Source organism: Colossoma macropomum, unplaced genomic scaffold, assembly GCF_904425465.1.
Source record: "Colossoma macropomum unplaced genomic scaffold, Colossoma_macropomum, whole genome shotgun sequence".
In the NCBI taxonomy this organism is placed as follows: Eukaryota; Metazoa; Chordata; class Actinopteri; order Characiformes; family Serrasalmidae; genus Colossoma; species Colossoma macropomum.
Genome location: NW_023494790.1, coordinates 28,181,212 through 28,406,205, shown reverse-complemented (window position 1 = coordinate 28,406,205; position 224,994 = coordinate 28,181,212). Strand labels below are relative to the sequence as shown.

Sequence of the window (224,994 nt, the reverse complement as noted above, 5' to 3'; positions counted from 1 at the left end):
AACCATATACAACACATTCTCCATCGATCGGAAGAATCTATTTCACCATGCAAAGAACCGTTTAAGCATGAAATGCTTCTGTATAGAACTCATGGCTCTAAATAGAGCTACTGGTTTTACTCAGTAGTGTCTCCTTATTACATCTGTTCTGTTTCAGGCCAAATCCTATACAAGTGTATTTACAAAAAAAGAAGACAAAGTGAAATGTGTTTTCAAGTAAATATGGACTTGATGCTGGTTTTTGTTTTTACATCCTTAGGGCTACAGAGGAAGAGGTCTTCTTTCTTTTATCTTTTTTTTTTTGTGGGGGGGAGGGTAGTAGCGTGTGTAGAGATAAAGCTTGACTTAATAGACAGGCAGAGACTCGTACACAGAGATGATATGACAAAGTTTAAAAAAGAGCATTCAATAAAGATATCCTTTGTTGACTATTTGGTGTGGGCAGAAACTAACCCAGCCTTACCCCATTCAAACAGGGGAACATGACTGAGAAAAATATCTCACAACAGTTAACTCTTCCAGGAAGAGTCTTCACTTTAAAGGGGAGTTTCCACTGTTTTTTCTCTGGTGTAGAGAAACTTACCAGGCCAGAATGTTTCACAGTGCTAGTGATAAGAACCAGACATCTGAAGCATTTATATAGGGATTCTGCTGGGTTTCCCAAATCATTGGGATGTAAACAAAATCATTCAGAGTGGTTTGATGTGAAATTGTTTATTGTAGAGAAAAATATACCAACCCAGATTTCTTTACAGTGGTGGTGATAGGAACCAGGGCTCACAATCTCCACCCTGTAAAAAATGGTATCTTGGCAAGTGAATTTATCTTAATTCTAGTCAATATATCTAATATTTCTCATCTTGAGGTTGTTGTACGTATTATATGATTGCTTAACTTACTGCTTGAGATTTTACAGCACAAAATATTTGAACTAGTGTGAAAAAATCCCTCGACCAGATTCTGCATGCCATAAACTCATGGTGAAATGTAAGTAAGCAAGCTGTATCTAGAGCTCAGAACTGGACATGAGTACACTGGACATCTAAGCAGTCCTGAACGAAGCTGAATGTTGATATGGTGTCAGACTTACAGCTCCAGTTTGCAATTTTTTAAGCGTGTCTTTGTGTGTAAACATTGAAATCTACATTATTATTATAATCTCACCCATTTATTTCACACAGCTGGTCAGATCTAAACAGAAGCATCAGAGATTTAACAACTACAAATAAACTACTTAAAATTTTGTGAAACTTATCATTAAATGTGTATGTTCAAATCAGGAAGCCTGCCACAAATATTAACTGGCTGAAATTATTTGGGCTGATCGCACTAATTTAAACCTACACTATGTAAGGTTTGGAAATGTAATTGCATCAAATGTGGACACACTATAACGTTGATTATGCTTCAAACCCCTTTGAGTGGATGATTGTGAATGTGACTGAAAGAGTATTCAAAGAGAACAAGTTAAAACTCGGTGAAGGACGTGTCTTCCGAGGATGTGAGTGAATTACTACTATCATATCATTATCAGTATAATGTTGATTTTGCATTTTAGACCTAGACGTTGGGACCTTCTTTTTGAGCCTGTGAGCCTGACGTTAATGCACAAAGATGCATGGCATGGCAAATATTTTCCAGCTTTTCACTTACAACCTCCTATGTTTATGTCACCACAAACCAGTTTCCGATTTCCCCGACCAGCTGGCCTCCGAGTCTAGAGACCTGCCTGTAGTCCCTATGTCTCCTGTTCCTGCTCCCAGGGCCTCTCCTGTTCCTGCTCCAGTGCCGCCCACTCTTGCTCCTGCTCCCAGGGTCACTCCTGTTCCTGTGCCGGCCCCTCAGCGCCCTGCTCCAGCGCCCTGCTCCCGCTTCAACTTCACGTTATGTTCCATGGTCTCCTCCACGTCTTGTTCCAGTCCCAGCTCAGCCACCTTTTCAGTTCCCAACTCAGCTTATCACCCAGCAACCATGGCAGTTCCCTGCCAGACCACACTTCCAGTTCTCTGTCCAGCCTAACCTCAATTCTGTGTTTCCTTCTTCGTCTGCCCAATCTCTACTCCATAGTTTTGGTTCTGTCCCTGTTACTGTGTATCTGCCCATACCTATCACAATCACTGTTCCTGTATCTCTGGTCTTTTTGTATCTGTTCCTGTCAATGTCTCCATCCCTCTCCCAGTAACCCTGTCTGTTCTTGTACCCATGTCTATGTTAAATCCCTCTCCTGTTCTGCCATTTGTCCAGCCTCCTACCCAGTCTTTTGTCCAGTCACCTGTCTGTTCCCCTGTCCAGTCTCCAGCTCAGTCTCCTGTCTTATCTGCTGTCCTGTCTCAGGTCCAGTTTTCTCTCTGTTCTCCAATCCAATCTTCAGTTCTCCCTCCTGTCTCATCTCCAGTCCAGTCTCCTGTTCTCGTTCCACTTCCATCTAAAGTTGCGTCCCCAGTCTTGTCTATTGTTTCCTCTTCTGTCCAGCCCGTAGTCCCGCCTCATGTTTTGTTTCCCGTCCAGCCTCATAATCAATGTCTTGTCCTGTCCTTTGTCTCCTGCCCAGTCCCATGTTCAGTCCACAGTCCAGTCTCCCATCTAGCACTTTGTCTAGTCTCATGTCCAGTCTTTTGACTAGTTTCCTGTCCATTCCCCTGTGCATTCCTGTCTAGTTTCTTGTCTGTTTCTTAGGTCAGTCTCTTGTCCAGCTCTTGTTTTCAGCCTCCCCCTCTGTACCAGCTCCCTTGGTGTGTTCCTTTCCGTGCCTCGGGAGCTGCGCATTAGAGGGGGGCCTCCAATGTTACAGTTGCAATGTCTACAACACAAATATAGCCATTGTATTTACCATCCAAAATCAGCAGTGAACCTACATGTGTCTTCAGTTTTTATATGTAATGTTTATGATAGCAACATAGTAGTACATCTGTGAAAAATAAACTTTTCTTTGGGTTCAATATTGACCATATTAACATCCTGCATATACCTGTCTGCTATGAACAGATTTTTTTTAAAGTGCATTTTAAGCTAAAAGCTTATCGCTATAAGAGCTTAAAACTATTGTAAAACAGCGTTTCAGGCATCAGGCAGCATTTTCTTAACTATTTCGTTTAATAACTGTCTGTGAGGGAGGTTGCGACGCATTAAACTCTTCAGACGTCTGGTTCCTATCACCACCACAGTTTCTAGGGAAACTGACAATTCTGTCAGTTTCCCTAGAACATCTCACATTAAATCACTCTGAATGGCTGTCTGCATCTTAACCATTTAATTATGCACGAATTTGGTTCCCTTTAATGAGTCCAACTTGACCAGAAACAACCAGAGCTTTCAAAGTATGATAAAAGATCATAATAAACCACAGTGATTTACTGTAATATAATCTTTTGTGACAGTTCACTTACCATGTGCTTGTGCTAACCATACCCCCTTCCACTAATTATAATATCTACATTTGATTGCCTCTCATCGCTCAAAAACAAGCACTTTACCTGAACTCACCATACATTCTGTGAAAATATTTATTAACACTCAACCATTTAGACAACATACTTCTACAATGTACTGTTCCTTACATTCCATTAAAATGGGGCTTTTTATATCATTCAGTAATTGCACATGCTCAGATTTATTCCCTTTCCACCCATATATGTATAAAAATATACATTTGTAAAATATTTTGCTGCACATTTTTATGCACATATAAAGATGGTAAATATATTAATTCATTTTCACAGCAAAGGGTTTGACAGCATAGGACCACAGTATTTTGCACTAAAATATAAATAATAAATAATGTTTGGCATATTCCCCACATCATAGAAATATATATCTTTAGTATATTTTCTTAGTTATGCACTCTTTATTATAATAATTTATGAGAGCACCTTATCGATACATCAGCACCCTGTCAGATGTCCTTCCTCTTCCTCTGAGGACCATTTTGTCATCATATACATACACAGTCCCAAAAGCATTACTCTCTGGAGGGGTCTCAATAACCCCCTCCAGTGTGAGGTGATGAACACCATATTCATCTCTGCAGTAGCCCCCGTCATGATCATGTCCAGCCATGTAACACACCACACTCTTATGAGAGTTCAGAATAGACAGGATCTTGTCATAGTTCCATGCAAGGCAAATAGAGTCAGTAGAGAAGGGATGAACAGGTAGGTGACCTGAAAAAATGGGAAAAGGAGAAAGAAATGAAGGCATCAATCCCAAATTGCTTTAACTAGCATTTTTTTTTGCAACTTAATTTTTTGTCAGTGTTTTTCCATTTTTTACTGAGTACACATTTACTATATAATGCAGAAACAATAGAAACATGCTCCACAGAGAAGGCCAATAAAGAGAATGATCAAGAGAATTAAAGAAAAAAAATGTTATTCATAATAACAATACCAAAATCACAATAATAATACGAACAAAATATAGCTGCAAGTGGCAATACGTGGGGTCCAAGCATGAAACAGCACAATGAGGTCTGTGGTGTGGGGATTACGTACACGATCGTTATGAACATGACCATACATACAAACATACCTGGCAAACAGTTCAAAGATAAGATCTGCAGAAAATTATGGCAATATGTTTATTAACTATTCTTATGCCTCTTTGTGTGCCATAGCACCCCCTAATTAAGTCAGAAACACCAAGGCTGCAATCATGATCAATTTTTTTGAAATTTAACAGAGTGAATTGCCAACATGTTTTTGATAATTATTGAGGCTCACAGTCTTGTGGATATTTTGATACTAGTTACGTGATGGGTGGAAAAACCTATGGCTAGTTTATAAAAATAGATTTTGCATAATATGCAAATTAGCAAAAAAAAATGCAAGTGGGCAGAGCTTAATGTTTCTTAAGGCTTTTTTTGCTTAAATTAGCAGAAAAAAAAGATTCTTGAGTTGCAAGCCTAAACATATTTGCAGAGTGGCACCCCCTTTAGGCTGATTGGGCTCTCACTTGCCTGAGTAATGGGAACAACATAACTAAGCCTGTACTACTTTGAGTTTGGTCTGCGAAGAAGAAGAAGAAGAAGAAGAAGAAGAAGAAGAAGAAGATTTACAGTTTGTTCTGCAAAAATTATTTTAGTAAAGAAAAAATAAGGAAAACAGAAGAAGAAAAAGGTGCTGTGGTTTTATAAATTTCATCGTTATCTACTTGCATCAGTACAATCCTTGAGCAAACAAGTTATACACAATTTAATTCCTTGCCATTCAGTTCTCTAAGCACTGACCATCTTTCATAAAAATCCTCCATTTATAGTTTAAAAAGGAATGTAATATTTTCCACTAGATCTGTGTAGCCAGGCTTTCTTTCCACACTCAACTGTCTGGTTCAAATTTATGTTCATTATAATCTGTGAGTTCTAAAGAAAATGGACACTATCTACTTTTGAAACTCTTTCCAAAATGGAGTTAGTGACTGTAAGCCTCAGATCTTACTCCAGTCTTCATTACTAATTTGGTGTTGTAAGTCTTGTTCCTATTTTTCTTTGACACAACAGGTTGGGGCCTTGGTCAGTAAAGACAGAGCCACATAAATGGATAACTTGCAGGCTTGTAGTAGTCTCAGCCTCAGTCGCTCCGCCCCCACAAATAGACAGAGCATCTGATATCTTTGACACTGTAAACTGGTCACTATCTGGATTTCGTCAACTGCATTTTGTTTGGCTAACACGAGATAATAGCTAGACAGTACAAAAGATTTGTGATGGTCATGGCATTACATCTTTAAAAAGTTATTCAGAAGTTTTCTATGAAACATTTACTAGCTTTTAAGCGTTTTTTTTACATTTGCAAGTTTGCCAATGCATTTGTTTCCTGCAGGTTCTTTTGGTTGCAGCACTGCTTTAAAAAACCACCCCTACATTTTCTACTAAAGCTGTGGTTAGTTATTTTGTATGGCACTGGGATGCTGTTTCCTGTCATAGTATGTGGTTCTCAGACACATTTAACGGAAAACTGCACCAGGCTTTCCAAGGACAGGCAGAACTGTAACTTGTGAGACTGAATTTTAGTAACCTATATAAGGAATGTGAGTTTTGTTCATGAAATAAAGAATTTTACTGAGAAAATTAATAGCTAGTTGACAATCATACTGTTCATTCTAGATGCTGGTATTTCTCTAGTCCTTGTACTCAGTTGTATACAGCTGGGTTGGATGCTGGTTACATATATTAAAATTTGTGGAACATGAGATATATGGCATTACTGTGACTGTTAGTAAGAGAAATAATCTAGCTACTCTTGGATCCTATGTTTTGGCCAAAGCCTATTAGGGGTAATGTGGTAAAAGGTTACATGTTACAGTAATGTGATTACATTTTCCTGTAACAAAGTCATGTAATACATTACAGTTTAAATTCTTGTAATAACATTAATTACATAAAGTTATATAAGAGGACAATTAATCACATGTAACATACTTTCACATACTTTCCCCTATATAGATTATTTGCCTGTCCTTGTGCATAATGTGTGAGCTGACTGCGTGACTTTGACTGATTACTTGACTTTGAGCGGCATAAACTCTGTAAACAATGTTTCAAAGCATCTGATCATGCTAATATGAAACTAATGAAGAAAGAATGCTGTTCTTAAGTAAAGAGAGACCCAACCTCACCTAAACAGAGCAGACTCTGTTTTCATTCAGGAACACCACTAAGCTTTAGATTTTATTCATAAAAACTTTATTTTGTGGCAGCTGTTCTTGGACCACTTCTGGAAGCTAGTTTCTAAGTTTTCAAACAGCATCAGTGAAATTTGTTATTTTAATAGAGCAGAACTGGCTGAGCTCACAGGCAGGGACTGTGACAGGCCTTTTAAATGATGCTTACTATAATAAAAAGAGGGAGCTTAACAACTGTGATTTATAGAGCATTTATTATTATTATTATTATTCATAATAATAATAATAATATTTTATGATTTGTCAGCTGTGTTACTGGTGTTTGAAGCAAAATAGTTTCTCAAAAGATATATATATATTTTAAAGTATACATTCTAACAATATATGATTTTTCACTGACCAAAAAAAACTTTTTATAACAATTTATATATTTCACAAACCTGAGAAGAAAAACCTTCACACTTTGAAGCTTATAGGAGAAGTTTATAATTGATATGGGAGGATATTGGTGAAGCTGAAGCTGATGGAGGATGGGAGTGATGTGTGCAGTGCGCTTGGTAAGGGTGAGGACTGACTGCTGAGTTTGGAATGAACTAAAGCTGGTTGAGCAAATTAACAGGGAGAACATTGAAAAGGGAGTTGCAATAATCAATGGGGCAGAAAATTAAGGTATTAAGCTGAGGGTGGAGGTGTGCACTGTAACACAAATGGTAGAATGCAGTCTCAGTAAGAGACTCAATATGGGGCTCAAATAAAAAGTGAAGAATTAAAAATGAATCCAAGGATTTTACTGACTTGAACTGATTTAATAAGAATACCATCTACATTCACAGTGAGACTGAAAAAGATGTAAACCAGTGTTTTAGGACCAACTAACAAGACTTCAGTTTTGTCTGCATTTAGTTTAAAAAAATGATTGTCCAACCAGTGTTTTAAATCTGTAATGCATATGACTGAGCTAAGACTGTAGGGGAAGCAGTGCTTATGTAGATCTGGATATCACCAGCATAACAGTGGAACTTAAGCCCATGATTTCGAAAGATCAGAGTGGTGAGATGTATAATATGAAAAGAATGGGTCCAAGGACAGAACCTTGGGGCACTCCCTGAGTAACTGGAGCAGTGGATGACTTGTGTGAACCTAGAGATAAACCATTGCCTGTTAGTAAGATAGGATCAGAACTAAGCAAGAGCTAAGCCTGAAATGCCTATGGATGAAAGTCTGGAATTAAGTATATCATGATCACAGTGTCAAAGGCTGCAGTGAGATCAAGGATGATGAAAATATTAAGACAACCACCATTAAAAGATCACCAACAAATCTTAACAGGGCAGGCTCAGTACTGTGCAGGTTGCGGAAGCCAGATTGGAAAAGCTCATATAGATTATTTCTGCTGAGAAAATCCTGAAGCTGGAAGGCCACAACTCTTTCCACCACTTTGGCTAAAGAAAGGAGATTGGAGATGGGTCTGTGATTGGAAAGTAATGAAGTATCTAATCCAGATTTCTTAAGAATGGGAGTCACAGCAGCTATTTTGAGAGAAGTGGGGAGAGAACACGAGGAGAACCAATGATTAATAAGGTGAGCTATAAGATAAGAAATGACAAAAAAACAGGATTTCGAAAATGCGGTAGGGGAAGTGTTGAAAAGAAGACTTAGAAATAATATCTGAAACTGGAGATGAATCAACAGAGGTGAAAGCAGATAGACTGTCAACATTCTGAGCTTGAGTAATTTGGGAGAAAGAGGACTGTGCTACAGTGGGAAACTGCTGATGGTGTTAATTTTATCCCTAAAGTAATCAAGAAAAGCCTGGCAATGAACAGGGGAACAGACAGTAGATGACGTGGGGGGTTGAAGAAATTTGTGTATGGTCCTAAACAGAGTATATCATTGCTCTGAGCTCAGGGGTGAACCACGGGGAGGTACGAGAAGCAGGAACCAGTTTAGTTTTGAGAAGAGCAAGAAAGTGAATATGTTAGAAATAGTGTCATTGTAAAGTGAAACCATGACATCAGGACAGGAGAGATCGGAAAGGTCTGAAAGAAGTGAAGTCTGAAGAGATCTGGAAAACAGATGAAGGTCAACAGAATTAAGGTAACAGAAAGGGATAGTGGTTTTCATAAGAGGTTTAGTAGTTGGGGTCCTGAGATAACTTTTAATGGGCTTATGGTCAGTAAAACCAACAAAGGAACCAGTAACAGAAATATTTTTGAGACCAGTGCAACATAACAAGTGTAGTATATGACCACAACCATGACTATGAGTAGGGAAATCAACATGCTGGGTAAAACCAAAACATTCAAGGTCTGTCAGGAGCTCAGTGGAAAGTGAACAGTTTGTGTCAACATGAATATTAAATTCACCCAGTAATATAATAGCAGAACAGATGGATAAGGCCATTCATTGTAAGCAGTTCACTTAGATCAGACAGAAATTGAGACGCAGATTTGGGTATTCAGTATTAAACAGTATTTAGTACTAAAATATAAATAAAAAACAAATAAATAAATAAATATATTAATAAAACATGCACATGCTCAGATTTATTCCCTTTAAACCCATATATATGTATGTGTGTGTGTATATATATATATATATATACACACACACACACATAAACATTTGGAAAATATTTTACTGCACATATTTTTATGCACATGATATAAATCAGCAAAGGATCACAGTATTTTGCACCAAAATACAAAATAATCAAAGCCAATGTTTGGTGTGTTCCCATCACCACGTAAAAATATATATCTGTAGTATATTTTCTTGTTATACCCTTTGTATTCATAAAGCATGACAGCACATGGGCAACATGACCAACATGTGCCTTATCGATACATCAGCACCCTGTCAGATGTCCTTCCACATCCTCTGAGGACCATTTTGTCTTCATATACATATACAGTCCCAAAAGCATTACTCTCTGGAGGGGTCTCAATAACCCCCTCCAGTGTGAGGTGATGAACACCATATTCATCTCTGTAGTAGCCTCCGTCATGATCATGTCCAGCCATGAAACACACCACACTCTTATGAGAGTTCACAATAGACAGGATCTTGTCATAGTTCCATGCAAGGCAAAGAGAGCAGGTAGAGTAAGGATGAATACAAATGTGACCTGAAAAAAAGGGGGAGAGAAATGAGGTCTCAGTCCCAAACTGCTGTAACTGGCAGGCCTCTTTTGCACATTAAGCCAGCCACAACTATCAGGATTTTGTCAGCTGCATTCTGACTGGCTAACCGCATACCTGTGTTCACACACTTCCAGGCAGCGGATTGTATCTCTCTGATGGGAAACATACCATCACAGGCAGTTGCCTGCTCTTTTGGAGTGAGACTGCTGGATTGTACATAAGATTTAGTTTCAAGATCGCATGGTATGCAGAAATATTTAAATACTGCATTTATGTTGTTACTCAATGCTTCAATTCATTTTGCACGACCACTGAAATTGTTGCGGCACATACATTTGTGAGTATTTTAGTTACATTGTAAAAATTTTACAATATGTGAATTGCTAATTAAAACAGAAAGCAGTGGTTAGTGAACTCTATTTTGCAATCTCTGATTATGCAGCCATGCTGTTGTAAGACATGCAGAGTGTTTCTTGCTGTTGTCATGTCGAAATAAGCATGGACATCCTTGAAAAAGACGTCGTCCAGAAGGCAGCATATCATCGGTGTCCAAAGAAAAATAAGTATCTACAAAATAGTAACATTACAGGAAAAGGCAAAAACGCCTTTACTTTATGTGCAAGTGATTTTATTCCAAGCAATTTTCACACAATGTAAAGGACAGCTGCTGTGTTCAAATGATGTAGAAAAATAAAAATCTACAAAAATGGAGAAACATGTTGTATTCACAGATGCACAAATTACCCAGGTCATGGGCACTAATACAGTTGGGAATGGTGTCATTGATAACAGGTTGAAAAAGTATTCCTGAGCATGTGTGGTGATATCCATCACAGATATCGATTTTTAATAGGGTGCCATCTGAGGGACTCAGGCATTCAGTTGTAGTTTTTGGCCTTGCCCATTACACACAGAGGTTTCACCAGATTCTTCACCTTGAATCTTTTAATGTTGTGGAATGTTGTGTTATGTGTTTTTTTTTGGCAAAGTGGCAAAACTCAACCCATCCTTGCTCCTAAAGGACTACATTTTCCCTAGATGCTACGTTTACACATAAGCATGACAATCATCTGTTTAATTTCACAACATTTATAGCCCTTGTCCCAACTTTTTCAGAACTTACAAGCATTCACTTCAGAATGGGTGTATATTCACAAAAAAATGAGCTGACATTAAATAGCTTTGCACTGCTCTTGCTTAAATACAGCCTAAAATGGACAAATTATGGCTGTCTGTTTTTATTAGCATTTCACATACCTGGCCTGGCTTTTTTTTACAATCCATGTTTGAAGCTGGGTGGCTACCAATATACTCAGGGGGTTCAGCTTAAGTATAGACCCAAGTATGGACAGACAATAATTTAATATAAGCATGTTTTAAATTTAAGCCTTGCTATGTACAACTCGAGGTATCACTAATATAAATAAATATCCAAAAAGAAAGCTTATTTAATTAAAGATATAGACGGGGCTAGTGCAGTGGTCACCAACCCTGGCCCTAAAGGTCTACTTTCCTGCAGAGTGTAGTCCCAAACACAATCTGTCACACCTGCTCCAGCTAATTAACATCTTCAGAAACCGTTCCCTGGCTGGATCGGATACATGAGTGTTAGATAATAAGGAAACCACACTTTAGACGCAGGAGGCGAGTCGGTGACCACTGGGTTAGTGTTAACGTGCTGTGTCTGGATGATGATCCAGTCACCAGAATACTTACACACAAGTGTGACTTTTTCCTCATTCTCATCCGCACTGACTAAAACCCTGTCCAACCAGTCGAGCTGTTCTTGGCTGAATCCTCCATTGAACTTCACAAACCTTCCTTCCAGCATAGAAAAGGCTGAAACTGAAGCACATTCATTCACAAACAGATTATCTATTTTTAAGTCATCATTTTAAGGAGAATTCGATATAATGCAGTGGTTCAGATATAAATAAAGTCATTGAGGATGGTTTGATGTAAAATGGTCAGTGTAGATAAACCTACCGACCGATTTCTACAAAGTCTACAATGCAAATACAGCCATTTTATTTACTTTCCAAAACCACCAGTGAACATACACGTGTCCTCTGACTTTTTTTATGTAATGTTGATGGTTAAAATGGTCAATCTGACAAAATAAGTTTTCTTTGGGGCCTATTTTACCTTAAAACCCCCCTTATGTATCCCTCCACCATGAATGGATTAAAATGAATTGGTTAAACTAAGTTTTAGACCAAAACTTTATCACAAAACTACGGGGAGCATTTCCCCTTTTCTGTATTTTAATATTCTATACTAATGATAAAACATTATTCTCTGTTCATTTTGCTCTTGTGTTACTGTTCGCTATCCTGTGTCAACCAGAGGAGGATGGGTTCCCCTTTCGAGTCTTGGCTCCTCTCAAGGTTTCTTCCTCTTCTTGCTCTTAGGGAGTTTTTCCTTGCCACTGTCACCACTGAAGAAGCTCGTTGTGGTTTGGACCCGGATTTTTCTGTAAAGCTGCTTTGTGACAACGCCTGCTGTAAAAAGCGCTACATAAATAAACTTTGACTTGACTTAATGGCCGTTAACGAGTTCAGACGTCTGGTTCCTTTTACCACCACTATGAACAATTCAGACAAGTTTCTCTAGAACAGAGCATTTCACACCAAACCACGCTGAATCACTTTGTTGACATTAACATTTAATTATGCGGAAATTCTGAAAAATCGGTGGAGTTCCCCTCCAAGCCAATCATTTCTAAAGCTGCATGTTCATGTACCTGATGGCTCATTCAGCTCCTCGTTGCAGTTGTGCTCTCGGATGATCTTCATCGACTGCTTGTACTTCTCACTCGATTCATCTCTCCCTAAAATGCTCAGGTCGTAGGCATCTAGCACGACGAAGCGGAATTTGGGAGCAGGGCTGAAGTGGTAAGCGTACACCTCCTCCATACTGCCCTCGCCTTTATCCCGGCTGTTGAGGACGGACTTGAACAGCTCGTCTCTGCTGAAGTTATAAAACTCGTGGTTGCCCCACACGTGATGCACTTCGGCCGTGCAGTTGCTGAACTCGTCTAGGACGGTCTGCAACGCTCTCTTAGACGCGTAGCGTCGCCTGTTAAAGCCGTCGATGATGTCCCCGAGCTGGAGGATGAAGCCGGGCCTCCGCTCCGGCTCCTCTCCCTCTTCCCACCACCTGACCGCGTCGCTCAGGATTCGCAGGCTGTTCCGATAGTAGCGTTTCCTCGTGCCGTGGTAGTTATAGCCGTCGTCCATGTCGGCATACTGAATGTCAGCGATCACGCCGAACGTAAACAGCGGAGCCGCTCCGTCCCCCATGAGCGCGTCTCTAAGTTCAGCGCGGCTCTAGTAGCGAGCGGGACATGCGGAAATGACAAACTGGCCGAGGAGGGCCGCGCTCCAAACCGCGTGATAGTGCACTAGCGTTCCGGCCAATGGGCTTCCAGAATGCTGCGCACTACTTAAGCACTCCAAGTTCGTATTGCTGTAGGTTGGATCAACTCGGGCGGTTTTTCAAAATGTCTGTATGATTAAAGGGTTCGCATGTAAACAAACTCATTCAGAGTGGTTCAGTGTGACACGCTCCATTCTAGAGGTGATAGGAACCAGACGTCTGAAGAGTTTAATGCGTCTGAAAGCTCCTTCACAGAAAGTTGTTGCATGGAAATGGCTATGAATACGCTGCCTGATGCCTGAGACATTGTTTTGAGATAAGACTTTGGCCTAAAATGTACATTTTTTTAATCCTTTTATGGCAGAGAGGTACCACTATTTAGCCATCAATGCTACATTTTCAAGTGAGAAGACACGTGTATGTTCAGTGGGGGTTTGGGATATTAAATAAAATGGCTGTATTTATAGTGTTGGACATTATACCCCCTTGGTTCCCATCACCTTCACTGTAAAGAAATCAGAATTGCTAAGTTTCTCTACAATGAACCACCCGGAATGACTCTGTTTACATCTCAATGACTGACTTATGCAGAAAATTTGAAAAATCAGTGGAGTTCTCCTTAAACTGAATGGGTTTGTGTTCTATTAAATGCTTCATTATTGCTCTAATACAAATGTATGTGAATCAGATTTACTCTAGGGGGTCCAGTATGCTTTACAACATTTTGTGCTTTACCTTTTATCTCAATGCTATGAAATATTTTAGATTTTACATTACTAAAAAAAATCAGATGGACATCACAATCTGCTCATGCTTTGATCGCACACAAGATTTTTCATTTAATTAGCAGGATAATTCTGTTCTGCCAGCAGGAACATGGAACCCAGTATCACAGAAAACCCACCAGACTTCTCAACAGCCAATAGTTTAAAGCTACGGTCCACCCATAGTTGCACCTCTCCCATCTGGAGGTTTCCCACCATGCAGTCATACACAGACTCAGGCATTTTGCAGGCAGATTCGCAAAACCTCATGGAGGTTACTAACAACTGGTGTTGTAAAGGCCTTAGGACCCTCTTAACCTAACACCACTCTGTGACCGGCTAGCGCCTTTTCTGTGCCTCATTCCCAAAAGAAGAACAGAAAATGCTTAGGTAGTCGTGATGGAAGCCAATGGGAGGAATGTGAGGAAGCCCACAGAGTAGGTCACTGGCCTTGGGGTTAGTGTAATTAATTGTGAGAACTTTATTTATTTAGAATGTTTGTTATTTTTCATGTTTTAAATTACATTACATTGTTATACTTTACATTATTTTTATTACATTACATTATTATTCATGTTTTATATAGGTCAGTCACAAAGTGGGCCTAGGTTACAAGGGTCATAGGACCATTAGGACAGCCATTAGTAACCTCCATGAAGCCCCTAGATCACAAGCACGCACATTATAGTGTACTAGAACACTAGTACTAGTGTACAGTCCACATGCAGTTCTACACACTAGCTGGGCGTTCTAGAAATAACAAGTACGGATAACAAGACTGCATGTCACATTGTTCACTTTCTTAACCCCATATTTTTAATTTCCATTAAAAAGCCTAAAATTTCCTTTGCTCCATATGTTCCCTGAGCTCTCCGAGCACAAACCTGAAGAAATTTTTCAACTGGATCAAAGTATACAGACTTCTGCAATGCTTGCATTTGTGTCTTCCTTGTAAAAACTGTGAAAAGTATTTTGATTGAGGAGCAACCTTGTGAGAACAGATTCTGACCTAAACTGCCCATCACTTAATTATGTGTATTCATTATGTGGAAATACAGATACAGATTGTTTTAAGTGATGCGTGCCACCAGCCAAATGCTACTATATTTACTAGGCATGATGAGAAAATTGTCCTACCTCACATTGCGCATGTTGCAATAAGGCTAATTACCCAACGAAGACAACAATAACAAACGTATAGCTGTCAAGTCTCGCGGTTTAGTTAAGTACTGCTGGTTTAACACAAGACTCACGTCTTTTGTTTTCGCTCAGGTCTCACGGCAGTGAATGTAAATCTCATGGTTTAAAAACTTGTTTTGCTGGACTGTGTTATTGCAGAAACATCATGACTGGACTCAGCTATGTCCTTCCAGAGTACTGCCTAGTGTTATTAGCTAATACAGCACAATCAAATTAAAGCTAAGAATGTTGATTTTGCTCACTGGCATTTAAATAGACTACCAAAATGGATGCTAAGCAATACAGAGTTTAATTTGACTGCACTGAGAAGTTAAAACTAGGGGGAAATGCGTTTTGTAAAGTTCGTAAGCATGCTGTAAACACTGCAGCGTTAGGACTGTTTGAAATTAAAATGCAGTGGAAAGCAGCTTGCACACTTGCACAGCTTGTGATGGCCATTATGGCTCTTTTCATTTAGTTGGATCAACACAAAAACCGACTCCTTTGGCTCAAACTCTTCGTTTAGTAGCGCTTACAGCAAACAGGCTTTCAGGCTAAACTAACAAGATCTCTGGGTACAAAATCAGAACCCTGGTAATATGGCTAAAAGGTTTTACCACTACAGAGATATTAAAATGTACTACTAAATTTTAACAATCTGATTCTGAGTAAAACAAAACAAAAAAGTAAAACAAAATATTTAATGTGCACATGCTACATTTTAGATTTTATTTTTTTCCAATATGTTAAACTCAACAAATAAACAGTAATTGTGCATTAAAATGTGCAGAAGTATGTTCTCTGTAGAAGATGTGTGCTTATTTTCTCTTAGACAAACAATGTCATTGGACCAAGGGTGCCCAAACTTTTGCAAATCACTAGATTAAAAATACTATTCACTATACAAATGATTCTAATACATGATTTAAAAAAACATCTTAACGTATCACGGTCCATGTTTAAAAATTGCATTTCTTTAAATTAATGACTACAGAGCCAATATACACAACTTTAGTCATGGTGGGGCTGGTTGTCATGCTTAGGGAAGGTGTTGTCAAAGTCACATTTAACGTTGTTGTTGTTTTGTTGTTCTTGTCAACAAAACGGAGAACTATGCTTATATTGATGTCGATGAACATTTTTTATACTTTAATCATTCATTCATACAATTTGTTCAAGCATGGCAGTACAACCACAATTACAGATTAGAAAATCAGCATCAGAATTCATTGATGAATTCAATTCATCTAATGTAACACCTTCGTAAAAACAGACGTACTGTAAACTATGTGTAATATACAGGAAAACTGTGGGCATGCGAACCTCTTTCAATGAAAAAGCCTCTAGGGAAGTAACCATTCTGATAACAATATGAAATTATTCTACAGTTAGGTCTTCCCAGCATGTGTGGAAAAACAGCTGAAAAGGGCAACTAAAACAGCTTAGTCCTTAGAAGCCTAGTTACTGGTGTTTCTTTGCTGTACTATTTAAATTTAATTACACAATTAATCACACAGTTATGTAATCAACTGCATTAACATTTTTACATTCTATCTGCAACAGTTCAATTTCCGCACATCCGGTAGATAAGAATAAGCCTGGAGGTATAACAATAACCTTCATCAAATTTAAATTACATCTCCTGTTATGCAAATACAAATACAATTGTGGCATCAGTTGAAAGTTTAGAATCCACATTTTCCACAGAATTTCTTTGGATGATTTAATGAGCGACAATTGAGAAATATTAAATATGAATACACCTTTGTTATCGCAGCACTGTAAAACCTAAATGCACATCTTAGTGAAAGAATTAAGTTAATACAACTTAAATACTACACAAAGTTGGAGTCACTTAAACAGAAAACAAAACTATTTTCAAAACTATTTAAAAATTGAATTGTTGAGATAAGTTAAACATTTTGAGTGTGATCATTTTTTAGCATAGTTTGAGTTAAGGTGACTTAGTTCAAATGTTATGTAGACACACACACCTTCTAAGCTGCTTATCCTTCTGGGTCGTGGGGGAGCTGGAGCCTATCCCAGCGGTCAATGAGCAGAAGGCCAAATGTTTTATGTTCACCATTTTTCTTTAAGTTACTTTTCAGGCAAATACAAACAGGCCAATAAGTTAGTGTGGCTGTATCGATTTCCCCTCTTCTAACTATATGTGGGACAACAGACTGTTTAGTCCATAGACTACTCTTAGTTTTAGCCTGTTCAGAATTACCCATGTTAAGTGATGGCAGTGAAGTGTGTGAAATAATTTTGATGCCTATCAGGAGTCACAGGCTGCCTCAGCACAATAGGGGTTATCAGTTAATTCAGTAGTTGAGCTGAGAAATATGAGACTGCATAAATGTTTAATTTAAATGTTTTGGACTTTGAACTTTTAGTATGTTGTATGTAAGACTTCTCGGCTTTACTTTTTGGTCAATGTAACCTTCTTGAATAAAACTCACACCATTCCCATTGGCTTTTGGGACCATAAATTTGCATACTGGGCACATCTTTCCACCTTGTTTAACCTACCATGTGCATACTGTCATTCTCCCCAGCCTACGTCCCCTTTGGGTGTCTGTTCTATTTTTGGGCAACTCATCTAGTCTTAGTTTACACTGATTTTGGTTTATTAAAATCAACGTTGAGTGAGCCATGATGAGTTGCCATGTCCAATCCTGTTGAGTGTGGGTCTGTGGTGGTTGAACACTGCAGTGACCACTGTTGCACTCTGGGTAAAAATGTCAGCATTTAGTAATGATGATGGTCCAGAGTAGTATCAAGTTTAACGGTTTAAGGGATTGTTTTCAATAGGTTTCTGCAATACAGTATGAATTTGTTACAATTATAGCCAAGCTTTTTTAACTGAGTTAGTTCAACGTAACTCAAGATTTGTGTAAAGGCAGTGAATTTAAGTTACTGTGACAACTCCTATATGTTCTATAAGTTACATATAAGTCTGAAATACTCAATCATATTAACAGAATGAACGGAGTTAGTACAGTTCACTCAATGTACTTAAGTGCATACAATGACAAAATGTGTGTTGTTCATACTCAGTTTATGGTCAAATGATTTGAGTTACTTAAATAGTTTAAGGCAGTTGGTTTCCTCAAACCATTTGAGCTTACTGAACTTATCAGGTTTTACAGTGAGGTGATAACTGTGATTGTTTAAGTTTATTCCGAGTCAGAATCAAATGATCCACAGTTGTGGCAGAGTATAACGCGATACTCCGATGTGCAAGCTTCATGGGACAAATTTTGGCATCTGCAGCACCTAACCCACGGCTGACTGGTCCCACCGCTCGAGAACGGTCCAAGGCATACCAGACAAAAGCATTCGGCTTCATCTGATAGCTCATCAAACCTAACTTCTTTCTTTCCCACAGCCCTCTTTGTCTTTTGTCCTGGGAGAATTTTCTCCTCTGTTCTTTGCGAAGACTTTGCCCTGTCTTGCTCCAACTCTTCCTTCACCCGTGTGTCAGTCAAGATTGCATATTTTCTCACTATACGTTTAACAGTTTTCCTTGCCCCAGATTTGGGTAATGACCTCAGATGTTCTAGGGATGGAAAAACTGGCATGGATCTGGTGCTTGGCACAGAAACACTTTTATTCCCAGATGGAGCTTTGCTGCTGCTTTCAGTGGTGGACGCTGGGCTGGTATTGGCTGGAGCTGCACTGCTGTTTTCAGTGGTGGACACTGGGTTGGCACTGCCTGGAGCTTCAGTGCTGGATTCATTGGTGGACACTGGGCTGGTACTGAATGGAACTTCACTACTGTTTTTGATGGTGGACACTGGTCTACTACTGTCACATGAAAGGCTTGTTGCTTCCGCCGTTCTTACTGTATTTGTTGTGTGCCTTTTTAAGAACCCCGTGAACCACTCGGCAGATGCTTGTTCGTTATCAGACCACACCTTTGGCACCTTGATATTGTGAGCAACTGCAAACTGGTAAGCAAGTTTTCGTGTTTCTTTCGGTGAAAGGCCATAATATACATCTGATTCTTTGGATATATATTTTACCAGGTTCTCTTCCAGCTCGAGAGGTAGGATTAGTTTGTTTTTAATGTAACCCACTGTTGTGGTTGGCTCCATCTGTCTCCCTTCAATCTCTTCCACAGTGAACTTCCTGCAGTATCGACATAACGTGCGGTAGTGTATTCCAAACTCCTTTGCTGTGCTTCTTATCGTTCTGTTCTGCAGTTTCACCTGCCTCACTGCTCTCAGCATAATATCTGGAGGTGTACTGCCTCTCTCTGTCTTGCGTATGTAATTGCGCACCATCTTCCTACCTGCAAAAATGAAAAAAAAGTAGTTTTGTAATCTTTTTTTTTTTTTAATACTAAGTAAGAAAAGTTGCCACGTCACAACAAATCAATTTCCAATCAAAACGGACACTAAGTACAAGTTAATTTTGCAGTGTCAGGAAAAACAGAAAACATTTAACAGAAAATTACACTAAACATGATTTAAAAAAAAATCAGTGTTTAGTGTGTCCACACTTTGTCTTTATTACGCCTTACATTCTTTTCAGGAGACTTGCTTTCAGGCCTGCAATATATTGTGAAGGCAAAAAAATCTATGTAAAAGCTGAGAAAATGTTTTCTAGAACACAAATTGGCCAGAATTCTGAGCCTTAGCTAAACATTCCAGCCTCCTGAGACACTGTGCCCTCAATCACATTTCAGCTTCCCTGTGTCCTACATAATCACAAGCAAATGTTTCAAATTCCATGTTTTGTTGATTTTTTAAGTGAAATATATTAACACATCCACAACAAGGAACAAAAAAGGAAAACGGATAATATTTTATAAAAATGTTTTATTTATTCCAATATGTTAAATTCAGCAAATAAACAGTAATTGTGTATTAAAATGTACAGAAGTGTGTTCTCTATCAAGTATCAAGGATGGGTTCACTTATTGTAATCTTACTATAATACACATACAGTCTATGTACCCAAATAGTACCTGCTCTGTGAGGGTCCATGGGGTTCCTGTCCACATAAAATGAACAAGGTCATAATGTTATGCCTGATCGATGTGTATGTATGTATGTATGTATGTATGTATGTGTGTATGTATGTGTGTATATGTGTATATATATATACACACACACACACACACGTTTCCTGTTGCTTTCTATGCATTACCATAGCACAGAAAACCAACAGTAGCTTAATATACCACCTAAATGGAATCACACAATCATAAATAACAAACTGCGCCCACTTCAACCATGTTGTTAATACTTTGACATAGTTAGCAGGTGCTAATACTGCAGATATCAAGGAGAAATTAAAAATGCACTTAACAACGTTGCTCGGGTCTCAGGAGGCTAGAACAGAGGAATTACGCAAGGAAATTCTACACGATAGTTAACGGTGAGTTTCTAGAACACAAACAAGTACGCATAGAATTGCACGCACTAGATAAGCGTTCTAGATCAAGTCATGGTGCTACAACAATTAAAAACACCAGCAAAGTGTTCTGGCCAAAGGTCTCATGAAATTCTACGCACTTGCTATGCGTTCTACAACGCAGTTGGGGCGGCAGGTTTTCTATATCCTCGCTAAGCTGTCTAGAACAGAAGAGCGGCTTTTGGAACGCAGCCCGAGTGCTAATGTTATGTTACTTACATGCGGCTGAAGCTCAGTGTCTGAGTTCAGAAAGGCAGCGCTGTTTGGTCGAACTTGTCAGCACATGACGACCTATGAGACCACAGCGAGGTTAAGCCATTGTTCAGATAAGAAAACGCGCCGCGTTTTTGCGCCCTTTATTCCTCCTGTTTGGAGGGTTTTTATTGCCTTTTTGTGGCCATTCAGAGCGGCAACTCTACACAACTTCTTTTTCCACTTGGAGTTATCGGTGGAGCATGAACAACAAGGCGCATTACCGCCACCTACTGTTAGGAGGAGGCAGTGTATTAAGAAAAAAAGTGAAGTGATTCAGTCCTGTAGACCACCTGCATCGAAGTTTATCTATGCTTATCTATGAGTATTCATTTATTCATCAGTGTATTCATATGGTTAATGATTTACTGTAATACATCATTAATAATTTAGTATAATACTTCATTAGGAATAATCGTTTTAGGCCTGAATCAATCATTTTTTGCATTACGCTTTTTTCCCTGATGTATTTTTTATAACATTTGTGTGAGTTTGTATACTAAAACCAGTTGTTATTCATTTTTAAATGACCATTTTTCACAGTATCTTTAACAGGCTGTTTCTGTCACTGTGCCTTTGTGACTGATAAATATAAATAAGCTCTGCTCTGTTTGGCTGTCCTGTTTTCATGCCTCATTCAAAAAGCAGTCCAGGCTGAATTCCCCTGGCCCCCATTTCATACTGCATATCTTTACTCATTGTATCTTCTTGTAATTGTACATAAAAAAATACTGTTTATTTGCTGAATTTAACAGATTGGAAAAAAATAAAAAAAAACATAAATTGTGGCCTGTGCAAAAGTTACAGCACATTCTATTTTATGTTTTTTTTTTTTTGTTTCCAACATGTTAAACTAAGCAAATAAATAGAAATTATGCACTAAAATCTGCAGAAAATGAATCAAATGTGCCATATGAATCATCCATCCATCATCTAAACCGCTTATCCTTCTGGGTCACGGTGGGGTGCTGGAGCCTATCCCAGCTGTCATTGGGCGGAAGGCAGGATACACCCTGGACAGGTCACCAGTCCATCGCAGGGCAGACAGACAGACATATACATTCACACTCACACCTAGGGGCGATTCAGCATGTCCAATTGGCCTGACTGCATGTCTTTGGACTGTGGGAGGAAACCGGAGTACCCGGAGGAAACCCACACAGACACGGGGAGAACAGGCAAACTCCACACAGAAATGACCCTGGTCGCTCGGCCGGGAATCGAACCCAGGCCATTCTTGCTGTGAGGCGACAGCGCTACCCACTGCGCCACTGTGCCGCCCGCAATATGAATCAATGTATTATTATTATTATTATTATTATTATTATTATTATTATTATTATTATTATTATTATTATTATTATTATTATTATTGCTAGTAGTAGCCATAAATACATTGTATTTTAACACTGCTGTTGTTAATTTACAGAAATAGAATGTAAATTCACAAAAACAAATGATCACTTTTATTTCACAGACATTTGTGTTTATTTTAATGGTTGTTAATATTATTATGGTGAAATGAATGTCAGAATAACTAGTTGAACTTGTAAAAAGTGTTCAATTACAGTGTTAAGTGTTCAATTTCTAAGAAGTTACATGACTATAAATTTACAGATTTTTGCCATCAGTGAGAAAACCTACTTTTATGATTAAATAACAGCTTTTGTCTGGCACCCCTGCAGCAAGACTTTTTTACAGTGTAGTAATAATATTGTAGTATTTTACAAATAAATTTACAAACCAAATGCGTTCAGCCGATTTGCATTGTTTTACACGTAGATACTGAGTAATAAGCTTTAGGATGTAACAAGCTTGGGATTTTAAGGGAAGAGAAGACCAGAGAGAAGGTGATGGTGTAACGGAACAACAGCATCCTGAATCTGTAATTACCTGCAACAATCATAAAATATTCCAAAACCAACAACGGCAGCTTTCAAACTGTTAAATGGTGAGACAAACGTGTTTAGATTTCTGATCTTGCTTTGCTTAACTTTATGAACACTGAACTTCACACTGTAGGTTATTAGCCAGTGGAACGTCTATTGTTTGAATTGTTTGAAAGCTAGGTAAGTAATAAGGATTACAGGAGTAGCTGTACTGATTTAATTACTCCACCAGCAATACGTTATCACACACAACCCACACCGTTTCTCAAAGATATTTCTAGGTGGCTTGTAGCTAATTCTTCTGACTGTTTAGCTCTGCTTTATTTAGGCAACCCGAGTTTGGCATTTGACTTGACATTAGCCCATAAGCCATGAGCTCTTTGCATCTGTTGCAGAAAAGATTAACAGACAGTGATGTGAATCTGTCTCATGTTTTATTATTTTGTTCTTGTAGCTTCTTGACCTTTCTATGAGGGCAATCATTTGCTAGTATGGAAATACATGTATGTGCTGTTTGTTTATGCTGGTAGGTTTGATAGCATAGTCTTCAAATATTATAGTGTTATATAAGCACAAACAGATTGTTATGTTTGATAGACAGAGTGCCCAGTCTCATTACGAACCTGGGAGAAGACACAACTGGATTATGCTTTCCTCATAGTTGCTGATCTTTTCTTGCCTCATCTGGCTCAGGTTTCTAATAATAGAGATAAATTGTTCCACCAAGAAATAGAGTTCCTTTAGAATATGTGATCAACCAACCATAGACCACTGAAAGAGAACAAGAACGTTCAGATTGCCGTCGTTTCATGAACTTTTAAACTTTTTTGTCATATAACAAAGATCATGTCATAATATAGCACGCTTTAATTCAAAATACTTTTGCTCACCAAATTACCAATGTGAATTTCTGTTAGCACTTCTGTGTGATTTACAGTCTTATTAATACAAAACTATGTGTGCATCCCTTTTCCCATGGTGCGGCTGAATCTTATACATTGTGCACTACATAGGAATGTAAATACTGGCTCCTGCACCCAAACAGTGTTGTGATTTGGGATTTAGTCACGTCCATGCTGGACAAATAGTGCACTGGCAGATCTGACTAAGAGACGGACATTTGAAACATATAAGACATTCAAGTGACACATCCTTTAGTCTTTAATGTTGCACTTTTACAGCAAATCATATAGTAAGTACTTTAATTTAAAGTCTGTGATAGTAGTGGAGCAGATGTTTAGCCTGCTAGCTATCTTTTAACCTGTTGGCTAGCTGATCAGCTTAGTTTTAGCTAAGAAAATGAGTTATCAGCTCCTCATTTCAGACAAAAGATAATCTTACTTCTTCACACTCTTGGTCCTTGCAAGCAGCGTTACGGTTAAAGATCGTTCCATTAACAGCACAGGGAAGTTTTTTACTTATATTGTGTACTGTACCCAAATATTTACGACACGGCTCAGACAATCGGATTTTAAGATAGGGACTATCCATTTTATAATAGAAAATTTAGCCTCTACTTCTGGCACCTGTCCTCTTTCATGATGCCTTTTCTAAATCCTTTCAAACTTTCAAACTCAAGAACACTCACAGACACTGAGAGCTAAAGCTTTTGAAGGTTGATTCATAGACATGCTGTCACATCTCTACGGCTTCATAAGAGAGCCACTGGAATTCCAATTGAACCCATGGTCGGTTAGGCTTGTTAATGTATTCTGAGAGATTAAGCAATTATCAGCCATAGAAGACTTCAAGGAGCTAAAGCAAACTGTGCCATTGAACGATGCCATTAATGTCATGTCATAAGTGGTAAAACATGGTGAAACTCTGGTGAAAATGAATGAATAAATGCTGATGGAGTATAGCTGTACCAGCAGCAAAGATCAAAACTGTTCTAACAGTTCTTTGTATGCATGTATGTACATACCTATGTGCTTCATAACATGGATAACACTACAGTGCGGCCTCCCCATGCTAATGAATGCCAACTGTTACTGAAGTGTCGATTGAGTGTAAATTTGGATGCAGAGATATATATAGTCTAAGATCTATGGTGCTTAGTGTTGGACACAGCATCAAAGAAAGGCCCAAGGGCATGTCTCTAGGATGGATCATTCTTCCCTGGCAAGACAGAGACATTGTTTATGGGGCATACCACCCCACCCTATCAGAGGAAAATTTCATCCAAATATAGGTATTCAGTTTTAACAGGAGCCAAAAGGATCTTTATAAAAGAGGCCAGTCGGTGTCACCAGTACCAGTCCTCTGCTGAGCCTCGGTCTTTGAGTTACTTGTACATGATTTAGCCGTTTATCACTTGAGTTTTCATATTGTCTTCCTTAATGGGCTTAATGAATCCTACTAAATCATTTTAAAACCATTCTTTTACAGCAAATTGAAGCTGAATCATTGGACGGAAGAGATATTAGAGGGAGGAGAGGTGAGCTTTTTAACCCGTTGAATCCTAATCTTATTACTTAATTGTTCAGTTTATTTATTGTTTCGTAACCACTATCAATTATAAGGTTATCTACTCTTTTAAAAGTACCACAAAGAGTTCTTTGAGTGATGCCATAGAGGAGCTGCTTGTTTTGAAAAGAGATTTGTGGCTGCAAAGTCCATTTTGAAAGCTTGACCAGGAGTAATTCAGAGTGGTTTAATGTGAAGTGGTTCAGTGTAGAGAAACGTATTGACTCTGATTTGTGTATTGTTATTATTTTATATATATTATCCAAAATATGTTTCTTTTTTTGTAATGTTCCTATCACCACCACTGTGAACAATTCTCACTTTTAAGTTTTTCTAAAACAGAGTTTCACATCAAACCACTCTGAGTGACTTTGTATACAGCTTAATCATTTAATTATAGATGAATTTAAAAAAAATTGGTGGAATTCCCCTTAAAGGAACCGTGACATGATATAAAGGTTCTATACCAGTTTAATTGTTCTTTCTGCAACTTTTACATTACATAGACAAAAAATTGGCTTGATTCAAATATGTACATCAGTTCCATATAAATATAATATATTACATGTACGGTGGCCGAGAAGACCCAATAAACTGCAAATAAAAACGAGCTGCAAAACACAGAAAACACTTCCATCAAAATGACGCCACGCACGCTTTGTTTCATAAACGTGCTGTAAATACAGAAACACATGAAACTTCAGAAACGCTGCAAAGCCAGTCACAACACAACGGAAATGTCTCAGGAAGACTCAAAAGGGCTCAAATGGGATGGAATATCTGTGACAGAGAATCACGGTCAGAAGTAGAGAAGACCGTGGACACTTACATCCCAAGTTCATGGTTAACCTGGCTGGCTAGTTTGCTGTCTGACATGTCACAGCTGTACTGTGGTAGTCATTTGGTATTACTAGGTAAACATTTACAGTTAAGTTACACTCTACAGCTAATAACCATTACGATACTGTAATAGCAGTAATCTACTCAAATACAAGTCAGCTTTTACCGGTGAAGTCTAAAAGTCTCTGAGTGTCCTCCAGAAAAACTTCTATTGTGTAGTGACTGGCTTATCAGCGTTTCTGAAGTTGTATGTGTTTCTGTATTTGCAGCGCGCTTAGGAAATGCAGCGCCCACGTTGTCATTTTGATGAAAGTGCTTTCTGAGTTTTGCAGCTCGTTTTTTATTTTATGTTGGGTCCTCTAGGCCACCATATACATCAACTCAATTCTTGCCAAAATTGAGTGAAGTGAAAGAAAAAATTGTGTTGATGTATATTTTATTCATATGGAACTGATGTACATTTTTTAATCAAGTGTAGTCAGAGCTCTTTTTCAGTGTATGGAAAGATTCATAACAATGTAAAAAGGTTCTTCACATTCTTGCATTGTTTGCAAAAACTGTTATCTAAAGAATCATTCACTTACATTTTTTTAGGTAACCAAAAGTGGTTCTTTTACAGCATCACACAAGGAACTCTTTCTGGTACCCTTATTTTTGAACTGAAGTGTTTTTATAAGGGGTTTAACTTTAGTATAGTATTAATTTAGTTAATACTAATAGTTACGGTACATTAACTATTAAGCCATGAGCTCCACTAAATAACGGCTTCTCTAAAGCATTTCAGAAAATGTCCTAAAAGGTGTTGTTGTCTTGTGTTCTCTCTACAGAACACTGCAGCCATGAGTACCGATGCTGAAATGGCTGTGTTCGGGGAGGCAGCACCATATCTGCGAAAGCCATAGAGGGAAAGTGTTGAGGTTCAGAACAAGACTTTTGATGCCAAAACAGCTGTGTTAGTGGCTGATCCAAAAGAGCTGTATGTCAAAGGCATGTTCCAGAGCAAAGACGGTGGCAAGGCCACTGTAAAGACTGAGTCAGGCCAGGTAAGAGCACTGATTGGTATTAAAGAGTGCTTATGGCCTTTGTATGTACATGAACATGTTCACTAATGTTCACCAGTTTGGAATGTCTGTTTTCAATAATATGAAGCCAATTTTGATGTGGATGAACATTTAAAATGATGCTAACTTGATGCTAGTAACTTTGTTGGCAGTTTGCCATTGCCACAGCCATCCGTGGCTATACCAATAGGATTCCTTGGGCAAGACTCCTAACACTGCCTTCGCCTACCAATGTAAAAATGATCAAATTATAAGACACTCTGGATAAGAGACTCTGTCAAATGCCATAAATGTCAATGTAAATGTGACTAGGAGTCTGAGAGAATAAAATTGGCCTTGCTGTCTCTGGGTGGGTGGAATGACCTTCCCACAGTCTTGAATATTTGATGTTAGCTAACACATGTGTCTGTTATCTGACATTACAGAATTGGCAGTTAGCGCTGTACCCTGAAATGTGTTGAGCTGTTCTGTTAGTGGCAGTTTGAAAACATTACAGTAGGCCTGTGTTGTTCATCATTTAAAAATAACCTCTAGTTTCTAGTTTGTAATATTTCAACTGACACTGTATATAATTATTAAATAAAACAATGAATATTATGAATATAATATGTTCAGTGATTCTCAACTATACTGTGCAAACATTAACCGCTCCAGTGTTGTTCTCTCCGTTAGACCGTCACTGTGAAGGATGACCAGGTGTTCCCAATGAACCCACCAAAGTTTTATAAGATTGAAGATATGGCCATGATGACTCACCTCAATGAAGCGTCTGTGCTGTACAACCTCAAAGAGCGTTATGCAGCATGGATGATTTATGTAAGACCATTGAAGTAGACTTGTTTTATTTACAAGACATTTATCAGTATTATTATCTGAAATAAGATTGAGGAATGACAGCTGAAAGTTGAATGTATGTTACAGACCTACTCTGGCTCATTCGGCGTCACTGTAAACCCCCACAAGTGGCTTCCAGTGTACAATCAAGAGGTGGTAGTTGCCTACAGAGGCAAGGAGCGCCAGGAGGCACCACCCCACATTTTCTCCCTCTCTGATAATGCCTATCAGTTTATGCTCACTGGTAAATTCCTTTACACTTTCAGAGAAACTATCACTCTGACCCAATCCAGTTTTGAAATTATATGTTCAGCTTTTCAGTTAGGCCTGTCATGATCTAAGCTCACAAATTATGTCTCACATAATCTGTCTCACACTTGTTTGTTGTATGCAACAATTGAAGTACAAGACTAAATTGGCCAAATTGGCTGATTAGCTGTCATGCATCCTAGCTAGGGCCAGAGTGGGACTTGCTTTTAGATCGGGAGTTACATGATACAGACTAGCCCACCCCAAACTCTAACTCTAACTACACACACGCAGCATTGCCTTCATGCAACATAACTTTTTCTAAAACCTGTGCATTTCCATCTTCTTTATTTCTTACTCTTATATGTTATTTATGTGCTACACTTAGATAACCAAGGTGGCTAGATAGTGATCAAATGAAAACTAGTGAATGCTTTTGTCTTAAATGTGACATAATCATGGCAGTCAGTGTGCAGCAAACTAATGATAGATAAGTACGTTAAGGTCCTGTCAGATCCACACCATTGCTCATATTTTACACTAATGTCTCAAGGCTGATGTTAGCCCCTTATTCAAACCTCCACTTCACCTTTAATAGTGCAGCAGTTACGTGCTAGCACCCATACAGGTGTCTGAGTGTAACTGATACATCTTTTAAGCTGGAATGGGAAATGACAATAAGCTAACTTTAGCTTCATCTTATCTCATTTGCAATCTGTAACGTGGGCTGTAGCACTTGAGGTGGAGCCTGCTGTTTTAACCCCTAAATTACTACAGATATACACTTGGATGTAACATTTATAGTTCGTCTGAGCGTTCCTGTGCTTATGTGCATGAGTTTATACACAAGCCCACAGTAGCTGGACCAAAGCACCACCAGCCCACTGGAAACTCTCCCAATTCTCTGGATTCCCCACTCCGGCATTGATCCCAGTTGTCAGTACTCAGTAACTGATGAAAGACAGAGCTAAATATGAAATGAACAAATATTTCTGTCTGCTGTTTGTTGCAACAATAACACATGATTGTGGAAGCAAACAACAATAATTGTGGTCAGCTTATGTAATTGCGACCAGGTGATAATTATGACAGCCCTTTTCATAATATCTGAAAATAAAAGTATGATTTGTATTTAAAGGACTCAATCACCTTATTAAAATAAACTAATTTCAATGAACTTTTAGTTTTCCATACAGATAGGGAAAACCAGTCAATTTTGATCACGTATGTAAAGAGCGCCAAATTGACGACAAACTGTAGAGGCATTCTCTATTAATGTATGCTTAATAAAGCCTTAATAAAATACATGTATTTTGTCACTGTCATAACAAAAATTCCAAAATGGTGAAGGAAAACTACTTTAATATATGTAACAAGATTTGATTCCTAAACACTAGGACCATTTTGTTGGTCCATGACCGATAAATAGAATTTGAAATGTTCTCACAATGTAAAGGAAGGAGGTTTTGATACATTCTTAAAAATAAAGGTGCAAAAAATGGTGCTGGAGTAATGCATTTAAGAACCAGTTTTGGTTGAGATGAGATGTGCGAGCAACCAGTTTATAGTTTAAAGAATCTCCACATAATGTAAAGGTTCTATCCCAATTAAGGACTTTTGGGTTTTTTTGTAGAACCATGGATTCACTCTGAGAACCTTTGGAAACCTTTATTTTCAAGAGTGACAGTGATGATATACAATGTGGATACCTCATTAAGGAGAGATCATTCTAATGTTACTTTGATTTATGTTGCTTTAAGTGGAGAATCTGGGGCAGGAAAGACTGTGGACACAAAATGTGTCATCCAGTACTTTGCAACAATTGCAGTATCAGGAGACAAGAAGAAAGAGCCTTCCACTTCTGGAAAAATGCAGGTCAGAGCATCAAAAACAGCAGACTTCATATTCAGATTTATTCATGAGAGATGAGTTTCTGGACTCATGTCTTCTGCAGGGTACGCTGGAGGATCGGATCATCTCCGCTAACCATCTGCTAGAGGCCTTTGGTAATGCCAAGACTGTCAGGAATGACAACTCCTCTCGCTTTGTGAGCTGGTTTGACACCTATCAGAGGATAAGTTGGAGTCTACAAGGCTCTGATATATTGTTCTCTCAGCATAGCTATTCAACCTCTTCTTAATCATATCAAATCTTTTCCAGGGGAAATTCATCAGAATTCACTTTGGAACCACAGGACAACTGGCTTCCACTGATATTGAGACTTGTACGTTGTTGGTTTTCTTTCTTTCTTCAAATTTTCTGAGTATATAATGATCTTTCAGTATGACTCAGTGCTGTTTCATTTCCCAGACTTGCTGGAAAAGTCAAGAGTCACATTCCAACTGTCTGCAGAAAGAAGTTATCACATCTTTTATCAGATCATGTCCAATAAGAAATAAGAAGGTAAATGATTCCACTAACATCTGTTGCATTGACTGTTTTCATTCTATTGATTAAGGATGTAGCACAAGATCTTTCTGGTATCTCCTAGGACTGGGTGGTATGGTAATACATACATCATCTAAACCGCTTATCCTTCTGGGTCGCAGTGGGGTGCTGGAGCCTATCCCAGCTGTCATTGGGCGGAAAGCAGGATACACCCTGGACAGGTCGCCAGTCCATCGCAGGGCAGACAGACAGACACACACATTCACACCTAGGAGCAATTTTAGCATGCCCAATCAGCCTGACTGCATGTCTTTGGACTGTGGGAGGAAACCGGAGTACCTGGAGGAAACCCAAACAGACACGGGGAGAACGTGCAAACTCCACACAGAAATGGCCCTGGTCACCCGACCGGGAATCGAACCCAGGCCATTATTGCTGTGAGGCGACAGCGCTACCCACTGCGCCACCATGCCGGTATGGCTATAATCCAAAATCATAATACTTGAGCATACTTTTGAGATACACAATATCACAATATTTAGTTTTTCTGAGGATAAATAAGTTGGAATAGACAGAAAGCATCAGCAGTGCAACATGTAAGATATATTATCAAACCTTGACTACAATGATTTTATTCAGTGTATCTAAATCCACTTAAAGAGGATAAATTATACTCTGTTTTTATGGCACATGTGTTTGCTCAGTAATGATGCACTGAAATGAAAATTCTTGGCCAAACCTGAAATTCAGGACATACTTGGCTGGTAACCAAAAAAAAGGCCAAAATATCAGCTGACAGTAAATAAAAGCAATTAAAATAACACAAGCTTGCCTGTGAAGTCCAGCATCCTCCACAACAGTCAACAATTGGTCATCCAAGGGAATTCTATTTTTTTGGTCATACTTTGGATTTTGGCATTTGTGCGCTAGCAAGGCTTCTGTTATTTTGCTGTATTCGGCATATAGCATGCATATAGAATGTCAAGTTTTCAAGTGGCATATCAGATCTGTAGTGGAGAAATCTTTGAGTGTTGTATCAGGCCTGCACAAAGACATGGCTGGGTCCCTGAAAAGTTCTGTTGGCTGGACCCCATACCTCTACCAAAAGACCCAAATTACAGTTCTTTGTCAGTATCTGTAGATACTGAATCTGATCCGATATTTGTGGTTTTGTAGATAATATAGACACACAGTAGATGTTTCAAGTACATTAAGATTAACACTGCAAAAAGTGGAATCTTGCAAAGTAAAATTGTATTAAATTGATTTGATAAATCTGATATTTCTCACATTGAGAATGTTGTAAGCTTTTTATAAGGTTATCTCTTATTTCTTGATATTTTTCACTTGTTTTATGCAATTTTAGTAAGTCAAATTATCTTACTTTGTTAGCAGACTTCCTAAAATATATATGTGTATATAAAGAAGGTAAAGTATAAAGAAGGTTTTTGCCTTCTCTTGTTGCCATTTTGGAGGTGGAAGTGGCAAAACCCTTGAAAACTTTCTTATTGCCCCCCCATGCCGGCCCTGCTCGGCATGAACAGTGACTACAAATCGCTTATCTAGTGTCTTTCATAGAAACCAAATAGTTTACATGATCAACATTTTCACTGTTGATCTGTTGCTGCTCAAACCGTTTGAACGTACGAGCGCTGACCTGTGAATGGGGAGTGAGTACATGATATGCAAGTTTGATAAGGTGGAATAGACAGAAAGCACCAATAGCGTTTTTCTTTTTTATTATAATTAATGTTGTTTGTTAAGTGTTAGGTTTTGGCACTGGGTTGTAGGCCAATTTAATCTTTTGTTTATTTTTTAAGCCATATCCTTTGGCCTTTTTTCTCTTTGAGTTAAAAATCTAAAGTGCCACTTTTTGTGGCAGTGGCTGAAATATTAGTGCATACCTATTCGAGTGTGGTTTAAGTACTGACTATATCCACTATTTGCTCAGAAAAAAAACATATCTTTGCATAATTTATTACTCTGAAAATATATTGCCATGTTGCCCACCCCTAATATCTTCTAACAAATGGTACGTTTGTTTGTCCTAGAGACACTTCTCATCACAACCAATCCTTTTGACTATCCATTCGTAAGTCAAGGGGAGATGAGTGTTGCCAGCATTAATGACAGTGAAGAACTTCTGGCCACAGATGTGAGCAGACGTCTTTCTATGAATTAATCATATTAACCTGCCCTAAGAAATTTTGCCCTAATTATTTTTTCTGTTTCTTCATTCACATTCACCTAGAGTGCTGTGGACATCCTTGGTTTCACAGCAGAAGAGAAAATCGGCATGTATAAACTGACCGGTGCTGTGCCGCATTATGGCAACATGAAGTTTAAGCAGAAGCAGAGAGAGGAGCAGGCTGAGCCTGATGGCTCAGAGGGTAAAAAAATCTTTGAAGTTTGTAGAAGAAACACTGGAGGATTCCAGACACTGACCTGCACGGTGTCTGTTATATCACAGATGCTGATAAAAGCAGCTTACCTCATGGGTCTAAACTCTGCAGACCTGCTGAAAGCTCCGTGTTATCCCAGACTGAAGGTTAGAAATGAGTATGTCATCAAGGGACATACAGTCCAGCGGTATAATCTTGAACGTATTGAGGTCAAATATTAATGCAGTTAATTATGTATAAGACTAGGATTACTAGGATTATTTGTTGAAAAATATCAGTAACAGCCACAAAATTGATAGAATAAATGCCTTGTAAGCCACGGCAAGAGTAAATGTCACACTGATGTGGCATCTGCCACACTAAGAAAATGGTATGTGACAGTATTTTGCTTTTTGAATTCCCTACACTGTGTAACTTATACTGTGACTTCACAACCACCTGGACCACAAGATTTCTGCGAATCATCTGTATTCTGTGCACTTTTACATAACAAGTGTAAAAGTAATGCTCAGTAGCTAGTCATGTATAATAAAGACTTTTAATTTTACCAGACCTATAAATATGTTAATAGAACAACAGTGCTGTGTATGCACAGAAATATTTTCTCAAATGTACATTTTTAAAATGCAAATACACATTGTTCAGAGATTTTAACTTGCTTATAATTTCGAACAAACATGACTAAAATCTTACATCTGCCAGTACCAATTAACAATAACATTTTTGTCAGTATCTCAGTATTCTAGAAAAAAATAAAGCAAAAAAACTATAAAAATCTTTAAATCATCAAAATCTAAACTGTCAGAAAAAAAACATTCAGCAGTTGAACATCAATTAAAGTAATTTTCTGTGTTAATACAGAACATGTCTTATGATGAGTTGATTTGACAATAAAGTGACAAATGCAGTATTTTACTGTGAAAAAATAGTGTTATGTATTTTAAAATTCTGGCAGTAATTGTTTTTATTCTCCTTCTCTGTTTCCATTAGCAAAATATCGGCCTACTGTGTCAAACAAATATCAAACAAATAACCTATTTTCTTGAGATTTAAGTTGAAACAAAGTCATTTGTCTATTAGTCATTATTTTTTTTTAAAAAAAGGCATTATTTTGAGATATTACGCCAAAATTTTGTAAAAAAAAATAAGTCTTTGATTTAAGATATTTATTTAAAAAATGTAAGAAAATAAGTCATCATCTTGACATAGTAAGTCAAAATTTTGCCTTACTGCTGCCAGAAACAGATGAAGAGAAAAATGAAGAAAAAATAGATACAATTTTTCTCCTGTGCCTGACGGGAATGTTTAGTCGTCCTGCTTAATGCTTTGTCACCTCCACTGGCGCAACTGGAAACAGTCCTAGATATATTGATTTTAAATTAAAAAAAAAAAAAAACTATATTTTTTGAATAATTGTGTCCTGATATATAATGTTTTCAAAAGTATTAATTGTCCCAGCCACAATCATGAACACAGTACATTGTCACAGCTGGAGCAAATCTCCATTGTGGTAACTTTTCAGGGCATTCCTAACTTCTAATGTAACTAGTTTTAACAAGATTTTGCTACAATTCTGGACTGTTTCTATTGGTTCATTCATCATAATTTTTCAAACAATATAAAGGGCAGCTAATGTTTGCAAATAGTAAAGGTATAGATTTTGATATAAAACGAATGAAATGCAAATGTCTTTTTGAAGGTTTATAACTCAACTGGAGCTCTGGCAAAGTCAGTCTATGAGAAGATGTTCCTGTGGATGGTCCTTCAGATCAATCGGATGTTGGACACAAAGCAACCAAGCAGTTCTTCATTGGTGTCCTTGACATCTCTGGATTTGCAATATTTGACATAAGTGTTATTACCATGGTCTAACGAAGCTGAACATAACAGAGTGCTACACATATCCATAAATATGACTACTGACCTTGATTACTTGTGAATTTTTTGGAAATAATATTACCTACAGTTCAACAGTCTGGAGCAGCTTTGCATCAACTTCACCAATGAAAAACTGCAACAACAACTGTTTTTCAACCACCACATGTTTGTGCTTGAGCAAGAAGAATATAAAAAAGATGGAATCGAGTGGGAGTTCATTGACTTTGGAATGGATCTGGCTGCATGCATTGAGCTTATTGAGAAGGTAAGAACTGTTTAGGCTGCTGAGTGAAAAGATGAAAAAAAAGATGAAAAGATAAAAAATCTGATACCATCAAAGCACACTACTCAATGTTTTCGTGTAAAAGCATCATGTATCAATTTGCAGCCAATGGGTATCTTCTCCATTTTTGAGGAGGAGTGCATGTTCCCTAAGGCATCTGATACTACCTTTAAGAACAAGCTCTACGATCAGCATCTTAGCAAGTCAAGCATTTTTCAGAAGCCTTAGCTTGTTAAAGTCAAGGCCGAGGCTCACTTCTCCCTAGTCCACTATGCTGGCACTGTAGACTACAATATCAGAAGAATAAAGATCCTCTGAATGAAACTGTGGTGCAGCTCTATCAAAAGTCTGCTTTGAAATTGCTGGCTTTCCTTTACTCCAGTTATGCCTCTGCAGAAGGTACGCTCGTCTACGCAATTTGCAACCTTTATATCTATATCAGTCCTTCTTAAAAGCCTTCTTGTCTTCATGCATGGATAACCGTTGCTGCTTTGTAGAGAGTAGTACTGGAGGAGGTGGTGGACCTGGTGGAAAGAAAGCAGCGAAGAAGAAATGCTCTTCTTTCAGTGTCAGCTCTCTTCAGGGTGATTAGTGAAGCTCAAAGTTTTTGTGCTTATTTTATATAAGCTTTTTAGTTTTGGAAATGATCACACAAGCCAGTCTGCTCTTCAGGAAAACCTTGGGAAGCTGATGACCAGCTTGAGAAGCACTCATCCACATTCTGTAAGATGCATTATCCCTAGTGAGACTAAAACAGGTAAATGCAGTTTAATAGCTCTGCCTTTGTTGAATTTCGTGTGAATTGTTCATAATGCCATTGTAATACCACAGGTGTTATGGAGAATCATCTGGTCATCCATCAGTTGAGGTGCAACGGTGTGTTAGAGGCAATCAGAATCTGCAGGAAGGGTTTCCCAAGCAGGATTCTGTATGGAGACTTTACACAAAGGTAACATTCTGATTACTTGTTTAAATCTTGACAGTACAGAATTAATATCATATATGATAGATGAACACAGTCAATAATGCAGTCATGACAGCTTATGTTGCATGTTAAGTGTACTGTAGCTTGCCATCAGGACATCAAACACTGTGGCATCTGTCAGTACAATCGCCAGTAATGGTAACATGACATTGACTACTCAGTCTTTAGCAGAGTTCACTAGCACTGAGACTGATAACTGGTCATCACATTGATTTATCAGTCTACTCAGGCTTTAGCAGAGCTCAGTAACACTAAGAGTAATAACTGATCATCACATTAATTTATCAGTCTGCTCAGGCTTTAGCAGAGCTCAGTAACACTAAGATTAATAACTGATCATCACATTGATTTATCAGTCTACTCAGGCTTTAGCAGAGCTCAGTAACACTAAGATTAATAACTGATCATCACATTAATTGATTTATCAGTCTACTCAGGCTTTAGCAGAGCTCAGTAACACTAAGATTAATACCTGACTCATTACAGCGAATTATCAGTCTACTCAGGCTTTAGCATGAACGTCAGGGTTTGTAAAGAAGCTGTTTACCGAGTTCTTCTTTAGAGTACGTCTTCACATGCCATGTGCTGTTTTATTTAAAGTAGTGAATAAACTAGAATTGATTGTATTTTTTATTTTTTCAGCGTAGTGATTAAGCAGTCCTATAATGTTCTCCTTATCCAGATGCTTAATTTCTGTATTAGGAATGTATTTTCAGTATTTGTATTCTGTTACATGCCATAACAACTCATGACAGCATATGACATCTGCCATGACATATTTATGGCATGGTTATTTCTAGCAGGATTTGACTGAGATCATTTTATAACAGATAATGATGCACCTAGCTAATTACTGCACAGTTACACCTCAAACTTTCAACTTGTTCACAGGTACAAAGTACTGAATGCAAGTGTCATCCCTGGATCATACCCAGTATAAATTTGGGCACACCAAGGCAAGTAATTTTCTATGCTTGTAAATGATGGAGCTGAGATTCTCAGGCAAGAAATCCTGATGAGAGTCCAGAATGTATTTTTAACATGTTACACCCCCTAACAACTCTGTAGAATGTCAATAAGTATGTATATATACACATCACTAATGTCGGAACCAAAAAAAAGCATACTTTACTTTTAATGTAAGTCAATGGAACCAGAATTTATTTCCAAGTAATTTTGGGCTGTTTCTTTTGGTCCATTCCTCATGAAATTTATGCACAATATAAAGGACAAGAGGCATTTTCAAATTATGTCAAAAACTGAGAAACGACAAAAATAGAGGTTTTGGTCCGACAGCAGTGATATATATATTTTCTACATGATTTATTCATATTATTGATAATGCAAGACAGTATGTTTTTAATGAATTTGGAGTCATAGTTGAATAGTGGAAAAAGACGTGCTCTAATACCGTTGATGTTTTCCTCAATGATGAATACATTCCAACTTCCTCGGAAGAAAAAGACTGAAGCACCAATAAATCCAAACTGAGCTGAAATGAAATGATGTAACTGAAAATCTATAACTGCTGGGTTTTATTTTCATACACAGGTAGCGGAGAACCTGTCTGATGCTGAGGAGAGGCCTGATCAAAAATAAGATCCAGATGGAGGCCAAAGTGAAAGAGCTAAATGAGAGGTTGGAAGATGAAGAGGAGATGAATACTGAGCTCACTGCTAAGAAAAGGAAACTAGAGGATGAGTGCCCTGAGCTGAAGAAAGATATCAACAATCTGGAGCTCACATTAGCTAAAATGGAAAAGGAGAAGCATGCTACTGAAAACAAGGCAGTTACTTTGATCCGGGGGTTGATTGAGCTTTTTTAATTTGAATAGTGACATTACAGGGTTTCAGAATTGTGTGTGTCTCATATCATTTAGGTGAAGAATCTAACTGAGGAAATGGCCAACTTAGATGAAAACATTGCCAAATTATCAAAGGAGAAGAAAGCGGAGGCCCATCAGCAAACACTTTATGATCTCCAGGCAGAAGAAGACAAAGTCAACACGTTGACAAAAGCCAAGAGCAAACTTGAACAACAAGTGGATGAAGTGAGTTTTAAAGAAGGTCCATCTCATACACAGTTCCTTCCTAGACTAATTTTGCTAGAATATGTATTAGATCTAAAAATAAAAATACATTTCTGTGTATCAACAGCTGGAAGGTTCCCTGGAGCAAGAGAAAAAGGTCTGTATGGATCTTGAGAGAGCAAAGAGAAAGCTTGAGGGTGACCTGAACTTGAACTAAGTCAAGTTCCATTATCCATTATGGACCTGGAAAATGCAAAAACAAGCAACAAATAGAGGAGAGACTGAAAAAGTAAGCAAATAGATAGCAGTGTGTCTACATAGCTATGTAAGAACACATATTTCAGTGCAGTGCTACTGACACAGAAGTCGCAGACCACCCTTCATTTATTTAACCCTTTAAAATCCCAGGCTTATAACAAACTAGTTGAGCTATTCTTAGGTTATAGAAATATATATACTGAAGCAAAAATGGAGCTTGGTTTTCTCCTCTCTCTCAAAGATGAAAGCTTTAAGTGCTGTTTATCTGTTTATGACAGTTTTGGTGGTCTACCTGGTCACAGGTGTTAGGAGTCTCATTTTCTTCTCAGAAATATCAACTAAAAAAATCAATAACTTGTGCCTACTGGCTGTTTTGCCTGGGAATTACATAAGTTAAGGGAGGTCTCTGACTTTTGCACAGGACTGTATATGCATACACCAATCAGGCATATCATTATGACCACCTCCTTGTTTCTTTGCTCATTGTCCATTTTATCAGCTCCACTTACTAAAACTCCAGCAGCACTGCTGTGTCTGATCCACTCATACCAGCAAAACACACACTAACACACCACCACCACGTCAGTGAGATACTGGTGTATACTAATAATGACTAATATTGAAACAGTGACAAAACATTGCAAAAAATGTTTGTGCTTTACAGGCTAATTATGAGAAAATGTGTCGTGCTCTAGAAGACCAACTCAGTGAGTACAAGGCCAAGCATGAAGAGAACACTCATCAGCTAAATGATATAAGTGCTCAAAGAGCAAGACTTCAAACTGAGAACAGTACATTTTGAGTCAGTTTCTCATATTATTCATTCATGGGTACATTTCAAAACCATGTCACTCCACTCATGGTCCTTCCACAGGAGAATTTTCTCAGCAGTTGGAAGAGAGAGATGGCTTGATCACTCAGATGTCCAGGGCCAAACTGCCTTTTACTCAGCAGATTGAAGACCTTAAAAGACAGGTGGAGGAAGAAATAAAGGTACTCTTTGAATTAGGCTTCAACAGCAAGTTGAAAATCAGAATCAAGGGTGCAACCACCTAGTGTTTAGTGATTGCCCAAAAGTTTGTTCCCCAGCAAAGCCTCAGCCTTTCTTGGCCAGGAGTCCAAAAGAACATAATTGTCCTTGATATGGCCTTTCCTCTTCCCCTGTGACATCGCACTGCTACCCAATAACCAATATACCAAATACCCATAACAACTGTGCATTGGGTTAGCAGTAGTAGTAGACCTAGTAGTAGTAGATCTAGTATCTAAAGCTTAGTAACAACTTTACTTTAAAATATAAATACAACCCCATTTCCAAAAAAGTTATATGTTATCTTTGTACTATTTTCAATTAAATATAGGGGATAAATGTTTTGCACATCATTGCATTTTGTTTTTTGTTTACATTTTGCACAGCGGCCCAACTTTTTTGGAAATGGGGTTATACAACAAAGATAGAATTTTAATTAAAAGCTAAGTTTAAGAGATGCATTTTTACATGTCATGAAAACTGTGTATTGAGCTTGACTATCCAATAATGGAAGGAATTGAGTTCCACAGTTTAGAAGCATAAAAACAAAAAAACTCTACATCTTTTCTGTAATTTACACTGGGTATTTGCAGAAGAGCAGTACTTGTTTTTTAAGAAGCCCAATAAAAAAGAGCCTTACAATATTCAATTTTACTAATAATCTCATCTCTACTAAAAAATGTGTAAACAAGTTTTCTTGATAAAAAGTTATTTTTTGCAAGATAAAACAGCTTAGAATCTAAAATGACACCCAGGTTTCGGACATTCATTTCATTTTGACACATCCACTGAGAAATATCTGACACACAACTGGTTAACTGGTTAGAGCCCTAATTTTCAGAAGGAAAGGAAATATATAATCATGTATCATAGCTATGAGAATTGGTCTCATGTTTCCTGATAACATTACTGAAAGGTTACATACAAAGATGCACACAAAGGCCCTAAAGTTGAACCTAGTGGGACTCCACAGTAGATGTTTTTCCTTACGTGCTATGTAAACCTTTTAAAATTATTATTATTATTTTATTGTATGTTGTTCTTCAAGACTAAAAATGATCTGGCACATGCCCTGCAATCCGCTCGCCATGACGCTGAGCTGCTCCGAGAGCAGTTTGATGAGGAGCAGGAGACCAAATCTGAAATTCAGAGAGGAATGTCAAAGGCCAACAGTGAAGTGGCTCAGTGGAGAACCAAATATGAGACTGATGCCATTCAGCACACTGAGGAGCTTGAGGAGGCCAAGTACAGAACTGCCTCTCTGGAAAAGTCCATTCTTGGTATACAGTAAGATGTGCATCACCATACTTAAAATGCTGATATTTACTTTGCTAATAGGAGAAAACTTGCCCAGCGCTTGCAAGATGCAGAGGAATCAATTGAGGCTGTGAACGCAAAGTGTTCCTCTCTTGAGAAGACCAAGCAGAGACTGCAAGGTGAGGAAGAGGACTTAATGGCTGATGTGGAGAGGGCAAACGCACAAGCAGTAACCCTTGATAAAAAGCATTGGAACGTTGACAAGGTGAGAATTTGAACCCTGAAAATAATTTTCAAAGAGTACAACAAAAGTAATGGACTGGCTTCAAGTCATTTCAGGTTTTAGCGGAGTGGAAGCAAAAGTATGAAGAGAGTCAAGCGGAGTTAGAAGGAGCTCTGAAAGAGTCTTATTCACTCAGTATAGAGGTTTTCAAAATGAAAAACGAGGAGGCTCTGGACCATTTCGAGACTCTCAGGCAAGAGAACAAGAACCTGCAGCGTAAGTTCAGCTGATTTAATGATTCACATGTCCAGTCTTGGGGCGGCACAGTGGCGCAGTGGGTAGCGCTGTCGCCTCACAGCAAGAATGGTCTGGGTTCGATTCCCGGCCGGGCGACCAGGGTCATGTCTGTGTGGAGTTTGCATGTTCTCCCCGTGTCTGCGTGGGTTTCCTCCGGGTACTCCGGTTTCCTCCCACAGTCCAAAGACATGCAGTCAGGCCGATTGGACATGCTAAATTGCCCCTAGGTGTGAGTGTGTGTGTGAATGTGTATGTCTGTCTGTCTGCCCTGCGATGGACTGGCGACCTGTCCAGGGTGTATCCTGCCTTCCGCCCAATGACAGCTGGGATAGGCTCCAGCACCCCACCGCGACCCAGAAGGATAAGCGGTTTAGATGATGGATGGATGGATGGATGGATGGATGTCCAGTCTTATTTTTCAGTCTGTAATACATGTATGCATATTCCTAGAGGAAATAACCGAGCTCACCAAGCTGACCTCGCCGAAAATGGGAAAGTCATCCATGAGCTTGAGAAAGCCAAAAAGCAAGTGGACATGGAAAAGATGGGAATTCAGACTGCTCTAGAGGAAGCCGAGGTGAGACATATAAATGCTAATGCATTGTGTACAAAATACTATGTGACTGTATCAGTGGTTGCCCTGCGATGGACTGGCGACCTGTCCAGGGCGTATCCTGCCTTCTGCCCAATGACAGCTGGGATAGGCCTCAGCACCCCACCGCAACCCAGAGGGATAAGCGGTTTAGATGATGTGTGTGTGTGTGTGTGTGTGTGTGTGTGTGTGTGTATCAGTGGTTCATGTTTTGCGCTCCCCTTTTTCCTCACATATTCAGCTCGAGCTAACCCAAGTAAGATCTGATGTGGGCAAGAAGCTTGCTGAGAAGGACGAGGAGATGGAACAGATCAAACGCGGCAGCCAGTGCACGATCGAATCCATGCAGCCCACGCTGGATGCTGAGATCAGAAGCAGGAATGATGCCCTGAGAATTAAGAAGAAGATGGAGATCTCAACAAAATGGAAGTCTAGCTGAGTCACGCGAACCGGCAGGCTGCTGAGGCCCAGAAACAACTGAGAAACATTCAAGGCCAACTGAAGGTAGAGCTAACAGATCCATTAAAGAGGTCATAAAAGGTCATAAAGCCTTATACAGTAAACAGCATGTAGGGAATACAGGTGGTTATCAAAGGAGGAAAATGAGACAATAATCAAAAAGGAAAGTCTTTTTCAATATCCAGAGCAAAAACTATATTTACCTGTGTGATGCTTTTGTCTAGGATACAACCATTCACCTAGATGAGGCCATCAGGACTCAGGAGGACCTGAAGGAACAGGTGGTGATGGTGGAGAGGAAGAACGCTTTGATGCAGGCTGAAATCGAGGAGCTGAGAGCTGCTTGGAACAGACAGAGAGAAGCCGCAAAATGGCTGAGCAGGAGCTGGTGGACACTAGTGAGGGAGTGGGCCTCCTGCACTCTCAGGTCAAGAACATTTACTTTTTCTAATTCAAATGAGCCTGATATACAGTAGCCCCAAAAGTATGGACTTTTGTGTCATATTTAAAAATGTATTTAGTTCATTGTGTGAGGAAACAGACTATTCTGAGGCTGTAATTCTTTTGCTAATATATTCCTTCAAAATGGAGGTAGAATGGTTCAAATCATTATTGCTTGAGCAGTTTCATTGCAAAATATTTCATGATCCCATCAATGAACACAAGCTCATGAATGCCACTGGCTGGCTTTACACAATGAAATGTTCATGCAACTTTGCTTGCTTGAAACTAAATTGCACTTGAGTTGCGTAATGTTAATCCTCCTGCAACTTTTGAAACTTACAAAATTCTCTACAAAGTTCATTAAACAAATTTTATCAAACAGCCAATCAAAATGGCAATAGTACATCACATGATCAGGTGAACAGATTAAATAACAAACTTTACAACTATTGTGTTTTTCATTTTGTTACTTACCAGAGTCAAAACTACAGACATGAGTTTCTTGAAGCTAATGCTTTGGTAATCAGCTGCGTTAACTACTGCTAACAGCTGTTAGAACTGTTGCTTGCAACACTATTTATACTGTCTTTAGCCTGCTGTTATTGTGATTTATCATGAGACAAAACAAATAAAAAACAAAGTTGCATGCAACACATTGCTGTTCTTTTATTCTGTATCTACATCTGATATTTATTTATTTATCTAGGGTTCTTTAATGTATGTATTTAAGTTTTTTTATCTGTTTTGTTTATGTTCAGCCTTTGAAAATGAATGTGTAAGTAGCTGTTATAGTTATAGCCTACTCAATGCCTCACTCATCATGTCCTTGAAGCGTACGTTCATCGCAGACTGATTCTGTCTCCCCTTGTGTAATGTACTTTGGATGATTAATGAATCTGAGGCATGTATAAAATATATAATATCAGTGTCTCCTTTTCAACAACTCAATAAACCATCATAAACCAACTGTTTGTTTTTTTTTTCTCATCCATTGAAAGTTTGAAAGTATGTCCTTGGTTACATGAAGTTTCAAGTGAGTTGCAGGAAGCATTACATCATGCACTTCAAGTGCAATTTACTTATGTAGGTTTCAAGCAACTAAAGTTGCATGAAAGTTTCACTGTGTAAAGCCCGTCTTAAAAAAAAATTATGAAGTAAGTAGAACTTTGTTTACCTACATTTATATGGTTCCATGTATTTTGTGGCTACTGTACTTAAATATTGCACACATGCAGATAAACAAACAAACACATAAACATACAACACAAATTCTACCCCTGCACCATATAATTAAGATGTACTAGGAGCATTTTCCTCTGGACTGACACCCTCTGAGCAGAGTTCAGAGCGCTGTACAAGTCTTGAGTCAGTATTAATAGTCAAGATCATTTGCTTTATCTTCTTACCTTCACCTTTGAGGACAGCATTGTATGACTAATCACTTCACACAGCTGTTTTTTATTCTTTTTTAATAAAAATGATCACCGCAATTCAGAACACCAGCCTGCTCAATGCCAAAAAGAAGCTGAAGTCCAAGGAGAGGTAGAGGAAGCCATCCAGGAGGCGAGAAATGCGGAGGAAAAGGAAAAGAAAGCCATCACTGACGCAAGTTCCTATAAATTATCCTTAAGCAACCCAACGTCCTTAAATTACTCAACTACAAGGTTTGACGTTCTGTGCTGTTAGAGGCTTAACACAACAAATGTGTTGCTTGGGAATCAGATTGCATAAAGGAACTGCCAAAAAAAGCACTCACTAGAGAGAAGAAAAAGCATTACAAACAGATCCAACTCCAAACGAACAAAAACAGGGAAGAGGATTAAATCCTTTTTGTATATATTCATCATTAATTTTAAACTATTAAAACGTCTTGTTCTCTTGACTTGTTTTATCTTGTGTGGTTTTTTCATCCGTATCAGAGTATATGTGTCCACTTCTTCCTTCCAAGACTTTCAATCTTTTTGATTGTTTTCTCTCAAAGACCCTTGTTTTACATTCTCTCTCTTTTTCTTGCACTCATTTTTTATTCTGCACTCATTTTAATACCATTAAAATTAAATGCACTTTTTAGTTACTGTGCATGTGAGAGAGCTACAGAACATGGCTCTATCTCTTGGCCAAATGAACAGCAGGACTGGAGGCATTATGAAAGCTGGCTAATCATTTCAAAGCAAAGCCCAATAAGTCTGCTCGCCCTAATGACTAACTCCCATGGTTACTGCTGTTCAAATACTCTGGCAAACCAACAGCTTGGAGACGGAAAGAGCTACCGACTGGTTAAATTATCCCCCAGATTCCAGGAAGAATGCTCTGAAGAATGCTTACGAGCAAACAACAAAGTTACCAACCGAAGCCATTCAAGTACTTTGACAGCATTACTTTATTCTACACCTGCATGATATGGACAACTTTCTATAGTGATTACACTCCTTGGTACCGTGATCGCAATAAACACTCTTATTAACAAAGGTGCCAAAAAGGGTCCCTCGAAGCGACGCTGTAGAAGAACTGCTTATGGTTCCTTAAAGGGCCCATATTCTACATTTTTATTGTATGTTATTTGCAACATTTGTGTGATTTTATGGACCAAAAAGCAGTCATACTTCATGTTTACATGACCATTTTCCAACGTCTCTGTATCCCTTAGAATTAAGCAGGCTGGTTTTGTTAATGTTCATTTTCGTGCTTTTTAGAAAGATATACTTAACCTCTGTTTTGATTGGCTGCCCTGTAGTGTGCCTCATTAAAAAACAATCCAGGCTAAGACACTCCTTAAACCTCAACATGAATTGGTGTGGCTAAACTGCTGTAGGCTAAACAGACAGATGATCTATATAGGCAGATATGTAAATGAGTTAGTTTTTGTGACGTCACAAAAACAGTGAATTCAAAACAGGCTGTTTTTGCAACTTAGTTTCCATATATGGACTATTTGTGCTGGGGAGGAAACAGTACGCTTTGATGTTCACACTTTAGCACACAAACTACATCAAACTCTTCATAAAAACAGTTTTCCATTATATTAGGCCTTTAATGTGACCAGGGACATGAACTAACAGGGAGTAAAGTTTGACTTTAATGAAGTACTTTTGTAAATGTGACGTGTAAAGTTTCAAACACCTTCACATAAAGTAACAGTATCATTTAAAGATTTTTCCTACAAGCATAGGTCCAAGCCAATAACATTTATTTTAAGAGTGTACCTTACAGTATATCAAAACACACTGGTGAGGCCTTGATGTCACATGGTTGACAAATCAGCCTCCACTATTTTTGACCAAAATTATTTGCATTTGTTAGATCATGTGAATGTCTTGATCATCTATGAGTGGTCAGGATGTTCACAGCACACAGTAAAACATTTGTGATCTGCATTTTGCAGCCTTCTGTGATATGAGTACTGCAAAAGTCAATTACAGCTTGATGAATAACAAACAATACATTCTATAGCCTTGTTGCTATTCACTCATAGATTCAAGATTCAAGCGTTTTATCGTCATATGCACAGCAGAAACAGGCAGTTGCACTGTACAATGACATTCTTACTTTGCTGTTCCTCCATTCACCAAATATAATCTTAATATAATCTTAGAAAAAAAAATAGAAAAAAAATAGAAGATATAAGAATAACACTAAAAACAATAGTAAAAAAGTAAAAAAGTTATATGTTATTTTCAAATGTAAATCCAGGCTGCTATGATGGCAGAGGAGCTGAAGAAAGAGCAGGACACCAGTGGTCACCTGGAGAGGATGAAGAAGAACCTGGAGGCATCGGTTAAGGCACTATCTGGATGAAGCTGAAAACCTGGCCATGAAGGGAGGAAAGAAACAGCTCCAGAAACTAGAGGCCAGGGTACGAACTGCTGGACACAGGAGAGCTACAGAACTGTGCAAATGTCACTCTTCATTTAGTTAATTCCCACTCAAAATGACCATTAAGTTAAGCTCTTCACAATCCAAGTAGTCTCAGCTTTATTGTTCTGAGAACACCAGCAGCTTCTTTGTTTGATTTGCAGATTTTCTTCTTTTGACTATTTTCTTACCTCAGTCAGAGCTTCTTGACAGATGCACATCCTTTCAGACCCAAAGTGTTGAGTTTTCATCTCACAACTTTCAGATCTGAAGCAAGAGTGGGACTTGAGTTTCTTCTCAGTTTCTTCTCTGATGTTACACTTCTTTTCTTTGACTTTCTCTTCCTTACGCAGGTGAATAATTTAAATATCTCCTGAAAAGTGAATAACTTGTACTTAATGGATGTTTTGACTGGAAATAAATCAAATGATGGGTGGAAAATTTTTCACACTACTGTAGGTGTTTTTAGACTAATACGAGAACATGCTGGATCAGTTACAGAAGGCTTCCTGTGTTTCCTCTCTTTGTTTGCAGGTCTGTGAACTGGAGAATGAGCTTGATGCTGAACAGAGGCGTGGCACAGATGCTGTTAAAAGTGTCAGAAATACGAGAAAAGAGTTAAGGAGCTCATCTATCAGGTTGGTTCAGAATTTACCTCACATTCTGTCATATATAAACAGTTCTTAGTTTGAACGTTTTGTTCTAGAAACATTAATTACCATAGAACCTTTACATTATGTGGAGGTTTTTTAATATTTACAGTTCTTCACACTCACATAAATCATTTAAACAGATGATTTTTAAAGAACTATTCATTGGAAGGATCATTTGGGAAATAGAAGTTGTCTAAAATGTCTCCAAATCGCATTTTTGAAACCTTTATTTTTAACCGAGCTTCTTAATACAATTATAAGTAGTGTTAATATGATTATTATTTTTTATTTCGGCTGATTAAATGGAAATGTACATCATATTTGAGTAATATTTTTATCAACAGACTGAGGAGGACAGAAAGAATGCCTTAAGGCTCCAAGATCTGGTCGATAAACTTGAACTAAAAGTGGGGGCCTACAAGCAACAGGCAGAAGAAGCTGTAAGTGTCTTTGAGAAATAAATATAAAATCAGTAAGCAGATAAATAAGCACTAAAAACATTATGTAAATACAGCACGATGCACAAATGTGAATGTAATTCATCTGTTTTGTGCACTTCCACAGGAAGAGCAGGCCAACACTCACCTGTCCAAACTGAAGAAGGTGCAGCACGAGCTGGAGAATGCTGAGGAGTGGGCTGACATTGCCGAGACACTTGTCAGCAAGCTGAGAGCCAAGAACCGTGATGTTGGATAGGTAAGGTTTTGTTGATTTAAATGCAAAATCTCGTAAAGCCTGATAAACACAGACATGGTAATATGGTTCCTTTTAAATTTATTTCACAGGCTGCTGAATCTGAGTAGAAGACTGTGAAGTGGATAATCACTTCCGCCCTGTGCATGAATAGCTGAGGTAGATCAGTAAATCAGTAATCCATTAAAATGTAAGCCAAGCATAAACCACCTGTGAGGTCTTTTTTTCCCACAAAGAACACATGCCACAAGGCAAAAAATAATAAAATGAATGATGTAATCCTCTACACAAAGTACTGAAAGTGCTCGTAACTCATTATGGGGTTGCGTCTTTGAGACTGATGTAACATCTGGGGATTCTATTTAATAGCAAAATACCAAACCTGTCATGTAGTACCAAACCTTCAACAGGCACGGCTGAACAGGAAGTGCTTGTATACGAACAGAAGGATTTTGGTTAACCACCTCTGAACTCGTAGACTCACAGATTTTCATATTATACTTCTGAACTGCTAATAATTGTCCTCTGTGGAGACTCAGAAGCCAGGCAATTGGGAATTGAGCTTTGATTCTATACAATGATATTCAAAGCTGCCACATCTACATGCTCACAGAGCGTATGATATTCTGCTATCACTCTCCAGTCACAACACACGCATCAATAGATTGATTGTATTTTACCTACCTAAATGTTCAATTAGTAACAAAAAAGTTGCTTACAATCCAACATCTCTGCCAGTGCTGAAACACCAAGAAGTTGGCATGGGGGAATCAGGAAACGTAACAGTTTAGCTATCAGTTAGTTAAGTTAATTTTGCTAGAATTAGATCCCCAAATTGTCTTGCTAATATCTAATAAGCCATTCAGCTTCACATCTCACTACAGGCCAAGTCGTGTTTGATTTACAATGAAGCAATGTCTACTCTCTCAAAGTAGTTGACAGACCTTGCTAAGATCTAATAGGTCAATTAATTAAAATGACATTCTGTGTCCCTGAGGAACAACTGAGGTAGTAGCACATGAAATTAATATGTTGAGACCCTTTGTCATTCATAACATAAATAGTAATGGCGTATTATAAATGTAATTAATGTTGCGCTTCTTATTTTGCCAGATATCCTTCCCTATGTCTTCGTTTCTGGAATAGAACTGATTGATTCTTGGAATCAACTCCATCCAGTATCCAGACACTCCCGTATTTCTGGAATTGAACTACCCTAAAGCCATGTCACCTCACCTGAGGGTTCCCACTTCAGCCTTGTACAATTCTGGATATTTGATTAGTTCCTTGATTTTCACTAAATTCAGTGGATGAATTTATGCAGTCTAAGGTAGGTAGATGTCAGGTGAACCCAGTCTTCTTAGAGTGTTGAAGTCCTGCCTAGTGCCTAAACATGTCACCAGCAGTGCACCTTTCACAAACACTTATCCCTCCATTAACAGTAATCTGAGCAAATCAAACCCATTCTTTGTATACAATGGCTCCGCTGGATGAAAATAATTAATTTAAACTTCATAAGAAATGCTAACGTACAGTCGTATAAAATAGTTTGAACACCCCCTGTTAAATAACATGTTTTCCTGATTGAAGTGAAAATGATTTAACATGTCCTCTGCAGGAAACAAATATGGCATTTGCCTGATAATTATAATACAGAATTTCTGTGTATTTGCTCAGTTTAATACCTTGGGGAAAAAAACATAAAATATAAAATGTGCCATAACTTTTGCACAGGCCACATGTTATGTTTTAATTTTTCCCCAACATGTTTAATTCAGCAAATAAACAGTAATTAGATATTAAAATGTGCAGAAGAGAGTTCTCTGTAGTGAATGTGTTTAATTTACTTATTCTCACTGTTATTTGACCAGAAGCACCCAAACCTTTGCATTCGGCTGTATAAAAATGCTTGGATTCTGGGAGATTTTGTGTCCAGGAATGGAAACAATTTGCACACTTAAAAAGAAGGTTCTTCAAGTGTTCTTTAGCAAATGCAATGGTTCTTTTTAGAACAAGGAACTCTATATAGAACCATGCTTAAATGATTCTTTGCGTGGTGAAATGATTCTTCAGATTGATGGAGAATGTGTTGTATATGCTTCTGTATGGAACCTTTTTGAAAGTGGTTTTATATAGCACCAGAGAGGGTTCTGCTATTGTCACGATGTCAAGCATTTTCGAAAAGGTTCTATACAGAACCATATACAACACATTCTCCATCAATCTGAAGAACCATTTCACCACGCAAAGAACCATTTAAGCATGGAATGGTTCTATATGGAGCTCATGGTTCTAAATAGAACTATTGCCTTTACTAAAGAATCCTTAAAGAACCATCTTAAATGTTTGGACGGGTGGCAGCTTCACTTCACAGCAGCTGCATCAGTTGGCCTAAAACCGGAGAGTGATGAACCACTGCCATCTAGTGGCCCAAGCACATTTTCTTTAAGTCCTGTGTAATTGAGATTTACGCACATATACATGTAAATAAATTTTGATTATATAAAATAATGTTTTGAAAAGGTGAATAAACCATAATATTTTTAATTGCTAAAAATCACACATACCCAACAATAATGAAAAAGTATGTAAATCTGATGTTTGTTGGGTATAATAGGGAGCCTGCTCATTATTATTATAGTTTTACTACATTAAAGACTTTTCTAAACATACCAAGGGGGTATTTCACAAAGCAGGATTTCCCAATAAGCTGGATAACCTAAGACAGGAGTTGAAGATTGTCCAAAAGGAATGTTCTTTAGTTCTTCTCCCACTGGATATGCTATTTATTTATTTATTTATTTATTTGCCAATGTTATCAGGCTAACTGAGAAATACCTCCCACCCTTCAATGTGATGAACAAACGGGACAGGCAGCAGTGCTAGCTAGAGCAGCAACACGTACTAAGCCTACGAAAGGGGCGTGTGCGCGTTATTTTGTTTCCTACCCGTATTCCGTCATCCTGTGTTGTGTTTGGCTGCCTGTTCCCGCCCTCTCGATGAGTGAACCGCGAGCGAGTCTGAGTTGCTGTCCAATCCGGTGGCAGACGGGGCGGGGCTTGTCTGAATGCGGGCGGAGAAATTAACAGGGAAAGTCTCTTCTGCCTGTGCCATGCATGTAGAGTCGTTGGGTCACTACCGTGTTGTGCCACAGAGAGCGAAGTAAAGCCGTTGGGCTGGTCGTCTGTTTTTTCCACCGAGGTGTGGGCAGAGGAGCACGTTTAAACGAGGCGTCTCCACACCGTCACTGGACTTGTGGGAATACGGCGAGGTTTAAAGTGATAAATGCTACCGTGTGTCATTACCAAGAAACCGAGTTTGAGTGTTTTTCTGGGGAGAAACGGTCTAACCTGTTGTCACTGAGCGCCTGGAAAAGTTGGCCATGTCTGGATCTTTCTGTAAAAGTTTGTACGCCTTCAGCGGGGAGCAGCATCAGCAGGGCTTGAAGTTCGAGGCTGGAGAAATGATCAAAATAATCCAGGCTTTGCCAGGTGGATGGTGGGAAGGAGAGAAGGATGGAGTGAGAGGATGGTTTCCCTCGAGTTACGTTCAGGTCGTGGAGGTAGGTGTTTGAATAGCGGCCGTGTGTACATATGAGACATATGAGCTTGTGGGCAGGACTGGGATGTAACGGGACACAGAATTCAGAATACAGAAATTAAGCATCTGTATTCAGTCCAAGTTATATTTAATAAAGGCAGTGTTCAGAATACAGTTACCTTTTACATTTTTGGAGAATACTTTGAGAATTTAAAAACTATATACAGTCTTTAAAAGAAACAGTGCTTGTTTATTAACTGTTTTAAAATAAATATTTGTAAAGTGACGGAAGAACTTATTCTTTGCAAACAGAGAAGTTCCTGCTAAAGCCTGAGTAGACTGATGAATCAGTGTGATGATCAGTTATTAATCTCAGTGTTACTGAACTCTACTAAAGCCTGAGAAGAATGATAAATCAATGTGATAAGTCAGGTATTAACTCCTTTGAGGGATGACTGAGCTGAACAGTCTCCTCAGCAGTGAACATGTTCACCCGTGATAAACTTAGCATTGGTGTTGTACTTGACCTGTGTACATTTCTTGGCAGGTTGCATACATGCCATTGATTGAAAATCACATGTCTAACCACTTTATAGTCAAATTTTGTCATTGGGATATGGCAAATTGCTGGATTAGTCCAGGAGATTGCAATAGGGTTATGGGGGGCAGCAGCGGACTGAAGCAGGCGACTGGGGGCAATAATGTTGAATTTAGTATTCAGCCATCACTACTTTTTCAAAGTATTCTGCCCAACTCTGCTTGCTCTTTATTGACATGGTTGGATTAGTAGTAAAACTGAACACGTCTGCTTGACAGTTCTCCTCAGATTCAACAGTCTGCTACCTCTGACAGTGTGGAATGTATGAGCCTCAGGAAGCGAATCATTTACAGCTGTTTTTATTCAGGCTTTCTCATTTGTAGTTTATTGCAGCCTAGAGAGAAGGACACAAGTGGCTAAGGAGAGACACTTTGGCTTAAACTTACCCAACAACGGTCTCCAAACCCATCAGACTCTCCAGAAATGATCAGAGGGCAGTTAGGAAGGGGGCCCAGACGAATTCTCTTGTGGATTTGTATGTCCTATCTGATAAGCCCAACCTGTCTCCACACTCTGTCAAGACTTCCACATTCCACAGCTATCCTGTCTGCCAGGTCGGGTTCCCTGTCTGCCGTGTTGCATGATAGATTACTCATAAACCACCAAATTTGTCCACTTTTTTCATTAAAGAGGAATCCCACCAGTTTTTCAAAATTTTATTCAGTCATTCAGAAGGGTTTGATGTGAAATGGTTTATTGTAGAGAAACTTACAGACTGATTTCTTTACAGTGATGGTGATAGGAACCAGACATCACAATGTCTACAACACAGATAAAGCCATTTTATTTACTATCCAAAACCACCAGTGAACCTACATGTGCCTTTTGAGTTTTTATATGTAACGCTGATGATGATAAAATAGTCATGAATTTGAAAAAATAAGTTTTCATTCGGGACTATTTTGCCTGACAATGCCCTGCATGTATCCCTCCACCATAAATGGATTAAATACATTTTAAGCATTAAAAGAATTAACAGAAATCTATCATTAAACAATGTATCAGATGTCAGGCAGTATATTCATAACTATTTCATGTAATAACTTTCTGTCAGGGAGATTTCAGAGGCATTAAAATCTGTAGACGTCTGGTTCCTATCACCACCTTTGTGAACTGTTCTGATTTGGCAAGTTTGAAAGACATTTGCTTATACTTTTTGAAAAACCCCTTTAAGGTTGAGGCATTTATAGTAAATAGGCTGGGTTGCTGGACCAATCAGGTCTTCAAGACAGACTGTGGCACTGATGTTATTGTTAGACACAGCGTTGATGTGTTATGTGCCCTTGCTTCTAAGAAGGCATGCTAAAATGTTGGGACATTTGCTACAGTATTTGGCTCAAGGTCTTAGAAAGCCACAGTGTTGACTGTATGCTGGAAACTATGCAGCTAGGAGCGAAAAATTCATAGCTCAACTGGTCTACTGACACTCTGAAATTTCCCAAAGTTGTGTAATTAGAGTACTTTGCAACAAACTGCACATTAATTACGTCGCTGTATGTCACAATGTGCTTTTCTTAGCATATTGTAGATATTACTTAGAGAAAACTAACCAACTACATGTTTTATTACAAAGAGGTCCTAATTCGGCCTGTTTAACTGGATGTAATGCAGTGTAGTGTAAATATCATTGTACACAAGGGATGCACTATGATATCAGAATCCATAAAGGCAGGTGATTGCTTTAAAAATATCGGTATCGGATGGTTGTTTAGATTTGACATTATTTTGTAACTTAACAGAAATAAATACAGTCATTGTACAATACAAGTCAATGTAGTCTCAATTTCTACATCGTACAGATATTATATATCGGCAGCAGATATACATGAAAAATATCAGATATCGGCATTGGCCCACAATCCTCATATTGGTGCCTCATTATTATACATAGTTTTTGATAGTATTTTTTAAATGTGGTGCCATGTGTTTCTTGTTGTCTGTTCCAACTTGTCAGACTTTATACAACTTAACATTTATGAAACATTTACTAAACAAATATGGATTGTGCATCAGAAAAAACTCCAAGTATTGTGAAATTATATTTCTACCATATTGTCCACACCTAACAGACAGTATCAATGAAATAGTGTTGTCAGAAGGGCCTGAAGAACCTTGCTGAATCACTTATGGTTCAGAGAGTTTGGGTGATTTACATAGAAGAAGCGCTCCATTCATAGTCTTTTCAGCACGTACACTGAACACTGTAATGCAAATTAGAAAAGGAACCAAAAGAGAAACACTAAGCAATACTTCTCTGAGTGACTCAATCCTTGAGTTTTCAGTTGATGAAGCAATGTTCCACTTTGTGCTCCCAGCATCATATCCTGTCTTTGACGAAGAAAGCCAGAGATTCATGGAGTAATCATGGAGGATGCGTGGCACAGTATTCAGAGAATTCATTGTCTTCATGGTAAAAACACGCAGTGCACCAGCTTGCTGTGTTTCTTCTGTATTGTAGGTTCATTGCTCTCACCACAGCTAGGCCTTGTGGTTTTTTTGAATCAGGTTAACCAGTAGAGATAGGAAGAAGACCACACATATACCTCTGATTTGAAGTGGCACCGTGAAGCAGTTCAGTGACCAAGCCTGTTCAACTGAGTCACTCCTGTGGCCTCAATTAATCTGACAAGAACCTAGGAAATATTCTGGAGGCCATACAAATGAAAATGACAAACTTGATATGGCCATGATGCTAAGCAGCTAATTATCTCTGTTAGCAAACAGAGCTGGGGAGCTTTGCTTGGCAACTACAGTTGCAGGGGCGCTAGGAATTTCCATTTGGTGGTGTGAACTATAAGTCAGACTGTTCAAAGAGTGGAAACTAAAGGTCTGTCTTTGGTTATCACAGTAGATTCAAGAAAGAAGTCCAGTCCAGTCATTTGTCAATTAAAATAGGCGATATGATGATATGTTATGATTATGGTAATATACACCATTCATTAATCTAATTTTGACTTAATTTGCTGGAGATATCTGGGAACATCAGATATAAGATATTCCACTTGCATAAGTCAAATGGGAATAAGTGGAAAAAAGGAGTTTCCAAGAGCTTTGAATATTGGTATTGGTGTTTAATAAATTAGTAAAAGATAGAGGGAAAATGGGATGCTAACAACCATGCAAGACAAGTCACCACTTAGACAAGCACTACTTAAAGGATTCACCTTTGAGAGATAGGAGAAAATCAAGCTCCACTCTTGCTTCAGATCTGAAAACAAGTCCGTAGCTGTCCATCAACTGTGAGGAGACAACTCAATACTGTGAGTCTGAAAGGATGTGTCGCTGTCAAAAAGCCCTAACTGAGAAAAAGTAATAGATGACAAAGCTGGACAAAAAATTCAGACAAAGAAGCTGCTCAGAGCAATGGACTGGCCTCAACTCGTCTCATCACTGAATGTATTTGTAATTACTTGGATTGTGAGAAGCAGAAAATACAACCTATTTGACTAAACTGTGGAGGTGTGGAAAAATATCCCTGCAGATTTCTTAAAAAACTGAAAACAAGTCGCCAACAAAGAGTGGAAGCTGTAATAAAGGCAAAGGCAAATTATATTATATCTAATTATTAAGACATATCTAATTTTCTGTTAAATATATATTTTACATAAATATATAAATAAATAACTTACACCTAATGGCCATTTTGACTGGAAATTAAATAAATGAAGGGTTGTCACTGACTTTTTACCAATGGGTATCCTCAGTACTTCCAGTACATATACCATAAAAAGCCAATTTTTTACTAATTATAGAGTATTTATAACCAACAAACTGTAACTGTGTAAACTGAATAGTGACAAGTAACTGACTATTATGTCATTTTTCATAGCCTTTTATATGTGGCACTCTTCTTTTCAAATCTCAGAAAAATTATGTATTGTGATGCATATCATATAAATCACAAGATACAGGGTTATATTTTTGCCATTTTTGCCCACTCTTAATGTCAGTGAAATGATCTTGTTATGTTTTGTTATTGAGGTTATTGATGAGATCAACACCACAGTGAACTGTAGGCTGCAACAGGAATATTGTGATGGATTTGGATGAAGAAAAATGGGGGAACATTTCACATGTGTTGTCTGTCAGGATGAGCTAACTTCTCAGCATCTGGAAGTCAGCTTCACATGTGGTGACATTCAAACAGCGTCACCAAGTTAAGCTATTCAGTGTGACGTTGGCACATTTTTTAGGCTGCTGATTTACTTTGGTGTGTGTTTTTGGGCCTGGCTTGGAAATTTGCACTTCTCAGTCTCTCCATTACCCTGAAAGTGAGTCGTGGGTGCTGTGGTAATTAAATCTCTATCATGTATGAGAAAGTTCCCCCTGTCCCCCACGCTCACAGCCAGTCAGTCCACAAGCACGGACTGATTGCAAGAAGCTGGTAATTGACTCCTCACTGCTCTGAATCTGCCGGGCTAGTCTTTAACGTGGTCCTGTGAGTAGTGGCAGCCTGTGGAAATTCTGTTTTTAGCTCAGCGCTCTAGCAGCATCAGAGGGCCAAACCACACTAACTTCTTTCTGCCAGCTACACATGATATCACAGAAGGGGAACTTTATGAGGTTGTGGTTAAAGAATTGTACAGGTGGTTCCACAACCACAGAAACGCTACTGAATTTAGTCAGAGTGTGAATTGGAAATATCTTGAGTGTAGGCCATAGAGGTGTTTTCCTGTGCTATTCCAATGTAATTACATAATTCTATTACAAAATCTTAGTGATAGATTATAAATAGATTATAAAGTGAGTTACATTTACATTTGATTAACATGTATGAACGAGTTGGGCTCTTGTACTTGTGACCTTTTTTGTTTGTTTTAGTATAAAGAAATGACAAAATGAGGTGAGAAAATACAGGATGTTTTCTGCAAAACAAGACTGTATACACAACAATAGCTTCCCATCACATTGCAATTATAATAAAACATCTCTTTTACTTACAAACACAAATGTGGTATTGATTGAAATCTTAGAATTCCCACTTTAAACAGAATAGGTATTCTTGTTTTAGTCAGCAACAAACAAAATTGTATTAAAATCAAATTACAAGGTTTTTTTTTTTATTTCTGGTGATGACTGCGCTTCTAAAGGTTAAAGTGAGAAAGCTGATAAAATGCAGTACCATCCAAAAGTCAGAGACCACTCTTCATAATCCATTAGCATAAGGGGACAGTCAAAGAAAAATGAGTGAAAAAAGCAAGAGTTTTCAAATCTAGAGTTCAGATAATTATTAAAAGATACATAGAAAATGGGACTCGTAACAACCGTGCAAGACCTGGACTTTCACCATCAGATAAACAGTACTTAAATATTTCATCACTGAGAGACAATTAAGCTCCACTTCTGCTTCCGATCTGAAAAAATCCACCAGTGTTTCTGTCCATCCTTCCCTCTGAGAAGATAACTCTGTGCTATGAAAGGATGTGTAGCTGTCAAAAAGTCAAATAGAAAATAGACAAAAAATGAGAAAATTTGCAAATCAAAGAAGTGACTGGTGTTCTCAAAACAATGGATGGTCCACCACAGAGTCCAGATCCTCAACATCACTAAATGTTTTTGAGATAACTGGAATAATCAACTACAAAGCCTGAACTGTGGAGGTGTGGAAAAATATCCCTGCAGATTTCTTTGAAAAACTGAAAGCAGGGCCCGATCCTATTTCACCCCTCACCCCTACTGCTTAGCCCTTAGCCCTCCATTTTGCACGTTCATGCCTAGGGGTAGGGTGTCCCGATTTTAGCTGAGATAGAGAGGTAGGGCGAAGTGTTAGGGCTACATGGCCCTCCAGATGTTTTTTCAGAGACACACTCCAAACAGAGTGTTATGAGAAAAAAACGGCAACATGGCTGCGCAAACGACCAAAGAAACCCACAAATGTATTTTATCCATTTAAAAATTACGATAACCATGGTATTGTCTTAATGTCGTTTCAATGTATTATGGTCCTTTTCTTCATAACAAGCATAAAAAGTGCTAATAGTAAGCTAGTGTCTCGGTAGCTAGCTAGCTAAATTCCCCTTTCCACCTTAAATAGACTAGCAGTATTGATGCCTAAAGCCAGAATGTAACTGTTGCTCCATTTAAGGTGGAGCGGGAAAATTCAAATGAGAAGCTGGCAAACAGCTGACTTCAGCTTCGTATCACCAAAGAATTAGGGGTGGGCGATAATAAATAATTGTCGCTTCCCCCCTCTTTGAGAGCATATGATGCCCTAAAGTTAACTAAAGAACAGCAGTGAGGCTGCTGAACTGTACCGCTCCTCAGCCATCACTGCAGACTAGCAGGGTCGCCTACAGATGACCACTAGTAGACTTTAAATGAAGTAATGTTCTTTTTTATTTAGGGTTGTCCCATTTCATAGGGGAAGATTTCAACCACTAACTCTTGTAACTCAGTTACTCAAAAACAAGACGTAGGGGTAAAAATAAGAAATGGGACTGGGTCCAAGTAAAGAATACAAGCTGTAATAAATGCAAAGAGTGGGCACACTAATGAATAACTTAATGGCTATTTCGACTGGAAATTAAATAAATGAAAGGGTGGTCTCTGACTTTTACATCATACTGTACGTATTAGAAGGCAGGCACTTACCCTGGTGTATCCCTGCTGACCCGAATCTTCTGAATAGGATAGCTGCTAATGAAGTCCTGAGAGTGGGGTTTCCCAAAAGCTGACCTCCATTTCCAGGCAATTGTGTAAATGACAGCTGGAAGTACTTTACATAAGTGATTGTACAACAGGACTGCTGAGACTCTTTAACTGAAGAAAGTGTTTCTCAGTACGACATTCTTCATACTGAACGTATTCTGTCTTTTGCATACATTTTTTTGACTTTCGATTATTCTTTATTGTCGTAGTCCTGATGATTGTTAACGAAATAACAAAGGCAAGATAGAATTATAGAATTACAAATAGAATTACAAGTATATAAATAGAATTATTTCTGAGTCATATCTCAATGGAGAAAGTGGAAACAGTGTAGTCAGAAGTGTGGATTCTAAACCTTCAGCTGATTCCACTTTCATGTTTATAGGTAAAAGAGATGTTTGTAAGTAGAAGAGATGTTTTATTTGATTTGAATTTAGTGAAATATAAAAGAGAGTCTTGTATTGCAGGAAGAAGCCATCATTTACATTTTTGCCATATTTGTTATTTCATTACAAGTTCAATCTTCTCTTACATATTTAGCCTTGTACAGCATGCTGCTGAGACCTTGTTCAGGTGGACACTGGCCAGCTTTCTGTCCAGATGTTGGGGTCAGGGTCATGGGAGTTCATGTGTGTATGGACCACTTTTTTCCCGAGTCTTGTGTGGCTCAGGAAAGATTGACTCACACATGCATGAGCAAGGCTAGCACCCTGGATAAGGAGCTTTTGCATAATTGTCTTGTGAAACTTAGGTTTATGGTTTAATGCAGCTCTGGATTACAGAGACAAAAAGTGACTCATAGTCACGTCTAGACAAAGTAACGTTTTCTAATGAGAGATAATGAAAGATATTCTTCATAGAAATAATCTTGTAATGGGATTGAATGGACCCCTGGCTATTATTTGTTATTATTTGTACTATTATTTGTTATTTTGCTGTGAAATTTTAACACACTTAAATGAAAAAGTGGATTACAAGAAGAAGCTGGATTGTAATATTTGATGGGACTACATTTGCATGCCAAACAAACAAAAGACAAACATCCAGTGGTGTAAATGCACTCAGAACAAACATGAAACACCTGAGAGTAATAACAAGAGGGTGGGACTATAGACTAGAGACAGGTAAGGGGCATGATAAAGGGGTGGAGAGGGGTGGAGAAAGGGTGGAGCAGGAAAACAAAAACAGAAGCACATGGCAGAGTCACAAGAGAGAATGTAAATAAGGAGAGAAAAGAGACAACAACAAGGGCAGGCGGAGCTGTGTTGCAATGTGTTTATTTGTGTAGTTGTTCTTGTGGGTGTAGTAGAGTGTTTGAGTAGATTGAGCATGATGCCTAGATGCTGTTTTTAAGTGAAGTGCTTCAATTAAGCATAACTCATAGGCCAATACTTAAGGTTCAGTATCGGTATCAGTATTGGAAAATACTCAAGATGGTAAAAAATGGTATTGTGCAATCTTTAAATCAAAGGGAATACATCTAATTTATGTTATTGCTTTATACATACACCTTGATTGTGTTATTAAGCAGGTTGTTCTGACTGTTAGACGTCACTGTAACAGTTACGGTATGGAAACTGTTGATGTTTTCTGTTTAATCACAGTGACCACAACCACTTCTCTCTCAGTGGTTGCTGAGATAATGTCTTTTGTTTCATTGGAACTGTTAGAATTCCAGTGTAACCATACCCAAGATACCAAGAGAGACCAAGGCTTAGAATATAGGGCATATTTAAAAACTTGATGGACCTCCTCCACATGTTCAGGTATTTGAAGCATTCTGTCTTTGGGAGTTTGACCGGGTATTGCTGATTTTCCAGGCAGAATGCCAGTGGCATACAAGGAAAGCAGTGAACTTTTCTTTTCCTCTCTGACTAGGCTTGTGTATGGGAACCATGTGTCCTTTTGAGTAGATAATAAATAGAAACACTCAGGTCTGGCATGTCCACCCTGCACCCTTGAGTAAAAGACATTTTGTAACATAAAGCTTTGTTTTTGTCTCTTCATCTCAAGTGCCCATCTGATTTAATCTGATGGATTAAATCTGTTTTGGATGGCCCCGCCAGATTTAAAAGATTTAGATCAGTATCAAGTGTTGGCAGGAAGACTCACTGAGACAGCTGACTAAATGGCTAAACATGCTCCTGAATGTCAGTGACTGATGTTTAATGGAGGTGACTAAAGTGGCTTTGTGAGGTCTGCAGAGTCTGTGCTTTAAACATAGGTAAGCAGCCAGAGACAGATCTGAAATCCACAGTATGAACCATCTAAAGGCAGTCAAGTTGTAAGTTAGCCATCTGGAGCTATGCATTATTGAAAGTTACATATGCCAGCACAAGCTGGCAAAGTGACTTTTGGCCAGTTTGTGTGATCTCATGCTTATAAACAATGAAGATTCTGAGTGATGGCTTTATGAGTACGAAACATGACAAAATGCATGAGTGATGTTACTCCAGCATAAGGAAATTAATGGTTTGGAGAAATCCATTAGCAATGTTGCTCACTCCAACATAAAGCAGCCTCTCTACCTGGAGGAATCCTTTAGTCATGTCACTCCAGCAAAAGACAACAAATGGTTTCGAGAAAACCATTAGTAATGTTTCTTTAACATAAAACAGTGAATAGTTTTGAGAAAACTATTAATGAAGTTACTCCAACATAAGTCAGTGAGTGCGTTTACATACACTTAATAATCCAACAACTGCAGAAAATCAGATTTGATCAGTAATCCGATCAACACGTTTACATGCACTTGAGTAATCAGATAATGGGGAAACTCCAGGTCTGCATGAGTCAGGCAGTAATCTGATTTCTACTTAGCAACCAGCCAATAAACTCAGAAGAAGATGTGACGTAAATGTAACGTAAGACTCAAACATCGTGATGTGGCTTTTTTTAAAACTTCGCACCACTTTACCTGAAAATATGAACATATATCATCTAGAAGATGAAGAATATTTAACTCCGTCCTTTTGTGTTTGGTTTCAGCACCGCTCCAAAAGTGTTTTGCTGCCCTCTTGCGACATCCGCCATCTGTTCTTGTGCATGTGCAGACTGAGAAATCCGATAGAAATCGGAGTTTACATGCACTGAGAAATCTGATTACTGAGCTAAAATCCAGCTCTCTTTATCGGATTTCTTAATCAGATTTCTAGACTGGAGTAATCGGATAACTGCAGAAATAATTTTTTTCGGATTATTGAGTGCATGTATACGCACTCAATGACTGCTTTGGAGAAATCTTTTAGTTGTGTTTCTCCAGCATAAAGCTGCCTCTTTACCTAGAAAAATACTTCACTGATGTCACTCCAGCATATGGCAACAAATGGTTTGAAGTAGAGTTATTCCAACATAAGGCAACCTTTTTTACCTGGAGAAATCCATTGGTGATGTTACTCCAACATAAAGTAATGAACGGTTTGGAGAAAACCGTTAACATTATTCCAGCTTAAACCAACAAATAAACCAACAAGTAGTTTGGAGAAAACCTTTAGTGATTTTACTCCAACATAAGACAACAGATGGTTTGGAGAAACCATTAATAAAGTCACTCCAGCTTTAGACAACAGATGGATTGGAGACAACCATTAGTGATGTTGCTCCAACATAAGGCAACCTCTTAACTTAACTAAAAAACAATATTATTAAGGCTACAAATGTTTTTGGAGAGAACCGTGAGTGGTGTTGCTCCAGTATAAAGCTGTAACTACTGATTTATCAGCAGGTATGGTGCAAGGCTTACATTATGACAAACAGAATTCAGTCACTGGCTGAGCAGCTGGAACATTCTTCTTTACAGGGGAGTATTGAACCATCTTATCTACGTGCTACTGTTTACAAAGGAAACTCAAGGGAAATGTGCTTGTGTTAAGCCACTGTGACTTTGACCTTTGTGCCATTGTTATTCCTGTGTTCTCTAACAAAAAAAAGGTAGTTATCATGAAACTGAATTGTTTAAAGTTCCGTAATCCAGAAAGGTAGAACATTCTGATTATGTTATGGAAAATGATATTTGGCGCTGATATACAATGTCTCTGCTGAATACTCCAGGTCTCATTATGTGCTCCTGTACTGTATAGACGCTAGATGTATAATTTAGTGTCTTGGAAAGGAGAGCAAAGGCTTCTGGCATTCCTGAGACATTTTCAGCATTCTCAACTGGAGCAAATTATGGATGGGAAACCTTTATAAGTTAAGCTTTGGAAAAACGTTGCCAACAACCACAGCTAAAAAGCAGTGAGGTGGGCAGAGTCTAAATCCAGACATCAGATATCTACAGTGAGGAAATTCCAGGCTGATTTTTTTCTATTCTTACAACATAAGTAACATTCTTGTGACATTCTGAAAACTCACATAATGTCACATGATGGAGAGATCAAGTGTTCTATGGGTGTAGCATGGCTGTATTAACCCTTTGAAGTTGAGTTATTACTTTAATTTTGCTATAATATTCAAATGTAGTTCTACAAATATGTAAAACAATGAGTTGCACAGTGAAATAAATTTATCTTCAATTTTAAAAATATGGCAAAATGTGAAGGATGGGGGTTTTCCCATCTGTATGCACAACTACAGTCTTAAGCAAACGTTTGAAAACATTACGTTTTGTTGATTTTCTAAGTGAAAATAAGTGAACATCCTTTTCAGAGAAAGACCTTAAATATGGCACATTATATGTGGCATTGACATGCATCTTAATGCACAATTTTAATTTTTCTTGCTAAGTTGGAAAAAAATAAAATACAAAATATGCCATAACTTTTGCACAGTCCACATTTCGCCCAGTATGTTAAATTCGGCAAATAAACAGTAATTGCGCATTACAATGTTCAGCAGTGTGTTCTCTGTAGAGGATGTGCTAACTGAGAAAAAAATTGATCAGCAAAACATGTAACTTGGCCAGGGGTGCTCACACTTTTGTATACAACTGTGTAAATTTTCATCAAATCAGTTCATACTAAAATATTTATTCTTCTACTTACAAACACAAATTGGGCATCAACTGAAAGTTTGTAATGCAAACTTTTGACAGAATTGTTCTGCTTGTTTCAGTGAGCTACGAGCAAGAATGAATTAATATCTAATTACACCATGCTTGTGTTATTGCTGCTGATAGAAGGATAAGCTTTGCATTCTCTGTTAATCCAGAAGTCTGTCTCCATGAATGTGTTGCCCGGTGAGGAGCCGAGCCAAAGCCCCCTGCCCAAAGACTGGAAGAGCTACATGTCACCACAGGGACGGAGATACTATGTCAACACTGTAAGCAATGGTGAGCACATCTGAATATCTTTTCCACAATGCCACTGTACAAACAAGTAAAAGATTAAATAATGAAAAAAATAAGAAGTGCTGAGGTTTCCTTGGAGATCTCTGCACAAGAAAATTCTTTATGCTTCCTCTACATCCTTTTTAATTAACATTAAGATTATTATATCTTGTTTTTTGTTGGTTTGTCATGTTATTTTAATGCTATTTTTATCTTGGTTTTAGTCATTTTTTATTTATTTGACTTTTTATTCTTGTTTTTGGCTTTTCATTCTTTTTTTTTAGTTAGCTACTAGTGCATTAGTTAGCTTTTAATCATTTGAATGCTTTATCTTTTCTGTGTTTCTTATTAATCACTTTTAAAGACATAGGAGACCTAAATCTGTGTTGTTTTTCTAAGTGGTCTGATGGACACACAATACATGCACAATGTATGTCCTATGAATAACATTCTTATGTCCGATAAATGGCCAGTGTATTTCCCCAAAATTCTCCTTTTTTGATGTGTACTGTGGGTGTTTCTAAACTTTGGTACTGCTTATGTAAGCAGTCCCCTCATCAATCACAAGGCTGATGTAACTTGTCCTGCCCATACAGCTTTAACAAGACTGTGTACAGTTTCTAACAAACTAAGCAAATGGTAACATAGGCCTAATTGAGCTATAAAGCTAGCTCATCTGTCTGTCTGTTGTCCGCTTGTTTGTTCATCCTTCCATCTGTCCGTTTGTCCGTTTGTTTGTTCATCCTTTCATCTGTCCGTTCGCTCATTCGTTCAACCGGTACCTTTTCCTAGAGGGGCATCCAGCAGTAAAGTAAAGAGGAACCTTACATCATTGTCCTTACATTAACTTACATTAAAAGTAAAGCACATTTTTGTCTTCTCCAGTAAAGTAATTATTTTGGAGATACATGTTTTTCTTTGGACAGCAAGAATATGTTGATCCTGTTTAACTCCTTTCTTACTGCCTGCACTGTTCTTCTTCTACATCAGTGGCAAAGCAGGCTGAGATTGTTTGATTAAGAAATATCAATTATGTGTGCTGATCAGAACATTAGGACCAGAACATTGTTGTTATCAAGGAAGCGAATGTTAGAAAGACATATGGAAGGAAAAGCCGGTCTCTTGGGGTAACAACAGCTTTTAGCCTTGTTTTTTGGCTTTTTGCATAACAGTCTATTAACACTGCCTACAGTGCACCTCTGTGGGTCAGCTGCATCACAGTGCAGCGTGGTCTTGTGGCCTGTTGCTTCAACCTAGCTGAGAAATACACAGAAAAATGCTGCTACAGAAGGTGTAAAATATCTTTAATATTTACTGAACTCCAGCGGAGTTCCGCGATGAAGTGAAAGTGTATGGGATACAAAAATGCGACTTATGACTTAGGAAGTTCGGATGTGATAAATAGTAAATAGTTAGCACTGTTTTGCCAAGCCAGAGAAGCTGCTGCATGCTTATTTTGTACAATACAAATATTTTACATTAAGTTTAGTTGTTAAATATGTTTACTAATTATATATAGAATGTACAGTAGGTATATATATTTATAGATAGTAAATATACAAAAATAGCTGAATAAGTAGTCTTAAGCGCCTGAAATTGTTATTTCTTAGAAATGCCATTCATTCAAGCCTTTTTCAGCTTTACCAAACTTAAATATTTAAAAAGAGGAATTGTATAAAAATCAGGACTAGTTAGGTTAGATAAACTTAGTATTGGAACTCTATATTGGCCGGATCAGGTAGCGGAAGTTTCACTGCATCCCTAATTTTTAAGGCACGTCCCTTCTGTGTTCCAACATGGTTTTTTAGGGTTAGGCAGAATGCAGAACACATAGTTAACAATAGGCCTGCTCCTATTGCCAGTGCCCATCATGTAGTGCAGAATGAGCGAGTTTGGCTGGTACAGCATGGCCTCAGTGGATCAGAGGCTTGCTGCAGATATCTCCTGCTCTCCTCGCATTGTCTCTAAACAATTAGCGTTGTGTCTAGCCAAAGCTCCTTCTCAGTGTGCTGTGCTATGTACTCTTTCTCTGTCCACCCACAAGACGTCCATCTGTGCATTCTCTAGATGACTGAATGAGGACCTGAGCTGGAAAAATAAAAGTACTGAGGCTATAATTTCATTTATGCTTTTCTATTTTCTAGTTTCTACTGTATTCTGTAAAACTGTAGAAACAGTTTTGAGTCATTCTCTTAAAAATCAAAGCAAGATTTGGAGATACCTCGAAGGCAGTTTATTTAGAAATGACATAATGGATGTTAATGGAAGTTTTTTGGCTTATGAGCAAGTCATAAACTCTTGTAGCCTGTGTTGGGTAAAAATATAGCATTAAGAGTTTGGTAACTATGAGACATTCGAATACACAAGTCAATGGGACAAATGAACCTATGCAGCTACCATAAATAGTTGCCATAATAACAGCTCATGAGGATTTATGGACTGGTTGTTATGACTCAGGACTCCTAGTAATGAACGCCTCCCACAGCAGTAGCACTCAGCTTATGAAAGTTAAAGACTTTTTGGTTCCTATTACTTTGACCTGGCTTTGGTTTCAGTGGTCCTGACAGCTAAAAACAGCCATACTCCACCTTCACATCTGCCAGTAATAGAGGCAGCTGTTCCTTTTAAAGATAATTCCATGGAGCTTGGAGGAGCTGTTAATGTGAAAACAAGAAAACATATGAATGCTCCGACCAGTCACTTACTCTAATCCTTCACAGTGACTCATGCATGGAATGCACCCACTGTAAATTGTCTAGTCTGTTTAGTCTAAGGTGTTCCATAAGCACCTTAAGTGATGACTGTTAAAGGGATTTTGATTGGGGTTAGATTCCCAATTAAGACACATTCAGAACACCCTGAAGCTGGCCTTTGCAGGGTGATCTGCACCAAACAGTTCTTGTTCTTTTTCTGAAGAACTTGTTCTTTGGGAGTTTTGTGATATCAAAAGGCTTCTTGACAGTTGTGCGAAGATGTCTCTGATTATGGTGTTGTGTTGTTTGATTGCCATGGTGACATGATGATCCTGGTGTGTATGTGTGTAGTGGTGGTAGTGGGGGGGAAGGGGGGGTTGTGTGGTTTCCTTCCTGTTCTGTGTTGCAACCTTGTGGTTTAGAGGCTCTCTGCCATGCTGGTCTGCTGGTTCTACCTACCATACCTTAAACAAATGTCTGTAGGACAAGCTTCATGTTGCCCACAGAGAGAGAAACTCCAGTGGAAAACAAACTCTGGTGTAATCTGGCATCAATAAAATTGAAAGGATTACAGGATGCTTTGGAGTGATGCTGTAGAAGAACCACTTTGGGTTCCTTAAATAGCTTCATAATACCTTGGGTCCCATATTTTTTGAAATGTTGATTTAGTTTGCAAACTAGGATTGTAAATGATTAACCAATCAACAGTTAACCAACAAATAAACAATTGTTTGACCAATGCTATCGGAAAAAAAGGTAATTTAATTTAATTTCATTTTCAATAAACAACATGTGATTTGATCAGGCTGGTTTATTACTCAAGTTGAGGAACATTTTTGAATTGTACACATGAGGGTACAACAGTTGTTCCTCTTGATAGACCTAGTAAAAAATGAAATGGAGACCTAAAGTAGGGGTGTTCAGGACCACTTTTCAAGAGGACGATAGCAAAACTATAGCAGTGTATCACATTGAAAGCAAACATCTGCAAGTGGTAAGCCAGACAATGATTTCACTCTTGTTCTCTGACACAAAGTGTGAAGTACAGCAATGTGAGCAAATCAGTCAGAGAAGGTCGTAGTGGACGGCGATGGCTTACATAAGAATATAGATCATTGTATATTCAGGAATTGGTGAAACTTTTCAGTTTTTGGTCATATACTCATGAACGTATTGTAATTGTCAGGTTCTTACAGGTATATTTAATACTGTTTCAGGCCATTGCTTCATGCCTATGCACAGCCCCACCTATCAGTATTCTGCTTCATGGAGCATACAAGGAACATTTTTCAGTATCTCAGTGCATTAATACAGAATTCATTTGATAACTGTGTGTATAGCAAGTATTTTGCAATGGCTTCAAAAAGGTTTCAGAGTCGTTTTGTAGCTGATATTTTAATAGGTTGCATCCTTGAATTTAGGCTTGCCAGTTAATGATTAATCATGGTGGTCAGTTATTGGTAAAAAAGGCAAAATTTGGATCCCTTATGTAAATGTATTTTAAAAGTTTCAAAACATTCCATTCACATCTTTGTCTGTATGGTCAGTATATCACTGCTGTCAGAACAAAACCTTGTATCTCCATTTTTTTGTTTTTCAATGTTTGTCATAATTTGAAAATGCCTGTTGCTCTTTACATTGTGTGCGAATTTTATGACGAATGGACCAAAAGAAAGAACCCAAAATCATTTGGAAAAAAGTCTGATTACACTGACTTATTTAAAAAGTAAGCATGTTTTTTCCTTCTTCTATAAAGTTATCATTTTGGAGATCTGAGGATCTTAGCGATATGTAAACTAAACCTCTCAAACAGCAGTTTTGAATTAATTGCTTTTGTGAAAACCAACACATTTATGTATATCCACCTGTCTGACCTACAGCAGATTAGCCCAGCCTATTCACTCTGAAGTTATAAGGAGTCTTTCAGCTTGTATGAGGTATAATACAAGGTGGCCAATCAGAACAGAGGTCATTTCTATATGTTGAATTTGGAAAGCCACAGTAACCAACACACTGTTCAATTTTAAAATATAAAGAGGTTGGAAAAATGGTCATATTAAAATCAACCATGGTTGTTTGAGGTCCATAAAACAGCACAAAAGCCTCATGGTAATGAAAGGATATGGCCCCTTTAAAAACTCATTTGAAACCGCTGGCTTGAAAGTTTATTTAGGGAACCAAAAGACGTGTGAGTGAGAGAAAAAAAAAAATTAACAGGAAGGTGAGGATGTTCATCAGAATGTGCCTAAACAAAGCAAGTCAACAGCCCACAGTACATTTATCCATTAAAGAAATCTCCCTGGCAGAGACAGGTTGATGAAACATGGTGAAGAAATGTGTCTTCTAGGGCACTCCAGTATGTAGGCAGTCCTTTTCATCCTTTAAACATCAGAAACTGTCACAGCAAGTGACAGCACACAGCAGAACAGAGAGCTTATAGGCAAAAGACTTCAGTTCACTGTAAGCACAGACAACTAAATTACATAGGTCCATGAAGAGTACAGAGACACTCTGATGTTATTAAACAGACGTAATAAATGTAATTTTTTGGAAATGTTAGGTGGTGAAATTGCTTGCAATGAAAAAAAATAAAGTTTGTAATGGTTTGACTTTGCGCAAATTGTCATGCAGGAACAGCAGGCGCCGCAGCGGATGCCATTACAGATGGTGATAAATAAAAGATGGACTTCATGAGACATAACTAGGCCAATATTCATTACTTACAGGGCGGCAGTCCTCATATTCATTACAGATCAGAAGCACATGATATCCTTGATGTGTTTTCACAGAAAAATCAATCTCTAGTAAACACAAAATGGGACAATAGCGAGGATGTGAAAACTCGGCCCTGCCGTCCTTTTGCTGACGTTGGTCTGAATGCGATAATTAGACTAATATGTTCGCTCAGGTGCTTGTTGCTTGGTAACCATCTGTTCCAGTTCAGAGTTGCAGCTTCATAAAAGATCCACAGGCTTTTTTTTTTATTTTACTCTTTCATTACGTATCCAAAGACACTGACGGATTCTGTATGGGCTTTCATCTTTCACATTGATATGCCTGGCCTTTCTGAGGATGAATACTCACAGTATGTAAAGTGGCCCATCGATATTCACGTCAGATGTAGGAGAGTGACAGGAGGGATGAGGAGGGACCGGTTCTGCATTAGAAAATAGAATAAACCTAATCAGAACTGCATCAGTGACATACTAATTACACTTACATAGCATTATTGACATTTATGAGAAGAAAACATATCTACCCTGCTTAGCAGACTGAGCGCAATTATGTCATCGTCACCAGTTTAGTGGATTTCTTTTATAGTATTGATTGCCTCATTAGAAACTAACTCAAAGAACCGGAGAGGAAGAGTCTGGTAATGAATGGCCTTTGATGGCACTGTAGATCACTGCTGAAAGGATCCTGATCGCTTGCTGCCAAATCTCTTCTCCATGAATGTCACTGGAGCTGAACTGATGGTTCGGGCTGTGCTTCCTCCACTGGTAAGCACTGAGAGACATCTGAGCCAAAGGTTTGCACAAAAAATAATACAGGCTTGTGTCACAGTGGCTACGGTTTGGGTCTCTATAGAAATATGACACATAGTCGCATGGAATAAAGTGAAAACGATCCCTGTGGATAATGTTATCAGTGCTGTTTTAGTCCTGCTATTCATTTATTCCGGCTTTATAACTCCCATATCGTGTTTTGGAGAAATATGATTCACTCTTAGAGAGCCAGCTTCTTGGCCAGACACTGGGAGATTTCATCTGATGGCTAGCTCTTAGTGCAGGGCTGACCCGAAGGGCCCAACAGATACACTAAATGGCCAAAGGTGTGTGGACAGTCCTTCTAATTATTGAGGTTGGGTATTTCTGCTACACCCATTGCTAACAGGTGGATAAAATCAAGCACATAGCCTTGCAATCTCCATAGACAAATACTCACAGTATAACGGGTCATACTAAAGAGCTCAGTGACTTTAAATGTGAGATTTTCATAAGATGACACTTGTAAAGAATGAACAGGCCCTTAATATGAGGATAGCAAAACAAAAAAAAGAACAGGTGAAAAATAAGAAAAAGAAGAGCTAATGATCCGAACCCCACAAAACTGTAAGGATTCTGGGAAGCTCCACCCCCTAGTTTTAATGATGTGAGTGAAATGGGACAACTGTGAATTGATAATGATCATATTAGACAATCCACAGTTGACAGCTGTCAGTCTAAGAGGTGGGCGATATAGCAAAAATATAACATCAGGATACTTGAAGACAGTGTTCATTACTTGGTTGGAACAAGTGTAAATAGGTATATGTTGGAATTTGCTGGAATAACGCTCTCCAGAACCAGGGATGGATTAGTGCATGCAGCACAACTCCCTCAGTTGAGTTGTGCAATCTACTTTTATGAGTGTATATATCAGCCATGGTGCTTTCACTGCATCTTATCATTCCAAGCCTATAACTGAGCACTGCTTAGATGATGTAATTCACTGGTAATGGTTTGACGTGGCCTTCTGTTGCAGAGACTACATGGGAGAGACCATCCAGTGTCCCTGGGACCCCCAAAACATCACTGCGACACAAGAACTCTTTACCTGCGGGTAAGCCTGCTTTTCTAACCAAATGCTTCTTTTCATATTTTAGACTTTAGTTCCCAAATGGCTTAAATCCCCACAGTGACTAGTTGGACATTCATTTTAATTCCTGCATTAAAAGAAGTTGCATCATGAAGGCGTATGGCTGCAGCTTATTGAAATTCATACAGATAACTGCATAACTTGCCCGAAAAGTGTTCATTGCTAAGAAACACAGTTTTCCCACCAGACACAATACGGTTAAGAGAAGTAGGCCTGAATGATACTGGGGAAAATTCACATTGCAGTATCTTAGGTGATAAAAATTTGACAAAAACAAAAAGGAATGAAAAATTTATCCAGACAAACTGTTCCCAAGTGGAGCAATGGAAAGGAAAAGTAATGAGAAGGAATTATGGTAGTAGTTCATTATGCCTTTTATTCCAGTATTCATGATAGAGGCAAAATACCAGATTGCAGCATTATCAGAGTGTGCCTTACACACCAATATGTGTAGATAATGTGACAAACAAGCAGTGCAACCTATGCTAACATTATCCTATTTAGCTGAGTGCCTTAGTCATGAACATTTCAGTCACATTTCAAATGAAAATGAAAACGCAGCAGACCCTCGATCACCTCCCACTGTCCCGTCTGTTGAATATGTAGTAGTCCACTTTGTTTTTGAGGCAGGAATGGCTAGTCTTTTGGGGTTAGCCTAAGCCTAGCATGCACACCAGAATGACTGCTGTGTTTCTATTTCCTCTCATGCTTCCCGAGAGGCTGGCTGACTCTGATGACACTGTGGCTGAGGTCCTGTGCACAAAATAAGCTGTGGACCAAATGTGAATGACTAATATTTTCCAGCACTGTCTGGTGGTTGGAGGCACGGGTGAATGGGGATCGCATGCATGAGACAAATAACATACTGAAGTTGGCTGCTCCATTTAAGGTGGAATACAAAGAAACAACTTCAGCCTTGTGGACATTTAGACGTGAAACATTTAGCACCGGTTTTGCCGGATTTGTAGGGCTAGTGTTTAGCCAGTGATATTCTACAAAAATATGTTTTGATTTAAACAGCTGCAGTGTTTTTTTAATATATATATATATATATATATATATATAATATATATATATATAAATGGAAACTATCAGAAACTTTAATTATATACTGATATACATTTTTGGCATAGGCCATTACTATTTTGCACATGAAAATCGCATAATTTACATAGGGTTTTCTAATTTTCATCACCAGCAGTGCAACAGTGGCTGCGTCTTTCAACCAATGAGTGTATATACTGATGAGTGATAAAGGAAAAACCTGTATGAGAAGAGACACAGAACAAGAGTGAATGCTTCCAGACAGGTGAACTGCATTATACAACTAAGCTATTAACATCCTGCCACACTCTATGACATGTATAAAAATTTAGATCAGGCCCATTTAACCTCAATTTTGAATCATGATGGCATGAGGTAAAGATCTAAGTGACTTTGAAAGAAGTTCATTATTGGGGCACAGATGGCAGGAGCTTCAGTCACAAAGACTGCTCAACTAGCTAGTATTTCAATAGGAACAGTGACTAAAGAAACATCTGCATTGTGATTTCAGATCTATGGGAAAGACTTAAGTAAACAGACATGGAAATTGTGGTTGAACATGCACATTCAGTGTCCATGATGCTCATGCGTTGGTGTGATATAAGAAGAAACAGAAGAGCAACTGTTCTTTAGGTGCTGAGTATGTCAGTGCAGGACATGATTAGATGGTGTCAGTAAGAACAGTCCATCCACAACTACACAGAGAGATATTATCGTAGGGTTGCAGTGCAACTCCTCGTTACAAAGATCACTGCAAATTTAGATGTATTCTCTACAAATGGGTGAGTGCATGTGCAGCATACACAGAGAGGGAATGGAACCCGTCTGAATGCTTGACCCTTACAGTCAAGAGGTCCAGTGGCTCTATCTGTTACTCAGATTAAACTCAGATTAAAACACATTAAAGAATGTGACATGGTTAAGGATGGGCCTGCATTATTTTTGACCAAAATTATATATGTTTGTTTGATGTGATTCATTGAAACCTCTAAGGAACATCTGAGATTGGTCAGAATGCTCACGCAGAAGCATTCAGTGGTTGGTTAAAGACATGCTTGCGTATTGCACACATGGAGTGATATGTAGCCCTAGACTGGTTATTTGAAGGGAATGAAAAGCATTCAGTTGGAGCATGCTGCACACTGGAGTCTCTCTATCTTTGCTGCAGGGTGCTGTGTATTCCACAGAGGCCCTCTGATTACAGATTTCCTGTGTTTTAATTTTATCTGTGGTTCGGAACACTGGAGCCACTTGTGCGGTGCGTGTGAATCCCTCACAGTCAAGATTACCAAGACATCAACAACCTGAACAACAACAGCAATGAAGTCTTGACTTCTGCAGTGTGATCTGCTGGATATGAAACAAAGCCTTTTTAAAATGAGTGCTGAACATCGTTTAAAGAATTTTGAAATTCTAATTTTGATTTTTTTTTTTTCATGCTTAGATCATTTCCTGGCAAATCGGACATTATATAGAAGTTATTCATTTTTCAGGAGATATTTCTGAGGAGATTAGATATAAGATTATACACTTGTATGAGGAAGGGGAAAGTGAAAGAAAAATAAGTCAAAACAAACAGGAGTTACCAAAACTGGAGTTCAACCAATGATTAAAAGCTATAGAGAAAATGTGACTCCCAACAACCATGTAAGACCTGGTAGACCACCAAAACTGTCACCATCAGATAAAGCTCTGCGCTTTAAGGTTAAATTTTCCCTCTTAAAATGTGTTGAATAATGTGGGGTAGAAAGAAAATAGCAGTTCTTGCAGTTTGAAAATTGCACTTGTTCAAATTGCAATTCTAATATTAAAACAATTAATTGCTTAGCACCATTTAAGAGATAAAATCAAAGGAAAATCAAGCTCCTGCTTCAGATCTGAAAAATCCACAGGTGTTTCTGTTCAGAGTGAGTTCTTATTAGATGTGTTTGAGATTACTTGGTGAGAAGAACAGAGTGTAACCAGCTTGCAAGACTGAACTTTAGAGTTGTGGAAAAATATCTCTGCAGATCTCTGTAAGCAAGTCTTCCGAAAAGAATGCTGTGATAAAGGCAAAGAGTGTGCACACTAAATACTGAAAAAAATGATGCTATAATTTGGTATTGATTTTTGGTATTGATTTTCTGTTAAATATATGTTGTCTGCTGTTTTCCTTGATGCTGGTAAATGAATAACTTGTACCTAATGGCCGTTTTGACTCGAACGGTGTTCTGACTTTTGTGCAATTTCTACATAATGTCATATGATAATAGTCTGTTTACTGGTCTGAATGTGGTATATTGTAAAACCTCTTTCCACCCTTACATAACATTCAGCCACCCCCTCATATACACGCTCATCCACGCCCAGAAGCTAATTGTGTTCGCATTATTGTTCTCACATTTGAGCTTGTGAGGTGATGACCTGAAGGCCAGTTTTTAGACTTCCAACAGATGCCATAAATGCTTCTTTAACCATCAAAAGGAACATCAGGTAAAACAAAATAAAAAAAAGAAAAAAAAATACTTATTTTCATTTTCATTTCTACTTCTGCAGAGTCAGCACACACACCTAATGTTTCAGTGCTCATCATTCTCAAGGGTATAGTAAGCAGAAACAATCTGCTATAGTTTGAATGTGGTCAAAATAATCTTCCTCCGCTGTTTCTTAACAACATTCTTCAGGGAGTAATCTTTCTAATAATCTTTCCATCCCTACTCCCATTTTCAGCCACCTGCAGCACACAGAGTGAACAATGTCCAATGTGCTTTAGATGTGGGAGGACTACTGAAAATCCCTAGTTAAGTAAGAGCACTGCTACCGTTGTAATAATTCACTTGATTACAAGTAAAAGTAATAATAAAGAAAAGAACTCAAGTAAGAGTAAATAAGCTCTCTGTTCAAAAACTCATCCAGTGCTTATTTTAGATGAATAATCAGCTTACGGAAAGAAGGTGCAAAGCTCCCTAGGATTCATGGCTCCCTAGGCTAAATTACTAGCTTACCTTAAACATTAGGTGTCACATTGAGTTGGAGGCGAGTGGGTGCCCTTAGTTTCATTTAATTGGTAGAGAGTTAGCAACGTAGGGCCCTATGATTTCTATGATGCAGAAAACATTAAAATGTGCAGAAGTGTGTTCAATGTAGGGGATGTGTTATCTTATTTTCACCAAGAAGATGAACAAACTTAATTTGACCAGGGTGCCCAAACTTTTGCATATTATTATACAACCCCATTTCCAAAAAAGTTGGGATGGTGTGCCGATTGTAAATAAAAATAGAATGCAATGCAAATCATATAAACCACATAAAGGAAAACACTTCAAAGACAACATACCAAATGTTGCAACTGAGAAATTTTATTGTTTTTTGAAAAATATATGCCCATTTTGAATTTGATGCCAACAACATGTTCCAAAAAAGTTGGGACGGGGCATGTTTACTACTGTGTTTCAACACCTCTTATTTTATCAACACTCTGTAAGCATTTAGGAACTGTGGAGACCAACTGCTGTACCTCAGTCCATTTTAAATGAGCTTGGGCCCAGAGAAAGTGGCAGCATTTCTGGATCCTGTTTATGTGTGGTTTCTTCTTTGCACTTTAGAGTTTTAACTTGCATATGTGGATGCAGCGCCGAACTGTGTTCACAGACAGTGGTTTTCAGAAGTGTTCCTGAGCCCATGCAGTGATTTCCACTACAGAATCATGTATCATTTTAATGCAGTGCCACCTGAGGGCCCAAAGAGCATTGCCAGCAAATACTGGTTTTTGGCCTTGTCCCTTGCATATAGAAATTTCTCCAAATTCTGCTGATTAACCTGTTGCTAATCACCCACCAGGTGTTTTTAGCATTACAAGCTTTACCAGTCTTTTGTTGCCCCTGTACCAACTTTTTTGCAACATGTTGTTGGCATCAAATTCAAAATGGGCATATATTTTTTAAAAAACAAGATTTCTCAGTTTCAACATTTGATATGTTGTCTTTGTACTATTTTCAATTAACTATAGGGTTTAAATGATTTGCACATCATTGCATTTTGTTTTTATTTACATTTTGCACAGCGTCTCAACTTTTTTGTAAATGGGGTTGTATATACACAGAGAAATGTGTGCAATGTGGAGATTTGGAGGATGTTGTTACAGTTTTGGTCATATTAAATGTTTTGTCTCCATTCAGACACTATACAGATGTTCACATTTCTGTCCAGGCACGCTACAGTTTCCCGAAATCCTCTTGTGCTTCTGTGCATATCATGGTGTGCATGCGTCTAGTCTCTGCATGTCAATAATATCAGTCCTCCGATCAAGTACACATTTCCCTTATCAGAGAATATAGTCTGTGTTTGTGTACTTACCTGGGCTGTTTTTCAGGTCTCTTACTTCAGACACTCTCGAATTGAAACTGACTGAAAATACATGCAATTTGTGATATGCTGCTGGTGTGGGATGCCAATCTTTCTGTGATGAGCACAAAAATATTTGAGTGGTTTCAGCAACCCCTTATGGAAAACCTTTAGTCTGTGAGATGTGAAGGAGTGAGTTATGAATGAATTCTCTCATTTATAAATTTCATTTTAGCAATTTCAGCTTTAACATAGTGTGCTTTTTCAGTAGGTTCAGTAAAAAGAAGGCAAAGCACATTTTCTCTGTTGTTGTCTTTATAGGTGTTGCACACCCTCTACAGTGTAAAAAAATTAAAAGCCATTTTTTTCTTAGGGCACTGAAGTGGGGAAAACAAACTAAACTGAGAAAAAAAGTATAATTAAACAGAAACTGGACAAACACCCTGAAAACAAGACCAGGAACTAACTAAGCAACATAAGTGAAATACAAGAAAATGCAATATGGCAGAAAGCTCATTCACAAAAAACAAACACAACCTGACAGAGACACAAGGACACATGAGGGCTGCTTGTACATGCAGAGGAACAAGACACAGGTGGACACACTACTGAGGAAAGCAGGAAACACAAAATGGACTAGAACTGTTTGGGAGTGGAATTAGGGAAAACATAGGAGATACAGATACTGAGAGAGGCAGAGCTTGACCAGAGAAACCTTTTAATATTAGCTAAATCAGCTAGCTAGAAATCCCTCACTATGGAACATCTAAGTAAAGGTTTTAGGTTTCAGGATCTGTCACACTTATTCTGAAATCGACAAAATGAAAAGAAAATAATAAAAGAACGTAGAAACTATTTAGCTAAGACAAGTTAGCCAGTCAGCTAGCTGCTTTCTCAGGTTGGAAGTTTTCACTAGTTATCAGAAATAATACTGGCAAGGTAAAAGTAAAATTACTATGATTTAATAATGCTAAAAAGTAACATTACAGGAAAATTTGTACATGACATCACTGCTCAAACAAGAAGAAAATTCTTTACAGTAACTTATATTAAAAGGTAAGAACATTTTGTCTTCTCCTTTAAAGTTACTGTTTTGCATCTCTGTTTGGACAGAGATGATATGTTTCAAGAGTAGTTAAGATGGCTTGAAAATCCCAACACCTTAGGGACCACCTGGGATAGGGTGACCAGACGTCCCCATTTTCACAGCATACTGCTGCGATGGAAGCGCTAAGTGTTTGACCATTTTCTTTATTGAGTGTTCCATAGTTTATTGTATCTTCACTCAGCATGGTAGGTTACTGTATGATTTTCTGACATGGTTTACTAAGTTATTTAGTTAGTACCCAGTGTTATCAGCCAGCCTTCACCGTAGTTTATTACAGTACAATAGTTACCATGGTTAAAACACATGAAACTGGGACTGACCCTCATTTTTATTTCATGGGAAAAAAACATTGGATATTTTAATGATATATTTACTGCCAAACTGGAAATATCCTAAGTGTTCATTTCAGAAATCTGGTCACCTTAACCTAGGCTAGCATAGCAATCGCCTAGAAACACCTTAGCAACCACATAAGATACCATAGCAATGACCTAGCAACACTTTGGCAACTGCCTGGGATAGCACAGCAATAGCCTAGCAACACCTTTGCAACCACAAATGGTACCATAGCAATGACTTAGCAACACCTTGGCACCTAGCTGGGATGGAACAGCAGTGGCCTAGCAACACCTTAGCAACCACCAAGCAATGCCCCAACAACAAGCTGAAAGCTTGTTTTGTGAAACCTCATAGTAACTATCAGGAATTGCTGTATAACTAAGTTATTAAAAACATTCAACAGTGAAACTGCTTTAACGTTTGAATTGTTGCCAGCTGGCTTTGTCAAGCCAACTTAGAATTTGTTCATCGTCCATGTCTGGTCTAGTGAGCTGACCTGAGCACTGGTTTACTTACTCATATAAGAACACATAGCAAACAAGTACAGGAGAGTCCCTTGATGCAGTGGAGAGATAATGGAATTTAGAGCTAATTCAGAATGTTGAAACTGCTCCGTTAAAAAACAAATGAAATTAGAGAGAGATCAGTGTCATCGGATATAAATGGAGGAAGGAAACTGCGAATGTGTTCAGGATAAGGACTTCTCGACTTAGATACGTCTCACCAGGGGCTTCAAAACTCATGACCATGTATTTGTTGAGATCATGCACACATGAGGTCATGAGGTGAACTGCCTCCTTTGCACACTGGACCTTAGCCCAGCAGCTGACAATGGAAAAATGAGCACCAACCCAAAGACACTGTGGTGTGGTAAATTGTTTTGACTGACAGTTAAAATTATTCTGTTTGATCAAAAGCCTACTCTCTTTCTAGTTCATTATTCAGAGCTGAATTATTCAATGTGTTTACATTGTTCTCTATGGAGGTTTTAAAGTTTAAATAAAGCCCTCATAGGGGTGGCTTTTGTGCTTGCCTGCCCTGTGTTAGAATAGAATAGAGCAGCATGTTATCATGCGTAGACGATCAGAACATGCTCTTTTCTTACAACCCTAAAAATACAGGCAAGGAGATTAAAATTAGACTCTATATTTAGGAGGTGCCATGTACATGCTGAGGAAGAAAGAAATATGATAGCAAGAAAAAAAAAAACTAGAGAAGTGCCTCACAAAACACTTCCTTTGGTTTGTTAGCTTGCTTTTTTTGCTGCGGTTGTTCTGCAGTTGTCATTTCTTAGATTTCAAATGTGCAGCTTGAGTATTGCACACATAGGACCATTGAGGAAATGGAAGACGTTCATCAACAATTTCTATCTGTCAGCATTTTGTTTTTCCTGTGAACATGACTTTGTAATATCGTTAAGGTTAGATTAGATCTGGTTCCAAGTTTCAGAGAAAATCCTAAACTGACTCTCTCCCACTATCTTCCTTCTGTCTTCACAGTGAATGGATTTCATGGCAGTGGTAGCCCGTTGCATCAGACGGAGCAGTCCCATGTGCTCCAGCGGAAGCCTAGCACAGATCAACAGGTACGACTGATCTGCAAAAGTGTCCGCCTCAGTTCATTTAACTGAGAACACAGTGTGCATGAGTCAACTCAGGCTATAATTAATCTGGACCTTACGCAACTGGTCTTTCATGAGTCCTCAGAACTTTTAGTAAGCAATGTTTTCATTAGAGCTTATATATACATACAAGCCAAAGGTTTGGAAGAAAAACATGAAAACATATTTTTTCAAGAGATAGTGGACAGTGCTAATGTTTTTTCATGTAAAAAAATCTCTTGAAAATTTGCGGAAAAGCATTCTTTGAGCAGTGCTGTGGATGAGTCTCTTTAAAGAATCTATTGAATCATGTTTGAAAAAGAGATTTATGAGTGTGAAGATTAGGAGTGGGTGAAGTGGCAGAAATATCACAATACTTAAAAAACATTTTCCTGATACAAGCTACACTACATGGCCAAAAGTATTGGGACCCCTGACCATCCCATCACTCCTATATGAGCTTGTTGGACATCCCATTCCGAAACCATGGGCACTAACAGCCAGCCTCCACTCTTCTGGGAAAGATGTTGGAGTGTATATGTGGGATTTTTTGCCCATTAAGGCAAAAGTGCATTTGTAAGGTCAGGAACTGATGTTAAATGAGAAGACCTGGCTCGCAATCAACATTCCAGTTCACCCCAAATATGTTCAGTGGGCTTGAGGTCAGGGCTCTGTGCAGGCCACTGGAGTTCCTCCCCACCAATTTAAACTATGTCTTTATGGACCTCTGTTTGTACAAAGGGGCACAGTCATGGTGGAACAGGAAAGGGCCTTCCCCAAAACGTTGCCACAAAATTAGAAGCATAAAATGTCTAAAGTGGCTTTGTATACTGAAGCATTAACGTCACCCTTCACTAGAACGAAGTGGCCAGCTCCAGACCACTATCCCTCTTCCCCCAGATTTTACTGTGGGCACTGTGTGTTCCAGCAGGTAGCATTGTCTTATGCTAAACCCAGATTCATCCATCAGATTGCCAGATAGTGAAGCATAATTCATTACTCTAGACAACACATCTCCACTGCTCCGGTGTCCAGTGGCAGGGTGCTTTACACCCCTCCAGCTAATGCCTGGCCGTGCACATTTTAAGCTTGTGTGCAGCTGCTTGGCCATGGAAACCCATTTCATTAAGCTCCTGGCAGTTCTTGTGCTAATGTTACTTCCAAGAGGCAGTTTGCATGTTCTACCACTTCATAGCTGAGCTGTTGTCACTCCATTTTACTACTAATCGTAATAATAATAGCTTGCAGTTGACCAGGGCAGATCTAGCAGGGCAGGGACATAGGTGGCATCCTATGACAGTGCCATGTTTAAAGTCACTGAGCTCTTCAGTCTGACCCATTCTACTGCCAGTGTTTGTGTATGGAGATTGCATGGCTGTGTGCTTGATTTTATACATCTGTTAGCAATGGGTTTGGCTAAAACACCTGAACTCAATAATTAGGCAGGATGTTCACATACCTTTGACCATATAGTGTATATATCAGAATATTCTATTTTTCTGAAGTTTGATAAGTTGACAAAACAGACAAAAAGGACCAGTAATGCCACATTTAAGTACATTGATTTTAATTCAACATTTCACACACTGTGCTGAACTAAATCCAGTTAACCTCTTAAAATCCCAGGCTTATTACATCCTTAGGCTTATTGTTTAGTGACTACATGGACCACATTGCAAACTAGCTTGCCTAGTTATTCATAAGTCTTGTTGTTCAGTAAAACGTTGGACCTGCCAGTGAGTTGTGGCCAGTTAAGGGGTTAACCAAATTATGCTCTCTTTGTAATGTGTTGTAATGGGTTGTGAAATTATCACGATAACGATATATATTGTCAGATTGCCCACTCCTAAGGAAGAACCTCATATACATGATATAATTCTTTCTCCCCACGTTTAGTCTTGGCCAGTTCCCACGGGTTAGATTCTACCTATATTTAGTTGCTATCAAGCTGGAAGAGTGAAGGCTAGCAAGTGCGAGAAACGTGAAGCACCACCATATCTTTTCGAACTGCTGCTAACGCAACATCATTGGACAGCTTAACACACTTGGAGGAGAATGCTAACTGCCAGTTCTGTTACATCAGCTAACAGATGCCCGCGTTGACTAGCACTGTGCTGAGTGAGGGAGGACCATCCTACCCACTCAGGCAGAGCGAGGCCAGTTATGCACTCCTGGCCACAAATGACTATGGCATCATTGGGGATCGAACTTACAATCTCCTGGCAATAGGACTTACACTTATAATGTTGTTATCCATACCAATTTAAAGGTTCCTGCTAACACCTTTACATTATGTGAAAGTTGACTTTAAAAACATTTTTAAAAATGGTTCTCTAAGGAACACATCCATGGAAAGGTTCTTTTGTTGGGGGGGGGGTTCTTCAGTGGTTCTTCAATGGTATTGTGCAAAGAAGCATCTTAGTGTGTAGATTTTTTAGAATGTAGATTAAGAGGATTTGACTACAGTTCGGCTGCAATATTCTGCAGTTAATTGATTCTTACTTTGTTTTGCTTCTGGTGATCATCCTGTAGAGTTTTATTGCAGCTCTAATTATATCTAACTGCTTCAGATGCTGCTGAATGTTGAATTCATTAAATCAAGTGTGTTTGTAAATAATTTAAAACTGGCCAGTGTAAGGCCTTTTTTCAGTGAAGACTTTTCACATAGAATATACTACAGTAAGAATATATCAACTGCAAACCAGTGGAATATTCTGGTTAAATCTTCTTTGGTTGAACTAGATGTCAGTAAATGTGTTAATTGTTGACAAATTGATCACTGCTTGCCTCCATGCATTTGGCCTTCAGTGTACATTTTGTACTAGGCAACAAGCAGTCAAAGCACTGGGAAACTTATTAAAGAGTAAAATGAACTGCCTACCTTTTCCACCCACTCAGTCTTTGTTTAGAATTAGCACAGCGGCCATGAACAACCTGTAAATCTGTATTGCACTTTATTTAAAGTGCAGCTTGCATCATGCTTTGTACAGTGTAGAGGCTGGATATGAGGGTGATGGAGGTTCTTCTAGCTCCTTCTGTCCTCCCCTCACCGTTGTCCCTTCCCTTGCTCCCTCCTTCCTAATTACCTCAGGATGCAAGTGACAGTTTTGTGATCATAGCAACTTTATGACTTTACAGTTCACACCTCCTCCCATCACTGTCACTTCCTCTGAAACCATAGCAGCACTGACAACAAGACCATAACAATAAGAGCAGCAGTGAAGAGCCAGCTGTGATAAGGGTTCCTTGCTTTGCAAGTGTTCAGTGTTTGATGTAGTAAGCAGCAAAAACAGCTCGTTTTGAATTCACCGTGGTTGTGATTTCATGCGAACAAAATGTGGAATGATGTCCATGGCAAAAGGGAGTTTTGATTAATTATATGTTACGTCCTCCTCCAGAGCCCTGTGTCCACTACGCCAAGGAAGCAGGAGCGCGAGACCTCAGTTACTGTGAGTACTCCAAAACCACACAGCAGTAACAGCTGGATCACTGCAGCACTCTACCACACCCCACACAACACAGGCAAGCACAGCAGCAGACTGACTTGAGTTACACTGAGTGAGCACATATGTTTGTTGAGATGTATTTTAGGCTGAGATCACTTTGTGCGAGGCTGCAGAGCACGCTGCCTGTGAGTCATTGAAAACTTACTTCTTCTTCATGGAATTTACCGATGTTAAAGCTATACTATGTAAGTTTTGGGGATAGATGAGAGCAAGCATATGTCACCTCCCTTTCATCCGAACAACCATGCCTCCTTTTGGGTGAAAACAAACCATTCGGAGTGCCAGCGCCAAGTTGGAAATATCAGTGCCCCTAAAGGCTGCAGTGGCACATTTTGCTCACCCAACAATAAAAAAAACCTAGTTTATGATTTTCTTTACTACTCAGAATAGCGAAGGACAGCAAAAGATCTGTGGCTTCAGGCCATCCACAGAGAGGATAAAAATGGTAAACTGTGGGACCCGGGCAGTCAGTACGTGTACATCTATGGCAGACGCTTAATCGCAGGCAAATGAATGATGTTGAGATCAACAGTGTAATGTTTAAAGTCAAAGTAATGAATGTAATGTTAAAAGTGGAAGTAGTGAATGTTGATGCTGTATTGAAAGGGCGGTACATAGAACACAGGGCAGTACATAAAACACAGTGAAAAGCCAATTTAATGTTATCCTGTAACAAAACAGATTCTGATTCTGATTCTGAACGGTTAGGTTAACTAACAGTAGGCTCACTAGCACTGACTGCAGCCAGCTGGCTTTTCCCCTGGTGTGTTGATAGGCACTAAGTAAAACAGCGTCACCTGCCTGTTTCCTGAAGTCATTTTTGTGTCATGATTATTGTCAAAATCCAAATTTTGCCTTAATGCCATGATAATAAAACTATAGGAAATCGAATTGTAAATATGACTCCTCTGGCCACTGGGTAGGGTCTACTGCAGACTGAAAGGACACCCATCAACCCCTATTTCGTTGATTATGCCAGGGCAGAGTACCCGGATGTGATGCTCGCATTTATTTGGGAGCCTCTCTGGTGGAAATGTGTAATTCTGGTCATCGTGCTTCGGACAATGAATCTGACAATTGCAAGCTCGTTGAAAGACAACTTGTGCGGTATTTTTTTTCTTCTGCTACTTCTTTCAGTTTTACCAAAAAATGTACGTAGTGCAGCTTTACTCTTCATGATCTTCCTAATTCTGTGATCTTTGTAGCAGTTTTCCAGTGTGAGCATTTGGCTATCTGGTGAAACGAATCGACCTGTCCAAGCTTGGCCCACGAATGTGTTCCTTGGTGGACAACTGTTGGACAAACTTTACAGAACATTATTGATTGATTAGTATACTTAGCTGGTTAGCTAAGTAACTTACCATAACTTACATACATTACATACATTTGCAGGTGTAACACAATAGCGTAGCTAAAATACTCTGCCGTTTTATTTGAAGTCTCAATTTTCTGAAACGTCCGTGTGTTTATGTTTCGACTAGACACACACACTTGACGTTTCCCGTGTGGACTTCCTAAAGGCTTTGTGACATAATGAGATACTACATTCAAACGTCGCTTGCTGTTAGGACATGGTGTAGGGAATTTTCCTCATCGTTCTTCCCACAAATTACAGCAAAATCGGAAGGTGTGACAATATGTTGCCTATAACATTACTTCGCTAGGGTTAGAGCGAGTGTTAAGTGGAAGGTTAGGAAAAAGTTTTGGTGAATTTAATAGATATGTATTTTAATGTCAGTAAAAGATAAGGTGAGCATCTACAAAGCATCTACAGTGGGCCATCACGATGAAATGTTAGTATTGTGTACTAGCTGCATGGTACATCTAAAGGTCTGTTGTTGTACAGCCATACTATAGATCTGTTCTGCAGTGTCACACTGTTGGAGGAAGGAAGGGTCTGAGTGGTCTGGCCTTCTGACCTGTCTGAAAGGAGCTTTGTGCAGAATAATCAGTGCTGTTCAGCGCTCTATCACTTACATGCCTGGTGTGAAGGAGAAGCACAGGACACTGGGCCAGGGGAGTTGACAGGGCACTACATCTGCTGTTGTCATGGGAACGTAGGACAACACTGTTGATTGAAAGCACAGGGATAGGAAGCGCTCACTGAGAGTGAAACTTAGCTAATTTCATGCATGACAGCACACCATCGCAGGGGTCACCGGGGTTGTTAGGGGAGCAGGCTAATTAAATTGTAACGTGGTGTTTAAAGATTTTAGATAGATGACCTAGTGCATTCATCTGTACTATTCTAACATGGATTAATTCCTTTCCCCAAGTGGATTTTTAAGAAGTAAAAAAGAGGTCTGCACATTTACAGCGATGTCATTCAAGTCTTTGAAAAGAAAAGGCAGCTAATAGTCTCCCTTGAGTACCATTTAGTTACATACACTAGATTGTCAGCAACAGATCAGTGGCAAGCTTTCAGTCGTTGAGTGCTTAACAGAGTATATTGCTGTGAGTGACCCAGTTTTCTCTCAAAACAGCTATAAAAAAGGAACAGATTCCCACAGTGGAGCCATGTAAAGCTTCATACACTGGAGCTCTCATAAACAGAGTAGGGTTTATTGAGTAGGCAAACTGTGAAGGATGGAAAAAGATCACTTTTGTATCTTCCAGTATGAGAGGTCAGAATCGCTGCAGCTTCTGATATTTTGGTGAAAATGTGGCAGAATCTAGTATGGAGCAACATTCAGCACATGATTCAAGTGCTGTTCTTTCTAATACTGAATATAGATAAAGAACAGCATTCGAATTATGGGGGAGCCAGCAGGAGCTTAGCACTCCAGAATGAGGCTTGAGCTCTCTTAAAAACAGTAAAATCAATGAATAAAAGTAAATATAATATATAAAATAAAATAAATAAAAAAATGAAACAAAACTACTAAGAGTGTATCTCTGCGTCTTTCTGTTTTGCTGTTTTCCAAGAAGTGTCGCTATGCAAACATGAAATAAAAGTGCACGATTTGAAGTTCTCCTGCGAGAGCTCATTTGTTTCTGTCCTGTGGTTTTATCTGTGTAAATATAGGGAGATGGTAGCCTTTCTCATGCTCATTTGTGATAGTTGATTCATTATATTGTTTATTATTGCTCAACAATCAGCCATATTGTTAAGCTTTGTTGTTGCCTTTGAAATTTCAGAACAAATGTGTGTGTGAGGCTCTGCATTCATGTGTTAGGATTCAAATGTGCGAGTTCAGTATCGCTGTATACAAGAGCTGTATTTTATCTCAAAGTATATTACAATTGATTTTATGTAGTAGAGCTGTGGGGCAATCTGGTATTGTAGCCTGTTGAATTGTTTTGTTGTCGGACCACCTAGCAGGCCATCCTAGAAGAGGCAGTTTCGCTCACTGACTGATTAACTGACTGATAACTTTGTTGAAACGCGCATGCGTTTAGTGTAGGTAGCCCTTGGTGGACAATGGTAATTCACCATAAGTTAGCCTGCCTAGTGCCACCCATCCAAGGTAAGCTAAGGCCAAGGCTGTTGCGTTTCATACAGGTGTGTGTCCTTACTTGAAAGGACAGAAGTTTAGCGCAAGCTAAAAGAGCTCTAGTGGCTCCTTGTCAGCTCTTGTTTTGGCCGATTGAGCATGTTAAATTGGCATCAACCGAAAGTGAGCTGCAGGAAATGAAATATAATAAGAACACATAGTGTTGGTGACGTTAAGTGTTAAGTAGCAGAGGTGTATTACTAGGGATGGGCATTTGTTATTCTTATGTTTAAATTTGTAAATGCAAAGTATTTGAATATCAGTGGGAAAACTATTTCTTTTTAACTTTTTATCTTAAACGGTGCATGAAAAGTTAATTAAACTAAACAATGCAGAAGTAAACAGGTAGACTAGCCCATTATTTGCTATATAAGTGAACTTTTAACAAATGGTATTTAGTACTGCATTCCCTTTTATTAAGTTATTAAGTAGCTTTAAGTAGCTTTTTTTCCAGCTAACGTTGTTTCACTTTAACTTCTCACACTGGATTTAGCTTATGAGATGGTGAGATGCCTTTAAATGCTGTGAGATCAGCTATTTAAGATTGGTATAGATTTGTTTGAGGTTGAGAAAGTAATGTAGATGTAAAGTCATGAGAATATGTGAGATTACTTTTTCTTGAAAGTAATAAGTAAAGTGATCCCATTAGAGTTTTGAGTAGTAGTAATTTGTATTGGAGTATTTTTTGAGTAACTACCCCACCACTGATCAGTGATGGGTCAGCTTCTTATTTTGGAGCATAAGCATAGTTTTGTGCTTTTGGAGCAGATTGTGTGTTTAGCAAAAAATTTTAAAAGGCTAATTTTGGACCATGTGATTATGAGCTGGTTTACCCCTGTAGGATATGTTACTGCCCCAGGCACTCTAATAGGCTTGATCGTAAAAATGCACATACTGCTACAGGCTTTATAACAGTAATACTGAACCTACAAGTGTGGGGTGTGTGGTTTGAGGGGTGTCATGTACTGACAACAGTGTGCCCTTCACTTTTAAAATGACTGCTTCGCCCCTTGAGTTTTCTACCCAAGGTTGCAGAGGAGAGAGCGTGCAGCCCAGAGGTCCTGCAAAACTAGGCTTGCCTAGTCTTGCTTTATCTGTAGGCTTTACATGATTACATGATTGCTGTGTTTAATCAGATTGGCTGTTTTAAGCAGGCTCATCTTGCAAGGAGTTGGAGTTGACCGGTGCAAGAGTGCACACAGACACCGTATAGCTCAGAGCAGTGCATGCAGCAAACTAAACATATCTATAGGTACTCATACATATTAAACAAATGTTCAATATGTTTCTAGAGTTAAAACTTCAAAACAGTGCCAGAATTTGTGTCAACTTTTACTATCCTTTAATATGATCCAATACAGTAAAAAATTTAGAAAGAGTGCTGATATTACACAAATTAACATCATTTTGTTTTAATTTTTTTTTTTATTTGTTCATTTTTTTATACTGAATTTGGATCAAGATTTTGTTTGTTGTAATACTGCTGCAGACAATAATCACTTGTCTAAATATACATTATTGCTCTTAGCCATCACCAATTGATGATACTGTCTATTCATGATACTATGTGGTAACCCCACACTTCCTGCCATACTGGAGAAAATAAACATGCTTTCTGGTCAGAAACTTGGTTCTTTGTTAAAAGCTGACCTTCTTTGTGATGTGGTCTGGTAGTCTTAATAATTTGTATGTTTACTGACTATACATTTTTTCTTATTGAAATTGCTTCTTGTTGAAATAATACAACAGCTAAAGCTTAACCATGTATCTATGCATTGTCTTTTTTCTTTCGACAACTGATGCAATCAGTTTGGAAAAAGGTTTTAGGCCCCTGTTGATGTTTTGTGAGGGAAGACATTCCGTGTGTGGAGGGCTGCTGCACGGTTTTATCAGGTTAGAAAGCGTGACCACAGGTGGGGAAAAAGATCTACCTTGCGCTTCTATAGAATGTACTAAAGCCAGATAGCATATCAGGGCTGATTCAGAACATGGACTAATGTTACACAATAACAGAAAGCTTGTTAAGTGAAAACAGATTGCGAGACAAAAATGACTCGCTGTGGATGGCCTGGTTTTGGATATTTAACTGATAACTGACAATGGTGATAGATAGAAACTAGCAGCGATTGACGATACTAAAGTCAGTCAGCTCAAGCCTGATTACCGTCCAAGCTTACCACATTATAATGTAAAGCTATGTGTATGTGTGTTTGTATATTACAACATGCTTTGAAGAAGACAAGCTTTGAAGAGACCCCCTGAAAGACAAAATATAATTTGAACACTGGATAAAAACTCAGCTCTTCAGAACTGAGAAGTGTGTGTCTTTCTTGAAAACCAGTGGGCCTTTCCAAGGACATACAATCCTCAATTAACTGATCACCGGTCTATGTTATCAGGCTAGTAGCTGCTGGGAAATGTAGTAGTTGCTAACTCTGTGCAAAGCATCTGTTCTCACTTAAGATGTTTTTGTACAATGTTCCCTATTAAAATAAACATAACTAATGAATCTATGGCAATGTAAGTAGATGTCAGTGGTCAGGCAATGTTCAGCTTACTCAGCTGCAGCTATACATATTGTTAGAGAAATACAGACTGTAAAAATAGGTTCTGCTGTTTCAGAGATCTGGTCTTTCAAAACCAAATAGAAGTTGCTGGATTGAAGCCTGACTATAAATGGACTAAAACATACCTGAAAACTCAATAACATACTACTCAAATGCACTAATCTGCATTTTTTTTGTTAAGAAAAGACATTCGCATAGTTGTAAGCAACTCATTTAGTCAATGACGGTCTGAGCGTCCGCTCTCCAGGACTGCATGGCTTGGGGTCTTGAACTTGATAAAAACTTTCCTCATTTACTGCAGAGAGCAGCGCCATTGTCCTCCTCCACACAGCCGCAGTGGATTACCACTTGCTCTTTGCTTTATCTTCTCTTTTCACTATCACATTCCTCTCCAGGAGGACCGAGTGCTGGACAAAAGAGGGCTTTAAGAGACCCGTGCCAAGTGTCCAATCCCGCTGTACAAGGCCAGAAAGTTAGAGGTGGAGTTCTTCTAAGCTCGAAGAACACAGTGAGGGCTTTGATGAGGAGTTAAAAGCTTGGCAGACAATTCGCTTTGGAGTGACCATGTTTACCAGCTGGACTCAATGAAGTTTTGCAGAGTGAATTTAAGTTTGTTTTACTTCTTTCTACAGACAAGAGCTTAACATCACAGCTCAGAGAGGAAAAGATACCATCACACTGTCTTTCTCTCTGGCTCTTGCACCCCCCTACTCACTCTTTCTCTTTCTTTTCTCGTTCTCTCATTTTGCTCTCCCCTTTCCCTCTCTCTCCCTTCACTCTTTTCTCATTCTCTCTTCCTCACTCTCTTTTCTCTCTCTCTCTCTCTTTCTCACCCTCTCTTCTTTAATCTTTTCTCTCTCATCTTTCTCACTCACTCTTGCTCTTCTTTTCTCTTTTGGCCTCTCTCTTCTGTCTCTCTAACTCTTGCTCTCCCATTCTTTTCTCACTCTTTTTCCTCTTTCTCTCTCCTGTCTTTCTCTCTCTCTTTTCTCTTTCCCTTTCTCTTATCTTTCTCGCTTTTGTGCTCCCTTCTCTCTCTCTTTCTTACTCTCTTTTCTTTCTCTCTTTCTTTCACGGTTTCTCTTTTTACTGTGTATCTCACTCTTTGTTTTCTTTCACTTTCTCTCAGCCTCCCCTTTAACTCAGTCAAACTCTCTTTCACTTTCTCTCTCCTTCTTCTCTTTCTTGCTCTCTTCTCTCCTCTTTCTCTTACTCTTTTCTTTATCTCTTCTGTCTTTCTCTTCCACTCTTGCTTTTGTTGCTCTTTCTATCTCTTAATCTGACTCTTTCTGTCCTTCATTCTTCTTTCCTCTCTTCTCTTTTTCTTGCATTCTCTCCTTACCTTTCTCTACTCTCTCACTCTCTCTCACCTCTTTTTCATCAATCTCTCTTTCTCTCATTCTCTTCTCCCCTTTCTCTCTCTCCTTCTCTTCTCCCCCCACTCTCTTCTCTCCCCCTTTCTCTCTCTGTCTTCTCCCCCTCACCCCTCTTTCTCCCACCCTTCTCAAAGTTGATTACAGTTCATGTGAAAGTAGATAAAGCTCTTATTGTAAGGCTGCAGATCTCCAGGCCTCAGTCTTCAGGGACTGATGCTGACAGAGTGTCGTCTCTAAAGCTAGCAGGCTGGAAGCTGGCAGTGCAGTCTGGCAGGATTAAACAACCATTACCAAACCTCTCTGCTCTCCTGGAGGAAACGACAAGAGGACAGTGACCACAAACCAGTCTCTAATTACCTCCCACATTACCTCTTCTGATAAACACTCTTATTTACAGCGTTTCAGAGCACAAAAATTACAATTCAGATTCTTTAGTGTTATACAACCAAGCTGGTGGTGTACGTTTCTAGCTCTTACCAAGCCTGTTCCAGCATTAAACATCAGTGCAGCAGTGGAATAAATACAATACAGACATACAGTACAAGTCAGACACATAAGTATTATTACACAATAAATAACTTTGAAATCACATCACAGACAGACAACCAACATGGGAGTATGATATAAATATACATAGTACATCAAAGGTTTCTAGATTACAGATCATCCAACGTTTCTTCTCAAATCAAGTGTATTAATAGTGAGTTTGGCACCCTTTACTGCAGTACCAACCTCTGCTCATCAGAGAAGACTAGAACATAGCTGTGAGGATTTGACTGTATTCATACATTCATGATGATGTTGGTGCTCTGTCACTCCAGAGAACACAGTTCCACTGCTCCATAGCCCAATGTTGGGGGGCTTTTTACCCCTTTAGCCCACACTTGGCAATGGGCATAGTGAACACTCATGTGCAGCTGCTCCAGAGCTTCCTGTTGGCAATGCTTTTAATGGAGATTATACAACATGGGGAAGCAGTGCAAGGTATAATAGATTCCAATAGAAATCAGTTCAGGAGCACTAGGCTTGGTGGCAGCTAAGCTGCTACCAAACTGTAGATGTTCATTTTATGCCTGTGTTATAGGGGATATCAGTGAAAAACAAAATTTTCCTTGCTTTTATGTGACGTACGCTATTAAAACCTAGTTTCTAAATACAGTCCGCATAAAATATAAGCTGCAAAATCAGCCTATTTTGAAAATCGTGATGAATGAGGTATAACACAGGGCAGCCATTCAAAGCAGAGGTCATTTACATATATCAGTCTTAAAGGCACAGTAACAAAAACAGCCTGTTGAATTCTAAAGGGATAAAGAAATGATCATGTAAAGTTATCTGTGACCGTTTCTGATACACAAACCCGCACAAACATTTACCTGAAAGTGGTTCAGGTAAAAAAAAAAATGAAATACAAGAACAATGTGGCATAAAGCCTCGTTAACAAACCGTGTAAAGAGCTTTGTGTATTTTGCGACTTGCAGAAAGTGTTATGATGCACGGCTCACAACAAGCCTTGATAGATGATCTGTTATCACACCTAAACCAAGTTTTGACAGCTACCAAACAGAAAGAGCTTTTTAGCGAAGCCCCTGTTCCAGCGCTTATGCTTCATTTCTGTTTGCATAGGAAGTCTGAAAGAATCTATTCAGTTTTATTTGTGTAGTGCTTTTACAGTAAACATGGACACAGAAGACGTCTTGCATCTTGTATTCGGAAGTACAAAATGCTATAGGACTTCTTCATTTGTTGTTAGTTGGTTTGTTTGTTTTTACAGAGTAGCATAAAAAGTGCATGTGGAATTGTAACTTTCTCATTTAAAACATTTTTTTACCAACCTTAGCCTGAAGAAAAATAACCCCACAGCAGAATAACACTCTCCCTGGGCTTATTTCATGTTTTGTGCGTGAGGGACATTAAATATGTAGGCAGTCCAGATGTTTGCAGGACTGTGCACATGTTCTGGCTCTGCTGTGAGTTCTGCTGAGATGAGGAGCTCAGAGGTGCGTCAGAATGGCAGTGAGACAGATCTGTCATCATTCAGTTTAACTGTGACAGCACTGCCAGCACAGAGAGCTCAGTGGCTCAGGATGTGGGATGAACACAGCATATTTGGCCTGATTGGAATAAAGATGAGCTACAGTGAAATGTGTTGATTAATGACACTGTGAATAACTGATGTATGTAGGTATGCAGAAATGATCAGCAGATGGCATTCAGATGTAAAAATTGGACCTGTACTTGTGTTGAAGTAATAATATGAGAATTGTTGTTAATAATAGTTCTATTTGTAATAGTATTAGTGGTAATAGTATTAGTATTAAAAGTAGTGATAGTATTAGTATTAGTATAACAGTCGTAAAAGTAGTAGTAGTAATAGTATTCGTAGTAGCAATTGTAGTAGTAGTGGAAGAATTAATATCAGTAATAGTAGTAGTATCAGTAGTAATAGTGGTAATAGTACTAATAATAGTATTGGTAGTAATAGTAATAGTGTTAGTATCAATAATAGTAGTGAAAGTAGTAGCAGTTACAGTATTAGTATCAATAAAAGTAGTAAAAGTAGTAGCAGTTGTAGTAGTAGCAATATTAGTAGTGTCAGTAGTAGTGGTATTAGTGTCAGTAACAGTACATTAGTAGTGACAGTATTAGTATTATTAGTAGTGATGGTATTAAAAGTAGTAGCAGTATTAGTGTCAGTAGCAATACATTAGGAGTAACTATTACTATCTGTAGTAGTATTAGTAGTAATAGTATTAATAGAAATAGTGTTAGTATTAGTAGTAATAGTTTCAGTATCAGTAGGAATAGTAGTATTAGTATTAAAAGTAGTAGTAAAAGTGTTACAAATAGAAATAGTGGTTATTGTAGCATGTATAGTATTAATAGTAATAGTAGTAATTCTAATAATAGTAGTAGTAAAAGTAGTGGTTGCAGTATTAATAAGACAAGTTAAGGTATTAGTAGTAAAAGTGTTGTAAAAATGATGGTAGTAGTACTAGAGGTAGTAGTAGTATTAGTAGTAATAGCATAAGTGGTAGCAATAGTAGTAGTGAACTGTAGACTGGAGTAAAACTGTCAGCAGAAGATCATTCTATAGCCTTAAAGATGGATGATAATAAGTTGGGAGTAGCTGTATTACTGTATGCTTTTGCATTGTGTTTGTGAAAGAAAAGACGGAAAGATGGAAATTACTGAAAGCTGGAAACTTCATGTGTATTTTGTGGTCTAGTGCAGGGGTGGTCTGTGCGCATGTAGGCAGAGCTTGATTGTTTGATTTGTGCGGAGATGCAAAAACAAAAGACAACACCACCCCCCCCACCAACAACCACATGTAAAACTGCGGTCCCCACTGTATGTCCTCTTTAGATTGATTGTTATATCACCTAATGTATATATCTGCATATGTCTACTATTGGTTCTAATATTGTTTTTTTTCTTTTCCTTTTTTTATTAAGAAGATTATTTTCTTGGAGATATAATATATAAAGTTCTTAACAACTACCTCTCTTTTTACAACTTAACCACTGCATGTAGCTGTCTGTGTGGCTGTAAATGTGCTCAGTGTGCAGTGCTCACTTACAAAAAGACGGTGAACAACCAGTGTGAACAAAGCAAGCAGGAGGAAATACATCAGGCTGTCACTGAGCACCAGTGCACGTAAAAGTAATTCTAAACGACTGATCCTGCTGATCAAGTCCTGAAAAAACAAACAATGTCACGAGATACTGTAAGAAAAAGCCCAACAGAGTGTTTAAATTACCAACCACATGTGCCCATGTTCTTCCTCTCTCCAGTCTCCTTACAGCTGCTTCTTGTACAGATTTCACAAGAGCTGTCACTGCTCACTTACATTTACAGAACAGGAACATTTGCAGAAAAAGGAGAAATAGCACATGCAGCTGTTCTATAGCTATAGTTTCCCAATGTGACTGTTAATCCTTGTACTTGAACCAGCAATGTGTTTTGAACCATAGCTGGAAAATTAAGTATTGTGGACAGTAGCGGTCCATTGTTTGCACCAGCGGGGAGTTAAATGAAGTTCAATAGTCCTATTATATCACAGGGGCTTTGGTCTGATGGCTGTTGCATTGGTTTATTAACTGATGGATATAATAAGTGGCAGTCTAAGGTACAAAGCCTCTCTTTGGAGCCTTTAAATGCATATAGGAACTTCTCGGTTGGAGCTGTGGAAAGAAATGCCCAAGGTCTAACAGTACAAGAGAACAGACAGCTACAGCAGCACTGCACTTGCTCAGGGGTTAACCTGGGTCTGAAGGGTTCTGGCACCATTCCTTTCACCTTTGTGGAACAGTAATTGGACCTTAAAAGTTTGTGAAAATGTAAACGTCTGCTGTTTAATGATGTTCCAACATGCTACATAAATGAGTTTATTACTTCGCAACTAGAGATGGTGCCGATCCGATACTGGGTATCAGTACTGGGCCGATATTAGAGCTGGATCAGATATTGGAGTGAAAAAAAAGAAAGAATACGATCCAATCCTGCATCAAATCCAGCCAGAAATAGGACTCACTCACACTGCATGATGTGATGTTGTTAGCTGTGTATTTTAAGTTCGAGTGTAATAGTTTATGTATAGATGCATATTTTAAGTGATGTGCTTCATTAAAAATAGGTTATTGTAATATTATTACAAGTAATTCCAAAGACTTCTGTCGCATATGTAGCTAGTCTAGTTTGCACAGTCAGATAAAATCATCACTTTTGAGAAGGCTATATCAAACAAGTCTTCACACAGTAGGCCCAGGGTTTTTGGCACCTTTGATTTTTAGGAGCAGCAGATCTCTAGCACTGTAATTTGGTGGAAATGTAAGTTGTTTTCAGTACAGTCTTTGTGTATTTCAACATCTGAAATGATAAACCATGCTGGTGATGTGTATTTCAAATGCGGATGCAGGAGAGATGGAGGTGCATACGCATGAATCTTTGGCACTCTTCTCGAATTCCAGCAATTCAGTCACTCTGGATTTGACATCTCCAAATGTGGTTTGGATCTGGTTTGCAAAAATCATATTTCTTTTGTATTTTTTCTGTTCAGAGTTTAAAAAATCGGTCTGCATGCAATCTGGATATGCCAAGAATTGGATTTGGGCTGGCAGTCTGAACAAGGACAAAGTGGCTCAGATCTGATTTAAAAAGATCAGATATGGGTGTCCATGCAGCTCTTAGAACATCAGATCAGTGTCACATTAAGTCACAAATTTGATTTGTGCCACTTAAGCATGGTAATGTGGACATGGCCAAAGGTACAGACTTGCACATAGCTAGCTAGTTAACAGCGTTTGTGATTTCATGTTACTTATAGGAGTTAAATTGTTCAGTTTTGTAAGGTATACAGGCTCGAGTTTACAGTAGTTTTAGAAGAACATTTCCAAATCTGATTGGATGACATTGAAAACTGGGCAGTAAAGTGCTGCACAGAGGTGAACGATTTCACAGGTTTTCTGGATAAACTCTACTGTATCTACCAGCGTTCCTATAAAAACAGGCGGCAGCTCCTCCAAGAGTTATTAAGGGAACAGTTCTGGATGTCATTTGGGTGGCATCATCCTTTGTAACAGTTCATTTGGCTGCACGTAAGGCTTTCGTGTGATTTTCAAAAGAATCATACTTTGATGTTGATGCCAAAACTAACAAAGAACATTAAGCAAGCTAAGTAAATTAATTGACTTAATTAAGCCATTAAACAGAAACAGAAAGGCCTTTAGCTTTAATCACATTTTCATGATATTGGTGCTGAGAACACCATATAATTATTTCCTCATTGGAAACGACCATAGAAAAACAGGGCTCCCCCACTTCCAAAGTCCCCCTTTAACCCCTGAGTAGGCCTATTTTATATGAATAGATTTTTATTAACCTTGATAGAGCTTGCTCGATACCACTTTTTCTTATAAAATGTACTATTTTGCTAACTGATTATTGCTTAATGCGCTCATAAAGCACACTTGCATCTAGCTAGCTAGATACAGATATACCTAGATTAAAAAACAAGTATTTTTAATTTTCCTTCCATAATTTATGTTGAATCCTCCATATAATAATACATTCATTGATGGTACTCACATGAGCAGTAGAGCTCCAGCTCTTAAATTTCAGTTTAACACCTGCTATCACTGTAATATCTGAACGTGATGTCCCTTCTTTTGCAGATCAATTGCATAACGTTTCCCCTACCGCTGCACATGGCTGAGCAGCAGTTGCTCAAACCGGACGAATGGAGCTACTGCGATTTTTTTTGGGTAAGGGAACACCATATGCAAAAAGTCAGAGTTACGTCACCTTCACGTACGTTTGCATGTACGTAACACATCAAACTTCTGTCTATACATGTTATAGGAGCTACACAAGGCTAATCACGGATGTTCACGATGACCTACTACATGGGTTATAATGGTTATTTTTGATTCACACTTTTGTCTTGCACAAAAGAAGAAAGTCATGTTATCCTTAGAACTATGATTGTTACCTTGGAGAGTTGCACAATGACAGTTTCCAGGGAATGAACAGTCACTTCCTAGCACTCATTTTATAAACCACTGCACTAATAGCATTTTTAAATAAGATTTTAAGATTGTAGTTAATATACTGTATCTTATCAGGGTAAAGTGGGCACTTTTGTTATTCATGCATCCAGTTTCAAATGACTGACCTAGTGGGTGTGGTTTTTATGGCTGATTTTGAGGGCAGAGTATTGAAAAAGTTTAGTATGAGAGCTTTTATCTATTTGAACCAAACTAGTCCCTGTAGTATTGAATTAGAGCTGATTTCTAAACTACAAAAAGTATCAAAAATCGAATTGAATGTTGACCTCAAAATAGAAAATTGAATCATACCTTAAAAATTTGGGTCAAGTTAAACTCTGAGTGTACAAACATGTAAGCTTTTGCATAATAGCATTAACATATGAACACAGTGCACATGCACGTCATGTTGTTTTGTTGTCCAAAAACAAACCAGTATCTCCAAAATGATAACTTTACAGGACAAAGCAAAGTGTTCTTAATATTTAAGTCAAGTAACTGTGAAGCATTTTCTATTGGTCCGTTTATCATGCAGTTTTGACTATGTATGCGTGTATGTATATATACTACTGATATCGCTGAAAGCTTAATTGTGTGCAGTAATGATTTCATGAGTTTGTGTGAGGATGAATCAAGGCATCAGGCATCTGTGCATTTCTAATATATTCCAAGGCGCTTCATAATCATAGTAGTGTCACTACAATCACAGCGCTGGTATTTTGTCCATGTTATGCAGCCATGTTGAATACTATGTTCTAGTTGTGTTTCACATACTGCATGGCTCTGAGTGCTGTTTTGAACACCCTCGCCACTTGGCTTTGGCATAGCTCCATAAACTTCCTCCACAGAGAGAGCCCTGTTAGAATCGTCAGAATCCAGGAGGCAAAAAACGTATTTAAATTGCCGCATCCTGAACCTTCACTTGCATCAAGAACCTGTGAAGAAACTGAGTGCCAAGTGGGGGAAAAACATTGCCTCTGTCACAGCTTTTCCTGCAAATTTGCATCTGACAGCATGATTCTCGGCGTGTTTACCGGTGCTCGTGTTTTGTCTCCTGTTCCAGGCAGACAGAAAGGACCCGCAGGGGAACACCTCCATCACAGGCTTTGAGGTGTTACTGCAGAAGCAGCTGAAGGGGAAACAGATGCAGAAGGAGATGGCTGAGTTTATGAGGGAAAGGTAGAGCTCATGTCACAACACTGCTTCAGCTCTGTCTTTGTACACAATGTGTTTTAACCAGACCTTTTTATAGGCATATATTTCTAAATTAACTATTATTGAATTCCATATTTTTTGTCAGTGACACCACTTTTTGATATGTCAAAATGTTTCTGCTGGTGCATGCAGCAACTTCTGCCCCTCAGCAGGATTCTCAGTAAAAGTGAAGTTGCATAACACTTTTATAGTTCTGCTCTTTAGTTGCCATGAAAACCACACAGCAACAACTCGTCATATCTCTGGGCTAGTTTCCTCTATTTCATTAATGGTGGACTTTCAAGTTGTGCATACTTATTACAGAAAACAAGTCATTTCCTAGGGCAGAATTTTCTGCTTTTCAGAAATGCGAAACCTTCCTGCTGAGTGGACGGAATTACGTATGTCATTTATTAACTCGTGCTCTCCGCTTTTGCGTCTTTTTTTTTTTCTGCTAGCTGTGACAGCAAAGTCTATTCAAACTGAGCATCCATCGACTTAAGCAGATTTGGGCTGGAAAATTAAACATATTCAGCAGTTCCTTGATAACTTTTACATAGTTGCTGTTAGTTATTCATTGTATAGTGATAACTGTTTTACAGTCAGGCCATCAGGCTGGACTCCAAGGGCTAAGAGAAAGCTCATTTCCTTTATCTGAGAGTTTATTTAACCCTTTCTCGGTTTTCCCATCCACTGTTCAGGACTGCAGCTGACACAAAGGGTCTGGGAAAGAGTTCTCAAAGTTCCTTAGTAGGAATGTGATGTAAGAGGTCAAGCATAGTACCATTTTCCCTTGGGCAGTTTGAGGGGGGGAGGGTGTTAGAATACAGGCAGAGCAGGAAATGACCTTAGCATGTGAATTTCTGGACACAGCAGATGTGCTTCATCCCATCAGTGAGAGAACTTTAGCTGAATGTCAGTCACACGATGACTGGATCTACAGTGCAGTTACATGTTCAGTGAAGTGCACTGAAGCTACAAGGCTAATGTAGCGAATGAGTAATAGAAGATTATACCCAACCAAATAGCATCACATAAACTGAATGCCTAAATCATCAAGTTTTTAAATAATCTTAAATAGATTAGCTTATATGTCAATTTTGTAGATGTCATACAGTGCCAGAAACCACCTAAACAAGTCTATTGGAGATTACTTAACAACACTGCATGTTGGTGATGATTTATAATTAGTGTTAAATAAGCAGTGGGGAACTCTTTTCAGAAGGCCTAATGATTTCTGTGAAATATATGTCTAATTTTGTTCATTTTTATTTAATAGATTCATCATGCTTGTTGTATTTAAACTCTGCAAGTATTGTGGAACTGCTTGTATTTCATTTTTTTTAGTTTTGGTTGGAATCAAAGGAGATTAATTCTTGACACATCTAACAGAAAATTATCCAATTATGATTTTTTTTTCTCCATGGTATCCATAGATACGGCCAGGTGAGCTCTACTATTGGTTAGGACTAATGCATCAGATTAACCACTTACATAAATAGAAACTTGCAGTGGAATCAACCTTGTTTGATTTTCAGTGGGTGGGACCACATTTTCATTGCCAATGGGTGAGACCCATTTCATGAGAAAAAATGTCTGGAAGTCCTACGTACATCACTGAGTGAGAGTATTCACGAGAGTCCAGCCCAGATTTCAGTCAGTTGTTAGAAAGGAGTTGCTGTAAAACTGCTACAAGGTAAAATATATGTTAATATGTCTGTTAGAAGTCAATAAGTTCTAGATTGTTTCTTTTACAATCTTCAAATGTCTGTGTTTAGCATAGAATGGCCAAAAAATTTTCACATGAACCACTGTTAGCTAAGCGCTAACATAAGTACATAACATAAGCGCTAGCAAAAATTAGCATTATCGTCTTTTCTCGTGAATGGCCTAAACTGAAGGTCTAGCTCTCACAGTCATGGTTCACCACTGAGTAAAAGCATCCATTACTTGGTAACTACATTAGCATAGTAACTCAAGTGCACAAATATAGAAGCAAATTTCAGACATCTTGGCTGATCAGCAATATTTGGGCTACGCCATTTGGGCTGTTTACGTTGATTTTTTACCAACCTGGTGCTTTAAAAAAGTGTTGTTTTATCCCCTTAGAATCAAGATTGAGGAAGAGTATGCCAAGAACCTCTTGAAGCTCTCACAGATCCCTCTTGCATCTCAGGAGGAAGGGTAAGTGTTCAGTTACAGCAGGTTTTGGGGGTAAGTGTGAATGTTTTTCTTCATGCTGGCTCCTCACCAAGGTTTCTTATCATGCTTGCAGTCTGACACACAGGAACCTCAGGAGGATGTGCTATAACATCTTACCTCAGAATGGAACCTAAGAAAACTACTTTTTTAAAGGGGCTAGTGCCTAATTCTACACTCAAGTGTTCAGGGCTTCTTCTTTTTAGCCAGTTGTATGAAGGACATATTCAAACATCAGAGGTGTCTCACAGTATTCTGAAAGCATCTAAGTGTAGTTTTTCCTGCACCTACACATTTTCTGAATGCATTATATTTAAGATTCCTGAGGGCCTAATTATAGTTTTCTCTTTGCCTACACATTTCAAATTACATTCTATACTGCATACATACCAAACATGCATCTGAACTATATGTTGTTTGACAGTATAATGGCAGTGTGGCATTACAACACCTGTCCACATATAATGAAACCATGCATTACCTGCACTTTGACCAAAGACTCTTGAATCATGGCGAATGTGAATGGCTCTTCTTAGATACACAGTAATGCATTTACTGTTTAAACCGCAGCACGAATATCTTGGACATGATGGACTCATTTTGGAATAAATCAGTTTCTAATGTTGGAAATGTAAAATTAGAATTAGGCTTATTGTTTGCAGTATTTGGTCATGATATGTTTGACGTCAAAATTGCCTCCTGGTGGACTCGCCAGAATAATTGCAAATGGATTGATACAGCTAGGCTGCTAGAGAACATGGGCCTTTTTTCCCCCAAAAAATGACAAGCACAGGGTAGGTCAGTCTTTGACCTGATGCTACAATTACAATATTAACTGCAGGAAACAGGCAGGCCTGCTTTCCCCCGCACCCTCATCCAACTCTCCCGCCATTCACTACATAATTTACAGTGTCCATGTTTTAAGAGTATCTCAAGATAAACATAACAAAATGAATGGACAGAAGGAACTCACTGAATTATATTTACTTCTATTTAAATTACACTGCAGCAACAAAGTAAAATGTGTTACTTTAACAAAGTCTACTCACAGACAGTGTTACTCCAAAAAAGGTAACCATTACAAGTTACTAATTACTTCTTTTAAAATGTAAAAGGATTACTTTACTTATTACTTTCTGGGAAAAGTGACCTCAACACTCATTACTTTACTTCTGCATTAAAACCAACTTTTACCAGTGAACCTTTTTTACGAGGGAAATCCATTCATCCTTTTCAAGAATTTATTCAGAAACTAATAGCCAATCACAGTAAAAATCAGTTAAGAGTCAAAAGTGTTTAAACTTGTCAGTATCCCTGCCTTTAACAAGACACAGCCAACTGATTCAAAAAATGAGTGGCTGGTGCTGTTCAAAGACCAAGAAACTAGCCAGTAGAAATGGTCCAAAAGCAGCTGCCTTAGTAAAGTAAATTACAGAAAATATGTTTTCATTAGTGATTTTCCTCATGTTACACACTGATTTTTAGACTTTGGGAAACATTTACATCAAAACAATGGGAACTGCTCATAAAATGGCTATGAGCGGCAGGGATATGGTCTCACTTACTGCTCTAAGATGCAGGGGGGTGGCTAAAATAAGGCTTCACCTATGGACTAAAACTCTTTAGATAAAACTCATGATAAATCTAAATATTTTAATTTCACTTTAAAAGACATTAAAAAAACATTGGAAAAAATACAAAAATGTATTATTTTCTTAAGTTGTAATTTGGGAGTTAGTTTTTGGGACAGACACCTCCCGATAAAAAATACCCTATACATCATAATTTTCTATATATTTGGCTTATTACTGTCTCTGTTAATGCCTTCGGTTGAAATAGATGAGTGGTCACCAACTGTCCTCCTGGAGATCTACCTTCCAGCAGGATTCATCTCCAACCCAAATATAACACACCTCATTCAGCGAATTAAGGACTTCTGAACAAAAGTTAAAGTTTGCAGGAAGGTAGATCTCCAGGAGGACAGTTGGTGACCCCTTCAGTAGATCAAAATATAATCCTTGTAAATGTCTACGGTCTGAATACTTTTTTTTACTGTGGGACTACAGTCTAAACTAATTTGGTAGAATAGTCCATATATATCAATGTTAAATGATTTTATGTATGTCCCTTGGTGTGTTAATAGTGGTTAGACAGAGCCCCAAGAGTCTAGTCATTTCAGAGTACTTTACTGCTTACTTAACACAATGATCCCTGAGAATTTCCTCCATGTCACCTGCTTTTTCAGTGCAGTCATCTTTGGCCTTGTTACCAAATACTAAGTTGCCATTCGGCACATCTGCAACTTGCTCTTTCAGCTGCCACACCAGTCTGATAAAGAGGCCTAATTGTTTTATGCAGAATGTAGATCATGCTGTAGAGGTCCGCCCACCCTCTCTTACAGACAGGCGCCACAATGCTCTCATTATTCTGCCTCTCAACCCGGGTTTTGTTGTGACTTGTGATGGCCATTGTTCTGCTTGCTGGCTCCTGTAGCCATGCTCAGAACCTCTTGTTTTTCCTGAATGTGCTATTTGTGCATTTGTGATGTAGAAAGCATTGTTGCAGGAGTGCAGGCTGTGACCTTTTGCCACCTCTTTGACCAATCATGTGCTGGCTTTGAAATAGAGCACATGAATATTTTCAAAACATGCTGTCGACAGACGTAGACCCACGTTAACGGTCACAACCGAGGTGATTTCTTCATAGTTGTTTTTTCCTACTTACCCATTAATGTCTGTAGCTGAAATTTGATATGATATGACCAATATGATTTCTGAGCTTGCTTGAAGAAATGTTTGAAATCAATCAAACCATATGGCTAAAAAAAGTGTTTTTATCACTAGAGTTGGGTATCAAAATTTAGTACTCTTAGGCTGGCTTTACATGGTGAAACTTTCGTGCAACCTTATTTTCACATCTGGCTCTGCTCTTCTGTAAGAATTTTTATCATCTGCACTCTGTTTAAAAAAATAGAGGATGTCAGAAGAGGTGAAAATGAATAATTTAGCTAGATGATAAAAGCAGCAGGATAATAAAGAAGAATAAACTGTGGCATTAGCAGCCATTAGCTGGCTAGGTAAATCAGGATTTCACTGATTATTCAAAAGTTCTGTATAATTCAGTCTTTGATATTCAGATTGGATTGATGTGAAGTCGTTAATTGCAGAGAAACTGTTTTGCCTAACCGCACCCTGCATGTATCTCTCCACCATGAATGGATTAAAACATATGTAGGTCAAAAGTTTCTCTCAGAACTACTATAAAGCAATATCTCAGGCATCAGGCAGAGTATTCATCACCACTTTATGTAAGAACTTTCTGTAAGGGAGCTTTTAGATGCATTGAACTCTTCTTCTTTTTAACCATTTAATTATGCAGAAAAATCACTGATCTTGAAAAATTAGTGGAAATCCACTTTAAGGCAGCTAGATAGAGAAATATTAGCTTCGAGAAACTTGTTTGTGGTCATGACTCAGGAAACTGAAAAAATGAAAAAGTTAATCAGGAACATATAATTTTCAACCGTCTAATAAACCATGTTCTGTTTTATTTTGCCACCCATTGATCTGATGAAATTCATTTTTTAACATTAAATTTAAAATAAAATGAACATTTTATATCATGCAACTCAAGTGAAATTTTGCATAGTAGTACTGACTGAAACACTTTAGTTCAGCCAAATATTTAAAAATTCCATTGCCATTCAGTACTAAATAAAATGTGTAATAAAGCATTCAAATGGATACTGTTAGGTGTTCTTCCAAGGTATAACTAATCAAAATTTCACAACTTTCAACAAATCCGAACAAGTTCTGTGTCATTTTTCCAGTGTAGTTGTTGGACATGACAGGGTTAAGCATATCTGATGTCTGATAGGGCAGCTGATAGTTGACCTTTCTGTAGCAGTGACTTGGCTCTCCTCATGGCCGTGCTTGCTGTGCTGAAGGCCAGGCCTTTGCCGGGTCTGAATAGCAGGCTGAAGGAATGTGTTAGAAAAGTAAATTCCGCGCGTCTCCCATTCAGCTCTCCTTTTGAATCAGTGCGCTGTAGCAAGAGGAACGCTTTCACTGACGCCTTGGGGGTCCTATTGGCTAAGGCTTTGAGAGAAATATTCAACGAATGCCTGGAATGCAGCAGTTAAGGTTTATCCTTGCACATTCTCTGCCTGGTGCTGTTTCACACTTTCCCTGAAGAATGATGGAAATGTTCCACTGCAAAGGACTAAATGTAGAAGTTCTGCATGAAAAAGAATATGTTAAAATGTCTATGATTGCTGTGATTTTTGACTTCTCAATCAGGTTTTGTTGTGACCTGTGATGGTGACTGTTTTAATAGCGAACTTTTGCAGCTGTGAATTTACAAGTTGAACAGTCGTGATACTGCCTAACACTAATTTGTTAATTTGATAGTGTTTTCTAGTGAAATTGGTACTTTTTGTCAGGTGTACATAAACTCTTTGGTGCAGGTCAACGGGTCAGGTAGTACTGAATTCTTATGTGTGGTTGTGAATGGCTCAGATTAATAATAGACTTAAATTTTGTGTTGAATTCATGCCTGTTGCTCATCTGTCCTCAGCACACTGGGAGAGGCCTGGGCCCAGCTGAAGAAAAGCCTGGCTGATGAGGCTGAAGTTCATCTCAAGTTCTCCTCGAAGGTAACTCTGCTAGGGGGACCAAAAAGGACACAAAAATTCATTTTCTTTGCCAGTACATTAGACAGCTACTGACATATAGTGGCCTCCAATTTAGAAAAGAATGCCCATTCTCACGTTTAGCCATTGTCCCTGACCTTTAAATACTTGAATACAATGAATACTTTGGCTGCTTGTTCATATTAAAATGTCAGTGTGAGAACTTCAAAAGCAAACAATGTTCAGAGCTGTTACACTCAATAAGTATGATGTTCTACATATGTAAACATGTAGGTATACTTAATTCTTTAATATGGGAAACTGACACCACATACAGTCAGGCGTAAATATTTAGACATTGACAAAAATGTTATTTTAGCTTTTTTTATTTTTATTTTTTTACTTAAATTTGAAAAAATAGCTTTTTTGTATTTTTCTGTTTACACAGTACAAAAATAGAGTCTGTACTTATTGCACACCCAGTCAGTCACACCCCATTTTGGTGCATCCCTGATTTTAATCAGAAATTATTGCTTCTCATATCACCATTCAAATATACAACAACTTTATTTTCTCGATGTTTTAACAAAACATCACATTTTTGTGCAGCCCTACTACTGAATATTAAATTATAGGCTACTCGCTCAGTGGCTTCTAAATGTATGTGTGGAAGTTTGGGTTGAATGAGGCGAGGGTTCTGGTGCACAGCTGTTTGGATGAGAATGCAGAGTTGTATTTTTGAAGGCTAGGAAATGAATGGTAGAGCAGATGTGTTCATACACTAGCTGCTGAGGACCCTGTTACACAGGATAGTTTTACGCAAGAGGAAGCCCCTAGCCAATACATGTAGGACGGGGCGTTACTGTTAGAGGCACATTGTTTAATGCAAGGTCAGTAACGCTACTGGATGTTATGTCATCCAGCCTGCTAAATATGGATTGTACACAGATGAGCCAACACATTATGACCACTTGCCTAATACGCTGTTGGTCATGATCCAAAACAGCTCTGACACACCAAGCCATGGATGCTACAAGACCTCTGAAGACCTCTGTGGTGTCTCGACCAAGACGTTAGCTGCAGACACTTTAAGTCCTGTAAGTTGTGAGGTGGACACTGTGGATCTGACTTCTTGTTCCGGATCATTTCAAAGATGCTCAAGACCAGGTGACCTTCTTCCATTGTTCCTAGGTCCAGTTCTGACAGTCACATGCCCATCATTGGTGCTTTCGTCTGTGGACAGAGGTTAGCATTGGCACTTTGACCGGTCTGCGGCTATGCAACCACAAACACATCAGGGTTTGATGCACACCTTGTCACCAGTTTGTGGTTTGTCCCTCCTTGGACCACTGTCAGTAGGTACTCACCACTGCTGACCGGGAGCACCCCACAAGCCTTGCCGTTTTGGAGATGATCCAACCAAACCATCTAGCCACTTCTCTCACATCAAACATATCACCAAAGACAACCGACTGTTCGCTTATCGCCTAATATATCCCAGAGCTTGACATTGGCCACTGTTACAAAATAATCAACATTATTTGCTCCATCTTTTGAGTGGTCATTATGTTTTGGCTCATCAGTGTATATGTGCACAATTTCATACAAACCTATACAGTCATGTGCAACAGTTTTGGATACCCCTGCTTAAATTATACATTGATTGATTTGAGCTTCTAAGTTAACCCATCCACTACATGGAACAGACTTATATGTGGAGAGTAACATATTGGAACAAAAGCAAGAAATATTAAATGTATCACCAAAAAAATCAACAAAACATGTCATTTGACCAGGGGTGCCCAAACTTTTGCATATGACTGTAACTTGAGAGTGTACTAAAACCATTACTTACGTAAATCCATAAAAAGTCTCAATACTTGTGTATTTCATCCTTGACCATATAGTTGCTTTTCTGTGTTCCAGCTGCAAAGTGAGGTGGAAAAGCCCCTCCTTGCATTTCGAGAAAACTTCAAGAAGGATATGAAGAAAATTGACCACCACATTGCTGACCTCAGGAAGCAGCTAGCCAGCCGATACGCTGCTGTGGAGAAGGTAGAGTTTTGTTAAGGTGTCAGTACTTTAGTTAGCTTTGCTTCATTATTCAGTCTGATATAATACACGATTGGCCAAAGTATCAACAATGAAAAATTGGCGTCATGCACACTGGATCTGTGAACATGTCTCCTACAGTCCAAGTGGTTGAGTTGAGTCCCTGCTCGTCTAGCTTTTCTAGAATTTCAGGAATTCTTCATACATTATTAAAGCTCCACTTTGCTTCCCAAAGCAGTAGACCATTTCCTGGCCCTGGAGAATTTCCAAGCTCTATAAATAATCACGTGGCCGTGCCCCTCACACATGACCTTGAGACAGAGAACGTAGTTGTCTGGGATTGAAGAGCTGGGGCCGTAAACAAACCAGTAATGACGGACTGATCTAATTTCAGTGCTGTCATTTTAGAAGCAGAGATAGAAAAAGACCTTCACTGTAAAATATAGAAAAGCAATTTAGTTTAAGCATTGTAAAAATCAGTCAATACGGTGAGTTATTTCCGGAGAGGGAGATGTAATTCGAAGAAATACCTATAGGGAACTGGAGATGTGATATATTACTGGGTAAAGAAGATATACTGAACATATCTTTTATCCCTCTTTGTGCCCTTAAAGGCACGTAAAGCCCTTGCAGACCGGCAGAAGGACCTGGAGGTGAAGACACAGCAGCTGGAGATCAAACTGAGCACTAAGATCGAGGAAGACATCAAGAAGGCCCGCAGGAAATCCACACAGGCAGGTCAGTGTCGCTGAAATAGCAGCACTCTCACAAGGCCTGGACTATACTGATAAGTTATAACAAGTAAACCAGGCAACAGTGGGGTGAACACCCGTCCGGCATTTGCAGGATGTTCCTGATGGTTTGTCCTGCATCCCCCACAAACTCAAGGCTCACGGGGAGACGCCTAAAATGTTATGTAGTGTGTTCATTTTTTAGTTTGAAGCGGTGCAGTCATCCAAGTGTTGGCCCTATCGTTTGGAGATACAAAGTTTGGTCTTCTGCGATTTCACAGGAAGAAAGAGTATACCTGGTCTCGCTCTTACTGGGTTGTAGGATGGCCCTGCCTTCTCCGTGTCGCTCAGCACTATACTAATAAATTCAGGTGTCTTTTAGTTGACGTAACAGAATTGAAAGTTTGTTCTCCTTTAACCCTCCTAATATCTTTGGGGTCAATTTGACCCCATTCAATGTTTAACATATCTTAATAAATTATTGACCTCTTTTTGCTTCATATTTACTGATTTTCGTCATGGGGACAACTGGCTAAACATAAAGTGAACATGATGATATGTTTTCAAATGTTTCCTGTACACATTTTGTATGCATCTGTGTTCTTTGGTGTCAGTTTGACCCCAGGTTGTTTTAGTTGTATAAAACAAAACACATTTGTTTTATTTTGGATGATACTGGAGTCACTTTAACATGCATTTTATAATCTTCAAAAAACAGCCCCTTTAGGTCCCTAATCTAACATAACCATACCTGTAGTAGTGCAAGAACCACGGATAGTTCACATGACATTGACATTGGGGAGGGGAAAACATGATTCCCACCAGAACTTTGATATTTGATATTTCCCGTTAAATTGCTGGGGTCAAATAGACCCCAAGGATAGAAGATGTTAGTATATTTGAAGACAGCAGGAGGGCTAAGCACGTTGAGCATGTGTGTTGAAGGAAGCATATGCTAGCCTTCACCCGCTCAGCCTGGTAGCATTATGTGATAGGAGGAGACCTAGATAGCTGGTGAAATTGGCCATGATCAAATGTGGAGAGAAAGTTGCGTAAAAGAAGGTCATTGTTATTTTATTTTTCCGGCTTAAGCTATTACATTACCCAGAAAATACAGAATTACAAACACATGTTAGAGGAAATTCAGAGGAGAGAAATACAAAGAAAGGGAGAAGTGAAAGACATTGAGGAAGAGATTTGTGGTCCAGACTGATCAAGTCACACAAAGGATAGCGACTAGCCTGGCAGAACGTGTCAAACGTGGCATACGGCCTTGTAGAGTAAAGATAATGTGCTAAAACACCAAAAAGCTGAGAAGAGAAAGCTTCTCAGTGTCTGAGTCAAAAACGGGTTAACTGAAGACACAGAAATAATCCGATCCAACACATTTCATTCCGTTTGCTTTCATAAAATAAAGGATTGTGTTTTGGCACCCCCTAGTGGTGGATTGTGCTCATTGGTAGTACAAACGGAAAAAGGGTAATTGCACTGATTTTTCAAAATTTGTGCATAGGTTATGGTCGAAGCATTCAGAGTGATTTGATGTGAAATGGTTAATTGTAGGGAAACGTAATCAGATTTCAGTGGTGCTGATAGGAACCAGGGGTTGTGATGTCCTTACTCAAATGTTGCCTTTTTTCATTGGTTTTAAAAAATGAAAAGTGAACCTACACGTCTTCTGAGTTTTAATGTGTTATGTTGATAATGGTAAAATAGTGCTATAAAAAAAAAAAAAAATGAAAAGTTTTCTTTGATTACTTCTAAAATCTTCCTGTGAAGCAGCTTTTAGAGGAATAATTGCTTCAGATGTCTGGTTCCTATCACTATCACTGACTTAGCAAAAATCTCAAAATCTTAATTTAATTATGCAGAAATGTTAAAAAAATCAGTGGAATCCTCCTTTCATATACAGTAGTGTGATAATGCGTGATAATCAATATTTACTTACTTCTAGTGTTTGCAGTATTTCATGGTGATATAATTTATTTGTTCAGATGACTGTTCACATATACAGTGTATAATAGATGTGTTTTCTTTCTGCAGGTGATGATCTGATGCGATGTGTTGATCTGTATAACCAGTCTCAGTCAAAATGGTTTGAGGAGATGGTCACTACAAGTCTGGTGAGACCATTTGCTTTGGCTGTATTAAAACATATAAGATCTACTAAATATTATCTATAGCTAATGCAACATTAGAGAAGGTGCTCCTTTTGACATTGTATTTGTATGTATTTCAGGAGCTGGAAAGACTGGAGGTGGAACGTGTGGAGATGATTAGAAAACATCTCTGCCAGTACACAACGCTGAGGCATGAGACAGACATGTTTAACCAAAGCGTAAGTCTCCTGCCTTTAGACTGTGGCCTGTATCTAAGTGAATGTGTGATGCGTGCTTGTTTATCGCAAGGACATAAGCAATGCAATGTGGCGCTTCTGTGTTTCATGTCCAGACCATGGAGCCAGTGGACAAACTGCTCCAGATTGTGGACCCTGCGAAAGACAGAGAGCTGTGGGTGAAAGAACACAAGACGGGGGAGGTGAGGCCAGTGGACATGGAGATCTAATGGAGCTTTAATACAGAGACTACGCTGTTGTCTCAATGATGGAGCTGGCCCTGTGGGGCTATGGACAGGTTGTCCATTCAGGTGTGTCAGCTGAATATCAGTCCTGGAACGTGGAGGAACATCACCCTGGAATGTTAACACACTCCTCAAGTGGGGTCCAGTAAAAGGAACTGCTGTGTCTGAGAAGACGGAGCTCTACTGACCAAAGCAGATTGCTATATAGGCTATAATGGAAAGCCAGTGAAGCCTGTGTTTGAGAGCTGACCCAAGAACCCAAGGGTAAAACTGTACATGCACTGCATTGCCAGTTTATTAGGTATAACACTTTAACATGGCACTATTATGTTGATGTCACTGCTATGCTGAGAATGGTTCATCACCCAAATAATACTAGTGGTGGTCCTATGGGGGACCCTTTCCAATGCTGAATGGGATAGAGAGGGGCTAATAAATTGTGCACCTACATGGTAAGTGTTTCTGATAAAAGGGGCAATGAGTGTAGGTACAAGATTGGTGTACCTAATAGTAGGAGTGTCACGATATGTATGTCCTTTTTTTTTATATGGAGGTCCAAGACGATAGTGACACTGGGAAGCTTTGACCTTTGACGGTTAATTAGCCATGCTATTTGAAATAAGAGAGAGCAAACTTGAGTTGTAACAAGCAAAATAATCCACCTCCTGCTTCTGAACGGGCTAAACAAATAACTCACTCCGCAAAGATATTTATTTGCACCACTACTCGGTCATAGACTCTATTGTTTTTTGTGCTTTTGGGACAACAATGACAATTACGAAAACAAACAAAAATATTTTGGAAATTCCAAAAAAAACTTCAAAAATGCAAAAAGTTATGTTAGCCTTTGTTCCCTAATTCTGTATTGAAAATGTATCATGACGCAAAAACGACAATACGTATCATACTGTGAAATTTGCATATTGTAACACCTCCACATAGGGATGCAGAAACTTAAAGCTCATACTATGTGAGCTAAATGAGCACATGAAACATTCACTTTATATTAGTTGCAGCATAAATAACATTATATGCTCTTTAACAGGCCAGACTGGCCTTGAATAACTAGAAATCAGATAAAGTGGTACATCAGAAATGAGAGATGACTGGCAGTTTAGCATAATGAGATAACATGTCGGTATAGTTGTATCAGCAGCACAAGTGCACTAATCTGGCACATGTTATATAAAAGACAGGTCGACCAAAAATGAAGATAATAAACTGGCCATTTGCCTGTTCCAGTCTTGTCCCATTCCAACCATGCACCACTCGTATCTAACAAACTGGCAACTCAGTGTAGATCTTTGTCTCTTTATCTCTTGCTCTCTCTCTCTGTCTCTCCCACACAAACAAGATACCTGGAATTGCAAAGATGCAAAGAATAACAAAATATGTGTTCAATTCTTACTCAGGAGAAGAGATGCAATCTACAGAAGTACTGACTAGATTATTCTAGTTAAAGAATAAATTATGCATATACCTGATGAGAAAGTTTGCACAGATCAATTTTAAAGTGTCCTCAGAATCATATATGGTTGTTGCTGCTATAAAATTAGTGATAAAAGCGTCCTTCTGTTCCAAGTTATTTATTAGGCTATAAAATGACCATGAGACTCTCAGACACAGGCTAAAATAACACAGTCATATAGGAGATCTGCAATTTCATGATGAATGTCTAGAGTGCCACACCCTGACAGGCTGATAATGCAAATTTTGAATTTACAGACAGAATGAAAACACAAGATCAGGTTTTGGGTAAATTAGTGATTTCTGCTGTAACTAACACTCGTTTATTTCATGCATTTTATGCATTTCAGACAATTACTTCTACCTGCCTGTAGAGTTGCACATGATATTTAGAGGCTGGATACACTAAGCTGACTGTGTTGTGATGCAGCAGTTTGGCTTGGCCATTGTTGTCTGATATGAGAAAAAGACCAAAAACCCCAGAGATGTGAATAATATGAAAATTCAAATAACAGGGACCAGAATCAGCACATAAGTTTCATGATAGCCAAAATCAAAACCTTTTTTGTTATTATTGCAGTATATTGCAAGTGACCTGCACGTGTCTGCTGGATCCACTGTGACTATTAATTTTTCATCAGAACCACATAACATGCTGACTTTTATAAGCAGCTGTCACCATCATTATGGTACTTTGCAGGTCTCTTTAGTGTATCCAGTCCCAAAGGTGGTTCCAGACTACATCTTGTGGTCAGGAATCTCAGGGGTTAGGAGTATTTCATAACTATGACAAATAGTTCCATAACTTAATAAATAACAGAGCAGCAGTTCAGCAAACACCAAGACAGTGCTAGCACTTGTTTTCTGTCGTAAAATACATGATTTTGTATTGTTGAAAATCTGGCTTTGGTTACCCCAAATGGTTAAGTGGAGGACAGGAGACACAGATCTATCAGACATGGACAAAGTATGTATATATAATAGAGGTACAGATAATATATTGAAATTATTTTGCACAATGCTTATTTTTTTACCAAATGAAATTAACACTGATTTTGTTTTTTATTGTCTGAAAGACATTTTGACTGGATTTCTTTCTCTTTTTTGCTTCATATTTTATACAGTACTGTGCAAAAGTCAGAGACCACACTTCATTTGTTTAGTTGAGTTGAAATGGCCATTTAGTACAAGTTATTCATTTTTCAGCAGATATTTAACAGAATATTATACAGAAATCTCTGTATTTTTTTCAGTATTTAGTTTGTCCACTCTTTGCCTTTGTTACATCTTCAGTTCTTTTCAGGAGATTTGCTTTCAGTTTTTCAAAGAAATCTGCAGGGATGTTTTTCCACACCTCCAAAGTTCAGTCTTAGAAGTTGGTTGCATTTTCTTCTTCTCACGATCCAGTAATCCCAAACACATTCAGTAATGTTGAGGTCTGGTCTCTTCTGTGATTTGCGAATTTGCTCATCTCAGTAACAGCTTCTTGACAGCTACACATCCTTTCAGACTCATAGTGTTGAGTTGTCTTCTCACAGTGGAAGGATGGACAGAAGCACCTGTGGACTTTTTCAGATCTGAAGCAAGAGTGAAGCTTGATCCTCTCTCTCAAAGATGAAATGCTTTAGTGCCGTTTATCTCATGTTGACAGTTTTGGTGGTCTGCCAGGTCTTGCACGGTTGTTAGGAGTCCCAATTGCTCTTATTTATTTTTTAAGATTTTTTTTAACTCTTCTGTTTTTACCACTTGTTTTCTTCATGTGGAGTTTCTTATGTCTTATCTCCTCTGAAATACAGGAATATCACCTGAGAATGAATAACCTGTACTTTTGACTGGTAATTAAATGAATAAAAAGTGGTCTCTGACTTTTGCACTGCAATCTAGCTACAGTATCATAAGCAAGCAACTTAAGCATAATTTTGAAGATTAGCGATGTATGTGTTCTTATGATCATGTTTCTGTTCAAGTGATGTGCAAATTGTACAAAGTTTACTACGAAATATATGTAGAAGATTCTCTGTGGATAATAACTGATGAATATTTGATGCTTTTCCTTTAATATGTTGCATAAATGTATTAAATTGTAAAAAATGAGAGTATTTCTGACTATGTGTCTTCATCATAACCAAAATACAAGCTTTTTAAAGAAGTAATTGTGGCACGCATTTTCATATTTTTATTGTTAAAAACTCAGAGTACAGTAAATACATATGTTGATACTTTTCTAATAATTCAGCATTTTAATTGATTTATTTCCAGACATTGCAGGAATGGGGCATTCTGTAAAGTTTATTCTTAGTGTAAAACTTGCAAAGTTGGAATGTAAGTAGACAAATGCTCAAAAACTTTAAATAGTATAAGTCTTAATATCTTTAAATATTCATTTGGTGTGTTTTATTATTAAAAACCCTTTAGAGACAAACCAAACATTAATCCTGTTTATTTATAACTATGGTGGAAGTTAAAAAAAGAACATTATTGACAATTTATGATAAAGTTTTGGCAAAGAGAAAAAACTTACAGTGCAGGCTGTAAGTAATTGAACAGTGACATAACTTTGGTTGTTTTGGCTCTGTGCACAGTGGGTTTAACATTAAACACTGTAAAATTAAAGTGCAGAGTATCAACCTGAAAGGAACTGACGTTGTTCATGTCTATGCTCATATTAAGAATGATTCATCATATATCATATGAAAGACAAAATTCTTGTTTTTCTGCAATATTCTGACAAAATGTACTGACTTTTGCTCACTTCTAAAACATCCTCAGAGTTTCGAATACATCACTGTGCATCAGCAGGCAGGGAAAAATAACGTTTACCAATCATTTCATGTTTCACCTCCCCCTCTCATGGCATACCGTCTCAGAAAAGTTTGCAGCATTTTCCGTACAGCTTAAGTGTCTCAGTGGTTCAAGTGAGTTAAACTATGAAAATTATTATATATATATATAATACTACATGCTTTGGGTTCCTCAGTATTTATATTAGCTAATATGTGATCAGAACTGCATTAAAACCATGTTTATGAAAAAGAATACGAACTAAATAAATGAATAAAAAATGGAAAGTAGGTCTAAGCTACAGCGGAACATGTGTACTCCTTTGGTAGGGAGTGTATTTTTTAACAAGAAAATATTGTGCTGATTATTTTTAGATATTGCCCAAGCCTACTTTAAATAACTTTAAACAATAGTCTTAAATATTTATTTTAACGTTATAAATATCTCTGATTGATTTATTTTGTTTCCAGCCTCCTGATAGAATTTAACAACTGCAATAGAATCAAATTGTGCTGTGACTCCTATATGGTTCACCAAATACAGAAGTAAATGCGATCTGCACTTTAACCTTACAGTCTTTTCAAATCCAAAGTGCTTGAGAAGAAAGTCAACAACAAAAGTTGTCACTGTACAGTTAGTCACAGACTGCATTATTTCAAACAAATGCAACAGTGAACTAAACAGAGAGTAATACTGAATATAGATGCTTGTGTTGACCAAAGTTTATGCTATTTTATCATTTGGAATTTTGGAAATCGTAAATCAGAGGTCTGTATTCATTCCAGAGGTCCCAATTTCTGTAAGGCATGTGCTGTTGGGGAAAAATGCTCTAGTCAATCATCAGTTTCTTGAGGGAATTGAGATAGGTGGGAATGAGAGAACTGACAGATTCATCGTCATCAGTGAGGATCTTTTCACCCCTGCCCTCTGACCCAACAGAGCTGGGTGACCTTACCACCCCTGGATACGGAGTGCTATAACCCTGTAGGGAAATAACAATAACAGGATGTCAGCATAAAATAAGTCTAAAAACATATATAGTGTCTGAGACATTTGTAAAGTTATACGCCACAGAAACCTGATCAGACTTACTGAAGAGTAGCCTTTGCCAAAACTGCCTCTGTTCTTGGTCCTAATCTTGGTGAGAGCAGATTCGGCTATGTCGGCTCGCTCCTCTGCGTCATCCAGCTCGTGGACAGTCTTCCTGTACTTGGCCAGGTTCATATTGGCCTGCTCCTCCTGCAAGAACAAGTGTAAAATCACTATAAGAAAACACAGAGTTTCAATTTGACCAAACTAGTTTTAGTGCACTCAGAGTGATCATACCGCCTCCTCCACTTGTCTCTTGTATGTTTTCATTTTGATCTGCAGCCTTTCCACCAACTCCTGCATCCTTTGCTGGTTCTTCTGGTCCTCCTCAGACTGGAAGAGTAGCTCCTTGAGGCGCCGCTCGTTCTTCCGCAGGGTCTTCACTGTCTCAGCGTATTTCTTCTGCTCCGTTTCCAAATCCAGCTCTAACTCCTTCACCTGCACGATCAAGACATTGCAGAGTGTTAGACCACAGCCTGTCGCTGAGGAGGGTTCCTTGAGAATGTCACAGTAACAACTGATAACTCTTACAGAAAATCTCTTTTATTTGCAGATATGATTGGCCAACAGAGAGAACAGCAGCAACTGGTCACAGTGTTGAGCTGCTCTCTCTGAGCTGATGTGAGTTGATTTATACAGTTCTACTCAAAGGCCTTAAAGTGAAATTGTACCATTTTTTTCCAAATGTCTGCATCATTAAGTTATTAACATGTAAACACAGTAATTTGGGTGTTTTGATGTGAAATGCTCTGTTTCAGAGAAACTTGCAGAATCAGAATTGTTAGAATTTTACTATGCCTTTTTCCACATGCCTTATGCGTGGTCAGGGGCAGGTGTAACTTTTGTTCATACTGACGAAACTTGAATGTGGAAATTTACATTAAAAAAGTGTTTTACAATTTATGCAACTTCGTTCTGCTAATGTTTTATAAATGAGGCTCACTGAATCTAAGATCAGCCCAACAGAATAGAATCAGAAGCGTGCAGCTGATAGTGAAGTATCACTTGGATTGAACTGGAATGGCACAGAACACGAGTAGACAGAGAGATGTGTGGTCATCCAGAGAGTGAACTGCAGTGCAGTTCCAAGAGAACCAGTGTCCAATGTGACTGTAGTTTACCTTTCCTTCCAGCTTCTGGATGATCTTTTTGCCTCCTTTCATAGCCAGCTGCTCAGCCTCATCCAGTCTGACGGTCATGTCCTTGAGCTGTGCCTCCAGGCCTTTCTTCACCCGCTCCAGATGCATGGTATGCTCCTGCTCCACCCTCAGCTCCTCAGCCACTCGAGTAGTCTACACAACACCAGATGAGTTCATGAGCTTGTGTAGGTTTTACAGAAGCTCAGATGCCATGACATCATAAAATATCACCTACCTCACATACAGCTTTCTTGGTCTTATCATTGGCCCCCCTCAATTCATTCTGCAGTTCCTCATGCTCCTGGGTCAGTTGCTGAAGGTCCACTTCCAATTTCCGCTTGCCGCTGGAGGCTGACTGTAACTACAGTGACAGATCAAGAGTGGATGGGTTAGAGACAGTTATGAGCAATGAGACATGAATACAGCATTTAGTCACTATTCAGCTGTTCAGGAGCTTAACATATTTATGGCAGGGGTTGGTGCCCAGCGCAATCTGTTAATCACTCAACTAAAACACACCCACTAAACCTGGTAAATAACAGATGAGTTGAATCAGAAGTGTATGAGCAGGAAAATCACCAAACTGTGCTGGACACCAGTCCTCCAGGACTGCAGTTCAATACTCCTGATGTATGACATCTTGTAGACTCTAATTTAGAGCAGTTTACAGCAGTACGTATCCTTAACCCTTTTTCACAGATGCCATAAAAGACTTTTCCCACCTGTTTTGGAGGTCTGTCAGTCGAACTATACATTTTTTCTTCAATAATATTGATGGAATATATTTTGTGTATGATTCACAAAACCAGAAGCAGATTAGATTTTCATCTTTGTAGGTAAACAATTAGGTTTATATTTATAAAAATGTTTTTATAATGTTTAAATGCTATACTTTATTGTACACAATAAGTTGTTTTCAAGTAAGCTGCAGATGGACCTGCAGAAAGACGTTATGCTTGTGGAAATAAAAGATGATTAAAATATTAGGCACAGCTCCAAACATCAGTATGTACATTTACACAGTTGACCTAAGATTAACAATACTTTTCTCTTATGATTTCTCTGATTTTTCTTTTTTATCCTGTTTCATAGTCGCTCTGTATATGTAAAACAGCTCATCACAAAACATTTGAGAAACCATTTTTAATATAAATCTTTAAGAGGTCTAACTTCGGAATTTGTATAAAACAGATTCATGTTTACTTTTTAAATCATTAATGATATACTACATTTAAAAATTATGTATTTTATTTACATAATTCATTTGTCACAGAGATTTTTCTCACACTCATATTACATTTTAACACAGTATTTTCATTTCTATTAAACTGCTTCCTTGCGTCAAGGTTCATCAGAGAGGAAGCATCTTAATGCATAAAAAGGCGAATCCACACTTGCTTACAATATTTCATTAATTTCTTAATAATTTTGTTAATCAGGCAGCACATAACTTCTATGCGTCACTGGTGTTATGTGTTTTAAAAGGCTGGGTAATTTTGTAAAAATAATGCCAAATATCACTTTTATTACAGATTTTAAATAGCAGCACAAGGTCTCCTGATCGCCAACGAGTCAGCCAATTTACAAAATCCTCAATTTTAACCAGAATGTCACTGGAGTCACAGTCACTGGTGTTACACCATATTCATACAACACCAGTGACTAAAATATGTTTGGGATTAAGCTCTCCTTTTTGCATATATGATAATAGGAGATTAATATTATTTAGTTTGGGGATGAAAAAAATTGATTTTTAAAAATGTGTCCACCTGAATTCCCATGGAATTCCAAATGGAGAATGACCCATATAAGATAACTCACTGCATATGGCTCTTTTTCAGCTAAGTTAAAATCATAACTAATCATAGCTAAGAATGCCATCATAGTATGTAAGTCCTTTTAAAATCTGACATCGCGCTTTATTTTATATGTTGACTTACATATCTCCCCTGTACATTTTAACCAAATAAACCATACTAAACTGCATATAAGTGCATGATCTTTGTTCATTTTAATCCTTACTGAAGTGAGACACTGTGTCACAGCAGTACCTGGTTGTTGATATCATTGTATTTCTCTGTGGTCTCTTGGACCTCAGTTTCCAGGGCCTTGCGTGCCCTCTCTGCTGCCTCCAGTCCAGCACGACTTTCCTCTCCTTCGGTGACCAGCAGAGTGCAACGTCGCTCCAACAGAGCGTGCTCCTCTCTCAGCTCCTCCTGCACACGCGTCTCCTCCTCCAACCGCACCTGCAGGTCCTACAGGAGACAGGAAGGGAGACAAGTTACAAGAAAGAGTCTAGGTCAGATTGCTGTCTAGCACTGGCATAAAGCACCAGGCATGGAAGGGTTTACTTGTTTTCTACGGTTCCACATTTTAGAATAGTGAAGACATGAAAACTATGAAATATATATAGAAAGAAATTATGCAGTGACCAAAAAAGGATATACAATTTAAGGTAATATTACAGATTCTTTAAAGTAGCCCCTCTTTGCAATGTTCCCTCAAGTAGCTTCAGGAGGAGCCACCTGGGATGCTTTTCCAACAGGCTTCAAGAATTCCACATATGTTACGCGCTTGTTGGCTGCTGATAGCTGCTCACTATGGGAGCATTTAAAATATATTTTATGTATTTTTTTATTTTGGAAGTAATACACACATGAAGGGTTTCATTCCAAAATTCATGCCAAAAAGAATTCCTATGTACACTGTGCAAATAGTAGTTAAAGAATTTCGTCCTAATATTGGAGAACTTGTAGAGAGGAGAATTACCACTCTGTAATGTCTTCTGTGTTGCTCCTGAGCGAGTCCAAAATGAATGGGTTAATATGGAGCATTTAAGCAAAATCATAGTGTATAAATGCTTAAACATTTTAAGATAAAAGAATACATTCATTTCCTGAACACAGAACAGCATAAAACATTTTAACACTGCTGTTATATTTTTGAGAGCTTTTGAACTCAGTGTACGCTCATGACTTTAGTGAGCACGAACAGCCAATGAGCTGCTCCACTTGCCATCCTATCAGCACTCAGTTGCAGTAATGCTAGCATTGTAGTGCCCAAAACCCATTTGCTGTAGAAAAAAGAAAACATGCAGATGGGTTTTCTTTGCTTTTTTAGTGAAATACATCCTTCTACTCTCTAAAATTAAAGGAAAGTTCTGGGCAAGTGACTAGAAACTATTTTAACTTTTCGTTTTTAGCCGTTTATCTCTATTCACCCCCATTCATTGAGGACTTGCCCTCTGCTGTTTTGCAGTCCTGTTTGTTGATATAATGGGGGAAATAGGAAGTGGCCAGGCTCCTCATAAACTATTGATATTTGTTTTAGAAACAAATTTCAAACATTATCTTAAAGCCTCACTGGGTAAGATTTGGGGATTTGAAGACCTCTCTAGTGGAAACACGTAACTGCATGCAACATGTGGAGGAAATTTTTGCAGAGTCAATATGAGATGTTCATCAATATCTTGGGATGGAATTTGACACAGAAGGATTGTAATACTGTAAACACATATAACACATATAACCTAAATTACTTCATCTCATCAAGGCCCAATGCAAATATCTTTCATTACCAGGTAAAATCTTGAAGCTGAAAATTGAAGGTATTGATGTTATAAATCCGAACATGCATATCAGAAATGCATTAACTGTTGATCAGAGCTCTCCCCCTAATGTAATTCTTATACGGAAAAGGGATTTTCCTTGGCTCCCAATGGATTAAAATCTGGCAAGCTGTTATATATTTTATACACAGTAAGGTAAAGGAAACCCACCTCAAGATACCTCACAGAATTTAACAATGTCCCAGATATCAGGTTGAGTATTCATAACCATTTAATGTAATAACTTTCTGTGATTATTATTAAATCATAGTTTTATTGTTAAAAAGAAAGGAGAGAGGGTTTAACCTTAATCTGCTGTTGCATCTTCTTGACCGTCTTCATCAGCTCTGCGTTGTTCTTGTTGAGCAGGTCCACCTGTAACTCCAGATCATTTATATCACTCTCCATCTTCTTCTTCAGACGGGCTGCCTCTGTTCGGCCCTTCACCTCCACATCCAGGCTGGCCTGCAGTGACTCTATCGCCCTCTGGTGGCTCTTCCTGAGCACACAGGAGAAATCTCAGCTCAGTTCAATACACAACAGCTTTATGAACAGCGTTCCTCATGAAATAGACAGAGGCTCAGAGGAGCACAAGTGGCAAAAGTTAAGGGACACGGTCACTTACTTGTGAGCCTCAGATTTCATTTGTGAGAAGCAAGAAAAGGAAAATTAACAAAGGAGCAATTCAGTGATAAGGAAATGACACACCGTATCTTTTTAGATATTGTTTTATGCTTTTGATAGAATAGTTGAATAAACTGCCTACCTGGCCGCGTCCAGCTCCTCCTCCTTCTCCTGGAGCCTGCGCTCCATGTCTGCTTTAGCCTGAGAGAGCTCCACCTGCAGCCGCAGCACCTTGGTCTCCTCAGCCTGCAGGGGACAAACACAGAATGAGGGATTCCAGATTTCCAAGCCACTTGACAGCCATGGAGTAGTCATTAATTAAAAAAAATATTGGTATAATTATTATTTATATTAATTTTATAATCGTCCCTTTTAGCAAATATGGTAAATGGGTCATTCTACAGAAACGCCCATTTTTTGTGTCCCAAGCGTTTACAGATAAATTACACTTGAAAAACATGTTAGGGTAACAATTTATTTCTATTTTAAAATAAAACAATAAGTTATTTTAACAATTACACCTGCTTGAGCCATCAACTTAGCAACGCTGGTTTATAAAGCATGTAGAATTCCTAGCACCACAGAAGTGCTGGTCCTCACAGTCATGTGTAAAGGGTGAGGCCATGTTTTGAGTTAAAAACATGTTTTTTTTCTGCAATTTTAGCTGCTAATAATCTATACATGACTATGAACTATATGAATTAAATGATATAAAGAAAACAAATGCCATACAAATATTATAAAATATATTATGAAAGTTGTTGTCCCCAGGAGTGTTCACTGTCGTGTCACTGGTGTTACTGTGTAACAAAAAATCTTATTTTGAAATAAAAATCACACTGATGACATCATTTGTCTTCCTTTTACCAATTTCCTGAAGATCTATGAAGAAAACCACATGGTGAGTCCACTGTGTCTTTTCAGTTATCAGAAAGTTTCTCATTTAGCTCATGATTTCATATGAAGCTTTTAGTTGAAGTCACTGGTGTGACCTACTTTATTCTTAAGTAACTGTGAAAAAATAGAATACAAATGGACTGAATGCCATATTTTGGTGGATATTCTATGATTTACAACAAGTGGTTTGATGCTCTGTAGCAGTGATTTAAAATGCATTCTTCATTAAAAATGTCACTGCTGTTACTGTCTTTGGTGGTACCTTTCTTCTGTTTAACAGCAATGACGATCAGTAACACCAGTGACTCCTATGGATAGATAGAAAGTTGATGTTTCTGTAGAATGACTCAATTCAGTCCTCAAGTTTGTAGCCCACCAATAGATTTTTCTCTGCTTTTTGATGCACCAGAAATAACTATAAATAACTAGATAGCGCTTCATTTCTCACAGTATAAAAATATATATATCCACTGATTCGTGAATTTCTACATGCCTTCGTCACGTGACTGATTTGAGGAGTAGCACGTACACTGTATAGAATACAGTTCATGCTTCAGTACACTGTAAACTGTGTGTGTGTATTTGAGAAGGCTGTAACAGCAAGGTAGCGTGGCCGAGCGGTCTAAGGCGCTGGATTTAGGCTCCAGTCTCTCTGGGGGCGTGGGTTCGAATCCCACCGCTGCCAACTGGCTTTTAAACATTCTCTCCCCCCAGAATGCCGCGTTTACGCTGACCACGTCGAAATAAATTGCAGAATGGAGTCACGTGTAGCTGGAGTTCAGCACCAAACACTGACAAATAGGCTTAATGTCTCGCCACGCAGGAGGTCGGTACAGATGCCGTGGAAGGACTGAGTTTTTCTTCATTTTTTGTACTTTAGACCAGGCTCGTCAAACTGGGCCGAAAGTGCAGCGGAGCTTAGCGTTTTCCCTCATCTATCGCTCTGAATTCAGTTAACGACGGTCTTGATAAGTAGCTGATGGGCTGAAACACGGGTATTTGAAGAAGCGACCTGGTGAAAGCTTCAGTGTTTAGGCCCACGAGGACTGGAGCTTGACACGTGCGTTAACAAGGTAGCGTGGCCGAGCGGTCTAAGGCGCTGGATTAAGGCTCCAGTCTCTTCGGGGGCGTGGGTTCGAATCCCACCGCTGCCAAGTTGGTTTTAGTCGTTTGAACTCACCAAAATGCAGCGTGCGTCTAGTAGGAAGGCTAATTCATGAAGCACGTAACTGACAAATACACTCTATTTCATAACTGAGTTGTTTGCAGTTGGAACTGATAACTTGTCCCTGCAAGGAGGTGGGTACAAATGCCATGTAAGGTATCTTGGTCGGTGTGTTTTATACTTCAGATGCATAGAAATTATTCTTAGAAGTAAGTACAAAGTCAGCCTGCAGTACTCCTCTAAATATTTAGAGCATACTGTAACAGATGCAGTTTAGGCAAGGCTTACTCATCGGTAAATGTGATTATGACACTTTTCCATGCCCTCAAACTTTAGAAACTGTATATCCCGCTATTCAATTTCCAACACCATGGAAAGCAAAACAACTCAAAACCTTGCCAAAACCAAGCTACTCAGCAGAACCTAAATAGGTTAGTCATTTAATAATTACAGCCACACAAAACCATGTGTTACTGCATCACTCAGTATGAATGCAAGTACGTTTTCTTTGTTTATGTCATACTCAACTCTGTAACAATTCTTCTAAATAACGATAGATTAGTTATTGTTACTTTTATTGTTCTGGCCCCAATCTGGACAACCATTATCAAGGTGCACGGCAATCAAATGAAGTAAATTCTATTATTCTGTTATCCTGTTATTCATTTAGCCAAATCTATTGATATTGTAGCATTTACTGCTATTAAAAGAGGCACTGCTTTCACACAAGTTGTGGTGACTATTCAATATTGAGGATGCCTTATCACTCTCTAGTCACAAACACTAGTACTTGCTGTTTTAACACCCATAGGTGTACAACACTTAACACAAAGATCAACCTAATCTAAAAAGTGAATAAGATTTTTCTATTTAATGTTATCAGTGTTGATTTTGAAATGTTATGGCTTGTCAATCAAAAACAGTTCCAGTCTGTTTGCCTTTGATTTTGATAAAACACTGCAATTCAGATTTAAGACCAGATCAAATCCCCTCAATCCAATCTGCACGCAGACAATCCTAATTGCTTTTAAAAGTTCTTTAAGGCCTGACTTGCCAGGTTTTGCATCTGATCCATAAAGCAAAGTCCTACCACTGAAAAACTGTAGGCTGTAGCTTTGTCTGCTTGTTCTCAGCATGACATGAAATCAGAGAGACCACCATCCAACCCCTGGGACATCATCCATCACCACAGCCATCAGCCTCACTTATCAGCTCTGTCAGCTCCACAGCCAAGTATCTACATCCATCACCTCCCGTAACAACACGGCCAGAAGGTCAGACAGGGAAGCTCCCACAGCGAGAGCTGTTACTCTCACCATTTTTAAACAACAGCAAACAACCCAGCACCAAATCCCTTTTCACCACCCTCATTACTCGATGAAGGTAATGAAACCGTAAGAAGCCGAAGCCTTTGAAAGCTTTGTGGCTCATGCATCGGAGAAACATGAGCTTGACAGCAGTCTGTCAATTTTTGGACTAAGACTCCACGGCATGTCAGTTGAAGCCCTCCTGATAAAAGCTGACCCCTCTGGTGTTGGGAAAGATTTACTACATAAGCAGATTGCATGTTCTTTCACTCTTTGTGTCAGCACTAGTCAGCCTCAGGACACTCATTTAAGTTAAATACCAGCATTTCCCCAGGACAGGTTTTATCAGTCAGTACAATCTTGAAGTGCAATTGACCCTGTACTAATTCTGCATGTTTCCTCTAAGGACATACAATGCAAGAGTTCTCCCTTTCATACGCCATGGTTATTGAAAGTTGAAAGTCCAACAGTCCAAAACTGAACTTTTTTTTTATAGAAGCCAAAATTGAATAAAGTGCAAAATAGAAAGTCAGTATATCTAATACAGAACTCTTTTCTGGAAACCAAGACTGAATAAACTGTAAAATAGAAAGTTGGTATCTCTAAAACTTTTATTTATTGAAGCCAATACTGGATAAACTGTAAAATAAATGCAGAAACTTGACAATTAAATGGTTTACAATGTTTTAAAATCAGCTGTGGCAGAACAGCATGCACAAGTTAACTCCTTCTGTTGTTTCAGTTCTTGTAAAAACAGTGAATGCATAGAAATATGCAACACTACTATTTTTATGAAAGTCAGGACTGATTATCTTTCCATTTCATACCTCTAACGCTGCCTCAGACTCCTCCAGTGAAGCCTGCAGTTCTTCTTTTTCCATCTCAATCTTCTTTTTCATTTTCTGGAGCTCATGGACACTCTTGCCCCCATCCGAAAGCTGGTCAGTAAGATCAGCAATTTCCTCTGAAATGACATCATTATTCTGTAGAACTACACAATAGCCTCTGCCTGTAGTGCAATAAAACCACTGGACTACATTTCTGTCTGAGTGCAAACCTGGTCCAGGTTTTCACGCCATGCCCTTCATTCATTGAGAAATCTTACAGAGTCAGCTTGTTTCTGATCTTGGCTCCAATCTCTGTACTTCAACTAATTATAGCTTTTTCTTAGAACCGCAGTCATAAAAAGGAAAGATTAAGATTGACATTGTGTGGTCTAAATCCCTCATAATGCTAGCTCAGTTGTATTGTAATTAGTGCTTATGTGGGTGAAGTGAGTCATATGTTTGCATGGATTCAGGCTGTCATTCTGCAGAATAGCTGCATCATGCATCTTTCAGCTGACCAACTGTAACCAGTTTAAAATAAACAAATGCTCTGTGCATGAGAAAAACACTAAAATAATGAACTATTTTGAAATAAACAAATGCACTGTGCATGTGAAATACGGTAAAATAACAAATATGGTGCAGTATATGTGATAATATTTAGACTGCGTGGGTGTTGATAGATACTTCTGCTCTTTCTAATAGTCTAATAGTAGTAATAGCAGTAGCGCTAGTCCACAACAAACACTGACATTAGAATCCATATGTTATATTTGAGGCTTATAACTGACATTATCATTTATTTCAGCTTGTATGTTGCAGCTTTACAGTGACTCCTTCAGAACCCAGACGTAGAACCGCAGCCACTGCTTTCCATTTCTAAAAAATGACTGACACCTGGTTAATTTGCAGCTCCTGTTCTGGGCTTATAGTGAATTATTTTCTTACAAACTTGGTCCCACCCATTGTAAATCAAAATGTGATTGGTTGATTCCACCGTCACTTCCTATTTATGTTGGTGGTTTGTCAAACATGTTAGGCCTTCTGTTCGGTCCTGAAGCCCTAACCAATGGGAGAACATGCTTGACTGTATTTACCTAGGTCCCATGGGGAAAAAGAAATCAAATAGGACAATTTTCCTTTGCTGATTTAATATATTAACTCTTTTGTTTCCAACTAGAACTTAACAATGAAATAAGAGAAGTACTACAACACTTGCAAAGTCTCAATACAACAAACATGATGATTATATTAAATTAAAATTAATTAAAGACATTTTTAGAATTCCTGGAAATCATGAAACCTTCTCTGAAGGCCTAAAAGACACTGAGGGTCCCCCACTAATTTACAGTTATGCTAATGTTGCTACCAGTGAATGAAATCGTATAGCTACCACTTAGCATTATGCCAATGACATCAATTGGTGGTTGCTAACTTCTTTTCAACAACATTAGCATGATGAGCTTTTCATTAAAGGGTTAAAAGACTGTCTATGTGTGTGTGTGTGTGTATTTTACCCTGGAAGGCCTTGTTCTCTCTGCGTAAAGCGTCACTTTGCTCCACAGCCTCTTCATAGGCTGTTTTGAGTTTGAAAAGCTCAGTTGCATGTTGCCTGCTCTCTTTCTGACAGCTCTCCACCTCAGTCACAAGCTCTTCACACTTCTGCCTCCAGTCTCCCAGCTGCTTGTCCAGCATGCGCTGTTTCTTGTCCAGCACCGCCGCTGCATTGTTGGCCTGCAGCATCACAACCCGAAGCATACAATCAGACTAATACAGGCATTAAAAAACTCACTGTTGTTTGCCAGATCCATTAGCTAATTATGACCGAAAGCACATTATCTGATAAAATCATATCAGCACATAGATAATAACACTAAGTATGTAGTAATAAAACTAATAGGTACTCTTTACCTTCTCCAGGTCCACACAGAGCTCCTCCACTTCCCCCTGAAGTCTCTGCTTGGTTTTCTCCAGGCTGGAGCACTTGGCCTGCGTGGCCTCCACTGACTCTTCAGCCTCCTGCAGCCGAGCCAACAGCTTCTTCCTGCAACACATGCCACAGATTCTTAAGTTTGCATAGGCCCCCACATAATGCTTTGACCAGTTACTGTTCGAGAGAGAACCTCGACTGTGTTTGACTGTGCCTGTCAGTTTGATTGAATGTGGCAAATATATTCACTGGCCACTTTATTACACAACTATATTTGTAGGTGTACAGTTAGAGACTACAGCTCACATGTTCTCATGCACTATTTGTATTATCCTCTAATCCTTCATCAGTGATCAGTTTCTGTCCACCAGAGCTGCTCTTGGTTGGATATTTTTGGTTAGTGGACCACTCTCAACATAGTAGTGACATTGAGGTGTGTCAAATTCTGCCACTACCATGTTGGTGTCATTGTTGTGCTGAGAATGGTACCCAACCAAATAAGATCTGGTCAGTGGTGGTACCTTTCCACTGATGGTCAGGGTAGAGGGGGCTGATAAACTGTAAGCAGTGGCTTACTCTAACTTTATGGACGTTTTTTACTTCTTGTCATATAATTATAAATTTGCGATCATGCATTTTATTTCATTGTTTGATGTACAAATGTTGACTTTTAAGTAGACTTTTCACCCAACCAGCGTTGCTAACATTGCAGTTTTACAGTTTTAGATTATTGGCAACTACTACTAGATAGAGTTGCTGGCTTTAACACAGGCGCATTAAGCAGGTGCATGTTGGCTGCCAGCTTTAGTTTTCGCATGTTTGCGTGTAAAGTTTTACAGGAGATGTGAGGCAATGATGTCCTGATTGAAGGAGATCATCAATCAGACATAGTTGGCTTGATATGTCCTGGGATGTAAACCCTGAACCTCATAAGCAAGCAGTTAGTGGGCAGGGCTACACGCAGTTTGCTTGATAAGCTGCAGTCTTAATAAATCGAACATTAATTTCAGATGCGCTGTGTGTGCACACTGAGGTCGCATCAAGGCACATATATCTGGCCCAGTATATTTCACACTTGGGTTTGCACAGTATATCCAGTTATGTGTATGTTATTTAAGCGAGATGTTGTGCGATTCACACTTGGCCTCCTCCAGTTCGTCGCTGTGTTGGATGGCGTCAGCTTCGTGGCGGCTCCTCCAGTGTGTGACATCACTGTTGAGTTTGGAGACGAGGCGCTGCAGCTCCAGTTTGCTCTCCTGCTCCTCCTCCAGCTGCTCCTTCAACACTTCACACTCCTGTCTCGCTGCTGTCAAACTGCTGTTCAGCGCTGCTTTAACCTATCACATAACACAAATACCTTAGTCTTCTGTGATAGGTTACTATGTGCCAACCAGAGCCTTATGTTACTTTGTACTACACTGAGTTTAGAAGACACACAGACAGGCATACAGACAGTGTAATACAGTGCATAACTGTTATACTCCCACATTGTTACATGTGGACTGTTGCTTAATACTTAAAACAGTGATCACCGACCCTCCTTCTGGACATTTACCGTCCTGCAGATATCACCTCTAACTCAAATCTAACAAACCTCATTCAGCTAATCAAAATCTTCTGAAGGCAATAATGTTCATGTGGGGTTCTATCAGGATGGAGTCTCTGCAGGAAGGCAGATTCCCAAGAGAAAGGTTGGTGACCACTGCAAAAATTGAGTACTGTGATATTGTGATATCAAGTACTACAGAGTACTGTGCAAAAGTCAGAGACCACCCTTTATTTGTTCCATGTCAGGTCAAAATAGCCATTTAGTACAGCTGCTTAATTTTTCAGAAGATATTTCTGAGGAGATAAGATATAAGATAATCCACTAGTATAGGGCTGGGAAAAGCTAAAGGACATTAAGTGCAAAAATAGAAGTTTCCAGTAGTGGAGTTAAAAAAAGTTACTAAATGATAAAATTTTTTAGAGAATAGAGAAAATGACACTTCTAACAACCCTACAAGACCTGGTAGACTACCAAAACTGCAGACCACCATCAGACAAACAGTGCTTAAAGCTTTCCTCTTTGAGAGAGAGGAGAACATTAAGTTTTTGCTTCAGATCTGAAAAAATCTTCAAGTGTTTCTTGTCAGTCCTTCCACTGTGAGAGGTTAATGCTCTGTTTCTAGCTGTCAATAAGCCTTTACTGAAAAAAGGAAATTTGCAAATCAGACCTCAGCAACTACCTGGAATAACAGCAACAGCCTAGTAACATCCACCAGAGATACCATAGCAATGGCCTAGCAACGAGTTAGTAACCACATGGGATTCCACAGCAATGGCCTAATAACACCCTAACAAGCAGGAAATTAAGTGCAAAAAAAACAGACGTTTCCAGTAGTGGAATTTTTACTGATAAAAGGAAATTTACAAATCGGACAAAGACGCTGCTGCACTGTCCATGCCAGAGTCCAGACCTCAACATCACTGAACGTAATCAGGATTGTTTGGATTGTGAGAAACAGAAAATGCAACCAGCTTCTAAGACTGAACACAAGCTTTTTTCTGATGCTAAAAAATGAATAACTTGTACTTAAAGGCTGTTGTGACTGGAAAGTAAATATATCAAGAGTGTTCTCTGACTTTTGCGCAGTCCTATATATTTGTGAAAAGATTGACAAAAACAGTTATTAATCTCATTAATTAAGACCACTAGGTTCTTAGTGATGAAATTAAACATATGTTTTTTTGGAAGATACCAACAAGGTGTTGGTCTTATTTTTTCTTATTATTATTGTTATTGCTGTCAGTACCTTTTAGTAGCTTAGTAATGTAGTAGCTTTTTCACATTTAAATATCATTGGTTGAACAAAGCAATGCTTTTTTATTATACTCTCTTAAAAAATATTTCCTGGATAAGTACCAATGCCTAAAACTTCAAGAGGATTAGACACACCTTGACCTCTTCATCAAACTGCTTCTTCAGCTCCTCGTGTTGGGCCAGAAGCAGAGTTTTTGAGCGGCTCATCTGGCTGCACTTATTCTCTGCATCTTCCTGCTGCCTGCTCAGTTCATTATTTTCAGCTGTAGGATGGGAGAGCAATAAGCACCTATTACTAACCATCACTTCTTTGATAAGACAAGGTATTATCTATTAGACTAAATAAACGCTCTCTGTTTTATTGTTTGAGAAAATATTTTTGCAAGATTTTACCTGAAGATACCTACTTGAGGACTTCATAAAATATTTACAACATACACGACTAGCTTGTAAATTCTATACAGACTTTCATTCAAGATGCTTAAGGCTTATGTCAGTGTAACTGCATCTTGTATCTACATAAATGTCTCCATAAAGCATAAATGTCTTTTTATGACAAATGATGTATGTGTTTAAAGAATACTTCCCATACTTATAATAGAAGCCAATGAGCAGCTGCTTCAGCAACTTAAGCTGGCAAATTAAACCACAGTTGTTTACTGTTTAAAATGTCAGGTGAAGATTCCTTTTCCTGCAGTATTTCTCATACCTGTCAGTCTGTTCTTTGCCCCAGTCACTTCAGTAAGGGCTTTCTGCACATCTTCATTCCTGGAGTTGGCCTCAGACAGCAAATCCTCCAGTTTTTTCAGCTGTGCGTCAGTGGATGCCTGGTATTACACATGATCATAAAGCGCAACGTTAGCTTTGATCAATGTGCTTGAAATTCCCTTGCTGGGGCTGCGTGACCTGCTCTTGCCACACAAAGTTAATGAGAGGCTTAGACTGGGATCAGACACAGAACGCTATTGTCCTCCATCACTGCACTGCTGTCTTACACTAAGTAAAAATGTGGACGAAAACCCACAGCAGTGAGTCACAAACCAAGGAGAGAGCGAGAGACGACCTCAAAAACCACCTCAAAACTTAGGAAAGTGCATAAATTTGAAATGAATTAGGCTCAAAAAAGTTAACTTAATGTTATTTCTTTACTTCTTCATATTATTATTCTATGGTCAAAACATATTATTATTATTAATATTCTATGGCAACACTACTCCCCGTATAGCTTTCAAGATAGAACCATGAAGCTTCATCATACAAGTATTCTAGCAACACCTTACCAACCTCCTGGGACAGTATAGCAATGGCTTAGCAACACCTTAGAAACCATCTGGGACACATAGCAAAGGCTAAGCAACACCTTAGCAGAAACCTGGGATACCATAGCAATGGCTTAGCCAAACACCTGTGATACCAAAGCAATGACTTGGCAACACTTTAGCAACCACCAGGAATACCATAGCAATGGCCTAGCAATACCTTAGAAACCACCTGGTATACCATAGCAACTGTCTAGTGACACCTTAATTACACTGAAATGAATCTATATAATATACATCACATTTTGGAAGATTGTTGAGTGATTTACTTTGCTAAGGGACCAAGGCGATTTCTTTTCAGTATTAACATGGCTTTTAAAATCTGACCTTGGCCTTTTGCAGGGTGTCCAGAGAGGCTGCCAGATCGTCCACCTCCAGCAGCAGGTTCTGCTTCTCCTTCTCCAGTTTGGCCCGAGTCCTCTGCAGACCCTCACACTGCTCACTCAGTTCAGCCAGAGTGTCACCGTGACGCTTCCGCAAAGCCGCCGCCATCGTTTCAGCCTGGACTGAGGACTCCTCCAGCTCCCGCCTCAGCCTCTGCAGCTCCGCCTCACGTTTCCTATTCATCTCCATCTACACAGTGTTTAAATCAGTACTAGTACAGCTGTGGTGCAAAGTAGACGTGTAACGGCAACTCTGTGTTTCCCTGTACTTGGAAAAGAAAGATCCAAAAGATGCTGAAGCAGCTGTCCATTAGCTTTTACTGTAAGTGTGCTTTGAGCCAATGAGTTTACAGAGAAAACGTCAAATTGTCTGTGGTAAATGACCATATGCTACAAATACAGTACACAGAGATTAGATTGAAAATGCTGGAGTATTCCTCTACTGCCTAGTGCAAGCAAAGCCTATTAATGTACCTGAGAGGCTGTAGCACCTCCTGCCTCCTCCAGCCGGTCTGTCAGATCGTCCAGTTCTCGGGTCAGGTCAGCCCGCTGCTTCTCCACCTCAGAAAAAAGACAAACACTCAGTGAGCAGAAGCAAACTTCATCAAGAAGCTGTTACTGAGAAAAGGAAACAGACAAAAAGGAAGAAAATATGCAAATCAAACAAAGAAACTGCTGGTGTCCTCAAAACAATGCACTGACCACCCCAGAGTCCAGACCATGGAGGTGTGGAAAAATATCCCTGCAGATTTCTTTGAAAAACTGAAAGCAAGCCTCCTGAAAAGAATGGAAGCTGTAAAAGGCAAAGTGTGGCCACACTAAATATTGTTGAGACTGCTACGTAATTTTCTGTTTAATCTGTTTTCTGATTTTTTCCCCTGATATTGTAAAATAAACTTCAAAGCCGTTTGGCTAGAAATTAAACAAATGAAGAGTGATCTCTGACTCCTGCACAACACTGTATGTTAAAATGATGAAACAAGTACATTTCTGTGTTTGAATGGTTGCGTTTTCTGCTGTATCTCACTGCTCTACAGAGAGTCTCACTATCACAACTGCATGCACAATCAAAGGCTGGACTTGTCAGCAATGGATTAAGTTGAGCATGTGCACATGTGCTTGAGACATTGAGGTGTTTTAGAAGAGTTAGATAAACACCTCATGGAGCCCATCAGACAAGCCAGTGACACCAAGAGAGAGAGAGAGAGATTCCAGGGGGCCAAGATTATGGTTATTGAGGGACACACAGAGGAGATGGTTTGGCTCAGGCAGAGTAAAAGTGCTGCTGGTGACAGATGTGAGGATGTCATTAGGGCCTCACCATAACACGTTGTTTGCTTTGCGGGGAGGTTAAAGCCACAGGAATGCCAGTGCTGTGCTTACTCATGGACAAAGTGCCCTTCATAACACAAGAAGTGCAGTTTGGGGGAAAAATCCGACCTACACTACACTGTGATATAACACACGCAATGCTAGATGATTACCAGAGATGAAAAAGTACAAAGAAACTGTGTATACTGTGAAAGTTTGCTGTGTGAAAACTGTATCATACTATGCTCTGTACAGAGCCAACTTTTATTATATAGTATCTTTTAAATGCTGTTGTCTTTTGAATAGTATCGACAATTAAACACATGCATATAAAAGCAAAAAGCAAATGTTTTAACAAATTAAATGTTTTCTTTGTTGGATGGTGCAGGGACTTTTTGGCATTATTCACACAAAAATAGATGGGCATAGCCATGGACAGTTCTATTTTATACTGATATGAATTTGGTGAGATGTTTTAATTAAAACAAATAATTCAAATGCAAAGCAACTGGTCAAGAAAGAGAGAACAATCTAAATGACAGGTCTAAATGAAAACGTAAGGAGTAAAAAGTATGTTTTTGGATTGTAATGGATTCAAGTACTCAATTTCAATAACACTTTTAAAATAATACTTGAATACAATACTCAAGTACAATTATTTGAGTATTTTCCACCCTTGTTGATTATAAAAACAATGCTCTGCATGGTCATGATCGAACCCATTATGTACGGTGTGGAATTCAGATCCACAGGGAGTTTACAAAATAACGAAAAACACTGTGAAATACTAATTGGCCATTTCATCAGAAACACCTCCCATATAAGTGTAGTTTGTAGGTTTACAGTTACTGACTAAAGCCCATCTGTTGCTTGCACAATTTATTAGCCCCCCTCTACCCCATCCATCAATTGACTGGACCACCATAGGACCAATGTTTCATTATCCATTATTTCATTATTACAAAACTTCTATTAGACTGCTATTATTTAGTCTGTGGTTTCAGTATCCTAATTTATGCATAAGGATTAAGGTTTTTATGTTAATATTTTCAAGCTGCACTATGTAGGATTTGGGGATTTGGAGACCTCTCTGGTGAAAATGTGTAATTGCACAACATGCAGAAGAACAGTTGTAATGTCGGCTGTGCTTTAGACCCCCACAAGCGGATGAATCAGATGTTTGTGAGCACGTTGAGAGAGTATTCAAAGAGAACGTCTTCTGTGGATTTAAGTGAATTATCTACTATTATCATTATATCTTCATTAATATAAAGTGCATGTGATGTTCACACATAAAGATATATGAAGTGAGCTGATAAACTTCTGTGAAATCTGATCTGACACCTCTGACTAATTTCAGGCCTTATAGGGCAACTCGCAGCAGTGCAGGGACATCATATTTTAGTGTTTTTTTCTCTTGACTCAGTAATGCTACTGCAGGGCTGCTTTAACATTTGAGGTATATTGCAACCACAATATGTAGCAATATAATCGCAGGAAACATAACTGATATTAAATTTCATTGAGCTGTTGCAGCACCACCTTCCCAGTCAGATACTCCCCGTATCAAAGACTCTACACCTAAACACGCATGTTAAGGCAATATTTATTTTCTGAGCATGAGGCGAAGCTCTAATTAAGAATGAAGCAACTTTAGCGCTGTGCAGCAGATGGTCATTAAATGAACAAACAAGAAAACAGCTTGCTCTGGAATACATAAAAGCATATCTTAGAAATGAAAAGAGACCACCCTCTTATTTTAAAGCTGTTTAAGAGCCATTGTAAATGCCCACTGAACCGCGTGAGCTAATGGAAAATGGTTGGCAATTAGTTCAGAACAGCACTCAGAGGAGATTGATAAGGTAGAGCAGTGTGGTGTTTCACAGCAGAGCAGTTAAAGAGGAAGACGGTGGCTGGTGCTGTGACCCGCGCGCCCTTTGGGTCTTAAACTGATGCTGATAAAGTGAAAACAGCTTGAGTGAGTTTCAGTTGACACTCAGGAGAGGATTCATCCTGCAGGCTGGGACAAGATCAAATCCTGTTCATGACTTTTGACCTCTGAAGGGTCATAAGTTGACCCCATCACTGGCACAATGCACCAATGCGTCACTGTGTCAACAACTGCTTGAGTTTACTTGTCTGTCAATCAGTTTCTCTTTTGCCAAGTAGTTCAGGTCAAGAAGAAGTGAGATTGCTTATCACCCAAAACCAACAATGGAGTTAAAACTGTTAGGAGTGGACAGTACGGTAAAAATCTAAAATCATGATACATTTTTCACAATACACAACACATATTACATATTAAATGTTTTGTTTTCCTCAGGTTTCATAAATTGGAAAAGACACAATGCACTATTACTGCCACATATCAAAATGCTATTAAAGCTGCACTATGTAAGATCTTTTGTTAAAATTGAAAGGGGTAGCAGAGTCCGAAGTAAAAAACACACTAAAATATGGTGGCCGTGCGCTGCTATGAGTCACCCTGTAAAGCCTGAAATAATAATTTACACAGTTACGTAGATCTCAAATGCAAAATTAACATTCTACTGATGAAGATATAATGACAACAGTAGATGATTCACTTACCTCCACAGATGACAAGTCCTTCACCAAGTTTTGACCCTCTTTCTCTTTGAATACTCTTTCAACATGCTCACAATTATTACATTCATCTGCTCGGGGAATACTTGTGTCCTTCTTCATGTTGCATGCAATTACACATTCCTAAAGAAAAGATCTTCAAATCCCCAAATCTAATTGTTTCTGATTAATAATTGCAATTGTTCATATGGTACTCGTCTTAAATTTAATGCTTGTGACAGCGTTAAAGTTAAAAAAAGCATGTTCTTACTATTCATTTTAAATCATTTAGCTTTTACTTTTACATTCCTGAGTGTGTTTATGTCAATACTTTTTAATTTTCATTCAAGTATACTGTTTGCTCCATACTTCCACTTTTAATTGAGTAAGATCTTGACACAAAACCCATACTTTCATTTTTCAAACCACAGTCAGTGATCTTTAAATACTGATTATGTCCACAATATGCTTAGAAAAGCTTATCATGATGTAATTTATCATCATTACAATGTCATATTGACATATCCCCCCCCAGATAAATAGGTGCACGGTACAAGTATTCAGGTCATAACTAAACATGTAGGTCACAAGATGCATAGATACCTGCCTATATGTCTGAAAAAAATCCTCTTGGAAGATGTTTGGACTATAGTGGTGTCTGCGCCTCAAGATTCTATCTGTGAAGGGAAAACAACGGCAGGACTGTGTGTGTGGCTGAGATGTGCTTGCTTAGGTCCTGAGAGAGTGGAAAGTGTGTGTGTGGAGACAAGGTTAAGGCATGAGAAGATAAAGGTGTGCATGTATGTACATGACTCTTCACCTTCCATTCTGGATTAGCCTCAGTGAAAGGAGGAGCGGTGCTCCATTAAGAATCCCACCCAGCATGGAGACACACTCACTCAGCCCAGAGGCACTAACCAATATAATATACATCAAGCAGCTGTGGAGAGCATCATGTCCCACTTAAAGCTACAAAGACAATTATGTACAGAAACAACCCAATAAAAATGTCATCTCTAAAGTGATGCTAAACCAAATGGACATTTTCATGTTAATTTTCACATACATTAATGCAGTGAAATGACCAAGACAGTGTTGAAGCCATAGCTGTGTTACAATGATGACCCAACTGAAATGAATGCAGCTAAATTCTGTGCTCAGTGCCATCTTCAAAACGAACTGGATGTTTGCGGATATGTGAGAAATGTGGTAAATAGTGAAAACACAATACTGTGCGAAAAATCAAAGACCACCCTTCATTTTTTACTTTTCTGTCAAAATGGCCAATAGGTTATATAATTTACAAGTTATTTCATTTTCAAGAGATATTTCTGAGATATAAGATAATCCACTTGCACAAAGAAGGGGAAAAGCGAGAGGACAACTCAATGCTATGGGTTTAAATGAATGTACAGCTATCAAGAAGCCGTTACTGTGAAAATGAAATTATGTACATTTTTTAATCAATTAAAGAATCTGCTGGTGCTCTCAGAATAATGGACTGACCACCCTATAGTCCAGACATCATCACTGAATGTGTTTGGGATTACATGGATGATGAAAAGCTGAAAATGCAACGAACGTCTAAGACTGAACTTTGGAGATGTGGAAAGATTTCTTTGCAGACTTCTTTAAAAACTGTCTCCAGAAAAGAACATAAACCGTAACAAAGACAAAGGGTGGAGGCGAAAATATATGATATTATATTTATTTGTTGAGGCTTCTGTGTAACGTTCTGTTAAATGTTTTCTGCTGTTTCCCTCTCAGTGTAAAAAACAGTACTTGCCATTAAATTGAAAAAATGAAGGGTATCTGAATTTTTCACAGTATTGTATGTAAATTTGGTAACGCAACATTTTAAAAGTCCTGCTGCATTCCTTTTTAACATCTCCATGTAGTACTTAGAAAATTAACTCAAAGGTTTTGTTAAAAAAAACATAACAAACTATGATCTATATAAAGCAAAAGTAGTTTTTTAGCTGGAAGCATTTCTCTAGCTAAATACTTATATGTGTGGTTTACGATTTTAATCCAAAACACTCTGTCAAATTTAGTGAATATCACCTCATGGTCCACTAGATGTATGTGTGTGCAAACAAAAACAATTCTGTGTTCACACCCAGGGCTGGGTGTGAATGGCTCTGTAAATGGGAAATAAGCAAAGTGGTTCAGGACAAGCCACACAACACTATACCATCCAATCAGTAACAGGGACATTCATGATAAATACACAGGACAGGGGAAGGGTAGGGGCTAACACATGATCAAGAAGGAGAGATGGCAGAGAAACAGCCAAAGAGGAGAAGATCTGAAGAACAAAGACTGAGAAAGAAGTTCTAAGATCACACAAGTGTGTTTCAACAGTGGAGAGACCTCTGAGAGTTGACAAGGTTCAAGTTGGCTTCCTATTTGCATTTTCCCGTTCCACCTTAAACTGTGCAGCAGTTCCATTCTGGCACCAGAGGCACCTAAATGTAACTGCTGCACCATTTGAGGTAGAACAGGAAAATTCAGACAAGAAGCTGAGGCACCTGAATATAGCCTAACTGCTGCACCATTTAAGGTGAAACGGGAAAACTCAAACAAGAAGCTAAGGTGCCGAAATGTAACTGCAGCATTATTTAAGGTGGAACAGGAAAATTTGAACTAGAAAATGAGACACTGGAATGTAACTGCTGCACCATTTAAGGTGGAATGGGAGAATTTGAACAAAAAGCTGAGGCGTCAAAATGTAACTGCTGCATTTTGAAGTAGAACTAGAAAATTCCTTCATCTTCATCTAGAGTTGCAAGGCATGAAAACGGATGAGGTGGTTGTTCTGTTTCTGCTTGAAAGGTAACATTAACTTATTTTTTCATCTCTGTTTCATAGAGCCAGTAGGTCAGTATTGTTTTGTCCAGTTTGATAATGTTTGTAATAGCAACTGATTAGCTTTGCAGCAGCAATTGTTTGCTAACCCACAACCTTGCTAATGTTACTGTGTGTCGCTCTGACCTAACTAATGTTATGTCATGGTATTTATCCATACAATCTTTGCGAAGAGTTTTATGGCAACAAAGGTCTAAAAAACAAGCTTGCTAGCCCAGGGTCATTCACCTTGGCAATGCATGTCAATGAATTTAGGGGCTGGAGCTTCTGAAGGAGCACTGAAGGAAGTTCAAATATCAGCAGTCATTCTACAGAGTCCTATACTGCGCCTTTAAGTTTAATAGGAAAGATACATTAAGGCAAAAACAGATAAATCATGACTTCATCTTTCATCGTTTGCCTCGCTTAACTGCAGTAGTGCCTGGGGCTGAGTGGCACCCAGAATGCTTTGGGGAAAATTCTGATTGACGTGAAGTGGATTTGCTCGAGGATGTCCTGTCCTCTGATGTAAAACACACTGGCTTTATTATTCCAGGTGCAAATCATTAGGAACACTCCCTACTCCTACCCTCCCATCAGAATGCCTACTCCTGCAGTACCTCTGAGTGCGAGCAGAGCCCAAACTCATGCCAGACTTCTTCCACACAGCATCTCACACAACCTGTCCTCCATAGCCACCCTGGTGACACCCGATAGCTCTCAGATCTGCTACGGATTAGGAACCTCAGACAAGCATATATGGAATGGTCTTCTTTTATCAGAGCTGACGTAGAGTTTTCATTTTGTGTTAGATTTTACAGAAAATACTTCTAAAATCCTTCTGTCTTACTTGTCATGCTTTGTCTGCTTTCATTCCTATACAGCTGTTTTGGTGCAGTCCAGAAATGTAACACTCTAAATGATTAAATGATTACTTTGTAATGACTCACATGTACTCTCAAAAATGTACTCATAAGCAATCAATCACTCCTAGGTGAGGTCGAAGGTGACGTTCCAAGAGAGCTGGGTTGTGTTTTTACAGCCTTTGAAAAAAGTCAACAAGACCCACAGTAATGATCGTGTGCAAATGTAATAACCCTACTACACGCCAAATGAAAAGCAAGGGCAAAAAGCTGAAGGAGAGAATAAGAAGTGAAATGTGGAGCCCTGTACAAAAGTCAAAGACCACCCTTTCACTCATTTGATTTCCAGCTAAAATGGCCAGGTACAAAATATTTATTTTTCAGCATCAAGAAAACAACAGAAAATATATATTTAACAGAAATTTACACAAACGCCTCAACAACTAAACACAATCAAATCAAATTATTACAGCTTCCTTCTTTTTAGGGAGCTTCTTTTCAGTTTTTCAAAGAAATTTGTTTCCATATCTGTAAAGTTCAGTCTTAGGAGTTGGTTTTATTTTCTACTTCTCACAATCCATATAATTTCAATTACAAATCTAGACTCATCAATTAAACCTTACACCACACCTCACAAGTCCAGTTTCAGAATTGCATGTTTATTTCTTTTCTCAGCTTCTTGACAGCTACACATCCTTTCAGACTCATAGTGTTGAGTTGTCTTCTCACAGTGGAAGGATGGACAGAAACACCTGTGGATTTTTTTTAGATTTGAAGCAAGTGCATATATCTTATTTACTCAGAAATATCTCCTTTATCCATTTTAGATCAGTCATTTTAGAAATTTGCAAGGCAGCTGAGATGTGTTTGGGTAGTTCTTTGAGTAAATGTTAGTGTGTCTTTGAAGTGGGGCTTAAAGTTATGTGTGTTGGGAAAAGCTTTTGTTGGGAGGACACAGATGTAACTTGTTGGTTTGAAGATTCAAAGGATGGAAGAGTTAGAGCGGCAGTAAGTGTACAAAAGTAAAGAGTGGACTAATGAAATACTGACAGATTTGGGATTATACTTATTGTTGGAGGCTTTTTGTATAGTTTTCTGGTATATACACATTTCCTGCTTTTTTTCTGATACTAAAAATGGCAGTTTTGATTGGAAATTAAATAAATGAAAGGATGGTCTTGGACCTTTACTGTAAATGCATAGGTGTAGAATTGTTGTTACAAAGTAGAGAAAGGTACCTTTGCCCTCATGGCTCTCTCTGCTTCTAGTTCTTCCTCCAGTTCCTCAATGCGGACCTAAAGATTGGAGAAAAAAGCAAATGAACATTAAGGATATCATAAAAATGTATTTTCAGTATCATGGCACCTGAAAGACAACTGATCACTACCACAAGCTAATGCAGTCTGGCATTTACTGTTCCAATTTGTAACTACAAATAAACTTGTGTGAGCATATTAGTCATTTCAAACTACAGCATACTGCACATGCCTCAGCTTGCTCTAATTTAGAATAGAAGTCTGGTAAGGAAGCTATTTTCTGTCTCCAATTCAAACATTTGGCCTATTCTAAAACAAAAACCATTTATCAGCTTTGCCAAACGCAGCAGCATATTGTCTCTGAGAGTGTTTTGAATGGTTTGCTATATAAAGGCAGAACTGCTGTGGTGAACAATTCGCCCTGCTTTTAGTCCTGCATGCCGGTGGCTTTTATCCCAGGTAGCAATTTAGAGTAGGAATTTGTTTGCCCACTGTCATTATCTATACCATGACCCAAACTCAGTATCTCCTCACAGGTCACCATATTAACTATTTTTTTCATTAATTGTACTAAATATTCTCTGGTAATTTAAATAATATGATATTCCATTCATCTTTAAACATATCACCTTAAACAAAACTGATAATTCTGTTTTTATTTTTATGTTTGTGTCTCATCATCACTAAAAATATCCCTGCCATTCCACTTTCAGTTCTCCTTTTTACTCTAAGGGAAAAGAAAAGCTTTCCTTCTGCCTCATTTCCATGGTAATTGTATCCAGTTGTAAGATAAGGTCGCTAGTCTGAATGGCAGCATAATCATACAGTGTATAACCACAGAGGAAGAGAGAGCAGAGCAACCAGATGAAGTTCTTGTGAAAATATCACAAAGTAAATACACAGGTCAAGTCCTTAAAGCTCCTGGCCCAGTTCTATTCATTTAAAGCCAAACCCACATGGCAGACATTGCATTTTGCATCATTCGTCACCATTTTATTGAGCTGATCTTTGTTAAAAGTTTAGCTTTTATGTTATAATTCATCTGAAACTGGCTGCATCAGCTGTGTGTATGTTAAAACTAGTTATATATAACATTAAATGCAAAAATGTGCACTTTCTGTGTATGTGTATCTCCATATTTGCACATCAGATCTATTTGAGCTGCAATGTACATCTGTTTATGGGCAAGTCAATATAATATAAAAGCTATGTTGCATGGTGCAACCTGATTTGATTTAGTATTGTATAGCTTAAAGCTTACAGCTGCACTATGTAAGATTTGGGGATATGGAGACCCCTCTGGTGGAAACGCGTAATTGCATACAATGTGCATAAAAATATTTCGTAACACCAGTTGTTCTGATGATTGCTACCGTGTTAAAAGAGTATTCAAAGAGAACTCAATCAAAACTTGGTAAATGTCATCAGAGGATGTAAGTAAAGTATCTACTATTGTTATCATATCTTCATCCGTATAATGTTGATTTTGCACTTGAGACCTAAATGACACATCTGACCTTCTTTTTCAGTCTGTATATGTGATGTGGATGATGTGATCCAAAATACTTCCGGCAACTAACGCCTCTTACTGTTTTTAAATGACTATTTCAAGCTTTTCAATGTGAATCATAGCAGTGCACAGACACCATATTTTAGCACGTTTTTTTCTTCTGATTCAGTAATGCTGCTTCTTTCAATTTTAACAAAAAAAAACATACATGGTATAGTTTTAACTAAGTAAAAACTTTCATTATAACTAGCACGTGGTTGAATGTAGGCTCTTTCTGCCATAGTGGCCATTCCGCTGGCAGAATGGAAAATAACTTATATACCTTAACCTCTTATAACGTACTAAGGCTTATTATTCAGTAACTACAGGGAATCCAATGCAAAATGGTTGAGATATTTTTAGGCTATAGAAGTGTAATAAAACGTTGGGCCCGACAGCACAACTGTGGCTTTCTTGATATCAAAAATCATGCACAACTGCCACAATAAACATATTTAAATACAATAAAAAAACACTGTTATAAACTTTGACTTGCTAGCTCACCAACAAAGATGATAATGTAAATTTACTTCTGGGTTTGTAAGTCATACACATACATATGTTCCATCAAAGTTATTGAAGAAAAAATTTCAAGTAGTTCAACCGGAGAACCTCCAATACAGGCAGAAATTGCATTTTATGTATACAGTGAAAAGGGTTAAGCAGTCAGGATAGCAGTTGCATAACAAATACTGGAAACATATATAAATACAATAACCCTTTCAGTATTTAAGTTACACTTCCTGAGTAAAAGCAGCCCCATGATTAAAATTTATGGCGGTATGGGTAGGAATTAGCTTTCTCTTTCATGTCTTGCGGCACCCCTATCTCCTGTAGTATCTTGTTGTGTGGGTGCAGGAAATATCTCTGACAAGCCATATAGCTGGAGGATGTCCCATAACAGGCATCCTGACAAATTCAGAAGTGTGATAAAAGTCAATCCGTAGCATTCACACACACACATGCATGCCTACGCACATTAGAATGATGTATAAACACAAAACCCAAAATCAAATCATCAAAGCAATTATACTCCAAAAGGCCTCACTCACTTCCAGCAGTGGAACTCAAAGGGCTGCAACCAGAATAGGTTTAAAAGACTGGAATTCCACACATAAACACACTTCAGCAATTCAAGCTGCAACACTAAGCTTCAGCGCATTATTAACATAATAAATATTTCACACCATTTTAGAAAATCAAGGTAAGCAGGGCAGAAACTCACATGCCAGCGCAGGACTTCAGCAGAGAGCACAGCCATGGCCAAGCAGCAGTCAGACAGAGTCAAACTGACACTCAGAGGCTCACACGCAGTGGCTCGCTTCGCCTGCAAGAAACTCCACACCCCCTTTTGTGCTCCTCAGCAAAGCAGCGTGCTGAGCACCACTGAATAAGCATAACATTTGTAAAGGACTGATCACAGGTACTCATCCAAATCCACTTCATGCCAGCGCTCACTGTTATGTTGGAAATGATGCTGCCATGGAATGAATTAAAGGCCTATAATTAATCAGTTGTTTAGAATGTTCTTGTCTCGGTCAGCATAATTACACATTCTTATGGTTTTAACATCTCAGCAGTTTCAGTGCGCTTGTAACCATCATCATGGGCTATAAATGAAGAGCATATGTGGAACTGCCCGATGTGCCCAAATGATATTCAATAGGGTGGCAGTAGCAAACTAAGAACTCCACACAGAACTAAGGGGGGGGGGGCAAAACCATCAGATTACAAACACATTTGGCAGTGAGACAAATCAGTCCTGAGCCTGCATCAAACATGTTTCATTCACGCAGCACCATCAATCTTCATTTGCTTTGACCTAAGTGTACCTTATGGCCCCTGAAAACTCTCCTTTTGCTTTCTTTGTGCTCAAAACCATCAAGTAAGTGCCTGCATGTGGTGGACAGAATCAGGGCTCTCGCACAAGCTGTAACTTTTACTGCCTGATGACAGACGATATTCCCCCAATCAGGCAAAGTCCAAAATGGGAAGAAATAGGACATATATTAACATTTCCTAGACAAAGACTTTCAAATCTCTTGCGATGCCCTGAACGTTGAAATTCCAGCTATAGACAATGTGTGATTAAATGTAAGAAATGAATGTTTTGCTCGCACTTAACAACAGTAAAAAATGCTATACAGTACTGTGCAAAAATCAGAGACCACCATGCAGGAGATATTTCTGAAGAGATTAGATATAAGATAATCCACTTGTGTAAGGAAGGGGAACATCAAAGGAAAATAAGTGGAAAAACAGTTTTCCAAAACTGCAATACTTAAAGCTTCCATCTTTGAGAGAGAGGAGAAAATCAAGCTCAACTTTTGCTTTAGATCTGAAATAATCCACAGGCATTTCTGTCCATCCTTCCATTGTGAGAAGACAACACTATAAGTCTGAAAGGACAGTGGACTGACCACCCCAGAGTCTAGACCTCAACTGTGATTTCTTGGGTTGTGAGAAGCAGAAAATGCAACCAACGTCTAAGACTGAACTTTGGAGGTGTGGAAAAACATCCCTGCAGATTTCTTTAAAAAACTGAAAACAAGTCTTCCAAAATAAATTGGAAGATGTAATAAAGGCAAAATGCGGACACATAAAAAAATAACTAATAATTGTAATCCATCCATCATCTAAACCGCTCATCCTTCTGGGTCGCAGTGGGGTGCTGGAGCCTATCCCAGCTGTCATTGGGCAGAAGGCAGGATACACCCTGGACAGGTCCATCGCAGGGCAGACAGACAGACATACACATTCACACACTCACTCACACCTAGGGGCAATTTAGCATGTCCAGTTGGCCTGACTGCATGTTTTTGGACTGTGGGAGGAAACCGGAGTACCCGGAGGAAACCCACGCAGACACGGGGAGAACATACAAACTCCACGCAGAAATGACCCTGGTTACCCGGCCGGGAATCGAACCCAGGCCCTTCTTGCTGTGCGGTGACAGCGCTACCTGTAAGTAATACAAAGATGCTTTACGCAATGTAAAGCATGTTTGCATTACTTATCTTATTATTACTTTTCTCAATATATATGTGGCAGTCAATTGCACATGAACATAAAAAGGGTTACAACACCAAAAGCAGAAAACTGAACAACAACTGTGATGTAACGCGCTTTATTCATGTGCAACCGACTGACACATTTAACTCACGTAAATTCAAAGAGCTATTTAGTTCAGTGTGACTGAATACATGTGCAATATGTTGTAAAGGGTATTTGTAATATAACATTGCCAAATGCCAGCTTGACTTTGGGGTGGTGTCAGTAAATGTTTTACAAGAAACACTTGTTCAGCTCACAGTCCGGTAGGAATATATCTCACTGACGCTCAAACAAAAAGGCTCCACCTGAACGAGTCTGATCAGTTGATCCACTAAAATAACAAGGCGGTGGGGGTCTTGTCAAACCAGCTTAGCTTTTGTGCCTTCCAGGTCCACCTAATCTGTGATTAATGGAGAGTGGTCCATAAAGCCGGCATTGTGTAATATAGATAATGCCCTGACTAAACGTGAAAACACGTCCACCTTTGCTGACACTGGGATCCCGTTACAGCTCCACTCACACAGACAAAGAGCCTCTATGTTCTCCACACAACCTTAAAGGATAGGCAGCTGGGTCTAAAGAGAAATTCAGTGATTGGGGGTACTATACTGCATCCTTCTACACATTTCCCCCCACATGTTTCTCTCAGAGTCTGTGTTTTGCCTTGACAATTCTGTTCAATCCTTTAGGGCAGCTGAAAAATTCAGAAGGGATGGGAAATCTAGTGCATATCAATGACTATTGAGTATAGGTCATCTTAACTAATCTGAAATGACTGAAGATACATTAAAAAAACAATGGATAAAACTGTTAAACAAGACCTCAAATTCTAAATAGTCTTGAACAAAATAGCTCAGTCTCAACATTGTAGTTAGTTATACAGACATCTCCATAATTATTGACACTCTTCGTAAAGACTAGTAAAGAAATGTCTTTTTTGGTTAATTAGCTCAATCTTACACTGAAAACATGAGAGAAATCTAACCTTTAATTTAGTCCAAAAAAAAAATCATATATCACAATTATTGGCACTCCTTAATTCTTATGAACAAAATCTAATTGGACCATGTTCCCATTTATAACCCACCTGAGTGTTGAAGAACTCAAGTGGACATCGATGAGGCCAATTTCCTGGAAAAAGCACATTTCCACTTTGATGGCAATATTTAAGACTTTTAAAACAACCGGAGCTGTAGTGAACCTCCCTGGAAGAGGACGGAGGTGTATTTTATCTACACGCACATTGAGGAGGATGGTTAAAGATGCAAAAATTTCTCCATGGATCATAGTTGGAGATTTGGGGTCACTATGTCTTCAAAACTACATTTAGATGCCACCTCTATACCAACAAATAATTTGAAAGGTGTATCAGACAAATGACTTTTCTTTCATCTAACCACAAACACAATTGTCTGGAGTTTGATAGAAGCTACTGGAACTTTATTTTGACTGGAAATACATTTTCTGAATGAGAGCTTTAGTTTTCTTAAGCACTATTTAGATGGGATTAGTTTTACATGGGTAACGTAACTTTTACCTTCAATTCTTTGTGATTTTAGTCCTGTCCGAATGTGCCATATCAGTCTTTAATGGACTGCACACCTATAAAGGTATATACTTTTCATGTCCATCTTACGAAAGGTGCCAGTGAATGTGTAACTGACTGCAAATACAGTACTACAGTGAAACATCATAGTCTATATTATATGCCTTTAAAATACTGTACCTAATAAGTTACCATACACAGTACTTTAAAAAGCACATTACTCACTCCAGTATTTGTAAGTAAGCAAGTAAGGTAAGGTGCTAATCATAGCATCTAACGCATTTATACTGATGTTCAAATCTTTAGAACTGGCAGCTATCCTAGTGACTGGTGTTCCCCTGCTAGCAAAGCCCAACTAGATTTATTAGAAGATTTATTCACGCCCCACTAAAACATGTCAAAATCCAAAAGAAAACAACACATGGGCCTTGTATGTTCCTTGACATAATTCTGGAAGGAGAGAGTTAAGGCATGAGATCCGTAAAAAAGAGTGCGTCACACCTTCATGGCACACAGCATGAGTGACAGGGGTTAATCTAACGTAGCCTTTAACACATTGTACATACCTGAGGCATGATCTACTACTTTGCTTGTGGAACACATCTTGTACCTGTCTATTTTCCAAGGTCTGTACCCAGAAATTGGCTGGTGGAGCCACACAGAGCAAATCTTACATTCCAATTTAGTGTTTTACATCAGAGAGATCGTTATCAGTTCATATGTTCTTAGGGATGTTTTTGCCATCTCAGAGCAGACTCACAAATCAGGGTTCAGGACCCTAACGGCGCTGAAAGACAGGAATGCTCCCTCTCTCCCCCCATGGGCCTCACCTGCAACTCTTTATTCTTCTTCTGCAGCCCTGCACTCAATGCTTCCTCAGCCTCCAGCCGGCTGCTGGTGGCACTAATCTCCACATCTTTCCTGACAGGACACAAAGATAAAGACAGAGAGAGAGAGAGAGAGAGAGAGATAGAGAGAGATGACAGGGCTAATTTAGCAGATGTGCTGAATATGATTTGCACACCATGTCTAAGAAAGGGACCCCCATGCTTATTAAAATGTCAGTCAAATGTTGCCCGTCAATGCAAGTAGATTTATTCAAGCACAAAAATTTTCTCAAGCATCTGTTATGCTGGAGATGTACAGTTCTCTGAACTATCACCTTCTGCAATATCTGTTAAAAATATTACTTGTATATACATTTATATCATCCATAAAAAGAGAACTCCATATCAGAGTATCATGTTTTACTGTAGCCAGGGCATGCTTAGGGGAGTTTTATTTGTTCGGGCTATCTTCTGGTTACTGAACAAGTCTGTGGGTCTGCTATGGTAAGTGCACATTAACAAGACTGAACAGCTCTGAGAGCCTGGAGGCCTTTAACACATCAAAGCTAAGATAACACCGTTCCAAGTAGATATCATGTTATAGCCTCCACAAGGCATCCAAACATCTGTTTTTCCATAGAACTGGGACACCTACATCCACCATCTGTTTACACACAAAAATCTTCTCTAAACTTTAGGAAACTTCACTGATCTTTAAGGCCATTATAAGAAAGCACTTTAGACGTTATAGATCTATAAAGGCTCTAATTATTAACAAACTATCTGGTAAAATTCAGCTGATTATCAGCAGTGTTAGGGTTGAGGTTAGAACCAGGCTAGATTTAAGTTTTGGGATGATGTTAAAGCGTCACTCTGGCCACTATTTTAAATGTAACCATGACCACATCCATTGCAAACATGCTTACTGAACTCCCAAAGTGGTATTACAGTACTTTCTAGCATGAGATTTTCTGGTTGAAGGACTAGGAAACATCCCCTCTGATGATGTATCTTGAAGGTGGGCAGAACTTGTGAAAAACTAATAGGGCTGGATAAATAATATGTGGAGGCAGTTTTTTTTTTTAAATAACTCCCGTTGCTGCTAGTAAGATGAATATCACATCTGTGTTCATTAGCATCTGTGTCAGGTATTGTGGTGTAAGAACACTGGCTGGCAAACGCATAAAAAGGATACAAAATTATGATGTGTGTCAAACTGATGAGGGTGAGGGACACAATGCTCCACTTCAGAATACTGAATACAATGATAAGTAACATATTAATCCTCTGGGGTCTAAGGGTATTTCCTTAATTTTTGCATATCTTCTTAAATGCACTTAAAGGCACTTGCATCACACAAATTTTTGTATGTCTCATATCAAAATGCTACGTTATCTTCGTCGCTCTTTTCCAAAACTGTTGCAGCAATTTCAGTGGCTGTAAACTCTTTGCACGCCACTTCACATGTCTCTGATGTTGACTGAATGAAGAATGAAATGTTTACAACATGATGCGTAAGTCATTAGCGATGTCCTGAGTGTCCATTGGTCAGTTTCACTAATATGCAGACGGACACACAAATCCACTATTTACACACAGTGAGAGGCACATGACGTGTTTCTCAACCCCTTTTCACAGCCTCATAACTCCAGATGTGAGCCACATATGATCTTGTGATAAGATGGAACCATAAGGGCGACTTTACAGAATCAGGAAATGTTTGAACCATATTTCTGTGCTCTATTATCGCAAAGATATAGGAACATTTACATAAATATTGAATTTGATGCAGGGGCGCATTCGGGGATACCAGGGGGTTAAACGCTAGTTTTAGGCCACTATGCCCCTTTCAGGGAAGGGCAGTGTGTAGGGCCACTCGATATGGACAACAAAATAAGCTTTTGTGGGATAATAAGCTTTTGTAGTTGATGTTACTAGATATTTGATTGATTAAAATTAATGGCAAAGTGCCAATATATAAAGTATCTATTGTGGACCAGCCAAATGAAGTGCTACACAAAATTCCTTCCGAAGCTTTTTCTCTGTAATGTACACATTCTGATGTCATGTTGTTAAAGTCTAGGTGAAAAACAGGCTGTTCAGTGACTCACTTCTTGATGAGCTCCTCCAGGCTGGCCCTCATCTTGCCCAGCTCGGTTAGGTTCTCCATGGTGTTCTTGCTGTCTCCCTCCAGCCTCCTCCTGTTCCTCTCCAGCTCACTGCGCTGCTTCCTCTCCTGTTCCAGCTGGTACTCCAACTGAGGCACATCACAAGGCCACACATCAACACAGAGAGCTCAGAGCAGTTTTATGCAACTCCTGCATACATTTAGGTCCCTCTGCACTCACAATTCAATAACGCAACATACAGACTCTGAGACTGGGAAGAATGACACAATTGTTTGCGATCATTAGCAGCAAGACATGATATTTCAGATGTTGCTGTGAGAAGCCAGTGACTCATTCGCTCATTAAAGCATCCCAACAACTGGACGACGCAGGCGGACAGAAGGGCCACACATGTTCAGTTTAAAAAGTACAGTGGCTGAACTAAGGATGGGCGATACGGCAAGAATGCAACATCACAATACTTGATCTTTCACCATGTATTTTTACAATGCATGACTGTATAATGACACTGAGCTTTTCTGAGGTTTGTGAAAAAATGGGAAGAGACAAAATCCAATAGGCTATGAAAAAAGGTGGCTATGACTACAGAACAGGAGGAAAAATCTAAAAATTGATGAATTAATTTAATAAAATTAGATGATGGCATAATGAACTGACATACAAAAAGCATGTTGTTGTTGTTTATAGTCTCTCTGTAAATGGTCTAAATTTTATGATACATATAGTTGTTCAGTGCTATACAACAAGCGTGCACAAATGTCTTTCTTGGGGGGGCAAAGTGTAGTGTTTGTGCCAAAAATGCAATAAAACTAGCTAGCAACTCACTAACTTTACAGTTGTCAGTGTATGCGGACCATAACCAGATTCTTTAAAAAGGTACACTGCATTGCTTTTGCATTTGGTACAATCAGCTATTGGTGGTTTCTAAGACTGTTTTCACACCTAATTTGTTCACATTAGAGTTTGTGCTTTTGTGACATTGTATCTTCTTCATTTGGTTCAGTTGGTTTCATGCTGCAGTGGCTGAAGTGCCCCAGCTAATACACGTGGGTGTTCTTTGTGTACCGTGATAGGTCAGAAATTCGGTAGAGATACAAGCACTCCGTTACTTTCATGTATGCCTTCATTAAACAACTTATTTTTTATCATTAAACAATTTAAACTAACTTTTACTAGCCTATCATGGTAGAGGTGGGTGATATGGCAAAAAGAGAACATTGCAATACTTCAAGAAATTATCACAACACACAATATGTCACGATATTTGTTTTTCAGAGATCTGATCAGTTGGGATAGAGAAAAAAGAACCAGTAGTGCTACTTTTTCAAAACACAATCAAAAACTGTGACAAAAATTATTTTTATTTCATATTTTGCATATTGGGTTGCACTAAATCCTATTAAACAATACTTATCTTTTATTCTCTTTTTAATGAAATATCAAGTTGGTCAATGATCTACAAGTACTGACGATATGCATGACATGTTCAGAAAAGCATACTGCATTGCATTGTGACATCATGTATCACAATAACAATATACTGTCAGATTGCCCAGCCCTATATCGTAGTATTAAATTAAGATCTATTCCTCAAATATATTTTTGACAACCTTGCTGTCCAAAGAAAGTATCTCTAAAATAGTAACTTTACAGAAGAAGGTAAAAACATTCTTAACTGTCAATGTAAATTGATGTAAAGAGGTTTCATTTCAAGTGATTTTGGAATATTTCTACACTCTTAAAAGAGACAGATCTTTTTTTCGAGGGTTCTTTAGTAAAGAAATGGTTCTTTATAGAACCATGAAGACTCAGAGAACCCTTTGGATGATTAAAGGGTTCTTTGCATCATGAAAGGGTTCTTCAGAGTTATGGAAAATGTGCATGAATGTGCTATATATGGTTCTATATAGATACTTTTTAAAAATGATTCTATGTAGCACCCAAAGGGTTCTTCTATTGTTACAAGCTTGACATCTTAAAAATAGAAGAACTGTTTTGGGTGCTACATAGAACCATTTTCAAAAAGGTTCTATATAGAACCATCTACAGCACATTCTCTATCAGCCTGAAGAACCCTTTCATGATGCAAAGAACCCTTTAATCATACAAAGGGTTCTTTGAGTGTTCATGGTTCTAGAGAGAAACATTTCCTTTACTAAAAAACCCTTGAAGCGCCATTTTTTTTAAGAGTGTACTGGTTCATGTAAAGGACAGCTGCCATGTTCAAACGATGTGGAAAAATAAAAATCGACAACAATGGAGATTCATGTTTTGGGTTTTTTGGACAGCTATGATATAATGTATTAGCACTGTCCTCATGAAGGTTACTCTGAGTGTTAACACCACAATCAGGAACAAAATTAACCCTTACTTGTTCTCCTCTTCTATATAATCGATTAATTACGCGTCACTTCACTCAATCAGTTTAGCAACGTCTGGCCTGACCTATCAAAAATATATTCTGCAGTCCATGTGATAAAATAAAGTACTTTGCTATTTGTTCAAGCGGCGTTATTAGCAACAGCTCGTGCTGCAAGAACAACAAGGGTCTATCAAGAGTCAAATGCTAAACAGGCAGATTATGCAGACAGTACAGCGCTGACCAGCACTGAGTACAGTGTGCTCTGATATAAAATTCTCTTGTTTGGTATGGACCATCATAAAAATGTGAAAAACGTAAAAATTATGTTGTCTCTTATTGGTTGGAGGAGTGGAAGACTGAGGAGGACAGGGGGAAGTAACCATCTGGTCCTCCTGGGCCAACTTTGGCATGTAGGCCCCATTTTCTGCAGCCCACTGACAATACCCATGATATACTCAGAAAAACATACTGTGACATAACTTATCATGATAACGGTAACATATCATATTGGCTAAGGTCTCATAAAAGTGCAGTATTCACCTCCTCCACGTGCACCTGCAGCTTGGCTTTCTCTTTGGTCAGGAGGTTCACCTTCTCCTCCTCACACTGTAAGTCCTCAATGGCTTGCTGGAATGATAAAACACAGCTTGTGAGTCTGGAGAACAGATACAGCCCTAAATCCTCAGCTGTGACTCTAGACTCCTTTGATCCACAGCTGGGATGTGTTCATTTATTTTGACCACAGAGTTTGTCAGAAAAAGTCTGCGGCATAATGGCTTAATCAGATACAATCCTTCAATGCAAATTCCGAGTCTTATTCGAAACATCTGACCCAACCAAAACCCAGAGAAATAACCTCACACCAGCTAAATTGCTCTCTGGATAGGGCCTTTTTAAATGAGGAATAGAAACTTTGATATCTATCAGATATGACTCAATTATCCATCTCATTGCCCTTGCTGTAAGGGGCCTATCGCTTTACAGGCATGCTCGATGAGCAGAAAAAAGGGCAATACCACAGATCTTAAAACTCAGGCAGAGATTACCTGGCAAATGGAGCCGCTACTGTTCGACATCTGGCATGCATTACTGTACGATACACTTGCAGTTCTTTATAGGACACCAAAAAGAATCACAGAGGATTTTATTGAGAGTGTATTGTGACCAATGGTTTGGGTTTCAAGAGCCTGACAGAAAAATAGACCAGATTATTCTAATTATTCATCCCTGTCCAGTACCACTTCTCTTCATTCTTTGCTTAATCCATTATCATTTAAGAGTCCATGTTATGGAAAATCTCACTTTTTTAAATAAAAGAGTGTGATGTAGTATATAAACTGTTCATTTGCCAGTACAAACAGTCCAAACTAAGCTGCAAAAATAGCCCAGAAGTTTAGCCCCACCCATTCACACTGAAAGTGAAAGGAGTGTTTCAATCTGGACTGACTTTTGAACAAGGCACAAACAGAGTAGCCAGTCGGGACAGAGGTCATTTACACATATCAGCCTTAAAGGCACAGTAAAAAACCAGCATGTTTAATTCCAAGAGGCAAAAAGAGGTTGGAAAATGGTTCCATAAAAAAAAGACTGTTTTTAGTACATAAACCCACACGAACATTATAAGTGGACTACAGGAAAACAAATAAAATACAAGAAAAGCGTAGGATAAAGAGTACTCAGCAACCCTCCTCCTGGAGTTCTAGCTCCACAATAAACCATAAACCACCTCAGAGGATGAGGCCATCTGAAAAAACACTTATTAGTGGGAGCAGGTGGGGCCGATTAGGGTTGGAATTAAACTTTGCATGAAGTTACATCTCCAGGATGTGGGCTGATGACCACTGGTATAAAATATGAAATTTAGCTCTCTCAGCGCTCAACCTCTTGAGGCTTCAGGTCACCAAAATGTTGCAGTTGATTACAAAATGCATTCTGAGGCCATTTCTGGGTTCTTCTGCGTTACAGACACAATGAAGTCAGCAGGCTAGGCCCTATACAGTTCTTCTCTAGAAGACAGAACGAAGCTGCTCTTCCAACTCGTCTTCCAGATGGGCCTGGTCTGCGCAACACAACAGCCTGTAAACCGCTAGGATATTTACCATCCCACTGGAGTGACCTTGACACTGAAGTATCATTCTAGAGCTCAGAGCTGCATGTCTCTCTGCCTCAAGTCAGAGAGCAGAGCGCACACTACTGCTCTGTGCCTGACAATAAAACTGCACTCTGCTCTAAATCTGCTATCTGCAGTTATCTTACTCAGGCTAAAAGAATGAAACTTTCAACTGTATGACAATCATGCTATATCATGAAGTTATGAACTGATCTCTTGCAAGTAAAAATGTGTGGTAAGCTACGAAGCAACTGGAGATGGAGATTAAAAAAGATTAACTCCTTAAAACGCAGGCATCAGTTATTCAGTTATTAATTATTCAAGTTTTGTAGTTATGAGAGTGAAACACTGAAGTGTAAATGTAAATGCCATTTGTCATGTAAGCAAGTAATTAATTAGGTAGTTACATAGTGCACAAAAATGACTAATAACACTAGATTACTGAGGGTTAACAAAGTAAGTATATATAATATCATTAACATCATGCTATATTACTACATATCTACGTACAATTTAAGTATGTTGAATAATTAAACAATCCAAGTACGCCATATTGCCATATCACACCTACATAACCTTGTTGAGCATCCCATTCCAAAGCCATGGGCATTAATATGGTGTTCGCCCTCTCTTTGCACCTATAACTGGATCTCTCACTCCTCTTCGAAGTCTTTCCAAAAGATAGAGTGTGTCTCCAATATGGGAATTTGTGCCCTTTTCAGTCAAAAGAGTAGTTGTGAGGTCAGGCGCTGATGTTGGACAAGAAGGCCTGGTTCACAATCAACATTTCAATTCATACCAAAGGTGTTCACAGGGGTTGAGGTCAAGGCTCTTTGCAGACCACTGGAGTTCCTCCACATCAAACCCATCTTTATGGACCTCATTTTGTGCACAAGGTTGTGCTGGAACAGGAAAGGGCCTGCCTTAAACTGTTGCCACAAATTTGGAAGCATATAATTATCTAAAATGTTTTTTGTTTCATGAAGCATTAACATTACCCTCAATTTAACTATTGGCACTATGCATTCAGGTGGCTAGCGTTCTCCTGGCATCCACCAAACCCAGATTCATCCATCAGACTGCCAGATAGTGAAGCTTGATTCATCACTCTAGAGAACACATTTCCACTGCTCCAGAGTCCAGAACAGCGTGCTTTACGCCACCCTAGCTGACACTTGGCATTGCGCATAGTGATTTTTGTGTGCAGCTGCTCGGCCATGGAAACTCATTGCATGAAGCTCACGATGCACAGTTATAGTGCTAATTTGGCTCCTAGAAGCAGAGCGCTGAAGTGAGTGAGGCAACAGAGGATAGGCGATTTTTACACACTTCACATCTCACAGCTCCAGTGAGTTTGCACAGTCTACCACATTTTGACTGAGCTGTTGTTGATCCTAGATGTTTCCATTTTACAATAACAGCACTTACAGTTGACTGGGGCAGATCTAGCTGGGCAGAAGTTTCATGAACTGACTTGTGGCAAAGGTGACATCCTATGACACTGCCACTCTTTAGCTCTGAGGTTTTTAGTACGGCCCATTATACTGCCAAAGTTTGTCTATGGAGATTGCATGGCTTTGTGCTTGATTTTATACACCTGTTAGCAATGGCTGTGGTTGAAACACCTGAACACTATCATGAGGAGAGGTGCCCACATACTTTTGGCTGCACAGTGTATGTTGAATAAAGTTGTGACTATAGCTGTTCATCTGTTTCATTACACTCTAATACACATGAAGTGAATCTACTCTCACCTGGCTGAGCTCCACCAAGTGATCCTTCTCTTTCTGGAACTTCTGCACCAGCACGTCCCTCTGGGAGAGCTCCTCTGAGAGCTTTCTCACAGTACAGTCTGAGGACTAGAGAGAATGTGCAGGAATAATAGTAATACAGATCAAACAACCACATTACGTTAACTTATTTTCTCTTAGAAAATCAACAAAACACATAATTTGATCAGGGATGCCCAAACTTTTGCATACAACTCTATACAGTACTGTGCAAAAGTCAGAGACCACCCTGCATTTATTTAATTTCCAGACAAAACAACCAAGTACTTTATTGGTATTTAGTGTGTTCACATATTGCCTTTATTACAAATTTAATTCTTTTCAGAAGACTTGCTTTCAGTTTTTCAAGTAAATCTGCAGGGAAAGTTTACAGTTATACATTAGTTGCTTTTTCTGCTTATCATAATCCAAGTAATCCCAAACACATTTCAGTAGTGATGAGTTTTAGACAATGGGGTGGTTAGTCCGTTGTTGTCTAAGAACACCAGCAATTTCTTTGTGCGTGTTCTTGACAGCTACACATCCTTTCAGACCCATAGTGTTGAATTGTCTTGTCACAGTGGAAGGATGGACAGAAACACCTGAGGATTTTTACAGATCTGAAGACAGTGTGGAGCTTGATTTTCTCCTCTCTCTAAAGCTTTAAATACTGTTTATCTAATTATGCCAGTTTTGGTGGTCTACCAGGATCTTGTATGGTTAGGAGGCCCATTTTCTGTACATTTTAAAATATTTTTCAACTTTATGTTTTTCACTTATTTTTCTATGACTTTCCCTTTTTATGCACATGGATTAGTTTATATCAAATCACCTCAGAAATATCTTATGAAAAAGAAATAACCTATAGTTGATGGTCATTTTGACTGGAAACTAAATAAACAAAGTGTGGTCTCTGACTTTTGCACCGTACTTTTTATAATACATATGGGATATATGTATGACCCAATATCCTAACAAGGTATAAAAACAAATGTGTGTGTGTGTGTGTGTGTGGACCTGTCGAGTCTCTGAAAAACAGATGTAAACCAGAAGTGCTTGTGGATGGGCGGAGAGGCTTCACAAGTACTTTCATCCTGAAATCACTACTGTCATTTCACTCCCCTCTGACCTCAAAGCATTTTCCAACTTTTATAGGCAGAACTCATCTCACTGCAGTGTGTAACCAGACAAATATTTGGTTACCATCTGTATTTAAGTAAACTGATTAGAGAAGAGGCTAAAAAAGAGAAAGTAATCATAAAGAAAGTGAGTATGGTATAATTGGCAGGCAGCGCAGCCAAGTTAAAAAAAAGGGTGTTTTGCAGGTGCAGTTAAGGTAACAATTTAGTTGTACTGAAGTAAAACAGTCCAAACGTACAAAAGACTTCCAAGTAAAGTGAATTCAGAGTAGAACTCACACATGTTAAGATACTGTGTTTGAGAAATAAAGCCCAGAATCTCACATAAAGAGTAAGAAATCATAGCTTTAACTTGCTCTAATAACCTAAAATCCATATTTTTGTTCTTCATGGTGTCAAATTGATGTCGCTCATGTCCTTGCTATGGCAACAGGACTACAAACAGAGCCTGCTTAAAGTGTGAAAGACCAAATTGACTGTACAGGTCTGGTCTTGTGTTCAGCTCACTGTCAAGTACTGTAAGTTTTGGCAGACATAATACGTCTAAAGATTCTGGATGTTTATGTATCTGATATTAGTCTATCCCAGGCAGTCATTGACTTATTAGACACTCTAAATACTGAAAGTAGCCAGTGCTTAAAAGGTTGACAGTACGGCTTTAAGAAATTTATAGGAAGGTTTACAGAATCAGGGTAGCGCAGACTGAGTAATCCGATCACTCACTGCGCTACAATGAAATAAATAAAAGGATGACAACAGTAAGAGTGCAGATCTGAGGATGAAACAGCATTAAAAATTAACTAAGCCTTAGCTGAAAATGTGGATTAAAAAGCACTGCAAAAAAACTCTTAAATCATCTGTCATTAGTACCAAAAATGTCTTTATATTAGATGCTTTCTGCTCCCATATTTCCATTTAAACATGAAATATCAATCTCCAGATTTTTTCTGTTATTAATTTCAAGTCTTATTATTCAGTCACTACCATGAATTATTTATTAACTTTGTTTACCAGTTTTCTCATTTTTGACATGAACTGTGCTGATATAATGCATTTTATTTCTGTGCAAATTAAGTACATTTAATTCAGTGCATTATTTTCCTCAGTGTGCAAATGATGAAATGCCTAAAATATGGACAAATACCTCCAGTATGTGGTAGAAGACATCCCTCCAGCACTACTGACTGACTGAATGAGTGTGCTTATGTCCAGAGAGTCATGAGTGGGGGTGTGTTCTCCTCCCTCACCTGTTTGTCTCTCTCTACGGCAGTCAGTGTGCTCTCCAGCTCCTCCAGGTCACGGCGCAGGTCGCAGCACTCGGCCTCCAGTCTCTGGCGCTGAGAGGCCAGCTGGACGGAGGCTCCCTCCTCCTGCTCCAGACGCTCCTCCAAACCAGCCACCTGCACCTCCAGCTCCCGCCTGGCCTGAGCCAGCTGCACACACCGCTGCTCCGCCTGCTGCAGGCTCTCCTGTTCCTGCCAGAGAAAGAGAAAGAGAGAGAGAGGGAGAGGGGGAACCAGGGGGAGGAGGAGAAAGACGAATCAGTGCTCACGAGAAATCAAAAAAGCAACGGAAAACCAGGTAATGTGATCTCAGAAACACAATAAAAAAGACCTAAATCCAATACAGTGCTTTGAGCCCCCACTCACAGTCATGAGGCGGAAGAGGGTGAAGACACGATGAGACTGAGCACAATAAACTTAAGCCAGTTTTACAGAGAAGATAAATCAGAACATATATCCAGGCATGTTGGTCAGATACTTCAAATTGCTTCCTAAATGCAGTCAGTGCTCACAAGAAATCCCAAAAGAAAAGAAAATCAAGTAACTCGAAATTAGAAGCAAAACTAGAACAAATAATCCCAAAAGACAGGGACCAAAATCCAACACAGCACTAAAACAGCAGCCTGCGAGGACACAGGCAGACTTAGCACAATAAACTTAAGCTAGTTTTAAAGAGAAGCGAACATTCTAGTCAAACCAGTCACAGGTCCAGGCACTTTCTTCAGACAGTTCAGGCTTCAAATTGCAGCCAAAAAACGATATGAGCCCCTATTTAAGTAACTGTCATCATCTCTCAAATATGTGGGCAGTGGGCACTTGCAAACTTGTCATCTGACCGATTTACCATTTCTCCTTTAATGTGCATGTTCTGCTCTGATGCCTGTCCCTGTCCATTCTTGGCCATTTTCCATTCCTAGGTACAGCTGCTTTACTCAAACATGACCTATCAGCTAAAAAAGATAAAAGAGCAGTGTTACATAATCTTGAGCTCTGTATTTCAATGAAACACAGTGTTGTACAGATACTCAGAGAGCTCATTTGAAACTAAATATACTGTACTGTGTAAAAAGCAAATGAGAAAATGATATGTAATGCCATTTATCTGGGCAAAAAGTGTTTCTTTTTTCAGAAAACACCTATATTATAATTAATACAAAGAAACAATACATCGTGATTTGATGTGTGTCACTGTGTTTGCTTATCCTTCCTCAAAGAAGCCCAGTATTTACACTTGCCATCTTTTACCTAGTTCAGCTAATCAGTGCTTCATTAAATTAAATCAGGTGTGCTGGTGATGGAGTTTAATGAAACTGCAGCGGCTGTAGTTCACTGAGAAGACAGGAACCAAACCTGTGTTCTTCTAATTGTACCTCTTTAACCACGATATTAATTACTTTAAAAAAAAAAAAAACAATTATTGTTTTGTATTACTTATATCGACTAGAATATTTTTAATTAATATGATCGATAAAATATTTTCCCTTAACTCTGTTCTCAGATTAACTAGGTTAATCTGAGTTTTCAATAACTTGTTATGTAAATTTTAAGTGAAGTTTGGTAAAAGACAATGCAAATTAATCAGTGTGTCCATTAACTACAGTAATGCCCAATTACCATCCGTGGCGTATACAATGGAGGGATTTAAACCTTTATTAGCTCTCCATAGAGCAGTTTTGACAGCCCTCATTCAGCTGTACATGGCTGTAGTTATAACACTTTACAGATGCTGCTTTGACTCATTCAATTAGGGCTGAAGTTGCTGGCCCACCAAACCCCTTTAAACAGCACTGCAGCAGTTCTGATAGGACACAGCGCTAAACATGTGACTTCTATCCCCACAACATCAACAAAATCTTTCCATCACCTTTCACATTCAATTTTTTTGCATTTCTTCAAAAAAAAACAACTTTTCCACCTCCTCCAAGCAGAATTTCTTTTTTGTGATGTTCATGCATTTTTTAGAATTTCTGGCTTTTCCATCCAGGTTTTTAATAAGGATTCACAAAAAGGAGGTGAATGGAAAACCAGCTTATGTGTAAAATGTCATGCCTTTATATTGAGCTGCTAGTGAGCAATGAAGAGGGAAAGGGGGGCACCCTGCTGTGAAAACACTTCACACCTCTCCACAAAGACGGCCGTGCTGAGACAAAAACAGACAACAGAGCTACAGCTTTCTTGATTCACAAAATAGCGTTTAAACACCATAAAAAACATTTTGTGAATAAAGCCCACCTCAAACTCGCCCACCAACAAAGACAAAAATCTAGTTTGTTTCCGGTTTTGTCACACACATTTCTATCACAACATATTCCATCAATGTTATCTATGTTAAGACAAAAAACTGAGCTGAGGGATCTCCAAAACAGGCAGAACCTGCATTTCATGGCTACAGTGAAAAGATGTTAAACACAGACTTTTGCACAAAGCTGCATATACAGGCCTACAGAAAATGTACAAATTGTGAACTGAATTTACGTAATTCAAATGTGTACAATCATTCTGCATTACCTAAAAAAAATTATTGAAATAATTATGCTGATGTAATATATTTCAATAATATGAAGATAATATACACATTTGAATTCAAGGCAAATTCCTCAGTTTGGTGTGACCATGAGCACTTTCTCCCAAACACTCTCTCTCTCTCTCTCTCTCTCTCTCTCTCTCTCTCTCTCTCTCTCTCTCTCTCACCTGGCGAGGTTGTATGGCTGTGCTAAAACTATCCCAGTCCAGTTCCTCTTCACAGGCCTCCTGTGAGTCATCAGAGAGGGAGTGGCAGCGGCACCGCCGGCGGCTTACACACAAAACCTCCGTCCGAACAGCTTCCATCCCCTCACAAAGACCACCAGGTGTAAAAAGTACAGGTACAGCCTTCAGCAGTTTTCCTGCCCTCCGCGTACAGGATTAGTCCGCGCACACCGCGGTGAGGTATTTTCACACACCTTTTATTTGGATTCTTCTCTCTGCTGTTTCTGAGCCCTCCCCTCACTAGTTCTCTTAAAACAACAGCAGATATCCCACTCTCTGTCTCCTTTCCTCAGTGCCTGGCTTTTCACACCTTGTCTTAATGAGAGAAGTGAGGAAATTGTCCTTAACGTGATCCACTGATGTTAGCATTCTCAGTTCTGCTTCCTTAGGAGAGCTAATATAGCAAACTCAGCTGAGGAACAGGGTCTTCTTATGCTTTATCCACAGGTTTCCTCCCTACAAGCCATGGTGAAAGATAACAGCTTGCACTGAGCAGTGTTCTGTACAGCCTTTCAACATAACAGTAGCAGTTAGTACAGTGTTTTCAAATTGCTCAACATGAGGTCAGTATCAACCACAATGAATTAGCCTTGAAAGGGTCTCTCTCTCGCTCTCGCTCTCTCTCTCTCTCTCTCTCTCTCTCTCTCTCTCTCTCTCTCTCTCTCTCTCTCTCCCTCTCCCCCTCTCCTTAAAAGACTTACAGTATGAGCTATGTCTGCGTCAGACTTTGAAAAATGTCATATTCATCTCTGCCTGCAGAACAAAAAGGATATTGAACGTCATTTTGAATTACCAGACAAAACATACCACGTCTTGTCTTTTTAGCCAGTTAACATCAATGGGTTTTATAAACCAAAATGTAGGCCTACTACACAGGGCCAGCCTGATAAAATCTAAGCAGGTGATAAGGCACCCAGGTATGGGCCTCCTCCACTGTAGCCTGACTCTGCTTCAGTGAACCGTACCAGGAACTGAGCCGAATCATATGGGGCAAAATAATCTATGTCATAAAACTCACGCTAAGCAATGGCGTAAGTCCATCTCTTGAGTGGTTCAGACCCAACAATGCCATCTATTTTACTCTCCTCTTCAGTAATGTGGGGAACTCTTCATGAAACAGAGCATATTACACCCACATACACTGCACAGACAACAAAGACATGCTTAGACAGTAACCGCTCACTGGCAACCCAAATAATGCCCCTTAACCTCTGGTATTTTTATTATGGCTGATGGCCATGAATAATAACGCCTTTTCCCATGAGCTTGATCATTCCACTTGTCTTCTTTTGTCATGTTTACATTGTTTATTATTATTTTCTAACATAAACCACACCTGAATATTGCTGGATTACCATTTCCAATTATAGACAAGCATAGGTTATACACTATTCTAGGAAGATAAAGGAATCATGGGAAGTCCCTAAGATTGATGTTTGTCTCCAGATAAAAGCCAATGTTCATCTTTTTGAAAGCGTTCCATGTTACAGGCCTCATTCAACCTTTGGCGGGCTGTCAAAGTGCAGCAGATGTTGTAAGGTAACCTGAAATTAGATTTAGAATAGTTTCCTCCTAGAATAGTTAGAAGACATTATAGCTAAGAGGTAAAGGTTGGAGGTTCGTGAGAGGCCTCAAGATGTTTTTCTGAATCAAAGAGAACCGGTTTATGGTGGTTTTAAGCCTCACAGGGAAACAATCTATAGCTTACCATTTGAACTTTCAAACACAAGCATGTATAGGAGCACGTAAGTTCCCCCCATGTTTCCTGAGTTGTGGCCTTTATAATCTTTTGGGATCATATAGGTGTCATTTGCCCCTCTGGTGAAATCAAGCTGCTATTTTACCCTTCTGCTGAGCTTTCCTGTCTCTAATCCTGTATGTTCAGACCAGCAGAAGATACTATGAAAACATGTCTCCCTGTGATGTCTAAGTAAGCTTTACAGTCAAATACTGTTGAACATTGAATGGTCACTAAGCAGATAACTTAAGAAAACCATCAGTGAATCTACAAATGTCTTCTGAGTTTTTATGTGTAATGTTGATCATGGCAAACTAGCAGTAAATCTGAAAAATATTTTATTTTACTACTTTGCCTTGGCAGACCTGTCTGCCACAAAGATTGTGAGGAATATGATTCGGTCCAAAAGCATTTTTGTCAAACTATCATAAAACAATGTTTCAGGCAGTATACTCATAACAATGTTGAGGAATAACTATCTGTGAGGTAGCTTTAAGATGCTTTAAACAATTTGGATGTCACCAACACTGTGAACCATTCAGTAAGTAATTGGAAGAATTCCCTAGAACACCAAACCACTCTGAATTACTTTGTTTATGTCGTTGATACGATCATTTCATTTGGCAATTTTATTCATAGACTATAGTAGACCATGACACTTGTTCATTAACTTCAGTTGTGGTCAGCAAATTAACACAGGATTAGTTGTGTAGACCAATGGAACATGATGTACAACGTATGCTGTAATCAGTACACAGGTGTTTGGCTTTAAAACATGTTTGGTGAAGTAACATCATTTAATTCAAGGTTCTACTGTACATGCAACTTTGAGACAGAGCCAGTTTTGATATTTGAAAATGGAGCAGATTGTCATGAAACATGTGAGAAAAAGATCTCAAAGAAAAACCACTGGCAGATAAAACTAAAATGTTAGTGTGAATACAGTCAGGCCCAGAGAGAAGTCCAGTGTCAGTCTATTTAACACACCTAATTCACCTCATCAGCTAATTAGCAAGGCCTTCGTGAGCTGAACTCATGGAAAGTGCTAATCTCTGCAGAGCTGTGGCCTGGAAGGAACCCAGTCATCCTTGGTCTTAACCTTCAGAATTTTGATGTTTATTACATGCAGCTGTCCTTTAAATTGGACATGTATTCAGCTGAATCAAAAATAAACATGAAAGCAGCAGGGGTGGATCTATATGGTGGCAGCTGCCACTGCCTGTAGTGCTTGCCGCCCCTGTGTCTGTACTCCCAAAACTCTGGAAGTAAATCAGTGCTCTGTAAATCTGCTCTTTATAGATAGATAGTGCCCTCCATGTGAAGTCTGTCTAAGACATAGAGCTGTTTGCACAAACATTCATACATACCCTTGAACCTTGGGTGCCACATGAACATGCTACCCCGCCAAACTTTCTAGACCCAGCACTATTTGTTTACTAAAGGCACAGTAAGAGAATGTCTGTGCTGTAGCTATAGTTGAAATGCTAGTTATCATTGTTCTGACTCAAAATGTTTGCAACTTTTCAAACTGTGATTGAATGTGGACAGATGTAGACTAATGTTAATTGAAAATTGTATTTCCCTTGTAAATTCCCAGTTTATGTGGTTTAGGAAACACCATTCCATTCCATACCAAACATCATGAAATCAGTGAAAGTGGTAAATGGTTTCATTTTTACAACATTAACACATTATTTTGGTGTGAATTCTTTGGTTTCCTGAGCTTGAGGGAACTGTTTGTAGAGCCCTGTGGCAAATGTTTGCAACAGATTTATTCTCTGTTTTTGATCATATTTTGTGAAATGCAATAATCCCAACTGGTTTACTTTATTACAGACCCCGTTTGTGCAGAGTGCATTATAAATAACGTGATTTTCTATGTTTAAAGAGACCTGATTGGGATTTTAGCATGGATTATTCTGCTTTCATTTAGTTCATTAGTGTTAATGGGTTCTTGGCCTATAAGTGATTACTTAATGACAGATAATGAGCATTTACAGGCTAATGAAAACGTGGTTGTAGAAGTATAGGAGACATGCTGTGTATGTCTCACTTCCCTCCTGCTGACTCTGAAAGAGGAGGTGGGCCTAATTCACAAATCTTGCCTTGGGCCCCAGCAACTCTAAAGACAGTCCAGACCTTAAAGTTTTTCCACATGCTTAAGTAGGGCATCTGGTTGTTTCTGGAAAAGTGTTTCACATTTATTTCACATTATCAGTTATTAGAGGGTAAACAGAGCTTTCTCTGCACTTTCCTTCAAACTTTTTTGTGCCTCATTAGAGGAGCTTGCTATTTGTCAAGACTCTTTCCACACTGTTGCTTTGTTGCATACTGGATTTCATTTGGTATTCTGAAATTCAGAAATTCAGAGATTAAAATATAAACAGAAAATGTAACGAGACTGACAAGGCTATGATTTTTGAATTTATTGTTAAAGGGGAACCCAATTGATTTTTCAAGGTTTCAGCATAATTCAATGGTTAAGATGTAAAGTCATTCAGACATTCAGGTTTGATGTGAAATGCTCCTTTTGGAGAAAATTACAGAGTCACAGTTGTTCAGTAGTGGTGATAGGAACCAGACGGCTGAAGTGTTTTATGCCTATTAATGCTCCCTCACAGAAAGGATGGTTACAAATGCACTGATTTTTTTTAACGTTGTTATAACTCAGAAGGCATGCTTAGATTCACTAGTATGGGTACAAAGGTATATTTGCATTGTAGATATCATGACCACTGGTTGAAGTCTGTAAGTTTGCCTACTATGCACCATTTCAAACCATTCTGAATGACTTTGTTTACATCTCAGTGACTAAATCACACAGAAATTTCCACAAAAAGCAATGGAATTTCCCTTTAGGAGCAAATTCAGTAACCTCATCTCCTGTAAAAATTTACTGTAAGTGTACTTAAATAAAAGTTACCATGTAAATACACTTGAATAAACGGTAGAGTGTCATGACCAGTTCACTACAGAGCATAGTGACCATTTATATGGGAAGACTAATAACCAAATGTCTTCCTCTGCTGCACACTGACCTAGCAGGGGGTTAATGAACCAAGGCTAGTTAAGCTGTGGGCACTGATCCCCTTAATGAGTGCATAGAGAGCTTTCTCCTGGAAACAACTGAGAAACCCCACAGAAACAGAGCATAATGGTGAACAAAGCAGGAGAAGACCAGGAAGAACTGATCTTTTTTCCGTGCACAATGGAAAACACTGAAATCAGCCAGCAGAACCTGACATTAAGTCAAATACTTTGCCTGAGTCATAAAATGCTTCATACACATTATTTGGATGTCATTTATTCCTCACTGGCTTCCCTGAAATTGTGCTGCAGCATGAATATTTTGTTGGGCTCAGATGAAGCATCTGCTGACCATCATCCAATAAAAGTGGGCAAACCGTTGAGTTAATGATTCAGACTTTTAAACTGGATACACTCTTGATTCTGTTTTATCAGCTAGCTCAATCCATTAGCCATCAGTGTGAACATATGCCCAGACCCTAAAGTCACTCAGTTCACTATAAACTTGAGGAAATTAATGCTGATGTTTCCATCGCTAAAGGAGGCAGAAAGAGAAGTCAATAGAATAGGAGTTTCCTATAAAATCTAATGACTGGCGATAAAAGGCACAGTAAATGTAGGGAGAGAAAGAGTTCAGGCCTCAGCTCTTCTCCACCCCACTCCATAAGAAAGAAAAGCCAGCTGATGAGTATATCTGCAGCCTAGTGCTGAATGTTTTGGGATTTGTTTGTATTCATATTTCAGTGGGATGCAGGAACCTGGAATGAAACTGATGATCTGAATTCAAAAAGCTGTCTTCTTTCCTTTTTTTCAAATCAGCCTTTACAAAGCCAACACTAAGCTAAACTGATGCTAGAATGCAACTTGTAAATAAACTAGAGCTGTGGTAAAATGACCCATGGAAAAACAAAGAGCAAAGTGAAAAATCAAAAAGCACAGCTGAATAGAAATGGCACTGAGAGTTAGTCTGGAGGATCTGCTAATGCAATCAGCAGCAAAAATAATCAACTGTATTGGCCTAACTGCTGTGCCATTCCTACTCATGCTGGCAGCATGACTGCTCTGTCTACCTCTCTCCCACACACAGACCCCCTTTCTCCATCCCTGCTTGCCATATTTTAGCCCAATGAGGCGAGGCAAGAGCAGTAACTCTGCAGTGAGTGCCAGCAGTGAGTAGCCACACCACTCATTCTTCCTCCACAGCTCAGCACTAAGAGAAGGGACAATGAGGCTGTCAGACAGGACTGTCTTCTTAATAATAAAGCTTCTTTAGTGGTTCTTGGCTTGAACATATTGTTCTATGAAAAGACTTTAATTGGTATCGAGCATTTCATTATGTGGAGTTTGCTTAAATGTCTTATTTACAAAGTTCTTTAACCCCTTAAATGGCCAAGACTGACCAGCAGGCCCAAAGTTGTATTATACACGCAACCTTTATACTATAACCTAAGAATAGTTCAACTAGTTTGCACTGAAGTCCCTGTAGTTGCTGAATAATAAGCCTTAGTATGTAATAAGTCTGGCAGTTTAAGGTTAAGGTATCATCGATTGAAATGTGGTTCATTGTATCATCAATCGAAATGTGGTTCTTTAAACTTCTCCTTTGCAAATTTCTTTAAGGAATTATTATTTAAAGAATCAAAAGTGGCTCTTCTACCGCAAATGTCAGATGCCAGTACTGGTGGGTGTTCCTCCTCATTTAACACTCCTGATTTGACTCATCAGCTAATTAGCCAAACCTTTGTGAGTTGCATTCAGACAGAAAATGCTAATCTCTGCATAGCTGTTGCCCAGACAGAACCCAGTTTGACATCCTTGTATGACAGTTGAATGGCATGGCTGCAAAGACCCCTTTTTGGCACCCTTATTTTTAAGAGTGTCTTGAGGGCACACAATCAATCCTGATTCCTGGCTGAATTCGGTCTTTACTCACATTTGGATTATGTCATTGGACCATCTACATTCATCATGTGCTGAATGGCTCTCACTAAAAAGATACATTACCAGACACATTCCTCTCAGAGATTAAAGAAGTGACAGCTATGCAGCCCACAATAAGAATGACACCATCTGCTTGCTACTTCAAATGCAAAAAACTCAGCTGAGACCATAACATAGCCATGCAGCAAGTGAGTAAACACCAAGTACCATTAAATTCCATGGGAAGAATCCCAACAGACTTACGGCGCGCATCCTAACGAAAGCCTCATTCTTCTCTTTGCACAGCTCTGCGTTCTCCCCCTCCAGCTGGCGGACGCGGGACAGCAGCCGGTCCGTCTGCTCGATGGCTTTCTTCAGCTCCTCTCGCTCCCTCATCCCTGTCTGTGCACACACTGCTGCTGTGGTTTAACCTGAGCACTGGAGAGAGATCCAGCTGCCCTCAAACTCCTTCTCAGCTCTGCTGTGCTCTGTCTGGACTCACCCCCACCACGTGTCCACCTCCCTCCCCTGCTTCTGGGGCCTCCTGGCCCAATTCAAAACAATTCCAAATTTCTTCCACTCATAGTTCTCTATTACAATAACTCCTCTGGATCAGATATCAATACAAACCATTGCGGCGTATATTCTGCAGTGACGTAGGAAAAATAAGGAGGCATAATAAACATCCACTGGTAGTGCAAAGGAATGATGATGTCTGTTAAAGTCATCAGGTGCTGCTCATAATGACACATAATATGTACAGTACGGCAAGAGAAACATTTCTCTGGCATTCTTGAAGGACTTTCTTCCTTCTTGGTGAATGACAACAGAAGAAAAGTCCTCTGGACTTCAATGACTACCACATTCAGCGAAATCCAGAGCACTCCCTCCTAGATCAGCTGATACCTCCCACAACCTCTACAGATGGGCTTGTAATGTATTCTGATGAACAGTAGGTCTTGCTGAGTGCCTAGCACCAAAAGCACCCAGATGATGGAAGGGTCTGTTTAACCACAAGAGAAGGAAAGAGCAAGAGCGTACTGTTTTTGTCTTTTCTTGTCTGTTCATGGTCAGTGACTGGTTTATGACCAACCACAGGCCAAAGGTCGACACTGTATATAGCTTTATGTATGTATGTGTATGGCTGTTTTGACAGCTATGAAAAAGTAATACCTTTTCAGTCCTATTGTAAAGCAAAACAGACTATTCTGAAGACTGAATCTACACATATGGATATAAGTAAAGGTGTCTTTGCTTCTTCAAGTAACAGCTGCCACACTGTTTTCTCTTAGGGCAAAACTGAAGAGGTAATGTAGCACAGAGTAGTTAAAGAGCAAGCACATTAGCCCTATTCCCTCATTACAGAATTCCTTTGGTCCAAAATAACAAACAGTGTAAATTCATCTGCCTTTTAAGATTTCAAGCACACTAAGTAATTTTCCATGTGTCCACATTCCATATACAACGAAATGCATTTAATCAAGCTATACAGTATATGCATGATACATACTGTTACCAATGACAGGCATGTTATATCATTGGTGACACAGTTGAATGCATGGATTTTGTGGAATTATCTGTAGGTTGAAGACCTTGGCTGTTTTTACTACAGTGCTGTTCAATCGTTTGTAATATTGCTGTTCCATCCTTACGGGATTCAACATGCAATTTTGGTTTAGCCACAGAAGAATAAAATGTGAAGTTTCCTTGCATGGAAAACAGATGAACTAATTTTCCAAAGCTCATTCAGAATCCTTTTTAAAAGCTTGCAAATGACAGTGGAGAAAACCTGTTGCAGCTTGAGCCCAGGCATCCGTGTCACAGGAAAATGGCTTGACATTAACAAACCACTCCCTATCTTATCTTAACAAAGATGTAAAACTAGACTTTTGTTAATGCATAATGGACTGTCGATGAATAATTTGTAAGCTACAAACTATAAAGGGAAAGGACGTTCTTTCCCCCTTAAAGCTGTTGGTCCTATGCCCGTTTTATATTAGGAAGACATAGGCTTAGGCTTGCACTTAGCAAAGATCGCACACCTGTACTTTGTAGCAAAGGTAAGCTAAACTACATAGAAGTAGTGCAGCAATGAAAATGTCACAGCTAGACTGATTACTATGCACTGACCAAGCTTAATATTTGCACTTCAACATATACACTATCTGACATTTTTAGTGTGATTTGATCCCAGTTGAAACTCCAAACCTGTCTTCACAGTCAGCACAATTGCTTGGTGGGAAAGCTCTTCTGAAATCGCAACACTGGTTACAATGCATCTCCCTTAGGGCCTTGTGAATGGGACTGTGTATGTTGCAAACATTTTCATGCCTTGACTTGATTCGGGAGGATGTGCCGGGTCAGGTTTTCACACAAAACACACAAATTATGCTATTTGTGAGCTACAGCCCTTTTGTGGAAATAACAAAACTTCTTGGTATGAGTCGAAGAGTAGAAAGGCTGTTCCTCTGGCAAACACACATCACACATTCCTGCTTTCATACTCAATTTTTCAAGGCCCAGATCATGAGCAGCAGTTTTCCAAATAAATTTGTTCCCCTACGCTGCATTCCAAGTCTGCGGAGGTGACACGGACATGGAGACCAGACTGGGATCCCAATCATTTGAACAGCTGTCCAACCCCTTCTCCCCAAACGTTCATTCACACTAATGTATAATGCATTAACCTTGAACTGCAAATAAATTATATCTGGGGCAACGTATAATATTCCAGTGGCACGAATATCCATAGGAATCTTAGAAGTTTAGTTATAAAGTCTAATAATTGAGTTTGGTGTGCATGTTTTTACCACTGAGGTCATTTTTTAATGCATGTTTTCATTTCTAACCATATGTTTCTCAAAGTGCAAATGCTGCCATTTCAAAGCCTACAACTGTAATGCTTTCAATCATAAATTTAATAAAATTACAATGCAGGGTGCTCTAAATCTTGAAGTATTGTGCTGAAATTGTTGAATTTCCATCCTGTTTTTAATAAGATACACTTACTTGGAAAAGCATCTCTCTCTTGCTCTCTCACAAAATCTCACAGTTGGCACAATAACTGACGGCAGTTCTACCAGTGGAATCCAGGGTCTAGAAAATGAAAGGGATTGGACTGGATTTATCCAGTTGGGCATCTACACAGCCATTCTCATCTAAGTCTACTGAGATGTGACAGATGATGCAACAGCAGGCATGGGATGGAGGAGACAAATGGAGTGAGCAGCCTTTCCTTGGAACTGGCATATGATAGGATAGCGTCTACAGTTGAATTGGCTGGTGAAACATTTGGTTTAAAGCCCTCTCAAACAATCTGCAAAGGTGCAGGAAAATCTACCAAGTCATCAGAATACCAGCATCGCAACCACTCAGGAAATATTAAGAGGGAATTCCACTGATTTTTATATAAAAATGTCTGCATATTGAAATGGTTAAGACGTAAACAAACGTGCTCAGAGTGGTTTGATGTTAAATGCTCCATTCTAGATAAACTTACTGAGTCAGAATTAATGATAATGACAGGAACCAGACATCTGAAATGGTTACGAGTGTTTCCTGTTTCCTGAGAAACTGTTTTATGATAGGTTTGATGTAAGATTCTGCACTAAACTTTATTGTTTTAAACCGTTCAAGACAGAGAGGCACACATACAGTTTGTTGCAAAGCAAAACATGTAAATCCCATATAAAAAACATATAAAACCCATATAAATCTTATTTTTTTCAGGTTTATAATCATTTCATTATCTTAACATTACATATTAAAGCACTATGTACAGTATTACATATAAAACTCAGAAGATGTGTGAGCTCACTGGTTGTTTTGGATAGTTATAATGGCTGTGTTTGTGTTGCAGGTATTGTGGCCCCTTGGTTCCTTTGGCCACCCCTGTCAAGGAAAAAATCCAAACTGGAACGCTTCTATAGAATGCACCATTTATACTAAACCACTGCGACTGACTTTGAATAATTCACTGACTGAATTATTTAGAATTATCTAAATATTCAGTAATAAAATGGATGCATTGTGTTGTAGACATCAAGACTCTTGGTTCTTATCACCACCGCTGTAAGAAAAATCCAAGCTGGTTAGTATTTCTACCACCATTTCACACCAAACCGCTCTGAATGACTTTAAGTGCATAACCTCTGAACACACAGTGGAATTTCCCTTCAACAGTATCTGAAACAGAATCTGAATCCCTAAGTGAACTACACTGCCTAACTAACCACATCTCAAGTGCAGGTTTTCAAAAACACTAGTAATTATTCAGTTATCATTACTCAAACATTTGTCTGAAGCTTTTGGCAAGGCTGTGTTGATTCAACAGAAGACCCTACCACCACTCACCCCACCCCACCCCTTTCTAGTGATCGCTGACCTGCTCTGAAATGTTTGCATTCCTGAGAAACGTGTGAGGCTGCCACTAGCGTGCACACATACCCATGTGGGTTCAGAGAGCGTTCTCCAAGCAAGCGCTCAGAGGCCTTGTATTGTGTGCCCCTGCAAATGGAGCCGAGTGAAAAGGCAGAGGTAAAGGTAGAGTGCGTGTGCTCAAAAGTAGGCCTTCACAGGTGCCTGAGTCAGCACGAGCGGATCTGGACTGTCAGACACAGATTAAACCTTGTGTTAGTCTGAAAAGGTCATTCAGTGCAGAGTTGCCACTCATAATTCAATCCCAAACTCAGCTTAAAAGGTGTCTGGAATGGCACCTCATTAAAAGTTGTACTGAACATTTAACTAAAAGAAGCAGATGCAGTTTCTTACGTGTGTCAGAAGCTTGCTGTGGATGCCAACAAGCGGTCGGTACTGGTGAAAGTCAGTCTGGATCACACACACTCTCTTCTCCATCCTCAGCACAGGCACACTCTCCCCATCCTGCTATCTCCTCCAGGCTCCCAGAGGAAATGAGGCTTCTGTTACCTGACCCTGAGTCATGCAGCACACAAACTCTCACACACACACACTCTCAGGGGGAGGGAACTCCAGCACCAAAAGAAAACATCTAAACTCTCTCTGACACTTTACTCCACCTCCCCACCCAGTCATCACCACCCACTGTAAGATGTGCACTGGCAAGAGGGCCACCTGAGCCCTGAGGGTTAACCCCCTAACTGCTGAATGGCCTCTCATTTGGAACTGCTCTTGGACATCATCTCCTACATATCTCACATTTTTTCTTTCATTTTATTATTCTCCCTGAGGTTCACCTATAACATTTCATTTATGTACCAAAACCAGCCATAATTCATTTATACATGATCATATTCCAACCTCTCTTTATCACAAAGGTGCACAGCTCCAGTCCTGGAGGGTTTGGTCATTTTCCCGCCTAAACACAGGCACTGAATAAACTAATCTGTTAAGTGCCAGGTTTAGTGGGTGTGTTTGAGTAGGGGAACCGGCAAACTGTGCTGGACAACAGCCCCCCCCTGCTTTATCCAGCAGAAATAAACAGGCTGTTTTTGTTACTGTGCCTTTAAGACTGATTTATGTGAATGAACTCTGTTCTGGCTGTCCTGCATTGCGCCTCATCCAAAAAGCAGTCCTTATAACACTGGGAATAAGTGAATGTACACTGAACAGGTGCATATGTGTAAATGTGTTGTTTTTTTGTGACATCACAAAATCAATTAAATCAAAACAGGCTGTTGTTGCAGTTTAGCTCTGATACAGACATTATGGACTGAGGAGCGAATGGTTTGCTTTGACAAACTTTAACAGTGCTTACATACTACAAAATTTGGTTTTACAAGATATGGGCCCTGTCTAATGTGCTGCAATGGAACATTTTTGTTTACCACCAGTTTTAATAGTAGCAATTTTCCAAAACACTGTTTGTTTGTCCCATAGAGAAATCTGCTTAGACACAGAGTATCTAATATGGGCATAATGCTAACTACAAAATGGCAACACGACTTCAGAGATCTACTGACGGTGATTATACACTCCTAAAAATAAGGATTTCTAAATGGGTGTTGGCTTGGATTTGACAGTTCTAGAAAAAAAACTTAGCACGTTTATTTTATGTGGAGGATCTTTAATATTTAAAAAGTTTCTTTTTAATATTTAAAAAGTTTCTAATTTACAAAAATTGTTCTTTAAAGATTCATCCATTGAAAGGTCCTTTAGGGAGCCAAAAGGTTTAATTGGGAATATTATCTGCATTAAACAAAAATTTTTACATGTGCAAATGTTATATAATGCATGTAAAATATATACTGAACATGATTTATAAGTTGTACAAGTTGTGGTGTAAAGGGGTCCTGTTTTGGAGCTGTGAGCAAATCTTATAAGTGCTGATGCTGGTTTCCCCTACTCATCCCCCACCTGTCCAAATCCCCCTCAGCTTATGAGATCTGACAAAATAGCTGCGGGAAAGTGTTAATCAAGCATGAAATTATATTTACCTTACACATGGAAAAAATGTCAGCAAGGATATTGAGCTTTTCATGAGCGCAATAGAGGCAGAAGTACTGGTGGCCTGACTATCCTTAAGAAAGGAAAGCATGACTTTCATGTGATATGACACAAAGCACTGTACAAGTCCAAGACAGCAGACTAAATGACATGTACATCTTCACTGATGATCAATCAAATGCAACAAGCTCGCACTGTATCCGTTCTGGGCTCCTGCCAGTGTTGCTGGGGCGGAGGCAGCCCTTTTTTGCCTGACGTCTGCTTTCCCGTCTTTGCTGTCGTGTGCTCTTGAGGTCAACTCAAAGCACCTGTGATACTGTAAATAATCCACATTTCAACTTTGATCGCACGCCCTGCTAAATCAATCTACAGCCGTCAGACAAAAGCATCTTGACAGAAACCAGATTCGCTTGCCCAGATTCTTTCATGCGTACACATCATCCCCCATGAAAGCTTTCAATAATACATTTCTCAGCTCAGAAGATGACAGCAGATCCTTGAAGATCACAAACAAAGTTTGGCAGAAGCTCAAACTCAGGTCAGGTGGCCATGTCTGACCTTGCCTTTTACAATTCAGATTAGCCTGATTAATTACAAACAACACTGACTGTTCAGGCCCACTTAATTTCTCGCATTTTCTTAGCCAACAAAGGGGCCTACAGACCAATAAGTTTGGGATTAGAAAGTAATGTTCCATTCCGCTTTTATTATAACTTTCTGAAGCGTGTGCCAAAGCAAGAGCTACTAGGATCGTGGGTAACTTCCACAACTGACAGGATTTTATGACTCTTTCACTCTAATCACTGAGCCACATAAATCAGACACTCAAAACAATAAGCAAAGCCAGAGCATCTGCCAAAATAGCAGTTAGGGGCTGATAGGAGCTTTATTGTGCATGGCCTTCAAGGTAGTACAGCTCATCAGGCAGAGATTGCTCCCTGGAAGCCAGCCATGGCAGACTGAATAGCACTTTTGTTTGGACAGCCACATTAAATGATAACCAGCATGTACGCCTCTCAAGCAGTGCCAGTGTGCTGGCTATTTGTGCGCACACAAACAGCTAACCTCTCTCATGCATTTCAGCTATGCACAGGTGCATGCAAATGTGCATGCAATCTTGTTTCAAGACCATTTAGATTTGTGCATTAATATTTTGCAAGCTTTAGTAATTCCTCTCAAATGTTACACCCCTCTGGTACTGGGCCTGTTTATAAGTTAGTGCTTGGATCATCTCTGTATTAACAGATGTCTTACAGAGTTGACTTATGACAAAACATGTCACCACTAGGCATTTCACTGCTTAAGCAAAAAGGCAGACAGATATAAAACAAACAGTCTGGTTTTGTGCTTTCTTCTGAACGAGTGCCATGTATTGATTACTTTTAGAGAAATACAATTGCCACCCATTTTTGATGAAGCACAATAGTAATAACAGGCTTTTACACTTTAATTGCTAGCATTTGACTCACTCCTAGTTGAATGTAATTATAGGACTACATACACGGTGCTCCTATAGAGAAGTCATCCATGCAAGTTCTGCCCAAGGTTATGTTTCCGTGTGTAACACATCTCAATGGAATCTGATTAATTAAAGGTCTGTGAAAGCACATATTTAGCATCTAACTTTATTGATGTTAATGATAACTTTGGCATGACGCCCTCTAAATGTCATCCCTCGTCACATGAGCTTGCATCTAGTATGCAGAAATGCAAAGCAAAAAACTTTCAGACTTTTTTAAAGGTGGCAGAATCAAGTCCTTTTTCAAGAACTTTTTCATAGAGCCAGTTCTACCAGAATGAATGTACAATGTATATGCACAACTGGGCCTAAAAGACTTCGGCCATTTTTTTAAGCTTTACAGGTACTACACATATATTTGGGGTGCACTGTACACTCACCCTGCAACTAAAATCACTTATACAAAGTCAAACTCAGGACACTAGAATATTCAAGTCACAACTGAATAAAAGGATGAGTAAAGGGCCGAGTATTAATTATATAATGGCTTTATAAATTGCTAGGTTGTCATCTTTGATTTGAAGCTTGGTTTCAGATGATTTAAGAAGTACTTCTAAGACATCCAGATTTACTCCCTCACCACTAATAATCTACATACATGAGCTTCATATATCACTGAACATTCGTTATTTCTTGTCAACATGATGCATGTTCCCTCAAGAATTTTCTCAAAACTCCAGTGCAAACCAGACACTGTTGTAAATCAACAGTAGCTTGTTGGCGGCACATTCTGTCTTCAGTGCTGAAGTTTATTTTAAGTGTAAATCAGGTTAGATGATTAAAAAGAACATTTGAACAAAAATGATGTCAAATAATGCAAAAATTCAGGCATAAACAAATTTCTTCCACTACACAAAACATGAAAATATTTTTATTTAAGCAGCCAAGGGTTCACCATGGAGAAACTCACAAATGACCCTGTTGTTGGGTTCCAAAACAAAATTCCAAAGTGCCCCCTAGTGGTAGCAGTCAGAATGTCACTTTGTGTGGAGATAAAAACTGAGCATTTTTTTCCCTCCACACACACATACATATATATATATATATATATATATATATATATACATATACATATATATATATTTAATCAAATTAACTATTAATCTCAAGTTTACTACATAAGTACAAAGTATTTAATATTTACATTGCACTTTTATATCACATATGGCTGTTTTTTTCCAACACGGGCTCTCAAAAGGGAGCCATAAGACAAAAGGGAGACAGAGAAAAGAGGTTAACGACTGTTAATTAATTTGGAAAAAGATTTTTGTGTGCTGTAAGCTCCGTGTTTAATAGGATCAATCTCACATGGTCGATGACTGAGCCAAATTCTCTGTGCCTTACGCTAATCCAGCACCATCGAGCCTGTGGTGTGTAGGCCACAGCAGGTGCTACTCTAATCTAATACAACCTTTAAGGACTGAGATTTACAGCTTTCCCCTCCTGACCTGCAATCTGCAGCCTGTATTCAGAACAGCATTCAGAAAACACACTGGTGATCTACTCCCCTCTGTATATAACTATGTTCTTATCCGTTTCATGCACCTTGATCTCGTAGAGCATATTAGGTGGAAGAAGCTTGACGATGCTGTCCCAAATATATACAGCAAGATTTTCAGTCGTGCTGCACATAGAAGAACAGAGAGGCTGTTAGGAAAACAATGTGCATGTATGGCAGGACAGAGATAACAGAATGGTACGATCCTATTCATACCTGACGACATTAGCAAAGTACGGCACGTCCAGGTCCAGGTTTTTGTGGTCAAGGGGTTTCATGATGGCCTCCTTAAAACAATTCAGTACAGATGGTCATTCCAAAAATTACATTATTTTGCATTCACATTTAAAAAATGAGTCAAAAGACAAAAAGGTAACTTTTAGACGAGCAACAATTATTTTTATTGATTTGTTTTATTTTATTTAATTTATTTTTACATATTAAACATAGAGGCAGATATTTTATTAGAGTGGACATATGCCAGGAGAAGGTCTTACCTCTATATACTGCTTAAGATCAGTTAGGTTCATCACCATTCCTGTGTCTTGGTCAATCTATGCAGACAGAATTCACAGCTGTGCATTCCATATAAGCTTACAACCATCTGTGCTTATAAAAAGTAGTACCTCCAACATATACAGATTTTTTTCACCTAAAGCTTACATTTTTAAGGCATGTCTGCTTTGACAAGTTGAAGTCTACCTACCTTCCCTCGTACTGTCACTTCAACTGAAAATACAAACAACATAGCCTGTTTAATCATAGGTCATATCGTGGGTATAAAGAATATACAGAATGATATATGATACATAAGAACAATGTTAATTGACTCACCTTTGTAGTTGTGGCCATGACCATTGGGGTTGTTACACTTTCCAAATATCCTCTTATTCTCTTCATCACTTAAGGATTTGCTAACAAAAACAGAGTGTTGCACAAGTTCAACAGATGTAAACCCATCCAGCATGTATTTTTTATATGTGAGATACCTTTAAAAAAAAATTCCAAAATGTTTCCAAACATTAAAGCACATTTAACATTTTTGGCCACGTTCACAGTTTTTCAAATGCATCTGATAAATACAGTTTACATATATTTATTTTTCGTATGGAAAGACTACTTAGCAAAGCATACGAACTACAATTCCCATGATGCATTTAAGCCGACGCGTTGAGCAACAGGTTTTCTCTTCCGCGTAAAGCGAGTCATATCACATCGACCACTGCTTAAAAATTATATTTAAAACGGCAACAACATTATAATTTTAAACATCCTTGCAAGCAGCCTTAGAAGAGTCGGACACTGCCTCCCACGATAACGTGCAAACGGCACGAAACAATCGTTTAGCATATGCTAACAAAAGAACTAAATAAGAGCAGCAGCTCGGCGAGACTGACTGCTTCAAGTCACTGAGAGGTGCTGTAATTGTGCGAACAGTGAAAGTAGGTGTGAGAACTGCTCAGTGTGGCCGAGGAGGGTGAGTTAATGATCTACCTGTGGAGTCGATGACAGGCGCTGAAGCTTTCCACTCGAGTGATGTAGCCCACGCGCTCTGCTGACCGCGCAGTGTTATTTTTCTCCATTACAGCTCCGAAACGCCCAAACTGCTGAAAGCGCTGCTGCTCTGAGTGATTATACAGCGCGAAACGCTCCCGGAATGAAGCGCAGTTTAAGATGAATGTGAGGTGCTCCTAGGTTTCGCTCTGCAGCGCTGCTTTGATTGGTCCGTTACGGGGGTTGTGTGTCTGTGTGTTGGGAGGGGGGGAGGGGGTGGGGGGCATGAATAAACACTTTTAATCGATTCCAACCGAGCAAAATGTTCATCACGCGCCTCCAAAAGAAACTCTCTCTCTCTCTCTCTCTCTCTCTCTCTCTCTCTCTCTCTCTCTCTCTCTGGAAATGAACAAACGGCAAAGTAAAACATTTTTTTGTAAGATTTTTTGTAAATTCTATATATAGACAGAAGTATTGAAACACCTACACGTTACACCTACAAGAGCTTTTATGACATCCCACTCCAGGCATTGATATATTAATTTGGAGTTGGTCTTTCCTTTGCAGCTATAACAGCTTCCGCTCTTCCGGGGAGCTTTCTGTGTGAATTTTTGCCCGTTCATCCAGAAGAAGACCATATGTGGGGTCAGACACTGATGTTGGATGGGGGGGCCTGGCTGGCAATCTCTGTTCTAGTTCATTCCAAAGGTGTTCGATGGACTGAGGTCAGTGCAGGCCAGTCAAGTTCTTACACACCAAACTCACCCAGCCATGCATTAACGGACCTTGCTTTGTGCACTGGGGCTCAGTCATGCTGGAACAGAACAGGTCTTCCTCAAACTGTTCCCACAAAGTTGGAAGCATACATTTGTCCAAAACGTCCTGTTATGCTGAAGCATTAAGATTTCCCTTCACTGGAACTAAGAGTCCTAGGCCAACCCCTGAAAAACAACCCCATAGCATTATCCCTCCTCCACCAAACTTTACAGTTGGCACAATGCAGTCAGGCAGGTAATGTTCTCCTGGCATTCGCCAAACCCAGACTCATCCATCAGACTGCCAGATAGAGTGTCAGATAGAGAAGCGTGAAGCTCCCAGCGCACAGTTTATGTGCTGATGTTAATGTTAAAGGAGGTTTGGAGTTGCAGAGCATTGGCAACTTTTATGCACTAGGTTAGCTAGTTGTGACTTGTGATAGCATCCTGTTTAATGTTGGTAAAGGAGAGCTGTGTGAATCTTATGGCAGTGAGCAATGTCATCTGTGCACATCATGCTGCTTCCTAAGCATTTTGTATAATAATAAAGCTATTACATGCTGGCAGATTCCTTTTATCTGTGGCTTAATTATCTGTGTTCTCTAAATGAATTTGGATTGTGAATATAGTCTCTTAACGTGAATTCTGTGCACCTTAATTTATGACCCTTTTTCGTTGAAGCAGACAAAATTTAGCTCTTTTTCAAGAAAAGTGTCAACAATATAAGCTAGTGTAGAAGCAAGTGAATAAGCAACTGTTTTTTGTATTTTCAACCATAACAGCATAAATAATTGACATGAATATCTCTAAATTAATATACAATATTTACCCTAATATAAAGTGGGAGATTACTGAGGTACAAAATCTGATTTAGTGAAGTTTTAAAATAATAGCCTCAAATTCAAAATGCAGAAGATTGTGTCATCAGTTTCTTTTCCTTTGTCTGGGGAAGAACCCCCATGCCCACTTACTCTAATTGTGTCCAGACTGTTATGGCATTACAGCAAACCAGTTATTCATAATAAACATCATGATCTCAAGTATTAACAGTCATTCTATATATGGATATCGAATGATTTTAGTTATATTGATATTAGTTGTTTAGTCTTAGGAACTATAACATTCATTAAACTCCATAGTTGAATATAGCATCTTTTATCTTATATGTAGTGTACAATGAGGATCTGACACCATCTGGTAATTTAATCAGGTTGTATTAATAAGATCAAGAGGTCCCCTGCTGTTAGCTAAGCCTGTCTTTCATGCCTAGCTCCTTATGTAGATAGCTTCCAAGAGAGTATCCAATAGAGCCTCTCCAACAAATCAGAATACAGTCCAAAACCCTGTGATCATCCCTTGTAATCTAAAGCAATACCATTTGGGTTTAAATAGCAGGCCTGATCATGCTGGCCTGTTGGCTCAAGCTGACAAGCACCTTTAAGTTGCTCCTCTCTAAGAAAGCTCCTCTCAAGATGGGCAACAGTAAAAGCGTTGCGCTCTCCAAAGACCTGCTAGAAGAGCTGAAGTCCAATACTAGGTACACAGAAGAGCAGCTTTATGCCTGGTACCAGACCTTTATGAAAGAGTGCCCCAGTGGCCAGATCAGCACAGAGCAATTTGAGAGCATCTACGCCAGCTTCTTTCCCGACGCTGACCCAAAAGCCTACGCCCAGCACGTGTTCCGAAGCTTCGACTCAAACAGTGATGGCACTCTCGATTTTAAAGAGTACATTGTGGCTTTGCATCTCACTTCCTCTGGGAAGACCACCCAGAAGCTGGAGTGGGCCTTTGCATTGTATGACCTGGACAAGAATGGGACCATCACAAAAAATGAGATCCATGAAATTGTCAAGGTAATTTATTTTTTTATTTTTTGCCTATATTGTTGTCATTTCTGTAGATGTGTTGTGAAATGCATTGTGGAAAGGCATAATGTGTATTGGCATACAGTTCAGGAGTTCTGATTATGCTGTTTTATTTCATTAAACTAACACCCATTTCATTTTTCAGTCAATATTTAACATGATCTCGAAAGAGGACCAGAAAAACCTCCCAGACGATGAGAACACGCCTGAAAAAAGAACTGAAAAAATCTGGGCCTTTTTTGGAAAAAAAGAAAATGGTAGGATGACACTTTTACAGTTTGTTTAAAGGAGGAATTATGTATATATATAAACAAACAGAGCATTTAACTGACATGTTCACTAGAACTGGGTAAACACAATGTTTGGGAACAGGGGATTATGTAATGATAATATAACTACTACTGAAGTCTTTAGCAAGGCAGTAGCCCTGAAATTCTACTCCATTTTTCCTCACAGATAAAATAACAGAAGGAGAGTTCATCCAGGGAGTGATGGACAATAAGAACATTCTCAGATTGATCCAGTTTGATGAGCCTCAGAAGGTCCAAAACAGGCTGAAGGAAAAGAAACAGTAGCATTTCCCAGTGGTGACTTGTATGCCTTCACTTTTTCATTTGGAAACTTTTTTTTTTTTAATTTTCATAAAAGTTAAAATGTTTTTGATCTTTTGATTGTTTCTTTACTTTTTATTTCTGTTCATACCAATAATTTATGCACAAAGTATACAAAACAAGACTTTGGCTACATTGAGCGTACACTGGAATATATGAAATATTATGTTTGCTCTCCAAATTGTTTTCAGACTTCATATAACAACATTTATAAGACAAAGCACAATGTTTAAAAATGCTAGATGGGTACATTAAGGGTTGAACCCAATTTGTATTAATTATGCTATAGAAAGATCTTTATAAGTGGCTCAATTATGAGAGACTTAAGGTACTGTACATCTACAATATAACGTCTACAATACAAATAGTCCATTATGAGTAAAAACTCTTTACACATGAAATTCACAGTTTCTACTTACAACCATTCCCTCCACTAGTATGCTGGTCTTTTGTTTGGCTTTACTTTACTGTACAATTCTGTTTGAATCCCATTAGAGGTGCATGTCCTTTGTTTTGTAACAGGGAATAAATAAAATTTGTTTTTGATTGAAAACTACAAAGAATGTTGGAATCATTATCTATTTCACATTTTCCTCAAAATATAATTTGGTCATTTCTGAATATACTGGCCTTTTTGCAAAATGTTCAAATGAAATCAAGAAAATAGTTTCATACATACTTTTCACCATCAGTTGATGCTGACTTGTCCTTCTAAACATATACATATTGTAGACGAGACAAGCATCAAAAAACCTACACATTTTTACTGGCAAAAAGAAATCTACATCTTAAGGTACAAAATGTTTGTATCTCAGGGCAGATCCGAAAGTCTGCCCTGTGCAGTCTGTGAAAGAGCCAGAGGCAAAAAGAGGATGTTAAAATTCACTCTCCTCCAGAATCTCCTCCATTGTCTCACCCAAAGTCATCTCTCCATCAGAGCTGGACAGGCTCTTCCTGGTGTAGAACTCCAGGCCTGTGCACCGGGCACAGGACACCTCCTCTACTGCTGACTGGACAGTCACCTGGGTCAGCTGAGCCTGATCACGTGTGGGCACGTGACTGCCCTCCTCATACGAATCACTGTGGTCTGTGGGGTGCCTTGGTGCCTTCCGTGACTTCTTCCATAAGTGTTTGGGGTGTATGCGGGTGAAGCAGTTGTGAACCTCAAAGTGGTTTGCAAAGAGGTAAACCTGCCACCTGTTCTTCAGCTCAGCTTGGACCTGGAAAAACAAATCATCCAAAAACCCTGTTACTAAGGACCGGATTCATATCAAAACAACTCATGTTACCCACACTTAAGGGTTCTTTAGTAAAGTTTAGTGTAGTTTAGTATAGTTCTATATAGAACCATGAACACTTAACAAACCCTTTGCATGATTAAAGGGTTCTTTGCATCATGAATGCATTCTTCCCTTTTTGAAAAGGGTTCTATATAGCAAAGGGTTTCTACTGTTACAAGCCTGACATGATAACAATAGAAGAACCCTTTTCCAAAAAGGAATACATACACTGGGGAATACATATAAGATGAAATGCAGGCCAAATTCCCTCAGTCATCCATCGTTATGAGAAAGACCAGAGAAAACAGAAATGATGTGCGACCAAAGGTTATTGAGCTGCACAATTCAGGAAATGGCTATAAAGAGTTGTAAATGTCTATTTCCACTACCAGGGCAATAATTAAGAAGTTTCAAACAACTGGAGATGTTAAGAATCTGCCAGGAAGAGGATGTATGTCTATACTGACCCCACGCACAGTTAGGAGGATAGTACGAGTAGACAAAGTATCTCCAAGGACCACAGATTGGGAATTGCAGAACATCCCCCAAACCACAATCAAACATCACCTATATTACCACAAGTTGTTTGTGGAGAGTTGCCAGAAGAAAGCCTCTACTGTCATGAACCAACAAATTTAAGCTCCTACAGTTTGCCAAACATTACTGGAACTTTCAGTGGGATGGTGTTTTATAGTCCAGATAAATGATAGATGAGACCAAAATAGAGGTTTTTGGCAACAAACACCAGAGGTGAGTTTAGCATGGACTCAAAAGTAGTCATGCAGAAAAGTACCTCATCCCAACTGTGAAGTATCTGTGATGTTGCTGGATAATTCATTCAGACACATGGTATCACAGACTCCAGCAGAAATAAAATCAGCAATAAAATCCTACCTCAGCCAGGAAGCTAAAAGTGGGCCTTAGTTTGGATCTTCCAGCAGGACAATGATCCAAAGCACACCTCAAAATCAATGCAAAAATGGTTCATTGACCACAGAACCAAGGTTTTACCATGGTCCTCTCAGTCCCCTGACCTAAACTCCATAGAAAACCACTTGGGATAAGCTGAAGAGGACAGTCCCCAGTGTGGACCTTGGAATCTGAAGGATCTTGAGAGGTTCTGTATGAATGGTCTCAGATCATTTGCCATGTGTTCTCCAGCCTCATTAAGGTCAGAGCTGTTATCTTTGCAAAGGGAGGCTGCACAAAGTATTAAATTAAGGGGTGCCAACAATTGTGGCACACACAGATATGAGAAAAATATTTCCTGATAAGATTTAGGTTTTTCCTTCAATCATTGTACTTTAAATAAAGGTTAGATTTTTGTTAATATTTCAAATGAAAGATCAAAATGATAAGTAATAAGGAATGTTTTTACAGCCTGTTTTGCCCATGTTTACTAGGGTTGCAAATATATGTGTAGGGCACTGTATATATATAGAGAGAGAGTTATAGAATAACTGAAGTTCGGAGAAAGACCGTGCCTTAAACTCCTCGTTCTCACTTCCTACATCCTACAAATACCCTTACTTCTCTTCTCCATCTTGTAATGAAATTTCGCACCCCACCACCTCCCTTTCTCCTCCTTTATCTCTATGCCTGCACTCAATCTCCAATGAACGGTGCAGCCTTCCAGCAACCTGCAGAGGCAACTCCAGCCGAGTTCCCTTTCTCTCATCATTTCCCTACTCAAGGCAAGGTCCGCAGTCACAAAATATACATTATAAAAATAGCTGTTATTTCTGATTATAGCAGTTCTTTTCAGTAATTTCAATGCAGCTCAACCCCCTGATTATGATTATAATGGACTGTTCCATGTATGTGATGACAGCTGCATGAGGATAGAATGGTATGAAGTACGCACTATCTACATTTTAGAGAGGAGGTCCTTTAGTGTGATTTTCTGGGTGTTAAGAGAGAGAAAATCAAATAAAAGTTATCCGAGTGCAGCAGAGAACATAGTGTGATTAGTTATAATGTAAGTGCTCTTGTAAGTCAAAGTAGCAAAGAGGAAAAGCAAGTTTTTTGCTACACTCTCAAAGTTTGTTTTTTTCAGGCAGTACTGCAGAGGCTCAGCAGACCATAAATAATGCTAGCATTAATGTTAGTATAGATAGCTCCAGTGTTGAAGAAATCGCTCAAAAAAGTAATTAGTTACAAGTTCTTGGAAACCGTCCTGGGATTACATTACTAATTACTCCTGGAAAACAAAAGAAATTAAAAATGTCGCTTCTTTTTTGAGAGTGGTCCACCACCCAGTAATATCTGGTCCTGTGGTCAGATACTGAAGGGCTGGAGGGTTGCTAAATTGTGCATCAAGAGGCAACAACCTACAGTCTCAAACTGTACACCAGCAAAGTGGAGAAACAAGATAGATGTTTCTAATAAAGTGACTGGCTGAGTGTATAACGTTTAAAAAAAAAGTAAAGTTGTCCCATTTCTAGCAATTTGTGTTTGCTAAAGCAGCACATACGCTAACATAAGTTCCAATGACTTACCTCTCCATTGGCAAAGCAATACAGGACAGCAACCAGAAAGCCCTGATATAACAAAACACTATAATTAGGCTGATTACATTCACAAAGACAGACAGCTGTTTTTCAAAGAGATAACAATCAGATAACAATCAGAGTTAAATATTACCTGGAAGGAGCTCAGGGTTAGATTGATGAAGTTTCGCACATAGCGGTGTTTCCCTTGAATGGTTTCATCTATGATTATTGTGAACACAATCTCATGGATCCCAAGCAGTGGGATCAGCACCAGTGTAGCTCTGGCTAAACTGCATGACAGGAGAACAAAGAATTTCTATGAAATTTGAAATCATCAATGAGCCAAGCCATAGCAACTAATGCCTGTAATGCCATACCTGTATCTGTAATCTGTAAACTTAACTTGGTCAGCTTTTAACTTCGACAGCAGAAGTTTTATGATTTTGAGAAATATACAGAAAATAACCTGAAAAACGAAGAAGAAGTTGAGGACCATCCGTATGACCTTATGTATTGTCCTATTTACATCTAACTTCAATGTACTGTGCAATCACGGGTCAGAGCCAGTGCTGGACACTGATGAAGAACTTCTCAGAATTTGGGCCATGACCCATGACCGCATATATATGGGTTCCTCTTGTTACAGTTTGTAACTAGCATGAAACGCATGATGGCATGTGGCAAAGCAGCACAGGGTTTCTAAGACTGCCATGAAATCCTCATCATACTGTAACAAACTTCATGTTGTGACTTTGCTTTGTGACTGATCTCGCCACACAATACTACAAACCTGAACTCCAAAAAAGGTTGGACAAGTATGAGGAACGAGTAGTGACTTCTAAATCCACTTTGACTGTATTTATTTAAACAAAACCAGTACAAAGACAAGCTACTGAATGTTCTTCCTCCTCAACTACATTGTTTTTTGTAAATATGCACTCATTCTGAGATTGATGTCTGGAACACATTCCAATTTAAGACCAGGAAGGTTGTAAAATGTTCAAAAAAGCATCCAGCATAGGTCTAGTCCTTTATAAGCAACAATGGGTCGAGGCTCAGCATTTTGCTAAAAAAATGCATCAGTGAATAATGCAGTTTAAGAACAAAGGGCCTCATTCACCAATATCTTCCTAAGGTTTTTCTTTAATTTGTCCTTGTGTAAAGGGCAAGGCCAAAAACCACAACTGAATGCACAAGACCTTTGATCCCTCAGACAGCACTGATGGATATCACCACATGAGTCAGGGAATACTTTGACAAACCTTTGTCAATAAACACCTTTTTTAAGACTGTACCATGCACAGTGGGAACCATGTGTCAGCAATGTCCAGAAACACTGCTGACTTCTCTGGGCTATGAAATGTACTGACACGTGGTCTGACCGGTCACATTCTGCAGGTGGTACAACAACATCGCTGTATACTCAGAAAGCGCTGTTAGACTGGCCTGTCTGCAGTCCAGTCTCCCACTGAAAATGCAGTATGAGGCACAAAATACATCAATGAAAGCCCCGTACAGTTGCACAGCTGAAGACCGATTGGAAAAAATTCTGCTTTCAAAATTTAATCAAATGGTGTCTTCAGTCCATCTAAATGATTAAAAAGTATTGTTGAAAGAAAAGGTGATGTAACACAATGGGAAACATGCTTTTGTCCCAACTTTTATAGAATGTGTTGCAAGCATCACATTTAGAATTTAGAGTGTATATTTACAGGTTTTTGGACTGTATTAAATTTAATATAGGTCAAACAGCATTTACTTTCTGTTTTACTTGCATTGCACATAGTTTTTTGGAATTGAGGTTGGCAGAATTATCATAGATTGAACCTCTAAGCACATTTTTGGAATGACCATTATGGAATTGCTAACTTACATTACTGCAATGACAATGACCTTCTGCTGTATAATGTGCAATGTAACACTCACCAGGACTGACAGTGTAATTGGAGCCCTAATAATCCACCAAATCCACCTGTTGATAATGAACCAGCAGCTTTGGAAAAAAGAAACCAAACTGTCAATACTTAAAAATAAAATATACCAATTTATATTAATTTATATGAATGTATATAAAGAATAAACCCTTAGTACACCATTCAAAGTAAGGTTATGTTCTACATCCTGTATGATTTCTTGTAAACAGGATATTTTGTATTATTCGCAAAAAATAATGGAGAAAACAGTAATGCTTACTTATATTACCTGTAAATAAGCTTACCCTTTATTTTCATATAGTATTTTAACCACTGTCCAAGGGGCCACAAATAAAACCGGTGTTCCTAAAGGAAAATAAAGAAAACATCATTAATGAATAGAATACATAAGATAAAAAAGAAAAATTGCATACATTAAAATATTTAAAAAATAAAAATATATTTATAGACAAAATAAATGAATTGTGCATCATAATGATAGCCATTTGCTGTGTGCTATTTGTATGGATCAAAAATAGGCCTACCCCATCCTACCAGCATGTATCTCTTCAGTAGGCTCCGCTTGGTCAACACTGCAGTGAAGAGCAGCGTGTGGAGAAATATTGCCTCCACCAGGAGCCAGAAGTAATTGCACCCCACAAAATATTGCATGGACACCTTGGAGGCTTTGCAGACCAAAGATATCTGGGAGGATGATAATTTTTATTAATGACTTTTATCACTGAGAGTGTATGAACATTTGGCTCTTCTATGTATGGTTATTAATTATATTAACTAAACATGTACATGTCTTCATAGAATGTGGTGTTCTGCACACTAAGTATATGCTTAATTCCCTGTAAATTGGTCTCAATTAGCAATACTAATAACAACAGGAAACGTATAAATTATGCAGTACTGTTGAATCCACGTAGCTGTTCCATCCATTTTCATCCTTGGGCACGTTGGAGTACATGATGTAGAATACAATTTCTTTAGTAATGACTGCCATTGCTCTAAACATGAATGACACAAAGAGGTTCATGTGGATGTAGTTCCTCGTACAGTGAAGCTTCCTGAAAATTAAAAATAAAGATCATCCATCGCATGCTTAGTCTGTGATGAATACGATTAACATGGTTTGTCTGTGATCAATATAATAGGTAGATCAGATAACCGGAGCCAGCAGTAGACTCCAGAAGAACAAATGACAGGTCAGGAGACAGGCGACAGTATTTCAGAACAAGATCATGCCAGAACAGGCTACTTGGAAATAACATCAAGGTATGAAGGTAAATCTAATCATATGGTCACAATTTGATAGGAAACATTGGGCCAAATGGCTTTAACAATCATACGTCATATGCATGTCTTCTGAAGTCAGCTTTTCTCAAGCAGCATCAACATCACGTATTTAACATTAAACAGAGTTGGGCCCAGGACAGAACCTTGTGGAACTCACCTCAACAGGCCCATAATGAGCACAGCCAGAGAGAGGGAAGCCAAGGACAATGAGTAGCCAACAATGGAAAGAATCCTCAGCACCGAATGGCGAAATATCTCATCTTCCTGTGTTATGAAACAAGTAAGCTATACTGCAAGCTTATATATGGAAGAAACCTTAATTTGTGCTGAAGCAAAATTTACCTCATTTTTGAAAAAGTCAGAGTCTTCACATTCTGACTCATCTCGCCACGCCAAACTGGAATTTTCTTCAGTTTTCCAGGTCCCATTGATTGTGCAAATCCTATATGCATTTCCTGAGGAACCTGAAGAAGGGGTGTGGAATTACACACAAAGCAGAATTTATTCATTAGGCACCTTTCCAGAAGTACTTTTTAAAGTCTGTTTTAAGACAGTAACTTGATATTCTTAGACACAGACAATGATTCCAATTGTAACTTATCAGTACTTGTTGCCCTTTTTAACTGAGTGAAATAGAATCATGATATCAATGAATCACTGTCAGGCTCTGAGGTCATTGCCTAGTCACATGATTTGTTTTGACCTATGAAAATCTTATGCAGAGCAGTCATGAGTCACTCCGTTGTGATGGCAGTGTTCTCCAGTGACCACATGGACAGGGCATGAAAACAAACGTAACAAACACACTGTGGCAGAAATGATCTTGAGCTTTCTGATGAGTATTTTTATGTGAAAGAGCAGATAGGGTGGTGTACCTTCTTTGATCCATGGTAAATATGGAGGGCAGGGTACTGCTACGATCCCAGGAGATGAATGTGGCCAACAGATAAAAGCGTCCCATGTCCCATTGCAGTATATTCCTTAAAAAAGAGTTTACAGTGGATAACTTACATAATTGATTGTTGGATTAAAAGTATGGACTTTGGTTGCTTTTGCTCACCAGTTACAGTATGGAGGGTGGCTGCCAGGGTTCTTGTACAGTTTTCTTGATATTCAGCACGTTTATATATCAAATCTTCGAGTATGGAACCAGAGACCTTCAAAAAGTACAGTTCAAACACAAAAACAATTTACTTTATCTTCAAAAATGACATGCATTTTCTTCCATATCAGCCAAAATACTGTACATCGTCACATTCTGACACAGTAATTCAATTTATCAAAAAAACAACTGGTTTACAGCTACACTTATTTAACTATGTCTGATCACAAGATGGCAGTGTTTAAAGATTTTTGCTTCAAGAGAGCTTGCATATGCATTCTAACTCATCCATTGAAGTAATATGCAAAGACATTTGCAATTAATATCCATTACTTATTAACAATTACTCACAATAATAATGAGTTCTGAGTATGTATCAAAACAGATATATCTAATCACTGTGTATGAGCATGAAACAAGCTGTTATTGTAAAGTTTAAACTCATTTTTCTCTGGATTTTATGTCTTGTTAAATATCATCACACTGGTAATGATATATATAAAAATAGGTCTTTATGAGTAAGATCACAGAATCATGTTTGTTGTCAAAGGTGTTTGAGAAAGTGTGTGCAGTTAAGTAGCTGAACCTAACATTTGCTGCCTGCTCCCAGCCTAGCAACCGTTTGCTCACACTGTAGCCATTCACCAAATATTTGCCAGACCGCGTCTATGAAAAATGTAAAATTATACAACTGAGCAGGGAAGACCTGGGGTTCGTCCACAAAAGGGCACGTCTGCAGATGTCTGCAGTGTTTTTGTTTCCTCACAGTGCTGAGATAGATTCACCTTACTGTGAAAAAGACATGATTTTCTAAACTTTGCTCAGCTTTTCACTTCAATGTACATTTTAGAAGATTCTTTGATTTGATAACAAACTTTTATGAGGATGTTTTAATGAATGCCACAACTTGTAAAAGTATATTAGTTCTGCAGTATGTGTTTTACATAAATCAAACAAGATTAACATGGATATTTCCATGTGAGACTGTTTTTTTTTTTTTGCATCTTAAAATGATTAATGTATGTGAATAATGACTTGAGCGTAAAATCTGAATTATACCTGCACTCAACCCTTCGCAAAGAGAATGAACATGCAAAGCCTGACACTTTTATAGGATACCACGCTTAGAGTGTTTTTCATTTTATATTTTCTCAAAAAAGAAAACACAGGACCTCACGTAGAAGGTTACCCCAGGGCCCCTGACCAGGCATACTGTGGAAAAGCTTATAGAATACCATGACTGTCACATTGAATTAAAAAAAAACACCAGCTATGCTGTACATTAAACATGGTAAGACAAAAGAACCAACAGAAACAAAATATACCTTGATACATCAAGTTAAGAACATTTTTGTCTTAAGAACATGACCATTTCACAGAAATAAAATTTGGTTACAACAGTAATGATATGCTGATGATACATTCTAGATGTTCTAGAGGAACATTCTGAAGCTGAGGTTCTGCATGGTGTTGAGTGTGTCGAGGGTATTTTCACTTACCCCTGGGATAGAGAGCAGCAGAAGGAGAGCGGAGAGCAACATGGTGCCCCAGCCTGCCAGCCTGCTCACAGGCTGAGGAGACGAAACAGTGGACATGGGTCACCGCTCACCTCCCTACTAGGCTAACAGCGCACCATGACTGACCACTACATCCCTGAAGCCTCCAACATGCCCTCAGCCTTTCCTGAAGGAAGCTCCTGAGTAGGTCACTCCAAACTTGCTGTCGGTTGTACGCCAACTTATCCCGACTTGACCTGGATATCCTTGATGTCAATATTCTCCAGTAGAAGTTTGGTTGGTGAGTTATGTTCGGAAGTCTTTGAAGTTCTGTGGACGGATGTTCATGTACTCCTGGCTCTTCAGCCACCCAGTCTCCAAATGCGAATGTCTGTGTTTCTTTACTCACTGACTGCTCCCCTCTTGGCCCTCCCCAACCAATCAAGATAAGGCAACCTTCGACGGGTAACTTTGCTGGGGAAGTGCCCTGACAAAAAAGAGCAAACCTGCATCGTAAAACTCAATCACCAACCCAAAGCCCACACATCAAATCTGAATCGTATTTGCGGAGGGGGGTTTTTTGACTGTAATGTGGCACTCAGATGTTATGAGTGCTGTACCTCTGAATCATAACAGCCAATACCGAGTACAGGGTCTGTGCTTCATCCTTAGTGAGATAAATAAATTTCAGTCTAAACAGTAACCTCACATTGGACACTTGGTAATGCAATCTTAACTTGACAGATCATCATTCGTTCAAGCGCAGCCAAGAAAATACTTCTCATCTTTTCCACATTCCCAGACAGTTTTTCTATTTATATATAGACATTGCGCTACTGAATGAGGAACTATTTTGGCCAGCGTAGTTTAGACTTCACAGCTGGATGCACTAATTATGCTAAATTGATATTGCTCACAGAAGTGGTTTGCAGGTAATGAGAGTGACCTATGCTCTGTATACTTAGGCTTTTGTTCAAAATGACCCTACTCTGAGGCTTGTATTAGATTCCACTTTATTACTGTCCACAACATCAGCCATAGATTTAACCTGGTGACAGTAACAGTATATGGTAGTGAGCTCTCTGTAAATGTACACTGGGCTCCACTCAGGGTCACATTAGCATGATTGCATTAGCATCAAAGCAGGCCATTTCCCCCGATAAAACAAATAAAAAACCCAGACGCCTCTTCTCTGCATCACTGGAGACAACTGTCTTTTAGTCTAGAGCACAGTGTTTTGGAGACGAGCTTACACTGCATCTCTCTGTGCACCAGCTTCATCATAAGAATAACAGCAAAATGCATTCATACATTATACTTAATCATTTTGACTAATTAGCGTCGCAGTGCATTACCACCTAATTGTTTTTTTGCCAACTGTTAGAAAACTCAATTTGGGCAGACATGAGGCATTGTACTAATGGAACAAATGGAAAAGTGATTAGCTTGTGTAACTGTACAGTAATTTGTCATGAGAAACCTTTCATCTCAGGATGTGTTACTCTTTTTTTGGTGAGTCAATTTAATCTTAATTCAGTGAGAGCTGCGCAAACATAAAAGTATCAACATGTAACCTCCCTCACCTCTACCAGGTGGTGCATTCCCACTCTTTATGGTTTTATTCGGCTTCTGGGAACGGACTAAAGAACATGCGGTACAAGAGGGACCACAGTCTACCAACTTTGTTATACTGGACCAGAAGAATAGCCATATTCCTTTACAGGATATGATATTCTAATTCTTAACAGAAACAAGCCAAAAAGAGATTTAAATTAAGATTTTTTAATTTTGTTCTTAGTTGTGGTTTATATTGTTGTTTGTCTTCTTTTTCATACCTTTTAAGCTTTTCCTCATTTACAAACTTTAGGTTAGGTATTAAGAAAAGGAATATAGCCTGAGGAATGTATAATATAGACCTATATAGCCTGACTGAATAACCTCAGTTAAGTTTTCTGATCAGTCCAGGTCTTTCAGCTGATTTTAAATCAGACATGGCCATCACCTGTTAGTCTGCAGTCCTAATCCTTAAAGACTGATATATGTATAGCAGTGACAAGTCACTGTGATTAGTAATGAATCATCTGCTGAAATAATCATGTTTTTATTCAGATGGTGATTAAGTCTCTAGAAAGGGGAAATATGACAATGCATCCATTTCTGTAATCCAATTCAAGGCCTTTTTGGTAATGATTTTGTAAGTGCCAGTTTAACTCTGTCTTTTAATGGTCAGAGACAAAGATGCTCACATTTTAAGGAATGGTCATGCTGTATATATGATAGACATTAAGCATTAGAAAATAATAAGCAATGAAAAAAAGCTTCATATTAAATGTGTAGCTGCTCACGCCACCATTGTCTTTAGGAATTTAGTATTTCTCAGTCATACATTAAGGGATCAACATCCTCTCTTTTGATTTGTGTGCATACTAGAGATGTAAACAAAATGGACACTGCACTTGCAATATCGCTGACTGTCAGAAGACTGAAAGAGACTTAAGAAATTTCCCATGATCTCTGTCTTGGGGTCAAGATGTGTAGCGGATACACAAAGCAGAACAGAAAAAAAAAAACAAATGGGGAGGACCATAAATCTACACGGAAACCAGAGTCTCTTCATCAAAACCTGCAATCCATTTGTCCATTACGATTACCATGTGGCAGAAAATGCATGTATGGAATGCATTCTAATGCCCCGAAATAGGCCTAATAATGCTGCAGTTCCAAAGATGGTAGCCTGTGTCACAGAGCCTGCAACAGCAGAAAATAACAGATCTTCATCAAAACCTGTGGGGTTTTCTTACAACAGCGACAACAAAGCAGCATTTGATTGGTGTCTTATTGTGTACAGTAAGAGTTTTTAATTTCCCCTGCCTCTATGATTTTGAAAATGGCACACATCCTTATCATCACTGTCATAACCAGACCTCTCTGAAATGGTAACTTTATAAGAGAAATGTTGTTCGTTTCAATGTACAAACTTCAATTCCTTAAAGAATTGAGACAGTATATAAATGCTAATAAAACAGTGAGCAGTGAATAGTAAATTCTGTTTTCACTGCATTACATTAAAAACAGTACAAAATCATGATATTTAATGTTCTACCATATGAACTTGCTAAACTTTTCTAAATTTCTCCAAATTTAGTGACTGCAAAAAAGTTGGGACAGGAGCATGTTCTCCATTGTGTTAACAGCTAGGGGGATCTGAAGACACCGACCAATCCAGTGTTGAAAGTGGAAATTTTTGCCATTCTTCTACCATAAATCTTAAGCCGTGCAACCGTATGGGCTCTCATTGCCTTATTTTAAGCTTCATAATGTGCCCCAAGTTTTCAGTGGGAGACAGGTCTGGACTGCATACAGGCCAGTCTAGCACCCGCTTTCTCCGATTAAACAGCCATTCTAATACATGCATAATGTGGCCTGGGATTGTCATGCTGAAATAAACATGGACGTCTCTGAAAAAGACGTCATCTAGAAGGCAGCGTATGTTCCCTCAAAATCTGTACATATCTTTTAGCATTAATGGTGCTTTCACAAACGTGCAAGTTACCCATCCCATGGGCACTGATACACCCCCATACCATGACAGACCTCACTTTTGAATTTTACACTGGTAACAGTCTGGATGGTCTTTCTCTTCTTTAGCTCGGAGAGCATGATGACCATTCCATAAACATTCTGAAAGGTTGCCTTATCAGAGTACAGTCTTAACTTGCATTTATGGATGCAGCAACAAACAGGATTTAATGACAATAGTTTGTCAAAGTATTCCTGAGCCCTTGTGGTGATATCTATCACAGAAGCATGCAGTGCCATCTGAGGAATCAAGGTCGCAAGCATTCGCTTGTGGTTTTCAATCTTGCCCTTTACACCTAGATTTTTTTTTCCAAATTCCCTAATTCTTTGATCATATTATACTATTGGATTATTTACTGACACATTTTTTGGCAGAGGCGAGCCTTGGTCAAACTTTGCTCATAAAGGGCCGGGCCCTTCGTGGATGTGCCATACCCAAGCATTATTGCTTCACATGTTTAAGATGTTTTTGAACATTTTGTAATGTTTCTAGTCTCACATTGCTCTGTCCCATCTTTTTTGGTACTTGTTGCAAGCATCAATTTTAGAATGACCATACATTTACAACGAACATAGAAGTTGCATTTAATATCTTGTCCTGTTTTCAGTTAAATACTAAGTCATAATTTCTAGTGATCCATTCATTATCAAATTATTGTACAATGTAAAAGGCAGCTGGCATTTACACATGGAGTGAAAAAATGGCATTACAACTTCCCTTAAGCTTTATAATAGTTTATAACAGTCTAAGTGACACGGTCTCCTGTTTAACCGAAAGCATATATTGGCACTCATATATTGCCACTCGTATGTTAATCCCTTATTTTCCAGTGTTTTGGAATGAATAAAACTTTCTTCTTTGATTAAATCAGAGCTAGTCTTAGGTTTGCTGTGATGTGTTTCAAAAACTTAATTAGTTTAAAGCAGTGCTTAAGCAGTGAGTTGCATTACTTAATGTGCAAAAGTGCCATTAATCATCTGTAAGAAAAAAAAATGCCTTGATGACAGAGGCATGTTCTACACTTATGTCAATGTATCTGCTAACAATGCATGGCTTCCCCATACAGTACAATCACACAACAAAAGTATGCCCGCATATACAGTCACTTTATTAATATGGAGTTTTCTGAAGATAGCAGTCATATATTATGCTTATGCTATGTGTACAAAAGCAATGTAAGTATTATTCCCATAGCACTGGGATATGTAGCCAACTAGTAACATTCAGTTTGTGTAATCTTGAACTTTAGTTCACTGATGTCCTGTAAAATTCCATGCCCTGGGGAGGAAATGCTTCAGAACATCCCATAAATACTATAAATCGTAAGAGCACAAGAGTGTTACATGTGGGCTGTACCTCTTTCCAAATTACCCACTAGTACTTCACCACCCCATGTTAAAAAATCAATGGTGTTTCACACGTTTGGTAAACACATGACTTTGTTTGGGGGGAATCTTCTCCGTCTTCTCCCAGCTTCATAATGTTTATGGCCAGCTGTAAATGGGTCAGAGTGTGTTTGGTAATTCAGACAGGTGGTATCTGGGAAATTTAAACAGGCTGCCTGTTGAATACATAAATTGTTTGGTTTGCTCAGCCATTAGAATGCTGTATGTGTGTTTTGCTTGCAACTTTGAACTGTTTTTTATCCTTATTTTGTTAATTGTTGAACCTATAAAACGAGAGCAGTTACACTCCTTACCCAGTGCAAACAGGGAAAACATTTGCACACTAACAATAATGTACTGTTTTCTGTTAAACTGTTGGCAAATGTTGATCAATAATAGATGAAGCCAGTTCCACCGTAGGACTGTTTTATAGGGGGGTTTGCCACCACAACCATGAACTACTGGCAAGGGAACATCTTCAAGCAGTAGAACATAAAATAGCTGACAAATGCCTGGAAGCCTCGTCTGCAACAATAACATTAGACCTCAGGATTCAGTTTGTAAAGCAACAATTTAATATTTGGTAATTCTTTAAATGTTATTGTGACCTGAGGTGATATATTTCCTCTCAGTAATGTTTTTTGTTCTAATATTTCCTCTCAGTTTAGTCGTAGGCAGTCCCATTGCATTGAATGATGGGGAGAAAGAGGAGGGCAATCCTACCCACCTAGAGAGAACCAGCTGAGTATTTCTATGCTCTTTTGGGCACCTTGCATTGGATGGCTGTGGCGTCTTTCAGGGCTGAACACGTCATCCTCCTCTCACCAGGTGTAATGGATGGATTTGTGTGTCTGTATAAATTATGTGTGAAACTGATCAATTGTTGTTTCATGATAGAGATCGATATATGTACCTTTTTTTGACAGTTGCTTACCTTTAGAATTGATGCATTGGTTAAAAATAATGCCTGAATTACAGCTCTAATAACAGCAGTAAGGTAAAGAAGAATCCAGTCAGTAGGAGCTAGATCAATTGTACCTTTGGCTTTGCTCACAATGTTGGAAATATGGCCCATCACAAAACCAAAACATTCCAATTATCTGCCCTCTACCTCTTATGCCCATATTGCATTTATTTTTCTAAATATTCAACAAATTTAAGAGCCGAAAATGCGCTTGGCATACTCAGCGTACCTTTTAACAATTGGAAAAACATTGGAATAGATGACAGCACCTTTTTCCCGCGTCATCCGCATATCGGTTATGCTTTTTGATCAGATCTGCTTTCTGGCAAATTGAGTGTGGTCATTAGCTCTGATAAACAGGCGAAGCTGCGCACGGACGCTCAGGGCAGCAGCACTCGCATGACTCCAGCCTCTATTTACATTCTGAGAGTGCTGCAGAGAGATGGCTGGCCCCCGGCAGAGGGGAGAAAGTGGCTGTGCATGTCCAGGCCAAGCAGGAAAAACAAACAGGTCTCTGAACATCCTGTCCAGCCTTGGTCAACAAGGCACACCAGCAACAGAAGCCAGGGGCACGGGGGCCACCGCCTTTCTCCACCTTATCACTCTGCTGTAGACACCTCTGGGCTTCGTAGAAGGTTTCTGAATTCCCCCCTCATCTTGTTTTACTCCAGGTGATTTGTGGGACAGAATGTTTTTTCTATGAAGTCTACGTGTAAGGTGTTATGATTAAGAGCCTGCTTCCTCGTACCATCTCTCACTTCCTTAGAAAGTGATGCAGCCTGCTATGGAGGAGAAGATGAAATCAGCCTAGCCCTCCAATAAAGAGTTGATTGGGCTCTGACTGGTGGCCGGTGGCGGAGGGAGACAAAATGAGTCATTCAGGTGGAATTATCCGGCAGTGACACTGCTCTCACCTCCCCAAAATCTCATTAACAGGAAGTCTCCCTGTCCCTGAGGCCAAAAAGCGCTCGGCTCTCTCTGCCTTCTGAATCCCAACCACGGTTGCCCTCATTGTGAAAGTAGAAACATAGCCAAGATGGATTTCTCTCCAGATCCATTGGCAATTTATTATTCACTTAATGGCAAATTAATTTGTCGCCACCCTCCCTGCTACGTGCGTGGCAGGGCAATCTAGAGGGAGTAATTTATGAGCGATGCTGAAGGGGCCATAAGTTTATTGGCGCTTTTGGGCCTGACGAATGCACCCACCTCAAATGCAAGGATGAGAGAACATTTGATTCAAATAGCTGTCAAAATGTAGTAGTCATTCGTCAAGCTTGATGAATCTTATATTTGGACTGCCTCACACAAATAGTAAAGCCAGACATCTAAACAATGTGAGTGAATAACTGTGCCTGTTCACGTTCATTTACTTTCATCCCTCTACAGTAATGCTATGTTTAGGGTTAAAATACACGTCTGTCCCCGTAGATAGATGGACACTCAGTTGGCTGAGTGGAGGCTTCATCACTGGGTGATATATTTATGCAGTGGTGGACGATGAACCATCACTAAACTGTTGAAAGAAGTTTTCTGCTCCAAGGAAAGTTTTTTTTCTAACTCTGTAACCAGATTATTTATCAACAGCAGATGCAATAACCAGTGGTTGTTTATATCCCAGAGGTTGTTACGGAGGTCAAGAGGGAAGCGAGAGTAACCGAGCCAAGCCTGTACACGACCCGCTGCAATGGAAGACCCCGCTCATACTGAGAAGAAGGCCACTACTCTCTGCTTTAGGGCTATGCCGTCTTTAAATTATTGGGTAAAGCATAATTTTTGGTATAATGAAGGAGGGTCTAGTCTCCAATCAGGATAAACCTTCACATTTAGAACATTATCATTGGGTTGAATGTGTAAGATAATTTGGTAACACTTGCATCAGCTGTCATAACACATGCTGAGATGAAATGTCATCAAAAAAGATAAAACCAGCCTTTATTACAACTGATGATGGTTGGAATAAGCCTTAATGAATATTTATGCAGGCTTATGTAGGTGTCATGTAGCTTTAAGAATGCTGCCCTTCAGTAAAGTGTTATCCATAGGTTGAAGGGTGAAAGATTTTGAGTTGTTTGCCCTAACATGAACCCCGTTTGGTAAGAGTTTCTCACATCCAACAAATTACTTTGATGACCTAAGAAACAAGTGCAAAATTTCTTTTTATAATGGACATTAGTTTCAATCTTCCATTTTCTTTCTAAAGCAAGAAACTGTAAACTAAATTTTGGAAGGCGGTCATTCAGGTTCAAGCTGTTAAGGTCTGTGATGCTCTCCTCCAGAGAACATCTGTCTGATAACCATCAGGTCATTAAAATCTTAAATCTCTGTTCGTCTGACAGGAAAGTATACAAGAAGTAGGAACTGCGAAACATTGGCGCAAATTCTACGAAGAAGGAAAAAAAAAAATGTGGCGTGTTCAGCATCAAAGAATGTTTGAGTTTTCTCCACTGCAGCTGTGCCAAGGAAGATCAAACCAGTGCTGTCCCCCAAAAGCCTTTCTGTCTCCCTGGAAAATGTTCTTTCTTCAGCGCTTATGACTTGAAGGGTCACCGGCAGTCACATACCACTGCGATGGGAATTAATGGACAATATGGGCCCTGCCCTGTGAGGGTGTGTGACCGCCCTTATGAAGTAATTGCTTATAAGGCTGCGCGCGCCGGATGATTCATACTAGGTCTCCTGGTGGAGCTGCACATCTCCCTGAAAGAAAGCAGAAGGCGCTCTCATCCACACGTACAGCACCAAACACAGCCCGGACTGGCCCCGCTTACATGTACACAACATTCTTCACTCTGCGAAGGAAGCTGGGCAAAAAATACTTTGACATGTAACCCACATTTAATGTCTTGGGACTTGAGACTGTTGTTAAACACAATCATGGGAATGGTCATCAGCAGTTCTTCACAACTGACCATTGTGAGACAGGCTGGCTACTAACAGGGCTCGTTCTCAAAGCAAAACGGGACTCTTTAGTTGATAAATTGCAGCGTCGCTGATGAATTTTTGTCTGTATACTTCTAGTGAGGTTATTTAGGGTTTATTTAGACGTTGTTGCCGTAACAACAGAAGACGCTCATGAATAACTCATTGCCCTTGCCCAAAGCTGTTGGGTGCAGGATGCCCTGTAACACATACATGCTTCTGCATGCTGAATTTACACCTCCCTCTTCACTTATTACCTCATAGACGTCATAGGTGATGGATGTAACACTCGAAAGAAACACAAGTAGATCAAAATCAACACACATCCCGAAGCCCCTCAAAAATGCAAGCAAGCTCGCCTGTATGCAAACAACATAAATCATGGGACTCTCTCCGTTGGGCCACATCCAAAGCGGTGGATCGCAGGAGTTTGTGGAGTCGCTCCCACCATGACCACATTTGGCCACATGTGTCACGTCGGCCTCTGCTTGGCAAACAGGGAAAGGGTGCAAGGAAATGCACGTAAGCCACTGAAAATTGGAGCCCACTGCTGTAGGCTCCTGGAAGCTACTGGAAGCTCCTCCATTCTTGACCCTCTGTACCTGCACACGGAAGCTTGTGTGACAGTGGGCAGCCATCCACCAGGCACGGATTATAAGCACAGAGAGAAAGAGCTCAAGGATTACATGACGACAGAGGAACAAACTTCCAGGGAACAAATGTGACGTGACTGATGCACGAGCGTAAGTAAAGGGCAAAGTGACAAAACGCAATACCGCCAAAGAGCATAGGGCAACAAAGGCACATGTATTCTCGTCTGCTGCTACTGCACTTCCCTGCGAGGTCTCTAATTTTGATGGACTGCAGATGCCAGCTACTGTGCCCAACCCTCACATATACAAACACTGCATTCCTTCGGTAGGCTCCCAGGCACACACATGTCAGTGCTCAAACATACGAATAATAAACTCTTGATTTATAGTACCAACTAAGTGCTAAAAGACCTACATGCATCGGACATGCTGTCCATCTTTTGGGCAGCTGCTACTTTTTAACACCTGCATTGCAACCTGCTCTATACTTCACCCCATGCATAGCTCCTGGCATGCCTGGTACATGCTGACATAGCACCACCCAGTGACTGGCTCAGTAAATGCTTAACATGAAGGCAACTCCCTAAACCTGCATTCTTCAGCCCTGCTCCTTCAAATATTCAGATTCTCCTGATGACCTTTATGAAAGTAGAGTGGTAGATTAGGGTTGGGAATCTTGGCCCTAAACCTTTTTGGTAGATGGAGGATCTTTAGTAGATACACTGCATGCATTTAATTCCTTTCGGATTTATTTTTACAGCACTTTTTAGTAGTACTTTCCTTGAAATTCAAGCGCAGACCTCTAATGGGCAAGCTGAGGGCAACAGTGGCAGGAAAAAACTCTTTAAAAGCATAAGGAAGAGACACTTAAAGGAACCAAAACTCAAAAGGAGCACACATCACCTGGGGAGCACTAGATAGTGGAGTAGGACAAGTTCAGCGTACGTCAGTGACCAATGTTAGAACTCTGATGTACGCTGAACTCATCCTACTCTTGATTTATAGTACCAGCTAAGCGCTAAAAGACCTACATGCATCAGACATGCTGTCAATCCTTTGGGCCTACTTGTCCTACTGTTGTTTACTTGCCCTTTAAAACAAGGAATTAAGTTAGCTTTATGGGGGTTGCTTATGAAGATTTTTAGAGGAGTCTTTCTGAATGATCTCAACCAGATCAAGTGATGTGAAATGAATTTCCTAATTTATATCAGCAGCCAGGTTTCCATCCAGCTGAAATTTTGCAAAATCACTGAAATGTCACAAAACATTATGTAAATTAGAGTTTCCATCAACTCTCAAGAAAATAAAACTCTGTCATGTTCATAAAAACACTGCTGAAAAATATGGAGTCTGCAGAGAAATGTTTAGTGTGAAGCACGTTAAGCATCTTCTCATTGCCACTTTTTCATTTTATGGCTGTATTTCACATTGTAAGAGTGCGGAGAGAGAACACACCGGCAAACATAACGGCTCTGGAAGTGTCCAGGTGCTTTATGTCTGTTTATCATTTGACATGACAGTTTTTTTACCTTAATAAGTTTTCATTATGGTTTAATTTCTATATCAGGTACCAGTGAATAGCTCTTCAATAGTTTACTGGTACCTGCTGCCTTCTGTCATGTTTGGTAGTTACTTGCCGGGCAAAACGGAAACACAAGATTAGGTTATATGACCATGTTATTCACATTTACAGTAGATTTTCAGCAAATGCATTTCCATTGTAATTTATCACATTTCTTAATAAACTTCTAATATTTTGCTTGATTTTATTCCATATTTGTTGTTTCCATGAAGTCTTTTTAATTCCATACGTCAAATTACGCATGAAAATACATGAATGGAAACCTAGATAGTGTCACAGTTTCCCATTCCTGACTCCACCTTCTCCAGTCTCCTCCCATGTCTCCTCTCTAGTCAGGCCTTGTTATTATTCATTTTAAGGTTAATGTTAAGATTGTTAATCCTCCTGCTCACAAAGGAGGTTCAACAGATACAGCGTTCCGGACTACGTTTCAGCTTCACAAATCCAAGCAAATGGAACTGCAGTTAACTCGATTTACAAAGAAGGTTTACAACTTTCTCTGTTAGTCCAGGTTTAGATGCTCAAGCTATGATTTATCCTCATTTGTTCCACATGTAAGCATGACATTTAAGGTGAATACCCAATTATGTGAAACATGAGGAGAAGTCGAGCAGCTCTTTTCAAAGAAGGAAAAATAAATGTACTTTCATATGTAAAAAATGCGTTTATTAGCAGAACTGTTAGTGCTTATTAGTATTACAATTGATTTATATGATAATGTCTATGTAGAATGATTTGCCTCCTCTGCTTAAAAATTATGTTCTTTATGTAAATGATGTCACAGAAATAAATCACCAGAGGGTTCCACATCCGTCAGTCCCTGATTGGTCAGAAGTTCCCCCTGATTGGAGCAAGAGCTGTTAAGATCTGAAATCTCGAACTTAACCTGCTCTGGAGAAGGTTACTCATGTGGTGTAAGTTTCCATGGCAATATATCCTCATAAAAACCGATTCACCAACAGAAAATCCAGAGTTAGACAAAAGTAAGCTTAAAGGTAGCTGGCTAAGCCTTAAATCCTGCTTTGTGAGACAAGCCCCAGGTGTTTCCAGTCTTTTTACAGTATAAGTAGCCCTCACTATTTTGGGTCTTTTTCCCTGTGTTTACACTGTGGTTTCTTTTTAGGGTTTTTGTCTTCTGTTCAAAAAAACAAATCAGTCTTTTTACTTGCACTTATATTCTGTTTCAATGCCTCCCCTTGTGACAGTGGCAATGTCTTCCTCTTCAAAATCGTTGTTTTCAAAAGTTTTTTTCTTCTTAAAAGTGATTAATCATGGAGTGCTAAATATCACATGATCTCATGAGAACAAATTCTAAAACCTTTACAATTTTGAAATTCAGCTTGTATCCAAATATTAAAGACACATTCAAACAAGAAAAGCTTTTCCATGACAGCCCTGGCTTAGATATACATTGCAACATATACATAGCATTCAAACTCTGCACTTTGCAGTACTGTTCAGCAGAGGGCAGTACAACCCAAAACATTGGGATGAGCTGTTAGTATTGTAACAAAAAACCTTTACATCCACACAAACACTAAAGCTGAAGCTGAAGAAGAACCTGATATTTGACTATAAAGCACAAAATAAAAGCTCTGGCAAGAGACAGTCACGGCCATAACCAGTCAGCAGCAAGCATACTGAAAACCACACTGAGTCAAAGATTGGATCAAAGAGGGCTTAGGAATGATTAATCAAAACCCAGCCCAAATGGGCAGCTTTCAATTAACACCAAGGTCTCGGCATGTAATTAGGCAACGCTGTCTGGAGACAGAGGTGAAACAGAAGCATAATTCATGGTTCAGCAAAGGGGCAGCGCAAGTGGTGCTGTAAGATTTTAGGTTGCCTTAGAGAGCTGACAGCAAGTAATTAACCATGAATATTAATATTCGTCTTGGGTCTGCGTATTACAATACTCTGTAAATGGGGGCTAAGTACATCATTTTGATTGACAGGTTGGCAACAGTCCTGTGTGGGGCATAGATGCTACAGGTCATGGAGACTGAAGAATTCTAGCCTTGATTACTGAATCGGCTGTAAGGCACCTTCTTTGTGCAGATAGATCAGTAGTCAAGAGGGTCATGAGGTTTCAACATATTATTGCTACCAATGTGTAAAATACCCTCTGGAATTCAGGAGGTCCCATGTTGGCTGGCTTCTCCAGTGTTGTTGAGCTGCTAACTCACTTGCCATAGCAGCATTGATTGATGTAACAGTACCTCTTCTGAAAATGCTCCTTTCTGGTTTAGTAATGCACTCTTCCATAGTTTTAAAAAATAAGAAAAAATTCACTCTTGCCATCAGTCTCTTGAGAAATTAGGCTAGTTTCAGATTCACAAACATGCTGCAGCACATTGTTTTAAGAATTTAAGAGTATCAAAGACAGAAGTTCACTGTTTCATGAGAGAAGGAGGTAAACAATCACCTGTCCCTGAATTTGTATCTGAGCATCTAATTTACCCTAATGGACAGCATTACATCATAATACGTTTATTTTCAGGGACCCCATAGAATCTTGATTTTGAGACATTCAGGGGGTTAAAAAGGTTAATTATTTCACTCCTTGGTTGCTACCATAACCATGCATCTCTAAAATGTTAACTTTCTAGGAGATGGAAAAACATTGTTAAAGTCAACCTGAAATCCAGCATTTTTACTTTGTTAGTTCATGTCCCTGCTCATGTTTAGCACGACTCATCATACCACATGATTTATGATAAAATTCTTGTTTTCCACCACTCTAAACCAGCAGACAGGGAAAAATAAAATTAACCAGTAATATTGTGTTTCACCTTCCCCCTCCCACCTCCACCTATCATCCAGTGAAATACTAAGCAGATTCTCCACAGGAGAAATGAATGCCTTTTTCAAAAATCACCATCAAGCCATGTGTTAAACAGACACAGAGATTTATTTCCGTTTTACCGTCTTGGCTGTCAATATGTCTCAGTATGTGCTAATTTGCTGCACACACATATTTTCTAAGCTGCTTATCCTTCTGGGATGTGGGGGGAGCTGGAGCCAGGGCGGAAGGTGGGAAACACCAAGAGCTAATTTACTAGTAAAGGCTAAAAATATAAACAAAGCAGATTTACTTTGCTGTGCTTTAAGTTGTAGCTCAGCTATTGTTGCTTTTCTTACATCTCCAGCAGGATACTTTTCCGCAAAAGTGGAAGAGTCTCTTGTAAACTGTCTCTCAATGTTTGATTTTTTGTATCTGAAGCTGGCCAATGAGAAGCTGACTTCAGCTTCATGACTTTTTAGTGTTTAACAGTTTCTTGTTGCAGATTAAACGTATCAGGAAACCAGCTGAGTGCTTATAAACGCAAATAAGCCAAATATGTTTGTCTTAAATCTCTCTCTTTGCCTTTTTGTTAGTTACTAGCTAGGCAAGACTGTTGTCTGCAATGCTGCATTGACTAGCAGTCTGTGCACCAATCTTCAGGGTTAAAGAGTGAATTAGCAGTTATAGGCTACATTAACTCTAGCCTTTAAGACCATTTTAGTGTTAGTATGATCAACAGAGTTTATTTTACTGTAAAGGATGATTATTTTATTTTACCTGAAAATCTAATTCTGCTGGGCATTGAGCTGCATGTGACTCTGGAGCAGCATATTGCCGACCCCTGGTATAGTAGGATGTGTTTTATGCAAAGGAGCTGTGCACCAACCAGTCAGATTGTTGATGTGAGGTGTGGAAAGTGCTTCTGTCACACCTGCAGTCAAGCTACATGTGCAAATCTAATGGGAGATACTACAATATACAAAATACACCACCATACAAAAAGCAAACATGGATCTTTGCTCTGCTCAAAATAGTTCTGCTCTGTATTTTTCTGTTATTCTTTTCAACTCAGTTATTTAATGCTGAAATCTGGTAGTGCTGCAGCCCCCTCAGCACCCCTACTTCCATACACAGATATGTTTTGTCCTACATACACTTTTTCCCCAGAACATAGCTGAATCCTCTGAATTCCGAGGTTATTAAGGAGTTGAAATATGAGTAATGCAGCAAACTTGCTAGAAGCAAGCTAACACTGTGCACATTGAAATGACATCATTATTAAACTCAAACACTATTACATATCCACACTAGCTACTCAGACTGCAGACTGAAACTTCCAAAGCATCCTGACTACCACATTTGACAAACCTTGCTGGTTTGTGTTGGGTATTTTAGTGGAGTTGTGAGTGTTACGATGTACAATGTACGTACTGCAAAATTGTTTACCACAGGTCAGAGACCTTTTGAAAAATGCTATTAATTTTTCCCATTGAGAATTCAGCCTAGAGCCAGAGTTCCTAATTTGGGAAACAAGACACAGACTACACAATGACGACCGACTTCAGAGGTCTATATATGCGTTTTATTCTAAGTAATTGTGGACCTTTTCTAGTGGTATGTGAAAAGTTTGTAAATGGTGTAAATAAAATCATGTTACAAGGTTTTGCTACGACAGTGATGATACTGCATTTTAGAAACATGCAGTAGAGCATAACAGTCAGAATGAATCAAAAACCAAACTGCTCTGATGAGCAGTTTGTGTGAACAGTGTGTATGACCAAACCATACCAGGCTGCGGTGTGTTTTCACTGGCCTGTATTCTCTTGGGCAGCAGAGGAGAGCTGGTCTGACAGGTTCCAGGCGTGGGAGCAGCATAAATCCTGTTACAGGGAGAGAGAAAGAGAGAGGGAGAGAGAAAGAGAGAGAGAGAGAGAGAGAGAGAATTAAGAGGTGTACAGAGACTGATGGCTGTAGTGTCCTTGAGTATTATCCCACCTCAGTGTCTGATTTCTCCAGATGGGATAAAAAATAAAGTGTGAGCAGTATGTGGTGGTACATGAGGGACTGTGTGAGAGGTGAAGTGGGACGAGCAAAAGCAGACAAGGAGTGAAGGTAAGGTGAGGATGCCTCGGCAGCTGAGGGAGCTCAGAGTTAGTATTAAAAGTGAAATCACAAAAGGATTGAAGGGCATTAAAATCCAATTCTTGTTTTTGGCATATTTCAGTCGTCCCAGACAAATGAAGAACAAGGTAGCCTATTTCCTTCAAAACGTTCATTCAGTCGGTCCAGATGATATTAGTCCCAGAAACCACTGTACACTCGTAAAAGGGACATGTTTTCTAAAAGTTCTCAAAAATCTTATCATTAAGACAAAAACAAAGTCATTCGGAGTGGTTTGATATGAAATATTCTGCTCTAGAGAAACTGATTCACAACTGTTCACAGTGGTGGTGATAGGAACCAGATGTCTGAATAGCAACATCACAGAAAGTTATCACACAAGATGGTTGTAAACACTTTGCGACATTAAGACACTGTTTTACCAAATTGTTGACATAAGCTTTTGGCCTGAAACATATTTTTTTTGGCCTAAAACATAATGGTTAAATATTCTTTCTACCTCCAAGCCACAGATCCAGATTTTGTCACCAGTTTACCATTATCTACAATATATATATACAATCTCAGGAGACATGTGTAGGTATGCTTGTTGTTTTAGATAATAGCAAAATGGCATTAAAGGCATTGCAATCGCTGGTTCCTATCACCACCACTGTAAATAAATAGTTGGTGCATTTCTCTGCAATGAGCCATTTCACATCAAACCACTCTGAATGACTTTGTTTACATCCCATCTACTGAATTATGCAGGAATCTGAAAAATATGTGGAATTCATTTTTCAGAAATAAAGCTTCCAAACTTGGCTTTGATATACAGTTCTAAGAAAATCTGGTACAGTATTAATGGATACAGAAACTTTACTTTGGAGGTTCTAAAAAAGGTTCTTTACATAACTCGTTTACAAAATGACCTTTTTAAAGAACTTTACTTTTCCATTCTTATTTCTCATTCCATCTTATTTTATACATTTATTTTATGCAATTCATTGGAAAAGATTATTATGCCTGCAAGAGTTGAAGGTAAAAGAGAAAAAGGAAGACCAACAGCAAGATGGATGAATACAATCAGAGGAATCATGAACCAGCCATTCAGAAGCCTTAAGACCAAATTCAAAGACAGGATATTCTGGAGGAACAATATCCATATGGTCGCCAGGAGTTGGAAATCACTTGACGGCACTTCATAATATTAATAATAGTGTTATGGAGCATTGGTTTGCACACACACAAATGCATGTCCTTTTACATAATCCTTATAGGCTGTGAACCTCATGTGAAATTTCAAGGCTGTATGTGCTGGCATCATATCATTCCTGCTCAGACCATGGTTATGGCCCATTGGTAAAGTAATAACAAAAGGCCAGGGTGAGGTATGTGGATACTGAGTGATGGAGTGCGCACGTCGCCTCCCAGCACCCAGAATTCATCATGTCATAAGACAGCTGATATGGGAGACGGAGCAAGACATTACCTTTTAAAACATATCCAACGTCTCCACCGCCCTGGAACACCTCATGGATAAGTATCTATAGAGAGGGTTCATCTTGATGCTGCTTATTATGTCAAGCATATCATATATTGCTCTTTTAGGATCATTCTTTTGATATAAATCAGAGGAAATTTAGCAAATTCGAAGACTGTTCACAGTCAGACTTAAGGGAAATGATCTCTGCCTAGTCCATGGCTTTTAAGGGCACAGTTCTTTCATGAAGTGAGTTGGGGAGGTTGCTTAATTACTTCATTTTTGCATCATTAGGATCCAGACTTAAGTCATATAATTTATACATTAGGCTCTCTTCTCAGAGACGTGTCAAACGTCTGATGTTGAGACAGGCTCCTTCACCCTGGCACTGAATTTTGAAACAGTGCTCATAAATTTTGGAGCACGATCCCACCAGCAGTCTCTTCATGTCTTGTTCCCCCTTTAGCACGGTGACAGTGATCTATCAGCTCATTACTGTCAGGAGGATTGTTTAATGCTAATCCAGCTCTCATCCTTGTTCGAGAAAAGCTCAAAAGTCTGAAACATCTCCTAAATTTAAAAATGCGCTGTATTCCAAGTATTTTCTACACAGTTGATCTTGTAATGTGTGGCATAGTTGTGCTATTTTATCATTGGCTGCATTATTATTGCATCTGTGAATGCTGCAGATGATATGAACAAGATATTCAGGCTCCAGAGCCAGCAAATCACGAGTTTCAGTGCAAGTACCAATATCGAGCATCAATGCTGTCTTTCAGCATGAGCTACTGTTATATACAGTAGGATCACATATGCTGAAGATAATGTAATATTGATTTTTGTCAGTCATGTTCTGTTATATTAGATGAAACACCTGTATTACCCTCATTTTAGCCAATCAAATATACTTTGGACTTTCCCGAGATTAGCTCTTTATCCTGTAAGCCATCATGCATTGAAAAGCAAAGTATACTGTCAGCACCACGTGTCACAATTACTGGCACTGTGAAGGTAATATATTCTGCACTTGTTTCACACTGTTGTGTATCTGCTGCTGTTGTGTGTTGCAACAAGGGGACTGAAGAGCAACGTTTCATTGCAATGTGTACTTATACATTACTACAATGTATATAATGTATATTGTTATATTGAGGAATGATAATAAAGACCTCTTGACTTTTGACTAGTGCAACCTTTCCATTTCCAAGATAAAAGCAGTAAGTCTTGTGCTACAATGCTTAATGAGATTGGAGAATAGAGGAGTCTAGGAATCTAAAACCTCTCCATAATACAGAATCTCTCCACAGCCTCCAGGTCCTATGTTCTCTCTTATGGACTGTCCTCTTTTTGGCAGAGGCAGTCAGATTTTTCATTTAAAATCTCCTGGTACGTCATGGAACCTCTGATGCCATGTATTCTAACACTGTTTTCAGGGCCATTGGAGGAAAACAGCCCCAAAACATCATAGATCTTCCACCATACTTAACAGTGGGGATGGGGTTCTTTCTGTGTAACCATCCTCTCTAACCAATCTCCTCACAATACAGTTGTATCTGTTTCACTACAGCTCTGGTTGTTTTAAACCTATACATTATTGCCAAATAACAGTGCATATGGGCATTTTCAGGTGTGTGGATATTCTTTATATAGCCATTGCCTGAAGGCTAATGCTCTAATCTTCCCCATGTTAATGAATGAATAGAATTTGGCCTCTGTGTCACCTCATATTTCTTCCTAGGGTGGACTTAAAAAAATGAGGCCTAAATTAGAACATGCTTCACTTATAGTTTGTTCATAAGAATTTTTGGGGGTGCTAATAACTGTCACATGTTGTTTTGTTAAATAAAATCACTTAGGGCTTTAGTTTACTTAGAATACATTTACTTCAATATTCTCATATTTGCAGTGTGAGGTTGAGCTAATTAACCACAAACACTATTTTTAACCCATCTTTATCAAGGGTGCCAGTTTTCTGAGCAATTATTTGGAACTGTATTTAACCCACTAAAAGGGTTTTCAGATTCTTCACGCTAGACGGTTCAGCTAAATAAATAAACAAAAATCAAACCACAAAAAAACAAATTGCTTCTTCGAAACAAGCGCCTGTTACTGCACACTGCTGTTTAAAGTTTTTGGCAGTGTTTCAAGGGCAGCTATTACCATCTGTTGCATCATGGGATCCATCAGTTGCACTGCAGAGAAGTGGGCAGAAAAACGCTTGCACTGTATGCTTCAACATATACCACCATCTTGTCTAGGCAGAATCGGTGGGGGAACTGGCACAATAAATATGGCAGCAGAAGATTTACAGAAACAGTTGTCAGTAAGACTTGAGTCAGAGTCTCGCTGCTACCAATTTGTGGGGAACGCAACGAGCTATGACGTTAGCACAGCCAGCAGGATTACTTCAGACCATGAGTCAATTCACAGCAACTGCTTGAAAACATTGCTGAAGCTTGTGCGAAGCGCAAAGCTGATAGTGTTGTTCGTGGAGAGATGTCAGCTTTCAGGCTGGTAGACAAAAGAAGTCTTAATTATCACAACTCTGTGTCTCTTTCTGTCTGAAACCTTAGCTCTCTGAGGCTACAAAAAAAATTAGACATGAGACATGGCCACTACATTACACACAATTCACAACAGACCAGAGATGTGGAAGGCAATGAGCAGGAGAAGGCAAAGTTTAAACCCGCTCAATCTTTGAAATTAATTTTTGCCCACGTTCTCATTGTTTTACTCCAAGCCCAGAGTTGCTGGTCTCTCTTGTATTCTGTGACAGTGCCAACAATCTGGAAGGGTGAAAAGGTTCACACACTTTCGCCAATACAAATGAGGCCTGCCCCAACAAGCTTTGCAAACTAAATGTCATAGACTGCTGTCAAAAAAACTCAAGTTCCAAGAACAAACCAGCAAACAAACAAGCAAGTTCACAAGCTGAACGTAAATAAAGAAATGTAGAAAATCCACAAACACCATGAAATGTCAATAGAAAGCTATGACAGCGACTCTGGGGATCAAACCGTATTTTCTTACAAAAATCTCTATAAAGAGATGAGCAGAATATTGATCTAGGCCACAATGTACAAATCAGAAGGGACCCAGTGAATCATTCCTGATGGCTAGTCAATAGATGAAAATATGTGTAGGAGAGTGTGGTGGCTAGAAAATTTTCTGGAGGGCTTAATCTACCTTAGCAATCAAATAGGCCTCTTAAAGAAGTACTATATCAATTTAACAATGTCGGACCAACACTTTAAATAAAAATTACTGTAAATTAGTTGACTTCACTTTTAAAAAAACATGCAAACTTATTGCCTTGAAAAAAATGAGTAAAGTTACTTAACAAATTCAAGCTTAACTAATGTATATCTGAGTTATAGTTACTCTGTAATCTTCAGTGATCCACACTTCTGCAGCAAGTAAGGTTAACTCAGATGTTACTTTACCCAGTAAAATCAAACTCATTACTGTAAGCTCACCACAGAGCACCATTGTGGTGAGAATTACAAAAACATGTTAAATGCACCCAAACATAGCATTTAGTGTGAGAACATGCCATAAGACAAAAATTACATCATTATGCAAAGACAATGAATTTTAAAAAATGAAATATTAGAGGTAATTAACAGAAACCAACAAAACTGCTAAAATGCTTGAAGCTTGTTGGGCAAAAGACTTGTCAGTCTGTAAAACTTATCCAATTTAATTTATCTTAACTAGCTTTACTTAAGTAACCAAGGCATTACACAATAAAGGGGAAACATTACTAGATTTATAGAAGAAAGTTTAACCAATGAGTAAAGTAAACCATCAAAAATTTAGTTAATACAATTGGTCTATCTTACTGTGAATGGATGTATTTCTATGACAGTGATGTCCCATTCAACTAGCATTCTAAATTGGTCCACTGTACAATTGGTCTGATATATCAGTTATGATTAACATATCATCCTAAGAAAAACAAGCATCTTCAAAATAGTAATTTTACAGGAGAGGGCAAAAGCATTCTTTATCATTAAAGTAGGTTAGTGTGAAGAGATTTTATTCCAAACACATATGAAGCACTTGTATTAGTCCATTCATCACATTTTCACACAGCGTAAAGGGGAGCTGCTGAACTCAAATGATAAAATAAAAATCTTTAAAAAAATGGAATATTACTTTTTTTCTGGACAGCTGTGTGTATCAGCATGTTCCAGGGATGGGCATGAGTAACTAATCAACTCATTACTACTAAATATTACTCAAAATTCACAAACTGGTTTTACTTGAATCTCAGGCTAACTTAGTGTTGCCAGCTTATGTTTCCTGTTGCCTTCTGCCCTGTAAGTTCTGTTGCTCACTGTGGCCAAAAACTGCCTACTTCGACAGGAAGGGCTCATTTGACATGCAAACCAACCAATTTCTATGCAATCCAGAAACTATATCTTGCTCCAGAAGACTGATTGTCATTACTTTGTGCAGAACACACAACTGCTTGCTGTTTCATAACGCGTGTGGGGGTTTATATTATTTACACTATTAGCATTTTAAAACCTTCTTTACAGTTTTCAGAAAATTTTAAAGCCATTTTTGTTCATTTAAAGGCAGAATTTCCCTACTATTAAAGCAAATTCATGAAATTTTCTACCAAATGATATTTTATGAGCATTCTTAAAACAAGATTAATGTGCTATTTTTTATTTTTTATTATTATTAATATGACAGAAAATTAAATAAATGTTGTGCAAATCTAGACATCATGCCTTCAATTTCTTTTGTATTGATTATAAGAAATTACAGCCTTTTAAGAAACATTAACAAGTAAAATATTGTCATAATTACTGCTTGTTTGCAGTGTGAGACAAGCTAGAATTTAGCTGGGTGAACAAAAGGCATTGTAGGCTATTGTTCTTTTTTACTGAACAGCTGCCAGCATGCAATATTACACAGAAAAGTAAGCCTAGCTCAGTTTTTGCCAATTACAATATAAATTGCAAGCATGTATCAGACAGTTCTTATTCCATTTTCGAGTAATGTATTAGTATAAAAGTAAATAAACAGTGAGTGTGCATGAAACTGTGCTGAAGTGTTCTCTGTAGAGGTGTGTAACTTATTTTCACTTAGAAAATCAAAAAACATGTCATTTGATCAGGCACCCAAACTTTGCATACAACTGTGCACAGACTGTTTTTTTAAATAAGTGAAAACTCCTTTAGGAGTTTGTTTTGTGTGTTCTTGAGCAGGTTTTGACCTTGACTTTGGCCGGTTCTATCAGCCTGCAGATTCTAAATGATACCATGTGCAGCAAGATTGCATGGATTTACAGGCTCCAAAGGTTTTAGTCCATGGCCAACATTTTCACCATCTGACAGCCACCTCCAGATCACTTCTGGAAAAAAGTTAACTTAAAAGAGAACCTCTTCCAAAGGGAATCCCTGAAGCCCTTGGCTCAGAGAAAATGGAGGAGAAAGACAGAGGCCTCATTAAGAGCTGGGACATGATTCTCTTTGTGTTGGGATTTCCAGTGTCTTGACGCTTTCTAAAAGCTTGGGTGTTTGTTTGAACCGGCGCAAGTGATTCTGTATGCACATAGAGGGCTTCACATTAAAGCATCTTTTTCACTGTGGTTCCAACAAAAGAAACCAAGTCCTTCTGGCTTCTCTGTGTGGAGAAAAATAACAATCTTCTCCAAAACAATGAACAAGAAAAACAGCATTGTACATTAACATCTTTGGTTTGTTTTAATTCTTACAATCATAATGTATTATCAGATTTTAAACAGGGACACATAAATAGTGCCTCACCACATAAGTCAGTATTATTAACTACCAAAGAACAGTGGTGAATACAGGGGGGTATTTTGCACCTAGGTTCCAACCAACACCTGTGCTTACCAACCCCGTTCTCTCCTAATTATTGCCTAGTTATAGTGAACAAAACCCAAATAGCTTATGATTAATTCACCATTATTCTTTGGTAGTTAATAATACTGACTTACGTGGTGAGGCACTATTTATTTGTCCCTGTTTAAAATCTGATAATATAGTCTTGGGGGTCCAGGACCTCCTAATTAACCTCTTGGACCCATTGAATGTCTCAAAATTGTGGAGAGTCCCTAAAAATAAACTTGTTATGATGTAAAATAGATGGTCAAATACTAATTCAGGGGAAGGTCACTGTTTAACCTGCTTCATCTACAAAACAGCGAGCTTCTGTCTTGGTCTGCCTCAGGGTGGCGCTGTAGCAAACTGGTTCACCCAGTTGGTCCTTCATAGCCTAGCAACTGTAACTATGCCCAGAATACTTCTGAAACCTTTAGAATATGCTGTAGCATATTGTAAATCTAAAAATTGCCCAATTTCCTGAGTTTGGTGGAAAGAGTGAATTGTTACTCTTTGCTCAAACCGAAGACAAAAGAGGAGATGTGTAAGATCTCTGTTAGTGTGTGGAAGAATGCATTACCAAACCAAAGAGCATTTCCAAAAGAAAAATTACACAGAACATTGTGTTCCTATTGAAGCTAGCATCAGGGCTGCTATGCCGAGTGAGTTAGCAGCTAGTCAACTCTGGAGTATCCAGCCAACATGGGACCCCCCAAATACCAGGGGGTATTTTGCACACTGGGTGGAACGATGCTAACATCTGGGTCAGTAGGAGGCCCCTTTACAAAAACTAGATCCATTTTCTCTGAGCCAAGGGCTTCAGGGATTCCCTTTGAGCAAACTAGAGAAGCCAACCAGTTGGAACAAAATCCAGGCCTCGAAAGTAAAATCCTCCCCACGTCTTTTGTTCCTACCCCAAAAGGTTTTGGAACAAAACCTTGGGGAGGGTTTTTACTCTCTGGACCTGGATTACCCAAGTTGGGATTAAAAAATAAACTCTCAAATTGAATAAATTATAGAAATGTTTTAAAGACATATGAGGAAAATATGTGAATTTTTGTTAGTGACTCTTAAAAAAGGTTCTTCAAGGGTTCTTTAGTAAAGACAATGGTTCCATGTAGACCATCTTTTTTAAGAGTGACTAGAAAAAACTAATAAATTGTGATATTTTAATGTAGGCTAATGAAAAGCTGTCAACAGAGGGACCTGCACAAGCAATGTGGACCGGCTGAGTGAGTCAATGGGAAATTGGCTGAGGAGCCATCCTAAAACCCAGCACTGGAGCAGCTCTGGGAGCTGGTGCAGGAGGAGCAGTCCTAAAAGCCGGCACTGGAGTAACTTGGAAGGTGGCGCTGGAATATCATGGGGAGCCAGGGACAGGAGCTGCCCTGGGAACCACCTTGGGAAGAGCCGCAGCTTGGGAAGGCGGCACTGGTTCAGGACAGGGAGCCAGCACAGGAGCTGCACATGAAGCCACCACTGGCTCAGGAGAGGAAGCTGACACAGGAGCTACTGGCCAAAAAGCAGCACAGGAACTGGAGTGGCCCAGGGCACAAGAACTGGAACAGCCCTGGGAACAGTTGTAGTTGCTACCTCAGGGGAGGTAGCTAGATGAGCCACAGAAGAGAAGGTTCTGGGAGCCACCACCAGACAAGGCATCTTGGTTAGCCACCACAGGCGTGGTAGCTTATGGTGGCTTGATGAAGGCAGGCACCTGACGGGCCAGTGATCTCCATAGCACTGGATGGAGCCTTGAGGGCAGGCATCAATGGGCCCACTGCTCTCCGTAGCACTGGGGGGAGCCTTGGAACCCTCCTCTGTCTCACTGGTAATCTCCGGAGCTCTGGGCAGTGCTGTGGAACCCAGCAGTGGCTTGCAGGTGCTCTCCGTAGCCCTACATGCTGCTGTGGGACCCTTCTCTGCGTCTGGGTCCCTGTGCCCACTGTGTGCCCATCATCCCACTTAGCGACACAGGGACTGGAGAGATATTGGCATAGCCTGTCCCAAAAATTCCTTGGGGAGCCATGTCCACATTTTTCAAAGAACTTTTTGATTTAAGTTGAAAGATTTAGATTTATTTCAAGTTTCATTTTTAAATTAAAATTTTTATTCAAAAGATGCTGTTCTACATGTTCATGTCACTACCAAAACACAGTGTTTTAGTCTATAGGTGGAGCCTTATTTTAGCCACACCCCAGCATTTTAGAACAGGAAGTGAGACTGCCTCACTGTCCCTCATGGCCACATGGAGCAGTTAGATCACATTGTTTTGAAGTTAATGTGTCCCAAAGTGTAACGTAACAGAACCAGACAGATGCTTGCAGTTAAATACGAGAAATGTGGCTTTACTTGTAAAGGTTTTAACAAGAATCATAGTTGGTGAACAGGCATAGGTCAAATCCAAAAAAGACAAGAGACAGAGAAGAACAAACATAACAAAGGCACCCAGATCCAAAAAGTGCAATGGCAAAAAGGCAAAGTCAGAAAATCCAGAAACAAGGTCACATACACAAGAAGGCAAAACAACCATCAGGAAATGTTCAGTAGCTCTACTTAGATACCTCGCAAAGTAACTAACCTAAAGCCTGCGCTTTTGAACTAGACTAAAACTGGTCACATGACAAACAAAGTCGGTGCAACAGATTAGTATTCAGGTGATTGTGAACGGTGATTGGTGGATTGCGGAAGTCCAACAGTCACATGATCACTGGAGCCACAGGGACGCATGACACAAAGTCTGAAAATCAGTGTGTAACCTTAAGAATTGTCACTCCTGAAACACATATTTTTGTTTTTTGTTTTTTTTTAATTCCAATATTATGAATTTATGTGAGTACAACTGTTTAAAGCTGTGTTTGCTAGTCATATACTGGCTAGCATTTTTGAGTTATGCTCAAAATGAGCTAAAGTTGTCACTGCTGAAACATTTGGTAAAGTTTTGGCAGTATTATGTTTTGGTAGTGACTAGAAACAATGTTCAATCATTTATTTTAACAAAACAAACATTATTAAGGTAGAGGGTCACTCAAAGCATAAGGATTTTAGTCTGAAGTCCAGGTCACTTTAGAAAGTCTGAAATATGTTTTAAATTCTGACTTTGAACCAATTCAGCAGAATGAATGATCAATCCATATAACAGAGAGTGAAATCTGTGCCAAACAGTCCTGCTCATCTCTACTGAGTCGTACGTATCTCCAGCCGAACTAACTATGACTCCTTTTTAATAACCACTGATTAATTACTGATATTAAATCTGAGCTGATTGTACGGTTATATAGTATAATCAAACTGCTTCCTGGGTTTGTGTGGAGGGTGAAGACGTCGCTCACTGAAGGACAGAATTAAGGGAGACAGAAAATTGTCTGTGAGTCATCTTGAGACACGGTGCTAAAGTCAATTCTGCCACACAACAGGGATTATAGAAATTGTGAGACTGGCCTGATAAAGTTAGACATATCAGTGACAAACGTCCAGTGCTCTGGAACATGTCTCGATAAGATGCTCATGACTAACAACATTTAATAAGAGATAATGAGGTTAGGAGAGTGTGATATCTGCAAGCCAGCTCATTTCCTTTGATCAAATGCAGGGATCTATATGATATCATGAGTACCAGAACCAATTTTCCATTTTCCCCACAATCTTCCATGCTTAGCTGATCAACTTTATTTAAACTTTGAGAAATTCACTGACAGTTCTTAGATAACGTACATGTGACGCCTTCACGGTGTCTGAAAGACAGAGATCAAGTGTGTCATGCCATCTAAAAGTCCTTTGCCTGTAGCATCATGGCTCCAACTGCACGTTATCTGAAGCTTCTCAAGCATTTATTGTTGGCGACGTGAAGGCTGAAAGCGAACCTTAAAACAACAAGAGAGAGAGAAACCATGCATTTCAAGTAAAACACATGACTTATCCTTTCTAGCTGAACAGAGCAGAAAGGCCTGGAGAGCTGTGCTTTGGCACAGTGTAACGAATTTGGAAAGTTATACGCTTGGGATTCGTCCTCTGTCTTTCACACTTGCTTTGAAAGCAAAAAAAATAAGCACAGTTTTAACCTAATCTGTCAACTGCAGTACTGTCCATGCAAATTAGTTACTACTGTTAGCATCTGTGAGAGAATTTGATGCATAGATTGGTTACACTACCCACTAACGCCAAGGCTGGAGCTCAGATATCAACACCAGCCTATAAAAATTGATCTCGTGTCATTTCATTCAGACTCATAAATGTACTGCTGTTATTCAGGGAACAGAATGATGAAACTCAAGCATTGCTTCATACGACTGACACATGAATTTTACATGTCGAATTCATATGTTTTGCAAATGTGTGCATAATACACCATCTGGAATAGGAAATCATGCCACAAGGCTTCATGGGGAAAATAAAACATCACTGGAAGATACTGTAGCAACAGTGCAACTCCGCTGAGGCCTGTGGACTCCCTGCCCTAGTTGAAAAATACTAATTATACTGGGAAAATGTCTGCACGATGACAAGGTTGTCAGACCATATTGACTGTGGCACTCATTTGCTTCTTCTTTTTTTGGTAATCAATTACAATTTCCCAAAGCTGCCTGTGTCCTCAGCCCCTCTGCTGATAGAGAAGTCAGTTCAGAAGAAGCCATCTGTTGAATACTAACAGGGAGCCTACCTGAGGCTCAGTGGGTCTGCTGCATGGCTCCTTTTGTCTGCGCCATTTGAACGGTCATTATAGTGCACGGGCGTAGAGGACGACGAGCCGGCTCAAATGGGCTCCCGAGCTGGATTAAAGCTGAACATAAGCGCAAACTGCTCGCCTCTAGCCCATTTCCTTTGATTTATTTATGCACTTATAATTCAATATGTACACCGACTGCCTGCAGAGAAGTGTCACAATTACCTTCTAATGTGAAACTGCTTCGAAGGGCAGAACAGAGTCTGCAGTCGGTGGCTGGACTAACAGACATGGAAAATGTGAACAGATCTTATGTTTTTTGCAAAGAAATGCAAGTTGATCTAAGCAACTGACTTTCTTTTACCTTCAAAAAATCTAAAATGAAGATTGAATAAAGATTAATGTAATTTTTTTCAAGGTCTAGAGTGACAAAACTCAGAAAATGTAGATAAAATCTTCTTTGCACAATTCTATCTCTGGTGTTGGTTTTGAATGAGCTATATCAGTAAAGTGGTTGATGCTTAATAAAATGTTCTCTTTATAAGGAATGTATTTTGAGACATAATGAGATAATTATGGAGCTCTTTGAATTTGAAGGCTTTTATATTTGCTACAGAAACTGTGGCCCCCATATGGCCCCACCTAAAAAAGACTGGGGCAAATTTACAATGTCAAGACCTAGCCATGTCAAAATATCTGTTTTTGAAGGTAGCATTCCAAGCAGTTATTCTTAATTGGTGATTCCTGTGTGATTTGCATTTGTGTGATAGCAAAAAACAAGGTTTTCTTTTTAAGTTGGCCTGACAGCTTGATGAGAAATTAAAGGAGAGTTGTGTTCCCATGGCTGTTCAGAGTTTAGTTTCATTGTACTTTCATTACTTTTCTTCCTTGTGCTAAACAGCCAATTATGCAAATAAGTGAGTACACAAAAATCCTTGTGGTTTCCTTGTGGGTATCTGGTGCACACCTGCATATCATGTAAACTACACCACTGATACCAGCCTTTCCTGCTAAAAATGTCATGGCTGACTCACAGAAGATCTCAGCAGCAGTGCTGTGTGCTTATTATGACAGCCCTAAAAGAAAAGTGACCATTATGCCGCTTGGCAACCATAGTCTACTGTAACTGCACTTCTTGGCGGAGAAATTATTTATTACAATTATTATTCATTTGCTTTGTGTTGTTTCTAACAACACTCTATACTTACAGATCTCTGATGTGAGGGCTTTTGTGGCTTATTGCTTTATTAATGGATTATTATGTATTACATAACTTCATATGTCATATCCAAACATGACCTAATCCAACAACTGTAGCAACCTTAAATGTAACTCCTGCTTGAGTAAACATTCATGTCCAAATCCACTTACATTCAATCCTCTTCTGGTGGGGTATCTGTTAGTGTGAGCATTAGTGAAGCAAGTTGAAGCCAGAAGCAGGGATTGGCCACGGCTGCCTTGGGACTGGCTCTGAGTTTAGTAACAACAGCATCTGTTGTTCTACTACCAAAATCTGGCCTGCCATTTGCAATGATTCCTGATTTAGCCTTTAAAATGAATCACTCTCACTGTTTCCAAATTCATCACTTCTTTTGATTATTTTTGTGGAGGAGACAAGAAAATGGAGTAAGTGAAAATAACGTAACACGTCGTCCATAGAGAATTTCTACTTATTTGCTGAGTTTAACATAAATAAAAAATAAAACAGTATAAAATGTCCATAACTTTTGCATAGGCCATTTACATATATATATATATATATATATGTGTGTGTGTGTATGTGTGTGTGTGTGTGTGTGTGTGTGTGTGTGATTTCATGATGAATGGACTAAAAGAAATGACCGAAAATGACTTGGAAAGAGGTCTGGTTCCATTGACTTACATTAAGTACCACCATCTCCTTGGTCTTGTTGACACTGTGGAGCAGATGATTTCTTTTTGCACACCACTCAACAAATCTTTCCACAAGGTTTCTGTATTCTCCTTCCTGCCCATCCCCAATGCACCCGACCACCACAGAGTCATCAGAAAATTTGTTAAGGTGGCGGAGGTCCAACCTGTACTGGAAGTCAGTGGTGTCCAGGGTGAAGAGGAAGCAGGAGAGCACAGTTTCCTATGGTGCTCCAATGCTACTGACCAGATGATCTAACAGGCAGGTTCCCAGCTGCATAACTGGGGTCTTCCAGACATGTAGTCCATGACACAGGCAATCATGGACTTCACCTGCATTTTATCCATCTTCTCCCCCAGCATGAGAGGCTAGATGGTATTGAGTGCACTTGAGAGGTCAAAGAAGGAAATTCTCACTATGGTCTTGTACTGGTCCAAATAGGAATGTGCCTTCTGCAGTAAATAACTAACAGCATAGTCCACAGCAACCTGCTGTTGATAAGCAAACTGCAGGGAGTCCAGGAAAGGGCTGACCTGAAGTCTGAGATGTGTCAACACTAGTCCCTCCAGGACCTTCATGATGTGGGGTGTCAGGGCCACTGGTCTGTAGTCATTGAAAGAGGGGATAGATGACTTATTTGGAACAGGAACCAGGCAGGATGTTTTCCACAGCACTGTCACATATCTTTGTTTAAGGCTCAGGTTGAAGAGATGCTGAAGAATCCTACATAGCTGAGTGGAACAAACTCTCGGACTGACTCTCGGGCTGATCCCATCCAGTCCAGCAGCTTTGCCCAATTTAAGCTTCTCCAGCTGTCTCTTCACCTGGCTGGTTGTCACCTCTAGGCAGGGGGGTGGGAGTCTTCAAACAATGGCTGTGGGGTAGGGGGGTGTGAATGTTGCTGATGGAGGGGGATGGTGTCATGCTGAACCTGTTAAAGAATGCATTCAGCTTGTTGGCTGTGTCCACACTGCCCCCCACAGTTTGTTGCTTAGTCTTGAAATATATATATATATATATATATATATATATATATATATATATATACATTGATTATCCGACATGCTAGCTAACTGTGTAAAGTTGCTGAGACCCATAAGAGCACAACAAAATCTGAAGAGTCAATTGGCAGGAGATATATCACATTATTTTTTATCATATATTGTGATGTTATTACATTAAAAGATAAAGAAAAGTGTCAGGGCCATACAACAGCCATAGCCATCAACAGAATAGTGGTTTGAGTCACAAACATTTTGATTTAAAAAACATCTCCAAGTGTTTATCGTGAATGTTAAGATGGTATAAGAAGGGTCCCTGAGCTAGCAGAGTGTTTTAGCTCGATGATTAGTGGTGGATGGGGGGGGTTGAAACATGATATTACTGGTTAATGCTATTATTCCCTGCCGGCTGATGCATGGTGAGTAATCAAAAATCAGAAAATATTTTAAAGACAGAGGCAGAAGTCATTACAGGAAAACAGGAATTTTGTCTTTTCACTGATTTGGTATGATGAATGTGCTCAATATGACTGGGGACATGAGCCAAGACTGTAATAAGGTCAGTCCTGATTTCAGGTTGACAGGTTAACATGCACCTGGTTTTAAAGGATTTTGAGAGACTAAATTGTAACAGTAATGTTAGCATACAGGAGAGCACAAAAGATTTAATGTTATCTTAGTTCTGATTGGTAAATAAAATTGGAACACTATATCTGTGGGTTGGGTGAATAAGGACCACTACCTGCTGCTGTGCTGTGTTTGGGGGAGAGAAGGGATTCTCTCTCAGAATTCAAACACCACCACTCCATTGTAAATGTATGTGCTTTGACTTTCTGACCAGCACACAAGCAGTTCTATCTGAGAGTTTCTTCTGAACAGTGGAAACTGCAAGCTGGGCATGATGTGATATCTTTTAATAGCCTTTCCCTGCTTTGTAGGCATTAATTAGCTTACAGGTGCAATGATTTGAAGAGTCTTTATTATAGAGAATTTATTATGTTCTGGAACTGTCATCAGCTGACCATTCCTAATGACAGTTCTCTAATCAGTCCTAGTCAATCAAGGCCTAAAGAGTTAAATACATTCTCACAACTGGAATGGTGTCCAAACTCTTGCCACAATTGGTATTTTTTATCTGTTTTATTAGTTTATCAAATATAAAGTAACATTAACAGAAAAATGTTATTTTTTAAAATAGTTTGCTGCAGAGGTCATGGTTAAATCTTTTCACTTAAAAAAGTGACAAAATATGCAAATTGCCCAGGGTGCCAAAACTTCTGCATACAGTTCTACCAATAAAAATCTTTTTTTAATCTAGGCTTAAGATTAATCTGGGTCTGGGAAACTGGCTCTGAACCCCCTAAAATCCCAGGCTAATGAGGTTTATTATTCAGTAACTACACAGACTACAATGCATACTTGTTGAGTTATTCTTAGGTTATATAAGTGTGTAGTGAAACTTTACGCCTGCCAGTAGGCCCTGGCAATGTAAGGGGTTAAAGGCTTTTGGTAATGATGATTCCTCCTAATTCCCCTAGACATGATCTACAAACAGCTGGAGAATCTTCACTGACTTTTCAGATAGTATCAGAAATAGATTTCCAATGTTCTTTACAGATATTGCTCTCTGTTTCAGGCAATTATCAATTTTCAGTAACACTGTTTATAGCAGCAGGTTTGACAGTCCCCAGTGTCTTAGTAAGAGATGCATTTCCATGAAATCAGAACAGTTCATCTGTGTATGACAGGCTTTCTTGTCTGGTAAAAAACTGCGGACCTACACAATCTATCAGCGGGGATTTTCCATTTTCCTGTCATGGGAACTCAGGTAAACAACAATACTTCACACCGTATCTGTTCCCCAGTCATTCTCACTGAATCAGCAAAGCAAGACAGTACAGAGCAGGGACAGGTTGCACCAGATATATACAAACGTAGGCTAGCTATGTGCAACATGAATTATTTACTGAGTTGAACTTTATGCTTTAAATGAGTTGCAATATATTGCTGCTGTTGGAACAAAACCTTGTATCTCCAGAATGCTTTACAGGAGAAGAAAAACTTACTTTACTTTTAGTATAAGTCATTGGAACCAGACTTTTTACAAAGACATTTTGGGCTATTTCTTTTGGTCCATTCATCATAAAATTTACTCACAATGAAAGGACTACAGGCATTTTCAAATTATGTCAAAAACTGAAAAACAACAAAAATGAAGATACAAGGTTTTGTTCCAACAGCAGCAATATGCCTACTCAAGAATAGGTGCAAATATAATGGAAATAATATTCAGTAGCTACTAAGTCATTAACTTTTTAGAGTCCTGCACCCTTTAGACATTAAACCTTCTACACATCATGTTGCAATGATGTACATATGACCTTTAGATTGTAAAAAAATCTTGTACAAAAGATTGTAAAAGTGCACCAAAAGTTAAGTTTCACTTTGTTTTTTTGCTGCCTGCCACTATAAAAGCACATGTAAAAAGTAATGTGTTATGTGGGTTATGAAGATTGGTTGGTGGGGCATTGCCCCACAAAATTA

At 38.9% G+C, this 224,994-nt stretch overlaps 7 protein-coding genes, 1 long non-coding RNA gene, 2 other non-coding genes and 1 pseudogene across 19 annotated transcripts; 6 read left to right on the top strand and 5 right to left on the bottom strand.

Annotated features, from left to right (window-relative positions):
* Positions 1-2,682: 2,682 nt before the first annotated feature.
* Positions 2,683-13,110, bottom strand: adprm (ADP-ribose/CDP-alcohol diphosphatase, manganese-dependent). Of its 2 annotated transcripts, XM_036572944.1 has the most exons (4): positions 12,505-13,110; positions 11,478-11,606; positions 3,870-4,160; positions 2,683-2,800 (listed from the first exon to the last, which is right to left on the bottom strand). In XM_036572944.1, the coding sequence occupies exons 1-3, from the start codon at positions 13,061-13,063 to the stop codon at positions 3,871-3,873; spliced, it is 978 nt and encodes a 325-aa protein (XP_036428837.1). In that variant the 5' UTR covers positions 13,064-13,110; the 3' UTR covers positions 2,683-2,800; position 3,870. The 2 variants fall into 2 exon arrangements, with proteins under 2 accessions (XP_036428837.1, XP_036428838.1); XM_036572945.1 differs by lacking the exons at positions 2,683-2,800; positions 3,870-4,160 and adding an exon at positions 7,079-9,745.
* Positions 13,111-16,160: 3,050 nt separating this feature from the next.
* Positions 16,161-20,951, bottom strand: zgc:113274 (uncharacterized protein LOC552925 homolog). Of its 2 annotated transcripts, none has more exons than XM_036572943.1 (2): positions 19,611-19,714; positions 16,161-19,379 (listed from the first exon to the last, which is right to left on the bottom strand). In XM_036572943.1, the coding sequence occupies exon 2, from the start codon at positions 19,369-19,371 to the stop codon at positions 18,262-18,264; it is 1,110 nt and encodes a 369-aa protein (XP_036428836.1). In that variant the 5' UTR covers positions 19,372-19,379; positions 19,611-19,714; the 3' UTR covers positions 16,161-18,261. The 2 variants fall into 2 exon arrangements, with proteins under 2 accessions (XP_036428836.1, XP_036428835.1); XM_036572942.1 differs by lacking the exon at positions 19,611-19,714 and adding an exon at positions 20,726-20,951 and having other exon boundaries at positions 16,163-19,379.
* Positions 20,952-26,792: 5,841 nt separating this feature from the next.
* On the top strand, positions 26,793-47,823 carry LOC118808956 (annotated as a pseudogene).
* On the top strand, positions 35,550-36,990 carry LOC118809530. Its single transcript, XR_005007372.1, has 3 exons — positions 35,550-35,805; positions 35,880-35,997; positions 36,925-36,990. It is a non-coding gene; the product is annotated as an uncharacterized LOC118809530 (long non-coding RNA).
* Positions 47,824-50,914: 3,091 nt separating the features above from the next.
* Positions 50,915-114,057, top strand: LOC118809529 (growth arrest-specific protein 7-like). Of its 2 annotated transcripts, none has more exons than XM_036572940.1 (14): positions 50,915-51,382; positions 63,755-63,875; positions 71,090-71,167; positions 79,517-79,602; positions 83,016-83,066; positions 96,734-96,823; positions 98,169-98,284; positions 100,409-100,483; positions 105,074-105,152; positions 107,055-107,183; positions 107,795-107,918; positions 109,955-110,034; positions 110,151-110,249; positions 110,363-114,057. In XM_036572940.1, the coding sequence occupies exons 1-14, from the start codon at positions 51,203-51,205 to the stop codon at positions 110,474-110,476; spliced, it is 1,422 nt and encodes a 473-aa protein (XP_036428833.1). In that variant the 5' UTR covers positions 50,915-51,202; the 3' UTR covers positions 110,477-114,057. The 2 variants fall into 2 exon arrangements, with proteins under 2 accessions (XP_036428833.1, XP_036428834.1); XM_036572941.1 differs by having other exon boundaries at positions 50,932-51,382; positions 63,758-63,875.
* A 64-nt stretch (positions 114,058-114,121) lies between these two features.
* LOC118809528 (myosin-16) lies at positions 114,122-172,934 on the bottom strand. Of its 5 annotated transcripts, none has more exons than XM_036572937.1 (23): positions 172,661-172,934; positions 158,422-158,649; positions 156,021-156,125; positions 152,697-152,783; positions 149,777-149,922; positions 147,669-147,759; positions 140,672-140,728; positions 132,304-132,390; positions 131,774-132,019; positions 130,837-130,954; positions 130,263-130,390; positions 128,465-128,661; positions 127,306-127,438; positions 126,912-127,128; positions 125,395-125,531; positions 121,341-121,444; positions 120,881-121,073; positions 119,019-119,222; positions 117,203-117,328; positions 116,950-117,120; positions 116,066-116,266; positions 115,832-115,978; positions 114,122-115,721 (listed from the first exon to the last, which is right to left on the bottom strand). In XM_036572937.1, exons 1-23 carry the CDS (start codon positions 172,742-172,744, stop codon positions 115,569-115,571), a joined length of 3,360 nt encoding a protein of 1,119 aa, XP_036428830.1. In that variant the 5' UTR covers positions 172,745-172,934; the 3' UTR covers positions 114,122-115,568. The 5 variants fall into 5 exon arrangements, with proteins under 5 accessions (XP_036428830.1, XP_036428831.1, XP_036428829.1 ...); XM_036572938.1 differs by having other exon boundaries at positions 158,422-158,643; XM_036572936.1 differs by lacking the exon at positions 172,661-172,934 and adding an exon at positions 168,155-168,302.
* Positions 122,699-122,780, top strand: trnal-uag. The gene has a single exon. It is a non-coding gene; the product is annotated as a tRNA-Leu (tRNA).
* On the top strand, positions 123,168-123,249 carry trnal-aag. The gene has a single exon. It is a non-coding gene; the product is annotated as a tRNA-Leu (tRNA).
* Positions 172,935-176,563: 3,629 nt separating the features above from the next.
* pts (6-pyruvoyltetrahydropterin synthase) lies at positions 176,564-179,072 on the bottom strand. Of its 2 annotated transcripts, none has more exons than XM_036572932.1 (6): positions 178,825-179,072; positions 178,165-178,244; positions 178,037-178,059; positions 177,828-177,884; positions 177,547-177,617; positions 176,564-177,456 (listed from the first exon to the last, which is right to left on the bottom strand). In XM_036572932.1, exons 1-6 carry the CDS (start codon positions 178,911-178,913, stop codon positions 177,333-177,335), a joined length of 444 nt encoding a protein of 147 aa, XP_036428825.1. In that variant the 5' UTR covers positions 178,914-179,072; the 3' UTR covers positions 176,564-177,332. The 2 variants fall into 2 exon arrangements, with proteins under 2 accessions (XP_036428825.1, XP_036428827.1); XM_036572934.1 differs by lacking the exon at positions 178,825-179,072 and adding an exon at positions 178,469-178,745.
* A 1,739-nt stretch (positions 179,073-180,811) lies between these two features.
* rcvrnb (recoverin b) lies at positions 180,812-182,042 on the top strand. Its single transcript, XM_036572931.1, has 3 exons — positions 180,812-181,432; positions 181,590-181,701; positions 181,901-182,042. Exons 1-3 carry the CDS (start codon positions 180,983-180,985, stop codon positions 182,017-182,019), a joined length of 681 nt encoding a protein of 226 aa, XP_036428824.1. The 5' UTR covers positions 180,812-180,982; the 3' UTR covers positions 182,020-182,042.
* A 67-nt stretch (positions 182,043-182,109) lies between these two features.
* Positions 182,110-192,296, bottom strand: LOC118809525 (glucagon-like peptide 2 receptor). Of its 2 annotated transcripts, none has more exons than XM_036572930.1 (13): positions 191,647-192,296; positions 190,106-190,202; positions 189,921-190,025; positions 189,388-189,509; positions 189,203-189,309; positions 188,660-188,756; positions 188,286-188,445; positions 188,046-188,106; positions 187,754-187,820; positions 186,205-186,293; positions 185,979-186,117; positions 185,834-185,875; positions 182,110-183,275 (listed from the first exon to the last, which is right to left on the bottom strand). In XM_036572930.1, the coding sequence occupies exons 1-13, from the start codon at positions 191,740-191,742 to the stop codon at positions 182,931-182,933; spliced, it is 1,527 nt and encodes a 508-aa protein (XP_036428823.1). In that variant the 5' UTR covers positions 191,743-192,296; the 3' UTR covers positions 182,110-182,930. The 2 variants fall into 2 exon arrangements, with proteins under 2 accessions (XP_036428823.1, XP_036428822.1); XM_036572929.1 differs by having other exon boundaries at positions 188,660-188,816; positions 191,647-192,295.
* Positions 192,297-224,994: the final 32,698 nt, after the last annotated feature.

Bases quoted from the DNA above. Each gene is read 5' to 3' on its own strand.
- LOC118809529 (XM_036572940.1), top strand. From the start codon at position 51,203: ATGTCTGGATCTTTCTGTAAAAGTTTGTACGCCTTCAGCGGGGAGCAG. The intron at 100,484-105,073 runs GTAAGTGTTCAG...ATCTGTCCTCAG, and splicing joins CTTGCATCTCAGGAGGAAGG to CACACTGGGAGAGGCCTGGG. The intron at 105,153-107,054 runs GTAACTCTGCTA...TCTGTGTTCCAG, and splicing joins ATCTCAAGTTCTCCTCGAAG to CTGCAAAGTGAGGTGGAAAA.
- LOC118809525 (XM_036572929.1), bottom strand. From the start codon at position 191,742: ATGTCCACTGTTTCGTCTCCTCAGCCTGTGAGCAGGCTGGCAGGCTGG. The intron at 188,446-188,659 runs GTACTGCATAAT...TCATCCTCCCAG, and splicing joins ACAGCTACGTGGATTCAACA to ATATCTTTGGTCTGCAAAGC. The intron at 187,821-188,045 runs GTAAGCTTATTT...TTTTTTCCAAAG, and splicing joins ATACTATATGAAAATAAAGG to CTGCTGGTTCATTATCAACA.
- LOC118809528 (XM_036572935.1), bottom strand. From the start codon at position 161,286: ATGGAAGCTGTTCGGACGGAGGTTTTGTGTGTAAGCCGCCGGCGGTGC. The intron at 116,267-116,949 runs GTAAACTACAGT...TTGATCGTGCAG, and splicing joins TCCAGAAGCTGGAAGGAAAG to GTGAAGGAGTTAGAGCTGGA. The intron at 115,979-116,065 runs GTATGATCACTC...TTGTTCTTGCAG, and splicing joins AGAGACAAGTGGAGGAGGCG to GAGGAGCAGGCCAATATGAA.
- zgc:113274 (XM_036572942.1), bottom strand. From the start codon at position 19,371: ATGGTGCGCAATTACATACGCAAGACAGAGAGAGGCAGTACACCTCCA.
- rcvrnb (XM_036572931.1), top strand. From the start codon at position 180,983: ATGCTGGCCTGTTGGCTCAAGCTGACAAGCACCTTTAAGTTGCTCCTC. The intron at 181,433-181,589 runs GTAATTTATTTT...TTCATTTTTCAG, and splicing joins AGATCCATGAAATTGTCAAG to TCAATATTTAACATGATCTC. The intron at 181,702-181,900 runs GTAGGATGACAC...TTTTCCTCACAG, and splicing joins TTTTGGAAAAAAAGAAAATG to ATAAAATAACAGAAGGAGAG.
- adprm (XM_036572944.1), bottom strand. From the start codon at position 13,063: ATGGGGGACGGAGCGGCTCCGCTGTTTACGTTCGGCGTGATCGCTGAC. The intron at 11,607-12,504 runs GTACATGAACAT...AATGTGCTTCAG, and splicing joins GGAGCTGAATGAGCCATCAG to TTTCAGCCTTTTCTATGCTG. The intron at 4,161-11,477 runs GTAAGTATTCTG...CCATTTTTTCAG, and splicing joins GGAAAAAGTCACACTTGTGT to GTCACCTACCTGTTCATCCC.
- pts (XM_036572932.1), bottom strand. From the start codon at position 178,913: ATGGAGAAAAATAACACTGCGCGGTCAGCAGAGCGCGTGGGCTACATC. The intron at 178,245-178,824 runs GTAGATCATTAA...TGTTTTTGTTAG, and splicing joins GCCTGTCATCGACTCCACAG to CAAATCCTTAAGTGATGAAG. The intron at 177,885-178,036 runs GTAGGTAGACTT...CTGTCTGCATAG, and splicing joins AAGTGACAGTACGAGGGAAG to ATTGACCAAGACACAGGAAT.